The 219,270-nt window shown below is 40.7% G+C and overlaps 2 protein-coding genes across 5 annotated transcripts; one reads left to right on the forward strand and one right to left on the reverse strand.

Annotated features, from left to right (window-relative positions):
- Positions 1 to 28,641: 28,641 nt before the first annotated feature.
- Positions 28,642 to 186,862, forward strand: SLC2A13 (solute carrier family 2 member 13). The gene is made up of 10 exons (XM_048068473.2): positions 28,642 to 29,401; positions 59,573 to 59,732; positions 65,642 to 65,850; positions 99,812 to 99,920; positions 141,004 to 141,167; positions 145,315 to 145,435; positions 156,568 to 156,693; positions 178,952 to 179,073; positions 179,206 to 179,358; positions 180,504 to 186,862. The coding sequence occupies exons 1-10, from the start codon at positions 28,855 to 28,857 to the stop codon at positions 180,728 to 180,730; spliced, it is 1,938 nt and encodes a 645-aa protein (XP_047924430.1). The 5' UTR covers positions 28,642 to 28,854; the 3' UTR covers positions 180,731 to 186,862.
- A 7,514-nt stretch (positions 186,863 to 194,376) lies between these two features.
- REDIC1 (regulator of DNA class I crossover intermediates 1) lies at positions 194,377 to 212,258 on the reverse strand. Of its 4 annotated transcripts, none has more exons than XM_066989846.1 (13): positions 212,121 to 212,258; positions 209,849 to 209,888; positions 208,000 to 208,135; positions 207,140 to 207,272; positions 206,293 to 206,359; positions 204,313 to 204,513; positions 201,809 to 201,915; positions 198,660 to 199,189; positions 198,361 to 198,433; positions 197,610 to 197,667; positions 197,009 to 197,075; positions 195,829 to 195,923; positions 194,377 to 195,252 (listed from the first exon to the last, which is right to left on the reverse strand). In XM_066989846.1, exons 3-13 carry the CDS (start codon positions 208,100 to 208,102, stop codon positions 194,632 to 194,634), a joined length of 2,055 nt encoding a protein of 684 aa, XP_066845947.1. In that variant the 5' UTR covers positions 208,103 to 208,135; positions 209,849 to 209,888; positions 212,121 to 212,258; the 3' UTR covers positions 194,377 to 194,631. The 4 variants fall into 4 exon arrangements, with proteins under 4 accessions (XP_066845947.1, XP_066845946.1, XP_047924530.2 ...); XM_066989845.1 differs by lacking the exon at positions 212,121 to 212,258 and adding an exon at positions 211,733 to 212,111 and having other exon boundaries at positions 204,313 to 204,390; XM_048068573.2 differs by lacking the exon at positions 212,121 to 212,258 and adding an exon at positions 211,733 to 212,111 and having other exon boundaries at positions 195,829 to 195,911.
- Positions 212,259 to 219,270: the final 7,012 nt, after the last annotated feature.

Genomic DNA, 219,270 nt, shown 5'->3' on the forward strand with positions numbered 1-219,270 from the left:
GCTTCAGTCATCTAAATGATTACAAGTTTTCTCAGATACCCACAGAGTTTGCTCATTGTGAAGGGATTATCTAGGTTGGTAGATAATGCTCAATTTGTAACTAACTGGGTTGTATTTTGCATGAGAACATCTAGCTGGAGCCTCTTCAGCAGGGAAGTACTGGTTCTCTGCACTTCAGATTGATATCATAAATAAAATCTCAACTTTATTTATTTATTTATTTTTTGGAAAGAGACTGTTTTAAGACAATGAACTCCATGCTGTGAATGAGACAATGAATCTCACCACTGGAGTTTTACCTGATTAACAAAGGAGGGTGGCTGCTGCTCCTTGATGCATCACTGCAATGGGAGCACAGCAATCACTTCTCCTGTGCTGACACCTGCGTGTGCGACAAAGAGAGGACCAGGACTGAGGAATGTCTGTGGTCTGGGGGTTCTGGCTCTTTTTGTTGGCCCCTGCGTTTGCCGGACTGTTTCATGTAAATAGACCTGGGTTCTGGGCAGGTCACTTGGCTGTTCAGTTATGCTGGTAGGTATTTTTTTAATGTAAGGTATTTTTTTAATGTAAGGTATTTACATAGTTGTAGCTGTGAAAGTCCATGAAACTTTTCCACTGTGTAGTTTCTTAAGTGCAAATTACATAACGAGGGATGTCTCCCTTTTTGGGACCAACACCTTATCTGCACACGCTGTTTTCTCAGTCAATATGTGAGCTTCCTGTTCTTCAGCTGTTCACTGAGAGAGCTTTAGGTGCTTTTGTGGCTGTTCCACATACTGTGTTGGCTCAGTCCATCTCTTGAGCTCATGCCCTTCCTCTTCCTCTCTCCCTTCTTTATTAGCCAGATTCAAGAACACTTTTAATTGTTCTGCATTTGGTCAGAGTCATCTAATTGTAGGCAAACTCCTTGGCTTTGTCATGGATATGCAAAAACGCAGGCAAAGGACAGTTCCCAAGGGGTGGTATGACTTATGCCATTTTTGGTGGGAGAAGACTATTTAGCTGTAGGAGCGTGAGCCTGTGTGGTGCTACTGGCCTTCAGGGCCGGAGAATTGCTCCTGGCCTTTTTTAGTACCTCACGTCTGCACAGGCCGTTTGTTCAAAGTTCACTGTTTCTTTAACCACAGATCTCTGTAGCGATGTCTTCTGGCTCTGAATGTAGGCAGAAATATAAATATCATCTCCTCAGGACTGGCAGGATTCTTTATGGATTTCACAGATGTCAGTTACTAATGCCAACTGGAGAGTTCTTAGCCTGTAGGGTACAAATTGCACCTGGAGCTGAGCCCCTCAGACTATCGTGATTTTTTTTTCTTTCTATTTTTGAAATAGAAATGTCTATATTTTAGCATTTCAGAGTTATGTGCAAATGGATCTTCGCTTGATGGCATTGACCTTTGATTAATAATAGTAGCATTTTCCTTTAGGAAGCTAACCCAGGACCTGCTGCAGAACTTTTGTGTATTTGGGGAAGCAGCCACACCTAGGACTGGGGTTATTGGTGTTCACCCAGTCCCTGGAAGTTTGCCATCATGAGCTCAGCTGGCAAATGCAGGCACCACTCAAGGTCCTGCAGGTGGTCAAGGCAGTGGTGGTGCCTCAGTGAATGCTTGTGTGATAGTGTTAGAAGGGGATGCACAATATCTGCCAAGCCTTACACTGATGTTTGAACTTTGGACAGGCTGGTATCTGTGCCTGGGAAGAGGATCTTGGTTTTACTTCTGGTTGAAATGTGATAGCATGGCTCCAAGAGGACAATGGTAACTCTCATTTCCAGCAGTGTAGTATCCTGGGAGATGGTTCGTTTGTGGTGAATAGTGAATGTTAGGTTCCGTGATATCCAGAAAGCTGTGTTCCTGCTGTTGTTCATCCTGTATGTATACATCAATTGTTCCCATCAGAAATAGAACCACGATGGCTCAGGTGAGCTTGCCAGCCACAGCAGTATCACATACCTGAATGGGCAGCTCAGGTGTCCTGCTTAACCTGGAGTAAAAACTAGGGTCTGTGGGGCAATCCTCATGATACATCTGTAGGAAAAGCCAGACCAACAAACTAGGGAGAAAAGATTATCAGAGGTTCTCTGACAGGAGCACAGGGAGCAAATGCAGTGGATGTGGAGGCATCGAGACCAGCACATGCAGATGCCATTGTAAGGAGTGCTACACAAGGGTAGGAGCCATCCTTAAGGCACCTGTTACTGGGATAAAAACAGGCAAATGGTGCATTCAGTGCATAATTTGTACTAAGGAGGTGTGCAGGTGAGGAGATCTAAGATCCCAGAATGGAAACTGAGACCTTCAAGTGCAGTGTGGATGTGATATAGTAGATGTGCTTTGTGCTGCCTGGCTGCAGAAGGGGAAACTGCTCCCCAGGGAAGATGTTTTTGTCCATGTAAATGTGACCTGAGGTAACTGTAATGCAGTTTTTGGTACCTAACCACACACAGCTTAAATATGCATTGCTAATAAGTTAAAGACATTTTATTAAAAGCCATGTGTAAAGAATGGCTATTTTAAACCACGTTTCTACAAAACGTTGCTTTTTAACTCTGATCAGCATCCTGTGGTTTCAAACCAAAAAAGTTTGTATAACATGTATACATTATTATATACTCACTCAGGTACGTGGTACTGGCCTAGCAGGCCAACTCACATGCAGCCATCACCATTCTACTGCTAATGGGAACACATCATGAGTATGTACAGGATGAACAGGGGGAACATATATATATATATGTGTATATATGCACACACACACACAAAATAACAAGAAGTACCGATACATACAGTTTGATCTGCAGGAGGTTGTTTTTTGTTTTTGTTTTTCTGTTTTTAACTCTAGCAATAAACCATATGCTTCTGTGGTATGGATATATTTCATACCTTTACATAAAAATCTACATTGACAAACCCAATACACTAGGACTACCTTAGCAGCAATTATGTGGTAATTAGTCCTTTTTTTGGGAACAATTAGAGCTCCTCCTAGTGCATTTGGAGTAACACTGTAGGAGGAGCTGTACCGATTACACTCAAAATATCTTGCAATTTTCACAGAAATAAAAAGTAATTAGAAGCTTGCCTTAGTGTTCTCATTATCTAAGCTGAGAACTGTTTCAGGGCTAGGATTTTAATTGGAAAATGATTGGAAAGCTTTCCCGTAAGAACCATTCCTTTTTTCTTTGTATCTCTACACCTTTAAAAGACGATTGTATAAACAGATTTTAGAATGTTTGTTTTTTATGATCCCACTGCTGGGGAAAACAATTACTCCTTTGCTTTATTATTGTCAGGCAACTAAGAGGGCTACAAAAGCCTTTACATTTTCATGATGAGACTGTTTAAAATTACACATCAGCATGGGTAATTATTTTCAGTTTATCTTATATTTTCAAAACAAATGTAAATTATAAAGGATACTAGCCAATTATTTGTAATTAGAATCTAAGCTTTGTATGATGGTAAATCAAAATGAAAGGTAATTCTTCTAACTCACTTTATTTTATAGTAGCATTCTTCCTAGATTTTGAATTGTTTTTTAAAGCAAAATTTTACTATACTGAAGACTTACAAATGGTATGTAAGTAAAACTTCTGCAATAGCATAACACTGAGATTTTACACAATTTTGTAAACATAATTATATTAAAGTTTTATGTGGTATAGTCAAAGCACAATGTCAAGGTCAGTTTGGAAAGTTCTACTTTTTCCTTGTGAAGGTAGGGGACATATCATTAATGACTTTGGTCATGTTAAATTTACGCTGCTACCAAGAGGCAGCAGCAAGTGCTTTTGGTTTGATGTAAAATCACATTTAGGTGAAGTAGCATGTGGACTTCAACCAGGTGAAAATCTTGGCATTTGTTGGCTGAAATGTTCTGGAGCTTGATCAAAAAATCTGGCATGCCATTGGGGACTTTGACTGACAGTGTGGTAGAACTATTCAGCTTTAGGAAACCAAGATGGTTTGGCAATTCAGATTAGCTGAAAGAAGAAAAATATTTGGAAAGATTTAGCTTCTCAGGAGTATTGACTGGTTTTGTCTCCTTGTAGGTGCAAATTGAGAACATCTAGATAGCTGAGTGTAATTGCTCAGATATTTTCACCATGACTTCATCATCCCGATCCACACTTTTCTACTTTCCTGTAATCTTGTGAGAGCAGTTTTGAAAAGCATGTAATTATTCATCCTTGAGAGAACAGAGGATGCAGGGCTCTTGATGAGTTAGTGGACTCATTAGGACAGTAACAAATTATACTGATGAGTGGGGTACCTGCTGTCAAGTGTGATGCAGCACCTGGTGCTGGAGGCCTGTTGAGCATGGGATGAAGTTTGACTTTCATTGTTTTTCAGCTTGTTATAAAGTTAGCGTCAGAGATGACTTGGATGGTTAGCACATTGAAAGGATTGTGCTTATGGCACTAAGGACAGCAAATTGTTTTCAGAGCCTGTTATTCTTCTTGCTGCTGAAGAAACACCACCAATATCTAGGACCATTTTAGGTTGGTATAATAAAATATTGCTTACCTAGGGAGGTAAAGAAACTCTAAGTCTTGTAACTTTTGAGTGCTATCTCCTTTTCTCCCCTTAGCAGTCATTGGTAAGCCTTTGGTAAGCCTTCCTAGCCTTTGGAAGGAGCCCAAAATTGACCTGGATTATGCAGTCCCGGACCAAACTCAGCAAGAAGAGAAAGCATCTGCTTTGTAAGTTACTGCAGAGATGGCATATTGAAAGTGCATGTCTCCAAGATGTGTCTGTTTGATTGATGGTAGTGTTCATGGCCATGTTTGTCCAAGCAGGATTATTTTACTTGCCAAACTAGTCTGGTAATGAAACAACAGATTTATCATGGAGAGAAGAGTGTAATAGGCAAGTGGTTTTGTTTCTTAAGGTGATTTCACCAGGACATTGAAGAATATTTAAGAGAAAGAAAATATACTTCTTAATGCTTTAATTTACAGTATTCTCAGATGATCGTTTGTAATTACTCTTTTTTGAGGAAGAGTAAGAGGTTTTCAGTTTTGGAAGCAGTTCTGCATTTTCAAGGGTTTTTTTTTTTTTTTTTTGAAAAAAATGAAAGCAGAAGTCCTTCTGATTTTGCGAAGTGACTTGTTACAAGAATTGACATACGAATTATACTGCAGAATGGGTTGAACACTGAATACAGATAGCTGGCAACTCCCACTCAGGCATACTTTGAAGTTGCATGTGGGCCCTTTTGCTGTTGGGAGGGTTGAAAGAAGACTAAATCTGCAGCCTTTCAGTTCAGATTCTGATTCAGTACTGGGCATTGCAGGATATATTGTCAGCTGCCTCCCTACCATTCCATTAATGGGAGTTTGTAACAGAAGCTCTCAGTTTGTAAGAGTAGCTCCTTAATCTTATTTGATCAGAAGTGGACAGTGGACAGGACTCATCCTGGTAAAAATCTACACAACTTGTACCAACACAAAACTCAGATAACTCCAGGTGTTAATTTTTATCTGTTTCCTTCAATGAGTTTTCCCTTTGCTGGTTGTGCAATTATCTACCAGCCAAGCGTTATTTGTCCTGCTGGGCTGAAAAGCAGATTTTAATATGATGCAGAGCACAGAAAGTATGCTGCCTAAGCAATGAGCTGATGATAACATCTTCATCATTACCAATTGCACCATTTGTGTAGGAGATAACGATTGGTTTGGCTGAGTGAACTCAGATATTTATGAACTGACTTGGACATAATTTTTGAAAGATGTCTGTTGGCTTGCAATAGTTTTATCTGAGACAACAATCAATCATAGTTGAAATTAGAGACATATATCTCAAGCATACATTGAAATTCTGGATCTCTTGAATCTGAAGCTGTCATAATTCTAAATAGCTTTATAACCTTCCTGTTTGAATTGTGGTTCAGTGACGACCATTGTAAAAGCAATCACTTCTAAGTAGATATAATTACAGCATTCCTATATTTGGGCATCCACTTCATCCAGCCCTGTTTGCGTTTGCTTAGGACTTTTCTCTGTTTCCTTGGACGCTCAGGCTTTCTGACCGTTGCCACTTGAAATATTTCTGTATCTGTTGGCAGGTGTGCCTTTTGATTAAGTGAATGGAAATAAATTAGATCAACCTTACGCTGCGAAAGACTCCAGTACTTGCAGACACGTTATATCTGTCATGTTTAGAATGATGGTTTATATAAGTATTGATAGGAAAGCAACACTTCCATTTGAGTTTTTTTGCCATCAATTTAAAGTCTGATTCAAGGATATTTGAAGTATATTTGCTGATGGAGTTTTAGTTGTATACTATAAAGGATCTCAGACAGTGGAGCCCATACTTTGGCATGGGATTTGTTGGACAGGGAACAGTGAGGTGTTTATGATGCATTAGCACAATATATTAAATTCTGAAATACATTTCTTTCAGGTAATTTTTATTGCATAATTTCAATGGTAGCCTTTTGGCTGCTATGTAAATAGTATTCTTATCAGGTCAAATTCAAATCATTAATAGTCACATAAGACCTTTTTCATTGTTGCTGTTACAGTGCTGTTACACTGAAATTCCCTTTCAGTGAAGAGATTTTTTCTAAAATCCAGCCTAAACCTCCCCTGGCACTTAAGGCTTTTTCCTCTTTTCTTAGCACTTGGTGCTTGGGAGAAGAGCCCAATCCCCAGCTCACTATAGCCTCCTTTAAAGTAATTGCAGAGAGCAATAAGGTCTCCCCTGAGCCTTCTTTTCTCCAGGCTAAACAACCCCTTGAAATTGAACAAACCCTAGGCTTGAATTATCTTGTAGTCTTGATTAGACAATGATTTTTATTATTATTATTATTTTTTTTTTCCTTGTACTAAACTCTTCTGGAGTAAGATGGAAAAGACTTGTACTGCATGCATAATTCCTGTGCATTTAAACTAGCTCAGGCTATGACTGTGCATTAAAAAATAGGCAACAAAATACATTATATTTCAATTTTCTTTAGTTTGCCATTTTAACTTCTGAAAAGCTGGTTGCTTTCTCACTAGCAAACTAGGTTTTTAAGCTGTTAATCTTTTTAAAACTTTTAAATGGTCATTTCTGTAGCTTTAAAATCTTAGTCCGAATCTGTTATTCTTAACTGCCATGTGAATAAAATAGTCTCGAGGTTTTCTCAAAGCCAGTATGTGACAATACCATAGTATTGTATAAATATGAAGTGACTGGATTAGCAGAGAATGTTAGTACCAGGAAACTTTCTGGAAGATGAAGTGCTTATTGGCTTGGTCTTCTACTACCAAGCAAAATGTGTTTGGAAAGCATATGGTGCTCCATGTTAAATTATTGAGGGCTGGACTGTGTCACAGCAAGCATTGCTATGTCAGGACTCAGGTGCACCTTTTGGTTCATGTACTGCAAGTTTTTCCTAACCTTCTGTTCAGATAGGTCAACTGTAAAATCAACCTTTCCATCTGACACTGAGCTTAAAGGAAAACATACTTCTTCAGGGTTAGTAGATACCGTGCTTAATCTCCATTGTTCCAAGTAGCTCTGGTAGTGACTAAGCCCACTTTCCTTCAGAATTGATGATTAACATTCCCTGCAAAGGTGAGTTTCCAGATGTGGCCACCCTAGCAACAACAGAAAAGAAGTTCTTCAATAATAACTAATAATATACGTAATTTGGGTGGAATTCCTGGGTAGTTTGAGATAAATAAGTAATGAAATTGGATTAAGGATCTGGGTTCTGTTTCATTGTGTTTTATTTTAGAGATTAACCTTCTTTTGTCTGTCTTTGTCTCTATTTTTATTACCTTTTATGTTATGTGTTTTTATGGTATTTATAAAAGTTATTGATTGATAAACGCTACCAGACAGTGAAATACAAATTCAGTTCAATATACAATATAATATATTACATGTTTATAAACATATTTCTGTGACTCTAAATTCAGTTAAAAAGACGTTAAAAAGCCAGACAAGTCTCTGGGCACAAAGGAAATGCATCAGAGGATGAGCTGGCCTTATAAACTTGCAAATATGGTTGCATTAGGCTGAGCTAATCACTGCTGAGGCAAATGAGCACCAGACTCCGAATACTAATAGTAGCTTCTGGCCATAGCCTGTGGTTCAGCCACAGGGGGAAATCTCATTATTTGGGGTTGGCAGCCTGGGACCTGTGGCTGCCAAGGCTGAAAAAGGAGAAACAACTACTAAAAATGGGAATCTGAGAAAGAATTTAGAAATAAACAAACAAAAATCAAACCCAAACAAGCCCTACTGGATGAGGGAACGGACTCTTGGAATAACACTTGTGCATGGCTTAGGGCTAAGAACAGAAGGTTCCCCTTGTGTTTATACTAAGCCTTTGCCAAAAGCCTGAGTAAAAGGAGTAGATTTAGTTGAAAGAGCATGTCAGCCACTTGCTCATCCTTAAACAAAAGAGGTCAAGGAGAAATTGATACAGCATAGTGAGGTGGGGAGGGGGCAATGCCAAGTAGTACATTGGGGGCGATGTTGCTACAATATATTTCACAGTGACATTAACACATCTTTCACCACTGATTTGTCTTGAGCAGCATAAGCAACCCTGAATGACAGCTTAGTCCATTTTTCTTGTTGCACAGATTGAATTCCTTAATATAATTTCAAAAAGAGGTTGAGGTTAAGAAAGCCACAGACAACCATTTGAGGACTTGTTATCTGCCCTGATGCAGTATTTTCTCAGGTACTTAAAAAAAAAAAAAAAAAAAGTGGTGTTTATAAAAAACAATCTTGAATACAAATGCTGTCATCTTATCGTGTACATCATTGATCCTCGGTTGGTAAGTAAGGTTACTGTTGCACTGTAGTTGTGGTGGTGTTACACTTGGGAAGACCTAAGTCTATAGGAAAAGGCAATGTATATAGGGAGAAATTTTATCTCTATTTTATTAATGTATGTATTATCAGTTTTATCTTTATTTTAACCAATTAAAAGAAAATTGAGATTGGGCCCAATTTTCTGACTGTACCAGCAGGCAGCATGCTTTATCCTATTTCAAAGTATGACCATTTTGAAACTTGTGGGGTTTTGCTCACCCCAGCCTCCAGTGCTCTCATAAGTCAAATATATAATTATCCCCCAAATCCTGCTCTTTGCTAAGCTTGTGCCCTGGTCAGTTCAGTGATTTTCTGTATAGAGCCTCTGAAGTTGTCTGTTTGGTGGAAGAAGAATAAGCTCCTGTTATGAACATCTCAGTTCCTTCCTCAGTGTCTGCACGAGCAAAGGCTTTGCCTATTTATAGGATGGTCCTACATGTTCAGGGAGTGGTCTGTAGTTCTTGTGTTAAAGGATTTGGTGGATAAGTTCTGCATTTGACTTTTCCTTCACCTTTATGATTTTGTAAGCCTGGCTCATGTGCCTTCTCAGCGTTTTTGGTTCTTCTTGCAAAGCAGCTGATCTCTCTTTCATCATTTTAGTTGCCCTTTTGTGTTATTTCCCTAACTCTGCTATTTCCTTCCTGAGATGTGGGGAGTAGGGCTGCAAATGAGTCTTGAGATGAGGGCTCAGCAAGGATTTACACAGAGACAGAACAGTGCCCTCTCTCGCTTCACTGCCCTTCTAAGTGGAAGAGAGAAGCTTCATCATCAGCTGTTCAGTGCTGCGAGGTGCAACTCCCTGTCCCAGCCATTTTCCTGATGCTTTTTCCAGATCTTGAGGTCATGTGTTGATGGTACTTCCCAGAAGTGCCCTGGGGACAGTTCTGACACCTGCAGGTAAATGCTTGCTCCTTTAAGATAGCTGCAAATCGATTTTACTCCTCCTGATATCTGGAAGCTGACTGCCCTTCCCCATGGTGTGGTTAGTGACCAGGATGATCTCCCCATGTGTTTGTGGTGCCCACCAAGCTGATGTCTCATCCCCCCCATCCCCCAGGAGCAAACTGCTCCAGCACAGGTCCCCCACAGGCGGCAGCTCCCCCCAGACCCCCTGCTCCTGCGTGGGCTCCTCTCCACGGGCTGCAGCTCCGGCCCGGGGCCTGCTCCTGCGGGGGCTCTCCATGGGCCGCAGCCTCCTCCAGGCCACGTCCACCTGCTCCACCGGGGGCTCCTCCACGGGCTGCAGGGAGATGACCTGTGTCACCATGGGCCTCTCCACAGGCTGCAGAAGAATCTCTGCTCTGGCACCTGGAGCACTTCCTGCCCTCCTGCCCTGACCTTGGTGTCTGCAGGGCTGTTTCTCTCTCCCTCTTTTCTCCCAGCTGTTGCCAAATATTTTTTATCCTTTCCTAAATCTGCTCTCACAGAGGCACAACCAACATCACTCACTGGCTCGGCTCTGGCCCGCGGTGGGTCCCTTTAGAGCCATCTGGAGCTGGCTGTGATCTGACACGGGGCAGCTGCTGGGCTCTGCTCACAGAGGCCACCCCTGCAGCCCACACCCCACCATCCCTGTGGCTACCAAAACCTCCCCACATAAACTCAATAAGGGTTATGCTGGCACAGCCACAGGGGCACAGGGTAAGTCCCCCAGAATCCTGTTTGTGATAGCTCTTGCCCACATAGGGGCTGCTCACGCTCCTGGGTAGGGAGGGAAATTTCCCATTTCTAGCAACGAAGATTTGGCTGTACATCAGCTCCCACCATTTATTTTGATTTCCACATTTTCTTTCATGAAATGTTCAATTCCTTTGCATCACAGGCTGTTTACCACATTAGCAATTCACTTTAATACCAATTTCTTTCGAAACTGTCAGATTTTGAGAAGTAACTAGTAGGAGTAAAACAGTTTACGTGACCAGAAAATGAAACCTACTCAGTCATTTCTGCAAGATTTTCGTTCAAATTTACTCACAAAGAGCTATGGATATTTTATTTTGAAGAGAATCTTATTCCCAGAGCCATATTACTGGGAAGCGAGGCTGTACTTCTCAGTGGGGCTGATAAAGAGTCCCTGAGACTCCTTATCCCAGATGGTCCTCGGTGTTCTTTCTCCCCCACTCCCTGCCATGGTCCAGTTCTGTTTGTGTCAGAGGTACATAGTCAAATGCTCCTGTATGGAGGCAGATACTGACAAGAGTCCTTTCTGACTTGGGAAACAACCTGAGGTATCAGCTGTGGGGAAGCATGTGCTGCTTTTTTTCAGCAAGTGGTTATCTGAAAGCTTACTAACCATTTCACTGTGGGTATCGCTGCTGTGGAATTTCAACCTATGTAAATGCAATGGGAAGAGAGGGCATGAATGCATCTTAAAATGCATTGTTTTGGTTCTGATTTGTTTTGAGGATGGGCACTCAGAAGCTGCATCTGTGTTGGGTCCCATGTAGTAGTACCTCTGTGACTCAAAAGCATTATTACTATTTTTCATGTCATTTCTAAGTTTCTTGAATGATACTGTGGCTCTTCTCAGTTTGTCAGGCAACTACATTTGCAAGGGGAAAAATTCTGCTTTATGATTACTGATTATTAGCCAAGTTGTTGCTCACAATCCCAGCTGCATCTAAAGTGCTACTGCAGATTGCTTTGAAGAAAGACCCTCATCCTTGATACATACCTTCTCTCTGGAAAAGAAAATTAAAAAAAGCTCCCAAGACTGTTGTCTGGGCCCATCTTTGCCACCATTACAGGAATGTACTAAAATATGGGCTGCTGCCAGATGCTGCCGTTGCCTCCATTTTGTTCTGTCCTAAGAGGCACACGCTTGAGCTGGTGCCAAAGAAGCTACTGGCTCCTTGGGATTTTGGAAAGTCTGTCCAGAATTAACTGTAACTTGTGACTTTGGTCTTTCTTTCCTTGGGGAAATAAAGAGCTGAGGCCCCTTTCTCTGAATGGGTGTAGCATCTTGTGCAGTCAAGCCAAAGGGCAAGCTGAGGAACTCATGTTGTTCTGTAGTAGAGCTCATGCCGATACTGGCTAGCTGATAGAGAAAGGGCTATTGTCCGTATGGGTCTGCACAAATGAGCACAAAATAAACCTGTAGCAACTGACAGTACAGTAAAATTGCAGAAGATGCCCCAGACATGCACAGACGTTTTACCCAGATGCCTATGCACGCCTGGGTAGGGTGGTAGTTCTTTCATGGAGCATGTACACTAGGCTGTACTGGGGGTTAGTAATGATGTTAGCTCTCACCAGAACATCTAGCCTTCTTTACACAGACATTTCCATCTCAATATCAAACCCGTCCTCTGCTTTCTTAAGGCCCCTTCAACAGAAATGCTCATACTAATACAGCAAATGGCAAAAGACTGGGTCTCAGAAGATGTGCTGCAAAGGAAAAGCATGCAGAGAGTCCCAGCAGGAGATGCAGACCCTGGTCTGAAGACGCTGCGCTGATGCACTGCATGTGTCACCACAAATGCCTCCACGTGACATTTACCTGTAGTGAATCAACTACTGGCTCCTGTGAGACATTGTTGGGATGCCCGCATCAGTATTCGTTCCTGTGTTTCCAGGATGCTGGGCTGTGAGGCACTTGCACTGTTGTTGCCCCTCTATTTCTCTGGGCTCCCAATGCTCAGAAGATGAGGCAATTAGAAAGCACAGTGTACTCTTTTGGGGTGAAATGGGCAATCCTTTTCTAGTGTGGCATTCTTTAGAGGAAAAAATATTTGAGAAGTTTTTTTTTTCCTGATATTTTCTCCCTTGAAAAAAAATATTACGTTGAAAATAGAGGAAGGAACACGGCTTTTCTTTCATACATGTTTTTTGCTTTTATGTAGGTCACCGTTCATAGACTGTGCACATTGGTTAAGAGCCTGTTTTTCTTCCTAAGGCATTTTTGTAGCTATGTGATGTGAGCAGTAGCTGTGTCTGTCATCCCTATGCAGAAGGTGGAAACACCTACAAGGCACAAGGAAGTTTTTGGATGCGTGGTAGGTATTGGGTCTACAGCATGAGGCTGACAAGGACTAGTTGTCACTAGTAACTCCCTATAAGAAGCTAAGTAAGACTGAGAAAAGGTAGCATGTGAACTGTAAGTTCAGCAAAGTGCTCACTCCAAATAGCTGGAGAGAGCGCAAACAAGACAGATGGTGTTCCTCTGTGAAATCTCCTTGTCTGAGATGTTTTGAGATGATGATAAACCACCCTCAAAAGTAGAGAGTTAGAAATCATCTTCCCTAAAATAGATCGAACAACAGCAGGTCTTCCTACAAGAAAGAGTTCTATGATTTGAAATAGATTCCTCAGCTTTTCTGCAAGAGCCTGATCTGTCTGTCTTCTGAACACAATGTAAAACCTGCTTCAGGAGGTTAGGAAGTGCATTTATGTGACGTGAAGATGCTTTTGTTTGTATTCAGTGGGTAGAGTTCTCTGATGTCTGAATACTTGTTACTGGGGAGTCTTTGCTTAAGTACTAGCTGGACAGAAAGATCATCCTACTGACTTCAGTGTAAATCTAGTGCTTTGTATGGCCAAATGCTACATGTTTTAGAACATTTATAAAGGAAGGGAGAAGAAGAGGAGTGCAGATGGGGAAGACTGGTATCAACAAAAGATCTAAGGACCAGTGTTGCCTTTTCTTTAAGAATCTCTCACAACTCCTCAGTTTGTAACAGGTTTTTGATATCCACCAGGGGAGATACACCAGGCTTCAGAAGCATCTCTTCGGCATCACACAGAATTCTGATCAGCATTTGCGCAACTGTAAGCTGCTAATTGCTATCTCCTTTCACTCTCTTTCAGTCCTCATGATAATTTTAGCAACTGCACAGGAATGCTCTATTTTGCACAAGCATGCAGCATCCCTTGTTCCCAGCCCACCAGCCACAGCAGCTGTGCTGAATGAGTTGAAGGATAAAGGATAATGTGTGAAACGTGTCTCCTTTAAGGTAAAGGATATAGAATACAGTTATAGGGTGTCCCTTTCACCTTCAATTCCAAACTTCTAGGTAGGTCCCAAGTCTGTTGGCTACCTGCCTGTGGGTCCTATTCTGAGCTGTCTCACTCCAGGCTCTGGGAAGTGGTGGGAACTCCAAACTAAGCTGCTATGCTAGCAGCCAGCCAGCATAGGTAATTTGAAAGCTGTCAGCTGTGGTGGTAGAGGTTCAAGGCAACAAATCTTAATGCTGATTCCCAACAACAAAAATGTTGCATCTGAATTTAGCACTCTTTTTTACTCTTCTACGTGAAAGAACTGTCTTAAAAGGTGAAGTGAAGCACACATGGGAAAGATTTAGGTGCATCTTGTTGGACACGATGGTATGATATTCAATGTATATCTTATCACAGTTTTTTCAATAAAGTCCTTAATTCCTACGTGTCATCCTAAGCTAGAAATATAAGTAGGGGGAAAAATGTGTATACATGAAGAAATACATCCATGTGTATTGCATGAAAGCTGTGTCATTGCCCACACTTAAGGCCAGAAAAATAAATAAGAAGCTGTAAAATAGATTTTCCAATATGAAATATAAGAAGTGTGGTCTCTTCAGCTGTGAAGGTGATTGATGATGTTGCATAAATGCTTACATGTGGGAATGAGAAATGAAAAACCTCAGTAAGCAGTGGAGAAAAACGTATATACGTGAATAAATACATCCATGTGTATTGAATGAAAGCTGTATCGCTGCCCACAATTAAAGCCTGAAAAATAAATAAGCTGTAAAATAAATCTTCTAATATGAAACATAAGAAGTGTGGTCTCTTCAGCTGTGAAGGTGACTGATGATGTTGCATAAATGCTTACATGTGAAAACAAGAAGTGACAAACCTCAGTGTTTTAGACAAAAGCATAATAGCTTCAAGGTGAAGTTTCCACGAAGCTGTGATTTGGAAGGTGGGGATTTCCACATGCGAGGTAAATTTGATGATATGCCCAGAGCCACATCCAGCCTTACTTCACCTTACACTTCTCATTCTTCATACACTGCAATATTCAATCAGCTTTTAATGCTTTTTAATTCACTAATATTCTATAAATTCCAGCAACTGGCACAAACTAGGTTAGTTTTCTTTTTAAAATCAAAATCTCCATAAGGCATCGACAGATGTTGATATCAAAATAGCAGCTGTAGCACCACATTCTTGTATTAAACTAGGAAACAAAATGTTGTTGTTGAGAGTTAGTAGTATGTTTGTGTCAATATTATTAGACAGAAGGAATATTAACTCATACTGCCAAAGCTTCTTAACCACTTTTCTCCAGATCTGTGTTGCTGTTTTCCAAGTGTCAGATGCGATGGATTGCACCACACAGGGTCTATAGCAGTTTCCATGTAAGAAACTCCTTATGAAACAGTTTGTAGAACTTAGCTGATAAAGCTGCTGACTCTTTTGGGTTTGTTTTAGTAGCGTGGGATGCTGGAGGATAATTAGGTTTATATTTGCCCTAGGGCTTTTTGTTCAGGTAAAGCCAATCCCAAAAGAGATTGACTTTCATTGCAACAGAGAGTCTTGCTTAATATCAGAAGTAGTGGTAAATTAAAAAACACTGGTCAGATGATCTTCAGTGGTAGGTTTAGACCAATAAATAGGTTCAGACAGCGAGATCATAACAGCAGGAATGAATGCAGGTCATCCAAGAGAAGCTAACTGGTGTTTTCATCAGCCAACTTCAGTTAAGGAAAGCCAAAAGCGTCCTACCACATGCTGCAGCTACAGGAATGTGTGACCGCAGGCACTAAAACTGCCTCCGCTTTACTGCCACTTCCTCGTCCCTCAGTCCTGGCAGTTTGGGTCCCATCTGAAGGATGTCTGAATAATGCTATTTTCCAGCCATTTCGGGAAATATAAGGCAATGCATTCTTTTTTTTTTTTTTTTGGTCTTGCTCTTTTTGTTTTCAGGCCCTGAGCACGCTCCCCACTCCTGGAGTTGTGTGGCTATGCACCAGATGAAGGTGCTGCTGAGTGACCCTGGTGCAGGTGAGCTGTGTGAGGAAGAGCTGTGTGAGGAAGAGCTGTGTAAGGAAGAGCTGTGTGAGGAAGAGCTGTGTGAGGAAGAGCTGTGTGAGAAGAGCTGTGAGAAGCAGCCCCTTCACTCAGCAGCTGTGCTTCAGCTCAGGCCCCGGCCCATTTGTGTCTGCGCTACATTATGGCCATGCCCACGCCCGGCCCCGTACCCTCTGTGTCTGCACCCCGAGCACAGACCTGACTCCCAGGCACGACCAGCCTCATTAGTACGAACTTGCCTGGCCATTGTTGACTCTTGGCTGCCCTGGCTATCCTCACTGGGCCAGACCCCAACCCTGATGTGCTGACTGGATTTCCCTGGATGACCTTGGACCTGCCTTACTGCTATGGAGCTGACAGGCGGGCCTGTGAGTGCTGTGGCCCCTCAGCTGGGCCCGGTTACTGTCACTGGGTTTGCTCTGCTCATCTTGCTCAAGTACTGTGGGACAGCAGCCATGGCAACGATGTTCGTCCACAGTTCCTTGCTGCTCTCTGCAGTACGAAGCAGGCTTTTACTCCCGAGGAGCGAGTAATTGCAGGGGCAAGTCAACATCTTGAAGACAGCAGTGTGGTACAAAGTAGCTGCAAAGCAGCTAAGGATCTATGCTCAGTTTTCCTAAAATAATGTTATAAAAGGTCAACCCTCTTTTCAAAAAGGAGCTGTACTCCCTCTTGCTATATGTGACTTCTGCTCCTGTATTTACTCGCCATAGAGGCAGTAAGGTCTACTCTTGCTGTAGACCTTGTTGAGACACTATATGTTGCTGTAACTGTTGTCCCCATGTAAGAGTAATGCCTTCATTTCTAGTTTTCTTTGGTGAACGTCTATTTTATGAAACAACTTAATACTTTAATGAAACATATTCTTTGGTACATTATTGTTTTCAGGGGTATTTTTGAACATTTACAACCTTTGCCTGAAAATCCACAGATTTTTTCTTGTTGGATAGCAGGCACAAGCAGGCCTGACCCTTTAACTATTTATACAAGATAAGTAGAATCCCTTGAACCCACTGTGACTTCTTGGTTGATTTTTTTAAGGATTCATCCCTATGACAAATTCATGTTGCAGAACACATCTGGTATGGCAGTTTGCTGCTGTACCACCACTGCTTACAACAGATGTAGTCCGTTATGCTGTGAAACTGTTTTACTCTGTTTCATCAAAAACAGTTTGGGGACACAACATTCTTAACGATTGAATAAGAAGGAAATAATCAATGATTCTTCTGGCACAGGAGAATGTGAGGACCAGCTGTTACCAACTTCAGGTATGACTTACTAATATGAAAGAACTTATATTGCCTGCATGAAGTTGTTCTGTATCAAATGGCTTAGGTAAGTGCAATAAAATGGAAGGCTGTAAGCCAAAGAGTGGTGCAGACATGCTACTGAATTGTCAAGGATTCAGTGGTAACTGGGCTACCAGTTCAACATAGCTTTCATTAGTGCGATGTTCAGTACTGCATTAGCAAAACCTCTGCTTTTGAATGACAAAGCAGCCTGAAGAGAGCTCTGTGCTAGGGTGGCTAGGTGTACCCATGACTTACTCTAGTTCAGATACATATTCTTGAAGCTGCTGCAATGTGTGGTGCATATGTACTCTCACTTCTTCAGTTAAAGTTGTTCAGTGCTTCCCATTGGAAATAAGAAGCAGTTCTAACTTCATCAGACTGCAGTTTGTCTCTATCACTTATCTCAGTCTGCATTTTTTTTCTTTCGGTAAATAAATAAATAACAGTAAAAATTTCTAAGGAATAAATGATGAAAGAACATATTGGTTTAACCACATCAGTAACAAAATATCCAATTCTCATTCTTCGTACTGAGAAGACCCGCAATCTCTCTGCTTTGGACTCAGGAGACTATGATTGCTGGGAAGCCGAGGGACTTGGATTCAGATGTCTGTGATTTCTAAAAGAGACATTAAAACCTTCTGGGGAAAACAAAAACAAACAAAACAAACAAAAAAAAAGGTTGAGAAGCAGATCTTGTGAGAGAGATCTTGTGAGAGAGTCTCAGCTGTTCAGAAAATGAAGCTGAAGTGAACATGCTCCACTCTGGAAATGCTGGTCTCAAGCAGATATTTGTGTTGCCCCTGAACATCAGGGCCCTTTGAGCCCTTCTTAGCTTATTTGATTTCTCGAAGGGTTGGACAAAGTCTGCCCAAAATGGAAAGTCCATCCATTTCATCAAAGGGGAGACTTAACTCACTAAAGTGACCAGCAATTAGAAAATAAAAACAGAACAGGGTGCTGATTCTTAAAATTGCATCACATCAGAAAAAGAGTCTAAACTGAGGTGCCCAGAGAACAGCAGCTTAATCATGTGGGCATCTCAGGAGCTGTAGGAGCTGCATCCAGGAGAGTTGCAGCTGCATACCCAATGTAAGTGTGAATAGAAGCAGGTCCTGTCCCAGGGTACCCATCAGAAACATGTTTGGGTCTGATGGGTGGTGATCCTAGGCAGCATCAGGAAGATCCCAACAGTGGCAGCTGACATGGCCACAAAGAAGATTACCTTCTTTTTACCCTTGAGGAAAGAACATTGCTACACTTATAACTCCCTCCTTCCACCCATCTCCAACAAATCAATGATCTATTTAAAAAAATTTTTCTTTCATTAGTAATTCTTTTCCTCGGGGATCTTACACATCTGGAAGGATCCTCCTCTCATCTCCTTTTTTACCCTACATCTCAGAAACTTTCTTTGATCTCTGTTGGTGAACCCTATTTTGCAAGTAGTTATGAGAATTTGATGACTAAAAAGGTATTAACTTTTTTTTTTGTCCTTTCACATAACTCCCAAAGCAATGGCTGATGCAGAAATTTCAAGTGACAAGCACTGATGTATTAATACTAAAGAAAGTTCCAGTGTAATTTGTGAACTGCAGTGCCCTGCCTCTCTTCCCTGTTCCCCTTCTATGGATAAACTTGAGGAATCATTACGCCTGTAAGAAATAATCCATCTCCCAGCCTACCTACCTTCCCCTCTTTTTCTCTGGTGGGCAATAAAAAGGACTGTGCAGCTAACATAACAGCAAACTGCTCGCATTATATATCATCTCCATTTTCACTGTATCTAAACTTACAGGGCAGGATCTGTTTCTTAAGATTGCTGTTTGCTCAAAAACCTAACATTGTTTTGAGGCTCTGCTGGCCCCAAAGCACAATGTAATATACACAGCAAGATTATTGGGGAAAATAGAAAGATCGCTGTGATGCTGAAGTAATTTTTCCTGTTCAAAGAGAGCTGGTCAACACACTGGTTTTGCTAAGTGTGCTGCTTGGAGGAATAGGAGAAAATACATTGAGAGAGGTCATTTGTGTGTGGAGGGCAGCAACCAGCCTGGTCTGCAGGGACCAAAGCGCATCTGGCTCGGAGGAAGTGAGCTGCAGTCGAGGGAAGGTGTCGTGAGGAGGCTGAATGCTGTAGAGGAAACAGAGGCCAGTTCACAGCCATCTTCATGGGGGACAAGCTCATCCTGGCCTCATCTGTGTGTCCATGATGAATGACAATAGTTGCAGAAAACCAAGCCTTTTCTGATTCGGTGGCCACTTGCCGTCTTCCAGCAGCAAGGGAGGGCTGGAACTGCCAGGGAACTGGGCCAGCCTGTATCTTCCAGTGCTTGCAGCCTCTGCAGCCTTTGGGCATGGGTTGAAACCTCAGGGCCCTAACAAATGATATTGGTGAGGCATGCTACTAGCTAAGATGGCAAAGGCTGATTTCAGAGAAAGAAGGCTCCACGTAGAAAGGAAGCCCATCCATTCCCCTCGTCCCCACCTCATAGAGAGCTGGGTGAGGATACACTTTTGGAGAGCAAGCAGCTGTGTTACGCCTTGCAAAGGGCCTCCTCCACAAGAAGGCTGGGCAGGATCCTGCCAGAGAATCACCTGCAGGTCTGGGTATGGGGCTGAGGTTTGGAGACGGATCAAGAAAAATAAAAATAATAATATAATATCAGGACTCATACTTCCTGCAAAGAAACGTAGTAAAGGACTGTCTTGTGCTTCAGTGGAAGTTCCTGTTAACAAATAGCAGCTCTTTGATAACTGCTTCTCTGTCAGACTACAAACGAGGCAACTGAGATTTTAAAACAATGTCAATCTCAATAGTGAGAGGGAGCATGGGGACAGATAGCGCCATAAAAAGGATTGCTTGTTTACTCCTTTTTTTCCAAATATCGCTAATGTTCTGAATTTTTGCCTTAAAAGCTGCTGCTTGATGATCTCCTGACCTAACCCAGCTGGAACTCGTGTCTAAGACTTAGATTTCCATCTGGTTACTCTCTGTCTTTTTTTCCTGTCTCTCTCTCCATCTTCACTGCTTGAAAGTTTCCAAAAGGCCACAAACCTATTTATGTACTTGATTCTGACTTTTCCCTACTGTACTTCAATTTTTGCTTCCCCTGCCAATTTTATTCTCTTCTGTTTCACTCTTTTTTTTTTTTTTTCCCCTCTCTCACTTATTTTATGTTATCTGCTGTGGTGCTATTAAAGCTAACACTGGTTCTCTCCCATTCTCTGATCTCTAGTTGCCAGTTTTGGAGAGCTGAGCATTAAGAATTAAATGACAGCATCACTTTGTGACTTGTCATTGGTGCGAAGCAATAGCCACCCCATTGTTCACAGAACTGTATTTTTATGTTAATGGTAAATACATTCACTAAGTCATGTTCCTTGAGTAGTTCTTATTCACCTGGTTACTATTAGATAAATATAGACCACTTAAATTCCCACTACTTAATTAGGTGTTTCCGTCTGAAATTAAAGTTTTCATAAGGATTAGCATACAGTTGCAGAACTGCAACAAATAAAATATAAATTGTGTAGTCTTGATTGTTAAGAGTAAGCACACATTTCAACTAGCCCAACCTCTCACACTTTCTTAATCTGTTTATAGTCTCACGATCTTCTTGTGAAGAGTATCAGTCTCACTGTACAACTCAAAATGCAATCCTTAAATGTGTTGTCTCCCCAAGCCCTTACATTTACATACCTCCGTGTGAGCTTTTGGCTGTGTTTCATAGAATCACAGAATCCTTAAGGTTGAAAAGCCCTCCAAGATCATCTGGTCCAACCACCCCCCTACCACCAATGTCACCCACTAAACCACGTCCCTAAGCACCACGTCCAACCTCTCCTTGAACACCCCCAGGGACAGTGACACCGCCACCTCCCTGGGCAACCCGTCCCAGTGCCTGACTGCTCTTTCTGAGAAGAAATGTCTCCTCATTTCCAACCTGAACCTCCCCTGGCACAACTTGAGGCCATTCCCTCCAGTCCTGTCACTGGTTACCTGTGAGAAGAGGCCGACCCCCAGCTCCCCACACCTTCATTTCAGGCAGTTGCAGAGAGCAATAAGGTCTGCCCTGGGTCTCCTCTTCTCCAGACACAACAACCCCAGTGTCCCTCAGCCGCTCCTCACAGGACTTGTGCTCCAGGCCCTTCACCAGCTTTGTAGCCCTTCTCTGGACATGCTCCAGGGCCTTGATGTCTTTCTTGTAGTGAGGATTTCCTCATCCTTAGGATTAGAAGTTTCCTTAGGATGTATTCAGGATACCTGCACTATTGATTAGCAGTAGGTACATGCTGTTTCTGTGTTAACTGCACAGTTAGAGTCACCTAAATGTGTCATTGTCAGAGCTGGAAGCTGCACGTATCCTAAACCGCATTGCTAATTTCTTAGAGTGAGACTGAATACTAAATCATCTTTATTACCTCATATATTTCAAATTAGCATATTAATAAATAAAATGCATATTGCTTTATTTCTCCACTGACAATACCATATGTTGCTTTCTGTAAGCCAAGACCTCACATTTATGTCTGTATTACGAGGCTGTGCCTCTCAGGGACCTAATTGTTTTCTGTAGTAAATGCTTTAGCACAGGCAACATGCCCAGTTGCCTACACTGAGGTGGGTTTTCACACCATCTGCTTTAAGCATGTAAGCAGAAATGACGAGGCAGGAGCTGCAGCTCCCTACATGGTCAACAGAAAGGGTCTTTGACCCTGCTAAGTGAAACAGTTCACCCCAGCCACCATTTTGGAGCAAACCACTCAGATCTGAGACAAACCTGGGGATGGGTTGCTCCAGGGACCATTTCTGCAAGCAGCGGGAACGTGACTGCAGCAGTGGTGGCTCTCTGCCTCGCACAGCCCTCCAGCATGGCCCCAGGACCCCTCGTGCCACATACACCCGTGGTGCTCAACAACCACCACTTGCGTGGAAAGCAAAGCTGCCTTCTTACCCAGGACACTCCTACACTCCTTCAGATCAATGTCCCAGGGATAACACAGAGCAACCTGGTGGCCACGTGCATAATTTGCAGCTGTAGAGGGAGGCAGGTGTGCAATTTTCCCATAATTAATGAAAACAGACCACTGCCTTTGAAGGACTCTAAAAAGAGACCCTATGGGTTCAACTCCCACCCTTCCTCTTTCACCTAGAGCACCAGGCCAGAAGTGCCTCCTAGATGTGCCTGTGGCCACCTGGTAGGGCCAGATTGGAAGCAGGAGTCCCCACCGAGCTCAGAGAGGCTTTTTGAGAATCAGTGGTGTCATTTTGCAGTGAATATCAGAGACTGTTCAACACTTCCTACTGACAGCATTAACCTTCCCATGAGATTAGCATATACGCAATATCGGTTGCTTTGAAGGGGTCAACAATCACCAGTAATGTGATTTTCATGAGTGGTTAAATTCATGTTTAAAATTATCACTGTGGCAGGTGTGATGCTTGTCAGGGAATTTGTTAAAATTCTAGAGGGAGTTCCATAAAACATTTCACAGAGGACCTACTTAAAAAGTGCAGCAGATTTTAATACTGCCAGTCTAACAAATTAGTCCAATAGATTAAAAAAGATGCCTATCTACAGTGGTGAAAGTAGGACTTTTGAAGTACAGACACAGAAAGAAATAAGCAAGGAGGCAGATAAAAGTCTCAGCTTTCTGCTGTTCCGGCCTGTTTCCCCACCACGGAAAGTGCTGGCTTTCATCTCTCATGTGCCAGGATGATGTTCTGTCTCGTATCAGTCCATTTTAAGCACTCTACGCGTGTTCTTTGCCTTTGCGCAAGGAATTCATGTGGTCCAATTTCCTTTTCAAACTTGCTTATCCCCCACTGTACAGTTCCGTCAAAAAAACAAACAAAAAACAACCACCAAACAAGTTTTGACTGATTCGCCATCTGTCAGATCCAGAGAGTATGACCAACTCACTGAGTCAGTAACTGAATTCCTCCCCGTCTGTTTTCAGTTTCATTTGCAAACCTCGGATGCAGCGTTTCTGTACAGTGTTCTGCTCAGCGGTAATGTTATGTCAGGGCTGACAGCAGAGACAGTTCTTAACCTGCTGCTTAAAAAATACGGTTTCCACTTCGTGGGACTCTAATTTGAAGCTTAGATTTTACTTTGATGGGGTGGGAGCTTATAAAGCAGTGAACTCATACTGGGTCAGCCGCTACTTTTTATAGGAATGCAGAATAGCGTGGAGTGATCCATCAGCCTAAAAGCCTTTCCAATTTATTTTTCAGTTTTATTTCATTAAATGATGGACAACTGATGTGCTGGTGTGACATAATCTGTGGAAGGATTTGGTTTAGAAGTACTGTACACCTTTTAGAGAAATAGGTCCTCAAATCAGATTTGTTCAGTGAACAACAGAATTAAGGGCTTTTTACTAAAATTGTCGTTTTTGCATGTGGTTCTCTTCTTCCTGCCTGTGTCTTTCCTATACACTACGTGATAGAGATGATCATCTTCAAACAAGAGCTGGCTACCACCTGATCCTGAGAACCTGGGTTTGTTGAGAGATGACGTGCTGTTCTTCTGGGCCCATCTGCAGCTCTTGAAGAGGTTTCTCTTTGGCAGACAGACAAACCATTCCGTGTTGACGTGTATTAGTTTGAAGACACGGTGTATCAAGGGCAGTATTTTGGTATTTTGTGGGTACCAAGTCCTTGATTTTTATGCTGCCAGGTGTCGTAACTACATAGTTACAACTTCTGGAGGGCAATAATGACTTGATAAGGATGGTAAGCCATCATTTCAAGTACATGAATGTAAAAATTCCCAAACTGTACAATAGTAAAAGACTCCCTCCCCCTCTATTTTGCACTGCCGCTGGCTTTCAGCATATGTGGGGCTGCTTTTTAAGGCAGTGCACGCAAGTGGGCTGGCCACGTCTCACCCTGGGAAGCCTGCAGAGAGCTTAGTGCACAGCCATCGGTGCACCACGGCTGCAGACTCACGCAGGGCACACTTGGGTTTAGCGGCACTCTCTTACACATGTTGCTGCTGACTATCAGAGGCTGTTTCAGTCACATCTTGCTAGTTCTTCCTTTTGACAGCCAAAGGCAGAAAGGAACTGTTCTCCTGCCAAAAATCCCGTCCCCACTCTACAGCATGAAAAAGCTGGAGATCTTAAAAATAGACAGAAAAATTTAACTTCAGAAAACACGTGTTTCTTACAATTGCATTTTCAATGGGTCTGAAGTGGGTTTTATGGGATTTATATATTTAGCATGAAAGAGAGAGCAATTATGCAAAATATGAGCTCAAATGATTACTTTGGTAAAGTTATATGGAATTAAAAAAGCTCATGGTGTGAAGTCTTCGGCAGCCATAGCTCCAGTGCTGCCAGCTCTGCCTATCAGGCAAGGAACGTGTCATCCCACACTTTTGTCAGCTTCGTTCTGCAGTCCCCATCCAGTGCTAATACTGTAACTCCTCTCACTTGCTAAGCAAATTATCTCTAACGCTTGACCAGTAGGATTAAATGTGCGGTGTCAGTAGGTTCCTTACTAATAACTTCTGACTTTAATTTTGAAAGAATTTTACAGAGGATGCCTATAGGGTGCCCCAGATTCAGATAACCAAGAATCTGAACCAAGATTCAGATAACCAAGGTGGAAGGTAAATAATTGGCCTAAAGGCACCTTGCACACCAGGACAGCCAGAAATTAAAGTCCAATACGAAAGAGTCAAGTGGGAGAGAGCTTCTGTCTGTGAAGGGTAACTTTTGTTCAGCTATCGATGTTGGGACCAATCAGGCACTGTATGCGTAAAGGAGAACCCAAAGGAGGCACAGGAAGGATTACAAACTGCATTTGATTTTTTGAGAGGTAAGGGATAGGTAGATTCAGGTAAGTGAACAAAATGAGTGTGTCACAAGGGTGAAAATGGCTGGACAAGGAATGCTGTATGAGGATCAGAAAACTATTCTTCTTTCCAAAGAAACCAAACAAAGTTGCAAGAATAGGAAGATTTTGGAACAAATGAAGTTTTAAGGTAATACACAGTTTATTTCAGATTATATTTATTCTTAAATTCCTATTTTCATTCTCTGTTTCTCTTTTTTAAACTCCAGTCTTCCTTACAGTCCCAGCCCTACGTAACCAACACATATTCACAAACTCAACCAACTGATGTGGTCCAGGATCAGGATTTGTGCCTTGTCAGAGGGCCGACTTGTAAGAAGGTACCCAACTATGTTCCTTGGCACACTGGTAACGTATCATTCTGTGTTCAGAAGATTTCTGAACCCTGAGAACTACATGCAAACATAGAAAATGTGTAAGAGAGGGTTTTGACATTACTAGCAGTGAACAAGAAAAGATCATTGCTTTTCCAGTGTTACAGACATAAGATAAATTGCTACTGTAAACAGTATTTGCTGATCTTTTTTTCATATTTAGCTGGGTGATTTCCCTCAGACCAATGCAGTGGTATCTCTAAACTTATGTAGCAACTCTGCTCATAGCAAAATATTGTGAATATCATAGAGGTTTCCCATCAGAGTTTAAGGCATCATAACCTAAAGAACAAGAAAATAGTTTTGAAGCCCCAAAATGCATGGTGTATTGCTAAAGCCTACATGAGGCTAAAGACCACCTGCTTACCCTCACAGCATTGACTGAGATGGGAAGAATCCTTGGCTTGGGGATCTGCTCCCTATATCTATTTTTTCTTAATGCACTGGCTGCTTCATGTACAAAATATAACCAGCACTGAGAAGGCAGGACCTTCATCTGCCACATAGTCAGATCATTTTCTACCTTGTTGTCCACCTAGCTCCATGGCTCTTACATTCTTGCACAGCAGCCCAGTTTCCGTTTCCGAAAACCCATCTTTCTGAAAAACCCAGTTTCTGAAAACCCATCTTTTCCCCAGTTTAACCTACAGTCTTCTTGGGAGGTGCGAGACACATTTAAATCCTCTTGGGATGAAGCAAATCTGTGATTCAGGTGTCCTACTTCCTAGGTGAGGCTATCAACCATTAGGCTGTAAAAACAAAACCTACTGCATCTCACTGTGCATCTTGGCTGGACTGAAATAGCCAGGAGATTTAGGCACCGATCCACCTGCTTTCGAACGCCAATAAATCCTGAGACAGCAGCTAACTCCCAGATATTCAGGCCTGGGGGAGTTCTGGGCCATGTATCAACAATATATAAGCAGTAAAATCCTGTAATTATTCCTGCTGTATGCTGAAATGGAAAAAATCATGTTGGGTTTATTAAAGCTGGACACGCTCTTTGACCTAGTTCACAACATGGCCTTGCAAACAGTTGTGCAAACACACCTTGTAGGGAGGGATGAAGAGGTGCAGCGAGTCTTGAACAGTCTTACAATTAAACAGTTAGTCTCCTGAAAGAATAGCATGCCTAACATCCACACAAATCCTTTTGGATCTGACCCCCAAGTCTTAGATTACTAATCACACCTACGACATTCTGCATTACTGTGAAATCATTTATAAGGCAGCTGTTATCATGAAATCCAGGTGCTATGGAGAGATGATCACAGTAATGAAAATCTACACACAAAACAAACAAATCCTCCCTCTTTCTCATGCAGTCACTCTTCAGTGTAGTGTATCCTGCAGCTGAACTTCTTTGTTGTGTTTCTTCAGGGAATACTTTTAAGAGATAAGCTTGACAGCATGATCTGAAGAGAAATATGTCTATTTTTGATTGTGTTGGGCTAGCCATGGAAAAAAAAAAGCTCTTTTTGTTAGCTCTCTTGAGTCCCTATTGACTATAACATACAGAATGCCTCCAGCTTCTGAGATGGCTGTTAAAAAGACAGGTTGTTTTTGTGACAGCCAGCTGTTGTGACAATATGCTGTGAGAGCATTCCTTCTAGCTGGCTAGGGATTTGGTGTGAATATTTTCTGTTTAATGCACTGTGTCCCACATTTTATAGTTGGGCTTTCCACATACAAGTAGTGAGCGCTGTGCTTCTTGGGTGAGTCGGGAGGTTTCTGGAACATTGCAGATCTCTCCACTGGTGGCATTTTAGAAACGCAAGCCAGTCTGCTCCCGGAGAGCTCCCGGACCTGAGGGAATGACAGTTTCTTGCAGCACAGCTTTATTCCTGATGCTACAGCTTGGATGGGTTTGTCTGGGTCTTGCTTGAGTGCTGGGCTGGGCCATAACAGGCTGTAAAGGAATGAGGAACGCTCTGTGCCAATTACACCATATTATCCAAATCTCGATTAAAAGCATCAGAATGTTAACATTTAATTCTTACTTAGGTTTCTCAAACGTGGAAGCTGACCTATTATATTTTAAAATCCTCTGCCACATCTGTCGCTAACTGGATTCACTACATAGACAGCTGTTAGTATCTTGTGTTTAGTAGCCAGAGCTCACTGTTGTATTCAGTCAGTGTTACCCGGAGCAGAGTACCAGCCTTTCACAGCTTGCTTTGAGGCAGAGGCAAAGCACTGACGAGGTTGCGTGCAGCAGGCCCTGTAGGACTTTGCTCCCCTTCTCAATTTGTAGCTGATGTGGCTGTGACTAGTACTGCTCACAAGGTGTGGGCCGAGAAGTGCCGATCCAGTTAATTACCAAAACTTTCCACCTATGGGCTGGGCTCGTTATGAAGACCTTTACAGAAGACAGTTAAGTCAGTAGGAAAACTGTGTTTATTTCAATACACGCTGTTAGATCAGGCCTCAAGAATGAAGCACAACTGGTGATATTCTGGTATGACTTCTTCTGTCAGGAAGGTTTGCGTTACGCCTAGGAGGCTCTGCCGTGGATATTGGCCAGCAAATGCTCGTTTCCTCCGAAGGAAACACGCACTTATATTTCATCTACTCTCCACCAGGAGGCACAGTTTTCCTACCAAACCACTGAAAAAATAATAGAAAAAAAATGCGTTATTCCACTGTATTCCGTCTGATTTAAACCTTCATCTTTACACTGGTGAGAACCCCAAATAAAAAACGCTTAAAGATACCAAAACGCTATGCTTTCATTTTGACAATAAACATGAAAAAATCCCCAATTTTTTTTTCTTCCTCTTTTATGCTAACAAACCTGTTCCTCTTTGACACTAAAGATTGGCCTAGACCCCCCCCCCCCCACACACACACTCACACACACACTTTGGCCACTCGGCGCTTTAGAAAACCACAGGTGCGAACTCTGAATGTTGCTCGATAAAACGACCGAGTTTATTGATTTTAACCGCGGTTCTCCAGCGGGGGCTGCCGCCGCCCCCGGGGGGGGGCTCTGCGAGGCGGAGGCACCGGAGGACCGGCGCTTCGGAGCGGGGCGGCGAGCCGCCGCGGGGAGCACAAAATGGCCGGGCGGCGGGACGGGGGCCCCTCACGGGGCGGCTTCTCCCCCGCGGAGCGGCTCCCGCCGGCCGTGAGGGAGGCGCTGGGCGGCGCGATGGCGGCTCTCAGTGCGCGGGCGCGGCCCCGGGGCGGCTGCGCGGAGCGGCGAGGGGCGGCCCCTGGCTCCCTCCGGGCCGCGCTGGCCGCTGTCCCCGCCCGCCCCCGCCTCCAGCTCCGCCCGGGCGCTGGGAGCGGCGGCGGCGGCGGCAACTTCCCCTCAAGTGTGGCTATGCGACCCGGCTGAGCGCTGGCCCGGGAGGGGCGGGCAGGGCTAGCACCGCCACCGCCGGCAGCAGCCACCGCCACCGCCGCAGCCCGGCAGCCGCCCGCCCGCCTCCCCATCCCCGCTGCCCTCCCCCGGGCGGGGCGGGACCCGCGGCGGCCGTCCCATGTCCCGCAAGGCCAGCGACAATGTGGAGTACACGCTGCGGAGCCTGAGCAACCTGATGGGCGAGAAGCGGCGGCGGCAGCAGGCGGAGGGGGCCGCCGGCTCGGCGGCGGCGGGCGAGCGGAGCCTGATCGCCGCCGAGTCGTGCTCCAGCCTCAACAGCGCGGCGTCGGGCGCCGAGCTGGAGCGGGCGGCTCGGCGGCAGTTCCAGCAGGACGAGACCCCCGGCTTCGTCTACGTGGTGTCGGTCTTCTCCGCCCTGGGGGGCTTCCTTTTCGGCTACGACACCGGCGTGGTGTCGGGGGCCCTGCTGCTCCTCAAGCGGGAGCTCAACCTGGACGCCCTGTGGCAGGAGCTGCTCGTCTCCAGCACGGTGGGCGCCGCCGCTCTCTCCGCCCTGGCCGGCGGCGTCCTCAACGGGCTGTGCGGCCGGCGGCCCTGCATCCTGCTGGCCAGCGGCCTCTTCACGGCGGGGGCCGGCGTGCTGGCGGCCGCCCGCGACAAGGAGACCCTGCTGGGGGGACGAGTGGTGGTGGGACTGGGCATCGGTGAGTGGCCGACCCGGCGGGACCCCCCCCCCCTACGACCTCCCCCCGTCTCCCGTTTATGTAGCGGGGAGGCGAGAGCGGGCTGCTTGTCCCCCCGAAATGTGCGCTGTGGGTCCCCGAGGTGGCTGGTTTTGCAGGGAAAGGGGGGCTGCGGGCAGATCCCGGCGTGGATGTGGGTGCCTGGACCTTCCCCGGGGGTGCTGTGGGGTTTTGGGGAGCTGGCTGCTTGAGGAGGGGGTGTCCCCATCCCTGCCAGCCCATCCCGGGGGGCTCACGCCGTAAGCTGGAGGTTTGAGGGGGGTCTGAGAGCATGCCCGTCGTTCTGGGCTCTAAATACCTCTCTTCCCGCTCCCTGTGTGGTTCTGGCTGCTATGGGGCATTCAGGGAATGCTGTGGGGACAAAATCAGGTAGTACTGCTGAGGCAGCAGCCTCCTCTCGGTGACATTTGCTTTCGGAGGCTTTGGGCTCTGTTAAGGACATCTTGCAGAACTGAACGCGCTCGCCCACCTGTACCCGTTGTGTAACTGGCGAGCAGTCGATTCTGCTAAAACTTTCGCTGTACTTGTCCCAGAGAGCTTGAAGCAATGGGGAGTGTTTCCTCCAACCTTTGAGCCTCCTTTCTGCTCAAGGTAAATCCTAAATGTCCCCAGAATTTTGGTTTCTCTTCAGCTGCCTCCCTGTCAGACTGTAGTTTGGGCAATATTCATCATCAGAGATAGGCACTGTGAGTGTGTTAAAAGTCCTTGCACTATAGTATCTAAAAAAAAAAAAAATAAGTAAATCTTTCTGGCTACAGTCTTGCAGCCCTCCCTATCTAAAAGCATAAGGACAAGTTAAGAAGTAGGCTGGTTTCCTCTGCATAACTGCGTTCAGTTTCTTAACCATTGAATAATTTTTTGAATCCTCTGGCATGCTATAAACACGCTTGCTGGGATGCAATTCATAGTCTTATTAAGGAAAGAAGTTAGTGAGTCATAATAAAGGCTGTCGGAAATAAAATTGGCTCCGTCCTCAGAAGGGCTCCTGCTGGTTTTCCTGTGCAGTAAGGGACATCTCCAGGTTGCGGTTTTCCTACCCCAAACTGGGGGCTTAGTTTTTTATTTTTTATTTGTTTTAAGTGCTAACCCCCTGTATACTTTAAATCAAGGCTTCAGACTGCCAAACGTTGATAACCTTTGTAACATTCAGGAGACAAGAAAACAGAATTACGATGTGAGGGGGCAGAATGGGTATTTTGATGGTGTCCTTGCGTTTAGTGGTAGCTACTGAAATACCAAATGGGACCCTCTTGAGCACTTGAAAACCTTCCTATTTTATTTGATGGGCATAACCGGTTACATTGACATCTTCTGGAGGTGGAGGGAGTGGAGAGGAAAGGGGATGGTTTGCTTGACTTCTGTGTACATACGTCTCGGCAGGATGCATAGGCCTGTTTGAATTGTTTTATGGTGGTGCAAATAAATAACAGTGGTATTGTCTCAGGGATGTGAGACTTGGTGCCTAATGTATAAAATACCACAGTGGAAATGGGAGCTAAGGGTTTGCTATTTTGTAGAGTCAAGGACCTCGTGTGTGGCCTGCGGAGAGAGATCTCTGTTCCCTTCACACATCAGGGAGAGAGGTGGTCGTTTTGGTGGGGTCCAGAAAGCTGATGTAAGGACTGGGAACTGTCCTGAGAATTTTGGAGCACAAAGACACTAATTTATAAACAATAATAATAAAAAAGTGCTATTTTCTCCTTTTTATCAGAGGTTTCTCTTCTTTCCATGTGTTAGAGCTCTTGGCTGGAAACAAAGCTTTGCCTTAGATTGCTGTCACTGAAGCATCACAAGAGTCAAATCCTAATCAGATTTATTTTACAAAAGAAAAAATTGGGGTTGAAAACTGTTCTCATACAGCAAACGGCACTCTCCGTTGTTAAATGCTGCACTAAATCCTCCACCAGAGGGAGCCTGGATAATTTCATGAAGGCGTTAGAAATTGAAGGAACTTTTAACCAGTTTTCTCTCTCTCCCCTTTGGCTGCCAACAGCGAGCAAGAGCTTCCTAGCCCTGGCTTAAGGAGATCCCTCGGTGAAGCGTCACTTCAGTTGCAGTGCCAGCTGCTGAAATGCAGAGGCAGAATGGGGTAGGGGTAGGAAATGCTTTCCTACATGCAAACCAGTAAAAACTTTTGTGTACAATTTGATAAGTTTTTGAAGTCTTTCTTGTAGAGCTCTATGAATTGCCCAAGAATAATTTTACTCCATACGTGTGCATTTATTTAATAACTGAGTTACTGTATTACGTGCAGTGCTCTAAAAGCAGATGGAGTGGTGGTTGCCTGTGTGACTTCGTTCAGCCCTGGCCGGTACAGTGTGGATCTGTGCTAATTGTGTCTGCGGGAGAAAGCGGGCTTTTTTCTCGTGACTGGGATTTAGAAAGGGCTGTGGTTAAACTGAAGGATGAAAACCACAGGGCATGTGCTGAAATGAGCAACATCTCTCACCTGTCTGTCTTCTCCATTTCTTACCGTTTTCCATAGCGCTATTTGTAGACAGAAGAGCTCTCCTTTTCTCCCCAGCACTTACAGAAGATATTTCTGGAAAATAAAGACCTTCTCTCAAGGACAAACCAGAGTCCTTGTATATTGCAAGTGTTGAACAGATTTTTATGGGTGGAAGCAGTCATGTTGTGTTGCTCCTCCCCTTCCCCCCAGTTGTAAATTCAGAGTATATGGAATGCAAAAAATGGAAACCCCGTTCAGCATGATGAGCAAGCTAATAAACTGAGGTCTTTTCAAGTCTGAGTTTTTAAATGCAAAGTTCAAGAAATGCAGTGGGTAAATGTGCATCCCAGGCTGACGTTCTTCAGACAATTTGAGGTAAAAGATTAGGAGCAAGGCTGCAGCCATCATTCCCTGCTTCCCAAGCAGCTCTGATGTCCCTGGCTCTTCAGGAATTTGGCTGAGCCTGCTGTCAGGAATGTAACATTTGGAGGGATGTTCGTTACGAAAAAACGTGAGCGAAAACCAAACATTTGAAAAATTGGAACGCACGTGTTTGGTAGTGCTTTGTGTGAGCTTAGCTAGGAGGAACTGCATTGGTACGCGGCATACTTGGACCTTTTGTGTCTGATAACGCAAAGTTAATGTGAAGCGTGCAGCTGATGAGTGTGGGTGTTGGCGTGGTGTTTCAGGTAGCGTGCTGCCCAGATCAGGCTTTCAAAAAAAACTTAGGTACCAGCTGTGGAAGCTGTTGAAGCTACCCAGAGTTGAGGAAGTGGCAGAATTAAGCTCACTTGTGCAGTATTGGTTGCTACCATAATGTACAATCATCAGTTGCATGATTAGATTCCCCTGCCTCGTTCAGCATGCAGAATAGATGGTACGCAATTAATGATCAGCTCCTCAGTGTTTTTTCTTGCTCAGTGCATAGCTTGCTGTTCGTGGCATATCTTCGCAATGCGAGCCCACTGAGCAAGCAAGCTCAGTGCTTGCCTGCTATCCAAAATGTCTAGCGTTTGTTGTACACGCTGTATTTGACCGTGGCATATGTAGTGTTCCTGGCAGCATCTTTTTACTGCATATGTAGGTCACTTTCTGAGCAGAGGCAACAAGGCTGTGTGCAGAACCGGGCAGGAGTGGAAATGGCTGGCATATGGTGCAGGGCTCCCCTGTTGGGGCTGGCTCCTGCTGACGCAGGGCCAGGAGCAAATAAAAGTAACCAAGTATAACCAAAGTGCTTGCATCAGGTAATACCAGCTCTATGTTATTTTTACAGTGGTTTAAAAAAAAAAAAAAAAGTGAGCCCTGTCATATGTGGTAGTCCAGGTGATGTGAAAGTGTTGGAAAATAACCAGTGCAATCAAGGGGAGGGAATGCTTCTCGTTGTTTTACTTCTGAAGCGTACAACAGAGCTTTGTTCAGATGTGCGTTTTTCTCTTGGAAAATTACAGGTTAATCTCCTCTTCTTCCTCCCCTCCGCCCTGCCATGGGAAGCTTGAAATCTTCAGGCTGTTTTTATGAGTGGACATCAACCAGGGTTTTAAAGGAGTTTATGCCTTGGTACGTTTTGGAGGAGAAAGTCACCCTCAGCCCCCAAATATGTTGTGGCAGAGGCCTGTAATTTTCAATCCAGAGATTCACAGGCTGTTTTTTTTGACTCTGGAGACAATGGTTTGTAAGTATAAGCTTGCCGTGGGAATGGTGGGGAATGGCAGACAAACGGCCGTGCTGCTGGAATGGGCTCCGTACCGCCCCTGACCAGAGATGCTCCTCCAAGTTTCCAGGCTCTATAGCTGCCTAAATTTGTGTTTGTGCTCAGGAGCTGGGTCTGTGCATCATAAAAGCTCGATCTGTCGGCTCTTGGGCAAGAACGTCTGGTTCATTACTGGAAGGGTACGTTAGCTTCTGCCTGTGTCTGTGATCTTGCAGAGTACCAGGGATATATTAAGATGAAAAACCGTATCTTTTGAAGTCCACTAATTTTGTGTGCATTGGAGCCTATACACAGTGCTGCTAGTGCAGTTCGCTGTCGTGTCAGCAAGTGCTGGCTCTGGTGCTGTTGGGTTAGATGCTGCGTTGTTGATGGTGTAATACCAAAAGATCAGCAATTTATACATAAATATTACCTCCTTTGGCAAATATTTGGGGACCATCTCAGAATAAAGTTGCATACACAGTGAGTTACAGCTAAGAAAATTTTTGGTTCTTATCTTTTGGTTCTTCCAGAAATTGTTTAAAGTTATAAGGGTGTTTCTTGTGTGTGTGTTTCTTTTCCCTTGTGGTCTTTTTGTTGTTGTTTTTATCTAACTGAAAGAAAAATAATAGTAATAAAAATCCCATACTTCATAAACCTTGAAATCGAGGCAGGGGAATCTTGTAAAATAACTTTCCCTGTACTTGGTTAAACTGCCACTCTTCTATCAAGGCATATTTCCTGTGGTATTTTAAGTATTTTTTGTTCATGTTGAAACTTAGCATCCAGTTCATATGTTGCATAAATTGCAACTTCTATGATATTCTTACTCTTTGTAAGAAAGGTAACTTGAAGGAAACTTGCAGGGTTAAACACAAGTATTTCCTTACCTGTCTTGAAAAACCCACATGGATACCCACAGGTGGCCGTATTTCCTGAATACTTCATTTACTGCAGGAAGAAGAGGCCGGTGCCATGCACTTACCAAGTGATGATGTTAAATCATTCCGCTACAACTCTTGGCTTTAAGTAACTTGTTCAGCTGAAGCCTGTACCAGCCCCATCCCAAGAGGTACAACGGAGGGCATCTGAGGACAGCCCAGGCGGCAGATTTCAAATGCTAGCTGCTGACTTCTGCTGCGAACTTTTAGGATATGCACTTCATTTTTATTCTGAGCATACTAGTATGTACTTACTCAGTTGCATCCTGAGAAGCAATGGGGGAAAAAAAATACAGAAATACTGAAAATTTTCTTAATGATTTTTTTCTTCTTTCATTATCAGTAGTTGTATGCTTCTTTTTATTTTTTTATTTTTTTATTTTTTTATTTTTATGTTGGATTCCTCCATAAGTTAGTTTCTTTTAAAATGTAGCATTGTAGAAATCTTAGGGATTATTCCATCAAAGTATGACAAGCTTTTGTGTTTCAAAATCCTATGGAAGCCCTGAAAATCATTTATTTCTACATAAAATGGCTGAACTCAAGCTGGACCCCTGTGACTGTGGTTGTGCTGTGCACTGGTACCATGGAGATGTAATGGGCCTCACGAACAGTTTTGTCTTTTGTGGTAAAGAGCTGAGTTTTTGTCTGAAGTACTGCAGAGTTGATGTGAAGCTCCTGAAGAGACCGGATCCTGTGGGACACTCATTATAGCTGCTGAAGGCCTAAAACCATTGAGCACTGAAATGCAGGAGGGTTTTCCCTTTGGTTTCTTTTGGTGAAGGTTATGCCCGTGGACAAAGAGCAAGGCAAGCAGTAGTAAATGTGTTGTAGAGATCCCGGGCAACACAGTTCTGTGTGAGGGTTACCGTTACTTCACAACCGTAGCTAACCTATCCTTCTGTAGGTCTTACAGTGTAACTTCAGTGTAAAATGTATTTTGCTTATGATATTTGAGGAAGAAATTAAGACTTGAAAAACCCACCTTTCTTTTCTCTCCATTTCTGACCTTCCTGTGTTGTGTGGGAAGCTTTAGATAAGTGTTTTTATTAAGAGTTCAGTCAAAGCGCGTGCCTGTTTTGAAGGTGAGTTTTTCATATGTGGTTTCTCATTCTGAATGTTTGTAGACCCAGTCACCGCAGCTGGGTTTCTCAGCTCAGGGACTTGGTGCCTCCTTCCTTTGCAAGTCACGTCTCCCATGGGTGAGACACGCATGCTGTTCCCTCAGCCCCTGGCTCGGCTGTGTATGGGCTACAACCAGCTTTGAGCTGTGCCCTTAGCAAACGTGTTCCCTCCTCCTTTTGGTCTCTTATTTAGCTGGCTTTCATCTAAATAGCAAGGATGGTAAAAGCAGAGTACAGACTTGGTTTTCGCTCCCGGTGTCCTTCCCTTCGAGCAGTGACTCCTCAGCAGCGTCTCCTTGCCACCTGTGCCCAGGGATTGCTCCCAGGCCGATCTGCTTGGGAGCAGAGTTTCCTCCTTTTTGTGTGGCTGTTGCGTTAGGAGGCTCAGACGCTGAAGCAGTCATGTGGATTGAAAAACGAAGTAAGTGTATTTATTGATACAGGCTTGTCCTTTAGTGAGTCCTCAAACACCCTCTCCATCCTCCCCAGAGGTGGGTTCTCCAGCTGCTTATATTCAGGAGCAGTCACCCCAGCTCTCCTGGTTGAACTCTTTTCCCCCTGCTCTTGGTTTCTCGGTGTAATTTGTCTGCCAAGTCCGGGGAGTATCTCTCTCGAGTAGGTTTTCCCTCGGTGGCTGATCTGAAAGGCTTTTTGGCCCTCGTTAGAGCTGATGTTTTCCAGAAGCACCTGGCACCAGCCTCAGAGCTCGTCGTTCACTAGCGAGCATTTCACATCAGTGAGTGCTCACGCTCCTGAGTCGTGAGGCATTTCGGGCAGGCTACCAAGCCCTGGTGGTCCCTGAGGTCTGTAGCATGGGGAGGAGACTGAAGGATCCTCTGCAAGACCCAGCAGCCTGTAGGGAGAAGCGGGGTTTCCCTGGGAGGCGCTTTCAGGCCTCACGTCTGGAGCTTTTTGGTCTCTTGTTTCCATGCCGTGTGTTTGAGAAGCTCTGAGTTTCCCCAGGGCTCATGCCAAGCAGGAGCGTTGAGGGGCTCTCTGATGTACCAAGCAGCCAGCTGAGCACCTGCAGCCATGCAAGTACTAAAGTGATGGTTGATTTCCTGGTAATAGGCACACACACATATGAAAGTCAGAAATGGTGGCAGACCCGCCGTGTAAAACAAAATTTGTGCCCAAAATGAGATTCACCTGGCAATGGCCCGTGTTTTCATAGTCTACACAAACTTAATGTGAGAAACCTATGCCATCAGTGGCAGTCATAGGGCAAGAGTTTTCCAGTCTTTTTCAGAGGTGGGAATTTTCTGCAGGCAAACATGTTCCGTCTTGGGCAGAAACACGGAGTTACGGCCCTTCTGTTTCCAAAATCTTCTCATTTGGCTTGGAGCCTCATGTGCATGATTTTCTCCACTGTTGGTTCTCCTGTGAGCTTTCAGGAAGGCAAAGCCAGTAGCTGTGGTTGTAATGAGCCCGTGGATGTAATTACTTTGGGAAAGGAAGGTTGAGTTTTAGGAATGTCTTTGTGCGTGGCCACATATCTTCTACTTTCTTGTCCTGCTTTGGAAACCCAGTCCAGTGAGCTTCAAATTGAAAAGGACTGAGAGCACGCCTGGTATCACACGCCTCGTATTGCCCGTACGATATGGCTTGCAGTCTTGCAGTAAATTGGGAACATGTTCCAGGAAGTGCAACCATGAGAGAAACTCATCTGAGGAGATCACTGGCACATGCCAATGGAAAAAGGACTTTTATTTCTGGTTACTTTTGAGAAATTCTCCATTCTGCAAATACCCAGCCTGTACTAGAATGACAACAAGACCCTACAAATCCTTGAAAAATCTACCTACAAATCTTTCTCATATTAGCTTTCTATCCGTGTATCTTTCATCACTCATAACAGGTCTAGTACTCAAATTTGTTTTCTTGTCCAGGATTTCCAGCCAAGAAGACCAAATATACATACATATATATATAAAACTAGCCCCACCAGGGCTATGTGGAGTGCCCTGAGAAATCTTAAGGGAAGAGCTTTTGCAGCTCAGCCGGGTCCCCGGTGCAGTACCCGAGCAGAGCGTCTGTGCCGGGAGGAGCAGGGAGGCAGACGGGGCACGGAGCCGTCCTGGTGCCCCGCTCTGCCCCACACTGCAGCCTCCAGAGCAAGATCAGACCCACTTGGGGAAACAAGGAGTTTCTGTTGTCAGAAGGATTGAAAACCTTGTATCATATAACTGTTTTGAAATTATTCTTTCTCATAAGAGCACTGTGGACCTCTACAGTTTGAACAGGAAATCAGACTTTCCAATTTATAAATTCCAGGAGAATCATGAGATTATATTTCATTAGATGTCCAGAGGCAAAGGTGTATGAACATTTGCACAAGTGACTGCCCTTCATTTACTCCTGTTGCTCCTGCTCAAGTCTCCCTGTGTTGTCTCTGAGTTTCTGTGGATAACCTAGAAGGAGCTAGCAATGGCCTGGAAGACTGAGAATTGGTGTGTTAATTATCATAGTAGTCAAGTAAACACTGAAGTGGCCTTCTTTGAACCCTAGGTATACAACAATAGGGGGAATTTAGCATCTGTTTAATAATTATTGCATATCCAGAAGTGAAACTAAATTGGGAAGAGCTGTTGACTCCATTGAGGGTAGAGAGGTCTTGCAGAGAGATCTTGGCAAATTAGGAAGTTGGGCATTCACCAACCATATGAAGTTTAAGAGCAAGTGCTGGATTCTGTACCTGGGAAGGGGCAACAGGGGTGACAAACACCCCTCTGTTTGTCCTCCCCTAAAGCACTGTTGCTTCATGTCTAAAGTACATAATAGGGCTGTGATACTTGGTAGATATCTGCGATTCTGTTTTTTTGTTTGTAATTTTTAACTACTCTTCTGAAAAATTCAAGTAGTGTGGCACATTACTTTTCACAGAGCTGTTCCTGGAGGAACCGAGAGTACTTAGCCTGAAAAAAAAAATCGTTCATTCTCCGTCTCTTTAACTGCCCATTTAGAAATGGATAGGCAGTCAGGATTCAGTGATTGCTCTAAGGAAGAGTTTAGCTCATGCTAAGCACAGCTACCTTCTGAGCATCTTATAGTTTCCCTGTGTGCTGCTGAACTGTCGGCTGGAGCATAGGTGTCACGTGTACTTACCTGTTCAACAGCAAAAATAATCAGGGGATTATGGAAGGAAGGGAAAAAAAATATTTTCTTAAAGGTGCCCAGAAATGTTTGGAGGGAAAAGCTAATAAATATGTTTAAAAAATGACGTATTCCTGATGAGCTTTTGTATGTAGATAGATACAAAAGGAGAACTGGTAGAAAGCTAGGCGTGTTGGTGAGGGCTGTGGCAGTGAAGCTGGAGCAACTTCAGAAATCTGGAAAGATAACTGAAGCACGGAGCTGCTTCCGTGGTGTGCTGGGAAGTTTGTGCTGTCTGTCTGAACATCTATCTGAATTGCAGTAGGGAGCACTGAAAATTGGGAGCCTACGGTCTTGGATAGCTGGTGAAGAGAGAACCGCAAGGAGGATTCAGGATCCTGAAGTTAGATGCTTCGAGCCGGAGGCAGTGCCACTTCGGAGTCTACCTACTTGTGGAATGTATAATAGTAGGAGAGAAACACTTATCATATTTTTTTGTATAAGGAAGTTTCAGGTCAATGTGCTACATTCGTAAGTTTTAATCCAGTTAGGAATAACTGCCTAATCATTATTTTATACCTTGATTTTCTGTTTAGAGCTGCATATTTGGAAGTTTTGTTTAATTTGTGAGGCTAAGGAGAAAAAACAAGAGAAGTTGCCACTAAATGCTTGCTCCCTTGATTTGGTTGGTGATTTTTTTTAGGGTTGTTGGTTGGAGCTGTGATGGATCCTGGCAGCCTGCCATCCGAGCAAGGCGGTGTGGCAGTAGATGAACTAGGCCACCACGAGCATGGAGGAAGTACAGGCTGACACCAAACCTGCGTACTTCAAGCACGCGCTTCAGCAAATATTTGCATAGAAGTGACCTTTTTTATTTGTTTGCAGGTCCTTGATTACTGGACTGTTGAGGTCAGTAGTAGCTATGTCAGCGCAGGAATGGGGAATCTGCCTGAGGGGAAAAGGTAAGTCCAGTTTTATTCACTACTGAGTTCACCAGCTGAGAGTTTTGCCTCACAGGCTCCCTGCTGCTGCGTTAATCATAGGTGCTGCTGACCTCACCAGTCCAGTTCACGTTGGATCAGCCTGGGATGGATGGAAAGCCAGAGACATCTGGACGACAGCTTCAGGATCTTGAAGAAAGGGGTGGAAAAGACAAAATGTTGCGCATAGACATTCAGGATGCTTTTAGCCCAGGAATTTGGTCACTGTGGTAACATTTAGAGCCAAATACTGGGGTCTGGTTTTGTGCTGTGTGTTGTTCTTGAGTAGGAGGAGGAATTGGGCACAGAAAGTAGATTCTTCCTATTGTAATGATTAACTGGAACATTCCTGGGAAAAATTATTGGTGTGTAGCAGAAGTATTGGCACAGGAACTCTCACATTGTGTAGAGCATCACACAAATAACACTGACTTCTCTTTAGTTTCTCTCTTCTAGTAAACGGGAATGCACTTACTAAATTACCTGAAAGCTTGGCTGGAAAGGTGCTATTTATCTTAAAATTCTGGCTTCGGGGAGGGCTGCCTACACCTGTGCACCCTTTGTAATTACCTCTGTGTGTCCTAATGTCCTGAAGGTTCAGTGCTTCCCTCCTCTCCTGCTCCAAGCCTGCCGTTTTAGTAGGGAGGACAAACAAAATGTTATCATGATCAACAGCTTGTGTGCTTCTGCTAAAGCTTTAGTTTTAATGTCTAATTTTTAGGTCAAGCTCTGTTGTTGTTGTTTTTGCTTTCATTTGTGTCTGCTGGTGGTGACTTGTAAAGTAAGGAAAGATGCAGCTCGTGCTTTGGCTTTGATTCTGCCTGTCCCCACCTATTTCTGAATCTTTATTCCCTGGAGCCAAAAGCTGCCTGTTGTATCACTCTGCAGGGCCTCTCCCTGACTCAAAGTTAATTGCTTTGCCTGACACCCAAGTGCTATCTGGGTGATTAATCATTATCCTCTTAGATGTGGAGTGCTCCCTTGCACAGAAGGAAATGGTGCCCTGAGCTAACATACGCAGCAGTGTAGAAAAGACTTTTCTTGGTAGCTCAAGACCAGCAGGGCTTTCTCCTCTGTAATATCAATCGTATCTTTAGCAAGATCTGAGCCATCTGTTTAGAATACTTAAGTTTAGTGTATTCAGAACTTAATTCTGAATAATTCACCCTATAATGGTGAAACTTCTTAGGGACGTCGTGTGTTTTCTGGCTTTTCCTTACCTAGAATCTTAACCTGTTTCGGGCTGGCTTAGTAGTCAGCCAGACACTCACAGTCATATGCTCCCTTACATCTTTTATCCATGAGTATGGACATCTTTTATCCATGAGTATGGATTTGTGCCTGTGACTGTTTTCATTAGACGGTTTGCTGAGGTGTAAGTACTTATGGCTGTGGGCTGGCTGGCTGAGGGCAAGCACACCCTGCTTGTTAGCCTGCTGTCTTTTGTGTGGATTCTGCTTTTCTTCCTCTTTCCAGAATACATGAAGTGAAACTACATGTTAGGTGTGATGAGGACTTAAGAAGTCCGCTTTACAGTCAAAATATTCAGTTTTTCAATCTATCTCTGTCTAGTTGCAAAGGCTTCTTCATCGCAGAGTTTTGCATACTGGGGAACTTCGTTTGGACTGGGATAAAGGGGAACCGTGCCTGCTATGTTGGCCTGTAGAAGGGAGAACTTGAAGTGTGAGTGCTGAAGCAGCAATAATTGTACATCAGTAACCCGTCTGCCAACCTTGTCTTTCCTGGCCCACGTTGGTGAGAAGGGATCTGTGATCCAGGTGTCCCAGGCAGTCGCGTTGGGAAGCCAGAATCCAGACATCCAGAGAAGCCTCTGTGCCAGCATGCACAGGAAGTATCAAGGAACGGAATACAATTACATTGGGGGATATCCTAGTTAGGAGTTGGTTGTGTTTCTGTGGTAGGAAAAAACTGCGATGGAAGGAGGCTATGCAAAAGGATAACAAAAACCAATTGTGCAGATGGTCAGAGTGATTGCTTTGGGGTTGTATTCCGCAGCTGGGCTCTGGAGAGAAGCTCCAGAGAAGGTATGAAGAGCTGCTTTAGGGTACGGAGCAGTTCTTTTTGCTGCTTTAGATTTTTCTGGAGTGGTAGCATATGTTTCTTGGTTTAATTCTTTCCCCTTTGTTACATTTTTATCAAGTAGGGATGTATGTTTCGTGGCTTAGATAACGTGGAGGTCTAACACCTACGGAGTGTAACTGGTTTTCATCGGTGCTGTGGCAGTGAGTAAAAGAGAACTTCAAGAGGCCCAATTCAGCACTCCTTCACCAGCTCTCAGCTGGCGTGATTCCACTGTCATTACTGCCACATTAATTACTTTGTCTCACAATCTTGATAAACTACTAATTAGTACAGTACTTTACAGGAGATGTGAATCTGCTCATCAGGTAATCATAGGTTCTTATGGAAGTAGGGTAGATATGGATGTCACGCTGAGCTATAGCTGAAAAATACAACTTCAGAAAGAATTGTTAGGGAAGTTTCTAAGACTTTTAAGTTGGTATTTGAAGATGAAGTGTGTAATATTTCTTTGGAAATGCTTACATTTGTCTTCTATGACATTTTGCTTGCAGAAATGCTGTTTCTTGCTTAAACTAAATGATTCAGTTAGTTGCAGTAAAACATAAAAAAATAAGTGCCTGTGTGCTTATTTCTCAGTCTTGTGTAAATACGTTCCCAATGTAGCTGAATCATTCAGAAGCAATATATTTCTCTTTTTGCTTTAGATTTCTATTTGTTATATGTTATCAGCACTAAAATACATGTCTCCCTAAAGCAGTAACGGACTGGGAAGTGTTTGGTCTGCTGTCTCTCCTTTCAACCATTGCTCTGGTTTGGATTTCTATTTGCATTGTCACAAAAATACATACAACCCTGAAGCAACAATAGACTGAAATGCGTTTGGTCTGCTGCATTTCATTTTCACAACTGCTTTGTGTGTTCTGTACTCTGGAAATTTGTCCCATTACGGGATCTATAACCATCTAAGTTTTCTGTGTCATAAAAAAAATCTTGCAAGTGCAAATACCAGCTTGGGTTGCCTGTCTTAAGAGTTGGAACCCACACAGTGATGCTGCGTGCTGTAGTAGCAATAAATCCTGAAAAAAACCACGTATTTCATGCTGATGCAAAGGCCAAGAGACATACAGCCTTGAACCCATCTTCGCAATATTTCATGTTATGGCAAGATGTTGTGCTGTCATACAGTTTTATAGTCTCGAGGTTGAATTACAGCAAGCCTTGTGTTACGTTAAATAAATACACATAGACAGCTGTTTTAATTTGTCACCCAGTAGGCTGGTGAACTTAAGGCTTGCAATAAGAAAACGCCTGCTATGCTGTTGAAAGGCCTCACTTGCACTTTGTGAGACCCCAAATGGCAGATGTACTGGTATCTGCGAAGTGCTCATAAGATTGGTCTGTAACTCCTGGATTTGTTACTACCTGGTGACCTGATTTGAAAGTAACAGTGGCACTTCGTGCCTCCAGGTGCCATTCTGTAAGGTGGGGCTGATGTTTGCTTGCATTTTTGGAAGGCATTCTGGGACCTGCAGGTGAACAACACTTTATTTAAAAACTAAAAATAATAAAAAGAAATATATACTTCCATCAGTCGTGATCTGTTCAACATTACAATTTATGTGAATGCACTTCGTAGTCTGGTTTTCCATTTCTCAGACTTCTTCTACAGCCAGACCTCTTCTCTCTGCTTTCCTCTCCTTCCTGCATGTTTGGCAGGCAGTACCCCCGGTGGCAGCAGTCAGTCCTGTGCCTGGTGATGCCTGATGCTCAAGCTCTTACTGAAATGCTTTTAAATTATTTATTGCAAATCTTACAATTAATGGTTGTTACATAATTCCCACTTGGCTCTGTAACTGTGTGCAGTTCTGTTTAACTGGAAACACAAACCATGCGTTCATTGATACATATATGCAAATTCTCATATACTTGTCATTGCTCAGAAAAGATACCTAAAATCAACTCAGGTCTATAAATATGTTTTTAAGATGCATCTCAGTGGAGTTACGTAGATTCTAATTTGCAGGATTTAACCTGACATGCTGTATCATTAACTGCTGTAATTCTTCAATTACTCCCATGAGCCTTTTCCATTCCTTACAAGCAGTCAGCACAAGATTCATTAAAGGACTTTGCTACTGAATGCTTTTTGTACTTCCCAGCTAAGCTTGAGTTTTCTGCTGTGGCATATTGAAACCGTACTTGAAGGGTCTGTATGTCTTAGCAATTAAAAAGTCCTTTAAGCTAAGAAAGGAGAGCAACATAATCTCAGAGTGAGCAGATGAATGTGGATGTGAACTTGACCGTGTTGGAAAGGTGGGTCGTGCTGCACCTAAAGGTAATGAGCAGTAGGCATCTGCAGTGCTGAAAGCACATGTTCTGCATTGGAAACAGATCATGGGAAGTTTTTCTTGTTACAGTAGTGCAGGAGGTCACAGGCAATAAGGACCGGGGTTCTGCTATTAAGGAAGTCATCTGTGGTGGCAAGAGTAGCAGCGTGCTGCTAGAAAAGACTTCCTTCGAACCTTATCTACATATAAACCTGTCATCAGCAGCTTTGCAGTGGATTATAAGACTATTTCTAGAGGGAAAATACTCTGGTATTCTTATTAGTTTCTTACTGTGTACAAATATAAATGGTATTAACTGGGAAGGTAGGAGAGGGTAATGAGGAATTCAGAAATCCAGTCACCCGTGAGCTGTTTGGTCCTTTGTTGCCAGTTCTTGGTGCTTTATTAGAAGCTCTCATGACTGGTTTCTTTCCTACTCACAGTAACTCTTCGTGCTCAGTTTAATGAGTTCTTCTCCAGTAGATAATTAATTCTGCCTCCTGATGTTGCCCTTTTGCAGTATTGTTAGCAATCTGTACTGTTTTGATTTGGGGAAAAAAAATCGGAGATGTTTGAAAAAATGTAAAGTAATTTTTCCACTTTTGAATGAAAATTCAATTATCTGTAGCTAGATTTTGCTATAATTGATGTTCCAGTTAGATCTTGCTTTATGAAAACTTTAATTAAAAGATCAGGTGAAAAGTGACTAGGTTATAGGGAAAAAGAAGATGAGACATAATCAGTACTTCATAGAGTTTCCTCGCAAAGAGCGCAGTGAGGATTCAGAGCTCCCTCTCCGCTCTAGTATTAGGACTGTCAGTTGTCCTCAAATATGAAAATTTCGTCATAAATTTTCTCTGCATAGGCAGAGTAATGATGCAAGTGCAGAGCTTGTGAAGGCTGTATTTCAGAGAGATCCTGGCCTTAGTTGTTTTTCTTGGTGGTGGTTTGTGGCAGGAATGTTTTCACTTAAGACTTGAACCTGACATTAGAATGTCTTCCCACTGCAAAAGAGAGCGTGGCTTCATTTTTACCTGTAAAGCTTTCAGTTTTCAGGACAATCTGCTTATCAGCAGAAGCAGGCACGAAGGAGGTTCATAAAATTAACAAGAGACTGTAGCAGCTGTGATTCAGCATACAAAAAAGATGAGGCACTTAAGGCTGAAAGTTGGCACACTTAAAGAGCAGCACGTTTCGTTGTCTGTTTAGTCATCTTACGACTTCGAGTGATTTATTGCAACTGGAGCAGTACGATTCACAGGAAGAGTGGATTTTGTCTTAACGAGGATATTTACTGCATCTGTGTTAACAGGGACGAGATTCTGTCAGATACGCCATGTTGAATGACAACTCTTAATTCCTAAAGCTGCTTGTTTTCCCTTCCATGCTGCCCACATCCAGCAAGAGGAGGAGGCTGCCAGATGAGAGAATCAGTACAGCGCTCGGTGTTGCAGAAGGGCGTTTTGGATATCCATCTTTACTTCCTTTTCACCTTTAGGTAGCCTAGAGTTTCCAGGGTCTTGTAACAATTAACAAAACTTAGTGAGAACATTAGGATGCCTGCTCAGCTCTGACTGTGGGCTGGCCTTCAGTTCTGTCTTAATTTTCCACTACTGACATGCCTGGAGCACAACCACTGGCCAGGGGAGACTACAGGAGGACTACATCTGCTGCTTGGAGGACATCTGTCCATCAGAATGTGTCTAAGAGACTGCAAGCTGTCAAAAGCTGAAAGCCATGAAGGTAGCATCTCCCAGGCTTTCCTGGGATTTTCTGTCCACCAGTCTCTCCCTCAAGGCCTTGAGACTTGCAGCCTTGTTTTTAGGAAGCTCTTTGGCAGTCCACTGCCCTGAGAAAATTTGGCAGCAATTTCTTCCCACCTGCTCCTGATTAGTTTTGAGTCTCCTCAGCTTTTGCCCTTTAGATGTTGATAACGGAGTAGTTGATCTGTTCCTTTTTTCCCTTCAGCATTTGACAGCTCCTGTTTGTCTTCTTCTGTGGATGCAGCAGCCTCATTCTTCACATGTAACATCTCTTTTGCCAGCACAAGCAACCGAGGGAAGTAAATACACACCAAAATAGGCTAAAGTACCCTTGTATTCCTTGACAGCTTGAGTATTATGCTGTGAATCATCACCTCGCCCTGCAGTTGTGACTGCTGGTCTAGACCATCACAAGCCACTTCTAGGACTAAACCCGTGTGGCCTGAAGAACTTCAGCACTGGTTTGATGAAATTTCCGTCTAATAAGGACAGTCCAGTGCAGGGTCCTTGTGGTGGTCAGAATCCTTTCTGGGACTTAACCATGTTACTTGGGAGATTCTCACCTGGGGTCCTTCATCTGGTCAGGTCCATCTCCTGTTACAGTCGCATTTCGCTGGCACAGGCAGCTGTCATTGAAAAGGTAGAGGGGAAACTCCAGGCCCTGGGGAGGACTTGCATGCGAGCTAGGTATTTGACAGGCCACTTCTCATAAAGCAAAGAAACAGGCAGTGCTTGGACTATAAACTCACGGTGTTGACTTAACCTGTGTATACTGGGAACACCCTTGTTCGCCCTAGCGTGCAAAACCTGCATGCCTTGGAAGGTATCTTGAGGAAGAAGCTTTACATTGATTTCTGTCCCTCCACACCAACCTTCAGTGCTGCAAATACAGACACCATTTACTCTTCTGTGTGGTCAAAAATGCGTTTTATTATTTCTACATGGATCACTTGTTTTTCAAACGTAGCATGTAGACACAACATTGTGAATGAAACATCTACCACGGAAAGAAAACACATTCACTGTGACATATTTTCGTGACAATGATACTTATACTTACATTCACAAATACATTATACTTGCATTATAATGATATAATTGAAACTTATTTTTTAAAATTGGGTTTTAGGTTGTTAAAGGCTTGCAAGGTTTTTTTTTTTTTTTTTCTTTTTCTCTTCAGAGTAATAGCTATAAAGCCATATAACTGGTATCTGTCTTCCTAGAAATGATCCTGTGTCTTGCATAAGTGGGTAACTAAATATAGTAATTTGTATTAAAATAAAATGTAGTAATTTGTATTAAAATATGGTTTTCTTCATTGATAGTTGCAATGTATTTACGTGTTGCAAACAAAGAATTACTGGAAATGTAAACTAGACAGTGTATTTTTATAAATATTCTGGCTTTCCAGAATAGTGTATGAACACATTCAATGTTACTCCATAATTTTTCTCTAAAATAGTAAGTTTGCAATGAGGTTAGTCTTACTTTCTATATTTGTTTTTGAAATTAATGACAAGTGGTTAGTAAGAAAATGCATTCTTCTCTTCATCTTAAGATATGTGTTTGGAGTCCACTGCTGGATTTTCAGTTAACTCAGCGAAACCTAAAGCAATGTATGGAAAAGTGGCTCAATTGTTTTAATAATTGCACTTGTAGAAACAGACACAGTTAAAACCAAGTTATTTCTTAGTTGAAGATGCAGGGCTTTCAGGTCTAAGTTAAAGGCATGCTTCTAAAGTTCAGCTTCTGATGCTTGCCTTGTTTGTTTTAAATATCGCTTCCCTTAGAGCTGGGTACTTCCATAAAGCTGGGTACTTTCACTTCCATAAGCTGGGTAAAGCATCACTTTACTAGGACAGAAAAAGTGGTTTATAAACAGAAGTGCAAAGTTGGAAAGGGGTAAAAGGGGTATTCATTTACTGTGCAACTTCCAACTCCTAACCTTGTCCTCTGAAAATAAATTTATCTGCACAGAAAATCTTCACTAAGCCTTGAAGTGTTCAACTGCTGTTGTCGTAGGGTTGTGTGTGTAGGTTTTCTTCTTGTGTGTGTGGTTTTTTGGTTTGCCTTTTTTTTTTTTTTTTAACATGTAAGGATTGCACTGTTTTAATGCTGGCTTTCTAGCATAAATGAACGGTTATGCGGGTGGCTCCTGCCAAGTCTTTCAGGGTCACTCTCAGGCAATGCTTCCCGCCTGGAAGTTGCTGTTTGCTGGGCTGAGTCAGCAGAACCAGCTGGACGTCCGCTCCCTTCCTGCTTGTGCTGATCCCGTGCCTTAGCACGAGGCCACGTCAGCCACCAGATGACAAGGCCAGAGCAGGAAAGGAGTAGCTCGGGTGCAGATCCGCATCCTGATCCCCTGCCTTGCTGGAAGGGGAGGAGCAGCCGGCTGGGGAAGCAGCTCCTTATCTCTCCCCGTGACTTGGCCACGCTCACCTGCCTGTTTTTCCCAGATGTAAGCGGGCAGATGTACTGTGCAAGCTCTGCACATGCTAACAGGAGTCTACAGCAAAGCACTACTGACACCGATTACTATTTATTAAAACTTAAAGCTTTGCTTTCAAAGCACAGTGAAGTAAAGTCTGTCATATATTTATACAAGCCATCATAAAGAAAACTATGCTGTGTTTCTGGTTTTCAGGTGGAAGAAAAATAAAACGCTCTTATTTTCCTGAAGTGACAAGCTCAGTAATATGGCTAAAAAAGAAAAATTTCACTAAGTTGTAAGCAAATATACAATGAAATATTTCCCACAGCTTGTTAAGTTCACAGAATCTTTACAAATAATGCTTGATTAAAATTAATTCAGAAACAAAATAAATTAGGGCTGTCTACTTCAGTGATTTAGGTAGTCTTTTTCTTTGTGTGTGTGTTTTTTTAGGGCTGATAGTCTTGTTTTCTTTTAATGGTTCAGAAAGGCACTTCATCACAATTTCTGGTACCTGTCAGGTGTAGAGAGCCATAGCAAATTCAGTATTGAAAATCAGTGATACTCCTTCCCCTGCGTATGTGCATATATGTATATTTTTTGAAAGAGCTTTTCTTCCCCTTCACATTTCCTAGAAATGCTGTTCCAGAAATAACACAGCTATTCCTGCCTGGTTTGTTTTAGGAAAAAGAGAAAATCCATTTCAATGTCGAAAACTTCAAATTATTAAATACAAATTGATAGTTGTGTAAATGACCCAAAAAAAGATGTATCATAGAATCATGGAATAGCTTAGATTGGAAGGGGCCTTAAAGATCATCTCATTCCAACCCCCTGCCATGGGCAGGGACACCTCCCACCAGACCAGGTTGCCCAAAGCCCCATCCAGCCTGGCCTTGAACACCTCCAGGGATGGGGCAGCCACAGCTTCTCTGGGCAGCCTGTGCCAGGGCCTCACCACTCTCACAGTAAATTTCTTCTGAATATCTAATCTAAATCTCCCCTTTTTTAGTTTAAAGCCATTCCCCCTTGTCCTATCACTGCACTCCCTGACAAAGAGTCCCTCCCCAGCTTTCCTGCAGGCCACGTTTAGATACTGGAAGGCTGCTGTAAGGTCTCCCCAGAGCCTTCTCTTCTCCAGGCTGAACAGCTCCAAATCCCTCAGGCTCTCTACACAGGAGAGGTGCTCCAGCTCTCTGATCATCCTCATGGTCCTCCTCTGGACTTATTCTAATACGTCCATGTTCTCCTTGTGCTGGGGGCCTCAGATCTGAACACAGGGCTCCAGGTGGGGTCTCATGAGAGCAGAGCAGAGGGGGACAATCCCCTCCCTTATCCTGCTGGCCACCCTTCTGTTGGCGCAGTCCAGGACACGGTTGGCTTTCTGGGTTGCAAGCGCTCGTTGCATACTCATGGTGAGCTTCTCATCCACCAACACCCCCAGGTCCTCCTCAGGGCTGCTCTCAATCCATTCTCCACCCAGCCTGTGTTTGTGCTTGGGATTGCCCTGGCCAGGTGCAAGGCCTTGCACTTGGCCTTGTTGAACCTCATGAGGTGCGCACAGGCCCGTGTTTTGTCTACACTTAATTAAATCCCAGTCTCTCCTGACTTTAACACTCACACTAAATTTTCTCATTGCATCTTTTTGGACTAATGTAACGTTGAATAATCTTAAAGTAACTTTGGATAAAATATATATATTTAAATTTATTCCCTGAAGGAACTGTTCTGTAGTACTAATGTTGAGGCTGAGGTTGAATGGGAACCCTGTAATTGAAGTGGTTCCAATGCTTTTAAATATTAGTTTTCATCTGACCTTAAAAACTTTCTCACTCCTATTAGCTTTCATGCAAAATTCTCTTTCCCTTCCTGCTATTATGAACGTTGTATTTTCCCCCTCTAGCTCTCCTACGTATTCTCTAGGTGTCCACAGACTGTGGCATGTCTTGTATTGCCCTCAACATGCAGATGGTATTTGATAGATCTGAATACTTGCAGTTTTCTGGCTGTGAATAATATTTTATTTACTCTGTGTGAGTTATAAATGCCATTAAAGATTTCTGCAAATTTTTATGTATGATTTCAGATTTAATTTTTATTTTAGTAAGCTAAGTGACAAACTAAACAAACTAGGTTTTATTTTAATAAACTTTCATGCTCTAGCCTGTAAATGGTAGGCTCTTTTCGACCTTGCCTCAAGTTTCTTGGCTCATTTTTTCCCCATTTTGTAACCACCCAGTTTCCAGGTTAACCAGATTCCCTTGCTTGCAGAATCCCAGTGTAGGGATGTGGTGAATAGTTCCTGTGATGAATAGTTCCTTCATGATACTCAGTTTGTTAGATAGTCATGTGTGTCTGCTATGATAGGTGGTTTCTTTACACTGTTCTTGCCAGATACTGCCCTGGAGATGTTAGAGAAAGATCTTAGCACTTTTGTTACACAAGAGTTGTACCCTGTCGGCATCTCTCTCTTTTTTTTTTTTTTTCCCAAAGATTTGGGTTTGCATCTGTACCTTTTGATCAAAGGAGAGTTTATGCTTGTGATGCAATTCACAAAGATTAATGGTATCTCAGTTGGTTTTGCATTCACAATATGACAGTTGTGGTTATTTCTAGTGGCACGCTTATTATTTTATCTTTTTTGTGCTTTTTTTGCTTTTTTTTTTTCTGAGTTATGATTCTGTGTTCTTGATCCTTACTGATACCCATGACAGTGAAAAGTCTTCAAGTGGACAGCAGAAAGAGTTATTCATCCTGTCTCATTAAGGTAAAGTTGTTGTATACAATTGAAACGATATCAGTTTGGGAAGAGTTTCATTGATTTTCCTTCAGATTCTTCAGAAGACTGGACTCCTTCACAGTTGGATGCTCTATAACAACATAGGTTTTGGGCACTAATAATAATAGTCAGTCTGGTTTGGGTCAGTGTCTGGATAAGAACGTAAGCGTCAGCAACAATTTTGTGTATTAGATGTTCAACAATACAGGTTCTCTAAGATGAAACAGCTCATTCTGCTTGGATAAATTAGTGTTTAAATAAAGTACAAGACTTTGGTGAAGTCTGCTGACGTTAGACCCCCAATCTAGAGGAGCTGCGCTTAAGCCTGCTGGTTACTGAGATTTGTGTTCTCACAAATTAATGTGCTTTCAGTGCTAGTGGTTTGTCCCGCTGAGCTGACGTATTTCAGAGCTCTGCTGTAGCTGAGTGCTGCCAAACACCCTTGATATAACTTCCAGTAACCATTTTTAACTGCTGTTAATGCCTTTACTAGATATGCGTGGTGGGTGGAAATCTTAGGTATCAGTGTGGACATGAGCCTTCCCCTGATATTTGCACTCAAATAAGAGCTGTTTCAATGAAGATTTTAGCTTTATCTGCTAGGCAAGTGGTTAGTGTACTAGAACAGTGTACAAATGTGCTGCTTTCTCAAATATTTCCCATTAGCTTGTTTAATGAGGCACTCTAATATCCCCTCAGGCTGACTGTCATTACTGAAAACTGAAGTGTTAACTGTAACAAGGACTCTACAAGACTACAGAAAGGCTTAATTTTTGTTTTGGTGAATCCTTATAATTGGTGATGACTTTACAATATGCTTCAGAGCTGCCTGTAGAATAAAGGTTGGTGACTCTTCCAGCTCACATATGTGTTTGTGAAAGCTAATGGTCTTTTAGAATAAATACCCTTTGTGGATAAAATGTGTCCTTCATTAATGATAGACGCTCTTCTCCCCACAAACTACTTAAATGGTTCTTCTTGAGGCTGACAATCAAGAATATAGGATTACTGTGGAACTCACTGCTGCTTTCACAAAGTTAATGTGTTTCCTATCCCTTTGAATATTACTACTCAGATGCGAAAATGTTCTAAAATTATCTGTTGACAAGAGTGCCCTTCTTGTCAGAAACAAAGTATAAACCTTATACTATAATTTGTGGGAATACTGCAGAAAGAAAATTGTTGATGAAAGTGTCTGTATAATCTGATATACTTCTGGAATCAGTAGTGTTTCAAGGAATTAAATTTAAATTGTATGTCCAGTGTCCAAGACATAAGAAGTTTATCAGATTTCCTATTTAATTAAAACCAAAACAATTCACCCACCTTAAATTCCTATTCAGACTTTCTCATAGCGTAACATCTCTTCATCTGTCTATTAATATTTCATTCCTGATTCTCTTTTCCACGAACTCCCTTCTTCATCAAGTGGCCTCCACAAATCCTCCATCTGGGGAGCCATTTGCTACAGCTGCTTGGAACCCTTACAAGCAGCATAAACCACCACGGGCAGCTTCTTAATGAAGCGAAATTTAAAGTTGCTTGCATTAAAGTTTAACATTTTAATGAAAATTTGCTCTTGACAGTTCATTTATATGTGATAGAGTATATTTTAACCAAGATAACAGTTATGTTTTTTTAAAGTATCTCAGTGCAGCTTTATATGTCAGCAAAGAATGTTTTCCCAGTGAATGAGGCATTCCCTCCTGAAATGAAATGTTTCAGTAATTTCTGTTTCTGCTTATTTATTTGGAACCTCTAACAATACAAATTTCTGTAATGAGCTCTGACTGTTCTTTGATGTTAATGGAGATTAATGGCTCCATTACTGGATTGTGAGAGCACTGAAACAGGACGGAATATCTTTGCTTTTTTTTTTCTTGTGATTCATGTCCTGATTTTAGTTTTGAAGTAGATGGTGTGGAGTCCCAAAGTGGTTTAGGCCAATCTCTGCTATCATACGTGGTTCTGCCTATGGGCCAGTACAGGCTTTGGATCTCGTGGTGAGCTGTTTAAGGGAGCTTAGTGGTATAAAAGCCTGCGTGGGCAGGGGGATACCCTGTGAGCTGGTTTACCAGTGGGTTCAGTTGTGTTGATGCAACGGGTTGCTACAAGCTGGTGGGAAGGAGAGACAGAATGACAAAATGACACACAGACACCAGCTCCTGGAAGGGTTTCCTTAGTGCTTCATATTAAAGATCAGCCTTTTTTATTCCCCAAGCACAAAAGGCTGGCAATTATGAGTTGTGGGGTGTATGATTTCTTTGTTTTTATGAACCTTTTTGGTAATCAATACAGCAACAACAAAAAAATTGCCAAGAATCCTTCCCAATCCTTCCCAGTATTTTTGCTGCTGCTGAAGCTGGTTATTTGTTGATGCTGTTGAAATGATAGACACTTACATCCGTGATACCTTAGAGCTTTTTTATTATGTTAGGAGTAGAAGTGCATCTCATTCAATATCCTGTCTCCAGCTTTTGTTGCTCATCTGTTGTTTATATGATGCACCTTCCCTCCTGTCTGCTAGATATGATTTGAGCTGTAGTGGAAGTCCTAGTTGTTACAGGATATGTTTATAATGTATTTATCTGATCTTGAAAAAAAAAAAAAAGAGTTATTCCATCTCCCTAGTATTTATTTCCAAATGCTTTTTTTAATGAACAAGAGCTTGGATTTCATTTTTAGTCCTCTTTTGCTACATGAATCTAATTTCTTAAAATACATATTTAATGATCCTAATTATCCTAGGGCTTCTCCTTCACAACCTTTTTACAGAATCACGAAATGGTTGGGGTTGGAAGGGACCTCTGGGGATCATCTGGTCCAGCTGCCCTGCCAAGCAAGGACTACCAGCACAAGTTGTGCAGGATGGCATCCAGGCAGGTTTTGAATATCTCCAGAGGAAGAGACTCCACAGCCTCTCTGGGCAGCCTGTTCCAGTGCTCTGTCACCCTGACAGTAAAGAAGTGTCCTCTCATATTTAGCAGGAACTTCCTGTGCTTCAGTTTGTGCCCGTTGCCTCTTGTCCTCTCACTGGGCACAACTGAAAAGAGACTGGCCCCATTGTCTTGATGCCCTCCCTTCAGATATTTATACACATTGATCAGATCTGCTCTCAGCCTTCTCTTCTCCAAGCTAAACAGGCCCAGCTGTGTGAGACTGTCCTTGTACGACAGGTGCTCCAGTCCTCTAATCATCTCAGTAGCCCTCTGCTGGACTTGCTTCAGTAGCTCCATGTTCCCCTTGTACTGGGGAGCCCAGAACTGGACACAGTACTCCAGTATGGCCTCACCAGGGCTGAGTAGATCACCAGGGGGAGGATCACCTCCCTTGACCTGTTGTCAACACTCTTCCGAATGCAGCCTGTGCTACCGTTGGCCTTCTTGGCCACAAGGGCTCATTGCTGACTCATGGTCAGCCTGCTGTCCACCAGGACTCCCAGGTCCCTCTCTGCAGAGCTGCTCTCCAGCAGGTCAGCCCCCAGCCTGTACTGGTGCTTGGGGTTATCCCTCCCTAGGTGCAGGACCCTGCACTTGCCCTTGCTGAACTTCGTGAGGTTCCTCTCAGCCCTTCCCTCCAGCCTGTTGAGGTCCCTCTGAGTGGCAGCACAGCCCGCAGGTGTGTCAGCCACTCCTCCCAGCTTTGTGTCAGCAGCAGGCGTGCTGAGGCTGCGTGCCGTTCCATCATCCAGGTCATTGATGAGCAAGTTGAACAAGACTGGACCCAGCACTGACCCCTGGGGGACACCACAAGCTACAGGCCTCCAACTAGACTGCACTGCTGACCCCAGCCCTCTGAGCTCTGCCATCCAGGCAGTTCTCAGTCCACCTCATGATCCACTCATCTATCCCACACTTCCTCTCATCTACCCTCATCTACCCAAGCCAGTCATCCCATCATTTTTAACTCTCCTGCCAGTAAGTTTATTGACTTCATTCCTGAACTTCGTAATGAACTCTTTATAATGCGTACGTGTTCATACTGAAAATACCTTTCTGGATGGTAATGTGATTCTAAGATGCCTTTTCACACCTGGTTTCATTGATTGTCTTAAAATTGGGCTGTGTACTCTCTCTCGTCTCTGCTTTGCAGTGGTAAATCTACAGATTTTAGTAGCAGTTCTAGTAATTAATGTCGTAAGTGACTATTTTAGAAGTGGAAAATACATTTAATATGATGATTTCAGTCCATCAAGTCATCTGATGTTTCCTGCACAATAATTAGCTGCATCTTGTGGTTTAAATTTAAGGAACCTTCAATTATATTTTTTCTGAACCATATTCTTTACTGAGGTCAGGAGGCTAATGCCTTGGTTACTCCAGTGGATAAAGATTGGGGTTTCTGCTGTCGCTTCTCAGATTTCACAGCTGCGGTACACAATGTAGAGCTTATAGTTTCTCTGACAGACTTCCAGTTAATTGTTTTCATTTTCTTTTCCTCACATCTTGTCACTTATCAGCTTTATTAGTTAGGTAGTAATATACTTGCCTGCAGCAAGGATCTTTTATTTGGTGTGAGCACTTTAACAGTGAGAGCATATTAGAAAATGTCATCTAAGTGTAAATGAAAGCATTCTCATATGAAAGATAAAGAAAAGATTACATTGCAGCCATATTTACTTTGCAAGGAAAGCTGTTCTTTGCTTTCAAATTTGATTAATATCTGTCCATTAAAATAACTACATAATGAATACTAGTTATGTATTTTAGATATTTTTATAGTTGATTAACATTTAACTCGCTCTCCTAGACTGTAGCAGGTCTTAAGTTGAAAAAGAAAAATCTGCAGAATGCATTCTGAGGCGGCTGAAAGCAAAACTACAGTGTGAATAATGTTATAAAGTCTAAAATATTGCTTTTTTTTCCTTTAAAGTGCTATGAATTCTTCCTTAATTTGGTTTGTGTCAGAATAGCATATATATATATATATGTTCCTCATATATATATATATATTTCTTGGTGATTTTTTTAGAAATAACTTTGCTTTTCTGTATGGGTGCTGGCTGGGTGGCAGCCAGTCAAACTGGGGAGGCTTTCCTAATTGCCTCCCCCCATCTCCTGAAACTTGCTGCTCTGCGTTTCAGGCTCAGAGTAGCAATACAAATGTTTTGATATCTAAATGGTAAATGACATGACATATTTTTTTCTGCTGAACTGAGTTTTTGGTTTGGAAGTTTTGAACCTGTAGGTTTTGGGAAACCCAGTAGAGGCAGTAAGGTCAGAGTACAAGGCAAGGCAGCAACATTGTGAAAAGTGTCAAGGGGAGAAAGCTGATGTGGAAGCTGTAGAATCACAGAATCATGTTGGTTGGAGATCATCCACCCACAGAGATGATTATAGCGTAACAGAGCATAGACTCATAGGATGGTTTGGGTTGGAATGGACCTTTAAAGACCACCTAGTTCCAACCCCCTGCCATCGGCAGGGACACCTTGCCCTAGATGAGCAAGGTCCTGGGCAAGCTGCACCAGATGATCTCCAAAATTTCCTGTCAACCTAAACAATTCTATGCAATTCTGAGCTAATACTCTTAACTCCGTAGGTTTTCCTAAGAAATCACGTGCTGTTCATTGCAGGTTTGAAAATAAATCATTACAACTCTTGTATTAATGCCAGCTGAATACCTGCAGTCACTGGGCAGCTTGTGACTGGCCTGCTGCGTGTGTGCGGGCTTCCCTCTTCCCTGCTAAGTCCTGTAGCCATTAACCCTCTGGTGAGATCACAGCAGAAACGGTAAACCTGCTGCTCTCAGCTCTTGTTCAAGACACTTCACAAAGGTGTTTTAAACTTCGCACTACCCTTATGTTACAGCAACAGGCTTTAGGTTTTCAGTAAATGGTGAGTGTTAGTTACCCACAGCTATCAGTGGTTCCGGCAGTGCTCCGGGGCTGACGGTGTGCTCCAGCACTGTCCCTAGCTGTTGGTGCTCTGTTCAGTGGCACGGCTCTGCTTTTTGGATGCCTCAGAAGCAAATTTGTCTGTTGTGATTGAAACAAGATTTCTGGGCAGATCCTGTGTAAAATCAACCGTCAGAAAGAACCAAATGGGCTAAAATGCCCCTCAAGTATGAGTGTGTAAAAGGTAGCTTTTTTACAGGTCATCTATTGTTCTTCGTTGTGTATGTCCTTCTGGCTACTTTCCAGTAAAATGCACATACAGACCTTGCCATTGTTACCTCTTGAAGTGGCTTCACTGGATGGTTATTTCAGAAGTAGCCTTCTTGGGAATACATGCTATTTTTCTAAGGCTTTTAATGATATCCGTATTTGCAGGCCATGGGGAAGGTGATTACTTGGGACTGACTTCCAGTAGCTTCCAAGAGAAAGATGTAAGGCCAGTTTTCTTTTTGTCCCTTGAAAGGGGGAAGCAGAACAATATTTCTCTTCCCTGTCCATATTGGAAGACCAAATCCTGTTTCTGTACCTGCAGGCTCCTTGTTGGCAGAACTTGGTCTCCCACGTCATTCCTGCTGCTCTGAATTCAATCACCTTTCATTTCCGTGTCACTCTCGTAGTCAGCAGGGAAGGTGGTTATGGCCCATCTGATTAAATAGCCACTGGTGGGCAAAGTGTTTTCTTTCCGGCTTTGAGGCATTGTGGCTTTTCAGTGATGATTGCTCCGAGTAGAGTAGTGGAGAGCAAAATATGAATGGTCTCAAAAAAAAAAAAAAATCCAACCAAACAACCAAAAAAATGAAACCCTCCAGAGATATCAGACATCTCTGGTCCATGAATTGTCAAACCTGGTGATTACTGGAAACCCATTTAAAGTGCACCAAGGGGGCTGCTTGGTGCTTGTTCTACTGCCGAGCCTTTCCTAGGTCTCCGTGGCTGGTCCTTGGTTGATGGTTTTTGTTTTGAGAAAGCAGACGTACTCCTACGCTTTCCTGTAAAGGCCTTTCCATTATATGTGTGCTATCTCCATCGCTTTAATTGTAATTAGTTAAAACACTAATGTGAAAGATGCAAGAGAAATATCCCTAATGGTGAGGCGTGTTTGAAAATTTGCTTCTATATCGCAAGAGGCTATTTGAATGCTTTTCTCCGTGGTGCATTCTGGTTCACTTTGAAAAAAGGTTGAATAAATTTTTAATGTCTTTTTTTTTTTTTTTCCTGACACTTTTATGTGTTTTTTGTTGTTGTATGTGGGTTGCTGAGTCAATAACAGCAGGAGGCACCGGTGTGTCCTGGGAGCTCTGCCGGGAACTGGGCTATCACGCGGAGCGGCCGCTGCAAGCATCTCCCTATCAGAAAAAAAAAGATCTTCTGATGCTGTTTTATTATTAAACAATCTGTATTCCTCACTCGAGCTCTGGGAAGCTCCAGCAGCTCTGTCAGGCTAGCCTTGTTGCTGCGGGGAGTTTTGTGCTCTTAGTCTGGTGAGCCAGCTGGGCAGCAGGCACCTCACCGACCCTCCGCCAGGTATTCACACCACGAGGCTTTGCTGCCGCCGCGTGTGGTGGAAACCATCCCTGTGCTTCAGGAACCCGTGCACCCAGTGAGGCGACCCCAGCTCCTGCTTGTGGGGTGGCGTTGGCCTGTGCTGGTGGAGGTGGTGGGGCTTCCCCGGGGAGGACGGGCTGGGAGAGGTGGTGTCCCCACTGCCGGTCAGGTTGCGTTCGCTCTACTGAGGTGGTATCTCAGCTGGCTTCAGGAGAAGTGGGCTTCTGAGTGTGTGCCACCAACCTATTTCCATTTTTTACCAAAATATATATATATATATAGTTGGATGTCGCTCTTGGTTCTTCTAATGGAAAAGGAATAGAAACTTCCTTTAAATGAGCATGAATTTGTTGGTGGATATGGCACCCATCGTGTGCTGTACTCAGCTCTGCTCTTCATACGTCACCGGACATCTGTTCTTATGGTTCGTGTATGCGTGCATGTTTGTCTTCCACGTGGGCATTTCTGTCTTTTGCACAAATGGCTCATTTAGAGCCAGCCCTTCATTCACAAGAAATATTGCCAATATCAAGACAGAATAAAAGGCATCCGTGCTTTTAGCTTCAGTCCTTGCCTCCTTATGGTGGTAGAACTTTTAGTATGGTGTTGGGGTAGTTTTAAACTCCAGGAAAGTTGAGAAATAATCCATTCTGTCTAACAATAACAGAACTGAGAACGCTTTGTGTCTTTTCTTGTAAAACCTTTAGTTAGGCATTTTGCGTTATGAATGCTTACTTGGATCGTAGCTTCTCTTTATCTCAAAACTGTAAATATATTTATGCATTTTATTTAACCTTGGTGTACACACAATGTGAATTAGTGATTTATTACTTGCATCGTTGCATCAATCCTTGAATTTGGGATGCAGTCACTAGCAGCCAGTGTGTGTGCCCATTTGCTCTGGATATTCTTCTGGAGTTCGTTAGGTGTATTTTCTTCTTTGTCATCCTCTGGAACCTGGAAAATCCCACTCTTAGAGCTTGTTCCATTTAAACAGCATAGTATTTTATGATGAAAAAGGATGTAACATCTCTTTCAGTTTCATAAATGTAATCTAATTTATTCTTGTAGGTGTAGCATCTATGACAGTGCCCGTGTACATCGCAGAAGTTGCTCCTCCACACTTAAGAGGCAGATTAGTCACCATTAACACTCTGTTCATCACCGGAGGGCAATTTTTCGCAAGTGTCGTGGACGGAATCTTCAGCTACCTCGCGAAGGACGGATGGAGGTTTGTGAGTCTTCATTGCTAAAAGGAAAACTGGCGTAGTTACGATTTGGGCAAGGCTAGGTAAATAATTGAAAGAACATTTAGTGGTTGACAGCTATCATAATTCGTGTTGGTTAAATAGAGTTCACATATAAACTGGTAAAACTGCATACTGAAATGGAACTTTAATAATTAACTTTTGCTAAATGATATACAATGGTAAGCTTTCACTTAAGCTTAATATTCACAGTATGTTTAGGTTTTCTGGCTTTACTAAACTTTAAAATGGATGAGCAATAAATATGCATCAACAAGCTTGAATGATTGTTATGACGTTTATAAAAGTAGCTTGGCTTTTGCATTTAGAATAATTACATCCTGATTTTTCAAAAGGCAAATTTCCAGTGATTGTGGTGCTGCGTGCACAAAATAGAGGTGTATATTGAATATTCTTAACTTGAGTAGTAGCAATCTAATGAGAAATGAAGTGACAGATATTGTAGGATACCTTTATAGTTAAAAGTTTGGGTTATATAGAATAATATTTTTCTCTTTTTCTCTACTTTCTGGATATGATCTTCGTGTAGACATTGCTCAGTGATTCTGGACTGCACCTACCTTCTTTATGGTGGTGTGTCATTTGAGTGATTAGACATTTCTGTGGCTCAGTATTTTACTTGCAGTGCTGATGTGAAAAAATAATTAGGAGAACTGTGTGGGAGGAATAACTTATACTACACATTCCAGCTTCTGGAAACTTGTGCTTAATTAGGTGTGCTGTTCTCTAGAAAGTCTCTTGGGAAAGGGGTGCATGTTGCTGTAAGGTCTTCCATTTCTGTTGCTACAGCCTGGAATTGTTTTGCTATTTGAAAATCATAATTTGAATGATCCTCCAACCTCCAGAAAAGCTTACAAATTAAATATTATTATTTTCACTGGCTTCTGATGGAGCTGAGTAAGGATTTCTAGGTGGACTGATGTTTGTAGTTGAAGTTATGAACAATTCATCTGGGACTTGGTATTCAGAAATACTTAGAAGCTGGTCTTTCTTTAGTATGTAAAGAAATATGCATTAAAAAAAAAGGTAATGTTTTCTTGATGAATCTATAGGTTAATCTGTGTATGTCTGAAAATTAAAGAAGTTTGAGGGGTTTACTTTTTGTCCATATGATTGCTTCCTTTGCCTCTTACGTAAAAAGATGCCATATTTTGACCTGAAGAAAAAAAAAAAGTCACTTCATGCTGATTTTATTTAATATAGTCAATTCTAGCTCTGCTTTTTGCTTTCTGAAGATGCATTGTATACTCAAGCTGAAATGGAAATAGCGTTTCACATTTTCACGTGAAGCTTCTGATGACCTTTTTATTGCAATGCATCCTCATGCTGCCACAGACCATGTGTCCAGTTATGAAGGACTGAGAAACAGCCTTCACTGAAAGAAAAACTTAGTTTTATAAGGTGGTTAATCCCTTTCTGCAGTTAATGAAATACGGTCAATTTTTAGAAAAGGTTATCATGATATACACTAATGCATGTCTAGGTAAAATAAACTAAGTATTTGACCCCCAATGCCACTTGTCCAGTTGTATTGTTATTTTAAATTGACTTTTAGCTTAACTAGTTTGCTAACATAATGGGTCCCTAGGCATGAAGCTGGGTGTTGACGAATGGACAGGAAAGATATTTACTTAGAAATGGAGCTCTGGGTCACTGTTACTGTTGCAAGTGTTTGTGTGCTTTCTCTTTGGGCAGATTTTTTTGGGTTTGGTTTACCTCATGGGTTAGGGATTCAGCTGGGGAAGGCTTTTGTGGATGTATCTGTGTTTTTTCCCCTCAGTGGGCTGATGCATATGAGATAGGGACGTGTTTGAAATCCATGCGTTTCAGTAAATGCTACTATATTGGAAGAAAAATACACGTTAACACAGTATCCAACAAGTATTGATCTTATTGGAGCTGTTCAGACAAATTAAAATCTGCTACCTTGAATTTTTAATCAAGAAAAGAGGGAGTTGTGTGTAAGCCCAGTGGTGAAGGGGAAGGAAATGTTGCAGCTTTCAAGGTGGTAGAAATAAATTGTGAAAAGCTAAGAATGGATCTACTGCACATTCTGAATCACAGGAAAAAATCCGTTGGAAGGTACTCGAAGGTCTCAAGGCTAATTTACAGCTCTTCAAGCAGGGTTAGCATCCAAGTTAAATCAGGTTGGATTAATTTACTCAGGTCTTTGTCCAGCTGATTTTTGAAAATCTCCACGGGTAGCCATTTCCACTTCTCAGGACAACTCACTCATGTTCGATCACTCTTACTGTGAAGAACTGTTTTCCCTCATCTTTGATCTGAATTTTTCTTGCTGCAGTGTGTGATTATCGGCTCTTGTCCTTCCACAGCGTACGTCTGAGAAGCGTCTGTCTCCATCTCCTCCGTGAGCTCCTTTTCGTGTGTGAAAGATGCAATTAGATCCCCCCTTGATTTTCTCTTCCCTGAGCAGCACAGACTAGGTGATCTCAGCCTCTTTTGTCATGTGTTCCTGTTGCTTTTCCATCTTAGTGATCCTTTGCTGAGCTATCCCTGGTTTGGAGCTCGCTCTCATGTTGGTGGTCCCAGTCTTCCACATGCGGCGTGGTGTTTTGTGTAATGAGGAGTAATTGTTTTTGCAACCTGCTGGCTCACGCTGGATAACTTCTGCTAATGCAATAACGCTGTGTTTTATGTACATGCCAAGCACTGTTCTGCAGGACTGAGCGGAGCTAAATGAAACTGTTGAAGATGCTTTGGGCAGAAGCTGAGGCTCTGCTCATGGTGAGGTATGCAGGGATTCTCAGCTGCAGTGCTGGAGCTGTTGTTTGGGGGTTGCTTACTTTTCTGTCCTCAGCTAGTTTACTGCAACCTGAGGCTGAGCAGAGAAGTGTACAGATGGTCTGTCACCTGGAAAGAGTGCCCAACGTGCACATGGCGAGACATCACAGATGTTCACTCCTGAGTCATCCCATACAAGAAGGAAAATTACAGCAATTATCGTAGCTGGTAGTGATTGAATGGCTGTGCATTGGAGTGCAACAAAAACCAAGAAGGAACTTTACTTCTGGTTGTTCTTGGAAATGCTGGATATTAAATTAAAAACAAACAAAAGAAAACAAATATTTAACCCAACTCTTATGTCAGGTTAGCTTTATAAACCTTGGTAATGCCATCTTAATAGTATTGCAGCAGTATGTCTCGGAAGGAGAAATGTTGCAGCAGACTTATTAAATTTCATGCTGGATTTTTTCAGGTCTGCTAGACATCTGGCTTCGAATGCAAAGTCTTGTACACTATATAGGAAAGAACTATATTAGATTTCTGAAAGCTGGCTCACTGCATGTAATGTCCAAAATTGCCTGCTTTTACTCTAAATTGGTTTTATCAAAGTTGCTTGATCTGAAAATTGCAATGACTCGTGAACTTGCAGTGGATGTATGCTCTTAACTGAACATTTTCCTCCTGCCCTGCTCCTTGTACTCCACTTTGACCAGAAACATGTCAATTGGAAGCTGACTTTAGTGACTGAGCTCTCTGCTCTTCTTTTCTATCTTGTTTGTGATAAACAATCCAATAGAGTCCAACTGGTAGTTTTAACAGGCTAGATCTAGCTTTCAGGAGCCTCCATTGTATGTATTTTTTTTTCCTTCCTAAGATGATTGCAGGTACCCAACTGCTTAATTCTGGAGGTTCTGCTGCATTTAAGGGAGTGAAGGGCTTTGGAGGAACAGAAATGGGGTAATTCGAGTGTAAAGGACTGTATCTGTTTACTTAAATGTACCAAGAGATCTTCTTCTTGCTTGCAGTTTGGCAGAATGCAGCAATTGTGTTTTTAATTTCTACAGTTTTGGTCTCCCTGTCATTAGAAATAGAAGAGGCTTTCTGAATGGCACACTAATACAGATATTGAATATACTGTTTGTTGAGCTTCAGCGGTGTATGTATTAAAGGGATTCTATATACAGCTTCCAAAAAAACTGTTTGTGGAGAGGGAGGAGCATAGGAAGAAATGAGGACATTGATGAATGAGGACATTAGTGAATGAGGAATGAGAACATTAGTGACACTTGTTAGATATGGTGGCTGACGACTGCTTAACTAATAGTCCTGCCACAAGCTTTGCATTTTGAATTTATTTTCTTTTTCCTGCTTTCCTTTTTTTTTTTTTTTAAACTAACAATGAGCTATATCATTTTTAAAGTGCTAGAAAATGAGTGACTTGTTTACAGTTTTCTTTCCAGACCAAGATGTACTGGTATGACCTTTGGAAATTTTTGCGCAGTTTAGGAAGAACTTGAGGGCTTGGCTTGGGGATGGGAAGACTGGCCTTACATGCACGTTATCCAGGGATGGCCAGCCCCTTTACGTTACCTTTTGTGTGTTTATGTGGTTTTGTGGTTTTTTTTTTCCCCCGTTCTCCATTTTTCTGCCCTGCTGTATTGCTCATGGTTTTCTTTGTTTAATCTGCAAATGTCATTCTAAGAAAGTCTTTTTCCATATTCACCCAAAATGCATTTGGGCTTGTCAAATACATGTGGCTTATTGTCCTGAAACAAGGTTTTTGTTAACGGTTGCGTTCTCTTTCCTACTCTATTAACAATCTCTCATTGCATAGCGAGCTTTATGAAGACATCCATGGGAGAGAATTTAGAACCATTGGTGTGAAAACATGTATACTGAGGATAAAAGAGGAGCTGGAGGAGAGATATGCTAATCCCCCTCATTTCCTGATTGATCTCAAGGTGTGAACCTATTTATGAGTACAAACCGCCCCAATATTCAGTCTGAGGACTGGTTTCTGGAGGTGGTGTAATGGTTAGGACAACTGATGTGAAACCTGTGTTGTTTGCAATAATGCACAGGTGACACCAGCTCCATTTAAAGACTTTAATGGAAGCCAAAGTAAAGTGTCTAGCACAAATGGTTTATCAGATGTAGGGAAAAAGATTTAAAAAGCAGAACAAAATTACATGGTATTTCGTAATTCTTGTTATTGAAGGAATATAAAAATGTGAAGTGGGTGGACCAGAACCACCCATGAAAGATGGTGGTATGCTCATCTTCCACAGCCTTTCGCCCTGCTTTAGTCGGAGCAAATGGTGGTGTCTCTGGGTGCTGTCACAGGTGTCAGTGCTGGCTCCTGGAAGCGTAGCTCTCCTGCCAGAGGTAATTCTCTGCTGAATAGAGAACTGGCATTAATGCTGTCTATAGTAAAATCCCTCTGGGCACCTAAAATGCTGTTTTGATTTAAAACAACGGTGCAGCTGCCTGAAGATTTAAGAGAGAGATCTGAAAGATCTAGTGTAAATGGACGCAGCGCTGGTTAAATGAACTTTTTTCAGTGTTTCTGTCTACAGTCAGAAACAGGCATCTCCTTACACAAGAGGCTTATTCCCTGGCAATGCGTATCTGTATACACGTACTTACTGATCAAATTAAGCATTTAGCGCTGGCTGGTTTGGAGTTTATCATTTTTTATAGGTCTGTAAAACAATTAGCAGGATTTCAGTCTCATTTTTGTCATCAGCAGTACCCATCTGTTCTCTCTGTCTTTGCTTTCTTATTCTGTTCGTTCTTTTCTTATATTTTCATAAAAGGGTTTATCAGTTTTGAAACTACTGGAATGTTTGAGTTTTTATTTAGTCTGATTGAATGTCCTCTGAAGCAGTGGCTTTTGGGTCAGCGACAGCAGAATATTCAGCCCGTCCTGAGACATACTGGAACTGAAAGCGAAGGTCTTGTTTTCGACAGTACTGGAAGAATAGGATTCTCGCCTGCTTAATTTCCGGCAATAAAGAATATGAAGGGAGGAGGTTTGGTTTGTAAGCTTGAGCTGCTCTATACAAGTCTTCTCGTAGCATGCTTCTGTAGCCAAATATGAGAAAATTGTTTGTTTATTTATTTCCAGGTACATGCTGGGGCTTTCAGCCGTGCCGGCAGTTATACAGTTTTTTGGTTTCCTGTTTCTTCCTGAAAGTCCCCGATGGTTGATACAGAAAGGCCAGACTCAGAGAGCACGGAGGATTCTGTCTCAGATGCGTGGCAACCAGGCAATCGATGAGGAGTATGACAGCATCAAAAACAACATTGAAGAAGAAGAAAAAGAAGTTGGAGCAGGTATGCTGAATGGTTGTTCGCATCTCTCTGTATCAGTGAGGAGCTAAAAATCAGACAAAATGGTCAAGTTATAGCCTGTGAGAGCTTGATTGTTTGCTTTTCTTGGCAATATTGCTGTTATTTGAAATATTTCATATACTGGTAATTTCTGAGGTGAGCAGATGTTTTTATAGTCCTACAGTTTTAAATTTAGTTCTGATTTTTTAAATGAGGAAGAAGTAATGTTGTGTAGGATTCTAAGTTTATACTAGCTACAGCTATGTGAGAATTGCATTCAGAAAATTACTCAGTTTAAGAGTGCACATCTTAAAGAGTAGAAATAAAATAAAGTTTGGTTTCTTTCCTCAGTGGAAAAGACCAAACGGCTATTAGGGAGGTCAAAAGGCATTTTACATGCCCCAATTATTCAGAGTTTATATTCTGGCTGATGATAATTCCAGGTAAGCAGGCTTTGGAAAGATTTACAAACCTAGGCATGTAATATTGAAATCATTTTTCAGTGAGGGCAGCTTTTGAAGTCTTTTCGGTCTGCCCAAGAGAATGAAGTATCTAAATCAAATGCTTTTGCACTGTTTTTGTATTCTTATGCCATAATTGCTCAGAACTTTGTGTGTACTTCGGTATATATTTATGAAGCAAGATTACCATTCCACTGACTATCTTTTTTGTCTACTAAGTATTTTTGCTTTGCTGTGTTCTAGAACTGTTAGGGTAGGAATCTTAAGTCTGTAAAGTAAGACTTACCTTAGTTCTTGCTTCCTTAAATGTTGATAGCATGGTTCTGTAACTTCTCAGAGATAGCAGAAAGAAAAATGCAAGTTATTTTACAGCTGTAGGAATTGAGATTTGACATCTGACAGTACCTAATGTCATTGCCTCATTGTAAGCTCTAAGGCCAAACTCAATAAATGAATACTTACTTATCTGGAAAAAGTTATTCGATGCATTCTAGTGACAAGATTTTTAAAGTATTCATCACTGATTTGAAGTAGGGCTGGATTTTTCTCCCATTATGTTTTTGAGGCTTTTGGATACCTTTTTTTTCCCTTTTTTTTTCTTTTTTTTGGATCTTCATCAGGGGAAAAAAATAAGTTTCTTGAAGTCAATTTGATATAGAGCTTTAGTGGATTTTCAGAGAACACCTTGGGTCCTGTTCCAAGGTTCTTGATCGTAGTAGTCATTGGACTGTTTGATTCCATGGAGAGCCATTTAATGTCTGGTATTAAAGTTTTTTCTGCTTTGTAGAAATAAAAGGAGCAGGTGTTTGACCCATTCTGTTCCGTATTTGTAGTCCTTGGGCTACAGAGGGTGGCATTCATATTCTCTCTCTCTCTCTCTCTCCCCTCATTCTGCTGTTTCACTTTTTGTAAATTAAATATATTTTTGTTGTAAGACTGCAGTAGGACTGACTCCAGCTCAGTTATTAAATCAGTCCTCAGTACAGCCATAACTTGGACTGGCACACTAGATATGAGGCTTTCTGGTCTCTTGATTCTTTTCCAAAACACATTGTCTTACTGGAGTTTAGATAAGTCAAGCACATTCCCATGAAAAAGCTTGATTACAGAGAAATCAGCGTTTTCCTCATAGGCAATCCACAGCTTCAAAGCTGTCATCAAATGGCATTAAAAAGCGAGGGTAGTTATGAGTATATGCTGTCCCACTTGTTATAAATGCTTAGGAAATAGGCATTAGATAGTTAAGGTCATTCTTGATTTTGATCATAACTTGATTGTAATTGCACTTCATCCCATTTCAGCCATAGTCTTCGTTGTTGTCAAAAGCTATGTTGTATGTCAGCATCAAGACATACATTATTTTTGTTACCTGTCTGTGACTTAAAGGTGATATTTACAAGTGGTGTTGAATTGTAATTAGTTTCATTTCTTGAGGTGTTATCTGGGTAGTCAGTATTGAACTTGGGGTGTGTGGTACAAGAGCAACTTGCTTTTCAATGTGGAATATGTGGAATTCAATGAAATACAACTTTGTAGATCAAAAATCATCCTGCTTACTTTTAGGTAATAGAGTCTTTTCCTCTTCTGTCACTTCCCCTCTTGAAAAAGAACAGATTTTCTTTTTCATTAACTGATACACAAGCATCTTTGCCAGTTCTTCAGGGCATCATTTTCTAATTGAAAACAAGCCTGTGTTTGACTCCTTCTCTACAAGGGAGTAACAGAATGCAACCAAAACATATTGTCCAGTCCCACACTAAAAAACTGTAAAGTCTTTTATAACTGTTTCATCAACTATTCTTGTCACTGAAATAATGAATCACAGGGGAGCTTCGTCTGTGTTGCTTAAGCTACTTTTCAAAAGGTTTAGTTTTAATGTCTGTCATAATACCAGAGTTTTTCATTGCAGTTTCCATATGGTCATCAAGCAGCTTCTGTAAAAAGTAAAAATGCCTTGAGCAACAACTTTGGTTTCAGAACTCTTTAGTGCCGATACTGCTTAGCAGCTTATATTTTAGCATTTCAGGTTGGTATCAGGAAGAGAATGCATCTTTTTGACACTTTCCCCGTGACTGGTTATGCAAAGGACATCTTTCTAGGAGTATTGAGCGTGGCTTTGGCATGCTCTGTTCTCTGCTTCCAGTGTGACTTCTGGTCTTGTAGAGTCCACAACAGTTTTCTGGGTAAAACCTTGCATTTGGAAAATGGGAAGGGGAAGGCATTGCATTTGCACAGGACAAGCTGAACCTTGTTCAAGTCCAGCTGATCAGCATATTTAAACACCACCTACCCTCTCAGATGTCAGGACTGTACTGCAAGAGAGAGCTCAGGCGTGATTCTTCCTTCCTAATCCTAGATGTTTAACAGATGTCCAACATTCAGAGGAAATCATGGGAAAATATCAATTTGTGTTATCTTTTTGGATGAAAACACCTGTAAGTTGCTTGGTTTTTCCGCATGCCCCACTTGTGCCAACCTTGAGCTGTGATGTGCCAGGATGCCTGATATTTCACACAAAATCGGTAGTGATGAGTATAGTACAAATTTAACATCCTGACAAAATAAATATCATTTGCATTAAGGCTAGACTTTTATTTCTGTGTAGATAAAGTGTGTGAAGCCATGGATCATAATTACCCTAGGAGAGCAGTGCAACTTCCCCCAGCCCTATTTATTCCACATTTCTCGAACCTGTGAATTACAGTTGAGACTCTTGACCTCCACTCAGGTGGACCTTTACGTTTTATAGTCTGCTTTTAAGCATATATGAGAGTCAACTTCTGATCGTGAAGATGTTTTTGCATGTTATGCTTTGTAATTCTCTCCATGTAAAAGCTGTACTGGGCTTAGTGGTGTGTGGAACTGTGCTGCTTCCATTGAAGTCCACTGAGTGATTTAGAAAATTCATCATTGCACTGTGGTATTGTTTAACCTACCATTCTGTGTCCGTACCAGAATGTTCTGTAATTCTGTAATTTTTTTGAGACCAAGAACAATGTATTCATACCGCTCTTACCCTTTTACTCCTGCAGGCTTCACTTGCTTTACTTCTGTACTGAATTTGCCGTTGGATCAGTGAGTCAGTCTCCTTTTTTAGGTTTTGTATTTCCCTGCAGGAGATAAATGTGTTGTCATATAAGGGAAAAATCACCTCATTACCATTAGTTTTCAGCTCATACCTTTATCCAGTTAACTGTCAGTTAAAATAGGATGTTATCAGGGAAGAGAGCTGTCCCCTCAGTTCTTCCTGGCTACAGTATATTTATATTTCTTTCAACTTTCCTTCGTAAATAATATTTTAACTTGTCAGTATTTCTGCCTATGGCTTTGGCTGCAACCATTTGACACTTGTCTCTCTGGGGAGATACTGGAAGCTTTCATTATTTTCATTCTTAATCGTAATATTCTCCTTGCTTCTGGGAGTCCTTTTTATCCTGTGCAATTGTCTGACATGCCCGGAATTCAAAAAGATATAGACATGCTTATTGTTATTGGATGTCAGCTAGAATCTATTTAATGAAAGTTGCTAATATTGTGATGCTGTAGTAGGGTTTTGCAGAGCTCTGAACCATTCCAGCTTTAGGGACTCCAATCCTTATTTAAAATGAATTCCTCGTTCATGGGATTGAGTGGCTGTTGTTACCTGTAACCAAGAAATTAGGTGGAAGTCTTTCAGGCAAAAGGAATAATAGAGTTGGGCTAAGGACTTGTCCAAGAAAACCCCAAATCCCATATGGTTGGTAGTCATGTCAGCCAAAAATTCTTGCTTGTGACAATACCAATGCAAGGGTCAGATCCAGGTTTGTTTTGCCGTTGAATTTCGTGGGGAGTAAGGCCAGCTCATGAGGTATTAGAAAGGAACGTCCTGGTTCCATTCTCATATTTTAACTGTTTGAGCTGCAGAATTATTTCCTTGTCTGTTCTTTTACGAACAGAAATTCTTCTTGTGTGGGGACACGTTTTCACTGGAATTTGTTTTGTTTTTACTTGAAGCCATAAAAACGATCTCCTGACTAATTTAAAATTTAGATAATGCAGGCAAGTAAAACATGGAGACATTTGATCTTGTGAAAGTACGCTAACTCAATTCAGTGTATGATCAGATAATGAGAAAAAGCCTTCTACAAAAATCACCAAGGAATATTGAAAGTATGAATTACTGTACTAAACAATTGATAAAGACAGATAAAAAGCTTTTCTGGTTCTCCTTTTATCCTTAAAGCCTTTTAAAAGGCTGGCTAATTCTCAGAAATATGACCTTTGAAAAATACAGTCTATAAAAAAAAAAACACTTTTTTTTCTGCCATGCCTAGAAATGTAGTACTATATGTTAAAAATAATAGTTCATTTCTGGTAAGTTAGAGCTCTGCTCATCCCTTCAGGTTGCAGATGTAGCCAAGAGTTTGTGAAGTCCTGTGTGCTTTGGGGGACCCCTACAGAGTTTACACCTGGCAGGACGTTTGGAGTTGACCTTGCTTGAATGGCTCGTGGCCAAAACCAATCCCTTCGTCCGTCACATGGGTTTTCAGTGTGCCTACATGAATTAAATGGTTACCTGGAAATGGGCATTAATTGCCTCTCTGAAGTTGAACTACTTTAGGATAGAATGCCCAGCTGGACATACTGGAAGAAATTCTTTACCTGAGGTCCAGGCAGATTTTGTGTAGCGTAGTCCTAAAGGGCAGGGAAAAATGGAACTGCATGAAAATGCACGAAAGCTTAGAGAACCATTATAAGGGAAGAGGGTTGTTGTTCTGTTTTTTTCCCCACTTCAGATTCATTCTGAAGTTTCTGGAAGTAGAATTAACTTTCCATTGGCAGCGTTGTTATCCTTGTATTAGTCCGCAGGTTCTGAAGCTTACAGAAAATTAAAGCCAGAAGTCAGGAAAATGAGAAATCTTCATTTTCATCTCTGTCAGTTGAAAAATGTATTTGCACCTAATGATTTCTTTTAAGCCAAATGACATTATTCACAGATTGAAGCTGAATTTGCTGATGTTTGGGTGGTATTAACTACTGCTCTTCATCTCAGGTAGCTTGTGGGGCTGGGAGTCTAGAAGCAGTTCTGGGTGCTGCTCCAAATCCGAGTGCCTCGCTAGACACAGCTGCTCCCTAGGTTTTGTTTAGGAACTGTTTAGGAACAGGTTTGGGATCAGATTTTTTTTTAGAAAGAGGAACAGTTTTGTTAGGAACTGGGGCTTTGGAAGAAGTAGAGCTTAGCTGTATAATTTGACTGGTTATTGAAAGTCTGCTTTATAATAGAATAAACTTCAAACAACGTTTGTAACTGCATTTACTGCAGTTCCTTCCCTGTTGGTGCAGGTGAAAAACACAAAATCAGGGTGGCACAGGGTAAGTTTTGTTTTAATGAAGCTGCACGGAAAGCTTGCTGGAGGAAGTGAACTCGAAAGATTTGGGGAGAACATTCTTGGTCAGTAAAAAGACAAATGGGTGTGCACTGCATGGGTGATAGTAAAGGAACAAAGCAATCAGAAAAGACTACAAATAATAAAAAAAAAGTAAATAAATAAATAGATATGGAGGTGCTGGTTCTTGTATTGCTAGATGGGAAACCTGTTCTGAAGAGTACTAAGGCTGGTTCCTTACCCAGTACAGAAATGTGAGAAAAACTAAATGGTGGGAGACACCTGTATGCTGTCTGTAAGAGACACAGGTTGGGCTTTTCAGTCTGAGGAAGCCAGGTGGGCCAGAGAAAGAAGCCTGTATTGGTGAAAGGTGGTGTGGGATGTTGACGATGGGTAGGATGAATGGGCAGAATACGTGTGTGTAAAGGAAAGATACAACACTTGGCTCGAGGCCTGAGGCTCTTGGCGATGCACCAGCCTTGCCAGCCATGGCCTTCTGATAACATCACCTTCATCTTTGGCCTGGATGGAAAATAACTCATGGAGGAGTGCTGAACCTGGCGTGCCCAGAGCACAGTGTCGGGAGCTATCAGCTGAGCATGGGGAGCCATCAGGCTGCTGGGCACGCCAGCTTTGCCAGAAATAGGAAGCATCGTGTCAAATTCCCTGGGTATACTCGTGTGAGGGATGGGCACACACCGTGCTGACAGCAGAATTCAAGAGCTCACTTAATTTAAACAATAAAATTAAATATATATATATATATTCACCGTTTCCCTGCTGGATCCAGCATCTGCTCTGAATCCGCAGTTCTGAGCTGGATGCTCCCACTTGAGCTGCATGTTTACGTGCAGCAGGGATTTGGAAAAAATATACAGTGTTGTGTGAAAATGTTAATTGGCATAGTGGAAAACTTGTTTTTAGGCTGCTAAGGAATAATTATAACACTTCACTAAGCTTAGTAATATGATTAATTGTTTAGCTCTTAGAGTAGGTTCTGTAACAGAATTTGGAGACAGTCTTGTAGCTTCTCTGCTCTCTGACCTCGTCAAGATGAGTGGAAACTCTAAAATGGATTTAATGGTTTTAATAATAACACTTCCATGTAAATACCACAAACAAGTAGCTAAGCAAACTTAAACTGCTGATGCCATTTTAGCCTTTTCAGTGTGATCATTACAGTCACAAAAAAATATGATTAGTATTAATGTTGCTTTTCAGTGTGGTAGGAACCAAGAAGGTGCAGGGCTGACTCTTCCTCCACTGCTGCTACTGAGGTGAAGGGCTTGGTACCAGGGCTTGATTTAGGACCCCCCACCAGATGTCAGTGATTCTTCAACAGCAATAGCTTTTCTTAGGGTCTGTGGACCCTAACATGAATACAGTGTTTGTACAACCTGTTGAAACTGAAGTACTTTGTTAATAGGAAGAAGCCATTAGGGAGCAAAAAGGTTTTTAAGCAGTTTGACTCCATTCCTTTTACATAAGTCCATATCATACTTCTCTAATCTTTATTCTCTTTGGACACCTTCACCAAAACATTGTCTGTGATTTTGTCCAGTGCTAATCTCTCTCTTGCTTTTTATCACAACAACATTTTTTGGAGGGGGGGGGGGTGTTTTTTGGATTTTTTTAATCTCTTCTCTTTTCAAGAGCCTTTATTCTGGTATTGTTCTTCCTGAGGGGTTTGATTCAAGTAAAGATCAAAGTGAGCACCTATCCTTCCACATCTTCTGATAGCTAATACAAAATATTCATGCAGTGAGCATTTTGGTAAATCTTGTCAACCAATTTGAAGTCTATCATGACTGGCATGCTGCAATGTGGTGTGGGTTGTATTTCCTTTGACTGAAGATAGATTTAAAAAAAAAAAAAAAGAATAGTTTAAATTTGTTTGCTGTTGTGCTGCTGCTGTGACTCCCAAACTATGCATTTTGAGTGCTTCCTTAGATATTTTTGAGCTTTCCCTATGTCCAGAAAGCAAGCTGCTGGAATTTTGTCCTTCTGAAAAGACATGAAAAATGATACAGTGCTTCTAGGCTTATTTGATCAGAATATGTGTTTAGATCTAGTGTTTTTACCTAGTAAATAAGAAGAAGCTTCTTCTTTTATTTTATGAACCAATCCAGAGCCATGGCGGTGCTCAGTACCTGCGCTCAGTGTGTCAGCCCTGACTCAGAAGCAAGGTGCTGGGACGGAGCAGGATTCCTCTCGGCATTATTTCATTCCTGAATAGGAAGGGGGAGCACCACCTTCTTCTTTTGTCACCTGAATGAATGAGGCTGTGGGCTTACTCTTTTCATGTGCTGTTTTTTGGCAGTAAAGCACTTTCTAGGAAGCGTATTGTGCTACTGGAGCCTTTTGTGTTCCAAGATATTGTTGGCCTCCTGGAAAATGTCAGTGCAGATTAGGGGGTTTTGTATATGGTTGACGCGTGTGTGTCTGGTAACTAATGCAGCGTGAATAATTCACAATGAATAATTTGTCTAATTAATTTAGACTTCCTTTCTGCTTGTCAGTTGTCTGTGGGGAAACTGCAGTTTCCTGAGACATATTTGTTTGGGAAGTGTTACAGTGCTTTGGAATTTTTCTGTGTGAAGCTGTAACAAATGCAGTGAATACTTAACATTTTCAGTATACACTCTTTGGAGATTGTGTTTTTGACAAATATTAAACAGTATTTCAGTCATGTTTTCGAAATGCCTTTATGAAGACAACTCTAAATTGCTCAATTACCACACTAAAATTTCTTAGAAGAATCAGCAAGACTCTGATTTCCTCTCCCCTGCATTTTCAGGTTTCTGTTTTGTTAAAAAAACACAACAAAACCCAGTTCCTTCGGGAACTTTCCTGCTCTGGCACTCTGAAATGAAGAATAGTCACCAGAAGTCATTAGCACTCTTTTAGCACTCTCTTTTTTTTCCAGGAAACCACTGTTCTGGTAAATTTCTCTCCCTCAGTCCTCTGAGGAGAGGGTCATCCCACTGCTCTAGAAGTCATCAAATTGTGTGCTACAGGCTGGGAGATGAGTGCTTAGAAAGCTGCCTGGCAGAGAAGGACCTGGGAGTATTGGTTGATAGTCGGCTGAATATGAGCCAGCAGTGTGCTCAGGTGGCCAAGAAGGCCAACAGCATCCTGGCTTGCATAAGAAGCAGTGTGGCCAGCAGGTCTAGGGAAGTGATCGTCCCCCTGTACTCGGCTCTGGTGAGGCCGCACCTCGAGTACAGTGTTCAGTTTTGGGCCCCTCACTACAAGAAGGACACTGAGGTGCTCGAAAGAGTCCAGAGAAGGGCAACGAAGCTGGTGAGGGGTCTGGAGAACAAGTCTTACGAGGAGCGGCTGAGGGAGCTGGGCTTGTTCAGCCTGGAGAAGAGGAGGCTCAGGGGTGACCTTATCGCTCTCTACAGGTACCTTAAAGGAGGCTGTAGCGAGGTGGGGGTTGGTCTATTCTCCCACGTGCCTGGTGACAGGACAAGGGTGAATGGGCTAAAGTTGTGCCAGGGGAGGTTTAGGTTGGATATTAGGAAGAACTTCTTTACTGAAAGGGTTGTTACGCATTGGAATAGGCTGTCCAGGGAGGTGGTTGAGTCACCATCCCTGGAGGTCTTTAAAAGATGTTTAAATCTAGAGCTTAGTGATATGGTTTAGTGGAGGACTTGTTAGTGTTAGGTCAGAGGTTAGACTAGGTGATCTTGGAGGTCTCTTCCAACCTGGATGATTCTGTGATTCTGTGATTCCCACTGAACATTCAGAGACAGATACTGCATTTCTGAGTAATGGTCATTTTGAACTTTTTTTTTATCCCAATTCTGGACACACTTCAGTATTTCTATTTCTGTAAAATGAGAAATAATGTTTTCAAAAACAATCTAGTTCCGTGTTTAAGTATACTCAAATATTTGCCAAAAGTCATACGGAAAATGTTTTTATCTAGTCAATGTAAGTTATCTAACCATGTAGCTGTAGTGATCTGTGAATGAAGAAATCATTTTCTCCCGATAGTGTAAATTTCTTTGGTTATAGAATAACTTTAAATGTCTTAGAAAAATGTCTCCTTTTCCCTGCCATGCTTAGTGTGCATCCAGTTCACCCATACAGAGGTAACTTTAGGCTAATATTTAACATCATCAAACCTAGTACGTTATTATTTTTCCCCTCTCCTGTAGTAATTCTTGTAGAATTACTAAGAGAATGCCAAAAGTTCAAGTAGCTGGATTGCCTGTAATTACTTCGCTATGTTTAACTGAACATGCTGGATGTTTATTCTGGCCTTTAATAATGAAACAGGCATTTTTGCTGTAAAACAGGGTAGCCTGGACCTGCCGGCAGCTCTGCCGATGGCAGCCACGTAGTGTCTGTGGGGCTGTGTTGCAGTCCCTGATCCCATGGGAATTGGGGCGTGAGGGCTTTCAGGCACTTCTTTGCTCTGACACCTTGCAGAACACTTCTTCGGGGTAGAAAGAAGGTTGTAGGTCTTTGTTTCGGTACTTAAACTGCATGAATATATGCATACACACATAAATATATACACACATATATTTTCAGAGTGCTGAAAACCTTTCATTTCTATCTGCATTCTCCGTGGCATCAGTGGTTATAAAGAGGACAAAAATACAGTTTTCTTCAGTATGTTTTGACCTGTTTGCCATCATTTATTGAAAATGGAAAAGTTTAATTGCAAATATTGAATCTAACGGTGTGCAACTGCTCTAAGCATCAAATTGTTATTGAAGCAGAATTCATCTAAAGCATACTTGAAATTCAATTGATTTAAGAACATAAATAATTCTGAAAAAAATCTGTCCTTCTGTGATGATATACAGTGGATTGCACTAGTTTGATTTCATTTATATATAAATGCATAAATATATAACACAAAATACATGTAATTTTCATTGTAGTTGAGGTGGATGTAGCTCACTTAAGAGAGTGCAAGTATGGCTGTAGATGGATAAATTATAATATCTTCTGTAGTGTATGATATGGAAAGTAGCCTACTGGCTCTGAGCCAGTAGACTTCCTTTTTAGTTAAAGCAAATATACGTTTCTATGGCAATAAAATCAAATTTAAAATGTAGGTGGTTCTGACTGTTGCTAGTCTAAAATAAAGGTGGCAGTTGCAGAACAGTTCATTCCATAGCCAAAGGAAAATAATATTTCTATTAAAGAAAAATTGATCTAAATTGCCCCATACATGAGTTTTAAAAATTTGGCATTCTAAGCTCTTCCTGGTATTTATTTCTTCCCCCATTAAATTCTCTTTCTTTCTTTTCACTGTCTAGGAAAAATAGGACTCTGCATATAAATGCTATACAAATCTTTTGTTATTTTCAAATAGATTTAAACTTTAATGTTTTTTTGTATTACCTTTTCATCTGTCATGTATGTTGGGACTTTAAATTTTTAATGTTTTGTTAAGTGGTGATTATTTTTAGTGGTACTTGGAGACAAGAGGCTTAAGAGCCTTAGAAAGGAAGATAAATTAAAGCAATATTTACCAAAGAACACCAGATTGGTGGGGTGGGTAGGGGATCACAGGCTGCAAATAAATAGAGTGGAATATAGTGAGAAATGTTTATCCTACTCTAATTGCAGCGCGGGATAACAATGGAAGAGGTCTGAGACACCATTTCATCTCTCGATTGGATTGTTGCAAGCTTTACATGCCTAAAACCCCTCTGAAGCACATTCCCAGAGGAATGATCCATTGTGGAATACCCAAATACCACCTATTCATGAATGAGCGGCCTCAAATTAATCATCCTGCCCCCATCTGTCATAGCTGGTGTCCTTCAAGCTGTTTGTTTTTTGGTCTCCAAGTCTTCTGAAAATCGGTAGGACAGACTATCGGAGTCTAAGGATTGCATAGCTGTGGGTTGATTTTTTTTTCTCTTTATTTTATTTTATTTTATTTTATTTTATTTTATTTTATTTTATTTTATTTTATTTTATTTTATTTTATTTTATTTTATTTTATTTTTTTAAATAAAGGAGTATGGGCAGCTTATTTCATGTGTAAGATGATGTTTGAAGTCAAAATTCGCAGTTATTTAAGCATAATGCGTGCATACATAAAAACCAAATGGTATCTTGTCGGTCACTCACACACTGATGTGTCGTGCCATACCCTAACAGACCCAGACCTTGCCAAACACCAGAAATGTTCATGTGCACTCAGCAGGGTGGGAACGTGTGGTACCAACCCAAGGCTGAAACTGGATCATTCAGCTGATGTTAACGTCAGATTTCATGAAATCTTTTGCCACAACAGGCAAGAGTTTCTCAAAGTTATAACCTGAGAATCATGTGTAAATTCATGTGTAAATAGCAAGCTAAATTTGCAGAGATTCTGGTATTCATGAGGGGCACACTCATTGCTCTCCTTGCAGTAGGTGCTCACGTGGTTGTCCTTGGTAATTCATGTAACGGTGGTTAACAACTCGATGTCAAAAACAGCGAATGAAATATGGCAAATAATGTGAATAGTTGAGATATAAAGAAAGGGCTTTGGTTTGCTGGGCTATCAGATAATCTGTTGGTGTTGCTGCATTATTAGGGGAAAACTGCCCAGCTTTATATAAATCTGCGTATAAATGCAACAAATTACGGATAATGAATAATCTTAGACGCCTACAAGTAATATATGTACCCCAGTGCTGCATAATGATAGTGTTTTAAAATATTTCTTGACATAAAGTATTAGCTGATGTAAATCCCTGAAATAAACAAAAAGGGACATTTTAAAATATAGCTTAAATTTATTCTATATTTGAATAAAACAACCCAGCAGCATTACAAAGGAGTTATAGGGTAAGGTTTTTTTTTGGTTGTTGTTATTTAGTTATTTTGAGGCAAATAATTCATATTTTACCAATTTGGGAAGTTGTTGCGCAGTTTAGCATTTTGTTTTCAGCCAAGAAACATTCCCCACCATCTGCAGCCAAATCGTCTTTGGTGCTCTGTGAGCTCTGGCTCCAAGTACAAACCATCGGCCGCTCCATGCAGCCCCCCAGAAACATGGCTGGGGGTGGTCACGATATTCTCGGTACAGGTGCAGGCAGATCCTTGAAAAAGTGAGCTCTGCAAAACCTTCACAGGCCTCTCATGGATGCAGCTGCAGTTTCCTAGACTGTGCAGTTTATGGTGGGTATGCTAGGAGATACGACATGACAAAAGAACTTTAAAATATGGGCTTCTGATATGCTTTGAGTTTACAGGTTTTTTTCTTCTTATCAGCTGAAACTGGTTTTCAAACTCCACTGAGGGTTTTTCTGAAATGTAGTTTTAATAAGCTTGCACTCTTCTGCCCTGCTGATAAACTTTTGTTCCTTTCTTCCCTAACTCTAGTAGAGATAAATTAACCTGAAAAAAACGTTACATGCCTTTTTGTATTTTTGATAGGAACCTCATGAAGGGCTGTCTTCTATTTTGGCATAGCAGTTTCAAAGCAGTTTTCATTTATCATGACTTGGATAATTTAAAACAATCCTCTTTTCCCTCTGTGGCTCTTCTTAAATGCATTAATTTTGTTTGGTGATAAAATTTCCCCTCTATGTTCTTAAAGTGCTTGCAAATTTGAATATTGGTTTATGCTGGTGTCAGGATTAGACCTAATTTTTGCTTACATTTAGTAATAATGAAATTGAGACATTAGTGTTGTATTAGACAAATTGTGAGAGATTTCTAATTGTAAAATATAACCATTGCAAGCTACTAATCAATTTTGTGTAAATCCTGCCCAGCATCGTACTCAAAGTGTAGTATTTTGTTGCCGTGGTGATGAGCACAGTAGGGTTTTCTTCAGGATTCTTTCCAGCAGCTTACGATAATTGAAATGGCTACAGAGAGAAAAAGTATCAGCTCCAGCCTGAGTTCCATCGAGAGTATTAGCCTTCGACGACATAAAACTATTTTTACTCTGTGTTACCATTAGGGCTGGAGTTGTAGTAATGCATCCCAAACTTTACCTGTGGAGTAAACTTGGACTTAACACTTAAACTAATTCAAGAACATTTAAAATTTACTTGTTCAACTGGAAAAATTATTGCCAGAGACTTAAAGGATTTGATAATACAAACTGCAAACCTTTCTTTGTCCATTAGTGAGAGTCTTCATGACTGTTGTTTTTATTTGTTTGGTTTTGGTTTTTTTGGTTGTTTGGTTTTGTTTGCTTCTTTATTTGTTTTCTCTTCAGTGATTTATTCTTCTGCGTTGATAGAGCAGACAACAAAAGGTGTATCTTATAAGGGCTGTATATATTTTTCTGTGTCTGTAACATTTCTTAGTGAATATTTGCAAAAACATCTATTACTGCAGTAACTGTACTACTCCTCTTGTAATACATCAGCAAACTTCTTGTGTGCTTGGTAAAGTAACTTATGTGGCTTGTAATTTCCCCCAAACAAGAAAATTTAGCTTTTTCTTTTTTTTCCTTTTATTTTTTTTTTTTAACAAACAAACCATCTATTGTTGAACTGTAAAAATTGCAGTGTGTTCCTGCACTGCTGGGAAGCACAGCATGGAACTAAACTCCATAAAAGCTTCAGCTTTCATTTCTCATTCGCAGCTCACTTTCTCCTCTTTTCCACCATTTGAAGTATTTTGGGCAGGAGCCTATAAGGTGCACTGGAGATAAAGGCTTCAGTTCCTCTGATAACTTCCCCACCATTAAGATGCTAGTTACTGGAGAGCTCAAGATCAATTTGCTGTTTTACAGAAAGAATAGCTGAGGTGGTCTGACTTAATTTCTGGCAGAACTGAGAATAGACCCAAAGTATCAAGTGCTTTGACTACAGCATCGTTCTGCGCCATGACATAGTTCCCATGCTGTATGTGCCACCTGTGAAATGTGCGTCTGCCATTTCCTATTCAGTGTGTTACTTGGCATCTTCTAGTGATAATAAATCTGCTGCTAGATGATTATTCTTGTCTCACTTAGTAAAGGTATGTATGGACCCGAGAGGCTCCAAACAGATGGTTGCACTATTTTTTAATTACCAAAATACATGTGTTGGTAACACCAAAAGAACATTCAGCAGTAATATTAGAAGGACATGTAGAAGCAAAGAGAAGCATTTACACATTTGTGGAAGTGAAAGAAGTAAATTGCCAACAGCAAATATCTGGGGAAGAGTAGAAGAAGAGCATCAACTTACATGAGATTTTACCCAAGTACTCTTCCAGTTTCTGATCATTTGAGGTTTATCATCCATGAAATTGTCTTGTCTCCCCACGCACACTTTTAGTATGTTAAGCATACTTAAACTTTAACCACAGACTAGCCACAGAGCGATTAATCATGGTTTTAATTCTGTAACTTTCTGTTTTACTTGGAGTTTTCTTTCAGCTTTTCAGCAGATGTTCTTGTGCATATAGATGTTTGGTTTTCAGGTTTACTGTCTGAAGTAGGAAATGCCCCACTACAGAAGGTGTGCAACTCTTGTTCTGAATAACTGTGTTTTCAAAACCCATAATGAAATGAAGCACTACTATTCCCACTTTGCAGAGAGAGAACAGGGGATGGATTTTCACCAGAAAGTTTTGAAGGACCCTGTGAGGCTTGTGGGGGAATTCATGTCCCACAACTACCCATGGCAATACTAGACCATCCTTAAAATGTTATGCTAAATTACATGAGTACGTATGTGCACCCTGGGGCGAGAGGACAGCAGATGCCAGCCATGGGTGGAACTTTTCAGAAGCTTTAAGCATGGGTATTGACAAAGATGACTTGAAACTGACACTACTGTCCAATGTGCCAAACTGTGTGCTGCTAAAACAAGCAAGTATTCAGGCTTTTATTCCATAGCTTATCCCATCTTGGTCCTTGAATACATTTCCGCTTCCTAGAGGGTGATATTCTTTTGTGTATCCTTCTTTGAAGGTTGGTTGGAATATTTTGTATGCGTTTAAAACGACGACAAAGTATTGCTGACTTATCCCATTGGATCCCATCGGATCATGGACGTGTGAGGAGGGTTTCTGTGCGGTCCATAGGTATCAAACAGACAAACATGAAACATTCAGCAAATATGGGGTTTTACAGACATCTTCTTAAAGTCTGGTGCCTGGCCGATGCTTTCACCAAGCTTGGAGTGGTGTGTTGCTTTTCTCCTGAGCTTTTCAGAAACCTTACGCCATCAGTGGAGCCTGTGCCTGTGCTCTCATTACACAAGCTGAGCTGCCAAGCACAGACACAGTGTCCCTCTCACAGTCTCTTTAAAAATTAATGCAAGGCAACACGAACAAGAAACTTTAAAATGATTACAAAAAAATCGCACCACATAGCAAACTAGGGTAGTGCATCCCCAAAGACAGATGTGGACAGGCAATCTACGTGCATTACATCTTGACTGGTTCGAAGGTGAAACATCCATTTGTATGAAGAGCTGTCTAGTCAAAACTGTAGTCAAAAGTTAAAGCCCTGATGCTTTTTTGAAGTACAAGCCTCCTGAAAAATGAGCTTTGGGCAGTGCTTATTGACTTAGAGCTTTTAGTTGCTTCATATTTTCTTCATTTTCTTAACCTGCTTTTATTGCTTCTTGAGATCTACCATTGTCTTTTGATTTCCCTAATTCTTGTGATACCTTATGGGGATAGATGCTTCTTTCTTCTTCTGTTATAATGCTGTTTCGGTAGCAATGGCTAATGAATTGGTATCCACAAGGAATACTTAAGAAAAATTGAACAGAGACTTGATGATTGCAACTACAGGTTTTGCAATACTTGAGGGAAATCAGGATTGAAATTTTGACCATGTTTACTGTTGGTCTATATCTGTCTTGTCAGCCTGCCTTAAATGAATTTTCTCTTCTTTTATAGCCTATTTACTAGAGTTGTCACATCTAGAAAGATACAATGTCTTGCAAACTACTCCTTGGAAGAAGATATCCTAAACATTTCCTATATGTCAGCAAGAAGTTGTGATCATCTCTGGTGACGAATATTTCATACTTTCAGTGATAGTGTTATTCCATCAGCTGGCATTTTCAATAAAACAATTTCCATTAGTGCAGTGCATCACTTGTGAGCCCGTGACTCTGTGGTGCATCTCAGCAATGTCCTACCCAGAGCTCATGTACTTTCCAAAGGATCCATTTGGATGCTTGGAACGTGCTATAACAGTGTCGCCACACTGGAATGAAAATCAAACTCGGGGCTGGTAAAGCCACAGCTGAAGCTTCCCCAGTAATTCTGAGAATCTAAAATATCAATGAGAACAACTGGACTGTAACAAAGAGCTGTGAGAAAGAAGAGAGTTGCTTTCTTACTTGTTAGGAAGGTAGTGTTGTAACAATGCTGGTTGTTCTCCCCCCATATATACATTATTCATGAATCTTTGTGTCCAAACCCCTTGGCCTAACCATGTCCAGAAAGGTTTGTTACTTCTGGGGGCAAGCAAAACCATCAGAGGCACTTCTTCAGTGTACCTGGAAAGGTTGGCTGAAAGGTTCATTTTGAGTGCCTGTCTGCATACATTTACGCTTTTCTTCAAGTCTTGAAACTGAATATGTCCATTGAATGTAAGAAAGATTCTTATAAAATACATTCTATGGATGTATTTTCCTCTGTTTTGTATATAAAACGTGAAGTGCATTTTAAGGAGCAACTGAATTATTTGTATAGTTCATTCTGAGAAGTCTTGCATTATTCACTTTACTTTTTCCTTTGATTTCAAACCACTGGCATCACTGCAGTGTTCTCAGAGAAAACACGAACAAGCAAAAATTCATAAACATTTGTTCCGCTCTTATTAACTGAAAAGCCGTTGTCATGCCGTGATTAATTTTGGTTTTCTGCTCTTTGGTATCTACATGTGTTTGAGACATGCCTTCCAGCTGATATCAAAACCACAAAAGTGTCACTGTTTCAGCAACAGATTAATGTCAGATTACCTTTTTAAGTATTTATTTCCATGCTTGTAAAGTAAGGGGAAATGTTGGAGACCCAGATGTTACATCTGCATCACACTGCTCAGGAGTTGAATTACTGAGATTGTTTTTGATGTAGAGACTCTTTGCATCATAGAGTCATTTAGATTGGAAAAGACCTCTAAGATCATCTGGTCCAACCTTTAACCTAGCACTGCCAAGTCCACCATTAAACCGTGTCACTAAGCTCTACATTGACATGTTTTTTGAAGACCTTATTTACTTATTTGAATATTATACAGCATATTTGTGGAAAAATTACAATTGGTGCAGTCTTTGCAGTTGGCCCTTGCGATGTAATGTCACAGGGAGTGGGTGTCATCAACAAGTTTGGAGATTATAAAGTAGATACCTGAATTTTGGGAGGAACAGAGTATAAGTAGGGTGGGGTGTTAGGAAGGCTGTTAAGAGATTTGATGTATGGTAAGAAATCAGCTGACAAACGCCCAGTGCAGGGATCAGTCCCGTAGAGCTTTGTGGAAAGTTCAGTGTCACCTCGCACAGAGGAAAGGGCACTTTGGCGTTCGTTTGGTTCGCTGCTAATCTGAAATGGTTACATAATGGTTGATGTCTCTTTCTTAGATGGAGCTCTGTGTTTTTGCTGTTGGTATGTCACACACAGCTGCTTTTGAGAGCTTCTCCCTGCCCAAGGCCTGGGAAGCCGCGTATCACGTAGGTGACATTTCTGATCATTGTTTTTGTCCGCTGAGAGTAGAGAAGCCTCCCATTTCAAATCAGTGTCATGGCAATGCCATCTATCAAGACGTGAATGGCAGAGTGAAACACTGCTCTTCTCAATCACAGGATTGAATTGCTGTCCTTTGCTGGGGAAGGTCACTTGTTTCAAACCTGAATTCCTGTACTGTAGGAGAGTGGGGTGACACCGCTTTAATTTTCTCTATGCTTAGCCTCACGGGTTGGTTTACCGAGTGAATTATCTGGAAGAATCAATGCAAAAAACGTTCAGCCTCCCTTTCCCTATAAATAGCATCACTTATCACATCTTTTGAGGCCTGCACTTCCTCCATGAAATCCTATTTCTCCGAATCTGTGGTGGAGGGTCCGAGTGCCCGTCAGCAGGCCGCGGCAGGGGGTGGCTGGGTGTTTCTGAGGTAAACCCTTCGCCCTGTAGCAGCAGAGGACGGGTACTCCTGATCCAGGCGCTGTGTGGAGAGCACGGATGGAAAGGAATTGCCTGACTCAGCTGCAAGGCCTCCAGGACCCCAGGCCAGATCTCCCCTCCTGCGCCCTTTTCGAGCAGGGGCTGCACATGCCGAGCTCCCGTGCTGCCAGTACATATGGGGGTTGATGCCTCTGGAGCTGTTCCTCTCTGACAAGCTGCTTCCTCCCCAGCTCCTGTTGTAGAGGCTGTTGCTGTTTTTCGGCAGGAGTTTTAGGTGTTTCTTGTGGATAGAAACACGGCTGGGTCCCACATCCTTGCTTCTTCTCCCTTAGTTCACTGAGAATAGTGAGTTACAGCCTAGCTTCGGGGTTTCTCACAGGAAACTGTGGGCTATTCTTTAGCAGTAAGTAATATTAGACCACTAAGTAATATCAGACCACTTCCATATCTTGCTTTATAGATGATGTAGTGTGTAGTGTTTCTGCAAAACGCTGTGTTTGGCCCCCGGGTGCGACTGTCACCTGGATAACCCTGTCAGCCCGCTGCTGCCCACCCGAGCAGAACCGGCCGCTGGTGGACAGTCCCGTGCCTGGCCGTGGGAGGGGAAGGAGCAGAAGCAGCCTTCCTCTTCAGAGGTCTGCAGTGCACCCGAAAACGCCTGCTGTGAGTGCCCTGGTGGGTTCTGAGGCAGGGGAGAGATCTGTTGTGCTCTGTGGCACATGTAAGAGTTTTCTCCTAAGCACCCTCATCTATAGACAGCAGCAAATTGCTTTCTTTAAAACTACCTCTTTGAGAAGATCTGTTTGTGATTTTTTTTTCCTTTTGATAAATTATATCCAGAGTCACAGCCCCAGGTTTCTGCTTTTCCTTCTCCAGTCATACCTCCTACCCAGCTTCTTTAAAAATCTTGTCTTTTTTCTTTTTCTTAACGCTGCAAAGGTTGGTTTGACATCGGGGAAGAACTGTACTGCATGCTGATGTCAGACAGTTGCTCTCTGTCAAGCTCCTGCCTTGCGAAAGGTGTGTGCGGGTCAGGCCAAGGCCGTGGTGCTGCTGAAAAGCAGAAAGTAAGGAGTGATTCCTGTTTGGCGTGAGGGCTTGAATCTGAAAGCTTTAGATTTAAAACGCACTTCAATAGTGGCCTTCCCTGAGGTTCAGGCTATGGAGACACATCGCAGTAACATCGCATTCATCTCTTCAGTGTCCAAATTCACGTTGGCTTAGGGACGACAATGTGCACCTAGCTTTGTTCCTAATGCACAAGATTTGGTTGACATTTGACCTGAAAGCATACTTCTAATTTTCTATAACTTTTAGCAGCAATATGGTAAACACTGCTTTAAATTGCTTTTAAAAAGTGAAAGCCTGCTTATTCATCCTTTCCATACCTCTTCTGACAGATTTATTTTAAAATCTAAATTCTCTTCCTTTTGGTTGTCCTGAAAATCCAGGATGCAGGCAAAGGGCTTAGGACATAATGAGCAGTCAGAGCTTGTCTTTACTGTGCCCCCTAAAACCCCACCACACATTTTTTATTGTTACTTACTAAGCTTGTCTGGTAAAAAGACATACAGCCCTGCGGGAGGGAATAGGACCTTAAAATTATGTTGTAAAAACAAAACAAAACAAAACCCAATTATTCTGGAGGAAAAAAAATCTTCTGCTTCTTGCCAAAAAATGTCAGCAATAATGGGCAAGGACCTGCGTTGACTTTCAGGTTTTAGTAATGGAGGGGAAGAAAAAAAGTAAAAAAGCTCAAGCCCATAGGCGGCTGCTGCAAAATTTATTTCATTGAGCTAGCATTACAAAATACTGAATTAATTTTGTCATAGACTTCTAAATTAATTTTGAATAAAACCTAATCGTTTGCAGGGGCAGCTCATATTGCTTTTTTCCTAGTTTGGTTTTATGCAAAACCAGTGCAGTTGCTGTCAGCTGCTAAAAGATGCATCGACTGCATCTGCATTTGGCTCCGAGCAGCGGTGTAGCTCTGCAGTAAGTCTCTTCTCGTCTCCCATTGTCACCCCACGTACTGCCTGTTCGGATCACAACGTGGTATTAGTGCCCATGGAAAAAATGCCTTTAGGGGGAACAAAACGAGAGGGTATCCAGGGATACCCTCAGTACTCTCTGACCCTCATGGAGACATGAATGCTCAAATCAATGACAGGGTCTCTGGCAGCTTCTAACAGCCCGTGTGTGGCCATACTCTGCTCGGGGACCAGACTAAATCCAGTCTGACAGAAAACCTACAAGTCATGTGCTGTGTACATTGATGGGGCTTGGCTTCAAACGGCTTCAACCTGATGATCCCCACCTGCTGCCTTGCACGACTTGCTGAGATGCATATGGCCATGCCTGCTTCTTAAACCGTGTGTTGCCCAGTGGAATTAATTTTCTTTATAAATGAACGAACTTCTCCATTGAAGCATGTTGTATAACAACGTACAGGAACGTCGTTAACTTTTTAAAACAATTGCGGTTGGTAGGGTTATATGTATCCTCCCCTTATGCCAGTCGGAGTTAGCACTTCTCCAAAGAGGGAAGGACTTCACAGTGTTGTCTCTCCTTAAAGAAATTCCTCTTCTTGGTGGTGGAATTGATCTCAAAGCTGCCCTGCCATGGCCAAACTTTTCATCCAAAGTCTTGCTGCTTACTCTTGGTGTTGGGTGTGGATTTACAGTTAAGTAACGTTTGATAACACAAGTGATTCGTTTGTGTTTTATTGTGTCAGATGCAGAAACCGAGACAAACAGATAGCATGTCTCGGTGTTACTCTGCATTTTTTACTATATTTGATTTTGAATGTCCACCATTTCCTTCAGGTGAATGTTAAGTGCTTGAATGATGATTCCTTCATGCATTCATAGCTTGGTAATTTGGCAAAACACTTACAGAAGTTGGTTTGTGACTACAGGCATGTGGGCTTTTTCTTTCTCTATTGGTGTTTCTATGTAAAATTACCAATGTCTAGTGTGTAGTACCTTAGTGGTCTCCAAAATGGAAAACGTCCTCTGTTTATTTGGTTGTCCAAAGTCAATGTGAAGTTGTGAACTCATCAAAGATGGTGTTATTTCTGTGTTGTAAGCTTGATTTTTTCATTCAGTTTGTGCTTATTTAATTTTATATTTGCCTCTTTTTCCCATGTGTCAGGCAAGTTGTTCTTACCTCCACTGTCCACTTTCTATGCTTGTCTGCTGGTGTCTTCATCTCAGCTGGGTCAGCAGAGAATGTATATAGATATGTATACAGGGGAGAACATAGATAGCTGTATATAGGTGGAGAATGGAACTGAATTAGTTTCTCTGATTAGCTGCACAGCTTGTGTGATCAGAATCAGAGATGTTTCTCGGTGACTAAGTGGCAGCTCAGAGAAAGCCAGCAAATATGAGGTCGGTGAATGGAGATATTTGGAAATCCACCCTGAAACGTAGGTGGTCCAAACACTGCAGCTTTCTTCCAGCTTTGCTCTCCCTCTGGTTTTGTTTACAAGTTTTCCCCCGGACTTCCTGCCCAAGAATTTTTCCTTTCAGCCCGCTTAATAGGTTGGTGACAGTTGGCAGAAGGCACAGTTGGGCAATGATGCTCTTACTGAGAAACATGAAAATATTTTCCTGGTACCCATATAAAGATGCAGATGCTTCTTATATCTAACACTGAAAATTAACTTTCATTATTTCCTGACGCAATCCGATGCCAACCACGCTGTTGTAAATCCTAATGTTTTGAAGCAGATTTGCTGACAACTTCATGTTCGTCAGCCCCCGAAGCTGACAAATTCTAACTGCAGTAATTGCAGTAGGTTTTTTGTTGTTGTTTTTGTGTTTGTTTTTTTTTTGTTGTTGTTTTTTTTTTTTTTTTTGGTTTACAGGAATTAGTACTGTTCTTTTTAGGGCTTATCTTTAAAGCATCTGTTTCTTCTAACAAGTTGTGTTGCCTCTAGGAAGAAGTTAAGCATCCTGGAGAAATAGTTGCTCTTTATTATGGAGGACACGCATGTCTGCGTAAACTCCTGCCCCTTCTCTGAACCACAGCCTGATCACAGTCTGTGAAGTTTGCCCTGAAGCTATGAAGATTACCAAGGTTACCTGAAATTCCAGCCACACAAGTGATACTTTTTGCCTTCAAAAAGGAAAGGAAAGTAAGGAAAACATGGAGAAATTGAGATACTGTTCGGTAGCTGCTAATTTCCGAGCACATGATTCCACTGGGATGTTGTGAATCACGGTGGGAAGTTTGTCTTGCTTCATGCTTAGCTTCAGCTACTGCATGTATGCTTCTGAAGCCCTAGATAAGAATTTGTACTGGTGCTATAAACAACTTCTTCCCTTAGCCCAGTTGAGGCTCTTATTGCCTTTGAGAAAGGAGTTTAAGTCATTCTGAAATAGTGTTGCAGCTGAGAATGCTTGCTGCGTTTATGCAAGTCATAATCTTAACGTTGAAATCCTAAAAATGTCAGTGAGCTTGTAATGTGGATAATTTTTCACCAGGCATTACTTCTGAACTCCAGCAGACTTGGTCTGGAACAGACCAAAAATATTTGAATAGCATGTTTTAATAGCATCTTCCTTGTGCGAGAATTAGCCTGAAGTGTGTTTTCCCGTATTTTTTATATATAAAATGTATGTATTGATTTTGCTGTCTGCGTCCTGACGTTGCCATTGTTGCTAGCTCTGTTTCCATCCTTGGTCTTTTGTCTCCCCGCAAAAAAAATGAGCATTAACAAATGAAATTAGGAAGGAGCTGAATTTAACATGTTCCCATGTAGCATCTTTAAGGACAGCTGGGATGATCGGGAAGCAGGTTGCAGGGACAGATGTATAGACACAGGGACATGGCTTTGGGGAATTAGAGCTAGGAAAAAACAAAAACCAAAGGAAGCTGAAGAGATATTTTTTTTTTTAGTAGATGGTTATACTGTTTCTATTATAATAGCAATTTTCTTTTGTTGGTCAGAGGGTGTATATAGACCAGCTCAAAGCAAAGTATTGTTTTTCTGCAAAGCCAGTTTTTACTTATTTTTAATTTAGTATTCATTTGACAACCAGGGCACGTTCCTTTGTGTTGTCTAGTGGTGCAGGGGAGTTCAAGCTGCACAGGAGAGTTTTGATCTTGTTTGGAGCTGAAACCAGAGCACTGGTGCACAAGGGCAGGATGAGCCCTGATTCTTCTTGACCTTCAGCCGTGAAACAGGGGTCAGATGAACAGACTTCATTTCTGTAAAAATGCTCCCACCCCCATGCTGAAAACAAACCCATAATTTTTATGTAGTGCTTTAAATGGAAGTTGGAAGTTTCTGTTCCTTAAAATAGTGTGGAAGTGAATCAAATCAGCCTCTGTTCTAGATGTTCTTCCAGTATGGACACATCCGTGCCTATCCCACTAACCAGGGCCTGATGTGGCCTCTGGGGACCGCAGCAGCACGACCCTTCCCCAGGCAGGACTCTGCACGAAGCCGAGCAGTACCGGATGGTGGGAAGAGCGAGGCGAGCTCTGTGCCTGCTCCCTTGGTCAGTATGGCCCCGAGAATACAGCTCCAGGATGGACTCCAGTGCTTTGGAGATGCTGTCCTTGTACCAGAGTAACAGGGGCAAAATCAGCCCTTGCCAAACAAAACAAGTTCAAATCATCTCCTTCCTGTAACTCCACTGGATTTTTGGTAGAGTCTCTTTACCAGCTCTCCTGCTACCACACCCGTGTCCTTCTGAGATATCTCTGCATGTCCTGGGAGTCAAAATATGCTGGTGAAACTCTGTACTGTAACCACTAACTAAAACCTCACATTGATCTTTTGATGTGTGATGGCTTTCTTAGCACTTTGTTCTTCTCTGGAAAAATGATATTTGACATCGCTCTGTGATAAACTGCGTTGCTTTTACTGTGATAAGGTACTGTGGGCTGTCTGGGCAGCAGAATCACAGAGTATCCTGAGTTGGAAAGGAGCCACAAGGATCATCGAGTCCAGCTCCTGGCTCCACACAGGACTGCCCCAAAATCAGACCGTGTGTCTGAGAGCGCTGTCCAAATGCTCCTTGAACTGTGGCACGCTCAGGGCCGTGCCCACTGCCCTGGGAAGCCTGTCCCAGTGCCAGCAACAACTGGAAGTTGTAGTCCTGTAGCAGGTAGGAGAACCAGAGGTGTGTGCACCCTGCCTTTTGAAGGGGAACATTCTCAGTACAAACTCTGCCCTACCCTGTCCTTGTCTGGGTGGGCTCGGAGATCACTCAGTCTTCCTGCATCACCTGCTGAGTGTGGGGTAGGTAACTCCCTGGTAGTTACATCACAACACGTGTATGTTTTCTGAAATATCCCAGTTTTCCTGTGAGCCTCACGTTTGTTCTCACTGGCTTGCAAGTCACGGCATGCAGTGCTTGCTCTTACTGCCTCAGTAAAACTTCGAGGCATGTTTGTTTTTACTCTTAACGCTGGAGAAATCCTGGTGCTCCTTTTACTTTTTCTTCTGAGAGAGTAATCCTCTTGTGACAAATTTAGAATTGATATTTTAATATTTTTTATGAGTATCTATAGCGGGGGAAAAAAGAAATGTCTTTCAGTGGAAACTGAGGTGGCTCAGATCACTGCAAATGTCTGAGAAATGTCCCTTCACTTAAATGTCCCCTTTGAAAAGGCAGCTCTGCTGGGGCTTGGACCCCCTCTTAATGGTTCTGTTTTACTGGTGTGATTGGAGCCGTGTGCCCTAGGGCCAGCTGTAAGCTGCTGCATCAGAAACACAGGTTAAAAAAATGACATCAGTCAAAACTTAAAGTTTCAGCTTAAAATTCTAAAACAGAGCTCAGCACAGGAGCAGGAGAGGAAACATTTTCTGCACAATATCTATCATTTGGATATTATTCTTTATTTCAACTTGCTGAGGGTATGAAAGCAGCATAAAAACCTACCTACTGAAATTCATGAGGAAATCTCAGAATTCCTATATCCTTTTGAAAAATAGGCCTCAGGTTTCTAAATAGTTTAATAAAATCTTCATGATCTTCCTTTTTATCTACTAGATCTGTGAAGCTCCATAGGAGCAATGAGAAGGTCTTTCTCCTCACATGTTTTTATCTTGTAGGACAACCAAGCATTAATATACACAGCTAATTACATATGATTTAGACTTATATATATATTTTTTTTTTAAAGGAAAAAACATACTTTAGTGGGGAAGAGATATCAAGTATAATCTTACACTCCACTGGATTTTGAAGAACTTTTTAAAAAACTGCCTTTTAAAGTATTGTATATGCACAAGGAAACTATAAACATGGCATTTAGGCAATGCCATTCTGTCTCCTTTATGCTGAAAATGATCAGAGGGGTTTCCACTCAGTATAAGCTAAGCAGCTTTCAGGTTTCATGTTGTCCATAGTATGTGAGGGACCTTGAAATGTCTGTTACATACTATTAATTCTGTTTTCCCTAAAAACAGAATCATGACATGAGAAGATACCTTTTGCCTGCTGTTCTGTGCAGCATTATCATATATTTTCTTTAATTCTGTTTTATCTATGAGCCTTTGTTCGGTGATTCAGTCCCAGCTGATGATACAGGACATCTGCACGTAAGGTTTCAAAATTACTTTTAAAAAATATTTTAATGAAAGCAAGACTCACAGTATGTTCTCCTATTAATCAACAGGCAAAAAATATTTCAGCTGTCCAAACAATTGCGTATAGATCCAGCTACTTGCTGCCAGTCTCACTGACCTTAGCAAAAACTGCTCTTGGAGGCATTCTCTGAAGTTTTTGCAGAGGAAATATCTTGTTAATTCTGGAAACCAGGAAGACTTTACTGTGCAGTGGGTGTACGTTAGAAACAGTCTGAGAATCTTTCTGGATGAAATTTGTTGCTACCACTGACAGCATTATAAAACAAATGAGAAAAGGTTCCTAATCTGGCTCTCTGTAGAGTCTTTTTTGTGCAAAATAAACTGCTTCCATGCTGGTTTTGTATTGATGCTAATGATTATATCTGATGCGAGATTGTCAAGAGTCATACTTTGTTGTGAAGTACTTTATTATGTCTGAAACTCCAGAGTGGCTCAAATTTAATTCGCATAGGCTGTATGTGAATCCTCCAGAAATTGGAAGATTTGAAAACTGTCATGAACGTCAGCTTTTCATAATCTTCAGTTCTCATGATAAAAATACTTCTTAAGATCATAGCCCAAGAGATTGCTATCTGTTCTCCGTATTTTTAATTGCAAATTATTACTAGTTCAGCCAGTGACAATGCTTAAGCAGGTGGTTGGTTTGGATTTGCTGCTCCAGTGAGATCTAATCTGCAGTAGCAAAAACTTGGCTCTCTTCTCTTCTCTTCTCTTCTCTTCTCTTCTCTTCTCTTCTCTTCTCTTCTCTTCTCTTCTCTTCTCTTCTCTTCTCTTCTCTTCTCTTCTCTTCTCTTCTCTTCTCTTCTCTTCTCTTCTCTTCTCTTCTCTTCTCTTCTCTTCTCTTCTCTTCTCTTCTCTTCTCTTCTCTTCTCTTCTCTTCTCTTCTAATGTTATCTGAACTTTAAAAAGAGAAAAAAAATATTACAGGAGTTTTTCAGATAAATCCCACAGATAAATCCTTTTTTTTTCCTTTTTTAAGGAGATAGTCTAAACTAAATGTGCTATTAAGAAAGTAAATAAAAGAACAAGCATGCAACAGATCATATCCAAAAGTTCCCATTGAGACTTTCATTGAGCTCCAGAATTCTTTTTCCAGTTCTACTAAATTTCCTTTTTTTTCCTTCCCTCCAGGAAGTGTCTCCCTGTGTTTAATTTGTTCAGAGTGCAAGGACTGAAAATCTGTTTCCACTGTTAAAACCACTGACCTAGGGCGGGAATGGGAATATTTCATTTGGAAACAAAGGATAGAGGATAAGGGAAAAAAAAAACACAAAATGAAACAAAACAAGCAAACAAAAAACCAACCCTACCATCTTGGCAGAAAAATTTGCCAAAAATGTAAGGCTTGAATTGTGCCGTGTTGGAAACAAAATACACTATCAGTGTGAGTGTTAATACAGTAACAGCTGGAAAGATCAGCTTGATAGTAGATTACTGATTAGGTTAGAGGGAACTCTGAGTCATCAGCTTTTCTTGTGCTTTTTTAATTAAAAAATAAATAAATCACTCTCGAAACTGTCCTCACTGCACTTCTAAGTGTTTTTCCTTGACTTAGACTAAAAGAAAAAAGCTTTCCAATTCCAAATTGATAAATGCTCTGCGCTACCATTCATTAGGTGATGCGAGTGTGGAGTGGGCAGATCTTCAGGCTGTTAAAATGCTTGGCTCCTTTCGATTGTGCCTGCGTAATTCTAGGTACATCGTCTTATCTTTCCTCATCTGCTTTCTCCAGCTGTGAGGATCGTGTTCCCCTTTCCTGTGTAAAGCACTTCTGGAGCAGACTATGACAAGAAATAATTGCTAAAACCACAGTGCAGGCTGTGGGTATGTCCAAGTCGGCCTTAATGCCTACTGCTTTGTTTCTGAGTTACTTACCATGACAGAAGCAAACCGTAACGTGACCCTTGCTTTTCTCTGTCCCTACCCCAGTTTTCCTACCAAATAAACAGGTAAACCCCCATCTCGCTGCCCTGCTCCACAGGTTTTGACAGTACCAGGCTGCGGTCCAGCTCCTAGGTCAGCGCCTCTCTTCAGTCATCGTGAGCACTTCTCTCAGCTCCCATTGGCATCACGTAAATTGTGCTGTTACCTGCTTTGCCATGGCTTCTCCAGTTTGAAAGGACTTCATTAAAGTGGAATCTGTTTTTCATAAAGAACGTGTAATACAGAGGCAAAATGCACTTTTTTTTTTGGTTCCCAACTTTTGACTGCTTCTTGTCCTATTCAAAGGCATTCTTAACTGCTGCTTTCTTTGTGCGAGCACTCAGTCATATAGATTTTCCATCACTAGAGCTTTATGTCAAAGAATGTGTTATCAAGGGAAAGATTTTTTTTTCTTCCTTTTACAAATAGAAGAAAATTGCTTTGTTTTCATGATTTGCAGAAGACTAACACAACTTCTTGTCAAAACAAAAAGGAAAAAAAAAATCTTTGTTCTGAGTGTTTCTGTATGGATTAAAAACATAATTTGGAGGGACCATTTATTTGAAATCTAAGTTTCCTGAGCAAGGAAAAAACCTCTTTCAATTCAAATAAACATGGAAAAACTCCTTGCATTCCTTAACTTTAGAACTGAAAAGATTGTGTCTAATGTACTTTTATTTTCTATTAGAGCAGGCTCTCTTGTTATGCCATTGAATGTTTTCGCTGTGGAAAACCTAAAAATCCTAAGAAACAGATGTTAGACAAGCTGGCAATCTTTTCTCATTCTTGGCTGATGGGTGACTGACATAAAAAAGACTCAAACAAGCAACCTTTTCAGTTTTCTCAAAGGAACAGAGAACTGTATGAGCTAGGAAGCTTCCTCTGCTGCTGTAAGTTATTCTTCTGATGCTAGTAGAAACGTTGTGAAAAAGTGGGGAAGAGCTTGGTTTGTGGGTAAAATTGTTTTTTATCTGTTCAGGATAAATAATGCAGTTTTGATCTCAAAACTATGTAAGCTGTTGCCTAATTTGGTAAATTTTACAAAAGGGAAAAGTGAATGAAGTTGATACTTTTAGAAATAATAATAGGCTAGTGAAGGGGAAGAGTGTTTGGTTTAGTATATCCCACCCGTGCAGAAAATCGTAGCTAGCTCTGGGTCTTAAGCAGAGGATTTTTTTCCAGATGATGCAGAGATAGCAGGGCTGGAAGCTGCCTTTCTGTAAGGAAAGGCCAAACAAGAGGAGTGGTTCCTACATCAGTGGTCTGCTATCCACATCACCAGCCTGACGTCTTCCTTTGCCCCATTTCTGTCTGTAGACCAGTTCTTTGAAGGTATGTCTGGAAGGAATAGAAGGTACTGATTAACTTTAGGATGAGAAAAGGTTTGCAAAACTAGTTTTGTAGGGTGAGCTTAACTGATGCTAAACCGGTGAGTGACTCTTAGTGCTTGGTAAGCCTGCTTTTTCGGAAACACTCCTCTACAGCAAGAACACAAAATGCCGGCAGGAGCCCTAGGTAGCTTTAAGCTGTTGCTACAAGCTGTCACCTCGATTACTTGGCAAAAGGGTGTTCAAACCTGTAAATGGCTTTGGCGCAGCCCAGTCTCTCGTCATAGTTTCCTGGATGTGGAATTTTGCCAAGTACTGTACTAATAAGTTGAGGGGCTGGGGGATCACAGGGTTTCCAGGCACCAGATGCCTGCTTGCATTTGCTGGGGGATTTTTAGGTTGGCTTTATGTCTATCTACAGTATTTTGTTTTTCCCCTGGAATTATATGTAGCATATTTTCAGGAGGAGATGCTGAGAAATCATTAGTATCCATTCTTCTGCTTTTTAGCTTTCATTATTTAAATTCCTCTTACAACTAGGGCTTGTTTGTTTTGTTGTTTTTGAAAAGTCTCTAGATTATGTAGTTGGCAGTAGATCATGCCCAAACTCCTGTGGACTCCACACTACCCCTTTTCCCTACAGATGAAAACCAAAAAGCCTTCCCCGGTGATTCAGAACGTCTGAACCAAGCTGACTTATGGGTTATACCTAATAACAAGAAGACCAGCTAAAATATAAGAAGCTGGTGTTAAAAGCTTCAGGTAACTAACACAGTTTGACATTTGGAAAGCATCCCTCGCCCTCAGAGTGCAGAATAATTTGACAAGAACAGCTTCTCCCCATCTTGGTTTATCTCAGTGTAAGCAAAGAGATCACCATTGGGTTTTTGCTTTATTCTTTTGAATGCAAAACCAAATTCCCAGATCTTACCGTTTTTGTGGTTTTTTTTCTTCTCTTTTTCTTATAAGGATGAATGTCCGGTTAGGTAGGAATTTTAGACCAAGCTCAGAAAAAGCCAGTTCAAACACAGCAATCGTTCATGTAGCATCACCTCCTACACCAGCAGTATCCCAATTTTCCCATTGTTCTCTATCAGTTGCTGCCGTTTTGCACTTTCACTGGAGCAAGCTTCAGCTGCCTTTTACTAGAGCGTATTTTGAACCCTTGTAAACATATGCAGTAAGGAAATTTACTTCAGATAAAGTAATTATCTGAAGCCACAGTACAAAAAAGCAAATCTAGTCTCATTAAATTAATGATGACATTAGTAGGTCTCATTCTTTTGACTTCATTTTTATTCATGGTTTAGAAGGAGAAAAACAAACACCTCAGTGGTTTCTCAAGTTCAAGTGCAGGAATGTTCCTAAATCTCCTAGCTAAGGAGAAGACAACAGCATGAACAAAAAATACTGACTTTTGGAGATAAATATCTATTTTTTCCACTGTAAAAATTACCTTTTTTTTTTGGTGATGCATCTTTTGCATCATCTGTTTCCCTTTAGTTCTGTGCAAAGCTAAGTTGTTCCATTCTTTAATTTCTCTATTTTGTTGCTTTGTGCTATTTTAGTCTATTGTAATAAATAAGGGGAAATGTAACAGTTATCAGAAACTATTGAACTACAGTTTTAGTTTTCAAAAGAAGTATTTTCAGTAGAAAAACGTGCTTCATTCTGAAAACTTCTTTTTCATCCTTCAGTTTAGAAGCATCCTCTGTTGGGAACAACCATGATTTGCCTACAGTTGCTTAGTTTTAAGATGGCTGTAGTACGTGAGCACAGCACGAGATGGATGGCGGGATTGAAGATAGGAAAATGCAAAAATAGTACAGATAGTCTTAAGGCTAGATATTTTAAAGAAAAAGTTTCAAGCCTTTCTATTTCAAAAACCAGACACTTTATAGTCCAAGTCCTTTGAGTTTTTAGCTGAGTTTGAAAAACTCCTTTAATATAGAGATAATGATTTATTTTATGTCTTTCAGTCAGTTTATTGGTTTGTAGACCTGAATTTTATGAAGGAAAATCCTTTAATTTTGTGTATGCCTATTCATATGTGCAGTTGCTGTGATACAGATTTGCACTGAAACTTTTTAATCTCTGACATAAACCAATATGATGATTTTAGCATCATGGTTCCGATGCAGTTAGTCAAAAATCTGAAAAAAAAAACAACAACAAAACCACAAGTACTTACCGAATTTAGGTGACTGGATGCTGGAAAGGTCTAGGCAGACTTTAATACACGGTCTCACACTTTTCTGCAGTGACCCACTTCAGCCATACAAACCGATTTTTGCAGTTAAGTTTTGCGGAGAGTTCATGACTCTCTCCGAGTTGCAAGCCATTGTCTGGGAACAGCTGCTTTAATTTCGAGCTATTCATTTCAATGCCTTCTTTCTAATTGTTTTGTACAATGCCTTATTGTGAATAGAGTTTCATGTAACTTTCATTGAATAGCTGATGGATCGGGAATTGTTAAAAACCTTGCATCAGTTCCTTGTGAAACTTCTGCCTCCTTTCCTACCAACCCCTGCTGTAGAGTTCCAGCTCATTCAGCGATCATCATTGTTGAGTCAAGATTTAGGTGAGCTGTGTAAGGCCTTCAGAAGATGAAGACCATTTTTTAACTTGATTAAGGACTGTATAGGAAGTTTAGTAAGAACAGATGATGTCTCATAGGCATTCACCAGCCTGGGTTCATGACAGATGCTGCAGAATCCATTGCAGATCAAGCTTTTTAAGCCCAAAGCCCTCAGGCTCAAGTGGGATGCAGAGCATGGAAAGCTGAGGGCTGACGCATTTATTAGCATTTTTTTTCTGTGTAAAGCTTGTAGTGGAGGAGAAATCTGAGACTATGTGTGAGCTGTGGACAGTTCCTAGCTAGCAGCAAATGTTTTGTTGTCCTTCTACCAAGGAAATGCCACTTCGACTCCAGAACCCTTAGATGTAGTTGGCTGCCCAGCCGTGCCATGCATCTTGCTTGAGAATATCTTACCTTGCTTGAGGTTGGCTCTGTTTATCAGTAACTTTATTTCACTTGGAGAAAGATATTTCGGAGGTCATGCTGCACCTATACGGCAGGACCTGACCAAAATCAAAACTCATTTTATGTAATTTGTCTGAAATCAAAACTCATTGTATGTATATTTGTTCTTACCTAACAGATAGGTTTTTATTTTGAATGAATACATGTAATATTTTCTATACGTTCAGGGAGGACTTTGATGAAAATGTAAAAGTGTAGCCATAAAATATAGATCATTTTCACCTCCAGTTACAACTTGTGTTAAGCTTTTTTTTGTTTTGACGGCAACTATTTTGACTTGTATGTATTGTCATCTAGTTAGGTATTCTGGGTAGGTATATCAGGTGTGATACAATGTATAAAACTCAGAACATATTCTTGTGAACTGTTCTGGCCCAAACAACAAACTAAGCAGAAAGAAAGGCAAGTAAGTAGTAGAGACAAAAAATTTCTTTTTTGCCTGGTTTTATATAGTTTTTTGTATTCGTTTGTTTTAAGGTTACTTTAAAAATGTAAAAGTTGCAGAGAAGAAACTTTCTCTGTTTGCCACAAATGTTTGGCTTTCTCTTCAGTAATAAAGTGTTTTCTGACTTTTGAGTCATACCAATGCTACCAAAGGTATGGGTAAAGTTTAATTATTTTATGCTCCCTCTACTGGCCTTACAGCTGTGCAGCATAGACCTATCCCACACCTTAAAAATACCCAAACTTGCAACAGTTTTTTGGAAATTGAGAGAACATTGGTGGGAATTGGGAGTACATTTTTATCTGTGTGATTCAGCTTTGAGCAGTAAGTAATGGCATTTCTGAAGTAACCCTTCAGTAATAGTGGGAACTTTTAGAAAAGGAACAAAAATGATATTTTGTGATGACTTTGAGTACATTCAGTTACAGCAGATGTGCAATCTGTTGCTACGATATAGGGGAGCTGTGCATCTACCATCAATTACACTGTATGTTGTGTCCAAAAATTGTTTCATTTTTTTTGCTTGAGCTTCATGAAAATCATCTTATGTAGTACAGCATGGAAAAGCAGAACTGAACTGAAAAAGTTGTTCAAAAATAAGTGAAATAGCCCAAACTTGTTTGAAGCTAAGGTGCGAAACCTGTTGTGCCTGGGAACATTGTCTTGACAGAGATCACTTAAGAACTGTTACGTATTCTTTTTTGTTTTGTTTTGTTTTGTTTGTTTGTTTTTGAAGCTGGACCTGTGATCTGCAGAATGCTAACATACCCTCCAACTCGAAGAGCCTTAATTGTGGGTTGTGGTCTGCAGATGTTTCAACAGCTGTCAGGGATTAACACCGTCATGTATGTATTTACTGCTTGCTTCTCTTTTAAAAATACTTTTAAAATACTTTTTAAAAGTCAATTAGACCAATAGCAGTTGTAGATGGACTTCTCGACAAATTTTGAAATGTGTAAAATTGAGTGTGAGAGCTGACATGCTGGTTTTAAATCTGGATATTGGTATATTTGGTATCTCAGAAAATTGGTACGAGAAGATGCCAGTATAAGGATAAACATTTATATAGAGATGACAGTGCAAACTACTGAGAGACGTTATATTATATGTTAAGGTTTATGGTTAAAGCTACGCAAGCGTAGATAAGAAAGTACTCTTATGGCTCGAATTTGTGTGCAAATAGATCAAAATACTGTGAGGGCTAGACTGTTGACCATTTAAATGGGATGGAAAATTACTGTGAAGTGCTAAAGGAGGTAAGATGCTGAGGCAAGAAGCATTTGCCATTATTATATGTTCTATTTCGTGTATGAAGACTCAGCAAATGTAGAGGTGAAGAAGAATATATTGGGTTTTCTGATAAGCTGTCAGCTCACATGAGGAGTAGCTTTCGATAAATGTGCAGTGCACAAGACCTAGTTCAAGATGAAATTACTGTTGAGCTATCCTACAAAAGTAGCCATAACAAATGATTTCCATATCGGTTTAAGAGCAAATGTAAAATACATTGCAGTAATATCTTATGGAGAGAACTACAGCTAAATGAGGAAGCTAGTTAGGAAACAGTTAAAAGGAACAGCTAAAATCATAAAGCTTTTAGTGGTATCAAGAGTTACCATATTAAATATGAGAATAAATATCTACCATCTATCATAAGTGGGAAAAAATACAGTATTGTTAAACTGCAAATAAGGGAAATCTGTAACACACTTTATAAAGAGGGACTTTATACAGTAGAAATTGTAACCCAATGTGGAAAACAGGCAAATGAATAGCTGCTGAGTTACATGTGAAAAACAGAAGACAGGCACAGAAAGAGCTTTGAGGAGATCTTCAGGCTCATCAGAACCAAGAGAGGGTTTCAAGGCCCAGTACGGATCAAGGCTCTGTGAGAACAGTAGCAGAAGATAAATCTGCAGCAGCAAATCTTAAAGACTCCTTTTGCATCTGTGTTAATTATGGAAGGTATATCAAAGTTCCCACACTGGAGCTTACGGAGCTTACGCGCTAGAGCTTGCAGAAGGTCTGCTTCAAATTGAAGTGTTAGGGGAAGAAATTTTAGAATAAGCTGATTAAAATGAATTATAACAAATTGCCTGGAATAATCAGCGTACAACAAGTCTGGACTACTTCAAATACATAGTCAAAAAGAATTTGGAAATGTAGCTTACTCTGTGTGAAGCTGCAGTCCAGAAAGTTTTATTTCTGTCTATATCAAAATTAAAATTGTCATAAAATCAAAGGAGAAGATGTGTTTGTAAATACAAAAAATATGTACATAGGGAAAGTAAAATAATAAAGAGCCAACATGATTGCTGTAGACTGACTGTAACCTGCAAGTCTGTTGGATAGGAGTTGGTGGGCACGTGAGGACTATACCATACGAACTGACTATCCTAGCCCATCTTGCCAGAGTTTGTTGAAGAAACCAGTTGGTCAAAAAAGTAAGAGAGAAGTCTTGGGTTAAGAAACAAAGCTAAGAAATAAGGATAAGAATAAAATATCAGTTATCACAATGAAGGAAAGTCAGGAGTAGGATCCTGCAGGGATCTATGTGGGAGTCTTTGCTATGCAGTATTTTTAAGTCAGTGAAAGGGGCTAACCAGCAAAAATCAGCTTGTACTCATACACGATTCAGAAGATTAAAATCCTCAAATCTGTGAAAATGAACAGTTGTGGGAAGATGATACAAAATAACATATTAATAAAATGGCAAAAGCGTTAACTTTTTAATACTGTCCAATAATGCTTACAGGAGGGAACTGGCTAGAGATCTTGAAGCTGAATATAGCTCTGTACAAACACCACGATGATATCCATGACCAGGCTGGAATAGTACAAACAGTTGTCAATGTCGTTTTTTTAAATATTGATAAACCTGGTTGTATGTGGAGAGAGAGATCCTGTATTTGAACAGGATGGTTAGGAGTCTGCAGCCTGGAAAAGAAGCTCAGAAGAAATGCATGATATATAAAACTACTAATGCTGTGCAGAAGATGGGGAGGGTATAGTTATTCATTATTCCTTGTAACATAGTTTTGTAGACTCCTGGTCCTTACCCAGCAGTTGGCTTAAAATAAACAGAAGGAAACATTTTTTCATGCAGCGCATAATTATATAGTGGAACTCATTGCCACAGGATGTTACAGATGCCAAAAGTAGAAATAAGTTTAGAAGGTAATTAGGGAACCTGATATAATAAACATTGTTAAAGTATTAGTAAACATGATGTGGATGCAACCTCTGGCCAAGGACAGTCATTCTCATGTTTTGATTCTTACTACTTTAGGGATCTTTATTAGGCTAGAAACAAAAATTGACAGTTCACAAGTCTTATGACACCAGTAGGTTGACTCTGCTTATTTTAACCTTCATATGTTGTAAAATCTCAAACTACTTTCTCTGTAGGAGGTTCTACAAATAGTTTGGAATTGACCTAATTCGCTCTCGAATGTGTAGGAGGACAGAATTGCAATTATAAAACATAGCTGAATCTTAACTTCAAAATAAGAAAAAGCCTATAATAAACACGTGAAGGCACTGTTGTTAAAGGACTGTCCTGTAAACCATTCGAATTATCCAGTATTTTTAAATAATCCAATATATTTTTGGTTATCAGGTATGCAAGATAAACATACTCCTGTGAAAGGAGATTTTCAAGTATAAGTAATCTGCTATCGATGGTTTGCTTGCATAGAAGTTGATGATTGGTTTTTAATGCAGTAATTAAATGGTACCTTATGGAACTGTCAGGTTGTATTAACTCTCTAAGCACTGTTTTCCTCACCGTAACAGTTGGTTCTGTCATTCTGGGATTGCTGTTTTGTAGCAGCAGGAAAATGGATGTTGTAGGAGTGTGCGGACTTCACTGGTTTTGCAAGCTCACTTACCAAAATGTGTTGATCACAAAAATTGTTTTGATGGTTATTGTTCGCTTAAGTTTTTGGTGCTGCTGAGAATCCTCTTTTCTTGCTATACCCCTTTGTAGGCTGCAAGAGAAGGGGCTGATAACTCTGACTTGTCTTTGCCTACCTTTCCCTTGCAGAGAATTTAGCAGCCTCCACTTTTCCCCTTTGCCTTTACATATTTCCATGGGACTCTTCTGCACTGTGACCAGTTAACCTAGCAGTGCCTATAATGGGCCCCAGCTTGTTCTAATCTTTTGACTTGGGGCATTCCATTATTTCTGATGCAGAAGAATTCATTATATCTTGTATTTTAACATAAGAAAGAAAGGCCAGAGGAATGGTTTGTGTGGGTCTGGAAAATTCAATTTAAAAAAAAAAATCAAATCACAAAGCAGGACAGTGAAATGAAAATAGAAGGAAGAAAGCAGTTGTAGAATAATTTAATACTTCCCCAAATTTTTTATGCTTTACTGAATAGCTCTTCTATTTAAGAAATCACAAATTTTAATTAGAAAACTATGGGTGCTAGAGGTAGGGAGTTATATAGAGAAATTTTGCAGGGGTCTAAAAATAGTCTCCAAGTGTTCCCAGGAGTAGAAGAGATCCTAAAAAGCAGGGGAAAAACAAACAAAAAAACCTAAAACACATGGAGTCAACAACAAAAATATAGAGCTTCAATATTTAAGGGTTAATTTTCTAGTTAAAAATTGGGTACAAGTAGTGAACCCAGTGAAAGCAACAAAGTCCATGTGTAGCTGGATTTCCCTTGAGAATGGTGAAAGGAAGAACTGTGGTAAGAATTCTTGAGGTCTGTGCTCTTGCCATGCTGTTTTGCAATAAAATGATGTCGTTTTTGCACAGAAATAGTTTCATATTGTAGCAGCCCTGTATGTGCATAAGATCCAACCGTGAGGAGCCGCGGTCCTGAACAAGATGTTATTGAAATGGTGAGGACTGCGTGCAGAGCAACCTCTGCATCGAGGGGGTGGATTGAAAAAAGAAGCAAAATGTAAAAATAGGCTAAGGAGCGTGTGTCTCTCATGGGAACAAATTCTAGCATGATAAATTTAGTCAATAAAAGAATAAAGCTCAGTGACCTATTGATTTGATTCTATTTTATTTTTTTTCCCCCTAAGAACAAGGATACCACTGCTGTTAGAGTGCCTGAAGTAGAAGAAATGTTTCCTTTTTGTCCTGGCTTTTGCCAGTTTAACTGACCTGTAAGAGATAAAGTCACACAATTTTAGACAACCATCTCTAACACTGCTGCAAGCGGGTCTGAAATGGTTTAACTTTTCCCTTTCTTATCATTCTGGTATTTTCTCATCTTGAAAACAGAAACTCACTCTTTCAAGCCTAGATTGACAAATCTGCCTGTATACTGAAAAGGGCTCTGGGAAGGAAGTTCTGTTCCAGGATAGCAAGTTAGCTATTTGATAGTAACCTATCCGAGAATTGTGTTGAAACAGTGGCATGCAGGTATTTTCAAGCCCACTGTGATCTGTAGTTAAAACATGGGAGAAGAGGGTCATTTTATGGTAAAACTGTAAGCTCAGATTTCCCATTAATTCCATCTTGCAAAAATAATAATAATAATCAAAAAGGCAGAAGATCGTTTCTTTTGGAGTGGGAAAGAGAGAGGACTTGAAGGATCTGGCTATTTCAGATTGTCTGGTGAAAACCATCAATAGAGTACATCAGTGTTTGAGCTATATTCTCAAATCCCAGCAGGATTGTGACTTCTGCAAACATTTCTGATACAGTGCAGCTTTATTGCAGTCAAGAAAAAAAAAAAGTCACAGGCAAGAAAGCTTTCTGGAAAAATCCTGAGTTATCTTGAATGCTAAGTGGTAATTTAGCCATAATTGGAGACAGTTCAGTATTGTCTTGTCAGAACGGCATGTAGGTATAGTCGCCTGTGCTGGAGTTTGTGCTTTTTTTGGGCTAACCGATGTACTTTCACGCAGGCTGCCTGTGCCCTCAAGACTCTCCGTCTGAGATAAGAGACAGCTGTATCATCTTAATTAATTCTTTTCTCACCAAACTTTAAGAAAAGTGGACTTGATGAAAGCCAAACAAAATAATTTGTTCTGCAGTTGAGACAGTAAGCTTGATGTGATGTTAATTTAGTCATTTGCTATTGTCTTTTCACATTGTGTTAGGAAAGCTTTCTGTAGCAGGAACGTGGTTTAATGTATCAATGGGGAGAGTTTATGGCCTTCAGCATTTTTATTAACATTTAAGCATGTGTTTTTGCTGGTGTATGTGATCTGTTTTTCCAAGTCAATAAAATGATGATTTATTAAGATATCTTTGCATCTCCTAGAAGTTAAGTGAATCCACATGTAAAATTTATTCATGTCTGGATTTGGTCCACAGATGCTTTTGAGCTTTACCAGGCTTTTTTTTTTTTTTTCCCCCCCCTAATCTGTGCAAGCAAACAAAAGAACAACAACAAAAAAAAGAGATGATAAAAAAAAAAAAAAGCAACTTCTTCCAGCTGGCAAGAAATAGGGAGTGGAAGAAAATGCTACATGGAGAAGGGAAAAAGCTCAGAGTAATGAGAGAGAAGAAGAAGCTGGAGAAAAGAAAGGAGAAGACAAAAGAGGACAAGAGGAGGTTATATAACAAGCGGAAATTGAAGGTTTGAAGATAAGTTAAGAATATTAAAAACAATTAACATGAAAAGTGAAGGAATACCATACTGAATGTAAATGAGGGAGCGAGAGAAAAGGAGTGAGACTGGAAAGAAGCCAGGATACTTCTGAAGTGTAATGGATGCTAGTGAGGAGTTTAATGGAGTCAAAGAACATTTCCCGGCAGTTTTAATAGCCAGGTTTATTGTGAAGCAATTACAGAGCTCAGACCTGCAAGGAGCTGTAAACCTCGGCCCCCGATAGCTGCAGTGAGCCCCAGGCACTAGTCACTTCTCTCTAGCATCATGCCCCAGCAGGAGCTTGCTCCCTGTGCTGCTGCCCCTGGGGACAGCTGCCTGGACAGCAATGTGATTTAACCCTCAGAGGTATTAGGAAAGTCAAGACGGAGAAACTCTGAAAAAAATTCCAGTTCTTAAACTACTTTTTTTAAAATAAAATACTGAGTAGGTAGGATAGGACAGAGGCTGCAGATAAACCCTTGGTATTTTGGTTGGAGATCATTGAAAAGTGTCTTGTCAAATGGTACTTATATAGGATGTTTCATGAATTACAGCAAAAGTAGTAGCAACCTGCTTTTCTCCTTGAGCTTCAGCAACCACAGACAGATTTCTAATTTAACAAGTAATTTATTTATAAACTACACCAGATTTAAAATTAATAAATTGGTTATTGAAATGAGACTTTGCTAGGCCGTTGACTGTTGATTTTTGTATTGGAAAATTGTCGGCATCTGTAAACAGAGGTTGTACTGGAAAAATACAACAGCAGGTCACGTTTTTCTTATGGCTTGTAGCTAAGCATTGATTTTAAGGCTGTATAAATTTCTTATTGTGTTCTCTGGTTGTGCATTTTAAAACAAAATCCATAAAGTAGCATACTTAAAAAAAAAAAAAAGCTTAAACAATGTTAAAATATCATCCAAGTTGCACGGTGTTTATTAAAGACCAATATATCTTTTATTGTGGTCTCCATTTAGATTTAAATTGGGTGACAGTAATTTTCAAGCAGTTTGCCATGTAACCTTTTTTTTTTGCATGACCAGTAACTTCCTTACTCAGTTGATCTCTTAGACCCAACAGTGATCTAAATCTTACAGAAGAGAGGGGCAATTACATTAATGTTTTTAAAACATAGACTTTGTAATGTTGTCAAGACATTTTTGAGAAGTTCTGGCAATTGACAAGTCTAGCTGTCTCTGACTCCAGAACAGTAAGCTTCTACTTGCTCAGTTTTTTACCTTTCAATATTATTTTGTGAATAATATTTCTCACTTGTATCTTTCTCTTAAATTTAGCATTTTCCCCTTAGGCTTTAGGAGGTGTTTAATAAAAACAAAAGACAGCTTATATTGCAGGCTCACTTGCTATTTTGGATAATAACCCTCTAAATGTTTTATAGAGTTTTGATAAATATTTACATTTATTTTTATTTTGATTTTTGAGAAGTGACCCTTCCTTTGACCAGGCTATCCTTTCTTCATATTGAAAGATGCTTTATATAGTACTGCATGCAAACTCATAATGTAAAAAACTTCAGTGAAGAAATGAGATGCATCTTTAGAAAATGACTGGCATAGTATCTAGCTGCTTTTTAGATAGTTTTGGAATAAAAACGTTCAAGTCTGGCCTAGCACTCTAGGGAAGGTGACTGTCCTGTTATACCAAATGCCTCTGTTTTACATGCTGTACAGAAATAATTCATTTATAATAGGTCTTCAGAGGAAAAATTGTAGCTAATAAAGAAATTTCATATCGCTCAGTGTAAAATGTTCCAAATCAGTGTTTATGGAAGCAGCCTGTACCAGTTTCATAGTAGTTGAAGGAAAATGAAGCCCTAACTCTGGCGTTTTAAAAGGTTTGCACGTTCAGCAACCACATAGCAATGTACTATTATCACAGCTGAGCTTGTTTCCTTTTAAATAAAGGAAACATTGAAAATATATATTAAATAAGCATATATATATATATATAAACATTAAAGAGGGAGCTTCAAACACCTGATACTCACCATCTTGTCCTTATCAGACACTGGATTCTTGCATTAAAAAAAAAAAAAAAAAAAAAAAGACTATGTTACAAGTTTTCCAAGCCCTGGAACTAGGTGTTTGGTTTTTTTTTTCTCCTTGAGCTTCTCCAGGAGAAGCCCCACCATCGTTTCTCTACCCCCTGCCCTGAAGTCGTCTCTGCTTCTGCCTTGTCAGGGGAGCCAACCTGATAGGAAGGAGCTGAAACACGGATGTGTTGGTGACAGGATGCCAAGAGCTGTGCCCAGGAATTAAAAAACAAGCAAATAAACAACAAGCCAGCCAGCTAAGGAAAACTGCAGCAGGTCTGAGAATAAAATTAACTCTCTGCTAGAGTGAGAGGATGCTGGGATGGGGGGAAGAGCTTGTGCTGCCTCCTACTTCAGATCTGGAACATGACTTGAGCACCCTGCCAGTACCTGGAGGAGGGCCTGGCTTCCAGAAGGAGAGGAAAAGAAAGAAAAACCCTGTTTCAGGAAGGCAGTTCAGTAAACTTGAAATTTTGTAAGTCTGTCATGATATTGCTGAAGTGTGTGTATCACCTTTTGTGTCAGAAGGTGACTCCTGTGCTTTAAAAGTTCTGTTTATAGATAGAGTAAAATGCTTTTTTGGATTATTCTTGAGTGTCCTTTGCTGGAGATGGCCTGTGTCACCCCACGCTGTGTGAGTACGACTACGTGCACATCTCAGCAGCTTAAGGGTTTAATGGTTTAGCTCTAAAGGCAGTAATTTATCAGCTGAAATAACTGTGAGAGTTTACTTAGGATACCAGTCAGACAGTAAATCTGTATTAAACAGCAACAAAAAAAGTCACCCGTGAGGCAGCGTTGATAGCACCGAAACCACACTCCACTCAGTTTCAAATTAAAAATAACATTGAACAGAATACGAATCTTCCGTCTCCTGTTGTGCTGACCTTGTGTGGCGGTGAGAAACTAGGCTGAGTCAGTTTGTAAGTATAGATTTTACCATTCGCTGTAAAGCAAGCAAGGAGAAACCTGTGGCTTGGGCTATTTGGGCAGCGCCCTGCACGGGGCTGCAAGGCTCCCTCTCTGGTGGGAGCCTCTCACCACTCGTGCTACTTCGTGTGCATTTCGTGTTTTCATTCCTTTTGAAATAGGAAAGAAAAACCGCACCTTTAAGCCATTAAAGGGAAGAAAAAAGATGCAAAACAAACCAGCGAATCGTGATGGAGTTGTTAACTAGATGAAAGCTGTAAGATGTTCGTCTTATTTAAGAAGCCGCTTGCTTTGCCAATTTAACTAGTCAAGGCTTTTGGGAGATGGCTTTTAAGGATGCGTCCTTGTCCTAAGTCGTGGAGATCAAAGAATGAGTAATTCAGACATACAAGTTTTCAAGGGACGAGTAACAGAAAGATCAGGGAAGTAGTTCAAGATGTTGTATAATGGGATGAAATTAAGAAAAGTAAAATCTGGAATGATTATCAGAACATGGTTTAGTTCTTGGAGATATTAGAGGTATTACACTGAGAGTGTCTTAGGCAAAGTAGGAAATATTCATCATTTCTAACTGCTTAAAGTGATACATTCTCTACTGTTGTATTAGAAATAACATTTCTCTTTTTTTGGTGTTTGAATTAGCAGCTATGTTGTAATAGAAGGTAAATGTAAGTTCATGTTTAAAAAATGTTTCCTTTGTCTTAAATTTTTACAACCTACCTCTCTCCCAATAAGTCTCTTAAGCTATACACGTATTATAAAAAAAAAAAAAAGAAACCTAAACAAACTTAACAAATAATAATAAAAAAATCTTAGACTGCTAAGCGCTCGATCTTGCCAAGCCTCAGTCTTGATCTTGAGGCTGATGATTATTTGTATTATAATTTTTCTCATGTTTAAAAAACAATGAAAAAAACTTTAACTGCAGAGGAAGCAGGTCCGGGGTACTTAACTATAGATTTTCAGCCTGTTTTGAAACACTGGATTTTTTTTTTCCATTTCATAAATCTTTAAATACTTTTTTTTTTTCTGATTTCTCTGTTGCTGAACATGTTTGTTTACTTCTTCCCTAAAGCTGGACCTTTAACTCCATGAGCTGAAGAACTACAATGTGAAATCTTTTCCTCTTTTTTTTTTTTTCCCTTTTTTCCTTACTTTTTCAACTAGTGTCTTGGGTTATTAGCTAGAAGGATTTTTTCTTTTTAATAAAATCTGATTGGCAGGGACTATGTGCACAAGCACACATCTGTCCCTGTGCTTCCCCATCTCTTCATAAAAATTAATATAATCTTCAGTGCTAGACTGGCCAGAATGTTGAGATGTTTTTATTAAAACACTGCAAAACAACTAGCCATCGTGCTACTAGGACTTTTTTGTTGTTGTTTTGCCTTAATATATATATTTTTAAATGATAGATGATAAAAATCTGTTCCTATAGTTCTGCAGGTTTTGAAACCATATTTAAAGAAGGATTGTCATCTTGGAGAAAACTTGAAAATAAAGTATTAATTTAAAGAAGAAATGTACTCAAAATGAGATATTTTCTAGCATTTCTTTTGTTGTTATTGAAAGTTTTGTCTTCAGTAGATTTTTTTTCCCCATTTTTTCAGCTTTGGGCTTCTACTCTTCCTTTTGCCTTTTGTGAAATCATAATGCTATTTGATTTCTATCTGTTGCCTTGGTAATAACTCTCATGTCACAAAGTCGGTATTAACTTCACTGCAGGACCATACAGGAGGAAATATATGAACTGCATGGGTGGGAGCAAAGTCTTTGTTGGAACATATGGCTTGGGTTATTAGCAATTATGGTAAAACAGTTACCTGGAGTAAAATGGCTTTGTTTTACTTCTTGTCTATACGTGGTGTAGCTGTTGAGAAGTCTGTTAAATGCATCTCATTCATGCTGCTCATCTGTAAAGCCAAGTAATGAAATGAAGTCAGAGTAGCAATGTTATTTATAAATCATTCATGAACGATTGCTGGAGGAGGCTCCCTAAATAGTAATACTGTTTTGTTTGTTTGCTTGTTTGTTTTAACATATTATTTGTCTAGATAGCTTCTGGAGCACAGTTCTGTCTCAACAGTTTCTCTTGTAAAAATTCCCTTCTTATTCAGTTGCTAATGTTTAGTAGGCATAATTTTGTTGGACTGTATGTTTCTGGTATCTCTAGCAAGGGCCATTCTTTGGGTTTGAGACCAGGAAATCAGACAGCAATCAGCGACCGATTTAATTCAGTTTTCCTTAAGGTACGGTAAGGGGAGAACATCTTGTTTATGTCCTGGGTTGCTCACTTGTGAAAACAAGGACATGTATTACTCAAATGTATTCTTAGCAAGAATGAGGTGTCTACTTAAACCGAAAACAAGGAATAATACACGTGAAAGAATTCAAAGCTCACAACGCAACACACCTTGAGAAGACACAAAATTAAACTATAAAAGGTCACCTGATTAGATGCTGCCCAATACCTCAACACAAAAACCTCAGTGAAATATATTACCAATATATTACCATTCAAACACAGAGTAAGAGATATGATGCCCTTTAGATCTGTTTATTCACCTTTACTTTAAGAGCACAGAAATCAGCCCTGTAAATTGGATTCTTTGGAGTCTGTCAATAGGAGTTAAATCACTGCAGGCTACTCAAAATGCTCTATGCAACAGAGGTTGAGAGACAGAACAAACATATATATATATATATATATATTCACACTGAAAGGTTATGCTCAATGCAAGAAGTTACCATAAATGGAAATAGTCCAGAAATGGATCATAAATTAAAAAAAAAAAAAGGAGGAAAAAAAAAGAAAAAGTGACATTTAAAGGCTAATCAAGATGAGGAGTCTGCAAAACAAAGATTACTGTGATCAAAGTAGCCCATGCAGACGGTGTGGTATGGACTGCAGTCACCAAATCAAAAGAAAAATAAGAAATCACCGAAGAGACTCTTAATTTAGTGTGGTGAGGAAGAATGTAAAGCCAGTGAGGGAAATAAGTCGTAACAGGGAGAGTGTTAATGAGGAGAGCCCAGGGCATAAGCGAGGGTGTCAGCACACAGAAACGAAATGGAAATGTCCTTCCTGTCTTTGTTTCCAGTAGTTTCTTTGAAGATCATGGGTTAGCAGAGCTGGAGGGAAATCTGGTGGGTGCAAGGTGAGTCTGATCCCCTCCAGGTGAGGAGGGGAGACTCACCTCTGATGGCTTAACATGGTTGTTTGTTTTTAAAGAGTGCTAACAAGCCTATGGGCGGTAATAATACTTCAGTTAATGCATTCGGAACTTTTTCAGGAAGAACAGGATCATTTTGTGATATTTTATTTCCTTTCAGTAGTTACTTGTACATTGCATCCTCCCAAAGGCATGTTTTACAGATGTCTTGGAAAACAGGAAAAAGTTGTGAGACTAAGTTGTCAGCAGAATTTCATGCATTTTACAGAGAAGTTTAATTATTCTCTACATTTTGTAAAGGAAAGGAAGAGCACCTAAATAGCATACTGCTGATTCAGACTTCTGTTTTCTGAAGGCTCCACTTTCACCTAAACATGTTTTTTTTTTGGTCAGGATTATGCATGGAAGGTGCTTTAGAAGCAATTTCTAGAAGAAGGGGAAGGGGGACAAAAGCACAACAAAAATAATCATTTAAGATGATTTGGGCTTTCTTACCCGTACTCTATTTCCTACTTAGTTATATTATTTCTGTTCTATGTAGACTGGGGAAAGAGACGAGAAAGCTTGAGCTATTAAACTTTATACATTGACGACCTGATGTTTTCAACTTCAGGTCTTTAAGTCATAGGTGTAGCATCAGAGTAATGAATTCGGTTCTTAAGAATTGAGAAAAACTCTAAGGAAAAATTTAGATTCTCATTAGTTTCTTCAGTTTGCTACTTTCAAGGCAAATCGTCTGAAGTCACACAGGACAGAGTGGAGTTGCTGTGTGCATTGCAAATATATCCTCAATGAGCCAGAATGGAAAAGATGACCATGTTGTCAGGTGGAAAATGAGGCAAGTTCTGGCTTTCCTCCTGTTTTTTCTGGTCTACCTCATGAGAAAAGACAAACATTTGTCACATATGCTTTAATCCCTCAAATGATACCCTTTCTACTGGCTTTTCTAATATGAAGAATTAGATCTGTCTGTGTACTAAAGAAATACTTGTTGCCTTTATGTGGATAAGAGAGGGAAGCAGACAGAAGTACTGTTTCATTGCTTTTGCATCAAGGGCTGTTAGGAACCGGGTAAGATCTCAGTAAAACTTGGATCAATCTAGCTATTTTTTAAGCAAAGTTTTGAATGTAACCTTTTAAAATCTCCATACATCCTACATCTGAGCGTTTAATAGGATTGGAGAACAAGGGACTGATCCAGACTGCAACCATAATTTAGTGCTGTAGTGAGATACAAAGTACTGAAAGAAATCATAGCAGTGTGCAGCATCAGCAGCTCCTTTCCATTTGCACACAAGAGCAGAAGAAAAGGGATCTTAAAAGAATGAGAAGTGTAAAGTTTGTTTGCTGGTGATGACCCTTTTTCAAATTCATGTTCCAAAAATCTTAGATTTTTCAACAACCATTTTAATTTTAATATTCAATAACCACATTTACATTTTTATTTCAAGGTGTGATATATGCTGTTTGTTTACAGAGGAAATAAAAGGCAGGATAGAGGCTGATGTTTTTTTCTGATGCGTGTAAGGAGAGCGGCTTATTATTGAAATAGGACAGCTTTTAAGAAAAACACATACTCATTCTGAGTCATTTTCCATTCTTTCTTTTCATACAGTTTCATATAATGGTAGAGAAATAATCATCATGTTTAAGCATTTATAATTTGAAAATTGTCAGATACAAAACCGTTCTCTTTTTCTGTCTCAATTGCTTTATTAGAGCTTTAAATAAGTAAAATTAGCAAGGTTTAATTCATTGTATTTTTCAGGGTATATAGTCCTACTTTGAAGGCTTATATCTTATAGCAAAGAACAATTCTGGGGGGAGGTTCTTGTCACACTGTGAAAAATGAACTCGAGCACTGCCAGAATTCTGAACAGAGGCAGAAACTGGACGTTCTCGTGGTAACGTGTATATATAATATGATTGAGTGTACTGAGATCTGGAACACAAGCTCTGCAAGATACTGGTCAGGTCTCCACAGGCGTTTGGATCTCACTGTTTGTTTGCTGATTTATGACATTTATTAACTTAAACTAGCTATAAAATAATTTTAATTCTCGTATGGTCGGTTTCATAGAATCATAGAATCATTGAGGCTGGAAAAGGCCTTCAAGATCCTCAAGTCCAACCATCAATGTGACCTACCGAGTCCCATCACTAACCCATGTCCCTGAGAGCCATGTCCATATGTCTTTTAAATACCTCCAGGGATGGGGACTCCACCACTTCCCACAGCAGCCCATTCCAATGCTTGACCGTCCTCTCCGTGAAGAAATTCTTCCTAATGTCCAATCTGGACCTCGCCTGGTGCAACTTGAGCCCATTTCCTCATGTCCTATCACTTGTCACCTGAGAATAGTCCCTTTCTCTAAAAAGTCTGGTCTGATTGACTCTTTGAGCATCTCTGCAAAAGCTTTTGCTGTCCAATGCTGTCTTCAGTTGTGCTTGAGCAACTGCAGTGACTTTTCCTGGCTTGGCCGTACATGATGCCGCCATCTATGGAAACCCTTCGGTTTAGAAATGCTTATTAACCAGACGATAGGTATAGGTGAGCAGTTTGAGATGGTGGACTCCTGCCCAGCTTTGGAAATCTCCGTTCTCTTCATAGTGTAATACACTACTGGAAGCAATTGGTGTGAAAGGGAGACTGAACTACGCTAGAGAAGGACCCAACAGTAGAGAACAAGGGTGAAAAAAAGAAATACAGAAAGAGAGAAGAAAAACATTTTAGTTGAGGTGCTTGAAAAGGTACTGGAAAGTGTCTGTTGGAAAGAGAAATGAATTCCCTTCTTAGAGGCCTAGCTCGCTTGCCCTTCCTCTCCACAGAACGTGAGCCATGTTGAGGTTTTTGCCTTATGAAAGCTGAACAAGTAGCTCTGAGTCATTTGTGGCAACATTTCAGCTTTGTCTTTTGAGAATGCAGTGGAGCAAATGGCTGTGCTAAAGAGAAGGAAAGATGCTGTTATAAAACTTCTTTCTCAGGTAGCCACACTAGTATATACATACACTTGCAAGCATTTTTAAGCACATTTTCTAACTAAAACTAGTAGCTTACTGCACTTCTGTAAGATGACAGCTTTTAGCTTCCTGTGATGTGTTTGTAGTGTGTACCAGTATTCACGTGGTGATAAGATTTCATATTTTTTAGCTTCTCTAACTCAGCCGTGAGGCTCGTTTGGGCTCGTTTGAAGCTTGGAAGAAATTGTGGGTCAGCTCCAGTAAAGCTCTTGGTCTCTATGGGCCTTCCAGCATTGGAAGCGGTACGTGCAGGGTCAGTCAGGGTGACTGGTGCAGGACGACTGCCTTAGCTGGGCAGCTCTGAGGTCCCTCTTTCATCTTGCAGTATCAAAGCTGATCTGTCCGTCGTCTTTTCTGCAAACCAGGTTTTGGCTTTTGCTAACAACATTATCTTGTAGCGATCCCATGCTTTGCTGCATGGTAGACCGTCATGTATGGAAGCACTAGGAGTAAATTTAGCATCCACGTTTTAACATTTTAAATGATGTAAGTATGTCTTAGGTTCTGTATATTAGCTTATTTTTGTTGTATCTAAATATAGTTATGAGGAGGGTATTGGCAGCTGATGTTTGTTGTCTTTCTGAGCTAGACGTTTTCCACAGAGTTGAAATAATGTGCCTGTTTGGGGATTTATTCTGGTTTCGTAAAAGACATTTTCCTTTCCTAACAGAAAAAATTCTTTGTCTGGAACAAATTAACTGCCATTCAAGGACTAATTTCTTCCTTCATGGCAGAAATTCCTTCCTCCGTGGTACTGCTCTTCAGGCTGACTGCCACGCTCACTGTCACAGGCACTCCCCGGGGACTTGAGATCAGAACCACATCTGTTGCTCTGAGTCACAACTTCATCCTATCTAGCGGGGTTTCAGTGTTCATTACACTAATTAACAATCAAGTAAAGCAATATGACATGGCTTGGCTGTTTTAACATATCAGTTAGCTTTCTGGAAAATTCAAGGTATCAACTATTTTCTCTGTCTAAATAAATGGTTATATGCAAGATTTTAAACACGCATGTATTTCATGAAAGGAAAAAGTAGATTGCTGCCTGGTATAATCTTGCTTGTGCTGTAACACAGCAAAACCTGTATTTGTGGAAGGGAATGGGCAGGCAAAAACCCCTCTATAAGGGGTTTTAACTCTTTCCCTATGTGAAATTAGAGGTATTTTGAGAAGAGATGAGTGAAAAGGGGAGAACGGGAGCAAAGCATGATGCTTATATTAGTTTCTCTCCTTAAAATAGCAGAACAACAAGATCAGCACTGAAACTTCATAGTGGCACTGTGTTTTCCACTTTTAAGAGTGGACTGCCTACCAGTTTGTCCTTACCTTTACTTAGACACCTACACTGCTTTACTTAGACACCTACAGTACCAGTTTTTGAGGGAAGGTGCTGAGACAGTCACCTCGTGGTTCTTCTCAAAATAACAATACCTAATTATATTGTGTGAATAATTAATTATCATTTGTATATATAATAAATCTATCAACAGATAAATGTTATAATTGTGTTAGTTCCTTTGTATCCACAAAAATATAAGTTATGTATCTAAAGTCTGCGGGCTGTTCCTATCTCTGGGCAATTCTAGAAGTTCTAGAAACTGATAAGAAATTTTAGGTTAAAGATAAATTAAAAGTACATGGACTACTTCTGGGCAGAGAAAGGATGAAGATATGGCAGTTTTAAAATAAGCTATTATTCTAAAGTATGTAGATTGAATCAACTTTATTTTTGCAATGCATGGGTAAAAACATAAACATGCAAAGCATTCATAGCTTACATATTGTTGATACTGATAAAGGTGCTTTATGTATTTAACTGCCCACAGTGTTTACAAATAAAATTTATTTACAGAATATATGTTAGATATGGTAAATGCAGGAATCCTTGTATGTCTAAGCAAATTAAACTAATTATTAGTAATATCACCCTGTCTTCATTGATGAAATCAGGGACATTGTACTGAAGCCTGGTACAGAGGGCTTGTGGAGTTTTACTAGCTTTTGGAAAAGACTGAAAAATTGTGTTACTGGGTGGTGAGAAGGCATTAGAACAAACATTTCTCTATCCATCGCTGCTTGAGAGGTTTGGCTCTGCAGTCTTCTGAAGCAATGTTCTCTTTCCCCCATGCTTGACCACTGACTTGATTTCCAATCCTCCTGCTAGGTATTAGCCAGCAAATGACAATGTATCAAATAATAGTAATCTTTTATTAATTGGTCAACAAAGTAAACTTATTTCTGTGTGAATTACACAGTAATTCACTTGTGTCCCTGTGACAGAACCTTTGAGGAAAGTTTCTTCCAATGCATATCTGCAAATATTTGTGAAGAACACTGAAGAGAGGCATACTCAAAGGGCAAAGGGCACAATTATTTGCTGTATGCATGCTACTGTTTGCTATATTTTGAATGCTGTGAATTTTTTGAACACGGTACCTATGTAGACAGATCTGCCCAGTAAGTGTTGTTATGGTTTAGTGGAGGACTTGTTAGTGTTAGGTCAGAGGTTGGACTCGGTGATCTTGGAGGTCTCTTCCCACCTAGATGATTCTGTGATTCTGTGAAGATTTTTTTCCCATCTATTTAAAAATGTATTCTCTCTCTCTCCTTTTTTCTTTTCTTTTCTTTTTTTTTTTTAATGCCCCTCCATGTGAAAGCACAATTAGCAAAAGTGAATATTTAGTATTCATTTGTTTCAGAAGCTGTATTTGTATCATACACTTTTGCCTTTGATTTTCTCCGGTCTCACATTATGTGGCAGTCTCTTTATGCCTATAATAAATGTTGACAACTCCCAGCTCAGCAGTTATTCCCATCGAATGCAGGCTGTGACATCACTCAGATTTCTGAGTGCCAGCGTGAGATAAGGGCTTGAATGAAAAGCAGCTGGCTTAAGGGTTGTTTGGAGAAAATGTTACCCAGCCTGGTGAGGGGCAGCAACCAGCCTGAAGGAGGAGCAGCATGTCAGCAGTAATCTTCAGGAGATGCCCAAACCTTCAGTATTCAAAGACAAAACAAATATTTTGGTTTCTCTCAGAGGTAATTCTGATAAAAAGCTGTTGCTCAGCCAGTGAGAAGTGGTGCTCGCTTCTTTCCAACATGATGGTGCTGCAGTGATCCAGGTGTTCGGCCACTGCTCCTGTATGTTTGGATGAAGAGGAGCACGGTGAGCTCCAGCTTATGCCATGCACAGGTCTCTAGCTGCTTCCCTCATCCCAGTGGGCACAGCAGCTTGCTCTAGCCTCTGGGCTAGTTGTAATCACGCCTTTGCTCTACTTTCTCCCTGCTCCTTGAAGAAAGGACAAAGTTGTCAGGCAGATAAGCTGGGCAGTTGTACAGTTGACCACTCAGAAAAATTGATGTTTCCTTTCTCTGCTGTACCAGTCTTGCATTTCCCCAGTCCAGACATTTTACCCGTGTTACTGCTGAAAGCTATTCACCTTTAGTTTCCCTTCAGTTTCCCCAACGGTGGAGTTTTTCTTCTTGAACCGAAATTTCTTCTTGAAATAAAGCAAAGCAACCCTCCCAAAGCACGAGCAGCAGAGGCCGGTGGTGTCGGCGTGCTGACATTGCTGCACGGAGGAGATGAGTGGTGCTTTCTCATTATCTCATCGCTCCCCATCTGCCAGCATCCATTCGTAGGTTGTTGGTCGTTTTGTTTTCTTTTTGCCTTGTGTTCGCTTTGCAAGCTTTCTGGGAGAGGTCATTTAATTGTTCTGTATTCGTACAGCACTTAGCACACTGAGTCCTTTCCAGTGAGGGCGACAGACATTTAGTAATGCCAGCAACCTTTGGGAATGAGCCTGTGCAGCAGTTTGCTTCTGATGGGGTCATTTTGCAGGCAGTTCTCTCATAAATAATTATTTTTATCCCGCTGTAGAATTTGAGGTTCTGGTTTTACCTCTTTCTCCTTCCCTCTAATGCGTGCTGGTGGAAAGCCTGCTCTGTTTTGGTTGAGTTTTCCCATTTGGAGAGAAGTCCGTAGTCTTGTGCAGGCTGGGGGATGACCTGCTGGAGAGGAGCTCTGTGGAGAAGGACCTGGGGGTCCTGGTGGATGACAGGTTGACCATGAGCCAGCAGCGTGCCCTGGTGGCCAAGAGGGCCAATGGGATCCTGGCGTGCATTAAAAGGAGCAAGGCCAGCAGGTCAAGGGAGGTGATCCTCCCCCTCTACTCTGCCCTGGTCAGGCCTCACCTGGAGTACTGTGTCCAGTTCTGGGCTCCCTGGTACGAAAAGGCAGGGATCTCCTGGAAAGAGTCCAGTGGAGGGCCACAAAGATGATACGGGGCCTGGAGCATCTTCCCTATGAGGAAAGACTGAGAGACCTGGGTCTGTTCAGCCAGGAGAAAAGAAGACTGAGAGGGAATCTTACCAATGTTTATAAATAACTGAAGTATGGGAGACAGAGGGATTTGGCCAACCTCTTTTCAGTGGTTTGTGGGGACAGGACAAGGGGCAATGGCCATAAAATGGAGCCCAGGAAGTTCCTCACCGACATGCGAAAGAACTTCTTCACGGTGAGGGTGACGGAGCACTGGGACAGGCTGCCCAGGGAGGCTGTGGAGTCTCCTTCTCTGGAGATATTCAAGGCCCGTCTGGACGCCGACCTGGGCAGCCTGCTCTAGGGAACCTGCTTTGGCAGGAGGGTTGGACCCGATGATCTCTGGAGGTCCCTTCCAACCCCTACAGTTCTGTGATTCTGTGATCCTGTGAAATGGTCCCAGGCAACAGCTACCCTGCTTCTCTGCCATAAGTACCTCATGCCTCTAGCAAAAGCAGCCCTCCCACTTAAAGACAAACAAAAGTAGATAGTCACCTCTATCTACTGTGGGAAGGAAAACGAGCTTTACTGATGATATAGGACACCCTTTTTAATAAATGAAGTTGAGATTTTAAATTCTTTGTGAAAAATTGTTCAGATGTCGCCCTTCTTTGCCAGTACAGATGTGGGCTGATGGTAGGTGCAGGTCAGTGTTGGTGTCTGAGTGCACCGTAGTTACCAGAGCTCATCTTAATTTATAACCCCAGAATATTTGTCATTGGTACTGCAGTGTGCTTTATTTTACAATGAAATGTTTAACGGAAGAACACACATGACTGTCTAGTATTAGATCTGAGAATCTGTCAAAAAAGGTGAAATTTTAAACAAAAGTGTGAAAATGTAGAATGTTTATTGTAGAAGTAGAAAATAAAATGGCAGCTTAGCTTTAAGAGATCACCGTTTGTTTCAAGATGTGTGTTAGCATCTCTGTACAGTCTTGGAAATAAGATATTACAGGTTCTTGTCATTGTTGGAGGCACTGTTATGAGGGGCAGTGTAGCTGCATGTGTGTAGTGGAGTCATGCTGCTGCATTTACAGATATTCCTCTCTTGGCAAGGATCCCCAGACGGGCTTTTGTTTGAGTAAATCAAACTGGATCTTTTAGACACACCTTCCTTGGGTTAATCCTGGATGTTTTCCTTGATGCAATAACTAGATTCTGGGACGGAACTAAGAGAAATATACTCAAACATAATTTTTAATCTAAATTTCATCGAAATGGCAGCATTCAGGAAGAGAATGGGAATTAGCACTAGAAGGCCAATGCAAAGAATGTGTGATGCCTAGGAAAGTAAAGGAAGAAAGCAAAAAGGCATTAGCTAAAAGAAAAAAAATGAAGGAGATTGCACATCACCCTCTGAGCAATGTAAGACTGAATAAAAAGCCAGGAAGAGTGAAGACAAAAGGAGCAATCAGTAGGGAAAAACAGGCAGAAGCACAAGCAAGATTTGAGATGAATAGGGGAGTTTTAGCATGCTGCCGCTATATGCTGCTGTTAACTTCTGCTATATCGGCATGGGAAATATTCTGAACAAATAAGAATGGGTGTTGTATCTTATTAAAGGCTTCTTTATATAAGATAATAGCAGACCTTTGAATTTTTGAGGGATTGTTTTACATCCTACATTTTGCTAACTTTTTAACTTTTTTATTGTCAGCCAGCCACGGTTTGGCTGGCCTGTGTGCGACTTAGCAGTTGCCATCCAGCTGATTTTACTTTTTAATATCGTTTGAAACATTCCAAATCACAAAAGGTGGGCTATGACAAAACAACGGCAATCAGATTGTAATTGATGGGAAGGCAGATATAACAAGAAAAGCCGTATTTCCTTTGTGCAGAGATATTTTGAGTAGAAATGAATAGAACAAAGGCAGCATCATCCTGCTGGTCACTGAGTCACCTGCTGACGAATATAACTCTGTCACACCTTAAAAAAAAGTAAAAAAAGATTTAAAAACATAGATGAGTGAGAAGCTACATTATCTGATCCTTGTCCATACAGTAATCTGGTGGCACTTGCATCTGCTAAACATGGTACGAAGTTCCGCTAGAAGTGATTTGCTCCAGGCATTGCAGGCCACCTCTGAGGAAGTGACCCAACTGATGTTTATATGGCCAGGACAATCAGTGCAAAAAAGTGGGAACGTGTATACAGATTACCCCTCGCCTGGATTTCTCCCTCAAAGAAAGGAAAAGGTTGTTTGTGAACAACGTTGCTTGCAAAGATTTTTGCTTTTCCCTTGAAATGGAACTAGAATTAGAGCTTGCCCCATAAGTCAGGCATCTGCTCAGTTCATTCTTCTTCTGCTTTGTATTTTTGTAAATCTCCATCTTTTATTTGCCTTTTTCTTCTCTTCTTATAAATGAAACCTTGCACTAAGCACAAAGAATTTGGAAGTGAATGTCCTCAGGCAAGAAGACCTTTCTTTTGTGTCAATGAAACTCTTACAGAAATTTCATTTACGGGATGTTTTTTCTCCTATCAATTTCACTATTCCTGCCAGTCTTGGATTAATTTATCTTGGCTACTTCCAGAAGAAAAGGACTTTTATTCCAGTGCTATTTCTAGCGTCCTCCTTAGCAGACCAACAAAGGCTGTGCAATAAGGATACACAGCCACAGTCCTCAATTGGCTGAAGCAGAATATTCTGCGGAACAGTAAATCGTCTGTCTTGCACGATGAGGGCAGTCGTCTTCCATCACCTGGGCTGTCAGGTCTGGATGCAGTTTTCATTCAAGGTTGCTATTTCTAAAAGGACCTTTGGGAAGAACTGACTTTGTCTGAAAGCTGATGCCTGTTGCCCTGTAATTGCTACTTCATTAAAATACTTCAGTTCAAATTCTTGTATGCCCCTAAGTTCTCTGGATGCCTGTCATGGAGAGTCTCAAATGTAAATTTTTGTTCAATGTGACATTTTTGAGCAAAATCCCAGTTGCAAGATTTAAATTAAAGTTGTCAGGAAGACTGGTTTTCTCTGGAGACCTTAACAAGTTTCAGCCTTATTCTCACTTGAATTTTACACAATTCTCTTATTTTGTCAGAAGAAATCTTTCATTCTGATTTCCGTGTAACCTGTTCTAATAAGGAACAGTAAGTATTTGCCAGATAACCAGATCAGTAAGACCTACTGAGTGAAACATGAATATAAACCTAAATGAGTTTGTTTAGACATTACAGTCCACAAGCAGTGCACAGATGATCATAAAACTGCTTATTAAACACACACACAAGAAAAAAAAAATCCAGAAGGAAGAATCAAAGTTATTCATCAAAGTTATTCTGTGCATTTTTGTAATGCATTTTTGCTGTTCATTTTCTTAGACAATACTCAAACTTGTAGAATACTTTTCTGAAAATGCTGTAAGTGAATTACCTTCATCTACATAAGAAAACTCGGGGAATATTATGCAGTTTGATATTTACTACATTATTAACATAGAACCCTAAAGATTGTTCTACACAAATCTTGTGCAGACTGCCATTTGTTTTTACCAGCTGACTGTGCCTGAGTGATTATAAATGTAATATGTCTTTATATGAGTGATTATAAATGTAGTATATATTTATATATATATATACTTACAATTTATAATTGCATAAAACCAATTTCTGTGTAAAACACAATCATTTTATGAATAAGGTGATGGCATAGTCATCTTCATTCTTCATGGTTCACGCTATAACAATTGGACTTTTTTCCTTCCCTCAGTCCATAAATTTGAATGTTCAACTTCTCTGGATTTGTGCACCCATTGTTTTATATTTTAAGTACTCAGTAGTGTTTAAAGAAAGAAAGAAAAAAAACAAGTTAGCAATAACTGGTGTGTCATTTACTGGAAGTCTTGAAAGGGTACTTTTTCTTCCCCAGCCTAGTAATGGCTGAATCATAGAAAATTCCAGAAAGAGAAAACATTTTATCCATTAACAGCAAGCTTTTCTATTGGCATATGAATACAAGAAAATACAGAATTGTTTCACTAAATAGTGGGAAAAACAGGAAATTTTGTGGTAGCCAGCCTCTAGCATGATAGAACTTATTTGTATTACTGTTATGTTTTAAAAGCTCATTTGTGGAGCGAGACAGTGCTGTGCTGTGTGGTGTAGAACTATAGAGCAGAAGGATAGCTGGTTTTTCTAGCGATTACAATTAAAAATTAGGATAAAACAATAGCCAAATAGAGAGCAAGTAGTGCAAGCTAATAAAGGAAAATTGACTAAAAGTATGAAGAATAATTGGATGAAGTGGGATAAATAGGCTGTAATGCATTGATTTAACAAAGAAAAATCAAGCTATAGATCAACCAGATACTATTCTTTGAACAAATCACTGTTTTTATTAGAATGAGAAAAAGTGGAAAATTTCGTTTATCTGGATTCCACCGATGTTTTGATTTTTGTTCACATGAAAAATTTTTAATTGAGCTTCATTTCAAGGGTAGGTGGCATTGTTCAAGAACCGTACGATAAGTAAAGGTCTAAGCAAAGATGATGTGACAGAAGGCTGTGAGAAAAGGTACTGCACTGGAAGGAGTAATTAATCTTGCCTTATTTAGCATTCCTGTTGTAGACCTTAGTGTCAAAGGTTTCATTTTGCCAATAAAATTGAAACAAAATTAGGATTTGTTGCCACTGGCAATAAATACAGGCTGTAAATGAGAAGGCAGTTCCTAACCTCTGGAAGAGGATGGTGGTAGAGCACAACGTAAGGTGGAGCTTAACTGGTTTTATGAAGTGTGTTGTGGTTTCCTGCAGTAGCATGGGATTGATTTAGGAGTTTTACGCTAGTCCTTTCTTTCAGATGAATCTCAAGAAGTTTAGGAATGGTACTCACATGTCTTTAATGCCTGATTGTGAAAATGACAGAGCAGCCTTTAACTATTGAGTTAACTTGTACTGAGTTCAAAGCAATGAATAATAAAAGTTAGGAGGAAGATGTAGAGGCCATGTGGTCCACCTTGCTGTTCCAAGTAGAGTTACCTTCAAAGATAGATTGGATTGCTCAGGGTTTAGTCCAGTTGAGATTTTAAGGTATCTAAGAACGGGTGTTCTACGGCTTCTCCAGGCAACCTCTTTTGGGGCTTAAACATTCTTATGGAGAATAACTTTATCCCCTTATTTTCAATTGAAATTTTACTTCTTGCAGCCTGTGGTAATTGCTTCTAGTCCTTTCACTCTGAGAAGAGATATACTGTGCTGGTAACCCTGCCTAGTTTGTGGACGATACCAATGAGATCCCCCATAACATTGTCTTTTCCTGGCTACACAACCCCACCTGTCTCAGCCTCTTCTCGTATGCTTTACTCCTTTCACCACATTAGTGGCCTCATGATGGACTCCCACCAGTTTTTCCAGTCTCTCTCTTGTACTGGGGCCCCCAAACTGGACACAGTTCTCCAGAGGCAGCCTCGTAATGGCTTACTTTTGAGTGCTCCTACACTTCTGCTCGTGCAGCCCAGCGCGCAGTTGGTCTTTGCTGATTCACGTTCCTGTTGTCCACCAGGACTCTCAGGTCTTTTTTCTGTTTTAAAGCAGTGTTAGAGCTCAAAGAGGATAACTTCCTACAGTAAGATGCAGCAGGCTGACTGCATTTTAGTTTTGATTTTCATCGCTATTATTATTGTTGTTGTAAATGCGCACCTGATGCAATGGAGCAGAAGCAACATGGGAAATCCCAGGGCCCTGCCATCATACCAATTTATGTGTAATTAATCTTTCTTATGGAAGCATATTCTGCTCAACACCCACCGAAGCCCTGTGTCCTGCCATTGGCTGCGGGTTGTATAACCCGATGTGTTTCTGTTTGTTTGGTACATAGCATTGATTTCCAGTAAGGTAGCACAATGATGGATCTAAGATTAATTCTGTATTCAAGCTATGATTAGGTTAATTTTATGTTAAATTATGGAATTAATACACAATTAAATAAAAGTAATTATTCTTCCTCATATCTTCGCTCAATTCCTGTAATTAAGAAAGAATACCCTAGTTTTTCTTCAGTTTGCTTTCGTGAGTAGTGTTTGCCGAGTGCTGGGCTTGGTGCAGACATTACTAGTGTATCCTTTTGAAGCACTGCTCAAGTACTCATTACTAGAGCACATCAGTGTTAAAGTTTTCTTGAGTATTACTGCAAGTTATGTTCAAAACAGAGCCAGTCCCCTCGTTCTTTCTTTGCACAAGAGGCTCCGTGCATGGAATGGAAGATGATCTTGGCAGTGCGCTCTTATGGAAGAGTCTGGAAGATAGCAAAAGACAGTTTCAGCTTCTTAACAGTCTAAAAGATAGCTCCAGGTTATGTTTTCATTGCCCTGAAAAACAACCCCACTCTTCACCCCCTTTTCCAGAGCACTGTTGCTGTTCATCCTATTCCTAAACTGTAACACAGACCTCCATAGGGTGCTTCTGGTGAGTGTTAGGAGAACGGATGAATACCTACCTTTGTTTCCTTTCTCTTTTCCGACGGTTTTCAAGTATTATCCACATATGAATGCTCTCATGAGAGGTGTGGAAAAGATATTTAAAAAGCTTTTGCAGAGGAGGAACAAATATAAAGTAGTGAAATGACATTTCCAAGGTTACAAAGTCAGAGAGCTGGGATTAAAATTTAGATTTTTGATCTTGGCCTTGAGTTCAAATGATGAACTCTGAGGGACAGAGAAGATAAATTGTATGTAGTTGCTATCCTTGCGCATAGAATAATTGGTCTGAATAGTGTGAGCTGCCAGGGATTTAAAACTTGGCAGCTTAATTAGCTGCGACAAGGAAATGATAAACATGAAAGTGATCTTCACCCAGAGGCAGCAAAGGAAAACAGACAGCTGATATGGAAAGTGTTTGTTTGAAGCATTTAAACCCAAAGACCATTCTCTATCCATCCTCGGCTAGGTGTTCACAAGTAACAGTGATTATTTCAGAGATAAGTTAAGCATAGTTTCAAAAGGAACTCAAAAATATCCAGCATAGAATCTTTAACAAAATCTATTATCTCTTGGTTTTGTGTCAGAAATCTTCACACAATTTTATCTTAAACTTTGTTTTATATATACTTTCCAGTAGCTTCACTGGATTTTTAATTCAAAGTATATTTAAATTTTAAATATAGCATAGAGCAGTAAATGATGAATACTGAACTCTGTACATCGTATAAAGAGTAAGTTGTCTCCTATGTGGGTAAGTAAGTCATATATAAGAACATTTAAAAAGTTGTCTATATAAATTTAAAGGAGAATTTGCCTGCAGAGTAGAAGTATACAGCTATAATGTGCTCCAGAGGTTATCAGACAAGTTTATTGCCCAACATATGGTTCATAGATTAAAAGGTAACTATTCTGCACTGTAGAGAATCTTAGTCTTTATTACATTAGTTTTCACCGTGCTTTATATAGCTTTAATAATGTCGATGTGGTACTTAGTTGCCACATCTCATACTGAAGAAAAGAGCAATGTGTTTGTCCTTTTAAATAGGTAGCACATTCACAAACACTGCCTTGCTTTCATTGTGCAGGCTATGTAGAAATATACATTCCCAAAATAGCCATTCAGTGTTTTTCTAAGTGCAGTTTTATTTTTCACAGTACATTAGAAACGAGGCCTATTTCCTAGCTGCTTTAACTTTTTCATTGCATCCTCAGAGTAATGCTGGTTATACTTAGCATTTATGAATGGCTGCTGGTGGAGAAGTCGCAAACCTCACAGCAGTAGGGAAACATAGCTGCGCCCACGTAACAATTAAGAAAGTACAATTTAAGAGCTAAACCCATGGTGGAATGGGTAAATTCAATTTCCTCAGGTAAAATTTCTGGGTTCTGCACATCGAAGTTAGGGGACCGTAGGGTCTGTGCATGGGATTCGCCAAAGTCAGTGTCTCGAGCAGAGGACCAGCAAGCCATGCTGTAGAAGATGGCAAGGGGACAAATAGCTCCCTCCAGAGTGGGGTGATACCAGCCTTCTCTTGTAGTTTTCAGCCATCAATCTCCTTCTAGAATGAGATGTCTGACCTGGGGCAGGTCTTTCTCAAAAGAGGTCAGCAAGGTCCCTTTAAGGTGCAGTAGGGCTTGGTGATTTGGGCACGTAATGCACCAGACGGTGCAGGTCCTTTTTAAATAAGCTCAGCTTGAGAGAGCAGTTCTCTAGACAAGCTTGTTCTGGGTCTTTCCAGCTGGTGATGTTACCTTTTGTATAAAACTTCTTGGCTTGGAATATAGAATCCAGTTCTTCTCACCTCTGCTATGAGCAGAGCATCTCCACAGAGCACATGGAGGGCTGGAGCATGGGTGGGAAGAGGTTTAACCAAAATCTCAGGTTAGAGCAGAAGAAACTGAGAATGATGTTTTGCTTGTTTATTGGCAGAAAAGCAGAACTGCTTACTTGGGATGCTTGCAGACTGCTTTGTAGTAAGTGAGAGGTAAAGAAGGAGGCTGCTTGGGCCTAGATCTTGCAGAGGAAATTTTAAAAGCAGCAGCTGGATGATGCATTCAGGTGGATTAACCATTCAGACATCAGAAATCAAAGCCTTTGGTTTTCTGGTTGTCATTTATGTGCTATGTTAATGTTATTTCAATTGTTAATGTTATTTCAATGGTTTTATCCATCCTGAACATGAACGAAAAATGTCTGTGTATATTGGTGATGTCACTCTAAGGAATTTTCTTGGGGTCTGCCATGATTTTTCCTTTCTCTGCTGGAACAGATGGGATGAAAGACAACAGAAAAGACTGTGTGATAGAAGCATACACTGCCAAATTAATATTCACACTGCACACATTTAAGTTTGCTGTGCAATTAATTTTGTTTTCTAAGGAAGGAGAAAATACAAGTCTGTTGAGATGTAGACTATGTGCAGCATATGTCTGAAATATACTACAGATGTAATATTTGATTGTATGAATATTAAAACCTGAGACTGGATTTAGAAATCTCAATTAAAGCACCACGAGTGGCATGAATGTTAAAGGTGCTGAACAGTTGCGATTTCATGGTATTTGGTGCTAGAAACCTCCAAACATATAAATTCCTGGATGCAGATGTAGACTGGTCAGTAGAGGTTGTTGGCTTTGGATATTTTTGCCAAAGCCTGTATTCCAAAAAAGGACCTCATCTGCCACCACGAGCGATGAGCTCAGATGGTGTCACAGCAGAATTACTCTTTTTGGTTTGTTTTTTAAACAGTCCTGAAATGACTGTTGATAATATGAGTGCATCTGTGTGTTTGAGCCCAGGGAAGACTTTTGTGCCAGTTATTTCCCAGAATTTATTTTTTTTCTTACATAGGACATATGCTCAAAATTGTTACTAGTAAGGGCATCGTGCCCAGTAGTGAGTGCAGCTATGGTGCTCTCATACGCACATATGCATGCTGTTACTCCTCATTGCTCAGCGTGGAGTTTTCCCTGAATGACTGTGGGACTGGTGCCAATAAATTTTTTATGTTTTATTGAGTGGTGCTGTAATAGACTAATTCAGAATGAGAAGAAAATGTGCATTTACTGTAAAGTTGTCAAAGTAGGTTTCTGCCATTTATTCCAACATCACTGGGGATGTGTGTTAGGGTGACCACAGTGGCTTTAAGAGCTCCTCCCTAGCCGTATAGCAATGTTGGATGCTTGGGAGCTTCTCTTTTTCTTTTCTTCCTGATCCAAAGAAAACCAAAGCCTCTACGGTAGTTAAGTTAGACTTTCCATGGGTTTTGAACTGTCTAGCTGCCCCATGCTCAGGAGCAGCATTGTCTCTGGCCACCTGTCCCTGATAGTTGTGATGTTAGGACGGTGAGGAAGGAAGCTGAAGAGCACTTGCTGGCTTCATCAGTTTTAAAATTAATGCTGGTATCAAGCTCAGCGACCTAAGAAAGAAAGGAGGCTTAATACAGCACTGAATGACTGATTTCTGCAAAACAGACAGGACTTGGATTTAAAAGTTCTTAGGAGATCTGTGTTAGATGGTCAGTCAGGTTCTTACAATAAATAAATACATAGCTTGCTATCAGCAAAGGCTTTATTGCGTCCATCTGGAGTTTTTCTTGCTGATTGGAAGATATTGCAATGACCTATTGATTATTTTAGACCAATTTTGTGGATCCTTAGTAAGAATTCACTGCAATCATTCTCATGGGCTGAGTTCTAAAAGTGTTAAGCCGTGCAAGATAAACATTATTAATGCAACAGCTTTTAATTAAAATTCAAAAGGATAGAATATTAATAAGATTTCACATATGAACTAATACTTGTAGTGTCACTGGAATACTAACTATTTTTTTATGCCATAGACAAATTATTTTGATCATTTGTGTGATTTCAATACGAAAATAGATTTCCACACGTGGAAGACTGAGGTTTTTAATGAAGACATTTACAGATTTGGGAGATTTACAAAGATACCTTGTTTCTGGTGCTGTATGAATATTTAAAACTGTGAATTTTTAGATTCATAATGTTGAGTTTTAAAACACATGTGCAAGATGAAGCATTCAGAAATGAGATGGCAGAAATAATCGGCTCTGTGCAAGGAGTGGGACGGAAGGATGATAAGAGAGCAGGATCCTGACAGAGCTTCTGGGAGGTAGGAGAAGTGGCAGGAGCTGGCCGGAGCGTGGTGGCAGCAGGATACGTGGGCAGAAAGCAGGAATCAGTCACAGAGTAAATGGGCTTGAACCAGAGGGTAATGTGAAATAATGTGATCCCATCTGTAAAGATTGCATCATATTTCATTACACCATAAAAGGCTGAATTAATGGCGAAATTGCAGTTTTGTGGCTGGAAGATTCATTTATTTAATGTGTATTCTCCAGCTTATAAGTACATACCACCCGCCTTCGCTGTGTGGGTGCAGTAACATCTACGGAGTGTGCAGTACTGTGTTCTGTGAGTAATTGGCAGAAAATGGTAGATACATCATTTGTGAACTCCTGGCTCTACCTAATCGCTTCAGCAGCTGCATTCTCCCAAGTAGCAATGCCATGCTTGTGTCCTTCTACAAGAAGACACATGTACGTATATTAATGAGTTTGTTGTGGAGGGGAATACTGGGGCTGCTGTCATGTATCTCAGCCAAGGAAAGGGCTGTTTTTAAGCTGACATTGTTTTGCAGTTCCCCTGTGTATATATTGAAGTTATGATTGTAAATACACTGTTGTAATTAGAAAAAAAAATGGAAATAAAGTTCAGATACTCCAGCTTCTATCTACCAGGTCGGTGACAGTACGGTACCTTTCCTACCATACTTATGGCAGTTATGTCAGTGCTGTCTAATAAAATGTGAAATGGTTTCCACAGGAAGCTCCACCAGCTGAGGTTGCTCAGAGCCACCCCAGATAAAGCTCCACAGAGTACATGGAGGGAATCTGACCCTGCTAGGAGGTGAAGGAAAGGATAAGAGGTGCAGCATTTTGAAGATGTACTATCTGAAAAGAAGCACTGTGAAAGTGGGGTAGCACTTTGCCATGCTAATCCTCTTTTTTCTTAACTGAAAAATGACTGAAAGGTCAGATTCTATAAGGAACATTAAAAATATGTATTTTTTAACACTTTTGGTGCATTTATTAATATACTATTTACCTTCTGAGTGACTGGAAGGGAAGTTGGGACATTTAGCACAATTCAATTCAGATACAAAACCATGGATCAAAAGCTAAGGTTAAATTGTGGTGTTATCCTTTTTTTATTCATAAGAAAAAAAAAAAGAAAATAGTACAATTTTCCCCAAAGGTGAATGAATATTTAGCACAGAAACTTGCTCTTTGCTGAGGAAGCACCCATGAACTGGGTTCAAAAAAGACTGATTTTTCTTTTTCATTACCTTTCAAGCTCCCACTGCTCCCAGCTTGCTAACTCCTGCCTCTCCAAGCTATAGTAATAGGCCCTTTGTTTGCCACCAGGTTTGGCTTAAACAAGGGAGATAGCTTGATTTTCCTTTTTTTTTTTTTCTTCTTTTTTTTTTTTAATATTACTAATGCTATGTACATTTAGCAAGTCTATTGATTTTAATGAGGACTGATTTGTTTTTCTGGATCCTGGACACCTTATGGCAGGCACTAGTGCTTTCCAGCATTAGAATATCCTACAATATTAAACATAATTTAAATTAAATTGAAGTTATCAGAATAAATGAGTAATTGAATGAGGTAGTTTTTGTGAAATACCTGGGGGATTTTCATTCCCTGCTTTTATACTTACTAATTTGCAGAGAGCACTTATCTGCAGTGAGACTCTGGAGTGTCATTATTCTGGTCCAGGTAGCACTGGGGGATGACTGCAAATACTCCTCTGTCTTTCTCCTCTTCCCAAAAGCCTTGGTGGTCTACGTTTATGAAATAGGGATGATGGTGGTGATTCTCTTTCGTAAAGGTTCTGTTGAAGTTAGGCACTTATACATTGAGTGAAAATACCAAAGACAAGATGAAAATGTTGACATTTTGCTTTTCATTGCAGTGCTAAGCTGTAGGTATTACAGAGTGCAGCCTATTCGTTCTATTCTGGAAACTACGTCTGTATTTTGGGAAGAGGAGGAGGGTCAAGACTTTGTTGCTCCTGGTGCTTTCATTTAATTTCCAGCACTGCCTGTGCTGCAAACTCTTCAGTTTAACTCTGTCGTTAAATTCAACCCATTTCTTTAATGGATTTGACTACAGGGTTCTATCCTCAAATTTACAGAGCACTCTGTCAATTACAGACTTAGGTTGAGGGTCGGTATTTTTTTTTATTTTCCTTTTAAATAATAGTCTGAAATCCTCCCTGTATTTTACCATTTTTCTGTTATGAAGAAGAAAACAATTTCCCTCCCTGTAGTTTGTCATGTGAGACTGGTGAAGTCTGTGCAAGACCCACATTAATGGGGGTGATAACTGAGTTTATAAAGTGTGGCTGTGTGCAGAGATGCATCTGGTGCAGCAGGGTGAATAAGCATAAAAATGGAAACGGGTTTTTCCCAATCTCACAGCAGATACTGCAACAGTATTTTAAAATGACCCAATAGCTGTGTGACAGAATCCCATTAAATTAGGAAAGTGAATACTCCTTTGTGTATCTTGGTGATCTTAAGCCTCTGAAGGCATTTTTAATCCCTGTCAAACACTGGTACTTTCACTTTGCTTAATAGCTATATAATTTAGTCTCTTTACACACTAAAAAAATAAAAAAAAAAAATCCAGTGTTTTTTTAACATAATTAAATGGTAATCCTTAAAACCTTTGCGTGTCTTGCCTGTGCTTAACGTGTGGTGAATGAGAGAACCTAGTGGATGATGTAAAGAGTTTTCTATCAAACAGGACCAAATTTTAAGGATTTTTATCATCAAAATTAACTGTTTTTTAATAAAAGACAGTCACTGTGTCATTTCACTCTATGCTGAAAGCTTTTGTAACGCAGTGCATTATTACTGCTAAACAGGGAATTCAAAGATGTAATTGCAATATGTAAGTATACAATGGCACTCCCCCAGCTTGCCTCCGAGGCACTGTTTTTGAAAATCAAGTGTAGACTTTTGGAAAATACAGCAGCCTTTTCCTTTGAGCGCTCTTAAACTCTACGTCTTACATTGGCATCCTGTAAATCAGAAGAATCTGCTATGGATTGGAAGACTTCAGTACAATTTCAGGATCTGATCCTTAGATATTTTGCCTTTTAAAACTGAGAGTAAAGGATACCCATGTGTTTCCCGTAGTCCTGTATCATAGCTAAAGTCCAGTAGCCTTTGGAGCTAAAAAGCTGGAAGGGCCGTACTGACATAGAATCGTAGAGTCATTTAGGTTGGAAAAGACCTTCAAGATCGCCGTGTCCAGCCATGTAACTGGACCTACTGAGTCCCATCACTAAACCATGTCCCTTACTGCCACATCTACATATCTTAAATACCTCCAGGGATGGGGACTCCACCACTTCCCATGGCAGCCTCTTCCAATGCTTGACCACCCTCTCCGCGAGGTGTGGTCAAACACTTCTATAATCAATGCACTAACACCCAGTGCATTGTTTATAAAAGACTTTTTGTTTCTTCGTTGTCATACATGCACGTCTCATCTCTGCCACAAGAGATGCCAGCGACGTGCACAAAACAGCAAAGTGCCGTAATTGATTGAAACGATTTTTTAGGCAACTTTTGGAAGACAACAACAGATATGACAAAATATCCTCTGCTGCCCTGCTGAAGCGATTGATTCATCATGGGAGGATGTGTTGTGTTTGAGAGTAATATTAGCCACAAAGTTTGTATACGTAGGTATGTAACTGTGTGTCGAACAATATATATTCAAATTTGCAATATTTTCTTGTGTAAATATCATTGTTCATATTCTCTGTGATTTTCAAATGCAGAAGATGAAACTAGATTTACTAATATTTATGAGACATGGTAGCTTTTATTATTTTAGAGGACAGCAGTGTCTTGCAGGAGGTAGTGGCAACTGAACCTGCACTGTGCAGAGCAGAACCTCGAGACAAGTTAATCCTGTTATTTTGGGTGATGCCAGCCTGCAGTACAGCACAAGTGTGGGTCGTGAGGTACTTTTTCAAAATAGGAATTGAAGGAAGACGGTGTACATGCTAAAGAGGGAAGCAATCAAGTTATGTCATTTCATGCAAGAGGTTTTCAGCATAATTTTAAAAAATCAGCTAAGAAGATGAGTAAAAAGTTTGCAATCAAGCTGGATCAGAGGAGAGCAGATATTGTGAGGGAATCATACAAGACCTGACAGAACTGCTGTGGGTGGGCAGATTCACCCCCATCTGTCACTATATAGCCCACCATATGGGCTGCCAAGGGGTTGTTGAGGTTTTTCGGTATTCCCTTTTTCAACTTAGGAGGTGATGTTTTGATGCTTCAAGAATGAAATGGCTTTTCCTTGTGGTTTTGTGCCATGATCTGAACTATTTGATATACTAATATTATGGTTGTTGATTAGGAATACACTGATGACGAGTAAGAGTACAGCGACAAAAAACACTGGTGGAGGGTGTCAACAGGAAGAAGATGAGAATATCAAATGGGAGGAGCAGAAAACTGGACTATTGCCTCTCAACAGTTAAATTGTAGAAACTAGATTCAGTTTAATAGCCGAGTGAAAGGTTAGAAGTCTTCAGGTCTAAGAAAATTTTTGTAGAAATCTGGATATCACTAATTGGAAATGGAGAGGAGAGGCTTGCTGTTTTAGTCGTCATTCTGTTGTCCTCCTGCTGTATCGGTATTGCTAAATGTCTATAATTGGGACAGCTGATCCAAGAGGTACTAGGAAGCATTGCTATAACCATGTAATAGTGCTTCTTGCTATATGTTTATTGACATCCTCATTAAAAAAAATAAATAAAAGTAAAAAAAATGGTGCAATATGGAGCTAAAAGGGTGTTCAGGAAGACTGGAGAACTCATCTTCCAAAAGGAGACTAAGTAGCTCACTTAGCCTAGCAGAAAGATGTTTCAGAAATTATAATTGCTCTTTAAAATCAGAGAAAAAACGTCTCAGAGGAAGAAAAACTATTGATTTTTTATGGTGATCTAGGCACATGAATGAATGCATGTGTGACCTTGCCATGAAAAAATTTTGTTTGTAAGTTAGAAAAAGTTTTTACCAACCAAAGATTCGGGGTGTCTTGAACTTCTTTTTATTTGGATTATCAGGGACAGGAAAATTTAAAGTATTTTAAGATGGGACAGTTTTGTTTTGTTAAAAGCTATTATTGTGAGGTGGTTAGCTGTACACTCGAGGGTTTGGATGACCAAAGAGGTCTGTTACAGGCATGTCACTTTGTTCTTTTGAAGTGTATGACATAAAAAAATCCACCTTGTTTACAGAAAGTAAATGTTTTAATGACAATAAGAGAAGTGTTTGATAACATTGGATAGTTGTATATCTCATTTTGATAAAGAAACAAAGGAGGAAATAATATTTTTCCCAACTTAGATGAGTTTGTATAACCAAAATGAGCCATTGATCTGTTGCACAGAAAAGACCAAAGGGAAATTACTTTTTAAGGAATCTAAAGGCTGTAAACTGATTAACACAGTAGTCCTGGGAATGGTGATGAATCAAAGTGGTGAAATGGATTTTTACAGCCTTTGTGATCAGCTTTATTATATGCCTAATGTCAAAGATGAGGTTAGATCTTATCCTTTCTGTGACTTTCCATTTTCATTATTCATAGCCAAAGGAAATTCAGCATCTGAAACATTTTGTCTGACAAAGGCAATTCCCACTGAAAGCTGTGTCTGCGTTCATGTGTTTTGTAATATCAGTGCTGCTGTTGATATTAATATTACTAGCTTTATTATAGGAGTCCAGAAAGGAGCCAATCAAACCAGTGTCTAATTGCGCAAAGCAATGTTTCAAAATCACAGAATGGTTGAGCCAGGGAGGGACCTCTGGAGGTCATCTGGTCCAACCCCCTGCTCCAGCAGGGAGGTTTAAAAGGCAAGGTAAGGGATTAGACAGACATGATAGGAAATGTAGACAGGGAAGTAGCAGAGTCTGAATAACTACCCAGTCTCCAAACTGGTGTCCATGGTTGCTCTGAGTGCAGCCTCTGTGTGTGAGTGGAAACTGCTGCATCTCCTTTGTCACTGCCGTGTATGGGATGTGAAACTGGGAAGCAGAACCACGTTGTCCAATACTCCAATTTTATCAATAAATGCTGCCATATTGCTTTGCAGTCCTTATTTCGAACAAGTCTAACCAAGGGATATTTTTTGTTTCTTCAGCACCTTGCCAATGTGCCTGTTTCCCTTCCCCAGGCTTCACGTGGTGCTTAGCAGGGCTGTAGCATCCCTCCTGCCTGAGAGCCGCTACGCTTGGAACATATGCTGTCTTTGGCTCCTTCCAGATACGCCAGCTTCTTCCTATCTTGTTTTCATTTCCAACACTTTGACATCTCATTTCCCATATGCTGCCCTTGCTTTCTCCTGCTGTTTCTGTAAGTTCATCTGCACAGATGAGTTGCCACAGTTTAACACATTGGTGAAGCTGTCGTAACCCTGCAGGCCTTTAGTGATGAAAATGCAAGCTTAAACTTTCTAGATTAACCCTCTTTCGTAACAAAGGTCTAAATGGGTGGGACAGGCAGATGCAAGTGTGCAGTTCCATAAGCCTGCTTTGCTCTAGAAGCTGTTCCCAAGCTCATAGAGCACATCTTTCACTAACCTGCAGTTACTCCACGTGCCTGGCCTCTTTCCAGTAGCAGTAATTCCAATGGGAGTTTCTTGGCTTGTGCTTGCTCTTTCTTTAACGCCTCTGAATATTCAGAAATGCCAGACACGGTATGATTGTTGTGCTCAAGCTGCACACAAAAGAGGAAGGCAGGTACATTTGCAGGGTTAAAACCAGTTAATAGCAGTAACACTATTGCTCAAGTTCATTTTCAGTATTCAACAAAAATGTATCAAGAGCAAAGTCACATCAGGCCTTCGAGACGGTGGAGTGATTCAGGACCTGCATTTGGAAGCCTGTGGTCTTACCCCACCTCCTTCCCCTGCAGCGAGCAGGACGCGGGATGCTAAGGCAGCCCCAGCCACGTGTTTATTGCTCAGAGGTTGTGTGGCACGCTATGGCTATACCAGTTGTTGGGCTGTTGCAATTCAGGTTAGCAACATGTAAAACCGTCTTGATCTGTTATCATCTGAAGATGAAATGTTAAGGATGGCTTTACCTGTTCTCCTAATCTTTGTCCAGATGTATATAGTCAAAGCATGCATCAGAACAGGCTGTCTTGGAGAACGTTATGGCTGTACTTACAAGGATGTGTGATTGTCTGCAATAGGAAGGAGACACGGAATAAGTCAGAACATTTATAATTCGAGTTGAATACTGTTGTTCGAATCAACATGATTTAGCATTAGTCCCTCAGTTCTTCTGACAGGTTGGTGTCTGTCTGTTGTATCTGATTGGCATTGGCGTAGTCCCATAGCAATGAGCTACCTGGCTGGGCAGATTGCACCACGGCTCCTTGCAGCACTTACATGGCCAGCCTGCAAGTGTCCACAGCAGAAATTGTGGACCTGCCACCTCCCACCTGAACCTTTCACCACTTAAAAGTCAGCTGGGGAGCAAGACTCTGTATTCCACGTGTATGTAAGCCGTAACTAAAATACAGCTATTTTTTAAATAACTGCGCTCTGTCTTCTGCTTGGCAGCACAGGTCATTCTCGTCATTTCTCTGTAGCCAACAGGATGTTTTGACAGCTCTCAGTGTGACAGCACAGCTGCATAGGGCAGGGGATGCTGCGGTGTCCTTGCTGCGTTGTCCATGCAACGCTGCAGCCTGGTGCCTGGTCCAGTGCAGTGCCTGTGCTGGAAGTCATCAAACTTGGTGGCAATAAGCTTTAGCAATTCCTAAAGAAGGAGAGAAACAATGTCAAGGTGTAGAAGCAAGACCATTTTGCGAATGTGGATTGTGTTTTGTTATGATTACTTTTGTTCCTCTTAGTCCGGCAGTTTTGTCGTGCAATGACCTGATAGAGCACAAGGAGAGGTCATGCACAATTGCAGAAAGAGAGTGTGTACATCTGTTGAAATTGCCACCATTTTGGATCTCCTTCAACATTTAATCATTTGTTTCTTGGCTGTGGCGCTACTTGCCATTTCGCTTTGTGTTATTTCAACTGAGTTGCAAAAAAGATGGAGAGATTCATTATCTCTGAGGACTGTTTTTCTTGGACCGAGTAGTTTGAGTAGTTGGATAGTGATTTCCAAAGTATTGTGCTAGAAAAATTCAACAAGCTTTTGCAAACCAGTGCCAGAGTATTATATCTTCATTTTCTTAAAAGCAACAATGTAAAATAAATGTTTTTAAGATGTTGAAAGGTACTTCTAGGTTATTTAGGTTTATTCATTAATTTTAGAAGAATGACAAATTCTGTCCAAAAAAGCTGACATCATTAGACAGAAACTTTGTCAGATATAACAGATGGGCTGGAGCAGCCCCTCCTGAAAGATTGGGGCAATCAAAGCTGTGATGCAAACAACCTGGCAGCTTATCCACAAGGTTTTTTTTGGTTTTGATTGAGAGCTCCCAAGCCTGGCATGATCTCCTCTGCTGCTGAATGAGCTGACCTGGGGCCTGATGTGTTTCGAATCGTCTAAAGACCTGCTGGAAGGGGGCATTCTCCTTTTCTTCAAACATTAGACATAGTCACTTTATAAAAATCCTGACTCTTTAAAGGAGGCAAGGGAGGAAAGTGAGGGCGTTAATTTGCTTCAAATCCATACTGCACATTTTCAGTATGCATATGTCGTAGAAAGATTAGTCTGGGTATTCTTTACTGTGGAAATGCCTCAGTTGTTTTTTTGTTCTTGATAGCGCAACTTTATAGTTTTGACATTCTTGCAGATGATCCATATTAAAATCTTTTATATTTATCTGACTCAGTTACTTTGGGTGGTTTTGTAATTGTGTTTATTTGCTTTTAAAGATAAAGTACTTGCTTTAAAATTCCAAGGAGATGCATGTGCTTTTGTCATTTTCTTTACATTTTAGAAAATAAATTAGGGCTGCCAAACTTTGTCACTGACATTGCATTCCCCATAGGAGCTGCAGTATTTACCGTGGTTGTATAATATCACAGCCTGACCTTTTTCTGCCACACAGTTTTTCTCCCTGTCAGGAAGAAATTAAAAAGACTGCACTAATAGGCAGTTAGGGCTGCACAGGTTGGTATTAAAAATGTTCGTATTTAGTGCTTATCATAATCTATGCAAATATTCTTCTGAATTTTTGAAATTGGATTGCTATGCCGTAATAAACATCACCAGTGTTGCCCAGCAGCCAAGCTGTGTTAGCGTGTCACTTGGATTTGCAGATTATAAATTTCCCTGTTTTGTTTTCCACAGAAGTGAAATATGTCGTTTATTTATGGATAAACGGTGAGCTTCTAGCTGAGAATATATAACCAGCGGGTGCAAAAAGCAACTTGGAGCCTTGTCGGGTGTGGAAGGTGTCTGTTTGTATGGGGCTGGAAGTAGACCAACACACTTTCAAGTGATTCTTTATTCTTTGCTTTTCTAACTATCTAGTATCAACGCACTATGCATTGCTGCTGACAACTGGCAATTTCTGGCTTCACAGTAGAACTGGATTTCGAGAAGATTTAGATGTGTAGAGTTAAAAGTGGCTTCATGAAGCCTTGTCCGCTTGAAGTAAATAGGAGTCTCATAGCAGGTGTCAGCAGGCCAAGTCTTGACATTTGTTGTTATTTTCCTACCTATAAGAAGAAAAAGAAAGGCAGTATTGGGAGATCAGAGACAGCCTGGATGATTTTGGTGACTGGAGTAGTGCAGTATGATGTAAGTTTTGACAAGCAGTTAGCAATTTAATTTAGAGAGCCTTAAGAAGCGAGGGCGCATGAACATTAGCATTTTGATTCCAATCACGTCTGTGCTTCTTGAATCTCCATCTCCCCAAGATTCACACCACTGCAGTGATCTCAGAGGATGCAATTCTTTGTTTCAGACAAAATGAGCCTGGAAGAGATGTTCCAGTCACTAGCAGGCAGGTTGTCCATGGAGCCAGGCCCAAAACATGAGCGCGTGGAGACACCAGGTCCTCGGTGCCAGCAGCTTCACTCTGGGGATCCTCTCCTGCTGCACCCCAGGAGTTGCTTGTATAGTCTCAAATGGCAGAACTGGTGAGGAAGACGAGCTGAGGAAGGGAACCAGGGGGATCTAAAGACCTTGCCCCAGCGTACAGGGGAGTCAGTAACATCCAGACATAGGTGTCATAATTTATGACTGGTAGTGTCTCAACTGACTCAGGTGCTTTCACAAGCAGTCAGCTGAGCCTATTGTCCATCATGGGTTATTGTATTGAAATAAAAATGTTTTATGCTTGGTGGTCCACGTTTTTTATGCTAAAATTTCTGAGGTTAGCACATCCAGGCATTAAAACAATGGCATTTAAAGGAAGCTGCATTTTGAGCAGGGGAAAAAAGAAACGTGAGCTTTGACATTTTTGATGGTTATTACTGCGTGAAAGCCAATGGGCTGCTAGGTATGTGAAGGATTGAATATTCAGTATTGCAGACGTCACAAATTAACAGAACAAGATGAAAAGTGCTTATGCAACACGAACAAAGCTATTTGCGTGTATTTCTCGAAGGTTTATTGAGCTCTCCCTGAGAACACAGGCACAATATCTGTATTCATCTGATCTCTGTGAAAAACAATAGAAGGCTTCCTTTTTTTTTTTTTCTTTTCATTTTGTTCATTTGAGTTATTTATGAGTTCCCGTTTGTGTGGAATGGTTGATTCATTTCAAAATTAAACAGAAACTTCTGTCAAACGCTCCTGTTTGGTGCAGATTCACATTCCTGCAATGTGGTGCTAACGCATTTCAAAACGATCATGTTCTGGCTAGACAGAAGTAATGCAGTGGAGAGTGTCAGGCAAGCTGGCGGCAGGGCATTTAAGCTGCAAGACCTAAAACCAGGAGTCTGGGAGGATTGCTTGCAACGTGTTGGATGCCATAGATTAGTTCTGTGTGACCTTTAATGAGAGTGAAAACATACTCAATTTTTGAGCTGTCTTTCCCTAGACAGTACACTGAGTTCTGAAATCCCACGTTTTGGCAGAAAAAAAAAAAAAGAGCACAAAGCAGTGGCTGTGCGGATTTATTTAAATTAAAAATGCAAACCCCATTTCTAGCAGAACGTGACCGATCATAGGAAATACAAACAGCCAAGGCAATGGCAATTCACCTCCTGGTGTCCTTCAGCCAAAACTTCAGTCAAGCACAGGTTGTCCCTTGGTGTTGCCTGATTTCCCAGGGTAACTGGGTGTCAGCGTGTGGCTGCATATGCAGGAGGTCACGCCTAATATTTGTTACAATCTCTTTCGATTTACAGTCAGGAAGTACAATATGAGCCAAATTCAAATCAGTGGTGTCTGTCTTGCAGGTACTACAGTGCTACCATTTTGCAGATGTCTGGAGTTCAAGACGACAGGCTGGCGATCTGGCTGGCTGCCCTCACAGCCTTTATAAACTTCATTTTCACTCTCGTGGGAGTCTGGCTTGTTGAAAGGATGGGTCGCCGGAAACTCACACTTGGCAGCTTAACAGGTGAGTGCTTCGTGAGTGAATTGGGTAGGCCTCGTGGTAACAAGAATAAAACGAAGATAAAGTTTCAAGTGCTAATTTTATCAAAGTAATCCTCTTCAAACTAATGATGTTGACCCCAGTCTCCTTGCTGAAATCCTGTAGATTTTCAAGAATAGTAATATGGTACCACAGCCAAGAGCTGGTTATAAAAATAGAGGTTTAGCATCTTATTTTTTCAGGTGCAGTTTCTTTTTCAAGCTATGTTTGATAATGTCTTTACTTAGTTTTTTATACTTTTTGTTTGTTTGTTTTGGTGTAAGGAATCAAATGCTTGGAACTTCACAGCTGGTTAGTTTTTAGGTCTCATGTACATCTGCGATATGCAATTTCTGGCTCATTAATGTGAATTCAGAACATTTTATTAAGAACTACTGGAGAAAGCATATCACACAACCGTCAAAGTATTTTTTAAAAACTAAAGCAGTTCTTTGCATGATTATTTCAAATGCAATACAGCCAGTGCATTACCTGCATTAATGCGACTGTAATTGGTCTCTTGCATGAGGGACAAAATCACAGAATTCTGAATTTCCGCATTTTGTCCGAATATTCAAACACCATAACTCGGTGATGCAGCCACCTCTTAGGAGCTGGAAGGGGCAGAGCTAGCAGTCTTGCCTACACTCAGCAGCATCCTGCTGCTTACCCGGACCGTCCCTGCTTGTGCCCTTGTAAGTGCCCGTTCTGGCTGAAGCAGGTACCTGGCCCTGGCTGAACATCCGAAAAGCTCATCAACTTGCTGTTGATGCGACACGGCAGAGGGGGGACCACCTGCCAGGCCGCTGCCCATCTGCTGACCCCCAGGGACAGCCGTCAGTCTGCGCTCACAGCGTTGGAATGCGTTTATGTAGGCCCAGCGCTGACTGCGGTGTTGTCTGTGGTCCAAACAACCGCACAAATTGGTGAATTAAAAGATGGGCTTTGGAGTCAGTTTGGTGTTTTTAAGTTATAATGAATCTGTATTTGATACCATCTTGATTTGGAGCTGAGACTCCTAAAGTTTTTTTAGGTTCCTGAGCTTGTGATCTAAGCTCAGAAATGTGGTCACACCAGGAGAGTAGTCCTGTACCATTCCCTGTACAGATTCCTCTACCATTCCCTGTACCCAACACCTTTTCCCTGTGGTACATGTGCGTTTTCTTGTCTTTCTGGGAAGTGCAAGCCTCATGACGTTCTCCCTAGACTTGTTTTGTGGGTGCTGCCTCTCGTTAATGCTCTATTGGAATGGAGTATTTACGCATTAGGCCCTCATACCTAATATGTGTGGCCAGCCCCTCGGGGGTACATTGCTTGTCTGGAACCAGCATATAGGTTTTATTCCCACATGGGCTTTCCATACAATCACAGAACTCCTTGCTGTTTGGCTCTCGTTGACATATTCAAAGGTTATAAGTTTGAAATGTAGATGCTAATGTGTCTTGTAAAGCATGAGTCATGGAACAGATGAGAAGATAGAAATAAGGCACAGGACTAACAAAGGAGAATAATGCAGTTAAAGGTCATTTGTTTATGATATCTGGACACAAAGTAATTAGTAATAAAATCCATGTTCCTTGTTCTGTGGTCAGTGGCCCACTGTCACTCTGCAGCATCTCTTGATCCATGCTGTGTTCGTACCGTGCTCTTTATCCTATGGTCTCTGCTTTAGGAAAATACAGCACAAATAATGACAATAATGAAATCAAGTCATCTCTCTGTGCTATTTAGAGTTTTTTTATGCAAGGGTTGACACAAACTTAGGTAGTGGTGAGTATGATGTGCTTTACTCAGCAAAAGGGCTAAAATGATAATTACTGAATCTGCTGATGGATTTATTTTCAATAATGAGTTTTCTCATGTGATAAACTTAATATTTTAATGCTCTGTTTTGGTCTGTGTTTCTAAGGAAATTGACCTTTACATGGAGTTATTACACTGGCTGCTTTTCTGGTCTTTGCAGAAGCTGTATATGCCCATTTTCCATTATATGAAATGAGGGCAAAACTACTACCTTTGCCTGCTGCTACAAGTTTATCCTGGCAACAGTTCTTCATCTTTCTTTTCCTCTTTTTCTTCAGTTTGTTTCTTTCTTCAAAGTTGTTCATTGTGAAATGTGGAGAGTTTGGCACAACTGCAGTATCCATTTCATCTGCGTTTTCCTTTTACTGCTTCAGCAACTGGCAATTTGAAAGCATGGTGCTAGTTGGGCGTTTGACAATTTTTATCTCTGTTTGTAGCAGAGAGGATCTAAAACATTTTTGGGATATTTACCTTTTTTCATCTCAGTTAATGGCATTCTGTAATTATATGTTTTTGTTAATCTTAGACAAACTTTCCACAGAATGACAACGTATAATAAGCTTCATTCACCAGTTTTATATACTCCGTACTTTTCCAAAGAAATAAAGCATTTGCAGAGGTACTGTAACTGCGTGCTAGTGTGTTTGTTTAACTTGAAAGACAGACAAGGCATATTTACAATGAATATAAATAAGATTATAGGTCCTGTCTAAATATATTTGCTATTTGGTTTATGGCATTTTGAAAGTACAGTAAGTACAGAAAGTACAGTAGATCTAGTACAATATCATGCCCACCCAGAACACTGGGATTGTCAGCATGACTAGTAGTCATAGCAGTACAAAACCCAATTTAAAATAAATTGAAATTACATTTTATGGTGGATAGGTGCTTTCTCACAAGTAGTTTGTAACTGAGTTTAAGATCTTTGTTGCCTCGGTCTAGGTGAATGTGTGGTCCAGTAATCTTGAGTTCATGCATATTCATGCCTATTAGCCATGGCTGCTGCACAGACACATTCATGGTATCTTGGTGCTTAAGATATTATTTATTCCTCAGAAAAAAATAATCATACACTTGACGGGTTTGCCTGCTAGGAAACTTTTGTTTTTTCCCTTTTAGAGCACCATCCCTGGCCCATCCCCGGCCCATCCCCAAACTGCCAAAACAGTAAAAATCAACAAGTAAAAAACATGTACAAGAACGTATAATTTCTTAAAGAGTGGCAAGAGTGATATGCTGTATTTTTAATGCAGAGGCATTTTTAAAGATTTGCACAGAAGCATTTCTGAGAATTTCTAATGTACAGAGCAAAGGGTTGCTGAGGAGTACTTTTAATTGAATAGAGCATCTATTTTTGTGTGGTAATGGAAATGTTATTAAATAATCAGTAACCGACTTATAAATGCAACTATAACTAGTTTTGTATTTTTAGTGTTGGTTGTCTGTACATCAGGATATACATGGTCTGTGGGACCTCTCAGAAGATGCCACATAAGTGGCGAGTATACAAATAGATACAGGGGGCAGAATTAGATACCTCACCATGTAGCAAGGTGTAAATGTTTCAAGATGTCCAAGTTTGGGTTAGTTGCAGTACTCATAGTGATGAATTATATTAATTTCATTAAAATGATACAGCATATTCTATGTGTGTGACAAATCAGGTAGGAAAACTATGTACTGCTCTAATAATGACCTGTTTTACAAAGCAGGAATCCTGTCCATGCAGAAGGAATTTGCTGGGGTCAGGAGCTAACAGGTGAAGGGGGCTCTTCCCTAGCAGATTTGTTACATGTGCTGTTTGAAACAAGAAATTCAGAAATTGCAGTTGCACATTTTGGTGGCATTTGTATGAAAAGTCAAATTTCTCTCATTTCACAAAGGCACGAAGAATTGATGAAACAGCTGATGCTATTTTCTCTTTTACAGGAAAGCCTGCAAGCCTGGTAGTGGGAGGAAGTGTGATGATTTAAACGTCGCTATTAAATTTTACCTTTACAGCATTATTTTCAACACTGAAGAAGAATATATTAGTTTATTCATGCAGTCTTCAATTCCACATGCCACAAAATAGTCTTGACCTGTTAATTTAATATCTGGACATTAAACTGAATGTACTTGACTTTAACATCTAACCTGATTCAAGATGGGGATGTAGCAAAGGGTATTTTTCTTGGATTCTCATCACAACTGCTCAGTGTAATGGCAAATGCTGTATGCATAATAATGGGGTGCTTTGCTTTCCTGAGCATAGCTTGGTTCAATAGAGAATTATTTCGTGTTCTCTGGAGAGAAGTATCACATTGTTCTTTATCTGTATTTTTAGGTACTGCTGTAGCACTCATTATCCTAGCTTCGGGATTTTTGCTATCAGCTCAGGTCTCGCCAAGAGTCACACTTAATCCACCAGATCCTTCACATCAAAACTCTACCTGCACAAAATACAGGTGAGATTTCATGATCATTCATCCAGTCTCCTTGAAGATTTTTTTCCAGTTAATTGAGTATTACAACCTCATGCAGGTAATGGACAAGTATTCAGACAGTCCAGTACAAGGGCCTAAGTTAAATCCCTAAAGTTAAAATCTTTACTTTCTTCAATAGAGAAAATTAGATTCTTTCCTTAAATGCTTTGAATAATCCTTTGGAGTTTCTTGGATTAAATAAGGCAGGTAGGCACCAGACTACACACTTGAGATCTCCTCTGTTATATCAGACCTGCTGCAATTTATAGCAGACACAGTTTGGAGTATTTTAAAAGTCGTTTGTAAAATATACATGCTGTTATTTGTCTACTCATAGATTTGTCATGTATAACATCTATGAACTGTTCAAAAGGATATGTTCCTTGCCTCTTGTTTTACTGAGCAAAATAATAATAATAATAATAAAAAATCTTTAGAATAATGGTAATTACTAACAAATGTGATTTTTGTACAGTGAGTACAACATTCCTTTTGTATGCAGTTGTGGTTTCAAATAATATTACTTCTAAAGTGTTAGGAATGTGCCGTTTTCTATATTTTGTGTGTTTTTATTCTTGTGTGAGTGCTCTTACATTCTGGTAGGCTGGAAAACACCAGTGTCCTAACTGAGAGAGGAGTGGCTAAGTGGCTGAAGAAATTCTTATTTGTGTTGAAAATCTGCCTTGCATGTGCTGGTTGTAGACATAAATATCAAGAAATGAGCAGTACGCGTCTAGTTTCCTGGAGATATTGTTTAGAAATATGGTTTGTGGCTTTTCATATGATAGAACATTGACTCTAAGGAGCTGAAATTTTACAGACCCTGTGGAGGGCATGAAAGGTCTTCAAAAGAGTGTAAACAGATGCTAATAACTGCAACACTAGATACTACCAGATATGAGGATTGCAACTAGCAAAAACTGTGTTTTTCCTTGTTTGCTATTGCAGTGTCACCTATATTGCTATTTTTGAGACGTACCTATTCATCTTTTTCAAATGGCAAGTAAAATAATTAAAGGATGAAAAGGTGGAAAAAGCTTTCAAATGTTCTTGTTTAAGAATAAGATGATGTTAATATCAAGATGTCAAAAGGATTTGCCTAGGACTTCAGCTAACTGTTTGGATGGGATGTCTGTAGACAGTTGATGCACCATTTTCAGAACTCATTATTTGATATCTAATGAACATAGATGACTATGATATAACCTGAAACCTGAAACAATATATAAAACTGCATACAAGAAATATGACTAGTTCATCTTAAGGAGTATAGAAAATTATTTGACACAGTTTTCATTTTCCAGTTAACCATGGCTAGTCAAACTTGGATTCACTGTGGCTTGCTCAGCATGTAATTCTGGACAAAGCCATGAAAAACTAAAGCAAGTAGTTCTAGGAAAGGCATGTTATTTAATTAGTTATTGGAATGCTTTAATCTGTCATGATTTCTGACATGGAAGAGAGCAAAAGCAGATATGGTAGAAAATCAAATGGTCTAACAAAGAGCAATAAATTAATTTAAATATTTGCATTTGGGAGTATTTTGAAAAAGAAAGAGCTCAGCTTAAAGATAAAAGTGAATATATAGGGGGAGTTAAGTTAATGACAGTGGCCTCTTCCTTTTTTATCCATGTTTTAGCTCGCTTTGGTGTAACTGCTGGTACCTTACATTGCTTAGCTCTGTACCTTGCAAGCCTTGAAGCTGTCGCAGAAGTTTTTGGAAAAGCAAAAGACAGCAGGATGTCAGAAGATCATCAAGTAATGTCACGTCCTTGTAGGCACTTTTAAATACGTGTGCCCCCACAAATACAAATAGTCCTCCAGCTAGCGGTGGAGCAGTGCTTCTCTGAGTGAGGTGCACTCACCAGGGTCTAAGCCCGTGTGCAGCATGGCCAGCTTGGAGTATGGGGGTGTTTCTAAATACAACTTTCCTTTGTCTCTGCCAAAACATATTTACAAGTTAAAAAGAACATCGTCAAAATGTATTTTGCTGACAGAAGTTTTGGTGATACTGTGCGGAGTAAAAATGCTTTGTATGTTTGCAGATCTGTTGGGTTCGAGTAAGCGTGGGTGTCCATAATGGAAGCCTCAGAGCTACTACAAACAGTCTGTTTGTTTGTTGTTCCCTTGATCCGTATTCCTCTGCACAGATTAATTTCTGCTGCTGGAATAACAATGAAGATAGAACAGACTAACAGATGAAGAACACAGCCACTGTTCTGAGAAATGCACCCAGGGCTTGAATACTACCTTCTGAAAGAGCCGTGCCATGCAAACAGATGCATGTGTGGTTTTTTTGTTTGTTTGTTTGTTTGTTTTTTCAGAAAACAAACCAATAAGACACGTTGCAAATATCAAGTAAAACATTTTCACTTGGTGTAAAGAGGTAAAATATCAGAGATGAGCAACAGTCAAAAAATAATCTGTATATCCATGAAAAAATCAAATGTAATCCTTATTCATAAGGACATCGTGGAAGTAACGCAAATCCAGCAGGATCCTTGAGCACTGAAAGTCTCTTTGCATCCTCACAGGTGGCCCTGGGTGGGTGTCTCACTGTGGAAAAACAAGGTGAACACTCTCCTATGTACCACCCTTAAATCAAACTTAATTTTGCCACTCAACCCGTACAGGTACAGGTGGTTGCAGTGTGTGACCTTTCGTTGATCTTCAGTAGAACAGCTGTGGCCTGTTATCCTTAAAAGGATACTTGTGGTCCCTTATCCTCAAAGCCACAGAGAAATTCAGAGGTAAAGTTGGGAGTACAAAACAGCACAATTCCAAAATTTATCATCTGAGAAATTAACAGATGAGCTGGCTGTTCCAGTTGTTTTCCCATCTGCTCAAAGCTCCATAAACATGCTCCCTTTTCTGTAGGGGACTTTGCTTCTAGAAAGAGGTCAAGTCAAGGGGACATGCAGTAACCATCTTCTGTCTTTTCCCAATCTTCAACAAATCAAAGGTGTGACCATCCACACCTTGCTTTGGGACAATGATCCATTTCTGGACAGTAGCCATTGTCCCATTTCCTCGTATTCTTGGCCTTTTTGTCTTCTTTCATTCAAGTGTCTGTCTCTTTTACTGTACCGCTTCAGGTTTGGTCAGCTGTACAAGACATAATGTGAACTTGTTCTGCTTAAGTAATGCTGCTCTGTGGAAATGGTATCTTCTGCATTGATCTCAGGTTAACCACGAGGCTCATACCCTAGGCAAATGATACCTGTGAAGAATTTCTTCAGGTTCCTTCCTGATCTGATTGTCTTCAGAGTTTGATTAAAACAATCCAGGCAGCACCAGCTGGGCTGGGCACACAAGGATTCTCTTGTTCGTTTTTGAGTTAGTCACCCTCACATGATTTGTGTTCCTGAGCTCATTGACCACTTACTTGCACGCCACTGAGATGACGACACCGGTGCTTAGTGCTGATACACATCATATTCGGGATAGCTAATAGACAGAAATAGGTATTTTCTTTATGAATTTAGCAAAAGTATTTTATTATGACCAGGACTGAAAAACTCAGCCCAGAAACTAAAACTGGTGTTACTGTATTAAATAGCTTTAATATACATAGAGTAAGTAAATACTCTATTAATAGAGCATTTAAGATAGAGAGAGTAAGTATATTAGCTATTGTACTTTATTTTTCCAAATTAACTCACTAACTATCTGAGTTATCTGCAAACTGGACATCAGGATTCTTCATACTGTTGCTATATCACAGAACCAGTATTTTTTATAATACGATTCTCATTTTATGTTTCCAGTGTCAAAATGACTGAGCTACTGGTCATTCTGATAACTCAGGATTGCAATAATAAGTATAGTAATGTGTTACTTCTATTAAGTTCAGAAGATTATGAGTATGTAAAGAGAGAAACTTTTCGGAATAATTTTGCCAGCTCTTTAGAAATGTCATTAAGATTCTGACAGACAGTTTATGCTGTAGAACTGTAGAATGATTGCAATATAGTCATGAAATTTATTAAATAGGTAGTAAGGATATATCAGTTAGTAATGCTTTTCCTTTTGCTGGTGTCTTATTCCTGTCAATCAAAACTTGTCATTTAAATTAAAAGTCATAGGGGATAGGCAGGACTATGTCAGTTACATGCACCTTTAATTTGAACGCAATTTGAGGAAAAAACTCCCCTCATCAACTTAAATACAAAAATCTGAAGAGCTACTCATCTAAAGTATAAATTCAGAAAAAAAAAAATAATCTAAGACAAGAGATGGTTGATACTTATGTACAAGTAGATCAGGCTGCTTTTTATGGAGTGCCAGCATCCAGCACACAATCTGCTGTCAAGGCGCTTATGGTAGTAGAGGTGTAGCTGTGAGGACCTAAGCACTTAAGCAAAGTGAGGTTTCTAGAGAGTAGTTTCCTCTACTGGAGTATTGTAGGTAGGAAAAATGGATGAGCCATTGGAGTACTCCTCAAACCTGAAGCAGAAGCAGCAAGCACCAAGAAGCTGAGAACAGTTGCTCTATTTAAATCATGTTGCTTATTTCAGGCATGAGAGTTCTGGAAAAGAGGGTTTTAAGGAAGGTTTGGAGAGAACTAATGTATTCATATGTGGCTGGCATACCAAGAAGAGTAAGTATTTAAAACTCATCTGAAACTTTCCCTAGGAACGGGTCACTGAGGAACAGTCTCAGTGGACTAGGTGGAGCAGGAGCCTGATCTGAAGATGCAAAGCATTGATCGTAGAGGAATGTAACTGTGACTTAGATCTGTTCAAACAGCTGTGTGGCGAGATACAGAATGACACGTAGAGTGTGAGTCTTGTGATTATAAAAGGTAGCTTTTCCCAGTGGACATCCCTGATCAGATGCACACGTTACCTAAAGGACTGTCAGCAGAGCCCAGCAAACAAGCTTTTGTAGTTTGGTTTCTTGCAGTAGCAGGAAAGTGCTCCTGAAGTCCTGCTGGGTTTTTCTCATTCTTAGTTAAATATCATATTTCCTGTGTCCCAGATACGACAGCTTGAAGTAGTATCTTGCAGTTCCCAGGCATTTTAACTACTTAAAGCATCCCCCATATTTTTTGCAGAGTGATATTTAATCAGTATGTAATAGTTAGCTTTTGGAAGCAACCCAGGAATCATCAGAAGAATAAGGAAGTACTTGATTTCGTGCCTGAGGTGCAGTGAAGCATGTGCAAACAGCACTAGACCTCAAACACAAGCATGAGACAGTTTTAAACAAGGTCCTAATAGCTAACTGAATTGGAGTTTGTGTATAAAAATGAAGTAAGGGAGGTAAAGGGTTGTGTGCATAACCAATTTTGAGAGCAAAGAGTAAACATCAGGGCATGCCAGGTAAGATCAAAGATCCATCTAGCCTAGAACATGTCTCCAGTGTGACAAACAGCAAGCTGGGAAGAGTAGAAAAGAGCACAATCAAAGTGACATTGCCTTCCAGCCTGTGGTGATTTTCAGCTTGCGTTCTCTTTGGTGGCATTTGCTAATCCTCAAAAGATACTACAAGGCCCTTCTGTCCCTACGTCAGGCATTTCCTGCCTAAGATGATATTTTATGTAGAACTGCCACAGTTCTACAAGGAAAACCTTGTTCAGAATTATGAAAACTTGCACCATGCAGAGCAGGAGCGGTGGGTTCAGCAGACATTCAACAGTGGAACTTCTTTTACGGAGAAGACAGTCGGTCAAGGGACAAGCGAAATGTCTTGCATGTTGTGAGTGTATCAGATTTTCACATATAGCTACTACTTCACATACACAGGCTGACTGTGCAGCATGTGCTCAGTGCGACTGATGAATCCGATACAAGTGGAAAGAGTACATCACCATGAAATGTCCTTCTTTGTGAATGTCTTCTCACTCTGAGAGGCTGTTCTTGCTACCCAGGTAGCACAATATTAGGAAATTCTGGAAAAGAACCATGTGGTCCACAATATATTACCAAGCTCAGTTTGCATTTCCATAAGCGGATGACAGGAGTATATTAATATAGTTTCCATAATTGGATAACAAAATACATAAGGCAAAGTTGAAGGTTCCTAGAAGTGAGGCAAAAGTGAAAATTGATAAATGTTTGAAATTAACAATTCAGAAATCAAGGTTCAGCCTAAAAAATATACAATAATCTGACAGAAAGAGCAGCAGCACTTACAGAACAAAGGCATTGGACAAAGGTCTCTCACTACTAAAGCACTCAACAAAATGTGGCAAGGTGCAATTTGCAGCTCAAATTAAGAGACCCCTGAGAATTGTAGGAAAGCTGTATTTACAAGGTCATTTTACAAATGTAGAGCACAAAACACAATGGCAATCCAAACGTAAGTACGGAGTATTCTAAACAGCGGGGGGAGAAGCAATTGTGAACCTTTCATTGGCATCTGGAGGGTCACTTCAGCAGGACAGATTTTATTCAATCTTTTTAGAGACTGCACCAGAGGCTACTAAGCTACACTGTTAGGAAGAAAGGAAGCCAAAATTTCAGTATCAGGCAAGATGGGTACAGCTAGCTGATTAATAATACATCTATACACTTCAGTTCTCTCTGAAAGAGGAGGAAATTGTCATCTTTGGGATCAACCTGTAACCTCAGAAAACATTGGCAGGGCAGCCTGCTCCAGAGCAGAGCACCCTGAAAGCTGGTGGTGCTCGGGCTAACAAGAAATTGCCAGCACTTGAAGTTAGTGCTGTCAGGCTTTTTAAACGTCAGATATTCCCAACTGGTCAGATGAAAAGAACATAGAGCCTTGACTGAGTTGGCAGCCAGAGTGGGGAATTGCAAGCTCGGGGATATCTAGTCTCCTAACTGTCCATCACTTTATCAGTAAACGTGCTCTGACAATGAAGCAGGATCCCAGAAATCCCATTCTGTGGCACTTCCCAATACTTTGAGGGGCCAGGATACCAAGGCTTCTGTTCTGTAGACTTCATTCAGCTGAGCTGCAAAGGAGCTGGACATCTTGGGACTTCTGGAGCCTTCTCTATTCGTTGTTCCTCCTCTCCACAGGCTGAAGCACCTGAAGTCTAGACACTTGCCTTCTTGTGTTGCCTGGAAGCCCAGCTGTGAGGGGGCCAGGCGCATTGTAAAACCTTCCTGCTGTAATGCTGCCTGGTTTCATCAAAATCAAATCATCTCTGCCAGATATTTCAGTCCTGATGAATTGACAGGCTGATTGAGAACCATCCTGTCTGGGAATTTTCAGCTGGCTCTTCACAAAGGAACCTGTTTGCAAGACACTACGTCGTAACCTTAACATGGGTATCAATATTTCATTGCAAAGAGCAAGAAACACATTTCCTTCCTATAATTGCATGCAAATGTCCTTCTTAACATAGACATCCTGGGTTATTCTGGTATGGACCTTTCAATGCCGTAATGGATCTGCAGTGTACATTTGAATACGTAGCAGTATTTCTATTTTCTATTTCATTATTCTGACATATAGTTGGGCATATCTGGGTAGCACTGATAAGAAGGTACATTTCAGGACAGGAAGGAGATCTGTAGTTGATAGTTACATATCAGTAAGTATTATATTGTGCATTTCTTTTCCTGGTATATTGTGCATCCTGATTTGTCTACATCACTCTGAGCATATATGTAAGAATATGTGACCAAGTTCAAACTGATTAAGTATTTCTATTTAGCAAATAGGAATGGGGCTTAAGTGAAGAAAAGCATAAGCCTCAAACTAATACATGTTTTATTTCCACTTTAATTTTTGGAGAAAGAGATTTAGAGCAAGCAGCTTCAGCACATTATTTTTTTCTGTTTTTAAATTGCTAATTTTTTTAAAAAAACATTCCCTGCTTATTTCAGTCTGCGTCTTCAGCAACCATTGCTCATTATTAACTGATACAGATTTGTTTACTTTTTTATGAAAGCAGTTGTATTGATTCTATGCTGGAATTTTGGAGGAAAGAAACCCATTGTTCTCCATCTCGGAAAAAAATATGACTATCTGCCATGTCAAATCAACATAAAAAATTGGTATCAGTGCTAAAACAGAGCACGGAAGAAAGTTGGATTGTCTGGACAGCAACAACCTCGACAAAATCTGCTGGGAGTTAGATTTGAAAGGACTTCAAGTCTTTCTGTATATTGACATCTAGGTTTGTTTCCTCTGACATAAATTGGTCTTGTCTCCTAAAGTCAAATCCTGAACTCCCTATATCGCTAACGATAAAAAATCTTAACACAAAGGGTTTTTTAAATGTTTGTCATTTAACTTTTCAGTCTGAAAGACAAGCTTCAGAAAAGCTGCGGAAAATAACCAAGCTGTGGAAAATAATAATTTTAAATTACTTAAGCTGTTACGAGTAACTATAACCTCTGACATTTGGCATCACATGAAATGCAGCAACCTTTATTATGTTGAACGCCAACTGCAAGACACAGTTATGCATACTCAATAAAGCCTGAGGAGCAGCTGAACTAACAGCCCTATAGACAGCCACTGGGATCAATAGTCGCATTTTTTGATTTTTTACTGGACTGACGGGTGGGAAAGGAGGAATAAATGAGATACCTTCTACTTCACAATTGACTGGTTACCAGTACCCAGCTCTGTATGTGGCTTTATGGAATTATCAGTAAAGTGAGCCCAGTAGGACACAATAAAGAGTGCACAGTTTAGTCCTGTCATTCATCTCATGCTTCGATTTTTGTGAGGACACTGAAGTAAATGATGAGGCATCCTGTCCCTGTTCTGTTCTCCCTGGGCAACACCATCAGAGTGATACCCATCATCGTGTCTAATTGTCATTCCTCTGCATTCTCGTGCCTTGCTGATGTTCTGGCTGGTGCTGTGCACTTGGCTATGTTGCTGCTTGAAGACCTGAGAAGAATAAATCTAGAGAACCCTGAATCCTGAAATTTTCCTGAGACAGTTGTTGCCTACAATTGACACTTCAGTGTGTCATGGTTTGCACATGATGTTCACATTAAATATAATTTGCATATAGTTGACTTGAAAATCCACTACCTCCTTTGATAGCATGCGGTGTTCAGAAGTGGCTGCTTTCCATGCCGGGGAGGCATGCTGCATGTACTAGCAACCTGAGTCTTTTTAACAATTCATGTTGTTAAAAGATACTTTGGTATACAACATAAATTGGTTGGAAGGTGTTTTACGATATTAAGATCATATATTAGCATCAAATATAAAATAATTTATTAAAAATTTATGAAATAAAAAAATACGTTATTTTTTAATCTGTAGTCTTCTGTACCTGTCAACTGTGTTGGTTGCTGTCCATTTTTGTCCTAATATTGATTAATGAAATGCAACTAAGTTTCTCTAATATAAGATCAGAGTGGTCCTTTCCTTTCATAGTTGATAATTGTAGTTACATTTTTCTCATCTATGTTTGCGAGAGAAGAAATAAATGCTTACTACTATCAGATGATATGATCGACTTCTGCATGAAAGTTTTGTTTCATCTCCATTATAAAAATGATTTCTGCAGTTTATATCTCTATTAATAAGAGCTAATGTAATGTAGTTTTTCCAATTTTAAAAAAAAAAAAAAAAAAGAAGAGCAAGCTGTTCAAACCTGGATTTGACCACTCATTTATGGAAGAGTGAGGTGTACTTAAAATACATTTAGTTTCTAAAGAGCAGACAATCTGGAAATTCTGCAATAATTTGATAATTTAGAAAGCTCCCAGTGTCAACGAGCACAAAATTCTTAGATTTCAGAGAAGTAGGAAAATGCATAGTTCAAATGAATACATTGTTTTAATGCTTTCCTGGGCTCTTTCTTGCCAACTACCATACAAACTGGTCTGATTATCACACTTTTAGAAACATCTTAACAAGGAAAGTTGGAATTACTAGATGTTAAATATGCTTTCAGACTTTTAAAATCTGTATAATCTGCTTTACGGATTTAGTTTCTTGTGACTTCGTTATGCAGTTACTTTTACTTTTGCTAATAACAGTATAGTAGCTGAAGCAGATCATTTCTTCATTCACTGAGTCATTGTTATAGATGCACACTCAGAATTAGTAGAATTATTTCCTTGGTTTTGTTGTTGCAGGTATATATGTTGAAGGTATTTTGGTCATCTTAATTATACATTTCCAGATTATATATTTCAAAGTTTAATTTTAATTTAAAATTTACAAGTTTGCTCCACATTATAAAGTTTCTTATGCTTTTATTTTTTAACCCTAAAGTTGTCCCTTAGAATATATGAGGGACTTTACTGATGAGAATGTATCTCCAAGTTTCAGATGGCTTCTGGGAAGCTAAACACACAGGTAGTTTAACCACAGTAGCAATGGTCTTGAGCATTTGTAAGTTCCTTGGAAGCTTCTGCCAGAAGCTTTCAGATAACTTGCACTGTATGAAGAGTTTTGGAATGTCTTTGTAGTTTACATGCCCGAATCCCACTCCATTTGAGGTAGGTTTTAGATTGATACCTAGTGAAATATCTGTAGGGCTTTTGGCACCTAAGCTCCCAGTAGGGTCAGTGGAGACATGGTCATTGTAGTCAATGGAATCTGAAGAAGAAGTTTACTGCCTTGTCACTTGAGTAACTCGCAAGACTGCACTGACCGAACTTTGCCTAAAATGTAAGCATTTCTTGCTCCTTGAGAACCCCAAGGAAATCTGAGACATCTGCATGGAGCTGGCAAGTGTGATGCACAGGAATGATCTCCAAGAGCACTGCTCACTGCCATGAGGGGCAAGCAGGATGTATTTTTGGGCACTAGATGCCTGTATGTGAATTGACTGCACTCTGTCCGTTAAATATAATGGGAATTCAGTGCCTGAGTTCTCACACGGAGGCGCATGGTGTCATATTTCAAACTGACTCCCACATCCATATGTGCCCAAATCCTGGTTGTTGTTTTTTAAATTAAAATTCATTCTTTGGGTGAATTCTCCTGCAGTCTGATCAAGATTCATTGGGAGCTTTGCAACTGGGCTCACCCTTTGCCAAAACGTGGTAGAGAAGAAGGAGAAAGCTATTTGTATTCTGTTTTGGGTAGTTTCTATTATCTTGTCTCCAACACTGACAACTTGACTATGTGCATCCCAGGAATGATTAGGTGGTGCTCTTGGCTTTGACATGTACAAATAAATAAAGTCTTCCTAAAGTATTTATTTCTTTCTCTTTCAGTTATTGTAATGGATGTATGTTAGATCCAGACTGTGGTCTCTGCTACAAATTGAATAAATCAAGTGTTGTCGAGTCCTCGTGCATCCCTGTTGATAAAGATTCTACAATGAAAGCAGCTTGGGGCAGGTATGTCACTTTTCAAGATTTTCTGGTCTTATGATCTACTGACTGTGTATTTTGCGCTATCGAGAACACTTTTTATCACCAAATGTTACTCTTAGGATATTCTGGAAGAAAAAAATAGTTTAGCTATGTAAAGGAATGGGCAATTACATTCTATCAAATATTCTAAATAAAAGCCTTCACCCTGGTGTGTGCAGCCAGCTCTGTCCCTTAGAAAGTATGGCAAAAGTGTATTAGCAATTATTTAAATTAACTTTTCCCTAAGGTTTCCTTTCATTTGAAGTGGCATGTTCCCTAGATATACATTTAAAGCCTTCTGAGTTAATTTTCTTTTTAAATGCTTTAATTAAGCCACACTTTTAATATTGGCCTATTAAGGAAAACTAGTTACTCCGCTGAAGAATCTAAAATGATAAAAATCTGAAAAGTTCAAATTGCCAAAAGCATGCTTTGCAGCCACAGATTTCTGTGCTGGGCTTAAAGTGAGCATCATGGTGTACGTTGTACTTGGGGTGTAAAAATGTGTGAATTCACAGAAAAAGTTCCAGCATAACTGCAAATTATATCACACCTCTTTTTCTTAAGCAGCACAAAGATTCCCTGTGAAGTCACAACAGTTTTCAGGTTTTCTAAAATATTGACTGTTCTTAAGGAATGACTTTATGAGATGGATCAAAGTCCTGTAAGGGCTTTATCAATACTTTAAAATTGATCAGGGCTAAGATTATTGTTAAGAATGGTTCAATGCCACAAGGGAATTGTATAATTATTGCTAATAAATGTGTAATTACAGCTGATAAAACCTTCTTGCCATATCTTATCTCTACCACCTGCGCATCATAAACATACTTGGGAAATATTCAAAAGTTTGTGTGGTGGTTTGGGCTTTTTTTTTTTTGTATGTGTTTCTCAGAAGTTAAGTCCGAGTATCTTAGTGGCAGTGAGTCGTATTGGACAGAGTTTGGAAGGTATGAAGATATCAACTAGTTGTGAAATCATTAATTTAAAATTACTCTAAAACTGCCCTCCTTTTGATTTCAATACTGGTAGGGTGTTATGCCTCATGGCTCATTCTATATGCAGAAAAGGGTAGCTTGTGTCCTTTGTAATCCTATTTTAAAAGTACTGTGATCATTTTGTGGCAATTACTGTTCGTAAATAAAAAACTGAAGACTACAAAAGCTCATCCCTCTTGCATATTCTGTGACTGTCTTCAGTTGTACAAGATACAACATACCTTGCATATTACCTAATATCCTGATGTGCTCAGCAGCACTTGGACTCTCACGTTTGTCAGTTAACAAATGTCTTCATCAACACTCATTTCATATATGCTGTAGTTTTGAGTACCATGTCTGTACTTAGCAAAATCATAAAAGCATGCGCTATGACATAAATGGAAGCATAAACTTGTTACGGATAGTTGATAGATAAGAGTCGAACTTTATTTATTAGGCAGTCTTATATAGCATGTAGTAAATGTAGGCATCAGTAATCCTTTTATATTCATGATTCAGTCTCACAGCTCCTTGTTGTACAGCCTACTGGAGCAAATTAGATAGGAAAGAAGAAATACTTCCATTTCAAATTGCAGATTTAAATGTTTACATCTTGTACAATAATTCCATAGTATAAGGACCTTGGTCAAAATCTTTCAAGCAAAATCTCTACACTTTTAAATTTGTTATAGTGGTAGTCATTAGAGTGAAATTCCTGCCTTGAGAAATAAATTCAATGAAATAACTGTATTTCTTTCTCCAAAGAGTATGTGTTCATCCCCATTTCTAGTGTTTAATTCATGAATTTCTAATCTTGTCTCCACCTGGTCTGTGTAGTCAGGAAGTTTTCTAGCAAGCTGGTCCTTCAAGCTGTGAAATGCCAGGTGGTACCTTCTGTTCCACACCCTGTGGGACAGGCATGCATTTTCCCTCCTTGTTCTCCTCACAAATACATGTACTTCTACATAACAGTCCACAGATCTTGACTTCCAAGGGTTCACATCACATACTCCTCAGCTCCGGTTCCTCAAATGCTGAGTCTGCTTCACAGCGAAATCGGTCCCACAAAGAGGATTTCTTCTCCAACCAAGAGGACTGCAGCCGTGAAAAACCATGTAGTTACATTTTCAGTTGTTCAGAGCAGCAGGAATCTGTCTTTCTGCCAGCATAGGGAGAACAAGTGCCTAAGGCGAACCAACTGCACTGGTGAAGAAGTTACGACTGCGCTGATGCTAGATATTGCAATCCCTTCGTTTCAGAGTTATGTTGTCACGAGCTAGATTTACAGAAGTGGGTATTTAAAAATAAATGGCATTTTTATGATCAGAAACTAGTTCAGTGGTTTAAAAGATGATTTTCTGACTTGTGAACATCTGCTACAGATGCGGTGCCACATGCAGCCTCTTTGTAACTCCTGTGTATTTTGCTGGTTTAATGCCATCCAGGACTGACTGAATGTGTTTTAATGTCTTAAAACCTCCAGAATTAATTCTGGCCAATTTCTTTGGCTAAAAATTTTGCTGAGGGGAGGAGGAAGACCTGGGCTATTTGTCTGGGATCTGTTGGACCTCGGTTTGCCTGGGTATTAGCAGAAGCAGCAGCTCTGGCCACCTTCCATGATGCAGAAGGTTCAAAGAAATGGCTTCTGCTGCACTCGTGTTAACGGTGCCATGCAGTGTGTTTCCCTGCTCGCGTCTTCTTTATGCTTTTCATGCTGGAAAGATGGGAGCAGTAGCCATGGACATGCATATGGTCACATCGTACAATGTACCTGCAGCCACGTAACTCTGCAGCCACTGTAACCCCAACCACACTGACATGCACTCAGGGGCTTGTCTGAACAGATGTGTAACCCACCAGCCAGGTGAGAGGTGCTCAGAGGCACCAGGAGAGATCTCGTTGTATTTTTTTACAGCACTCCACAGCCTCACAAACTGACAGAGAAAGCCCTTCTCTTTGTATGTTTATAGCTTTGCACTGCTCTGCTCTTCCCAGTTGGTCCCAAGGTACTTCGATAACGCTGACATAACAGGCAATGTTTTGACTGTTATCTTAAAATACAGTAATGCTTTTTTATTTGCAAGAAGTGCCAGCCTTGTGTACTAGACACCACCTCTATTTTTTGTTGTTGTTGTTAATCATATTTATTCAGTTACAGTATGTTCTAAATTGAGAAGTTATGGGGAGGGGAGGGGAGAGGAAGGAAGGGAAAAGGAGGGGAAAGAGCAGAGATTTCAGCCTCCTGTGGCTGCCAACAAGGCTGTTTATGTTGCTGTGGGTTGTCATAGGAACCAAGGGAGACAATTAGACCATGCAAATGTTTTTCAAGAAGAATATAGCATTTTGGTTCTTTTGAATATAGAGAACTCTGTGGCCAGCAGTGGCTCCAGGGGAGGAAGGATGCCGTGGAAATAGTGTGAGAATAAATCAGACCAAGTCCAAGCCTGGCCTTGAAGCAGCACGGGTAGTGCACAACTGGTACACTTGCGAGATCATACACGTAAGGCAAAGAGAAGAGAATTTTTTTGTTGTTGTTATTTAATCGGTTACATAAGCCTGACTCTCATACTGGGATAACACACAGAGGAGCATCTTGTCTGCCTCACCGGCACAGTCAGTGCTTCGCAGCCCGTGGCATCACTGAATCAGTTAACAAACAACGGCTGACGTGCAAACCTGGCTGCCTCCAGCTCTGCCCAGGGACATATAAAGGATGGTTTCAAGACAGTAAGCGAGAATATTCTTAAATTATTCACTTTGTAATAAAAGGAGAAGAGCTGCATCTTCTCTCGCGGTGTGATTTGACGTTCTGTGTTGGGACTTTGTTTTCCAAGGTCTGCAAAAGTTTTGTGTTTGGCAGTTCTGGACGGCTGGCAGTTCTGTGCTCTTCATGAACATCATATTATAAAATCCCTACGGAGCTGATAAAAAAAGCATTATCTTGGTGTTACAGATGGGGATGTGATGGGAAAATTGCAATACACAGCTCGGGTGGCACGGCAGAGGTCATAAGCAGAGTCAGCTCTTAGTCAGTGCTGAATGTGGAGGAGATTGCATTCAATTCTGCACTTTCACAGCATAAACCAGGATCTAGTTCTTCCCCACAACTTCAATTACTCCCCCAGTACTCTCAGAAACCTTGAAACTTCTCTCTGTGTATAATTGCAATAACCCTAAAGGCCAGCCAAGAGTGCTCTGGAAGAAACTTTAAATTGCATTAATATTCTTACAGCTGAATGAATGACCGTGGAAGGAAAGGAGCTACTAATACTGCCTTGACATGACATTAACCTTGACATGAGGATATTGTCAGGACCACAGTAGGCCCGCCACTGCGAGCTAAAAGGCTCTCATGAGTGACTCTGAGCAATCTCCCTCTGGGGAGAAAGATGTTGACTTTATACAGTAAACAATGATGAAGAAATAATAACATCATCTGCAGATCAGAGGCGAGCCTAGAAGCCATCCTGTCCACAAAATTAGCTGGCAGGTCTCCACAGTCCCCTGAGGAGGACGACTGGGAGCAGAAATCTATAAAGGGAGAAGAGCTGAGTGATTTGCTTTCTTCTGCCATTTTTATTAACTTCGTTAGGGGAACATCTTCCTGCCACGGGAGTTTAATGGTTGATGGAGAATTCAGCTTTTGTATTTACAAAAATTCTCCTCGCCGAGGACATTGGGTATGGAGGTGAAAGGAAGCAGAGCTCTGCCTTTGGGAAGCCCTCACTTTTTGTTGTCCACTGCTCTCTTAAGCTCTTCCCTTCGATGTGAAATGAGTGGTGTGCTTACAGGTGCCGTGTTGCTCTGGGCCTGGTGCTCACGTCCATCAGTTTTTGCATAGCTGTGCCTCAGAAACCTGTTCTGGGGAAAACTGGGTTTCAACTGCATGGGCAATGCAAGGGAGCTGATGTGGCAGCTAAATCCTTCAGGAGAGTTTCCACCGCAGGAATGTGCCTCGTGGCCTCAGCATTCGAGCCTGGACGCTGACTAGATTCCAGTGGTTTACAAGAAAAAAGAGGAGTTCATTAGCTGGGTTCTCAGACAACAGCCTGGTTTATGTCCACTGGGGGACGTGCCAGTCTGTCACAGCCTTGTAAATATTCTGGAGAGTTTTAAATCCATCCTGTGCTGCCTGTTGTCTAATCCATAGCAGATGAAAGTGATAAAAGTTATAAGAATGCTTTTTTCTTTGGAGCAATGTTAGATTTTTTCCTGGAAATATCACGTCCCTTTTGCTGCTTGTAAGTGAAGAGAGATAAATGCTTTCCTTATACTTGTGTTGCTACTCTCTATCTTTTGCAGATGCTTTCGCAGTGAGACAAGTCCATTAGTAAAAGTTGCTGTGACTTCTTTACTAATACCAAAAATATGTGTGTGTGTCTTCACGCAGTTAAAGACTGAGACCCTATTTTCAGGACTTGGTTGGGCAGGGAGGTACAAACCTCCCCTGTTCCCACGGGCAGGCTGGCAGCAGAGAGCGCTCCAAGGATGAAGAACTCCTCTGTCCACATGTAGACATTGCTTCTTCTGTGATGCAGGAAGGACTGGTGGAGGATTTTATTTCTGAAATGATTATTTGGAATCTTTCTGAAAGGGCTTGTATGGGAAAGTGTTACCAAATTCACCAGCAATTAGAAGAGAAACTAGTATTTCTCTTACAAAGTCTTCAGAATGGTAAGGATTATGCATAGGATTGTGGTTCTCACATTTGTAAAGTAGAAATGTGACAGAGGGAGTAAGTTGCTTCAGGGAACTGGCAAGATCTACAGAATATTTACATCTGTGTGTAGATCAACATTGCTGAGAAGAGCCGTCATTATAACCAGTAGTCTTAGTAAAATTTCTGGCTGGACCATGCTAAATGTTTACTAAATTGAAATACTCATCACTGCGCTGGGAGCCAGAACACAGAATCCCCCCCACTCCCTCCAGGTATCATTTAAGAAAGAAAAACAAAATAGTTGTAGTTTCAAATAGAATTAAATTCTGATTACATTCACCATTTGCCAGTAAGGATGGAAACGTGGAACAGCAGGGCCTCGGCACACGGTGCTCTTTGTCCTCTTTGATTAGGGGGACATCCTTCAGGGTAATAATATCTAATGTAAGTTAGTGAGGTGTGTGGAAACAGAAATGAAAGAAAGGTCTGAAACTGATTACAGTCTTTGTCGGTAGAAAATCTGAGAACAAGGTCTTTTCTGGGAGGGGGATGTTGGCGTAATCACCGTGGTTATGTGGCATGGAGAGGGGTGGTTCTTGAGAGCTAGGGAGGCAGAGGAGGAACGTTAGAAATCTTGTGTGCTTATTTTAATGCTAATGGCCAAGGGCAAATAGGAAGAACAGGATAAAGTGATGCAGAATATTGTGTCCTCAGCCGCAGATGAAGCCTGTGCTCTCGGTGACGCAGGAGCAGGTAGCGAAATGGATGCAATTTTAATCTTCTGATCCTCTCAGCCACTCTTCCCCCTCAAATCTTTAAGGCGCCGTATTTTTAAGGTCTTTTAAAAGGAAATTATTACATGGTGGGCCTGATAACTTTGATCAGATCTTTTTAAGCATTTAAAAGTATGGTGAAATCTAAATATCTACTTAAATAATTTAAATGAGGTTGGAATATTGTTGTAACCCTAACAGAAGATACAATCTCTTGATGATTCTTTTTAATGTTGGGGGGGAGCATTTTTTATAATCTCATTTTATGAAATTATATGATTTTTGACTGCATCTAATGCCTGAACAATTAAGGTCCTTTTTATATTGCATCTGTATCTTAGGTCTGAAATAATAAGCAGAGCAACATGATAATCTAAGCTGAAACTGTTTATGTTCCTTTAGGGTAATTACTTGGGAATTACTATTAATAGCTCTTAACTCATTACATCTACTCAACCAATGGCAAATTCTGGATGCAGGAAAGGAAGGACAAAATCCACGCCTTGTCAGTCCTGTTGTGAAGTTCTGATTCTGGAAGCATTTAGTTTATTTGCTGAGGACAACATTTATTTGTTGGAGACATCCAGCACAAAATAGGATTTTAAAGCAGGTCTGCTTAGTTTGAAATGTCATTTGGGCATTTGTTCTCTACCTGCTCGTTGATATTGCAGGTTGCTGCAAGATCTTAGTCTACCCTGCTTCCAGATCTGAGTCTACGTTACTATTTAAGAGGCATTTTGAAAGAAAAAAAGGAAAAGACAGATCCTGACAGCTGTTTGGGTTAGTTGCTGTAGCTACCACTCAAATGGCATAGCACTGAGGCTACTGGAATGGAAAAGCAAAAGTGGCCCTTGTGCTAAACCATTCCCAAATGCTGTTTTATGTCAGTAAAAAATGTGTTACAGCTATTTAAATGGAAAATATGTTTGAGTCACTGCTCTTCATTGCTTGAAAGTGGTCCAAGGAAGAAGATGTTGCAGTGTCTAAAATCTGAATTCACATCCTGTTGAAGTAGAAAGCATTCTGGTTATTCCAGCCAACCTCTGGTTGGCTGAGATGGGACTAGAAGGAAAATAATCTTGTTTGCCATTTAAAAAGCTTTCAGTTGACAAAGGAGATAGATAGGACAGGAAAGGGAAAAAGAGCATGCCAACATCCATGAGAGGATTGCCAGTCTCATGTCAAGGTGCTTAGACTATATGGACGATTCCTGCAGCCGCTTTCTCACTCTCTTACAAAATGTGCATTGGAGGAAAGGATCTTTTCTCGCCTGTAGGAGCCTTCTGCTGGTTAGCTTCTTCAGCTGCTCCTCTTTGCAGGGGCAGATGGAAAGGCCCTGCCTCACCCTGCTGCCTCTCCTGGGAGCACAGCAGGGAGCTGCCCCTGGGAGAGGGCTGGGAAGTTCCCCTTCTGCCTTGGAGCCGGAACAAAAAGGACTGCTTCACATTTTGAAGCACATGGATTTTTATTATTATTTTTTTTTTTCTGGGAGAGGAATACTGCCAGTAGAGGTTTTTCACGTGTATTCACTAATGACTCTGAAATTCAGATTTAAATAAATCAGTGAAAATTGTCTCAACAGATTTTTTTTAGGTTATTACACTCTGAATTGAATTTAATAAATATATTTTTTCTTTTATTTTTCCTCTCTTTTTTTTCTTTTGAGGAAAAAGACTGTTTTAAAGGTGGGTGTTCTTGGGGATTTTTATTGATAAAGAACATTCATCAGGGTCTAAAACAGTTCTCACAGGAGCTTTAACAGCATGCATTGTCCTTATTTTAGCCACCTTTATTACATAATAAGTAATTCTTCAGTAATCACATCATCTGATATAGTAAAACTGTGATCTCTTCCCTTCTTTTCATAAGATGAAAGCTTATTCAGAGGATTTTTTTTTCTTTTTTGGGGGGGGAAATAAATTAACACATTTCTACGTTAGGACTGTTGAATAATTCAGTATGTTTGACGAGTTTAATTCATATAAATTATTGTATGTGCTGTCTGCATGTGTGGGTCATTTCCTTGAGAAAGTACCATCAATCCTTCAGCGGCGCAAGATGAGCCAGAGTTATCGATTCATTTGATTTAAAGTCGTGACCTGATTTTAACCCGCCGTATCTGTTCGTACAGCTAGGAAATGGGCAGTCTGCTAGCGAGCAGGTCGTGCTGCTGAGCAGTGGCACTGGGGCACTTCTGCTTGTAGGTTGTGTAGACTATTTTTTCCCCTTGGCTTTCCACCCCTGTCACGTTAGCTTTGCACAGATGATGATCACAAAATCATAGAGTCACTCAGGCTGGAAAAGACCTCTAAGATCATCAAGTCCAACCTTTAAGCTAGTTGATGAGAGAGAAGTCTGAGCTTCTGCATGATTATTTACTTCTTAAGACCTGGGATTCGGGTGATGTATATTCCCATTTACCACATTTTCTTGGCAAAATAACTGCTGTTAAAAAGCAGTTATTTATGTAAAGTTCATTTTATCTGTCAGAGACCAAGGAAAATAAGAATTATTTTGATTTCTGCTAAGTTCTTCTACTGTCAGATACCATAATTGAATTTCATGTAATAATGAGAGCCTCAGTATGCAACGTTTATGAACGTCGTAAGCTAGAGATAGTGTAACCTTTTATCATTTCTGTATTTTTTAAAATTCCTTGCATTTGCCATAGGTATTGTACCTGCATGCACAAATCAAAGCAGAGTGACACTGTATGTTAAATGGCTGCTCTCACAAACTGGGTGTAAAATAATTGCCTTGTTATAATTGGTCTTTGGGTATTTTTATAAAAATCTCCTTGGGGCTCCATTTTCAGTTACAAAATTAATGATTTCCAGAGCATTTACCAGGACTGACAGCTGGGGAATCATTCTTCATATAGCTCCGTTGGTTAATTTAATTGAGACCGTCCCCAGTACCCCCTGAGTGGAAGGGATGTGCTGCCTGCTTTTACCTTATGAAGCTGCATTTTCTCTGAGTTTTTTAGGGCAAAGACATTGCCACCTACTGGCATGAGGGAAAAGCTAGTTTTAAAAAATGCTCTTCCACGATTTATTTAAGAAAAGTGAACACAAGGTCTTCGATTCTTAGTCTAGATGGATTTTGATTGTACTGGCAGAAAGACCGCTGCTGGCAATAGTTAAAATGCAAGACTTGCTTCTAAATTATGGCTACAGAAATTGAACGTAGCAGTTCAGTACTTCAGCCGGAGGTTGGACAAAACATTATTACCAGAACTATTAACATGTAATTTTTCCACATATATGTCAATAACTAGAAATAAAATAAAGCATGGAACTGCTAAAAAAGGCGTGCTAATACACGTAATACTGTTATGTGTTTTTAAGCTTTTTGTCCTTACTGTTCTTCAGCCCAGATTCAACAAAAGAACAGATTCGGGAAAATATTTTTACCCTTCTACTTTCCTTTTGATTTCAGTGGAAATTTCAGAAGGATAAAAATTTTATGTGCCACATCTGTAACTCGGTATAATTTTGTCAGCATTTCCCACCTGTGGGTTTGGGGAAGGGTTTTTTTATTTATTTGACTGCAAAGTCTCACCACTCACTACTAACTTGATATGCCAAATTTCAACACAGAAGCTTATTTTTCACAACTCTTTGGCACATCTAATATTTTGGCATAACTAGAAGCAATACACTTTTTTTTCAGTCTCTATTGCTATACGGAGAGCTTGGAAGCATTCAGAAAAATAAGATTATAACACTGGAAGAGACCCTGTTTCATTTGGAGGTGATTGGCAATATTTCTGTTAAGTCACCTTCAGACTGAGTTACAACAACACCCTGGCTTTCTTTGTCTTTGGTCTTTTTTGACCATGGGCTCAGAATTACTTTCGGCAACTCTAACTGAAGAGATGCTTTTCGTGTGTTGATGACATTCCTTTGAACAATACTGCTGATATTGCTGACACACTGTGAACAGCACAAGCGTGAACGAAGGCTACTTGTAAGTGCAAGGAAGATGAAGAAGTGTGGGTAGGATTTGTCTTGCTCAGCTTCAGATGTGTGAAACTTTGACCTTGATCTCTCTTGTAGCACCTTGACTGATGGAGTAAAAGATGCTGGTCCTTGTTCCTTCTTTGTTCCTTCTCTGCAGCTGGCCTTTGCCTGTGTTTTATAGAATAGACTTTGTTCCATCGTGCCAGCAATTCTTGCACACTGTTCTGTTAATATTTGAAAGGAAAAGTTTTAAGAGAATATCACAGATTAGTCACTGCTTTTGATATTTTTATTAATATTTAAGCATAGCCCTTTTGCACAGAGATTAAAAATCCTTCCCCTCTCCTTCTTCTCCTCTAAAATCAGAGCTGGGCCCAGTGCTCAGCCCGTGCCAGCATGACTTGCCGAGGCAATCCAACTTCTTATGAAAGAGGGGTCTGCTGGCTGGCATCGGGGGAACCGGCACTTCTGCAGATATTTGTCTTGTAACCAGAAGAACTTTACAATGCTAATTATTATGTAAATTAAATGTAAAATTGGATGGGAAAAAAAAAAAAAAAAAACAACACAAATGAGATTAAATATCGTGCAGGGATTTATTTGATAGTAAACTTGCATGAAATTCTAAAATGCTGCATTTTATATCCTAATTCTCAGATCAATTTCCTTCAGTAATTAAGTTTTAATGCTGCAAGGTGATAGAATTGAAAAGACTAACTGCTTTTACATATGGAAGCAGAAACCAGAAATTCCTGAGCTCTGTGACCCTGTTTCTGACAGTAATTCCATACAGAGCCCTGTGCACGCTCCCTCAGCTCCCAAAAACCTGCAAACCAGTGATGACTCCAAATTTCCACAAGACAAAAAACGCGTGGCAGGAGCAGCAGAAGCACCCCAGGGTAAGACAGACAGCACCAAGTTTGCACAGAAGCGAAATATCTGATGTGCTATTCTCTCACAGACACTGAAATACGTACAGGTCCTGCTTTTCTGAGCACCATTTTCCTGAAGGAGCTGGAACAGAATAAAGCCTGCCTGTCTGCGGGCACCAGTAGGTACCAAATGATATGTGGGACAGACTGCCAATGGAGAGTGCCCAAATCTGCTTGTTTTCTGGTATAAACCACAGCATGGTGCAGGTTCGCACCCGGACCCCGCTGGGGTGTCAGACAGCCTTCTTCCAACTCAAAATTATCGCTCCCAAATCATCAAAGAGCAGCTCATTTCTGAGAAGTAAAGGAAGCCAGTAACGGCTGGATGAACGCACGTGTGAGCACACCTTGCTGGAGCACTTATTCCAAAAGTGAGCTGTTTCTGTATAGCCCCAGGAACACTGGACAAGCTGCGAAGCATCTTCAGGGGTCACAACGAGTCCGTGAGTCTTTCCCAACCCTGACTATGGCCAGGAGTGAATAAGTAGTTCGCTTGGTCTCCAGACTGCTTCCACAACACCTTTTTGCTGTTGTGGTGCACAGACTGCTTTGTGCTCCTGTAGTTAATACTAAAAATTGTGAATGATTGTCCCCTTGTACATGACAGTGGTGAGACTGCACCCTGAGTACCGCATTCAGCTTTGGGTCACCTTGCTACGGGGAGGATGTTGAGTTGCTGGAATGTGTGCAGATACGAGCATCAAAGCGGGTGAAGGGACTAGAAAATAAGTTGTATCAGGAGTGACTGAGGGAAATGAGGCTGTTTAATCTGGAGAAGAGAAGGCTGAGGGGAGACCTCACTGATCTCTACAACTACCTGAAAGGAGGTTGCAGCAAGGAGGGTGTCTGTCTCCTTCCTCAGGTGACAAGGGATAGGACATGAAGAAGCCATCCCAGGTTGCACCAGGAGAGGTTTAGATTGGGCATTAAGGAAAATTTCTTCATGGAGAGGGTGGTCAAACATTGGAATGGGCTGCCCAGGGAAGTGGTGGAGCCACCATTCCTGGAGATATTTGTGAGATGTGTGGATGTGGCACTAGGGGACATGGCTTAGTGATGGGACTTGGTAGGTCAGGCTGATGGTTGGACTTGGTGATCCTGAAGGTCTTTTCCAAACTAAACAATGCTATGATTCCCAGGTGCTATTTCTCATGGCTGTGCCCATAAGAAGAGATGTTTCTTTTCAGTCCTGTACCTGACTGCTCTGAGCAGGACCAGAAGAGCCAGGGGGGCTGGTGGCAGATATCAAGGTGACAGCAGCACTGCTGCATGTGCAAGTCATGATGTGAGCCCCAACCCCATCTCACACATCACTTCTCTCGTGTCCCATCACCATCCAGCCCTGCACAACAGTACGTGGTGCTTAAGATGCTCTACCAGAGGGGCTTGCCCCATCATACTCTATTTTTCACTCCATCTGGTAGAATGCAATATTTTTGTTATTGTTCATAACAAAAGGCTTCAAAATATCGACCTGTATTGCTTCCATTTTATTTACCCAAACTGAGCATTTCACTTTTTCTAAACATTATTTTCTATTTGCACCCCGGTGAAGTTCTTCAAAACTTGATGGTATTTGAATGAAAGAATTAGTGAAAACTACAGCATTTAGTAGATTGAAATTCTTCAGTATAAGACTGAGGACCAAACTAAAGATTTCTCTCTTACTGGATCTTGCTGTTTGTGGAGATCAGCTTAGACTATTTTAAATATAGCACTGGAATCTGGGAGGCTTCATAACTTGCCTACGGTACTGTGCTGGAGCACATCTCTATGAAGTGGTTGAGGTCCTCATGCACATCATTAGTTTGGAAGCTGCAAGAAACAGTAGAATCTGTCTTAATGGAGTGATAGTGATAAAAGATTTGGGTTAGTCGAGCTGTTCAATCAAAAATTCATGGAGACAGGTAAAATTCTGATGTACCAGCAGGCACAATCTCTTGCAGATGCAGGAACTTTAGCAGCAAGGTATGCCTGTCAATAAATGGGACAAAATCAATGTTTACATGCATATATTTCAGTAAGAACTGCCAGATAGGTTAGTGCTGTGAGAACAGGGTTTGTTCTGTAAATGAAAAAGCAGGAAAAATTACTGAATGCCTTGGTCTTTAAAGCAAACAGATGTAAATGACTGTAAATCATTAGAGTACATCCATGAGAGGGGAAAAAGGACAAAAATCTTATATCGTCTACTGTCTCAGCCATACCTGAAAGAGTGCACTCTTTAGTTGATTCATTTTCATACTCTTTTTTTTTTTTTTAGCTTTCAAATATAAAGATTGATCTTTAAAGTTGCAAAAATGTGTTATTTCGTCTTCTTATGAAAGTATTTAGCAGATGTGGGCTTTGCTTCTCCTATAATGTCACCTTTCTGCAACTTTGACCTTATGTGACATCCAGTGTCAGTGAAGCTTTGTTTGGTATTTTGGAGAAATATTTTCTGCAGCTAAATATCAACATATCAAGCTAATAAGTGAGTCATACATCTGGGAAAAAGCTCTTCAGAATGTATATATTTTTTAAAGAAACAAAAACATCTCTATGTGACTACAAAGGAAAAAGTATCTTTAAATAATTTACCAAGTTTTATGAAGAATTTATCCAGAAACAATTACCAGATTATACTCTTGTTTATTTATTGTATCCACTGGCATTTGATTCTCCATCTTAGAGTAATCTCTCCTTACTGTAGGTGTCACTGAATTTTACTTCTTGAAACCCTAAAAATAGTCTTCTGGGTATACATAAGAATACATTTTCGTCATGGCTTCCTAACTTGAGAATACCACATCTGATTTTTACAGCTATGATTTCAACCTGTGAATCCCTTAGCTGGGTGTTACCCAAGCCTTCTGCCTGCTGTTTAAGCCTTAGACTTGGATATATATGGTTATAGATTGGACCTCTGTACACTCAGTTTGTGTGGTAATATATTTAGATATATGAGTTTTGTATTTAAAGTATTGTTATAAGATGTTCATTGTCTATAAATACATATTTAAACATTTTTATAACCCTTCTTCTGCAATAAAATGCAAAAAAAAGTCTTTAAAAAGCATAAAATGTTGGTTTATGATCTTTCTGTTCCTTTTTTTTTCTCATTTCATTTTTCTAAGAACTGGGGCTATTCTGAATTTTTTCACAAACACACACACACACACACACAAAATAAAAAAGTAGATATGCCATTTTTTCCTTCATCTTTGTCTCTTGACTGAGCAGCTAATTTTGTACCATCAGTTATTTCGTACCTGAAAGTGTGTGATGTTCAGAAGAAGTACAGGATATTATCGTATTTTGAAACTCTGACCTATTATGTAATGACTAAAGTCACTGAAATGAGCACAGGTAGAAATGCATGAAGGACAGTGATGTTAAGCTAAGATGCTTATACTCAAATCTAATTAAGAGTTTGCATTTTGATCAGGTTTTAATTTTAATTCTGTCCATTAAAATTCTGCAGGCATGACTGCAGGTTGTTTAAGTGAACAGATGATGATTTTTTTTTCATAGTTGTTGTGTGAGCCCCCACAAGCTTATGCATTATTAATATAATATTTGAATTATTTATGATTTTTTCATGACAGAATTATGAAACCATACGATTTAATTATTGCTAGTTAATTTTAATTTATGCTGGGGGAAACTGAGTGTGTCCGATCAGGATCAGAATTAGGCCGAGAAGGGGGCACTCTCTCGAACACAGGTACATCAGATTTTTCCTGACAATTTTATTACCATCTGTTACTTCAGAATAGTGGAAAGAAGTTTGGGAAGAAAATGAAATCAAATATATACGGTGTGGTTAAGGTAATCACGTGTCCTGTAACAAAAACGTGTATTTGCGTATTTCTGTTCCTGGTTTCTAAGTGTGCCATATCCGAGACTGGTTTATGGGTGTACCTACCAAACGCTACCAGCTGCTGTGAAATCTCAGGTGGAAAGCCTTTAACGTTAGATTTAAGCCCTTCTGCCTTGTCCCGTTTGAGTCTGTGTTTCAAGCCAAGGAGAGCAGAGCAGATGATGAGAGAAGCATGTCTGACAGCGGTGCGGGAGGTACCAAGGGTCTGCCTCTCTTCGACCCTGGTGGATGTGATGGAAAATGAAGCTTGAAGCAGCTGTGGCCTGACAGCAGCGTGGGACAGTTGTAGCCAGCAGCCTGGAGGAGGCCAGCAGGGCTCAGAAGACAGCAGCGGGGTGTAAAAGAAGTCTAAAGGAGTAGCGAGTTGAACTTTGGCAGGATAGGAATAGGATGGCAATATTTAAGAGAACCTCCAGTCCCGAAACAAATCCAAAGTTGAACATCCTTCATCAGGCATTGAGTTACTTAATCACAAAAAGCTGCTGGCTCAGACCAACAGCTATCGAAGCACCCGACGTGGCACTGCCATACAGCCGAGCTGCTTCCCTTGGCAAAAGATGCAGGACCTGGGCCGCCCACCCTTCTGAACCGGCTCAGAAGTAGTCACACAAATACTGAAACGGCCAGCATGGCGAACAGTTAAAAACCCTCTTGGTGTGATGAATACTGGAGAGTTATTTGTCATGGGAAAAAAAATGGTCCTGTTTTCAGTCATTTGGCAGTCTCAGTCTATTCAGATTGAAGAATAGCTCTGGCACTCTGTTTACTGGACAGCTTCAGATGCAGTTGCAAAGCAAAAAATTCTCAGTTGGGGAAAATGCAAGTGTTTGAATTAAAAGTACTTAACAATTTTTATTTTTTTTTCACATATGTATTAAAAGCGTGTGCTTCTGTGTCTAGGTGGTCAGGAACAGAGGTAAATCAGTACTGAATCTGGTGCAGGTGTGCTTTCTGCCAAGACTGAGAGGCATGAGGGAAAGCAATTATGTCTTAGAAATATTTCTGTGAAGTAGTTATTTTGTAAGGTCTTCTGCTTCGATAAATATTAAGTATTTTTTTTACCTTAACAGTGTGTAAAAGTTACAGTGAAAAATTCCTTATGATTGATTTCAGATTTTAGCAGTCTGTAGGGCTTCAGTCTCTTTGTAAGAAAGAAGTCAAAGGATCAGAAGACAACAGCCAGTAAGGAAAGAGGTGCTCAGTGTGAATAATTGATGGTTATTTCTATATCTGTTAGCTGTCTCCACATAGATCTGTAAGAAATATTCATTTAAGTGTAAAATGTTATTAGAAATTCTCATCCTATAGCACACAATGAAGAAGGCTTGTCTAAATTCTTTGGCTCTGAAATGTGCAAAGCAACCAAGCTTCTCTATTATTTTTTCAGTTGATCTTTGAATATTTGCTTTCAGTCTCCCAGATGCAGAATAAGAAGTGCCAGTCATTCAGTCTGAGGAGAACATCCTCCTGTAGGCATTGTGCTAGCCATAGTAGCTGCTCCTAAACGTACTTGGCATGGAATGCATTGCATGGAGAAAGAAATTACTTTTTTATACAATATAAGATTTTTTAGATATTTTGGACAGTGGCAATTACTGCAGCTATTGTCCAATTAAATTGCCGTGGTTTCTGTTCTTTGTTCAAGATCTCACTCACCGCTCTACGTGCTTAACTGATAGCTCCTATAGCAGTGGGCTTCACAGTGATAAAGACAGTTTTTCGCTCATGGGCAAGTTCATTTGACGAGAACTTTCTTGCAGTAAACAGAACTGTATTTCCAAGACTTTAGACTGCATGTTAATGTTTTAAAAACGCATTGCCAGTTTTAGCAAATGGCTGCAATAAATGTCCCGAAATGCTGATGATATTTTTATGTAATGAAGGTTAAGTAATGTCTAGGTGAATACCATTAAATTCTATGGGTACATTTTTCAAGGCTGCATCTGTCTTATGCTTTTCTGTCTGTTTTTTTCAACTGCCATCATTTGGCATAAGAAGTTTCACCTACATATTTTTCGCAATATCTGGTTTAATGGGTGAGTTAGTTCTCCATGTCAGCTACAAAGTCAAAGCAGTGGATGCAAACTTGTCCAGAGAGGCATGGACCTACAGTGCTTCTCTGAAGCACAGCATCCAGTAGCTACGGGACCTTGAGACAGTTCTGATTCAGCTATTGGTCGTTTCGAAGCTAATTTGTTGTTTGCCTTTAGGAAAGAGTTACACTGTTTGAGACTTCAGATAGCATCCTACCATATCTGTATATATATATATATATATATATAAAAAATAAAACTAAGTGCTGTAAGGAGGAGAGCTTTTTCTTCAGATCAGAATATACTGATATATAGTGAAACCGTACCCTACAGTTTCACTGGTTTCTATGGATTGTACTAATGTAACTTATTTCTGTGTTGGTGGATTAGAGAAGCCAGATGAATGAACCTGTAGCTGTGAACGCCCCTGACTCTAGAGCCAGTGAATATTAATTCCAGGCACAGCTTGGATCAACCTGAGCCCAAGCTTCATCTGATGGACACTATAGAGGCAGTTTCCAAAGATCTCAGTTACATGTCTAACATCAAATTATTATACAATTAAACTGATACCTTACTAAATTATCTCCTTTAAGTAATTTAAAGATTAGAAGTCTGTTCAGACAACTCAAGATCTTCAGCAGAGACAGAGAAGCTGTAAGAACTAACCCAAATGTCAAGGAACAGATTCTTCCACAGGACTAGTAATTGCTTGTGGATAAATAATTTCAGCTTTCCTCAAACATCTTCCATAAAAACCTTTCTTAGTCCTAAAACCTGTTACTCTTAATTAGGTCTGTTTTCTGCTCTGTCCTTTCCATGACCAGAATTCTGGTGAAAAGCTGAGTCAATAAGCGTGGCATCAATTTATATTGTTCATCTTGACTGGCATGGTATAAAAGTCAGCACCCTACGCAAGGACTTTTTTTTAATCTCTTTCACAGAGATTTTTAAAATCCCTTGTATTGGTGTTACACCAGAGACTAAGTTGATAAATTGTCAATTATCTTCATCTTGATAACCCAGACACAAAATCTGACATAATAAGAGCCCTTAAATAGTTTTACTCTTGTTGGAACAAAGAAATAGCAGATTAGTAAAACTGTGAATTAGATCTAAATTCTTTATGTATCATCAGACCCCGAAGTTAAAATTTATCTCAGAGCAGGATGTGTAATTTTGAAATAAGCCTGCTCTAACAAGCTTTTTAGGGATATGAATGATAACATTAGTGATTTTCTTTAGAAGTAATTTATTTCCATAGTCTGATTTGATTTGAATTTTGACCTTTTAGGATTTTTAGATCTAAATCCATTTAAGACACTTCTGAAGGGCATAAAAGACAATGAGAAGTCAGTAACCTTCATATTAAAAATATATGAACTGTTCAGAATGAAACATTTAATTCCAACAAAAGCCATATCTTTAGAGACACAGTCCTCACTCTGCAGCAAAGTAAAAATTAATGGAATTTTGACAAGAAAATCAGCTTTCCTGTGCTGTGCTAACATGGCCTTTGCTACATAACATCTAACAGTTTCCCTAGTTTGTAGTTTTCTATGTTGTACTTGAGAATTATTCTACTGCTAAATTGGCTCAAGTATTAGGATAATTTAGAATGATTATCAAGGAATTGGTCTTATCCTGTTTCATCCTCTGATTATTAACAATAACATCTTAGACAACCTGCAACAACCCTTCTTTCACCTTTTTAATGTGCTGTATAAAGGCAATTTAGGAGTTGAGGATCAAGGCTTTAGATCTTCTGAGCTACAGGCTGCGTCTGAGAAAGGATGGATTCTGTGACTGTGAAACCGAATATATAATGCATATAAAGTAGAAATCTGCTGCTGTTCTGATTTATTTCCAGTCAGTAGCATTGTTCACATCAATTGTCAGAAAGTTAGGTTTTCACTAATTACAACAGATGAGCTTCTTAAATTGTCTGGGGAAAATACATAATGAAAGAAATTCATGGTAAAGATTTTCAATGTAATTCTGTCGTGTTTTCACTTTGGCAGTAATTTCAGAGGAAATGATGTGGTCCGTTTTCACAGTTTGTACTAATTACCCAGCACATTCTGATTTACACACTCTTTGCAGTGGTACCTGACTGCATAATTTCGCTTGTGAGCTCTTTACATGGAGTTTTCTCTGCTTTTCAGCTGCTGAAGAGATCAGTAGCTTCTTGACTGCTTTCCATCATAGATGCTCCCTTAATACAGAACCAAATTCAGATTTTTGTCTGATATTATCTTATACAGTCATTATTAATGTATTTGTTAGCAAAATAATAGCTCTTGTAGGACCGATAGTGCAGCAAGAATTAGACAGTGACAGTGCCTAAGTAAATCCCTAGACTGCAAACTCCAGCAAATGCAGATATCTTTGCTTTTATTCTGTGTACCATCCTATTTTGCTACCAAAGGATAAGCAAAGCAGAGAAGCTTATTACTGCAAGGTTTCTGTTAAATCTAGTCTTCAGTGCTATTTTTCCTGTTTCAATGTACTGAATCTGCTTTCTTGCAACTGAATTTCCTCTCAGTTGCTGTCAGACAGCAGAGAAGTCAGTGGCTTCAGCAATTGGAGGCTTCAGAGACATCTGTTTTTCCTTTATATACTTTGTGTTCCACTTTGTCAAAAGTAGGACACATCTGGGAGAGGTAGTGGGGGAAAGAAACATCCAGACCTCCCTGTGGTTGTGTCTGTATGAATCAGCAGGTTGGTTTGCACTGATAGAGATGGATGCAAGATAATAAACCAAGTACATCTTTGTTTACAGCAACGTTTGAGAGAAAGCGTGAGGCTCTTCTCTGAGGAGCTGCCGATCTGGCTGGACCAACCGGAGAAACCAATTTCAGCATCAAGACATTTTAAAATGCTAATCAGCTTGTATTCATTACCAAACACCTGCAAATGAAATTAGAGTAACAGCAAAGAAGCGAATGTGCAGTTGTACAAATGTGTGACATGACATGGAGCAATCCTGTGGTTTCACAGCGGCGCAGATACAGAGCAGGCCAGGATGGGAGACAGCAATGCCGTCTCCAGGGGTTAAGTAATTACTCTTGCAAACATCATTTTCTTAACATGTAAGGAATTGCTGGTTTAAACATAAGAATAGCTCTCCAGCACAGTTCAGTCTTCTGTATCTGAGACATGGCTCAAACGTGATTTAACCCATCTGTGATGAGAGAGATGTAGGGCAGTATGGAAGTGTCAGGTGGGTGCCAACAGGGAGTGATCCCGGCCTAGCTGTCATAACATAAAAGAGACGCCAAGCTAAGCTGTGAAAGAGCAAAATGACATAAGAAAGAACCTGGGGGCAATACAGAGAAGCACAGTGAAGAAATAGCAAGGCTGGCAGTAGTACTTTTGGCTGAGAGACGGTGAAAATATCAGATTTGGCAGCTGCCAGCATCTTACACTGCTGGGTGATGTGGTGGCCAGGTGGCAGCTGAGGCCACAGGCCTGTTGTATTCGGGCTTGAGGGACATATCTTTTGAGAGGTATTTGGTTGAACTCTGTTGTCCATGTATTATTCACCCCAAAACTGAATCTGTGTGTGTTGAATGAGATAGTTGCAAGGGTTTGTCAGTGGTTTTGGACATGGATTTTTCCAGGATTTCTTGGTTTAACCTCTCTTTTAAGTGTATTTGAATTCTGGATTTCCAGCTGTCCTGAAACTGGGTTTAGGACTTTACAGTGGTGTTCTGCTTTAAATGTTGTTTTATGGGTACATTCGTGCCAACATAAACATGATTTCTGCCCCAAAACAGGTGGTGGGTTGGCCACCAGTGCTCACCAGCATGAGTTCAGCCTGGGGCCAGCTGGTTGTTTCTGAACAGAAAGTTAGAGAGGATATGTTTGGCTGGAACTTGCTGTTGAAAGTCAACTGCAGTGGTCAGTCCCCTGAAGCATTTCAGGGTGTCTTTGGTCCCCCATCTCACTTTTCGTTGTCAAGCTCTAATTTATCACCTGTTGCAGGCTTCATTCCAGTTTTCCTGCAGATGAGAAGGTATATCCTTCACATACATACTCAGCTAATCTGGAAATTGTAGTCCAGGCAGATGTTCAGCACTCTGTGATTTCTGCTCCTCAAGTAAATAACATGGTTTGCATATGAAAGGGAGGTGTCTGCCTAAGTCTACTCTCCCAAAAGTACACATTTTTTTCAGCTGCGGCAATTGATGTGATTGCAGCTGAAGTTTCTCTAGTTACAGCAATAACTTGTCCATTTAGACAAATGCTAATTTTCAAAACTGAGGTTTATAACAAAAAGATTAAGTTGCAAGTATCCCTTTAAAATATAATATATTGTTAGCAGTCAGATGAAAATACATGATTTTATATCTATTCCTAGAAATATGCAATTTCTGCATAGTTCTGGCAAAGAAATCACTTTTTCTTTTAGTAGCTCAGGCACTGTTTACTTCTGTTTATTCTACTTTTTACTTTCTGGTTAGAAATGCTGCCGCCTTCTTAATTATTTCACTGTGAAGAAAAGGAAGTTTATTTCTCTTTTCCGTACAACTTCACTTGACTGTGGCACACTGTAGACTTTACTCATTACACCCGGCATGCACTGCGTACGGCTCATCAGTGACTAACGGTGACTGACTTTCATTTGACCTAAATTCTTGCATCTTGAGCTCAAAGTCCTGCTGCTGCAGCTCTTGCTGCACTGTGTGATACTCATGTGAACGGCCTCATTGGCTTTGGTATGACTGCTGGCTTAGTAAAGACAATGCATTTGAAGGAGTAGATACAGGTCAAATGTTTAAATTCAGGAATGTGCTATACTGGGTGCTCTTCCTAAGGCCACACAATCAAGCACAATGTTATCTGTAAGGCACAGGGAAAAGTACGTTTCTGAATGTAGGATTCGGCTCAAAAGTTTTTGATAAAACAGGGCGGAGCTTTGCTCTCTTAATTTCACACTTGTCAGCTTTTCATACGATGTTATGTGCCAGGTTTATTTTGAGATGTCATCCATTTCCCTGAAAATTCTTTAATACTAGATCTTATTGTTATTTTTCAGGTGTTCGAATGAAACTGTATTCAAAAAGGAAGATTTGTTTTGGGCATACAATTTCTGCCCCACTCCATACTCTTGGACCGCACTTCTGGGCCTTATTTTGTACTTGATTTTCTTTGCACCTGGTAAGCAAACATTTGTTTTCATGTATAAGTGTAAAAACTTGTCAAAGTAAAATGTCAAATGGTGAGGCTACGCATTAAACTTGCTCTTCGGTCCAGCCATTAAGTTGAGTTTGATCTTTCTTTAAATCTTAGGGATGGGTCCCATGCCCTGGACTGTCAATTCTGAAATCTACCCACTTTGGGCTAGAAGTACAGGAAACGCATGTTCATCTGGCGTCAACTGGGTTTTCAACGTGCTCGTGTCACTGACCTTTCTGCATACAGCTGAATATCTGACATACTATGGTAAGAAACAGTGTGTGTCCACGGGTGCTGTGCTGGCATTGGTGCATAGATTTTCTTCTGTTTGGGTTCTGGGACTCATAGTTGGTTTTGCTATAAAATTCCAACTGTGAACGCAGTGTTCTCAGCTAACTGTGGTGTAGTAAAACCAGAGACCTGATATGACCTGCCTGGAGTTTGGTCCTGCTTTCATAAGAAACATTTATTTCTGTCCTTGAAAGTGAATCTAGAAAGTTGCATAGAGTAGAGAAGCTGAAAAAAAAATACATTTTGGCTTGGTGAAAAATGCTGTCTTCCACTTAAAAAGACAGCATCAGCAATTTTCCATTTTGTGATGGCATCCAAGGCCATTATTAGATGGTCCTTGCAGAAACAGCCGTATAGTTGAAGATGCTATCGTCCTGCTCCCAGCTGTTGATTAAGTCCTGTCTGCTCGAGCCTGTGGAGAGATGGTCAGATTACTGCTCAGCCACTCCAGTACGAGTCATTTAAATTACATTAAGTTGCTTCTGAGTTTTTGTGACCTTCATATCATTACTAGTGCAGAGCCTTTCAGCGGCTCTTGTCATTCCTTAGAGTCTTTGGTCTGGAAACAAATGGCAGGTAAATGTTGGTCCTTCGGAGCTTTCTCTGTCTCTAGTTAAGGTGGGTGGCGGGGGGGACGAGCTCTTTCTCACTGCCAATTGTCTTTGCAGAGAAGTTATAAGTAATAATTAGATATGAGAGTTGCAAACATTGTTTTAATCCTGTTTCTTTTTTGCTGAAACTTCTCATCTTTGGCAGTTGTCTTAGTGATTCCTTTGCTGTTAAGAATAACTAAGAAAGTTCTTGCCTTCCATATCTGCTTTTTTTATTGGCTATGCGATAGTTGCTGTTTATCTTAACAGCAGAATGACTTGCCAAAAAAAAGGAAGAAAATTCTCTTCCATATTAAATTAAATTGCTTTTGTTCATTGACTCTGTTGCATTGATATTGTAAAGCAGTCTTCTCCTACACCCACAGCCAAGCAGCTCGTGGTGTTCCACCCTTTGCTCTTACATGCCCCTTTGATATCCACAGCCTGCTGCTTCTGCCGTTCCCCTGCGTGGAAGCAGAGGAGGGGAGGGGATGTTCTGTAACTGACTGTGCGTACTGTTTTACATTGCAGGAGCCTTCTTCCTCTACGCAGGGTTTGCCGGCTTGGGACTCGTTTTCATCTATGGCTGCCTTCCTGAGACTAAAGGGAAAAAACTAGAGGAAATTGAATCTTTGTTTGAAAACAGGCTATGTACATGTGGTATGTCAGATTCTGATGAAGGGAGGTATATTGAGTATATTCGGGTGAAGGGAAGTAATTACCATCTTTCTGACAATGATGCTTCTGATGTGGAATAATTTTCAGCTGCTGATGTATTTAATCATTTAAAAGCCTTCTGGGGGAAAAGCAGCTCTCTGGTGACCTCACTGCCCTGCTTCTGGTCTGGTTCTCCTTTCTACTGTCTAGTTAAAAATGCCTTCATGTTCAAAAATGCTCCATTTGGGAGGAAATCAATATGCTCATGTTTTCTTGATAACGAAAAGCAATGGCTTCCAAAAGAGACTAAATTCCACGATTATATAAATCAACCAGGTGTGTGCAATCCCACACCATCACAAGGTATTTTGTACAGTGCACTGTACCAGGTGAATATAGAAGGCTATATAGGTGATCAGTGGTTGTCCTTATCTTCAATACTGACAAAAATTAAAATAATGCAGTAACTAATCAGAAAGCAGCTAACATCTGTCCGATCCCCATCCCATAGCAGCCTAGCAGATAGCTCTGCTATGTAACGCAACGAACGATGCTGCTGTAATGGTAACCATTTAAAAGGTTTATCTGATCATGAAACTACAAATATCTGATGTGTCTATCAGAGGGAACATTGCCCAAATTTACCCCAACAGAATTGCGTTTGTGTTTATTTGAGATAACGAGTAGAGAGCCATAGTCACCTAGGTGGTGTCTAACTAGGGTGGCATTGAGGCTGTGTAATCCCAGGCCGTCTGGCCACTGCTGCTCTTTGAGGACACACTACGATCAGTAGTTGGTGTTTGTGAGATACACTGCCAAAAATAACATCCTGGTAGCAGGAAAACAGAACTAAGCATGTGGCCGCGTGTACAAATGAGCTGGTGCATATTGCTATGGACAACACAGAGGCTGCAGTTAGTTGGAAATGAATGATTTTTGGTTTACTTTTTCGCATTTGAACATTTGGGTTTGTGCCTAGTTTTGAACACAAAATATCATGAGCTAAAAGAAATAAAAGGAGGGGAGAGGTTTTCTGCTGCAAAACGCACAGTGGTCATCCCTCCTGTGCCTTTTGCTCATGCATAATCATATTGCCTTCAGTTTATCTTCATGTATGCAGAGCAAGTGAATCCCAGCACATTTTTCCTTCAAATGCCCTTAGTCAACCAGTGTCTTGCTGGATCTAAAGAAAAATATTCGTGTTGGGCAGAAGCCTACATCTCATATTAATTGCCTTACTGAAGCATTGCAAAACTGTCAAGAAAATGTCAGGCACAAAAATCAACTTGGCTGCCTTTAGCATGGTAATGAAAATATTAATGGCATTTTATTCACCTGCCATGATTGCTTGCCTTGGCAAATTGAATTTTATGCAGCTACATAAAAATATTGTTTTTTTCCTTCTCCTGTTTCCTTTCACTGCTTTAATTCTTCAGAGATATGAGTTTGAAAGCATCGAAAACTCAAATTTTTATCTTTGAAACATTTGCTTCATGAAAGAATGTGGAAAGCCTCCTCTGCCTGTGGGCTGCTCCCCCTTTATTTGGTAAAAATACCTTTATTTTTAATTTTTTAAAGATTAAATTGTTGGGTTCGCTAGCTTTTATAGATATGTTTTGTGCACTTTTTAGGGTTGAAAAATATTTTGAGGGTAGGAGTACGGTCAAAATGAAACTGGACATTTGTTACTAAGTTAATTTATTGGGTAATATGTGGGGTTTCATTGTAATGATGAAGTCTGACACTATGCTATCTGATCTTATACAGGGGGGTTTCTTACTCGAATTATTGAACTCCAGTGATTGAATATATTTTAGGTTTATTTCTTTTTTACTTTGTTAATCACAGAAGTATTTTTAGAAAGAGAACGTTTTAGAGCATCCTTCTGTAACTTGACTGGGAATAAAAGGGGAGAGCATAGCAGGCAGAGGGAACTACAAATGAGTCGTTGCGAGGAGCAGACTGACCTTGAACCTCTCTCCCCTTGGCGGCGAGGGGGCTGCACTTCGAAGCCCTCGATCTTCCCTCTCCCGTAAGCGCACAGTGCTTCGCGCCTTGTACGCACTCTTCAGAGCCTCCACCAAAGGTGCAGTACCTAACACGAGAAAAGGGATGCTTGGCACAGACAAAAAAAAAAAATCAGGGTGAATTCAGGGTGAAAAAACATGTGCTGGAAGACCCTTCTTCAGAGCAGTTTTGTTGTCCAGCACAGCACGTGAAGAAGTGTTTAACGCCCGCCCTGTGCTCACCTGGTGTCCTACACAGAGGCAGATTTCAGTGGGCATTTACTGGCGTTTCAGAAGAGGGCCTTACAGCTCTGATCCCCCAAAACGACCCCACGCTCACGGTGTAGGTCCCTTGGTGGAAGTGGTTTGCGGTCCCGGTTCCAGCGCTTACCCCCTGCTCAGCTGTGCTCGTGTCCACAGGCAGTGGAAACCACGGCATTTCCGTGGCATAACTGAAACAAAGTCCCTATAAAGATTGCTGGCACAAGATCAGCCTCTTTTTATTTCTTTCAGGCAGTGCTGGGGCTTTTTAGCAGCAGCAGACCATCTTTCTTTGCCAGCATTGTTCCACAGATGTTCTCAAAAGTAGCATGCAATTGTGCGCGGCGCTAGGCTCATTTTCTCACACCAGATCAGTCTCACTGGAAGCAGTTTTCTGAAATTTTGCATCCCGTGCCCTTTTTCTGGAGGCAAAGCGATTGAAACACAACCATTTTGTTCATCGTTGCTACTGGTTATGAAGGTGCAAAAAATATCGGCTTCTTTGCTGTCACCCACCCTTTTCCACCTGCAAAGAGTTGGGTTTAAGTCTTCCTCCTAGGGTTGTGTCCTGGTTTTGGCTGGTTCCAGCGACTAGGAAGAAAATTAACTCCATCCCAGCCAAAAGCAGGACAACAAAGGTTGCTTTACACAAAGAAAACATTCCACACCTCAGAAATACCCAACCTGGCACCAAGCATTATGTATCATAAAAATGAGGTCAAATACTTGAAATTAATCTTACACAATTAGGGTTTTATTTTTAGAGTCTGTGAACATTTATAATGTATGAAGAAAATTAAATAAATGTTTCTATTTTGCAAAGATTTTTTATATTTGTGCATATTTTAAGTTTTAAGAGATTTTGCTAGAGGTAGACATAGTAACATTCCAGACAAAAGAATAAAAAGCTGAATAATTTCTTAAATTTATGAAGTAGCATAAATAGTGTGTCTAAGCACAGTATCATTCTATTGAAAGCTTTCTGCAGAAGATGTGAAATGGTTTCTTCACAAGGACTGCACATTTCATTCAGGTATTCTGTGCATCAGGAGTGCTAGCTTCATGATGCTGGTAGAGCTTTGCATGAATCCCGTCTTGGTTATGCACAGCAATTTGAGATATTTTAGTAGTTCTGATTCTTTACAAGTTTTGGCCTAAGAGAAGTATAAAAGAAACAATTCCTGATGCACTTTTAATCTTTTTAAATTTAATTCGCCTATACTTGTTTATTAACCATGTTGAAATCGTTAAGTGTTGGGGGTGGGGGGGGGCGGTGAGGTAATTTGCAACTAGTTTCTTCCCCTTGTCACTATGTTGATCAAAATCAGGCTTTAAAAGGCGGAACAAACCTGTTTTGAAAATAAACATAACACAAAGCAAGCCCCTAGGACTCATTCGGAGGGCTGAAGTTGCACTGTTGCATGCGCCTCAGATCGCTCCCAAACATTTGCAACCCAGCGAGCTGCCGTGACAGCCCTGTCAGACATTTTGTGACAAGAGAGAGGATATGTCCTAAGGAACATTGTTCCAGCGCTGACTTATTTTTGCATGAGTTGGAAAAAGCAGCATTTCACCAGTGTGGGAGTTAGGTAGGGAGTGGGGAAGGAAGAAATGATGCATTGACAGCTCCACAGAGTCACGTTTCAGTAGGGATGGGTGTCAGAGCCGAAAGGAGCCGTCGGTGACCTCCCTCCGGTGAGACAGAAGGACTGTGGGACCCAGAGGTGGGGCCTGGAGAGCCGGTGCTCGGCACAGGTGGTCCCGTGGATGGGAACGGGGACGGGCAGACCAAGGGGAGGAAGCTCCCTGCAAGGGGACGAGGACATGGCAATAGAGTTTGCAAAGCTAACGCTTTGTTTCCTTTGTGAAATCTCTTTTGCCCTTTCAAGTCCTCCGGTTGGGCCTGGGGAGAAGGTTTGACGTCGAGGGCAGCTGCAAGGCCCCGGCCCTGAGCGAGGGTCTTCCCTTCGGACACGAGGGTGTTGGGTGCTGTCCCACAGGTGTGCAGTGGGCTAATTGAAGCTAGACCTTGTGCTCCTCAGCTTTATACCCAACTTCCCACGTCTCAACGTTAACTACACCAACATGGTTGTCTAGAAAGTCTACTTGGACTTGCCGAAGAGGCTCTGTTAGCCGAACATTGCTAAGCAAGGAAGGGGCAGAGTCTTTGTTGTACAGAAGTCTCAGAGTAGAAATAAAGACAGAAGAGCGGGTTCTGCAAAGCACTTTAAAGAGTAAGATATCTGTGCACTTTTTCAGAGGTAGTCAAGCTAACCAAAACCCATTCCTCTGCATTGGGAAGAAAATAGAGCTTTGTGTACCAGGCCAGAAGCAGATAATTCCACAATATGTGCTTTATGGCAAAATGTGTTTTTATTGCGGGTAACATTTACAGCTTACATGTAGCTGCTGCCTATCAAGTGACTCGATTGTTCTCTGGATTTTAACAAGTCACATTTTTGTGCAAAAATCTTAGTGGTTTTCTATCGATCTTCATCGCCTTGTGTACAGTACAGTTAAGCATAATCCACAAAGTGGTCTAGGTTGTGGCAGTGTTAAAAATGTCAGCACAGTAAAATCTAGGTGAACATTGTTAAAGAAATATTGTTGTTTGTGATACTGGGGGTAAAAACTCCTTAAAGGCAACTATATTATAGATTTTAAAAGTCTGAAAAAAAAATGGCAGTTCTTATCTATTTTGTGTATGTTTTCATATAGAGGAGGAGTTTTTTATGTGCCAATAACCATCACTGTAGTGTTTTGTAAATGGGTGTTAATGGTGTTCCAGAGTTCTGTATATGAGCATATACTTTAGCCACGATGACCTGTTAGTGTGAACCAGCGGCATGTTTTCAATCTTATCCATGCCTCTCCTTGGAGGCGTTCACTTGTCAGCTTCAGTAGAGCTCATGCACACCGGGGGAAGCTGGACCAGAATCAGGCCTCAAGAACCCAGAGATCACCCAGATCCCTCACGTTGTTCCTACTCGGTGTGTTACATCTGAATGACCTGGTATGTGTAATTATAAAGCTTCAACTATGGTTCAGTTACACTCCTCAGTCCCGCTAAGATACAATTTTTCAAAATTTGGTTTTCCGTTTCATCGCATTTGTATAAATAAGGGGAGTGCTGATTAATTATGAATAACGTCCACGTATTTCTAAAGGAAACACCAGTTTAACATCAGCGTTAAAATAAAGGCAAATTTCTCTTGCTGCCTTAAACATTACACAGACTTCGGAGAGGACTGAATGTATGACTTCTGCAGGAGAAACTTCATCTGGCAGGCAAGATGCTCAGCAGGAGGAGAAGCGCCGTGGTTCTGTGGTGCTGGGGCTCCAGCCTCAGCTTACACCACAGCTCCTGCCTAGCACACGCCTGCCATCTGTGCGGTGTTAAGCATTCGAGTAGCGCCCGTGAAATTGTTAGGATTATTATTCTTGAAATTCTTCATGTGCTCGAGTGTCCTGCTGGTCCAGGGCATAGCTGGGAATTGGCACGAGTTGTGTGTCCGCTTTTCATCTGGAGTCTCACAACCCTACAAAAGCATCAACCGGATCTTTCTGCAGCAAATTCTATTTAAGGTTTTCGGGAACATTATTGGAGACCAAATTGATAGAAATAAATACTTTTGTGTTCAGTAATAACATGCATATGGTGCCATCAGGACACATGGTATGGTGTTCAGTACAAAACAGGTTTTGGCAAAACTAATTGTCAGGTTGTCCAAGTTATTTCTTAACAATGTCAAGCGTGCCATTTCCTTTTGCAACCAGTCAAGCCTATAATGTATGAAAGTGTTGTACATTTTCTGAAACTTCAGTGATGTATGATTATTTAATTGACCTCTGTTCTGATTGCTTTAATGAAGTTTGGTCTTTACATAAAAGTAAATATCTTCAAAGAATTGTCAGTGCCAGAAGTGTAAATGAACAAAATAAAAGGTGAGATACTTAATTACAGAATCTTTCTCAAGGTTTTATTTGTGTGGGTATTCAGGTCGCCTTTTAGAGATGCAAAATGGCATTGCCCAGAAAAATGAGCTAAAACAGGCTATGGGCTTGCCTGAAATAAGTGAAGGAGAAGAATAATTTTGAATATGATTGGTGTGGTCTTAAATAATATGTTTTAAGCCAGAGAGAGGCTGTGGCACACTGGGACAGAGTTGCTAAGGGCTGTAATTAATTACAGCTCACACTGAGGGGCAGACGGCTTAAGTACCAAGGTGAGGGATGACCAGGCAAGTGGGGTTTATGCACTTCTTTGAAAAGCCTGCTGTGGCCTTTTACAGTCACGGGTGGCCCAAGTGTCTCCTTAACTCACCACTGAAAACAGCAAACTCCAGCGTGGGGCTGGGGCTGGAGGGGGCTCTGCTCCCTACCGCGTCCTGACATCCACCAGCAGGGGTTCAGTGTCCTCTACCCAAAAACAGAGCAGATTTTTGGAGCAGTTTATACATTCAGACTTGATTACCTACGGGAGAGGGCAGAAACTGATCATTTCTAGCTCTGTTTTATTAAGAAATTTGATAGAAGACCCTTGTGGGAGACCCTCTAGATGAAGTGGAAATGGGTCCTGCTCCTCCCTGCTGTGTCCACCCGCTATTGAGCCCTTGGGAGGCTCAGCATCACTCCTGACAAAGCTGGGTGGCCTTTTGGCCCCACGTGCAGAGGGCTCCCAGCTGGCAGCAGCACCGCTGGTGGGGAGATGGAGGCACAAGGAAAGCGCTGGGCAGGCCGCTATCTGTGCTGGATCTTACCTCCAGGACAGGGAGAGGAGGCTAATCAGTTACTCTGACAGGTTGTTTTTAGGTTTCTGGCCGATAGTGCCAGTGGTGGTGACGGATGGCTGCTGTTCGGATTACTTGTCACCAAAACCACACAGCGGCTTTGTGGGGTAATGAAAAGTTGGTGGCCCTGCTGTCAAACACTCCGCGTTTTGGCTTCCTCCACTCCGGCTACTCTCACAAAGCAGTTCCTGATAGATCTGTTTCTGCTGAGGTGATTCTGGGCTGAACCGCATGCAGCAGCACTTGCTCCCAAGTCTTTGTGAGCTTTTTAGGATCTGGCCCCCGGACATCATGGCTGGGTGCTGCTGCATCTGCACCAAGGCCGCCCCCGGGGTGCTGGGCGGCCTTTGCTGCGGGCCTGGCACCAGGGGCCTGCTCTGGGGCTGCTGCAGGTGGGAGGAAGCACCAGGAGGAAATAAAGGTAGGGTGAAACGTAACACCCCTTCTTTGCTGATCGTGGTGGTTGCCAGCGGAGCGGTGCTGAGCTGTTTGGAGAGATATCTTGGTGATTGCCCCCCAGCACCATCCCGCCAGCTGCCCCATGGCCCCCCGAGGGCTGCCCACGGTAAGGGTGAGAGGGCTCCAGAGGCAGAGCTTTTGTTTGGTTAGCTGGTTTTTTAGGACATCTTGGGGTCTGGGTTTCAGGAGGACACAAGCAGCCATTTGCTTGTCACACGAGCGAGCCCTTTGACTTAGTTAGCACACTGATTTTTGGGGACTTTGATATCCCCTGGAAGTGCTAACAGAATCCGTAATGCTGAAAAGTCAAAGCAGGGCATCTCTGTAAGACGGGCACGGTATGAATGGAGAAAGCAGGCCTACGTTCAGCGGCCCTGTCACGCATTCAGACCATCACCATGCAGGAGCATTTTGTCACAACGAGAACAGGGGCCAAGGGGTGGAAAACTTCCAAGCAAGCCCTTCTCTGTGCATTGCTCTTCAGAGAAAAGAGATGAGGCTGAGCAAGCAGCCTCACACAAGTACGCAGGAGTTGTATGGGGTATAAGGGGAGCACAACATCCAGCCCACGTCCCCGCTCCCTGCAGAGGCTGTGTGGGTGCCAGGGATGGGATGCTGGGGCTGACCCCAAAAGGGGGGGGTGAGGTTTTCCAACCCCCAGGGAATCCAGGTGTGAGAAGGACAAATGAATGCCCCCTTCCAGCAAAGTGCTGAGCCACGTGCTCGTCCCTGGTGGAAGTTTGGATAGGGGTGGTCCAAGTCTGAGGGAGAGAGGAGCACTTCAGGTCCCACTAGGGCTGGAGGTGCCCGAGCAGGCTGAGGGGGCTGGATTAGCGGTGAGGAAGACCAGATGAGAAACGGAGACTGGCTCAGGTTGCCGAGGAAACGAGGGTGGAAAGAGCGGATCCCGAACAGGGGCTGGAGGAAGGAAGCAGGTGAGGAAGGAAGCAGGGTGGGGGCTACAAGGGAAGGCCGGTGGTGTGACAGCACAGGGACACGGCGCCTCTGCGACACCACTGCACAATGGTGCATCTCTCCAGGGTGGTGAGAGGTGAAGGTGGAAAACAGGAGCTGGGCTGGGACTGGGAAAGCTCCCAGGGATGCAGCAGCTCCTGCACAAGCATCGCCACGTGGCAATGCCCGAGTTGGGCAAGGTGGCTAAAATACATCACCCTGCTGCATGGCAAACACCCGCAGCAATGAAAACAGCAGTTCCCCCCTTCCTTCTCCATCACAGCCCCCAGCTCTCAGGCTGTAGAGACGGCAGGGACAGGGCAGCGTGGGGCTGGGATGCCGCTGCCACCACACAATGGCGCACAGAGGTTTGCCAGAGCCCAGGAGGGGTCGGCAGATCGACAGCATCAGAGCCTTGTGGTGCCTGCATTTGCTCCCTGTGCTGCTTCCTCCATGCAGTAATCAGGTTTCCTTTCAATCTCCTTCTGATAAACAGATTGAACGGGCTAAATCTCTCTGTACCATGTGTTTTTATCTAGACTTCAGATTTTCATAAGTTTGTTCTTCTCCATTTTTTTTCTTCTCTATTTTTTTGACATTTCTTGGGCACGGCAGCATTAGTTCAGTGCTTAATCTCCCAAGAGCACATACACAGAGAGGGTTGCCCCTGGCTTCCCCATTGCACTGGGACAGGGTGAGCCCTTGGCACCCTGTGCCAGCCCTGACAGCACCTCCGGCCCTCCTCCTGCACAACAGCGCCCTTAAGCTTGAGCGTGTTTTGGTGCGTTTTGTTTAAATGGAGCCAACCGCTGATCATTTGCTTGTAGCCTGTTTCAGTGTTGCCACTCACTCAGCATCACAGCAGAAGAGGAGGCTCACTGCCAGCCCCATAACGTGTCATCCTGCTAACACAAGATGACTTCTCCATCCCCAAAGTGGCCGGCAGCAGGTGGCCTCATCCCTGCTGGGAAGTGATGCTCCGGAGTAAGCCTTGCTGCTAAATTGGTGCTTGGTTTAATCTTTTCACGGCAGGATGGCATCAATCCCCGTCTGAGTGCTATCCTGTTTTGCCCAGGATGTCTGATATGACAGCATGCCCCGTTCCTGGACTGCCACAAGACATGGCTGCAGCCAGAGCCACTCTCTGATGCCACACGGCTTCTTCTGCACTGTCCTCTGGCCTTCGGGGTACCTTTGGGGCAGGGGGAAGCAGCTGCACCGTGTGGCATCGGAGCAGGGTTGGGCTGGCACTGGCATCCCTGCAGCTCTCCTCTCACAGGCAGGGACCAAGGCTAAGAGTGGTGGAAAAGAATTAAGGACAAGCAAAGTTTTTGTAAGCTGGGTGGAGGATGACTGCCATCCCCAGCCTGGCAGTGGATGAGATAGCGTTTAAGTGCTCTCCATATGTCACGTTATGTTATGGTGGGTGGCATTCACAGGAAGGCGCTGAGGGTATTGGTGTGGTTTATTCCTGCCTGGTGATAGCAGCTGCTGCAGCCCAAAGCTCAGCTCCAGCTGGCCCCGCTCCGAGCAGGGCTTGGACTGGGTGAGCTCCACAGGTCCCCACCAGCCTCACCCAGGCTCAGGCCCTCCAAAAATCTGTCCATCTGCAGGGACCAAAACCCCTTAGAGACCTCCTGTTTCATGAGAACTACTCCACTCCAGGGCCCAGAGTACATTGCTGCAGGGTGATGTATCAGCTTGTCAAATCAGCGGCCACGGTTCTGGGTCCTTCGGCCAAACCAACCCCTGTGTGCTGAGCAGGACGCCGCTGCCATTAATCACAGCCCTCTCTCTGCAAGCTTGCACAAACGCAGCTGGTTTGGAAATGTTTTGTTCTGACCCTCAAACAGTACAACAGCACCCTTGCAGCCTCCTGCCTTACCTTCGTTGATGTCTTCTGGAGCAGCATTCCCTGTCCCCTCGCACACAGCTGGTATGCCAGCACCTCTGCAGCCGTCTGGGTGCCGCACCTGGGCTCCCCATAGGCTGTTGTGGCTAGGTGAGAGGGAGGGAGGATGGTATTTGGCTCACGGAGTCGCGAGACCTTGCTGGAGAAGCCAGCCCTGACTCAAATCACTGAGGCTGTCACCTCCAACCTGTCAGAAGCCGTATCTGAAAAGAGGCTGGAGAACGGTAGCAGAAATGTCATTGGATTTGTTGGGGATGGAGGAGGATTTGGATGCAGAGAGTTAATGCTTTTTCCAGGAAACCTCATTCTTCCTAAATCAGCTCTCTGCTAAAACCCTTAAAAAGCCAATTCACAAACACTTTCCACCTGAGAAATAATCACTTGTATGAAGACTTAAGCTTCTCATTTCTCACAATGATAATCCTTCGCAAAAATGAAATCGGGATTTCTGCAAAGTTCGTAGAGGCTGTTGGCACAATAATGCCCAGCTACACACTGCCCGAGGAATGAAATGAAGGTCCTGGTGGTGTTTGCCCAGAAAACTTTGTCTGAATGCTTACCTTGCACATTACTGTAATTAGAGTTGATTTTATAGGAAAAACAGGTTACCAGCTACACATGAAAATTGCTTTGGACTGAAGCTCAGGGCAACATTTTCAGTAAGAGAATCTGTCTTTCCATCCATATTTATTTATAAATGTTCACGCGCCAATACAACAAATTAACAAATTATTTTTGGTTAATTACAGGTACAATTCTGTCCTTTTCCCCAGCAAAACTCATTTTATAATTGATTCTCACTGAACCCAGTTAAACAACGTACATTCCTGTGGCCTCCCCAGAGGCTTATCACTCTTCCAGGAAGATTACAATGGATGAAAAAGGAGCATCTCTGTGTCTATCCTTGCCTCAGAGAAAGCTTGTGGTGATGGATGTGTATGATGGGTGACGGTCATTGCTGAAGGTTGTAAGTACTGGTGGTTAAATAGCACCAACTGCTAAAATATCACCTGAAGGAATCAGGATTGGAGGCTGCCGCTCCAGACAGAGGAGAGTCCTGCCAAACCAAGCTCAGCTCTTCCAAAAAGTCACAAGAAATCAGAGGTGAAAGAAAGCTCCTGAGCACAGTGGGAGACTGACGCTGAGATAAGGAGGAGGCATGGTTCTCTTCTAATGTAATGAGAGTCACATAAATACTTTAAAATACTTCTCCAGCGGCTAAAAAGAACATGCTGTTTTATTTATCTTCATCACCAGCACACATACCGCTACAGAGATAGTTTTTAGCCTTGCGGTTGGTTTGTAATCACAGGTAAAAATTGCAAGGCAATTGGATTTTATAGGCTCTCATCCAAAGACCTTGGAACACGATGGTCTGCTTTGATTGACATATTCCGAGTGGTGAATTATCATATTAGAGAGATATGTGCAACTCTTGCATGCAGTCAGAAAATTTGTGCCTGGCTCCAAGCTGCATATTTTCAGCCCTTGCTGGGAAATGGTGCAATCCAGGCTGAGAGCTGGCAGATTTTAAAAGCTTCTCTACAGTGGCTTAAGTGCAGTGGAGAAAATAAGCTACAGCCAGTGAGAGGCCCTAAACTGTGTGAAATGTGGGAACTAACTTACTAAGGAGGTGTTGCTTCCTTTGAAACACCTACACTGGGCCATGCGGTGCTACCAGTCCTCTTCTCCCAGTTCTGGCCTGCCCTCTTTGCCCAGTAGGTTCACCGGAGCAGACTGGGAATCTGCCTCGCTCTGCAGATCAGATACATCTGCCTCAATTTGGGTAGCTTCACTCACCGCAAGACAAAACAAAATCCAAAAGCCCCAGCAATGGTACCTTTCTAGCAGAAATCATGAGTATCTCTCCCACTGCACGTTACTGACTGTTTGTGTTGGGATGGGTCACTTCAGCACCATCAAAGCACAGCCACCAGAGAGCTCTCAGCCAGGTGGTGTACGGGCTGTAGCTGGGACAGTGCTTGCCTTGGAAATGTCCTGATTCCAGCCATCACAGCCTCGTGTGGCGCAGTCTGAGCAAGTTTCATAACGCTGAGCGAACAACTGTGCCTCACAAAATACTGGTAACTGCTGAGCTTTCAGCAAATCACGAGCATTATTCAGATAAATTATACCCCCTGTGAAGAAGATGATCATTGCAGTTTCAGCTAAAGAAATGACTAGGGAGCTTGCTTTGACAATAAATTGAGGCAACCTAAAAAAGAAAATCTGCTTATGTCAAGCCTTAGGAAGTGGGCGGTGAATAGGCTAAATGATAGTTTCACATTTCAGAAGTCCGGCTGTGAAGCCACTTCCTGTGTATGCAATTTTTCTATATAAAATACAATGCTATTTTCTTCAAAGTGAAGAAAAAAGTCCACTGACATTTCCGAGAGATGCTATTTTTAACATGGCGTAGACATAAACCCGCAAACTGTTCAGCAATGTAGGCCGCCTTTTAGTTTCAAATAAAAAAACCGGCAGAAAACACAGCCATTGGTCTGATGATGAGAACTGAGACAAAGACTGGCGAAGAATCTCTTCGGTGCTGGATGATACACATCCACATCCACAAGACCTTTCATTACAAAATGTAGAAATAAAAGAAACTGACCTGGTGGAAATAAGGGCCCCGAATCTTCTAACAGCTGGCTCCGAGGGATAAAACACAACATATTAACCTCATACGAGCAAGTCTCCTGCAGTGTGTAAGCACTAGCCTGTAACATAGCTTACATACATTTATGTAAGGATGTATAGAAATATAATCAGAAGTAACACAGTGAGCCATCTTTACTAGGAACCATTTTAAATGGAAAGAATATAACCTAGAAACAATATTATCAGGAAATTTTATTTGTTATTTGTAGCTTCAAACGAATACTGGAATAAGGAAAAAAATAATTCCATATTTTCAACCTGCTGGCAAAACGCAGAAACACATAAAAGATTTGTCAGTATTAACAGTCAATATTAACAGTCAGTATTAACAGTATTAACAGAGAATGAATCAATAGATTGCTGTGGAAGGAAGTTCAAGCATTTGGGTTTGTTGTTGTTGTTTGTTTGTTTTGTTAAAAATTAATAAATTAGTTCCTTTAAAAGTACCTTTTATTTTATGTGCGCAGATATGCCTTTTCTGTTTCATTTTTATGTTTTCATTTTAATGTTTAGTACAAACATAAGGCAAAGGCTAGTTCGCCTGTTAAAATGGATAAAAATCAGACTAGTTCTGAACTAAGAGTCACATCAAATGTATCTTAAGTGAAGTAAAATCCCTCTACTACCTTCCAGAGAAGCAAATTCATCCTCAAACCACAGAATCCTACAGGTATATGGTGGGAACGCAAATCTAGTACCTAAGGTTTATGTTTAATAAGCTATTGTAAAATTCATTGTTAACAGTTGGGAGATCTATAGAAATCCATAGTTAGAGAAGGTAGATGGAGATCCAAAGTAAGTAACTGATAAGCAACAACAACAAGTGATAAGCAACAGCAACATTATTTTGTCTAGCCAGGCTAGAAAAATCAAGATATGAGAACTAAATTAAACCTACTGCGAACAAGACAAAACTTGAAAGTACTATTTCTGTATCCTTTGCATGCCGTTCTATTTGGTCACTGCTTTTCTCTCTCCTTCATGACATCGATGTAGTTCAGAACCTCTAGAGTTGTTCTGTCAGCCAAACTCAGATACTCGGCTTCAGAAGAAAACGCTGCCTTCCCTGCCGCGCTGCCTGTGCCTGCAGGCTGCGGCGCCTCATGCTCTGGCATTTTGTGCCCTCCAGCGGTGCCTGCGGTGCCGGGAGGAGGGAGCCCCCCGGGGCTGCGGGCGGGGAGGAGGGAGCTCCCGCAGCTGCACACCCGCACGGTGTCACACTGGGTGGCAGCATCCGCCTTCCCTGCTGCTGGGGCACAGCTCTCAGTCTGTGACCAACCATCACGCCTTGGACTGTCAGGGACGTGCTCTTTTTTACGGGTTTGGTGTAAGGAGCTGCCCTCACTTGGGGCAGCGTGGTCTTTATTTGCCTCCTCTGTGGCACGTGAGCTAGCGCGTTTCTGCTGAAGATAGTTATCTTCCACCCTGGTCAAACTCCTGCAGTGCTGGAGAGGCTCAGATCCCCTGTGAGAGGCCTTGGGGGTCTCTTTGCTTGCTGAGCCCGAGGTGTTGTTGGCATTGCCTATCTGGAAACACCGTTTGTCCACATACTTCTTTTTGGCCGTGTCTTCCTCTTCAGACTGTATGAACGGAATTGTGTGAATAACTGTTAAAACAGTTCAATAACTAAGTTAATAATCAACTCACAATTAAATTATGAAATAAACTGAAAGGCCAGAACTGTCTGTTGGATTTTTGTGTTCTTTCTGCAGGAACATGCTCCTGGCCTTTGCTGGAAAGAAGGTGGGTAAGGTGGATCTTTCCTCTCATGCAGATTTTTTTATTTATATAGTGTGGCCTTTTTGTGTTCAGTAATGGCTGAAAACACACACACTGTCAAATCCTCCTCCCTTACTGGCACTTAAAGTAAGGCAGCCACACACCAAGGAAGGGAGCAGAAGCTTGCTTAGCATCCTTCCACAGTTGTGTTATCGTAATTCCACTAGGCCTGGTATTGTAAAGAGATCAGACCACAGGGCTGTTAAACTTAGGAAAATTTACATCTAATCATTTCTTGTTTTGCTCACATATGAAGTTGTCTTGTACAAAACAAAAACCGTAAATAAGATTCCAGCTGCATCCACCCTTAGATGTGCGCAGGCATACAGATACCATTCAAACGAACCCCTGTAAACTCGTCAGGGAGCAGCACTCACCATGTCAGGACTAGAGCTGAAACAGCTTTCTGTCTGTCTTGGAGAGTAGCTGGGTGAGGGGCTGCTGAGCGGTGACTCCACATCTGAAATTTGAGCTCAAACAGAAGGAAAAGTTACTCACCAAATATTCCCCGAACATCCAACTCCCAAGCACAGAATGCAGAATTAAGCATAACTGCTACTTCTGAAGCAGTTTTAAGATACCATTTCAGGAATAAAGTGCTAGCAAGGTCAGTCTGGGATATGGCAAGAGTCGATTCTCCCTCTCTCAAGACAGCATATCACAGCAGAATGTGTGAGACGGGTGTCCCAAAGCTAACGCTAAGCTGCTAATCTGCACTGGCAGCAGCGTCGTGCTACCCAAGAGGAGGGGTTCTGCAGAGCAGGGGAAGGGATTGAATGCAGCAAAAACCCTGCACACATTGGCTACCATACAAGTTATGTGGGCTTATGGTCAGGTTTTTCTCTTGGAGGCCCCTGGGAGGTCTTCTGCTCGGAAATACAGCCAGCACGGCTGACCCATACAGCTACTGCGGGAGCAAAAAGGGTGTGGGATCTCTCTGCCGACTCCCCTCACCCTGTGCATATGTTGAACTGCACTGCGTAGTCTGGTGGCAGAGAATAAAGATTGGTAAAGACTAGACCAGTAAAATGAAACAAGAAACATTTTGTGAACATATTAAATAATATAAGAGACTTGTCCAAGATTTTTTTTTTCCTACCAATGGAGATCTGCAGGAATAGAAAGAAAGACAATGACTGGCATTTACTTGGCCCTGTTACAAAATGGTGATGTTTGTAAACTTGAGCTGTGATGTTCAGATTAACACACCTGACCTCTCTCATGGATTTATTTATTTATTTCGAAGCTAACCCTACTTTTAGAGCTGTCTTTTCAGTTTAGGGGACAAATTTGGAGGATATGGGGCAATGAAAAATATGTGGATAATACTCACCAGAAAGAACACCATCTGAATTTCTCTCTTCAAGGAAAAGCTAATACGTAGTTACCTGGTAATGGTCTTTATACAGTGCTGCATCAATCAAAAATAGGAACACTCATCAAATGTAACATCCTACAAAGATGAAAACACTTCTCCCTGGCTTTAAAAATAAGTTTCAGTCTCATATATAGAGAAAAATCTGATTTTTGACTTAATAATATGTAAATGGTACTAACCTTTTTTCATCTTGTGAAGGTTTGAACTCACTCCCAACTTACACTCTTCCTCTTGTGCTGTTGCAAACTTTTGAAAACAAGCATTAATAGTGAGGGCTCAGCTGGTTCAGCACCTCAGGTCAGGTGAGGAACTTTCTGTTTCTCTATTACATAAAGGACTCACTGCAAAAAAACCTGAGCAATACCATATGCACCTGAGCGACTTCTACAGACAAAATATCTACAGGAGATTTTATATGTGTGATGGCATAGGGCTCCACTATAATGCTGAAGTATCCTGCATATAACCTCTGTACCCTGCCACAGAGTCAGACCTTAGGGTAAAGAGTAATTTATATACTGCATTTCAGGCATCAGCTTAGGTGTGAATCAAACCATGTGAATTATGGACCTGAAAGGACTAGCTGAACCACTTAACTAGAAGCTGTTATTTCTGTACTCCTCATATAAAGCATGAAGGACAGGAAGATTCCAAGTTAATTCAGAGAAGCTAAATTCAGTTTCTAACTGTTGTGGATATTCCTTCTTCACCCCAAATGAATGGTGCAAACACTTCAGTAGTAGGTAACACCAAAAAAAATATATATATTTAAAAGGTTACCTCTTCAAATTCAAAGAGCTGATTCTGTTTCCAGACTGCTTCTTTCACAGGCTCATCTCTGAGGGATGCAAACATGAGTTCTCTGATAAGTGATTTCCCCGTACTTTTACTTGCTTTCTGAAATAAAGTCACTACTGCTGACTTTTTTGCATGCAATTTTTGTTTTGTCTTCAGTACTCATGAAATGTTTCCCACTACTGAGATAATTCAATTAATTTATGAACCTGAGATTTAACGCCAAGAAACTATTGTTTTTTTTTGTTGTTGGTGGTTGGTTGGTTGGTTGTTTTTTTTTTTTTTGTTTGTTTGTTTTTAACAAATTTCACTTATGTTGAAATACAAACTATATTATGAGTTGACTGAAGACAGCACTGCTTTGTTATACATCAGTCTGTGACAAAACTATCTTGATGAAAAACGTGGGGCACTCATACATGTTAACTTTGGCCCAGAGAAGACACTAATTTCCTTTGTAGTCAGTGAAAGGAGACAAGGTCTTTTAGAGAACAAAATCACAACAACAGTTTGACTGCGGGGAATCTTCCTCTTTAGCTATTACAGACAGATGTACAAAGGGCTTACATGCACGTAAGTTTATTCACATTACTCACTATTATTTTCACTGGACTAGGCCTTCAGTAATATTGTATAGAATTTTGCCTTCAGGTCCTCTTAGCCAGGGTTTCTGCAATTCAGCAAGGTGTCTGCAGTTGTCACTAGTTAATAGATGGACTATTTTTACTGCACTCACCTTTTGTTTATTGAATAGTTCTGCACATTCTCCTTTAAGTTAATCTGCTGATCACGATAATAAGCAAATGTCTCTAAAATCAAAAGTAAATCTTGTTTTAAAAATGCAGTAGCATAAATACAGTTTGAAAATATCTACTTCTGTCAATTTCTAACAATAATTGATTTAAAATTAAATTGCTGCACCACAAAGATTCATAACGTGTTTTAGGCCAGAGCAGACACACCTCTGTTTAAAAAAAATGTGTCTAAAAGAAGAATAAAACGTAGAACTTATGTCCCTAAAATGCTGACACTCACCACTTTTTTCGAGTATTGAAGGCTTTTCTTTGTTTCCAGATGGCACGAAGTAGTGCTGTCCCTCATGACAGTCCTGCAGGTGGGTTTTATGAAAGCTGCCTTTCTGGTAGCTTGCAAGTGATGCATTGTTATTTTTACACAAAACCTGTTCTGGAGCTGTGAAAATGCCTTTCAGGTGTCTGTCTATGGATTTGTTTTGCGCTTTAATTGCAGGATGAGCCTCTCCAGTATCGTACGTATAATCTCTGTTGGTCATTTGATTTCTGTCTTCAAGATCAATGAAAAAATTGGCAGTACTGCTTTGGTTAACAAAAGGATTAAAATGTCTTGTGGAAGAATTATTATGGATTGATTGGCTCTCATCTTCAAACAGTGCCAGAAAGGGACAATCACTTTCATGTTGGGGAGCTTTCCGTTCTGTGGTTTCTTTCACGACACCAAACAATGGTTCTTTTATTCCTTCACTGTTTTCTAATTCTTTACTGGTCATTATCACCGGATTTTTCCTGGCAGAATTCATATAGTCCAGCCTTTGGGGGAAGGGAATTAAAAAAACACAGCTTGCTCAGTATATAAATTAGCAAAATACTAACTGCTAACACTACAAATGATCGACTCGATAAAAAAAAATCAGACTTTGCTTCTCAACACACTTGCTTCTGTCGTGAGTGTATGTTATTTCCACTGAAAGAGTGCCTGTATTTTATCTCCACGTTATAGTAAGGCTGATTTAAACAGAGTTCTGTTTCATGATTTCTCCAAATGTGCCAAGACATGGAGCATATCCTCGAGTAGGAAACTGTGATTGTGATTTATAAAATCAGCCACAGTATGTCACTGCTGCTCCACTCAGCTGACCAAAGAAGTCCACTCTGTATCAAAAAAAAAAAAAAAAAAAAAGAAAAAAAAAAAAGAAAAAAAAAAAAGAAAGGAAGAAAAAGAAGATGTAGACAGCTTCTTCAGTTCATAAAAAGTTTATTCTTCAGGGCTACAGTTCACTCTTGTACTGAAAGCCCATTACAAGATCTGAGCATTTTTTTAATTCCTGGTCTCTTCAGCAAGATGACTTTTTTTTTGTAATTGAGGTCAGTAATCGTAATTAAGCACAGAGGTTTTCTACTCTACAGTCAGGAGGCCAGTCAGACATTTTGTTTTGCCCATACTTCCCTCCCCCACTTCTGGTAGTAGTGGTTTTGAAGGATGCTATCATGTTTATCATTAGTGCAAAAGCTATCACACTTTCACTTATTTGGATATTAATTTAAAAATTTCCACTTCTTTCTAGGTTTAATCTCTTGACTGACATTTCAGAAAATCTGAGGGAAGAGTTAAGAGATTTATATATGCAGAGAATTAGCAGAAATGGCCATGGACATTCAAAACATGCCTTTTATTAAAATAAAACAAAAATAATAATAAAAAGACAATGCTATCAGTGGAACTTGAAAATTGAAATGTGGTAAAGTAAAAACTTTTTAAAAAAAATCTGTAATGTCTTGATCAGAAAATACTTGGAACTGGAAAAAGATCCTAGAGAACTTAAGAGAGAAAGTACCCATGCATCAGTTTTAAAAGACTAAATATAATATGGTTTGTATCTAGAGAAAGTTGGATACCACTGAGGAAGGTAAAAACTTTTTGTGGAGCAATTCCAGCTGAACATTTTGTAATGCTAAGTAAAAGATAATAGATGAGGAAATGGCTAAGCACTACTCAGAGTGAAAGACTTATTTTTACAAGACACCTACAATTTTTAGTTAATATTTAATGAACTTGAGGGGTCACAGCTCTCAGATGTATGCACATCGATTCCATCATCAGTATGCTACAATTATGTTAAATGATTGTACAAGTTTATGCTTTTCACATCCTGTGAAAGATACGTCCTTCCCAGGAGAGTTGACAGCTACTAAGGTAAAAGAATTTATGGATATAATGAGTGAAAACAAAACAAGGAAAGCACACAGAAATGGAGCTGAAGAGCTGTCGGAAAGGAGATTTCACATTGTCAGTGAGCCATGAGTGGGTGGAGGACTGTGAGAGGTGCCATGACTAAGGGGAGTGCAGACCTGAGGGCCTGTGGAGAAATGAAAAGGGAGACGTAGGCAAGATAAGATTATGTACGGCTTTAACATCAAGGTATTCATCAGGAAGTCACGAAGATATACAGCAAGGTGAGCATTATCCTAACTTTAAATTTTGCTGCAGAAAGCTAGGAGGAGCTAGGAAAAGTGAGAAAGTTATGTTGGCTAAGACTGGAGGCTGCTGTGTCCATCAAGGTATCGCGGTCAGTGGGCTACCCAGTGCCTTGACCCCCCAGGTAAACAGAGTGCAGGTACTTCAGGAACTGCAGAATAGTGTATGGTCTTTTTATGGCTCTCTCCAGAGACTGACATGAACTTTCACAGACAACAGACTAACAGAATAGAAAGAATAAAGGAAAGTTAGCCCTGTAAGATCCCTAGATATAAGGAAATAACACCTAGAAAGAAACTGTTCAGTGAAATGCTGTTCAGTACAAATGACTCTGGCCCTAAACCCTCTGTGATTAAAAGATTTTTAATCAGCAAATGTAAAGAGAAAGCAATCCTAGGTTTCTGCCTGTTCTTTTAGAAACAAAGTGCATTTCTCATGAAAGTATTCTTGAATCAATTCTAAAAAAAAAAAAAAAAAAAAAAAAAAAAAAAGCTATAGATAGTAGAATCACATATAAAAGAGAAGAAGAATAAATGTTTTTGCTCCTGGAATCCCAAATATAAACAATGGAGGTGGAGAAGTTGCTCAATTGCTACAACATCAAGGTCATCAGAAAAGTGCTTGCAACAGTGCCCAGAACTAATGAGAGTGGCAGCAGTGACCCTCCCCTTGGCCTGTCAGTGAATCCATGCTTGTGGATGAATTGAGAAATACCATTCTGTTTGCAATATTGCAAAAAACAGACCATGGTTCCAAGAACCTACCAAAATCACAGTTTGCTGCCTCTCTGCAAATTTAAACAGCTTTGTATGTTCAGTCTTCTCATTTAACTTTAATTTCTATTTCAAAAGCACTACAAATCTGTGAAAAATCAAGTAACAATAAGTTGCAGGTATTGCCCTTACTTACTTTACTGTGATTTTTGCTCTCTCTAATATCAAATCACTGCCTACCTGTGCACTGGCTTGAACAGCTCCAGAGGCACTGTATCAGACTTTCTTAAAATACACTGGCTTGGGTGTTTTGAAAGCCAAGGGTCTTGATCCGAAATAATTCCTGGCTGAGAAAATGATCAAAACTGTCAAACCCTGAATTTATAGAATAGTTATAGCGTTTTAAACTTTAAAGTTGTGTTTGCAAACAATATACATGATTTCCAACTGTTTTTACTTCTTTTTATCTTTACAGTAAAGGCTAAAACATTACAGCCCAACTGAGTTCCATACAATTCATACTTTTCTGTATGCACATGTCACTGCTAGCATGCAAAATGCCCTTTTAAGCATTCCATGCTCCCATAATATCGACAAGCTGGATAGACTGGAAAGAGCTGACATTCCACCGAAGGTCACAGAATCACAGAATGCTGTTGTGTGGAAGGGATCTCAAGAGGTGTCTAATCCAACCTCCTGCTCAAAGCAGGGCCAGCTTCAAGGCTAGTCCAGATTGCTCAGGATTGTTCAGGACTGAGACTCCGCAGCCTCCTTAGATGACCTATTTTGGTGTTTAGCTACTTTTGTGACAACACTTTTTACTATACAAGCAGAATTTCCATCATTTAAACTTGTGACTTTTATTTCTTGTCATTTCACTGTGCACCTCTTACTCTGTCCTGTCTGTAACTCTATTTAGATTCTGGAAGACAGAGTCTGATTCCCTACCTCATCCCCTTATAGCTTTCTCTTTCCCAAGCTATACAAACCCTCTTTGCTCAGTCTCTCCATGTCTATCATAAGCTCCAATCCACTAGCAATTTTTGTGACCCTCCGTTGGTCTTCCTCCAGTTTGATCTCTCTCTTGGGCTAAGAGTGCCCAGAGTGGACACAATATTTCAGATGCCTTCTAACACATGCTTTTCAGAGGGGAACAATCACTTGCCTTTGACAGTTGTATATGCTCTTTCTACTACAGCCTTTTATGTAGAAGGCCTTTATTGCTACATGGGTGCATTGCTGACTTGTGTACAACTCGTTAACCACTGGCACTCTCAGGTCTTTCTCTGCGAAGCTGCTGCCTACTCAGTCAGTCCCCCACCTACACAGATATGTGGAGTTATTCCTTCTGAGGTGCAGGATGTTCTGTTTATCTGTGTTGAACTTTATGAGTTTTTTTTTTGGCCTTCTGCAAGTCAAGATCCCTCTGAGCAGCAGCCCTCCAACTGTAATGACCACTCTGTCAATTTGGTGTCATTTATGAACCTGCTGAGATGCTGAGGGTGCATTCTGTCCCATTATCCAAATTGCTGATGAAAATATATCAGACTTGTTATTAAATCCTGGGCATCCCTGCCAGTTGCCAACTAGACATAAAATAATTGTCTTTGCAATTATTTTGAGCATGATGGTACAGCCAGTTTTTTACCCAACTTATCATCCACTCCTCTGGTTGATTCCTCCCCACTTTTGCTACAAGGATCCCACAAGGTAAACTTTGTCAAAAGCCTTCCTAAAGTCAAAGTAAATAATATTCACTGCTGACCCTTATCCACAGAGCCAGTCATTTCATCACAGAAGTTAATCAGATTTGTCAGGCACAGCATGGCCATGGGAAATGTATGCTGACTGTTCTCAGTCACCTTCTTGTTCTTCATGCAACTTTGAATGACCTCCAGGAGGTCTGGTTCTGTAACAGGTGAGCTGAAGATCTAGAACTTCCCTGGATCATGCTTGTCTTCTTTGCATATGGGCATAGCTTTTTTGTATTTTTTGCTGCTGAGAAGATCTCCTGATCACCACAGTCTTTCAAAGATGATGAGCATCTGCCCTGCAGTGATGTCAGCCAACTCCCTTAGTATTGGATGCACCTTGTCCAGTCCCATGCATTTGTTTGTGTCCAGTTTACTCAGGATTCCTTAACCTGTTGCTTCACTGCTGTTTTGTATGTCTCTCCCCAAACCTGGGCTTGAAAACATGCCAGAGAGCAGACCTTGCCAGAAAAGACTGAAGCAAAGTAGGTCTCTATTGCCTCAGGCTTTTCCGTGTCCTTTGTCAGTAGGTCATCGATTCTGTTTAGCAGTGGACAGCATTTTCTTTGGTTTCCTTTTGCTGATGACAGAGCTATAGAAGTTCTTGTTTCCTTAGGCCACGGTTATCACCTGGGATCATACGACACCCTTTTATACTAACTGTACATTCAAGAAAGCTGTATTTATAACTGTAGTGTACTTCAGTTTTCTTTAAGCAATTTTACAAACCAGAAACAAAAGACAGCCGCAGTATGTGGCTAACTTCCTTCCTGCAGATATCAGCAATACTGAGAGTTCAGCAAATACAGGCTCAAACTGAGGCTGTTTCACACCACTAAAAGAAATATATTTGTATACAGAATAATCATTGCCACTAGCCTACAAGAAATGTTGTTGTTTGTTATTAGCTTCAACATTACACTAATTCTATACCCCAAATAAATGAAATTTAGTTAAAAATAATTCTGAGGAGAAGAAAAATATTAATCAAACCTGGTTTTGCTGCTTATCTTCATAGGTCTCTTCCCAAGGGTTGCCCATCAGGTTTGTATTGAAATTTTCTTCTGAAAACTGTGCATAGTTAGAGGACCAAAAAACAGAAGGGGACAATGGACAGGTGCTAAAAGCTGTTGCTATGTTGTCTTCACATTCCATACTAGAGTCAGCATAAGATAGTTCTGTTACTTGTGGTAACTAGATAAAAGATAGCAAAGAGATTTAATTTATCTAAGACTATTTTGATCTAAGCATAAAGTTCAAAAAGATCAAACCTTTCTATATCTTTTACATCTCTTTCCACATATACCACTTTCACAGGAAAAAAAAAATCATGTATTTTGATACGATTTTTTCATTAAAAACATAAAGTAGTAAGGGTTTATTTCAGGAAAACACTTCAGTACATACTGAAGTTGAAGTATACACACAAATGTTATCCTGAGGGGAGATGGGTATAAATACATTTTTAGCTTTAGCTAAATGATCTGTTGAATTGATTCTTAAGTAGAAAATTTAAAATTATTTTACTCCACTATGAAGAAAACTCCAGCATGTTGTGAGACCAACAATGCTATCTCAAGCACATCAGAGCACTGGAGAAATTTGAAGAAAAAAATCATTGAATGTTTCTGCAACCACAGCTACATGGAAGCAGTGCCTGTAATCCAGTTTATTCAGTGAAAACAATACAAGAAACTAATGCAATGCAAAAGCTTTGTACATAAACTGCACAAAATCCTTGTGCCACCAGACTGTTTCTAGAAAGCTAAATTATGAATATTATAGCCCCGTTTTTTGCTTAATAAAGCAGATATATCATAATTATTTTAATGGGACACACTTTACCTCATAAAACTTTTTAAAACAGTTCTTTGCAATATACAGGACTTGGCCTTTATTCTTTGATCCATACATTAATTTCTGTGTGTGCACTGCATTATCATGCAGTGCGTTTTGATGAAATGATATAAATCTCTTCATTCTGGTAGTGTCTGGGGAGAAACTTAGCTGTCATTTTGATCCATTATTCCTGGCCATGTTGAATTTGAAATATGGCCTCTATATCTTCAAGCAACAGAGGAAAAAGTGTAGTAAGAGAAGGCTGACTTAATGTGATATCCAAAAAAGTAGTGGCACCTCATGGTGATCTTGGTTGAAACACATTAGACAGATAAATTTTCACCCCTGCTAAGCAAGTCTTCCCCACTCAAAAGGAACTAGGAACACATCTATCTTTCTCACTCTAGCAAAAGATGGTTTGGCAACATGAAAAGGCAAAGAAGATACGGAACAATACTGAGGGGTTTTTTTTTGTTTTTTTTTTTTTAATCGCTCTCTCCTCAGAATCGTTTCTGATATAAGCAGCAGGAGTCAGTGGAGCTATATTATCAAGCAAGCTTGAGTAATCTAAACTATCTTCTAACTTTTTTCTTTGTTTTTCACACAGAATTGGAATGTATCATTAAAAAATCCTGCTTTTGATATAGAAAATGCACTTTAACTTCAATGACAGTGTGAACTTCCCAATTGTATCCACTGAGACTTGTACATAAGTTTTGTACATAAGTTTCTCTTAAAGACTCACTTCTGCATATACTTTTCACATTTCATCAATTTACGTTATGCATATTGTTTTTAATTTACCTAATCTTGGCCTCAGTCACTTTCCCATAATTTCTGTCCTTTGCAACTAGCTAGAGCATAGATATTCTTGAGTATTTTGGAAAATGCCTAAAACAAGTTGAGCTTTTCATTATATATGTGAGAATAAAAGAAAATAATAGAATAATAGAAGAAAGATAATAGAAGGAAAAAGTATAAAACATGACTGGCAAATAACATATTAATGTAGCCTTAAGGAGGAAGCCTTCACATGTTTCAGTACTCATGAGATTTGATCACTGAAAAATCACTTAAAAATACAGTTATTAGTACATATTTTTACCTTGACATCAGTGAAAACAATAAACTTACATCATGCTGGTATTTTCCCTTCTCTAAGAGATGCTGCCTTCTGCTGTCCAATACTTGCTCGTGTAACCTTGTAAAATTAATAAAAACAGCCCATGAAATATGAGATTTGTAAGATTAAAGCATCCTAACTAGAGTATTGATTTCAAAGAAATGCAACAATATTTTTCCAGGTGTCTACAAAGGGCTTGATTTTAAGCAGATTTGACCATAAAGTCTGTGAATCAGTCACGTAAGGGTGTCTGAAATGGATAGGAAAATGGTGTAAGTGGAAGATGCTGTTCGAATAGTCTGCTCTGTGAGATATACTTAGTGCATGAACAATCTGACACGAGTAAAGACGTACATATATATATATTTAAATCTCTCAGCTTCATGTTTTGAATTTAAATGTTTCTTTATTCTCTCATAATAGGAATATCACGGGAATGTCAGAAGGCGTCACGAAACTTCTTTGTCTTAGAATACTATATTTATGCTCACTTAATACCCCAAATATACATTTTTTCAGTCCTTTCAAGGCAGGACACGCATGAGCATAGGCCTAAAAGAGATCAGTTGATCAAATAATCAGGAGATTGATCGGTTTCAGATCAGTCTTCCTCTTCGTAATTCTGTGCTACAGTACTGGCCTAGACCTCTTCTCCCAGTTATCTAGTTGCCTCCAAAGTGACACCCTTCCATTCATGTTAATAAATACACAAAAAATAGATCCTTATCAGGTTTATTTTCCACTGCACTGCAATGGTAACTCCTTTTAATTTTTTCAGAAATCAGATGAAAGCGTATTATGAAACACCTTTTTCAGAACTTCATTGTAGCTTAACTACTGCCTGTTTTATACAAGTACCTGTTCTGGATGAGGTCTAAGTTTGCTGTATATTGTTTATGCAGCGGTGACTTGGGAAGCTCTAGATTGTACCTTCTAACAGGAGCTTTTAAGTCTCCAGTGATATCAATGTGAACTGGCTTCTTCAGGTTCACTGTAATGAAAACATTTATAATGTCAGCTCTGGACTTGGAGAAAGCCATCCATTTAAAGCCCTTTTTTTTTTCTTTTCTTTCTTTCTTTATTACTAGCAATGTAAGAGCTCTCTTCTATATGGCAGCATAGTATAAAATTATTTATGGTCAATTGAGGTGTATGGACAGGCTCTCTTGCCCTGCTCAGTCACCTCCTAATATTTCTGAGCATAGGGAAGCAAGTGCTCCCCAGTCTAGTCCATGAATATTTCACAGAGGAAAAGAGTTAGGACTCAAGTTGTAGGGATTTTTTTAGAATCTTAATAACAGATTTTAAGAAAGATACTTTGTGTAGAACTGACAGACTATTCCAAATTGAAAAAAAAAAAAAGTTATTAATAAGGCAGTGGAATATAAATGGACCCATTTAATGACAAAATTAAAAATAAATGGTTATAGGGTAAAATTAGTGAATGGAATGAGGAAGGTGCATCAGAGTGCAAGGCTTTAACGGTGAAATAGGTAGTAGCCAAGGTTATTTGGTTCCTGAGAATAGAATTTGGCCCTGATTTTTTATTCAGTCATTATTTTCATTCTTACTTATAATTTCAATTTTTTATTTATTTATTTTTAAATATGATTTGTTATAATGCAATGGAAAAAGAAGAACTGAAATAATAGCAGTAATAATAAAGGATAACTAATTGGGTTAAGTATGAGGTCAGAACACTGTTACACTAAACTCACCAGTGCTGTCTTTTTTGGTTGATATTTGGTTCACAACATATAGATTGAGAAGATCTAAACTGACCGCTGAACTTTTAGGAGATGATGTTTCCAGAAGCTTCATCTTTGATTTAAGTTTCTTCTTTTCAAAGAATTCCTTTTTTTTTTTAAAAGAGAGAACAAGGTTTTGACAGAAGCTTCATAACACTTTAGCGGTATATATAATTATATTGAAATAATTCCTAATAATAAAAACAAATGATTAAATTTCTCCAAATTCACACTCTGTCTATTATAATTTAGTTTATTTTTATTAACTTGAAAAAGATTGCTATTTTAATTCAGTCATATTCAAAATAAATCACTGTTCTCTTGATGACAAAAACTTAGTCCTTAAACACTCATGCCTCAACCTCTGTGTATGATCATTAAAAGCGTTTTCTTTAAAATAAAAGACATACCAAAATCCTGCAAAGAAAAAGTCTTTTAAAAAAATATATAAACCTGAGGTTTTTAGGCAGCTTATAAATGAGTGGGCAAATAAATCAGCACGATTACATACACGTGGCCATCTATATTGACACAAACAGTGTATTGTTCTCTAAACTTGTCTTCCTTGACGCAATAAATAAGGTCTTGTGACAGAGAGAGAGAAAGAAAAGAAGAAAAACCTCTATGGCTTGGACTTCAGAAATGCCTTCTGTTGCAAGAAACAAAAAGAGTTATGACTACCACTTTCCACACATCAAGCAGATAATTCTGCATAACCCTAGAATACTACTAATAGCCATTTAGGAAAGAAAATCTCCATTTCATAGAAGAATATTAATAATCACCCCACAATCTCTGTGTACAAATAACCACTTCAAAATCTTCAAAATTCGTATTGTTTTGGAGTCCATACTCTTTAAATTTATCCATGTTCCTTCTGTGTCCCATTACCTCTAAATTACTGAATTATTATTAATTGTGTAACAGTAATTACAAACTTACCATTGGTTTCACTAATTTAGTACTAAACACCATTGTGTTCAACAATTTAGTACTAAATTACTTGGATCCTTTCCTGTTTTCTCTCCTACTCTGAAGCAAATTGCATAGCTGTACATGATGCAGCTTAGGCCAATGACTCCCTGAGAAAACAGGTATTTTGAGTACTCACAGGCCTTCAAGAGACTAGGCAATGATCTGCTGGTTGCTCCCACTGTCTCTTGGGTGGAGGATTTTCATTTCAGAGACTGGCTCCATACCGTCAGCCTGTTATTCCTCCTCCTATACATGCCAGTCCATCTGCTCTGGGCATTGGATGGTACCAGCTTTGATGGTGGGCTTCCTTATAATGTTCTCTCTTTCTTTTTTCCCAGCTGCTGAGGAGAAAACTGACTTCTACTACAGTTATAACTATCTTCTTGTACTGTTTTCTTCCCCTTCCCTGTTTGAAATGTCTTCTGCTAAGCCAGGTATAAATACATAAATTTGATTCTATTATTGCACTTTCAGATTCAAAATACAAATAAGTTGGCCTACTTTTGTGAGTGCCAGAATAAAGTACATCAATGAACCTAACGTTCTTTTACGTAGCCCAGAAAAAAGTGCTGTGTATATGTGTTAGGCTAGCTGACCATGTGGTCGTCATTGTGAGGCTTTAAACAATCCTGTGTGTCAGCACATACCAGCAAAATATAGTAACAGAAGTAATTCAGTAAAACTTAAATTAGGCACATTCGTGTATTCATTCATGCCTTCTCCTACTCCCTCCTCTTCCTGCTGGAATTCAGTGTAGTAAACCTAGGAAATTACTTCTGTTCTAAAAGCTAAGCACAGTCAGGCAAACACGTTACAAGTGTTACGCTACCTTTTACTACATTACCTTTTGCTTTCTCCTTTCCTGCTTTAATATGACTCTGCTCCTGAAAGATGCAAATAATTATTCTTTTAATTGTAAAAGTGTAATCTTGAGTCATGGCCTGAGTTACACATCACTGCTATTAAGAATCTTGGACACAAATTATTCTGTTCTGTTACAATGGATCAAACCTTCAGGTAGTAAAGTCAATATAACTCTGTTGAAGTAACTTGGACTGATCCTGGTTTACTCAGGAAAGGCTATCAAATCTATTGAACGTTCAGAAGGAAAAGCTTTTAGGCATTTAACCTATAATGCAAGAAATCATCAATTCTTAATTTCTTAAAACATTATAAGAAATCTACATCAATATGTTTAATTCTTCTAATTTCCTATGTCATGCTGCAACACAGTTACAAAACCACGTCAGCAAAGAAAGCAAAGGAGCACAGCACAACTTCCTACCTTTCAGGACTTTACAGCATATTGTGAACATTTTGTTCACAATAAAAATAAATTATAAATAAAAAAGATTGTTACTACAAGTTTTATTGAGCTGCTGTTGTTTGTGCTGTATAGGAGACAGTTATACCTTAAACTACACATATCACTTGTTAAACATAGTTTTAAATTGATTGGTTGCAGGACACTGCATAAAATATAAGCTCTGGGTCACTATTGTGAGCGTGGTGAATACAGCTGCAGTGTTTGTGTCAATAAGATTAGCACTTTTATTTGAGAGCTAGAAATATGGACTATCTCCTTGGAATTACATTCTTTTTTCTTTTGTTTTTCTTTTCATACTGTGCCTGAAGATATAACACTCACAGAATAGAGTATCCTGAGTTGGAAGGGACACACACCCACTCTGAACATGTGCATAACATATATGTATATTATATGTGCATCAAAATATATGAACTGCCTCACATAGGCAGCTCTAGTGGCTCTGGCTGGGGTGGAATTAAGTTTCTTCCCCGCAGCACATGCCGTGCTGTGCTCTGCACCTGTAGCAAGGTCAGCATCGATGCCGTACCAGTGTTTTGGCCACTGCTGAGCGGTGCTGGCCCCGCACCGGGGCTGTCCCTCCAACCCAAAGACTGTAGTCTTCAGGGGGTCAACAGGTGGGGAGGGGACACAGCTGGGACAGCTGACCCAAACTGACCATGCCGTATGGTGTCAATAAGAGGTCTGAGAAAGGATGAGTGAGGGGACATTGGTTATGAAGGCATTTGTCTTCCAAAGCAACTGCTACTTGTGCTGAGGCCCTGCTCCCCAGGAAGTGGCTGGACATTGTCTGCTGATGGGAAGTAGAGAATATTAGTTTTCCTTTTGCTTCCATATACAGCCTTTCCTTTTCTTTCCTTAAACTGCTGTTATCTCAACCCACAAGTTTTTTCCATTGGATTTTCTCCCCCCATCCAGCTGAGGAGGGCGAGTGAGAGGAACGTGTGGTGGGCACTGGTGGCCAGCCAAGATCAACCCGCCCCAGCAGCTTTCAGAAACTTCATTTTTCTGGAAAGAGTTCCAGATACGTAAAGCCTTATTTTAGTTTGATTCTGCATATACTGTCGGGATGACTACAAAATGGTGTTTAGCAAAGCTACTTTCAAATGCTGCCAAAACCTGTGGGGTTTAAATTTCTAATAGATAGGCGGGTGGTTTGGCACCCAATGAAACTGAATATTTATTCAATAACTGAATATACTTGTTTTTTAATGTTACCAGTCTATTGGTGATTATTTTAATATTTCAGTGATTCTGAAAAATGCCCAATCTGTGAGGGGGCACAGGGTCTGCCACACACCCCATGGCCCTGTGGGTCTCTGAGGAGACACTGGGCCTGAAACACAGAGCTCCATTTCTCCAAAGGGAGCCATTTCTGGCAGCTCTTGAAATTTCACTCACCGGCTGCCACCGACCCAGTTCATTTTCAGCCACAGAGGAAGCAGAAGAGGCTGCTCTGCGCAGTGCTGGGGATGGGGCGGGCAGGCTGTGGCCCCCACAGGGACAGTGTGCCGCCCGCCTGGGTGCGCAGGGCCCGCCGGCAGCGGCCTCCTGCCCGGCAGCAACAGGGCGGCCGCTTTCCATGCTCTCAGGCTGCCCAGTGCCAATGGAGAGGAGGGAGAGGGTGCCACAGGGACAGACAGCAGCAGGAGAAGGACAGGGATGAGCTCTGGCTGCCGCCACCATTCCTCTACCACGGACCCCATTCCTCTACCACTTCCATTTCCATACAGGCCGCTGACAGAAACTGTTGCCCCTTTGTAGGGGAGTCACAATCCTCTCACCGTACCATGTGCATCAAATTCACAGCTGCTGGAGGGGGTTACACAGCTGCTGATGTTTTGTCTTGCAGGCCTAGCTTGTGGTGCCACAGCTACAATTGGCATCATCTGTAGGGCAAGAGGTAAGCACTCGTCTTACCGCCCTGCCCTTCCTCAGGTATTTTGGGGGCAATGGGGGAATCAGTGAGTATTTGCTACTAGCAGGCACCCTCGTCCTTGAAGCAATTTGCTGCCCCTTACAAAACAACCATTACAATTTTATATAAATATTTTCCTAAGGTGTCCCTTTGCTGAGGTATCTTCAGCCTAACGTTTTTGAGGTGTCAATGCTGGATAGCCATTGGTACAACAATGTGTGGAGTGCTCAGAGAGATTTAAGGAGCCTACTATTAAATATGACCCAAGTCTTTTCTTTCTTTTAATTTTGACAAGAGTGTTTATAGAACCCATGGCTATAAGATTAGAAAAATGAAAATGTCTTCTACTTCTTTAACGTATTGCCAATTAAACTGAATAAAGTTATTGGACAGAATGTTTTTTGTTTGTTGTGATATCCCAGATATTTATGATTAATGTGCTTTTTTTTTTTCTTGTAGCACTACTACATTAAAATTTTCAGTGTAAAATATACATCTGTAGTGTTTGCCTGTATGCACAACTCTACAGCTACTATGACAGATGACACTGAAATATTAAACTCATTTGATTACTTGAAATAATCCTTTCTATTTTGTTTGTATTTTCACCTAGTGTAAATATTTAATTTGTTAATACTATTTCTAAAAGGCAGTTTCAGGTGTGACATAATCAAATCCCTTTTATGTTTGTTTTTCTAACATACTATTGATATTTTCTGTACTACCCTTACTTTTATTCTTCCACAGCATAATCTGGATTTAAAGGAAAGCACTGCACTTTTCTTTCTGTGTGATTTAATGAATCTGGTAGGCAACAGCAGTAGAATCCAGGAAAAGTGATGTGGCAGCTTCAGATATTTATATTTTAATGCAAGAAATCTTCCACTTCTGAAATTAATTTCTGCAGATAAAGCTAAAAAAATAATTAGAATGGTTATAAAACAAAGAATTCTTTCTTCATTGAAGGCAAAGTAAACTGTGAAATAAGACCTGAGACACATATGACTAAACATTGCACCTTGACTGTCAACATTTGAAAATTTCAAGAGTTGATTGAGTTTGGAAGTGATGCAATACTTTCAAAAAACTGCAGGACATTATTTTTCATTTTTAAAAGGTCATGATAATGAGGTTCATGGAGCTTAACAACTTCTCTGGGAAGTGAATAGAGAACAAGTAGAGTTCCTCAGTGTTTCAGGAACTGAAGTATTAAGAAGAAAAGACCCTTGAAGATTTCCTGTATTTCTAACTTTTTAACAAAGTCACTCTTCAATATAACTACATCTCATGTTTCTTTGTTAAGAAAGTATTATGCAGCATCTTCTTCAGAACAGCTTTCCACCTACTGCTGAAATAAAGCAGCTGCAGTCCTACAGCACTTGAGTCTTCTCCTGTGACCTGCTGCTTCATTATCAGATCAGCTCTAGTTAAAAGCAATGTTGCAAAGCTGTCCAAACCAGTGTACTATCTGATGGAAGACCATGTTTCATCAGGAAGGCTGGTGTTGAAAGATTGACCATGCAACGTTTGGCACCCACCTTTGACTAAATCCTCACTGAACTCCTGTATAATCAAATGAGACAGAGGGAGTCTTCTGATGGATGACTCAAAGCATGTTTTAGACTCCTACACTGTCCCAGCACCCAGAGAGAAAACAGCATTTCAGTTAGATAAATGAAATGAAACTGCATGATGTGAAAGTGTGTTCTGCTGCCCACAGCATTATTGTATCCTGCAGGTTTGGATACCCTTCTTTCCCTATGCAGGACAGTCTTTCAGTCTTTCCCTTGAGTGACCTGACACTGCTTATACAAAATCTGGAGAGAGTGAAAGAGAAGAAAGATGTCTTTCTAAATCATTTCTTAGATTTAACTCCACAAGGTTCTCATGTTTCTTTATGAGTCTTGCATTGTAACGTTACTAGTGTCTTAGCCTAATGCTGATTATAACAAAGGGATTACTAAGCAGATAAACGTGTAGTAACAACAAAAGAACAATGACAGTAAAAAACATCACTGGGATTCTCACAGTTAAGTTCAAATGGTATTATTATGAGGGGGTTATTTTTCACAGTATGAGCCCTCAAGATGAAGCGCAGTCGGTCCTTGGCTTGATGTAGAACAATGCACAAGAACTGGTTCAGTCTCGCAGTGGAATCCCCACTTCATAAAAAACAACATTCCTACAAGGAGCAACAAAGGCCAAAGAACCCTCTGTAGTTGTACTAAACTCCAGTAAGGGAACAATGTGAAGCTTGTTAAAAATAAATTAGGGGAGAGAGCTAAAAGAATTAAATCCTTACATGTGGCTAGGAGAAAGCTGAAGGATACCAGATGTGAAGAAAAGAAGCAGTTCAAATGACAACAGAAAGCTATACCACATTCAAAAGAAGATAACAGAAGGGAACATAAACTTTGATAAATACAAAAATATAATCAGGCCAAAAAGAGTTGGGAAACAAATAACCACAGGAACTAAACTACCAAATAATTCTTCCTACAAACCAAACAGGAGCAAAAACCTGTTAGAAAGTCTGTACAGACAGTTGATGACCAAAGTACAAAAGAAAAGCTCAGGGAGACATCGATGATAAAGAAAAGGTAAGTTAGTTTTTTACAACAGTATTCATAAATGAGTAAACTGGGGAGAACTTTACGCAGGAATCCTTTCTAGGGAACTTAGCAGAGGAACTGACCAAAGTGGAAATAACAATAGACGAGGACAAAATGATCTTACCAAGACAGAATGAACACTACCATAGCATCAAGACAAATTGGTGTTCCTTATATATACAGCAGTGTGTAATGAGCCACTTAAAACTTGGCTCTAGAGACTAGAGGGTAGAAAATGTGAAACAATTTAAAAACAAACAAACTAAAAGATTCTGGGCCAATCCAGAAAGCCTACATCTGTATCACAAAAAAAAAAATAACAAAACAAACTATAATATAGGCTAACATGTGAAGAGCCAGCATATGGCTTCTGTTTTTTGGAAGTGGTGCCTCATAAACATGTAGAAAAGAGAGATTGCTATAGTCTTGATGGACTTTTTAAGGAAAAAATCTGAAGGTTTTAAGAAAGAAGCTGTGAAATAATGGGGAAGGTCCTGCCATTGGCAAAAGAATAGTAGAGGGTAGAGGGAATATTTAGTTCTTGCATCCATGCACTCAGGGGCTGGGAAGAGGGTGGGGATATAGGACACAGGCTGACAAACTCATGAGCAATATGGAAAAGTTGGAGAGAGGGAGCTCTCTTGTTGAATGCCTCTTCCAGAACAGGCATGGGTGGCCACGAAATGGAACTTGTGGGAGCCAGGTCCAAACAAGCAGAAAGTTTGTTCTTCACATATGGGATAGTAGAGCTGAGGGAATACTTGCTGAGGGATGTTATTATTTGTGAAAGAGTTTACAGGAGTTCAAGAGAGACTCGACAAGCACGAGAATGGAATATTTAATAGAAAAAAAAAATCAAAGTCTCATGCAATTCACACAGCTAAAAATGGCTAGAGGTTGTTAGAGTATGAAGCTGGAGTAGAGGGGGCAGCACCACGTGGAATTACAATTCCTCCTCTTCCTTGGGTATCTGCTTAGAGCTATTGACAGAGACAGAATACTGTGTTAGGTGGAGCACTGGTCTGAAGCAGCTTGTGTATCGTTAATGCACAGAAGTCTCCCAAATATGTGTTAATAAACAAATTACAGCAGACAATCTTTTTGTTGTCCTACGTACCAGCTGCACCCCCCTCAGATAAATTCTTGAGGCATGACGAAAGGATGGCAGCAAATGTAGTATTTGAGATGCATGAGCGGGAGAGATTATTTTTGTGGATTTACTCCTGCCTGCACCTTTGCAGAGCAGAACAGTGGCTCTGCTACCAGTAGTGCCGATATAACCACTGCTGATTGACACCAGTTACATGATTTTACCACTTATACCTGTACTTGGCACGTAGCTTAAGTGTTTACAATGCACTTGAGCAAAGGATTGATACAGAAATGTTAGCATTATTTCAGATGATCTGAGAATAGAAACCTTTAGAGCTGTAAAGCAAAAAATGAAAAACATAAATATTTGAGACTTTGAAGGCATAACATAGACACATGCTTCTCACAATTGTATTCTTTTGGAATTGCTGGGTTCAGCTGAGTTAGCTGGCTGGAATAAGAAATAAATTTAACAACAGAAGTATGTCTAAAAAATTCAGATATGAAAGTTTCTATGTATTAAAGCCCTAGTATTAAACGTGTAGTTCTTCATTTGGTGTCATTAGTCAGCAGTTCACTGTGATTGGGGCAGCTGACACTGACCCTCGATATCCTTGGCCTTTTCCCTCTCTATCTCTTTCTACAGGGAAAATGACTTGTTTACACTTCTTTCTAGAGGCGTATTCTGTCCAGAATCAGGCTGTTCTCATTAATTGGAACTGTGTGCAATCGGTCCACTATGGATTACACTGACAGCCAGACAACTCAAATCCTTTATGGATAAATTCTCATAACTTTCAAGTCATGCAGGATTTAAATCTACAGCAGCAAGCGTGTATCTCCCTGGAAACAGAATAAGGGGTAGAGACTACTCATGCAGTAATTTGCACTCCCCATTTGCACCATCGCTGTGGTGCCTACACTCAAACCGCAGCCATAAAGCAACAGAGCAGGACCATCCCTTTCCTCTGTCTCCTCTTGCCATGACACATCTCTTGACCAGCCTGGGTACAATTCTGCCCGATTAGGAGCAGAAGAGTTGGAACCAGCAGCTCGGTGGGATCAGGTCAGCCTAGCCACAGGGATGCTTCTTCAGTGAGCTCCCACATCTGTCACGTTAAAATTGAAGCTTTTTGCTCAGCTTAGATCTCCAGAGCCCAAACAAGTTGCAGCGTCTGGATATTCTACCAGCGGATATGACTGCAGCCAGTGTTATGCCAAGCAGGCATAATAAGCAGTCATCTTCTGCTGCCACAAATTTGAAATCAAATGTCACGTCTCATCCCCCTTTCTGGATAAAAAGGCCTGTTTGGTCATTGGTTTGCCGTGATGATGCAAACTAAATCTCTAGGTGTATTTCCATCGTTATGTAAGTGATTACAGTAAAGTCAACAGAAACTTTGGAAGCCCTTCAGTCTGGTATTTACTTGAGTAAGGGTTTGCATGAGTGTCCTCTGCTGAAATCGGCTCTAATTGAGGCCTACTACTCCCACACCAGTATGTAGCCATACAGCTCAAAATTAAAGAAGAAAATCCAGAAATTGTCAGCTTACCATATTAGAGTACACTACACGGTATATTTTAAAAACAATTTACTGTTCAGTGTTGTTACAAAATTGAAAACAGTGGACACTGCATGGATTCACATTTTCACATGTATTTCATCCACATATAAACAGCTATGTACTTTATTCATGTTCCACAGATGTTTAAATGTTAAATATCCAAATAGCAACGATACAAAATCTGTATTTTTTATGTTATTTTTTCAGCACCTTTATTCCAGTTTGTATCTCTTTATGGTACACTGGGTAACTCTGTAATAGTGAGGAAAATCCAGTTTACTGCCAAGACTGATGTTATAGCCATTGGTCTTGTGGTAGGAGCTCATAAGTCATCAGGTAAAGGGCCTTCTGCTTCAAGGACTGCACATTTTAGTTTTCAAACATTAAATCAAAAGTTATTAAAAAATGATCATTGAGTAAGCTGGATGAGACCTTACATGACCTGCATGTTCCAATGCCTCTATCTCCACAGCAGTCACAAAACTGTGTATGAAGTGGTGGTGTAGGAGCCAATGGGCATAAAACCAGAGAAAAAAGAGGCATCAGTGTTGCTGTGATTACATGCTGGTTCCCACTTGTTCAAATATTCATGGAGATTAGTCAGCCTGATATGCATTGTTTCCATTTCTGCTCCCAAGAAAGTGGTTACATCCAAGCACAAATCGTTTCTATATACAGTGACTCTGTTACTTCGATTATCACAGAAGCACTGTTTGGATAATAATTTTATTTGTGTAGTTGGGAGTAGAATTATGGCACTCCTGCTGGAAATTGACAATGAAAAATTATTACAGAATACTAAAAAATTATAAAAATAGAATAAACTCCTCTTATCTTCTCGGTTACGGGTTCCTATGTTCCGAAGTTCAGATTATTTTAATGTGTTTGATTAGAACTAACCACATGATTTAAATAACAATCATTTGGCATTAAGAGAAAGTATCTAGTTCTCCTTAAGAGAGGAGAAAAAAGACTTCTGGTTCGGCTATCAACTTCCCTCCAAACCCCCAGCCTCAGTCACTTAAATTACTTGATTGTGCTTACCTTTAAAAGTTTTTAAATAAAATCAGTAGAAATTGTGGAGGCAGCAGAGCACTGAACACTGCACCAATACTGCGGAATCTTTGGTTGTGTTTTTTTTTTTTTTCAGTAAGAAATTTCAGTGAGAAATTTTATTATGCCTAAATATAGTAAAATTGCTGCCTTCACCACTACAAAAAACTCTACCAGCTAAGGCCATGTTCCACACAAAGGAGTTTGTCTATGGATTATAGAGCAGGACTGTGGCAAAGAAAAAGCCTTGAGGCAGCAAGAACAGAAGAAAGGGTGTACTTAAAACAAGTTTGGCCTTTTCTCCATACTTTCATCAAAGGAAGGAAATACATTGCTATTATTGACTGAAACACTGCAGTGAGATTTGCTTTACCTAAATGTTCCCAAAGATCTGACTGTGGGTGTACGTCTGCACTTGCAGCTCTGTTACCAAGTCATCAGAAGATCTTGTGGAGTGAAAGGTCAGCAGATATGCAGAACTGAGAGGGATCTGTGAACTTTCCCCTTGCTAAGAAAATGCTAGAGTAATGAAATATTGCAAATAACTGTGGTTTGGCAACACAGCTCTAATACATGCTGTGTTACACACAAGCCAGAATGTCAAGTTTGGAGATCAGGATTAAAAAATAACAAATCCTAAACAAGACAATTTCTTAGCCAGTGTATCTCGTCAGTATCCTCCTGTCCTGAAAACCCTTT

The sequence above is a fragment of the Anser cygnoides genome, chromosome 1 (genome assembly GCF_040182565.1).
Source record: "Anser cygnoides isolate HZ-2024a breed goose chromosome 1, Taihu_goose_T2T_genome, whole genome shotgun sequence".
Lineage (NCBI taxonomy): Eukaryota > Metazoa > Chordata > Aves > Anseriformes > Anatidae > Anser > Anser cygnoides.

Coding starts and splice junctions, on each gene's coding strand:
- SLC2A13 (XM_048068473.2), top strand. CDS start 28,855: ATGTCCCGCAAGGCCAGCGACAATGTGGAGTACACGCTGCGGAGCCTG. Junction 141,168..145,314: donor CACACTTGGCAGCTTAACAG/GTGAGTGCTTCG, acceptor CTGTATTTTTAG/GTACTGCTGTAGCACTCATT. Junction 156,694..178,951: donor ATGAAAGCAGCTTGGGGCAG/GTATGTCACTTT, acceptor GTTATTTTTCAG/GTGTTCGAATGAAACTGTAT.
- REDIC1 (XM_066989843.1), bottom strand. CDS start 212,037: ATGGGGTCCGTGGTAGAGGAATGGTGGCGGCAGCCAGAGCTCATCCCT. Junction 207,273..207,999: donor AACCAAAAAAGACAGCACTG/GTGAGTTTAGTG, acceptor TTTTCATTACAG/TGAACCTGAAGAAGCCAGTT. Junction 199,190..201,808: donor CTGTTCAAGCCAGTGCACAG/GTAGGCAGTGAT, acceptor CTTCCCCCAAAG/GCTGGACTATATGAATTCTG.